Source organism: Dipteris shenzhenensis, chromosome 14 (assembly GCF_047967505.1).
Source record: "Dipteris shenzhenensis isolate YYH24624 ecotype China chromosome 14, Dip_SZ_1.0, whole genome shotgun sequence".
Classification (NCBI taxonomy): Eukaryota; Viridiplantae; Streptophyta; class Polypodiopsida; order Gleicheniales; family Dipteridaceae; genus Dipteris; species Dipteris shenzhenensis.
Window position 1 is genome coordinate 46,897,933 of NC_141609.1, and position 288,358 is coordinate 47,186,290.

The 288,358-nt window shown below is 43.0% G+C and overlaps 4 protein-coding genes across 5 annotated transcripts; 3 read left to right on the forward strand and 1 right to left on the reverse strand.

Moving 5' to 3' along the window:
• Positions 1-9,097: 9,097 nt before the first annotated feature.
• On the reverse strand, positions 9,098-11,385 carry LOC147894729 (nuclear pore complex protein NUP50B-like). The gene is made up of 2 exons (XM_087384947.1): positions 11,245-11,385; positions 9,098-11,149 (listed from the first exon to the last, which is right to left on the reverse strand). Exon 2 carries the CDS (start codon positions 10,989-10,991, stop codon positions 9,531-9,533), a length of 1,461 nt encoding a protein of 486 aa, XP_087241073.1. The 5' UTR covers positions 10,992-11,149; positions 11,245-11,385; the 3' UTR covers positions 9,098-9,530.
• Positions 11,386-22,630: 11,245 nt separating this feature from the next.
• LOC147894730 (phospholipase D delta-like) lies at positions 22,631-146,102 on the forward strand. Its single transcript, XM_087384353.1, has 11 exons — positions 22,631-23,318; positions 23,455-25,118; positions 35,291-35,407; positions 46,688-46,882; positions 47,098-47,379; positions 94,801-94,869; positions 94,982-95,129; positions 103,612-103,760; positions 112,641-112,814; positions 118,336-118,533; positions 145,558-146,102. Exons 2-11 carry the CDS (start codon positions 23,478-23,480, stop codon positions 145,849-145,851), a joined length of 3,267 nt encoding a protein of 1,088 aa, XP_087240479.1. The 5' UTR covers positions 22,631-23,318; positions 23,455-23,477; the 3' UTR covers positions 145,852-146,102.
• Positions 146,103-226,746: 80,644 nt separating this feature from the next.
• On the forward strand, positions 226,747-228,917 carry LOC147894731 (B-box zinc finger protein 19-like). Of its 2 annotated transcripts, none has more exons than XM_087384821.1 (6): positions 226,747-227,070; positions 227,192-227,273; positions 227,382-227,497; positions 227,781-228,023; positions 228,222-228,349; positions 228,518-228,917. In XM_087384821.1, exons 1-5 carry the CDS (start codon positions 226,978-226,980, stop codon positions 228,315-228,317), a joined length of 630 nt encoding a protein of 209 aa, XP_087240947.1. In that variant the 5' UTR covers positions 226,747-226,977; the 3' UTR covers positions 228,318-228,349; positions 228,518-228,917. The 2 variants fall into 2 exon arrangements, with proteins under 2 accessions (XP_087240947.1, XP_087240946.1); XM_087384820.1 differs by having other exon boundaries at positions 227,192-227,288; positions 228,518-228,916.
• Positions 228,918-262,484: 33,567 nt separating this feature from the next.
• Positions 262,485-282,467, forward strand: CAT9 (cationic amino acid transporter 9). The gene is made up of 8 exons (XM_087384354.1): positions 262,485-262,796; positions 264,839-265,251; positions 279,048-279,224; positions 279,323-279,547; positions 279,662-279,838; positions 279,942-280,184; positions 281,230-281,319; positions 281,612-282,467. The coding sequence occupies exons 1-8, from the start codon at positions 262,580-262,582 to the stop codon at positions 281,777-281,779; spliced, it is 1,710 nt and encodes a 569-aa protein (XP_087240480.1). The 5' UTR covers positions 262,485-262,579; the 3' UTR covers positions 281,780-282,467.
• The last annotated feature ends 5,891 nt before the right edge of the window (positions 282,468-288,358 follow it).

A 288,358-nucleotide genomic window follows, 5' to 3' on the forward strand; every position in this document is an offset into this window, starting at 1 on the left:
GCTGTTGATATACCAAGGATCCTATTCCACTTGGTCGACTTGATAGCTGAAATCCTCTTTGGGATTGTAATCAGTGTCTGGGTACACTGTATCAATCTGATGCATTTCCTCGCTTGCGAGAAACATATTACCATGTTCATTTGCAAAATGACTGTGACTAGAATGTCCACCACAATGATTTCCTCTGCCTCAGAAATTTCCTCGATTGCGGGACTGACCGCCTTGGTCGTACTGCTTCTTGCGGCAATCTCTTTCATAGTGTCTAAACTCGTGACAGTAGTTGCACTCAATGTTTGACACATTGGTGGATGCATTCCCTCATCCTTGAAATCCTCCTTGGTTGGAATGATTTCCTCTTTGCTGATTTTGATGCTGCTGAGGATGATGCTGATGTTGATGCTGATGCTGACTTTGATTTTATTGCTGATGATGACCACTTTTTTGGTATGATCTACCTCTGCCTCTGCCTCTGCTTCTGTCTAAAACTGTGAATGCCTGATCATTAGAATGACCTTTACGTGCTTGAAGCTTGAGTCCTGAGTTCTTCACCAAGTAGGACTGACTAAAGTTCTTCCAGTGTCGAAATTTGCCGTTGAATGGCAATACTCTGGACTAGATTCTCGTATCCCTCTCCTAGTCCATTCACAATGACTTGAACCATTTCTGCGGGGTTCATAGTCTCTCCTGCTGCTGCAAGTTGATTGTTGTAGTCTTTTATGCGAAGTATATAAGCATGACTAGTTTCGCTGCTGTTGCAGAAACTCTAGTTGATCTGGTTTCTCAGGGTGAGAATCCCGGATGTGTTCTTGGACTCGTAGAGAGCTGCGAACATATCCCATGCTTCTTTCAATGTCTTGACTGTGTTGAGATGTCCTAGCATGACATCTTGCACATTCTGCTTGATCAGATGATAGGCGTACTTGTCTTTCTTATCCCATTTTGCTTGAGCTCGGGCAATGGCACGATCTGCTACTGGTGTGAAAAGTGTATGTGTAGTTGTAGATCCCATTACTGGTGCTGTGACAACAGATGGAGTAGAGCTACTTGTGGCTGGATCGTCCAATGGTCTAGGTGTAGACCCATCGACATACAAGAATGGTCTCCATTCCGTATTTCCATGTACCATAATTGGAGTTGTCTAACTTAGTAGATGCCTCTAGATTGAGGTTGCTAGTCATAGACATGGTGCAAGAAATGTACTCAAAAGTGTCGTGAAAATATCTATATGAATCAATTGCAAATACACTGACTGTGCCAAGTGAAATCTCTGAACTTTCGGTGAAGATAGAACTGCAATATATAAAATATGATCTGTATTACAAGGCTTGTGGCAATGACGCCAAGAATAGCGAAGAGGCTTTACAAGGCTGAAATGATGTGCACGATGCTGTGAGATAGCCGAATAGGCTTTACAATGGTGGCATGTGTGTGTGAAATCAAGTGCTATCTACCCACTGAAACAATCTGCAATGCCTCTGTACTCTCTGAAGTCTGCTCACTGAACTGATGAGCGTAAGGTTTCAAGTAATGTGATGATGTGAAACCATATGTGAGTGTATGGACTGACTCCGAGTAGGTACTCGTCAGGTATTTCGGGCATGGCTTAGATTGGCAACTTGGGGAAATTCAAAGCGTCCCCTCTATGGCGATCTAGTCTACTCTGATCTAGATCTATACCAACCGTCGATCAATGAAAGAACAGCAAATAATTCCTTTTCTTTTGTTCTTTTTAAGTGCTGGGTCAGATGCGTCGATGCAGAGGCGAATGTGCATGAAGGAAGTGGTTTTGTCGGTGAGGCTCAAATGTGAGTGTAACTTGCGTCGAAATGTGTGGATGATGTGACGAGCACGTAGAGCACAAAAAATCGAGCGACTTTCCTTTTTGGAGCACCCTCAAATTCTTCTTGGATCAAGAGATACAACTTGATCTAGGTGGAGGGGCAAAAGGAGTGCAAATGGTGCTCAATGATGATGTGTCACTATGGGTCACATGCAGTGATGATGTGGCATTGTGCCTAGCAAGAGGTGTGCTAGTGGAGCCATGTAATGAGGTGGTAGCAGTGGTCACATGCAGTGACCGTGGAGCACTGTGAGTGCCTGTAGAGGTCAGTGCTGATTGGACAACTGAGGTGGCACAAATAATGATGTCAGTAGATGATGTGGCAAATGATGTGGCAGATGATGTGTCACTGATGACGTGACAACTGAGCTGGTAGGGTGACGTGTTTGTGATGATGTGGCAGTGATGAGCTGGCAAGGGAACATGGCTTGTTGACGTGTTTATGATGACGTGGCAATGATGAGCTGGCAAGGTGATGTGGCCTACTTGTGGCTGTGATGATGTGGCACTTTGAGCCTACGTGGCAGATAAGGTGACACGTGGAAGATAAGCTGATGTGGCAGTCACGAGAGACTGCTGGCGTGGCAGTGGAGATAATGTGCCACGTGTTTGGTTTCTATGGGTGCCACGTGTCTTGTAGAGATAGCACTGACAGAATCTTCAAGATTCCGTTGGTGATACCGACTCTGTCGTCTCTCCCGGCGACTTGCGGAAGCTTGGAGGCTATCGTGAGGCCGGTTTGGTGTGGAGAAGGCGTTGGTCGTTCGAGCTGTAGGAGCTGTAGACAGGAGTCTCGTTAGCACCGAGCTGGTTGGCGGATACCGGTCGTTGCTGGCAGATGAGCAGGAGCCCGTCGTGGAGGGCCGTTGTAGAAGCTCGTAGAAGGAGCTTTGGAGCTTCCAGTTCACTGGCCTTTGAGAAGGGCTTTTGCTTGTTAGTCGTTGGCGTTGCAGTCGGATAGAGAGCTAAGGATGGTCGTGGAGTTGCGTGCGGCCAGAGAGCTTAGGCTCTCGTTGAATAGCGCTGGAGCACTGTCGCTCGTAGCAGGGGCCTTTGCAGCAAGGTGTCCGTCGCTCGAGCCTCAAAGGCTTTGCTGCAGCTGTAGATGCACCGCCTCAAAGGTCGTTGATGAAGACTTGGTGCTGGAGGCCCATTGGTCGACGCTCGTCGGAGGCGGCTATGGAGCGCCAGTGTAGAGGCTCTATTGGAGAGCTGCTCGCTAAAGGTCGTTGGAGCTGAAATTGCAGCTGTAGAGTCCGCTTTGGGCTCACTGGAGAGCCTTGGGAGCTACAGCCCGTGTGCTGTGGAGGCGGAGCTTGGAACCTGGCAGTATATCGGAGATGGTCGTTGAAGGAGGCTGCGGGGAGTCCTACCGGCTTGTTGAAGTCGCCTCTGAGTGGAGTCTGAATCTGAGTCTCCCTCTTTGATGGAGCGGAGAGGTAGCTCGCAGGAATGCAGCCGCCAAGGAGATTCCGTCAGTTGAAGTTGGATGCTCGGCTGGTGGCGCTCGTTGCTAACATGCCAAGTGTCAAAATAACTAACTAGAATTTAGTATATGCCACAAAGGGCAATTTCTAGGGTCTTGGATGTTTCCTTGGTCGCACGAACATCTTCTGGTCGCTTGCTAAGCTCCTTAGTGCTTGGGAAAATCAACCCTTCTTAGTACCTCCAACAACTAATTAAAGCGCACCACCATGGCAGCCATTAATTGTCAGCGCCGTTGCATGCAAAGCATAATCTGTGGACTAATCCTAGTCACGTGGGCGTCCCCACTGAACACATGTGCACACAACATATATATATATATGTATTCTTTGGTTCTCCGAAGTCAACGCTCTTGATCATAATTAAGGGGGCTTTGACCAATAGTCGAGGTGCCTTAATTATGGCCAAGTCTCCAACCGAAGCTGGCACATCTCTCCAACCGAAGTTGGCACAACTTGGTTAACTATAGTTAACCCTCTTGGCATGAGCCAAGTCTCATTGATCGAATTCAACACTCTCTGACCGTAGTCAGCTCTGTGGTTCTCTAGTTAACCGTAGTTAACCCTCTTGGTAATAAACCAAGTCTCCTCGATCGAAATCAGGCTTACTTGACCAGCGTCAAGTATCTTTGACCGTAGTCAATTCTTTGACCATTAAAATAACTCTTTAACCATAATTAGCACAAATGAAAAACTCTTTAATTATGATCAATAAATGGTCAACTTATGCTTTGACTTAGGATATTTACATTGTGGTGACATCGCCTCAGCTTCTATTCAATTAACCTCAACTGAAAAGCTTCCTTGTAAGCATCCAAAAGCTGTGGATGATTGGACAACATGTATTCATCCATCCACTTGGCATCCAATGCCAAATAATTCTTGAATTTCACAAGATACTTGTAAATTTCCTTACCTTGAGGGCCTTTGCGTATAGTATGGTACACAACTTCTCTGGCTGAAGGACCTCCTCCAGCTCATCCACTTCTAGTGGATTCTCTATTTAATGTTATTGGCTTTGTAGGCTCTTGCCCTTGGAATTTCTTTAGAAGGCTCACATGGAAAGCATTGTGAATCCTCCAATGCTCTGGCAATGCCAACCTATATGCAACCTCATTTATTTCTTCGGTAACCCTGAAAGGGCCATAGTACCTGGGAGATAACTTTGCATACAATTTCTGTTTACCTTTAAACTTGCAGAGCCTAGCTTTCTCGAACTACAAAAGTACCCAGTCCCCTTCCTTGAGATCTAACTATCTCATATGCTTATCTACAGCTCTTTTATGCTTTTCTTGAGACCTTTCAATTGCTGTCCGGACTTGGCTGAAAGCTATCTGGAGGTCTCTCACAAACTGATCAGCTGTAAAAATTTCATCTTTGTTCCTTAGGATATGTGGCAGAATCACCTTCCCATAGATGACCTCAAAGGGGGCTTTCCCTTAGAGTTGTGAACTGTATTATTGTAAGCAAACTCTACCAATGGTAGGTACTTTTCCCAGTCTCAACCTTGGTCACCCACGTAGCATTTCAGCATAGCCAATGCTATAGAGTTTGCTACTTCACTTTGACCATCTATTTGGTGATGGAAAGAAGAAGAAAATTTCATATTCGTCCCCATATTATCAAATAAATGCTCTCCAGAATAGACTGGTAATTCTGGCAAGGATACCGAGGGATTAAAAGCCAACGACCCCCAAGTTTGAAACAAGAGAGTTTCCCAAAACTCAGAAGAGGGGATTTCAGCCTCAGAAGCCGAGGGAAAACCAGATACAAAAGCTCTATAAGGGAAGACCACAGTTTATCCTTGAACAGATTGAAACTTTCAGGAAAGAGGGTAAATGCTTCAGATGCGGCAAAGAGGCAACTCTGAAGCGACGGGGACCACACAAGTCAATGGCAGGAGGAATTCCTGACATACTGGGTCATGTTTCAAACCTAGAGGAACGAGAATTGTTGCTATCATGGGGCAAAGTCAGAGACCAGCAAGCGTTGATTTTATTTGATCCGAGGGCTACTGATAACTTTATATCAGAGGATCTAACCCTGAGGCTTAGCCCTGAGGTTGGGAATAAAGATGGAGGAGTTGGGCAAGGCTTTGGATGCCGACCAGATGTTCTGTGGGAAGCCTATGCCAGTCACTCCCTTGATAGGGAAGCTTCGTCTTCATGTATAGAGTTATGTGGATCAAGAAGACTTCTTCATTTCTCCATTGAAACATCATGATGCAGTCTTGGGTATGCCTTGGTTCCATCGCAAGGCAGTGAAGTTGACTCAACCTATACATAGGGGCAAAGTACATCATGTGGTTGCTAGGAATAGAGGGGAAACTATTCCCATTGTATCAAATAGTTCTGTTGGAAAAGAAATAAAGTCTGCAGTTTCAGCTTACATAGTTTTTGTAAAAGAGAGAGATATGGAAATGCATGCTGAAATAAGTGAGATAGATCAGAATAAATTTCGGTTTCTTGAAATTTTTAAAGATTGTTTTTCTGACGCTTTGTCAGGGGAGTTACCCCCTGAGAGACTTGAGGATCATGGCATAGAACTCATTCTTGGCAATGAGCCACCCAATAGGCCCCCATACAGAGTTAGTGCAACTTAGCGAGAGGAGATTATGAGTTAGGTGTAGGACTTGTTGTCCAAGGGGCTGATTCAGCCGAGTTCTTCTCCTTTCTACTCCCCTGTACTCTTGGTATAGAAGAAAGATGGTTCATTTCGTATGTGTGTCGATTATCGTGCTCTTAATAAAATGACCATCAAGAATAGATTCCCTATTCCGCACATTGATGATGTGCTGGATTAGTTAAATGGGGCTTCAGTTTTTAGTAGGATAGACTTAAAGAGTGGTTATCACCAAGTGAGGATATAGCCTTAGGATGTGCATAAGACAGCGTTCCGCACTACTTTTAGGTTATATGAATATCTGGTGATGCCTTTTGGATTGACTAATTCCCCCACTACTTTCAATAGGACGATGGATCGTATCTTCCGACCCTACATACAATTCACTAGTACCTTCTTTGATGACATTATTGTCTTTTCTAAGTCCAAAGAAGAGCACAAGGAACATCTTGCTATAGTGTTTCAAGAGCTGAGAAATCATCAGCTCTCTGCAAACAGTAAGAAAAGTGAATTCTTTCTAGAAGAGATCCATTACTTGGGGCATATAATATCCAAAGATGGGATACGTCTGGATCCGGCAAAGATCCGAGATAGAGCTGAAAACTGTGCATGAAGTTTGTAGTTTCCTAGGCCTGTGTTCTTATTACAGAAGATTTATCAGGCATTTTGCGGACATAGATAGCCGCTCCACTCCACGATCTTACTAAGAAAAATGCAGCTTTTAGATGGGGAATTCCACAAAAGACAACATTCACCACACTCAAAGAGAGGCTGACCACAGAGCCAATCTTGATAGTTCCAGATTTGTATCAGCCACATTTGATGTGGATTGTGATGCTTGTGGGGAATGTGTTGGGACTGCATTGCATCAGAATGGTCATGTAGTGGCCTATGAGAGCAAGAGACTCCGAGATGCAAAGAGATATCTGGGAATCTATGAGAAAGAGTTGCTGGCTGTAATTCATGCCATTTATACATGGAAGCATTATCTTTTGGGTGCAGATTGTATTGTTAAAATAGATCACCAAAGTTTGAGATATTTTTTGACTCAGGCAAAATTCTCCGAGAAGCATATGAAATGGGCAAATATGCTATCAATGTATCATTTTCAGATTGTCCATACTCCCTGAGTTCAGAACAGAGTGGCAGATGCCTGGTCCTGAAGACCCTAGGTCAACAATGTGACTATTGCTTATCATCAGGGACCTGGAAGACATGAGGGAGCAATATGCTAATGATGTAGATTTTGGTGAGATTTTACAGCAAATGCAAGAGGGGCAGTTCACTGGTCACTATTCCCTGAAAGATGGGTATCTAATGAAAGATGGCTGCCTATGCATCACCCAAGAGATGAGGAAAAAGATTTTGGAAAAATGCCATCCACCTCCCTATGCTGGGCATAGAGGAATTACAGCAACAACTCAAGCACTAGAGAGGTATTTCTTTTGGCCAGGGATGCGAAAAGATATACATCAGTTTGTTACTGAATGCCTTACGTGTCAAAAAGTAAAGTATGATAGACGGAAGACACCTGGCCTACTTATGCCTCTTCCCGTGCCTCAGGCACTGTGGGAAAGTATTGCAATGGACTTCATTTTTGATTTGCCAAGATCAAAATCAGGGAATGATGGGATTTGGACTATCATTGATAGATTCAACAAGCAAGCTCATTTCATTCCGGTTTGTAAAACCATAAAGGCAGATCATATGGCTAAGCTTTTCATGGCACAGATCTTTCAGCACCCTGGTATGCCTAAGTTAAAAGCATAAACCCACAAGGTTGCCAAAGCATCAACAACTGTATTGCCCCTTTCCTGGCTGCTGTAAAAAGCACTGAGAATGCACCTGTTTCCCTTTTCTGAGCACAAAGGCATGCATTTCTTTAAATGTGCAAAATCTCTAATTTTTCTGCTTTTTCTATTGATTTTCTGACAGAGAAAGTATTGATAGTGTACCTTTTGACAGGTGAAAATTGACAGGAAAAACTGTCTTTTTCTTTTTCTTTTTTTGACAGTAACTGGATGAGTAACCAACTGGTTACACTAATAAAACTGACTTTCTCTAATCTGGTTAGTTGAGTAGGCCAGTTGGTCTGTAACTAAACCTATAACCAGAGTAACTGAACCAAACTGCAATTTGGTTAGTTGGGCCAATCTGGTCTGGTTAGTTGTATCTGTCTGGTTAACTGTAACCATGGTTCACTAATCTGGGTTGTACTAACCATAGGTCAACCACCTCAACTGACACATCAGCAATCTGTCACGTCATCTCTACATGTGGGTCTGCCACGTCATCTAACACGTGTCAAAATAACACATCAGCACTGTTCTGTGCACTGCCAGGTGTCGTAAGTGCCACATCAGCACCTGGGCAAGCCTATGCCACGTGTACTAGCTGGCACCCTGGCCATGTCAGCATTTTGACCATAATTAACACAAATGAAAAACTCTTTAACTATGATCAATAAATGGTCAACTTATGCTGCGTCTTAGGATATGTACATTGTGGTGACAGAAAGTATTTCAAATATACCCGAGAGGCACCTTTGGACATATTTCAACTGTATCTAGGAAGGTAAGATTGCATAGCATATCAAAAACGTCCAATTTCTGACAATTTTAGGCCCCATGACACAAGGCCCCTAGTGTTCTTACTAATCAAATGCAGACTTGTTTAACAATAGAAAGCAGTAGACAACTCCCACCTCCAAAACAAAGGGAAAAAAGCATATGGCAGAAATTCCAGTCATTAAAAGCCTAAGTTGATTCCTAAATTTTAATAGGAAGTGTAAATCACGTGCACAGTCCTTGGTTTTGCACTGGCACATGCAGGACAAGAGAGACCTCTTCTACAGTAGCATACCAATTAGAAAAGTTACCAATACAAACTCATTATGACAATATATTTAAATAGACTGCATCACTGTTTTCCTTCGAGAACACCAACCGTTATTGGACTTGTGAAAGTACAAACTACTTATCTTCATTAGCCAACCCTTGTGAATACAATGTCGCTGCCTACACTGGAGAAAAACTAGAGAGCATTGAAATACAAAAGAAAAGAGATGAAAGTATTGATTTAGCTTTTCAAACAAGTAAAACTCACAAGACTACAATGTAGCTGCACTGGAGAAACATAATGGGACAGAGCATTGAAAACAACAAAAGAGAAAATATAACATCTCGATTAAAAAAGCCACAGGTCTTCAATGCTGCCACCTCCCCTTGAGAAGGCTCTGGATTGTACTTAACAGTACAAGACCATTCTGACTATGCATATCGGATTTCATCAGTGACTCATATAGATAATCTTCACACATTCAACGCCTTGGATGTTTGTATACTGCTGTTCTGAGACGGATGAAACAAAGAGCCAATGCGATAGTAATAATAGCCTGCTCTGATCGAAATCCGCAGGATGTGCTGCAAAAAATCTGCAAATATCATTTGTATCTTCCAATTCTTGGACTCACATAGTACCCACCTTATGGCTACCAATGTGACCTCAAACTTTTACCAAATAGCAGAATTTAGCTCCGTTTTTAACTTGTCATCCCTCCTCAACAACTGACTGCTCAATAGAAACTATGGTTCACTTGCCTCCAAATCCCTTCCAGACTCATGAGGAGCCCTTGGAGAGTTTTCTGGAGTTTTCAAATCTACAGGAGGATCCCCTTTATGAGTATCGACAGCTTCCCTAAAACCTGTTGCTGCAAGACTGTCCTTCAGCTTCACAGCATAAGTAGTCATGCCATTCTTTCCTTCCGCTGCACTGTTGACACATACAAATGTCACACCTCGACTGTCCATGCTGGTCATCTTCATATCAGGAAAAAGGCTAGCATTTAGAAGCAACCGGTAATTTCCTTTAGACCTCATTAACAGCCTTGACCTGCCACCAGCAGTTTCTGGTACATTTACCTTAATCTCGCCCTTCCCACGTTCCTTCCATGCACTCTCAGCAAACTCAAAAAGTGTAGCAGGGGCTGCAAAGACCACCTTCTCCTGTTCCTCGCCTGTCTCAACAGAAACCTCCTGAAATGGGAGAGGTCCTGTGGAGGATTGAACAGACGAAGAAACTGGAGTGACCGTACTCGTTGCACTGGATTGAGAACCGAACAACTGAAAAGTAATACCGTTACTGTTTCCAAATGCTGCGGAGGAAGTTGAGAACATCCCCTCACTGGCAGCCTGAAAAGCAGACGTTGATCCTGAACTTGACCCAGAACCGGAGCCCCAGCTTGGGCGAAATGATGCAAATCCAGTAGGAGTTCCAAAAGATAATGGTACGGTGCCAAAGGAGAAGGATGAAGTAGAAATGCCCGATCCAACAGATCCCAGTGAGTTTGTGAGGGCGTCCTTGTTAGAGGAGATGTGCTCTAACACAGAACTTATGCCCTTTTGGACGCTCTTATCCTCTAGCTTCTGATCAGTGGGATCTCCGATTTCCCCCTTGTCTCTACCATCTTCTTTAGCCTCTCCACCGTTCTCGTCATCAGCTGGATTCCCTGCTTGAACTTCAACCTTGACTTCCTCCCCGGTGGACACTGCACTTGCACCTCCAGCATCTGACTTTCCTTCCCTGTAATCACCTTCCACAACGCCGCCTTCTAATCTGCTATTAGATAGTTCTTGGGGCTTAACAACGTCACTACGAGAATCTTCTTCATTTTGAGGTACGTCTCCACTGTTCGAGTCTGTTTTTTCTTGATCCACAGCTGATGGCAAGGGGGCAGTCTCTCCATTACCCGGGGAGGGAGCAGGATGCGCTGCAGCAGGTTTGATCGGGGCGCATGAAGCGGGGGACGTATCCGCTACAGTGGAAGGAGGTACCAGTCGAATTCCAGCAAAAGGGTTAGGAGCAGAAGACGCAGGCGTGGAAGCGCGCCGTACTTTCACGATTCTGCGGGAAGCCAAGACCTCTTCAGAAGCCTTCTGAAAGGATCCACTCTCCCGCACGATTTCCTCCTCCGAATCAGAGCCATCATCCTTAGAGAGCTGCCGAGAAGCAGTTCTTTTCTTTGCTGGGGGGCCGTCATCTCCCATCTCAGACGGTAGAACTACTAAACGAGCAAGGCAAGGCTTGCAAAGAATAGGAAACTCAACAGAAAACGATGAATCTCAATGATGCAGCGCCGAAATCATAGTGAAGATGATTGCTTGAAGCTGTGGATCGTCCACTGCAGAGCTCGATCGTCCCAAGACTGCCAATAGAGTGAGCTCGATTGTCATAGCTGCAATTGAAGCCCGTACTGGCAGAGAAAAGAGAGAGCAGAGAGAGGAAAGCACAGAAAAATACCTGGGAGAGATGAAGAGTTGGAGATTGGAGGTCCTGGCTATGGCGGCACCGAAACCCTAAACACAGAAACGGGCTATGGCGTCTTGAGCTCCAGCCAAAACCCTAAATGCATCACGTAGGGTTTTACATTGCCTTCAGGCCTTTTACATTGGCCCAAGGCCCTTTCATAAGTTACACTCGGGGGTGCTGCTAGGTGGGGGTGGGGGTGCGCACTTGCATGTGCATGTGCGCACGTGCGTGCGTGCATAGTTGTGCTTGCATCCATCTGTGTGTATATACATGCGTGTGCCCATGCGTGACTCGTTGTGCCTGCATTTGTGCATCAGTGTGCTTGCATCCATCCATGCTTTTGCACGTGCGTGCTCTATGAATGTGCAATGCATGTGTGAGTGACTTCCATGCATGCACATATATACACTTGCACCCATCGCATTTTGCATGTATGTGAGCCTCCCATGGATGGAATACCCAAATGTGTCGAACTCTCCATTGTCGATACGCAAACATGAACACGAGCACTCCATACAAAAAAATACTACCCATAAGTGATCTAGTCCCACGAGAACAACTTTTACACCAACAAGTAGGTGAGTGGGACCATTTTGCAACATAAAAAGCATAATGTCCCCAACTATAAATGCATTTACAAAAGCCTTATTAGGCATCCATTGTATCTATTGTAGTCTTAGGTGTACCTATGCAATACTGCTATCATTTGGGCACATGAGGAATCCACTTGTAGAAATCCACATGAGGAATCCAACTTGTATAGAAATTGCTTTCTATTGCTCTTGTGACCTCAACTATTTTTTATTATGGAGCTCCATGATTCATTTGTGTGTGCAAAAGTGTGTGGGCATGCTCTCACATGTGCTCATGCACATCGATGTCATACACTATCTTAAGTTACTAAAGCCCTAGATATAAAATGCCCATGAGCATTTTAACCACTTAAGTGCAAGCATATGTCATAGTGTGCCTTTTTCTACCTAAGCTTGTGGATTTTGTCAATATGGATTAGCTTCACTCTCACTTCTAAATTGAAATTATTCCTTATCCTTGCAATCAAACATCTCAATGAGATTATTGGGCCTTCAAAGCGACACTTTTCTACCAAGGCGTGGATTGTGTTAAATTGTATATTCTCTCCTTTTCAATCTCCATCCCTCAAAATCCAAGAAATTCTCCTCTCACAATGTGGCATGCCAAATAATGTGTATGGTATGGATTGTGTTAAATGTTTATTCACTCTCTTTTAAAGTAATTCTACTCATTATTCATATCTCCCGAATATTCAATCTTATTTCTAGACCCACAAATTTAAAAATGAGAAAAATAATATCATAATGCAAAACACACCTCAACTCTCCACTTCCAACTTAATATAAACATTTTACTTTGTTTTTATAAAGGACTTGGGCTAGTATCTTCAAAAAGCCCCCCAAATTTAGATTGTCAAAAAAATATCGTCAGTCTATTGATTTAATTTCTGGTCCTTCATCCTTAATTGTAACATTTTATTTTGGGAGCGTCTTGGATACTTATTGGCTTTGTCTGCTCCTCATGCCATGTGACGGCGATATTTACATATTTGTCAATGGACCCAATGCAAGGGCTATTTCTACAAATCTAAGTGTGGACCGAATGGCACATGTATGGTAGTTTCATGCTACACATCTCCACACCTCAAACCAATACCATAATAATTGCATGACCCCACCTTAGCATGAAAATAGCAATGTGCACGGAGCTCCTCTCTTAAATAAAAACTTAAGTTTCCTTTCTAACCATGTTATTGTTCCCACCCATTCAACAAAGATGCCCACATAGCCTCTAATTGCGTACCTTGAACGCATAACATAAATTCCTATATGGAAATCCACAAATGTCCCCCTCAAGCTATAATCATTTGACTATCCACTCACATTATTAATGACAAAGCATTGCATAAGTTTCAACCTTTGTTTTAAAAGTTTATTGATTGTATTGAATATGCTCTCTCTCTCTCTCTCTCTCTCTCTCTCTCTCTCTCTCTCTCTCTCTCTCTCTCTCTCTCTCTCTCTCATGGTGTAGGACATTTTATTCAAAAAACAAAGGAACAAAACGATTAGCTGACAAAGCAGGAACATCTTGGTTAGGGGATTCCTATCAGCTATTGGTGGTAATCTAGTGTGGAGGCATTTTCGTGGAGTTTTCACTATCTTAGAATGCCAAGCATTTGGAAGCTGCACATGGGATATATCGGACCAAGAGTCCCTTTTGAATTCAATTTTGATTGAAGCTTTATTTGTTTGCTTTGGACTTTTAGTTAATTTGAGTTGCAGGTATTTCCCTAGCATAGGGAAAGGAATCTAATGTCATTTAGGGGTATATACCTATACAACACTTAGCTTTATGCAAATAGTAATTTTAGCTTTGGACAATCTTTGATGTTTAAAAAAACAAAATAAAGCAAGCCATTGGTGCATCTGGCTTATCTAGTTCTTGATTATGTTCCAATTTGGAATAGCAGTTTGTTCCGAAAAACTTCCTATTTCCTACATACGTGCTCATTGCTCAACCAGTTTTGGCTTTTCAATCTTCTCTCATGGTAGTCAAATCTTCTTGTTATATGTTTTTTAAGCTCAACTATCAAAGATGTGGACAAGGTCTTACTCATAGCATCCTAAAACAAGCATTAGAAATAAAGAAAGCCATTTTTGCTTCCACAAAGAGAGAGAGAGAGAGAGAGAGAGAGAGAGAGAGAGAGGGGGGGGGTGGGGGGGGAGGGAGTGAGGGAGCGAGCGCGAGAGAGAGAGAGAGAGAGAGAGAGAGATTTTCCCTTGTGGGTTTACGTTCACTACAATCGAGTTGTTAGTTCAACGAGCTTCGAGCTTCGAGCTTAAGTTGTCAAGGGGGACAAGCCTTATTAGAAGCTAGCAAAGAACCATAGTTTTGTTAAGAAACTATGTATTCTAGCTAGCTCTACATGGATCATAAACTAACGCTTCAGCTTTAGTAAATATTGCTTCTCATGGAAAGGGTTTGGAAACTAAGTAACTAACGCTTCAGCTTCAACTTCAGTGAATTGTTGCTTCTCATTGAAGGGTTTGGATACTCACCAAGTCCTTTGGTAGTTGACTACTTATCATTTGTATGTGCCTCTTTCATTGATTGATTTTGTTGTTCTGGGATGTTGATTAAGTATCCCTTAAATTATGTATTGCTTGATGAGGATGTTGATGCAATACTGGCTATGTTCTTGACACATTTGTATGATCACTTTCTATGTATTCTTTCATCATTTGGTCCAATTGAATTTAACTTGACGTTCACAAAGTAAGGCTTTCTAGTTAAGCTTAGCTTTGTATCTAGGTTTTGCAGAATGATTTTGAAGAAGACTTCTGAAACAATGAACTCCATCTTGAGGCAGCCTATGAGCATCAACTCAACCATCATTATGCTTATGCCTGGTTGGGAAGTAGCTTCGGACAGGAGTGGATTTTGGGACATGTTGCATGCTTGCAATGTAGTTTTGATTTTTGGGGCTATGGTATATTTACAGTTGCTTATGCCAGGCTGTTAGAGATATCCAATGGACATGGATGAAAAGCACAAGATGGGTGGAGCTTATTTCCATTTGCTAAAAGCTGAGAAACTAAACACGCATACCTTCAGAGGTAGCACATAAGAAACTAAATAGGAAGAGCTTAAGATGGCAGCACATGACACCCTTCCTAGGAGTAAGATCTTAAGCCTTTCACTCTTGCTATATAAGGTACAAATTGACCCCTTGCAATAGTCTTTCATTCAAGACCTTAAATTCTTGTTGAGAGATCAGCTCAACATCATGTGATTACATGTGCATAGCACTAACACATATAGAGTGCTATAAAGGAAAGGGTTAGATGCCCTAACCCTAACCCTAAATGGGTTTGTATATATTCTACATTTTTAACTAAATCTAGTGTACAGTTAGTCATTTGTGGTGTGCTCTCTAGCTGTGCCCTCTCTCCTCATCTTCACTCTTCTCCTCTCCCCTCTTCATATTTTGTCATGGTATCAGAGCTCCCTTGTCTTCTGCTGAGACATGGTGATCCTTGTGTGAGAGTGTGAGAGATTGAGAGCTCTTCTGTGAGAGAAAATTTCCGTTTATCAAGAGTTCTTTCAGAGAATTTTCATCGAATTCTATTCATTCCGTCAGCGAGAGTTTTCTAATTGAGAGAGAGAAAAATAAGAGTGTAGCTAATCTTCATCTCTATGAAGACAGCCTTCAATTTTCACAAGCTATGAGATAGGGTTCTTCCTCCTTCAAAGCTGCACAAATCTGGACTTTGCTACTATGGCTAGTTTTCTACAACAGCATCCTTAGTTCTGGTGAGTCCTCATACATAACAAAGGCCACGTTTACTACGCCACTACATGTGAGCTCCTAACTTCCGTCATAATAAGACGAACTACTACGAAGCAATAGCCTCTAAATGAGTTTCTCTTCTGTTGCACGTGAGCAGCAAAGTCGTCGGGATGTGCAAAGCGGCCATCTCCTTAGCCCATCTTCAGCGAAGCCAGCAACAAGGCCTTCATCGCCATCAACAAGTCTCATGCGCCTTCATTTGCTACCTCCATCTCTGACCTTGAGCCTCCAGCCGGCTGACGGCACCAACATGGCCCTCTATAGCCTCCAGCGCCTTCAAGCTTCTGCCATCAACGAACGAGAGACCCCTATAGTATCTGCGACATCAAAGTAACGTCCACCACCCACGCTGACTGCTCCATAAGCTTCAACATCGACAAATCCCACGCCATCGACTCTAAGGCTCCTAGCGATGACCTCCACAATGCATCTCTGGCTATTAGCTTCCGACGAGCTACCTACACCGACTCAGCCTATCTACCACAAAGCTATGCCCTCTCTAGCACTACACGGGCGGCTGTTAACCCTGTGGCAACAAGGGCCAGAAGTGCAGTCTAGGACAAAAACCATGAGAGCATTGTGTGTGTAGAGTAGCGGCAGCGGCAAAGCTCCGCTTGTAATATCTTGAGCCTGAAAGATAGTATGATAAATCTTAAAGGATGAGGATAGCCAAAATCCTCTCTGGAAAAGATCCAATCATACTTGCAAAATCAAGATCTAGAGAGAGAAAGACTAAAAGCCTACACTTTCGGAGGTCCCTCCACTTTGTGTAGAGACCCAAAAGGTCCCTCCCAAAAGTGGAGAGGCCAACATGTATAAATATCTCTTAATGGAATGAAGCTCCCACTTTTTGGGGTTCAGTGTTCAAGCTCACTATTGTGTTCATGCGATTGATCTCCATTGCATCCAGGCTCTCTTACACTATTGTGTTCTAGCATGCCCTTACCCTTGCACTCTCTACCCTTGAACTCCCTCCTCCTCATCCTCCTCCCTCCTCCTTCTCCTCCATCTCCTCCTCCTCCCTCCTCCTCCTCCTCCTTCCTCCTCCTCCTCCCATCTCCTTCTCCTTCCTCCTCCTCCTCCTCTTCCCTCCTCCCTTCTCCTCCTCTTCCCTCCTCCTCCTCTCTCCTATGCCTCTGGGGCTACAGGAAATTTGTGAAATTTTTGCAAAAAGAAGGATGCGCTAAGGCAAAGCATCGATTCCTCCATTAAGCAAAGCTGCTCTCGACCCTGCTTTCTCCTGCACTATAATTCTTAGACAGTTGATTGGGATCTGGCTTGGAGATAGGTAGCAATGCACGGGTTGCCCCCCATGAAGCGTCAGTGCATTGGCGGTGCATCAACCTTCGTCCCTTTTTGGTAAGATACTCTTGCTTACCTCATGGCATTCAGCGCTTCACCAGACACAGTAATTGGATCTCTATGATAATAGAGAGTTCTTCTCTCACAAATCATACTCCTTCCTTTCTCCACCTCTTCCACCTCATTTACTCTTCTTCTCCATGCCTTTGTCTCCTGGATATCGCTCTTTATCCTCTAGATCATCTAATTACTTGAAGCGAAAGGAGGTCCTCAATGCTTAGCTTCCACTAAATGTTGTGTGGAAAATTTTATATACTCTACATTTTCATGATAGAATAATTTGCGACTGCCCAATTACACGATTCGGGCCGATTTTTGAAATCACGAGTCGGTTGCGGCTGGATGATGCTATGACAGTTTCTTTCATTGGACTCCATCAAACTATAGTAGCTTCTGACCTTCTCTCTGCGAAATGGTAACTGGAAGGTCATTGAACATCGTCGATTGGTGAGATTATGGGAGTTGGGAGCTGGAAAAATCGTGTTTTCTATTACTGGTGGCTGGAGGATGCTGTGATCAACTTTTTCCTTGGATGGCATCAAGCTAACTTATCTTCTGACACACTCTCTGTGAAACTGCAAAGTGAAGATACTAGAGCCTTGCTCAATTGGTGTTTTTGCATGCAAAAATTGTACGAAGTATTGGCCATAGCTTTAAATGTTAGGACGGTGTAATTGCTTGCGGAGTGGATACAAACTAAAGTTCATGGACATTGCTGAATTCGTGAGACATTCGCACAAAAAGATTGAATCATGCAAAAGGTGGCCATAGCTTAATGTTGGACAAATAGTATGATTGCTTGGGTGCATAGTGATTGATGGAGGGAAAATTGTAGAGGTCTCACCAAATGACATTAAGCACTTGAATTGGATACAACAACATGGTAATAGAAAGACTGGTGAATTGATGAACATTGAGTTCTGTGACTCAATAGAAATAAATGACTGGATACGTAACATTACCTGCAACATGGGATGGCACACTAGCATATGAAAGACCTTGCGATCAAAACAATTATCTTCGTGCATCAAATGATTGCATGCAGCACAAAGATAAAGGCCGTGATCAAACATGGCTTAACACCATATCATATCCATTCTTGCCCCAAGAAAGCTTTGAACTATTGGAAATTCAGTTTCCTTTGGATGCAATATGAAAATTACTTCATGGGGCCGTAGCAACGTGCGGGTTCCCTACTTGTCTAATAAAAAGGCGGGATTTTCTTTTTTTTTTCTAGTGAAGGATGAGATGGTACGAGCCCTACCATATTTGCCATGCGGCATATTTGTGAGGCCTCTTCCGGCCAAATTACCCTATTCTATTGATCTCATGAATAGGGATTAGTGTGATAATAATTATAAAATCCAAGTAGGTCCCTTCGATGAAAAAAAATCCCATATTAGTATTCGTGGATGGTGAGTTGGAGGGAGGGGGATGGGAGTTAAGCTAAGCTTCCTGAAATAATTAATTGAAGGAGTAACTAACCCAAGCTACATGCCTGGAAGCTTCTCGCCTTCCTCTCTCAAAGCGTCACCCCCCTCTCTCTCCATCTTAGTCCCTCTCTCTCCCTCTCACTCCCCCTTCATCTCTCTCGCACTCTGCATCACACTCCTAGGCAATTTCCAGCACCGCTCAACTATGGATGAGTTAGGGCTTTGACAAACTGTGCAGTTGAGTTGCAAGTTGTAGATTTGTGATAGAGAAAATCCCCTGCCATGCAACTAAGCGACGATAGGGTTGTGGGTGTGTTAGAGAAAAGCAATATTGACCGGCGTAAAAGAAATGGGGGAAGAGACGGAGGAAAGGGGAGGGGTGAGTCGAGATGGAACGGAAGGGGGGGGAGTAGACGAAAACACAGGGAGGGGGAGGAGGCCGAGTTGAGGAAGGGGTAAGGGAGAGCTAGAGGTGAAAACTTAGATTAATTGATACACCAACTTAGATTAATTGATATACTAACTTACACTAGCATGCAAGCAACTGAATAGGCATTGCTTGTTGTTGTTGTGGGTGAAGATGCAGCACGGACTTAGAGGCATAGTGTGAATTTTGTTCTCAAAATTAGTTGTTTTGTTAACAAGTATGTCCCCCCATATATATATACACATTTTCAATGTATCAACCTAACATGGAAAAATAATTTTATATATATACACACATTTTCAATGTTATTCAAGTGGTTCGGGTTCGACTCAATTTGTTGTTGAAGAAATACAAATTTGTGAAGTAAAGAGAGCCACGTGGCAGGATTGGGAGGTTTGGGGAAGGATTCCAGAGGTTCGGCGGAGGAGGAGGGAGGTTCGGAGAGAGAGGAGGATGAGGACAACGTTGGAGGACCACGTGGCGGTGCAAGAACATTGCTAGAGTGCAGAGGGACATACCTCAGGGGGAAGATTGCAAACAGGGAGCCATGTGGCGAGTAGGCATAGCTTTGGAGTTTGCTCCGAGGGCACGCGCGGACCTGCGGGACAAATGGGCACCACATGGTGGGCAAGGGCAGAGGCTGCTTCGAGTAGGAGTAAATGGGATTAAATGCACACCTTCAATGTGCGGTGGGGCCCTAATAGCTAGAGGAGGGTGGGCAATAGCTGGACACGAGAGGGGGCAACACCCCACGTGGAGACGCGAGTAGGGGGCAGCACGCCACGTGGAGACGCGAGTAGCGAGACAGAGGACAAGACGCGGTGGGACAGAGGCATGGTGCGCGCATAGATGCAATGTGGCACCAAGTGGCGTGCAATAGGAGGAGAGGGTTAGACTGGGCAGACTGAGAGATTGTCCACGAGGTGCCACGTGGCAACAAATGCAATGGGATAGAGTCCAGACTATGGAGAGGGCTGAGGATATCCATGGGCAGCATTAACAATGGAACTTGACACATGCCTGGCAAATCATGCACTAGATCACGCAAGGGTCTCGGAGTTGATGTGGCGGCGGATGTAGCAAGTTGACACGATGACAAAATCACAGATGGCGGAGCCATATAGGGCGATGTGCAGAGTCAACGGGGCATGGTAGCAGGACAAAGGGGCCTAGAGAGAGAGAGAGAGAGAGAGAGAGAGAGAGAGAGAGAGAGAGATGTAGGCCCCTTTCAATATCCCAACGGCCTGACTATACCTTTAGCTTATGCGAGAGTACTACAAACAGACACCTCACACTCTTGCTCTCTTATAAATTTACTTGGTATATGGGGTTGTAAATCATAACTTTTTGGAAACAAATTCTCAAGCGGTTACATTAAGAGTTTATAATCTCTCTCTCTCTCTCTCTCTCTCTCTCTCTCTCTCCATAGCCTCAAAATCTAATGTAAAAACGTATTTGGACATTATTGTTTAAAAAAGAAGTCATATTTTCTTATAATGTTAAGATAACATTAATTACTAAAAACAAAACACATCTATTTATATCGTTTTTTCTTTAAAAAAGCATTTCTACTTTCTTATAAATTTAAAAAATTAGTTAGACAAAAGTTCATGGGTAGCCACCAATGTGGGATTTTTCCAAAAGCAAAATCGTTACGTTTATCTGGATGGGCATCGTGGTGTGCTCATTCTTTAATGCCAGATTCTTTGGTTATGTTATTGGGTGATTTTGGGACGCTAATAGGTGCTATAGTCTTTATTTGTTCCACTCCCAAATGCCCTTGATTCTCCCCTTGCTTTGGAATCTAGATAAAATGTTCAACATGTCCATGTCAACATTCATAGACTCACCGGTAGGTGACGTTGAGACAGCAAATAGCTTGGGGCTGTGGGGGTGAAGGGATGGTTTACATATATATATATATATATATATATATATACACACACACACACACACACTAGCATGAAACCCGTGCTCCGCACAAGAATGTAATCCATTGAGCAACTATGTGAGCAGCCAATTGAAGACCAGAAGATCCTGAAGGCAAAATTTGACAGGTCATTCATTAGACCGAATTTTGGTAAGACCACTAAAATTTGAAATTTACAGACATCCCACCAAATTGATTATCTTGCCTTCCCTCTGAAAAGTCCCATCCAAACACTAGCATCAAGTTGCAAGCGTACTGAGAGTAGCTTTGGTTGTTGATATTGGATCTTTGTGGTGATGATGTACCGTGGGAAGGCGGCTATCTTACATCTTCATTGTCCACAGAGGGGATAGGTAGGAGCAAAGATGAAGTTGCAGATGTAGGTAAGGCTATACAGAGCATGCATCCTGAGAGCTAGCGTAAAGAATTTGGCTTTTGCATGAGTTTTTTCTTGCACATCCTTGTCAAATTCCAAAGTCTTCTGTAGCAATTTAGCACCAAGCTTCCAAGACCTTTGCTTTTGTCATCTCTTCCATGGGCTTCAGTGTGCCAGAGCTTCCCAAGGGAGGTACAACGAGTAGCGGTTTCCTTTAGCCTCAGCCTCTGCCATCACTCATTGGTAGCGAAGCAGGCCATGCCTTGAGAATCCGACCCTTCTACCCTTTTCCTTTTGCCATGTTGGAGGTGGTGGCCTTCACCCCTCGGCATGGTTAATTGAAGAATTGAAAGGGCGGCTTGCGAGCATTTGACAGCTATATTAAGACGAAATTAATCCCATAAGCATATGGGGACTTTGGACATCCTTGAATATAAAAGGCCTATTGAGACCCTCCTCTCCTATCCCTTCTGTGACCTTTTGGGGAGGAGAGGAGGCATGATGTGGCTAGGAGGTGGGGGATTGGGACTTCCTGCACTCGGCGTCACTTAGGACACGTGGCAGCCTGCATGGTTGCCAACAATATATATATATATATATATATATAGAGAGAGAGAGAGAGAGAGAGAGAGAGAGAAATATGTGAAAACATAAATTATGTATATATAGACGTAAATATGTATATATTTATACATAAATTTAAAATAAATAAATAAATAAATATAGAGAGAGACTTAAATATGTATATATTTATACATAAATACATATATATATATAGAGAGAGAGAGAGAGAGAGAGAGAGAGAGAGAGAGAGAGAGATTATATATATAGATGTATAATAAATTAATTAAAAAAAAATATATATATATATAATCCTATGCTTTTTAGTTAATTTATATTTGAGAGAGAGAGAGAGTGTGTTTATAAGATATTTATTTATATTTTAATATTTAGTGTTTTGTGTGTGTAGAAGTTTGGTTTAATGAAAGACAACTGAAAATCACGAGAGTGTTGGTATGTATGTAGGTCTATGTTTTTCACAAATTTTCTTAAAATTGCTCAAAGTTTGAGATTTATGAATGAAACCTTAAATGGCAATCTATGACCCATAGACCGGTGAGGTTACTTGTACATACAATGACCAAACTTATCTAGTAAGACCACCAAGTAATTTAAACTTATCACGTAAGACCATCTTTCTGTCGGAGCTGTTGATCGGGAACTCAGAATTCCATCTTGAAAGCGAGAAGGTAGATGACCCCGTGATTGAGCGCCGTGCACAAGTGTGCAACCTGCTCATGTCCTGTAGAAATTGATAGCATTGGAAGGGGGAGATGATGCCACGATTTTTATGCAGTTCGGTGAACTCTGTAACAAAAGAAAATGAACCGGACAAGGCGGACAAGGTTCGCCGTTTGACGGGCGAGCACTGAAAGTCTTGGTGGGTCTGCTCTGTTTCTTCATCCCATGGAAACCCCAATGATCAGTGTTGTGACGTGTGAAACTGCGAGTTCATGGCGTGAAGCTTGATGCCGGCCCTCCTCGGCCGAAAAGATGAATGAGAAAATTTTCCTATCGTTTTGAACGACCTTGACGACGAGCTACAGCTGTGCGGGTGAAAAGAAACCGCGGTCATACCAATGTGCAGCAATTGGAGAGATGTTATTAGGGGTGCGATGAATTGAACGTGGAGCCCAACACTATAGCGAGTTGGCAGAGTTAGCTGACTGAAGATTTTGTCAAGAATGGAACAAGGCAGAGCGAGCGGTCAACAGCGGGTGTCACGCAAAGCAGAGCCAGCGTCAAGAGCCGGGGCATAACAACATTCGAAATTCTAAGGGAAAATTGATCTACAAGGAAAAGAAGCGAATTGCGAAGCAACCGGAGCAAGAAATTGAGGTTTGGAGGAGGAAGTGGGGTCAAGCAACCGATCCGATGTGTGCAATCTTGAATATGTACCAATGTAAAAGGTGCCATTGTTCGATTGAAAGAAGGTGAGGAGGAGAAAATCGTTCGATCTTGAAGCGTACAGAGGCTAAGCTGTGCTGGAGGAATCGAGGCCGAGGCTGAGCAATGGTGCGACGTTGAAGAGTGCAGAGGCTGAGCTGTGCAGATTGCGCGAAGAAATCGCATCCTTCGACTAGGAGGAGGAGGTAAGGAATCAAAATCAGGAAGCAAGGAAATGGTGGCTCGAAGGGGAAGAGAGCAGAGGCTAAGATGAGTGCTCGCTAAGCTGTGAGAGAAATCTGAAATCTGAAATCTGTGAATGGTGTGTTGAATCAAGTAGAGAATCATACCGAATTTATCCAGATATGCAGAGCAGCAGCTCAGATGACTGGAATCCTTACAACAGCAACGACAACAATCATCATCCAAGCTACCCCTCCTACAATCCATGGCCTCTTCCTCATCCCCCTCCTCTCCCCCCTCCCCCCTCCTTAAGCTTCTCTTCCTCTTCCCATCCATCCTTTCCTCCTCCCCATTTCTCCCCTTACCCCCTCCCCCATAGCTTTCACCTCAACAGTTCCAGTAATAATCGCAGTACCTTCACTTCCAGCCTTTCCCTCCCCCCACCTTCCCCCCACTACCCCCCGACGTCTTACCCACCTTTCCCCCCCTCCTTCCCTCCTCCCTCCCCCCCCTCTCCTCCCTCTCCCCCCATCGCTTACCCCTCCCTTGACCTTCACTACCCCCACTCTCATTCTTTTCCCCACTACCAATCCCCTGCTTACCACTACCAATCCACTGCCCATTTCCAATCCGCCGCTTACCACTACCAATCCACCGCCCATTACCCCCCTCCCGATCAGCCCTCAATTGCGTCCCCTCACGGCTCCGGAGATCCGTCCTCTGGGTCCTTCTCTTCTCAGCCTTGGTCAGCTGTCGAACACCAAAACAGCGAACGTCACAGCGACTCCTCGTCTTTTGGCAGACATTCCGATACTTGCTCTTCGCACCATTGCTACTTCCCACACGACATGGATTCGCCTCGTCCTGATTCGCCCAACGGAACTAAAGTGCCGAATTCAGGAAGTCTATCGGTGTCAAAGGTGTCACTGAAATTTGTTCTCCTCTATGGGACATTGGACGTGTGGATACATTCGGCAGCAAACTTACCAAATATGGATACGTTTTCTGAGAATATGAGGCAATGCCTAACTGTGATCAATTCATGCAAGTCAATGTTCCCAAAAGTTCAGCAACGCATCTCGCACCGCATTCATCGGAAGATTACTAGCGATCCTTATGTGTGTGTCGTTTTAAAAGGTGCTACCGTGGCAAGGACAAGGGTTATCAGCAACAATGCAGATCCCGTGTGGGACGAACATTTTGAAGTTCCAGTGGCTCATAAAGTGGCAGAAGTGGAGCTGATAGTCAAAGATAATGACATGCTAGGGGCCCAGCTTATTGGGCTAGTGAAGGTTCCGGCACAAGTATTGTTAGATGAGCATGTGAAGGAACAGGTTTACGATTTGCTTACAGAAGAGGGAAAGCCTTGCAAGCCAGGTGCTCAGATAAAAGTCTCTCTGAGATATCGTACAGTTGACAATGATCCATTATACAAACATGGGGTTGGGACAGGTCCAGATTATAAAGGGGTTCCGAAAACTTACTTTCCTTTGCACAAAGGTGGGCGTTTGACACTCTACCAAGATGCTCATATGTCAGACAACCTTCTTCCTAAAATTGAGCTCGAGAGGCGAATGGTATATGAACATAGGAGTTGCTGGGAGGATATTTGCCAAGCTATCGTGGATGCACAACATCTGGTGTACATTGCTGGATGGTCTATATACACCGAGACAAAACTGGTTCGAGATAGAAACAAAAATAGGAGCGAAGCAGCTTACAAAACTTTGGGAGAGTTACTGAAGCAGAAGGCTGATAGGCAAGCTGTCCGTGTGTTGTTGTTAGTTTGGGATGACAAAACATCACACTCCATCATCAATAATGTACGTGATCTTTTTCCGAATGCTCTTTGTTCGCATTCGAAATGGTGGCTGTTTATCTCGTGCTCACATGCAGGTACACAATCTGTGCGTGTGAGCACATTTCTGTGTGGAGACTATTTCTCAGCATGTTGAAAGTGTAGGATTTTATGGATTTGTCTGTCATCTATTTGTGGAAGATGCCGCCTCCTGGGCTACAGCCTTGACAAAGCTTCAAAGAAATGAAGAACTAAAACACAAGCATTTGGTGCAAATTAAGCTTTGTATTCCTTGCCAATTTTGCATTGTACGTCGGAAAAAGTTCTGAGATCGTAGGAAGTACCACAACATGTAAGTTGGACTGGGCCCCCATGCCTAGGGGCTAGACGTGTCCAACTATAAGAACGGGGTCCTTACACAAGGCTAAACCTTTTCTGAGCCCACTTCGGGCTTGTACCTCATGGCTAGACTTACTTTTGTAGGCCAACCTTCAGCCATGAGTTTGTGCATTGGCCCTCTTGCTCCTATGTCGTCCTTCCTTGGCATAGTTCTCCTATCAAAGAGGTGTGGTTATCTTCACCTCATTTTCACAAGTCAACACCCGCTTCCCCTTAAGTTCATTTTATATTTGAAAACCACCTTTCTTGAGTTGCTTACACACTCCCATCTTGCACTTTCTGGCCTATCTTTCTAAGTAATTAGATACTCTAATGTATTGTGCGTTGCCTTTCTCTTACAATGATGATGCTTCATGGGCCAATGTGCATTGACTTTTCTCTTAAAATGATGATGCTTCATGGGCTATTGTGCATTGACTTTTCTCTTAAAATGATGATGCTTCATGGGTCATCTGTAGGAGGATGTGGCTATGTTAACTAACAAGGATTTGTTCCTCCACTAGATGTCTAACAGCCAACATGCAAGATTAGATACAAAATCTGATAAAGCATGTAGCTGGGATTTAGGGCTTTGTCTTGGCTAGAGTGAATTACAAGAAATCTTACTCCCAGGTATCCCCGCAAGGTGAAATAGAAAGGATTACGTTTCTGCAATATGTTAGAAGTCCTTTGCATGAGAAAAGCTAGTCTAGTTCTCTTCTTCAAGAAAAGCAAGCCTATTGCATGAGAAACGCTAGTTAGACCAGTTATCTTCTTCAAGAGGAAAACACGTTCCAAACGGATGTTCAGCTTGGAAAAGGCAGAGGACAGTTGGCAGCCAAAGGCAAGGCCCTATGTAGACCAAGCAGAAAGAACTTGATAAGAAGAAAATGGTGCCATGGCCATTGGGTTTCCGAGTGTCGGAAAAAGAAAGCTGACATGGGTGAATAGGTATTTCCAATGGCAAGAGCAGAGGTGGAGGTTGAGGGAGTGACATAACTCAGAATTTTGCACACACACACACACACACACTTTTTTTTTGGGTGAAAATTTTCATGCTTTATATTAGATAGTAGCTTTCCCTGAATGGGGAGCTGAAAAGTACATCAGCAGAAGATCTCACTATATGACAAGTATACTGCCAGAGGCGATTTGCCTTCTCAGAAACCCAAGGTTGGACCAGCAAAACTTTATATACCGTAATGTTGAAAGGACGGGTTGATGAATTTGGAGAATGAAGAGTCTAATCTTCAAGCCTATCGTGAAGCTCAAGTGGAGGTATCGCCAGAAAAGGTTGAATCATGTGAGCAATGGTTTGCCACAAAGGATGACAATGCATCCCTAAACCATATTGTCTGGAAGCCGAGGGAAAGATATCATGGTACCATCATCATGAATTACATCATCCACAGAGCGGATTCGTTTGAAACTAATAAAGTAGGGACGTCTGGGTTCTTGTAAAGCCAACAGAGGATCAAAGATGTTTGGTTAATGTTGATTTTCAGCTATCGAAGAATTGCCGTGTATAGAGTCGCGGCCAGGCCATTCCAAGTGTGAAAGAATATGCTTCCAATCAGATAACATCTTGGGGGCCAAAGAACAACCTTTGATTTTGCCATCAATACATCCAAGAAGAAAATCTCACTGTGTCTTTGGAAGAAAACATATCTTTATGCCAGGCTAAACATTGTTTGCTGTCTAATGATCATAGAAAAATAACTAAATGGGAGACAAGAGCAAGACAAGGGGCATTTTTGGAAACAGGTTGTTCCTTAAAATGGTTTTTCAAAAGCCTACATTACAAGAGGCAGTCCGCAAGTATTTGCAGAGTACTTATGCTTGGAGGTTGTTGGACTTCATCTCAATCACAACTTGCTACTGCTTGTGTCACTCACTTTGCTCGACAGTTGGGCATGCACATCTCCCTTCACAGAAAGTTTTGTCTCTGTGGCGACAACTTTTGCAGGATGTCTCTCCTATTGTTTCTCCTACAAAGGCTTTGGAGCTAGAGGAACCTCTTACTAAAAGGGAGTTATCTGATGCAATAAAATCTTGTGGCAGATGGAAGTCTCCAGGATGGGATGGTCTCATTGTTGATTGTTTCCTCGCATAAAGCCCATCATGACGTGGAACTGTAATAATTTCATGTCCATGCCAAACAACAATCACAAGTCTACTGCTGCATAGTCAATTGTGCTTGGCAACAACAACAAATGCCGGATTCGTGGAAGAAAGGCTTGTCAAGCTTCTTCCAAAGAAGCAAATGTGAATCTTTGGCTGATTGGCGTCCTATCACTCTTATTTCAGTAATCTATAAGGTCATAACCAAAATGGTGGTTGATTGCATCAAAGGATACTAACATGATGGTCTCCATCCTGCACAGTATGGGTTTTTCCTTGCAGGCATATCACTGATAATATTGCAAATGCCTACATTGGGATAGAATATGCAACACACACTTTTTTTTTGTGAAACCACTGTATTTATATGAAGAAAACGTTTTTACAATGAGAATAGTGTAAAGAAAAGACCATTTTGAAAAATCAAAAGCAGAGGGAAAACACCTCCAAAGATAATACATCCAAGTCATCATGATGACAAGCATCATACAACTAACAATGAAAAAAGAGAGAGTATTGGGCTTGTACTGTAGTAAACTTGCCAAGGATCCAGAAAGATTTCCAAAAACGATGACCAGGGAAATGCAGCCGAAGACAGTGAGAAATATGGTCCAAGAGAGCGTATGACTAAGGACAAAGCCATAAAAGATGTGGAACAGTCTCAGAAGAACTAAAACACCTCAAACAATGAGGATTTGCAATCCTGCGCTTAGCCAAAGTGATACCCACTGAAAAAATGCCCACCAAAGATCTCCCAAGAAACAATCTTTGCTTTATAGGTAACACACTTTTTTTTTTTGTGTGGGAAGAAATCTTTTATTTCTGTAGAGTAATTACATTCATAGTTACTTCAAAAACGAAGTAGCTACTACTCAACTAAATATCTCAGTATAAGCTATATACACATCCTGATCAATCAAACGAGTCTGAAAACAATCGTAGAATGATTGTTGCAGAGATCGTTTGAAAAAAAGAAAGGATGAAAATAGTGGATCACCAAAGACTCTATGATTGCGATCCATCCATAAAGTCCATAGTGTCCAATAGCGCACCCATACAAAAAATAAATCAAAACCCTGTCTCTGTGGATGAAAGCCAAACAACCAGAAAAATCTGCCAAAAGTAACAGTAGGAAATCGCTGTCGAAGCCTCTGTCTGATGAGAGCAATGAGATCAGAAGTATTTGGATAGGACCAAAAGATGTGAAAAACTGATTCAGTAGAGTGCTGGCATGTGTGACAAACAGCTGAAGCAATACGTCTGTGTGCGAGTAACTGTCCGGATGGAAAAATGCCAAGGAGAACTCGCCACAGGAAAAGCTGTTGTCGAAGAGGGACTTTGTAATGCCAAAGGAGATGCAGCCTTTTTCTCCACCACTTCATTGGACGATCCATATGCCAAACAGTATTTGCTCTGTGGGAAATCCAAGGTAGAGGTAATAACACTTTATATAGTGATGACAGTGTGATATGTGAAAGCTTCAAAGGACGGGCATATAAGGAAGGAGAGCATAAAATCCAATCCTCAAGCCGATTCTGAAGTTCCAAATGAGGTACCGGCAAGTACGGTTGGAGCATTGCTGAAATTCTATGCCATAAAGGACGATAATGAGCTCCCAAGCCATATTTGCGAGCAGCCATAGAAAAAGATAAAATTGTGCCATCATCCTGAAGTACATCCGCCACAGATGATATGCCTTTGAAGGAGAGAAAATAAGAACGTCGGGGTTCTTGTATGGCCAAAGGAGGGTGAAATACTTTAGATAAAAAAATATTCTCTGCCCTCAAAGAGTTGCCCGAGAGAGAGTCCCTGCCATGCCATTCCAAGTGAGATAGAATGTGTTTCCAATCAAGAAGCAGAGGAGAGACAAAAGGGCATCCTTTGATCTTGCCTTGGATAGAGCCAAATAAAAAATCCCACTGAGTAGGCTGCCAATTCCCAAAGGCAGATGTATGAAGATGTAATAAGAGAGAGCGGATCATGAAAGCCCAAGGCTGATCTCCTTGCATGAACTGTATCATCATTTTCCCTCTGAGAGGTAGACAGCAAAGCAGCAACCTCTTCTTCAGGGAAGAGTGTTCTGCCGGCTGTTACTGCAGCCCATGTAATCCCAATTCCTGTATTTATCTCTGGGGTATTTCCGCTAGAAGATGCACCATTCCAAGTGCGGGGGGGTGGAATTCTTCGAGCAGAAATAACTTTTATGGGACTTTGCCAGCCATCAGTTGGAGGTTGCTGTCCTTTAGTCGAGGATGGAACAGTAGGAGGTGAATGTGAAGCGGGATTCCCATTGGGAGCCACTGGAGCTTTGCCTTTCTCCTGACTCCCAGAAGGCTGTCTACTGCTTTTATTTTTGTTGACAACTGGAGTAGGGTTATCTTTGGTAGGCATGTGAACTGGCAAAGTGGTACGAGGCATTTTTTGCTGATTCATTAGACACTGTGAAGCCATGTGTCCAAACTTTTTGCATTCAAAACAGGCCCCTACAAATAAGCCCCATTTGAGTTTATAAAAAGCACTGCCCATGTTCACATTATTCACCATGACTGAATAAGAGTCCGGTGTGGGATTATCAGTATCCCAGAGAATGCAAAATCTGTTTGAGTTGCCATTTGGCCGTGGTGGGCAGACCACTTTACCTAAGGATGCTGCAATTTTAGGCAAAAGTGAGGCCATACATTGTGGGAAGTCAACAACTTCAACCCAAACCGGGCATCTGTGTCGGATTAAAGCCTGAAAGTCCTGTGTGGGAGACCATGGCAATACGTGCACCATTTGCTGCCCAAAAAAGAGAGGCGAGTGTTCCAAAAGCATTTGTCTGTGGATCTCATCCACCATGATAACCTCAAAAAAGCCCCTGGCTGCATAGTGTACTTTACGAACAAAAGAGCCAGCCAATGTGCGTGTCAGCCAGTTGCCTATCTCTGCAGCAGGTGGCATCCGGCCTGGAAAAAATAATATGACTGCATTCTTAGCATATTCTCTGACTGGATCCACAATTTCATCAACCTCAACCATGAGGCCAACTGAGGGAACCGAGTCTTTCCATTCTTTTCTCGTATCTTCAAATCCTTCATGCATGACATCATATACTAGTTGAGCCTCAAGAGTGTCATGCACCGGGTCATGCTGACCCTCAACCTGCTTTTGCTTCTTGCAGGGAGCCGAGCGCTCCTTTTGAAACGTTTTTTCATATGAGTATTCTGCCATAACTTTGTATGAAGGGGAGCTTGGGAATGAAGTACCTGTAAAGGGGTAGTGAAAGCCAAAAAAACCAGTCCCAAAGAAGTATCCACAAGAAGCCCACAAGGGAGGGGGAGAAGAGTATAGCTAGTGAGGAGAAAAGCAGAGGGAAAGGTAAGATTTTGGTGAAAAAAACAGGGCTGTTCGGGAAGACACCGAAGCAAAGAAACCCCAAAAGCTTGTACGGCAAGAGGTACTGGGCTGTACGGACGACGACGAGCTGTGCTGAAGTATGTACGGGCTGCACGGGGGGGAGGCTGACTGTACGGGAATACGGGGTAGGTACGAAATCGTATGGACGTACGGACGCCACCGTACAATGTACGGACGAGTCTGCGCAGGGTTCCTGGCGAGGACGATATACAGAAACGCGTACACCTCACTGAAATCACACAAATATACCGTGAACTGTGCACACACACCAAGGGGGCTGTACAATAGGTACGGAAGAGCAGCAGCAAAGGCACGCCTGTACGGAGCAGCTGAGGCGGTGCTGGGACCTGTACTGAAACGGCCGTACGACCTGTACGGGTAGCCGTACAGGTGGTTTGGGAGACAGCAAAGGTCGCAACGGTGGCTGGAAGGCACCGGACTCTGACGGGCGACGAGCTCTCACACCTGCTCTCTCCTCCTCGCAACACACACACGCATCCACCACACACTTTTTTTTGGTAAAATCCATTGTATTTATATGCTCATAAATTTACAATATGGGAGGTCTCCCACACACTAGCAAAGAACTCCGAAAGAGAGCCCAATAGAAGAACTCAAAAACAAGTAGAGAACACTTCAAGGCAAGTAGCATCCAAATCCCTTGCAGCAATACTGTCATGTAAAGACTGCTTAAGGGACATTCTGAAGAAAATATATGCCTGAGGAAACTGTTGACCCATCCTAGAGTGCAGTCTCTGTGTCCAGATGGTCCATAATACCCAAAAGCGAGTCCAATGAAAGAAAAGGAGTAATGGAGACATCTGAGATGAGCAGCATCCAAACATCCAGAAAAGTTTCCCAAATCTGATAGAAGGGAACCGAAGCCGCAGTAAATGAGAAACCTGAGTGATCAATGTGCGAGAGTGCGGGCAAAACCATAATAAGTGAGGAACTGTCTCGCGAGGATGAGAGCAACGGGGGCAGAAAGGAGAAGCAATGCGGCGAGCTGCCAATTTCACCCCAATGGAAAAGGCTCCCACTATACATCTCCAAAAGAAAAGCCTCTGTTTCAATGGCAATTTTGTTTTCCAGATTTTCATGAGACGGGATTGCCACCAAGATAAAGGCCTATCCAAATTCCAAAGAGTGTTGGCATGCTTGTCAATCCATGGCTGTGGAAGAAGAAATCTGTAAACCTTCGAGGCAGTCAGATTGTGTATCGAAAGTGTGTATGCAGCAGGAGGTATGGAAGTCAAATTCCAGTCCATTAATCTGTCCTGTGCAAACAGTGGAGGAACCGGAACAAATGGCTGCATCATAATTGAAAGTGTTCTCCAAATGGATCTATGATGCAGACCCAAGGAAAATGTCCTGCAAGCTTGTGGAAATGAAAGTGTATAGCCTTGTTGATCCACAACATCACCAACAAATCTTATGCCCAATTTCATGAGATTATATGCTTTGATAGGTGCCTGTAAAGCGAGAGGCGATGCAAACACCTTGCTCCAATGGATGCTTTCCAATCGAAAGGAGTTGCCATGACGAGAGGAAGCACCTGTCCATTTTGCATATGAAAGAATTCTCTTCCAATCATGAATAAAAGCAGTAGAAACAGGGCAACCAGGAATTTTTCCCTGAAAATTAGACAAAACTGCTTCCCAGTGATCTGTAATCCAATGCCCATATGCATGGGAAGCCATGTTTCCACACATAGCTGCTAACATAATAGCCCATGGTTGGTTTTGCTGAAAAAAATCAGCAATCATAGTGCTCTTTCTTGCCAACATATGAACCTGGAGATTGAGAATATTCAGCCCCCCATGAGTCTTGGGTGAACAAATAGACAGCATAGGTAGTAGTCTCAAAGCTTTTTTAAGAGATTTACTTTTCCAAAATATCTCCATAGCTTGGGACATATAAGAAGCCAAATGCTTGAAAGACCAAGGAAGAAGAGGCAGATAAAATTGCACATATGCCATAATGATGGACTGTACTATCCGGAGTCGAACATGTAGAGGCCAAGTGGACAAATGCCAGTATTCCAGCTTCTTATTGATCTTTTGAAGCACCCATTTGAGCTGTTGTTGCGGAGTAATATTCCAGCCAATGGGGTATCCGAGATGTCTGACAATAGTAAAGGAAGAGATAATGTGGCCTGGCCAAAACAGTGCATGCCAATCAGCTTCTTTCAAAGCTAGAAGTTTTGATTTCTGAAAATTGATATGCAGTCCAGCAGCTATACCAAAGTCATTCAGTGTATGCATCAAACAAGAAAGATCACTTTGAGAATTCCTTGGCATGAAGAATGAATCATCAGCATAGGCCTGTGCAAGAAAAGACTTTGCCCCTGGAATTTGCAAACCATGAAGCTGTCCTGTATCTGCCAGATAGTCCATATGCAAGAGTAACGGATGGGTAGCAATGGCATACAGTAAGGAGCTGAAAGGGCAACCCTGTCTCACTGAGCGAGTCATAGTCCAGGTTCTTGACAACCCACCACCAAGCAAGCACTGTGCAGTGGCATGAGAATAAAGCCAGTAAATGATGTGGACAAGTCGAGAGCCAAATCCCAATTTTTGCATAGTTTGAGAGATGAAATCCCAATGGACAGTATCAAAAGCTTTCGCAATGTCTACTTGCAGAATGAGAACATCTTGTTTAGAATATTTAGCATACTCAATCGCAAGCAAGGCATTGGAGATATTGTCAGTGATCTGCCTCCTGGGGACAAACCCATACTGCCTAGGATGAAGTCCTGCTTGCAAGAGGAAGCGAACCCTGAGGACAATCATTTTAGCAATGAGTTTGTGCATCCACCACACACTTTTTTTTTTTGGTAAAATCCATTGTATTTATATGCTCATAAATTTACAATATGGGAGGTCTCCCACACACTAGCAAAGAACTCCGAAAGAGAGCCCAATAGAAGAACTCAAAAACAAGTAGAGAACACTTCAAGGCAAGTAGCATCCAAATCCCTTGCAGCAATACTGTCATGTAAAGACTGCTTAAGGGACATTCTGAAGAAAATATATGCCTGAGGAAACTGTTGACCCATCCTAGAGTGCAGTCTCTGTGTCCAGATGGTCCATAATACCCAAAAGCGAGTCCAATGAAAGAAAAGGAGTAATGGAGACATCTGAGATGAGCAGCATCCAAACATCCAGAAAAGTTTCCCAAATCTGATAGAAGGGAACCGAAGCCGCAGTAAATGAGAAACCTGAGTGATCAATGTGCGAGAGTGCGGGCAAAACCATAATAAGTGAGGAACTGTCTCGCGAGGATGAGAGCAACGGGGGCAGAAAGGAGAAGCAATGCGGCGAGCTGCCAATTTCACCCCAATGGAAAAGGCTCCCACTATACATCTCCAAAAGAAAAGCCTCTGTTTCAATGGCAATTTTGTTTTCCAGATTTTCATGAGACGGGATTGCCACCAAGATAAAGGCCTATCCAAATTCCAAAGAGTGTTGGCATGCTTGTCAATCCATGGCTGTGGAAGAAGAAATCTGTAAACCTTCGAGGCAGTCAGATTGTGTATCGAAAGTGTGTATGCAGCAGGAGGTATGGAAGTCAAATTCCAGTCCATTAATCTGTCCTGTGCAAACAGTGGAGGAACCGGAACAAATGGCTGCATCATAATTGAAAGTGTTCTCCAAATGGATCTATGATGCAGACCCAAGGAAAATGTCCTGCAAGCTTGTGGAAATGAAAGTGTATAGCCTTGTTGATCCACAACATCACCAACAAATCTTGTGCATCCACCACACACACACACACACACACACACACACACACACACACACACTTTTTTAGTGAAATGTTTGAGTGCTTTATATTACAAGATAGCTATCTAGAAAAAAACTGGTAAGCTGAAATAGTACTGCCCACTTTTCCCCATGTCGGAAGCATTCATCCAATAAACGAAACATAATTGTAGGTGACCAAAACCTTGGACGATATATGACCAAAACCTTGGACGATATGTGACTATGGGCAAATACAATTTGAAATGACATTGTAAGGTTAATCTGGTATACATATAATAGCTTCTTTTGGAGATGGAAATGAACAGTAGACAGCCATGCTAATGTGTGAAGTCATTACCATAGTGTTGGCATGTGTATATTTTTGATTGATTGCAAGAATGTCCTATACTGCCTGCATGGGTATTCATCATCTTTTCAATCTGCATGGATTGAAACAAATACGTTCGTCAATTTTTGTTTGTGACTTCCTGGCTTTGTCGTAATTAGGCATTGCTTTATTGCTCGTTTATTCTGATTTATGCCTTCTAATGTGCAGGAAGGTGTCATGGGAACCCACGATGAACAAACTAGACGGTTTTTTAAGCATACCAGTGTTCAATGCTTACTTGCTCCTCGTTATGCTGATAGCAAGCTCAGTTGGGTTAAACAAAAGGTGACATAAAGCCACACCTGTATTCCTTTCGTTTTTTCCCCTTGGAGAACAGACATCTGTATTAAAGTGAAGAAACGGTTTACAGAAGAAAAAAAGATGCAGCCAGGAATCACTTGCCAACATGAGCAAGATAACTGCTTCCAAGTCTAGACCTGTCTTCCTGATTGGTTGTGTAGAGAGCTAATCTCAGAAATGCAGTGATTGATAATTGAGGCTCTAATTCCGTAGACCGATTTAGGTATTTTTAAAGAAAAGATTAGAAGCTAAGCTTTGATGTTTCAACTGTAATATACGTGAAGGCAGAATACACCTTTTTTAAAACTTTAAAACACACTAGCATGTTGTTTTGTACAAATCAGTGAATATTATGATTGGTGCAGTCTACAAGTACTTAGAGGCACTTATTGTGTAGAGAAGAACTGCATTCCCAAGGAACCTTCATCCATTTAAAGCATATGGTTTTGGAGGCATTTAATGGTTTTAAGTTCGTAAGCAGGATCTGGGTTTGTAAAAATAATCATCATTCGATTGTGTTCCTGCTTCCAGCATCCCATGCTTCCAATAGTTATCCATCCAGCTCTTGGTATGAGCTGTAATTTGACTATGCTTTTGCGCTTTTGTTGATCAAAACTTCTCTTTTCTAAAGAATAAAAAGAAACAAAACATCGTCTTGCACAGTGCCCTGACGACTGAGAATTTTTTATCCCCCGGCTCTGTATAGTGCGAGTACTAGTACATGTTCTTCTGTGAATCTTTATGCTCCTATACATCACATAGTGTTACTCCTTGGCATATCTAGGTGGGCATGTTTCAAGATTACATTTAAGAGAGAGGCATCAACTTGATTGGGCATTTCTCTAACAGTCAGTACCTCTCATGACACACACATTGTTACGCTCTAGCCGAGGTAGCATGACCTCGGAAGAATCAGTCGACATTTCCCTTATAGGATCTATCTTTGTAATATATGTGTTTGCGCTTTATGTAAATGATCGGGAGGGATTAATGTCAAGGTCCGAGGTGAGGGCTGATAGCACCAGACTAGATAGGTCTGAGACCAAGGGCCTAGTGCAAAGAATGTGCCTAGGGGCAAGGAATTAAATGCATCCCAAGAGAGGGGTGAAATGTTGCATTAGGAAGGCCCTATATGGATGACATGTGGCATCTAGATCTATCTAGGGATTTGGGGTCTGTCAAGGTTAGTGAGAGAATTGAAGAATGGGGATTTTTACGTGATTTCGATTCAGCTCTCTCTATCTCTTGCTTGAAGCCTTGGCAGAATTGGCTGGGTGGAAACTAAAAGGTGCTACTCCCGTGATCTGTGGAGAAGAGAAAGGCAAATATGTGTGACACTTGGTATCAGAGCGCAGGAAGGGAGAGTCGACGGGCAGCAAGGGGGAGTCGACGCGCAGCGCGATAGAGGTCGACGAGTAGGTGATGCAGCCGAGTGGTAGGACTGGCTATTTGGCAGTACGTGCGTTAAAAAAAAATGGCGACGTGACTGCACATGAACGGAGGAATTAACCAAGAAAGGGGTTTAACATTTGGTATCGTATGGTGGCTGTACCTAGAGGATCGCCCGTGAACGTGATGATTTAGACTGCACTAGCGTAGGAATGGATGACAATTCGGAAAGATGTCTGCAAGCATTGGCACGATCTCTGGCGGAGAAACAACAGGCCTACGAATTGACGGGGTTAGCTGGAGATTGGCGCAGAACGACGGAGCAGATCGTCAGCGCATGTGATTAGTCCAGAGACTGGCAGATCGTCATCGACAGGAACGTGGAGGTCTTCGTTAGAACCGACAAGCAGACAGACGATCACACGAAACGACGACAAGCAGATAGACGATCACACGAATTGATGGCGGATTTGGATCCAGGAAGTGTTTGTGTCTTTCGAAGAAATTTCTAAGTACCTGTTAGTTCGTTTTTTTTCCAGCAGGGACTGTCGTTTAATTTTCTGTGTATAAGAAAAGGGGGAAATCCCAAAAAAAAAAAAAAAAAAAAAAAAAAAACCCCTCCATCTTCCATTGTGAACTTATGGAAGCAGAAGGACAGACTTCAAGAATAAATCCTAGCGAGTCTAGAGTACAGTCAACACAACCAATGTCACATCAGGCAGCACCTACGTTGGTTGGTAGGATTTCAATATTAGAGGATGCTTTACAGCAGATTATGAACCAGCAACTTCAGGCGAATGCTGGTCAAAATGAGATTAGGGAGATGGTGCAAGCCTTGTCGGCTAGACCGTCTAGGATTGATAAGGGCAAAGCTCTAGCTGAGCCAGAGCCCAGTGTACATTCCTTAGAGCGCGCAAGGGTCAAAGTGCCTAATATCGCTAATTATAGACCGGAGAAGTACGCTGGTCGGATGACCGAGCGCAGCTCTGATGTGATCGAGGTTTGGTTGCACAAGTGGGATGAAGCCTTCGCCATTTGTGAGATTAAATCCGATCTAAAGAAAATCCGCGAGGCCACACACCTGTTTATTGAGGCAGCGGATAGGTGGTGGATAAAGCAACAGAAGGATCAAGTTGCTCCAACCACCTGGGAAGGGTTCAAAGCTGAATTCAAGAAACACTTTCTCCCACCTGATGAAGAATCCCGAGCTTGGGATGCTTATAGAAATCTTCGTCAGAGGAGCTTGTCAGTGGCAGAGTACACTGACAAATTCAGGGAATGTGTTATGAAAATAACAGACCCTCTCCCTATGTCGGTTCAGTTAAAAGACTATATCTATGGACTGAACGACAAGATAAAAATGGAAGTTCGGGCTAAATATGTGACTACACTAGATGAATCTATAGCAGTAGCCCTGAACTATGAGGATGCCAGAGGCAGATCTGGTGGATTCGTGCAGGCAGGGACTCAGTATGAGCACCCGAGGAAAGGGGGATTTCAGAGGAAATGGGTTTCAAAGACAAGTGTCTCGCAGCCAAGTGGCCAAACCAAGCAGGTGAAGCCGGTTGAGGGACCAACAAAAACAAGTACCATCGTTGGGGTGAAAAGGAAAATAACTCCAATGGCAGCCCGGGCTTGGTCAAAGTCCTCATTGACCCCTGAACAAAAAGAGAAAGCTAGGAAAGAAGGATTGTGCTTCGGCTGCCTTCAGCGACATCAGTGGAAGGATTGTCCACTGAATAAAGATCGTCGCACGGCTAGTATGATAATATCTGAATGCGACGTGGAAATGCAGGAGAGTCCCAGTGCGGAGCATATGCAGATGCAACTGGCGGGACCTTCTCAGAGGTTAGTACCTTGTTTGTTATGTGTATCTGTTGCTAAGTTAGTGACGAGTGCACCTGATAACATCCTATCTAAGCCCGCAGCAACGGGGTATACAGCCTTCAATGATACGGAGTTGATCAAGATGAAAGGGCAAGTGGCCAGTCATGATGTCATTGTGTTGTTTGACTCGGCGTCAACTCACAATGTGATTAACTCCAAGCTCGTGAAGAGGCTGAAATTAAAGACAAGTCCATCTGACTATGCGTATACAGTCAGGATGGCAGATGGAAGTTCAACTGAAGTATGGGACCAAAGGGTTACCCAGTTGGAGCTTCGGATTCAGGACTATACTGAGAAGCTTGATTTTGAAATGACCAAGCTTGCTCATGCGGATATAGCCCTGGGAATGGCGTGGCATTCTAGTAAGAATCCAGCCATTGATTGGAAAAAGCACGTATATCAATTCAAGATGAATGATGTGCTTTATGTCTTGCGAGGTGAAAAAGATATACCTCAGGGACCATTGGTTTCCGTGATGGAAATCAGAAAGGCTCAAGTAGAGTTTTTGTACCTTTGCACCGCATCGGTAGAGTCGGTGAATGATTCTTCGACTAGCACTGATGTTACGCAAAGAGATGAGATGGCCAAGCTGGCTAATCTTATAACAGAGGAGTTCTCTGAATGTTTTAGGGATGAACTACCTTATGGGTTACCTCCAGAGCGGAAAGTTCAACATAAAATTGAACTGATCCCGGGGGCAGAACCTGTAAATAGACCTCCCTATAGAATGAGTTTTACTGAAGAGGCGGAGGTGCGTAGACAATTGGAAGAATACCTCAAGTTGGGGCAGATTCAACCAAGTTTCTCACCTTTTGCTTCGCCAGTGATATTAAAGAGGAAAAAGGATGATACGTTTCGCCTCTGTATAGATTACAGAGCATTAAATAATATCACTGTTAAGCACAGGTATCCGATGGCTCGGATTGATGATTTGCTAGATGCATTACATGGAGCCGTGATTTTCAGCAAGATAGATCTTAAGTGCGGCTATCATCAGATCCGGATTAGAGCCGAGGATGTGCATAAAACCGCTTTCAGGAGCAGGTTTGGTCATTATGAGTTTTTGGTAATGCCCTTCGGACTTACCAATGCTCCAGCGACCTTCGTCATGCTTATGAATGATTTACTACGTCCGTATATCGGAAAGTTCGTAGTACATTTTATTGACGATATCCTGATATTCAGTAAAAGTGTTACTGAGCATTGTGAACACTTAAGGATAGTGTTCAGTACTTTGAGGAAAGCCAGTCTTTATGTGAATAAAAAGAAAACTATACTGTGTATGGTTAGGCTTGAGTATTTAGGGTTCATAATTACTCCACAGGGGGTAGAAATGGATCCGAAGAAAGTGGCTGCGATACTAACTTGGCCAATCCCTCAGAGTCTGACCGCGTTGCGATCATTCTTGGGATTTGTCCAGTTTTATAGAAGGCATATCAAAGGATATTCCGGAATAGTATCGCCGTTGACTGATCTGACCTCAGATAAAGTACCTTTTATTTGGGGACAGAATCAACAAGTTTTAACACCATAAAACAAGCTGTGGTCACAGGACCGGTGTTAAAAATAGTTGATCCCCAGAAACCATTGTTCCTAGAAACCGATGCAAGTGGCATTGCGGTAGGAGCAGTTCTCCTTCAAGAGGGAAGGCCAGTAGCCTTTGAAAGCAAGAAGCTTTCTCCCTCTCAAAGGAATTGGCCAACTCATGAATTGGAGTTGTATGCTGTTATCCATGCTTTGAAAACATGGAGGCATTACCTGTATGGTTCAGAGTTTTATGTGGATGTAGATCATGATACTCTGAAACATTTTTGTAAACAACCTGACTTGAGGGGCCGCCAAGCTAGGTGGGCAGAGCTCATGCAGGAGTTTAATTTGACGATTCGGTACCGAAGAGGAAAAGACAATAAGGTAGCTGATGCGTTGTCTCGCATTATGCACAACCTGAGTTTCACGGTATTAGAGAGTGCTCTAATGACCGAGATCAGAGAAACTCAAAAGGTGGACGAGTTTGTCCAGAGCTTATGGCCTAAGGCTCATGTGTTAAAACCCGGGGAAAATGAAAAGGATGACCTGGCATCCAGAAAAGGCCAAACTTATGCAAGATATACCATAAGGGATGGTATGCTAGTTAGAAATGGCAAGGTTGTAGTACCTGGTCAGAATGATCTCAGGTAGAGAGTCATTCGACAATGCCATGATAGCCCGTGTGCGGGACATCCAGGAGTCGAGAAGACATATGATCTCGTGAAGCGAGATTTCTTTTGGCCAAAGATGAAAAAGCATATTCATGAATATGTGACACGGTGTTTCTCGTGTCAGGTAAGTAAGGCCGAGTGGGTGAAGCCACCCGGACTTTTACAGCCCTTGGAAATACCACTAAGTAAGTGGGAGAGCATTTCCATGGACTTTATTGTAGGGCTACCTGCAACACAAGGAGGTTATAATTCTATCCTTGTGGTGGTTGATCGTCTAACCAAGATGGCTCACTTCATTCCGACTAGAGAGTCTATTAGTGCCCCGCAAGTAGCGGAGTTGTTTATTAGACATATATTTCGTCTGCATGGATTGCCTAGATCCATAGTATCAGACAGAGATGTCAGATTTACCGGTCATTTTTGGACAGCGGTATTTGAGACACTAAGGACGGAGTTGGGAATGAGTAGTGGGGATCATCCTGAGACGGATGGTCAGACGGAGAGAGTCAACCAGACATTAGAGGATATGCTGAGAGCATATGTGTCATTGAGGCAACATACATGGGACAAGTGGTTGCCATTGTTGGAGTTTGCCTACAATGATAGGTAACATTCATCTACTGGGTTCAGTCCGTTTGAACTGAACTATGGTTATAGGCCAGCCAATCCGACTATAGTTGGAGTACCTCAGAAAGTGCCTAGTGCCGCGAACTTTGTAGTTCAGATGCGGGAGATGCTAGCACTTGCGAGAGCTAATATCCGTCAGGCTATGGATAGAGCCAAGGTGTATGCGGATGAAAATCGGTCTATAAGAGTATTTGAAGAAGGAGAAAAAGTTTTTCTCAGAATTCCTTCGCACTCGAAGTCGTTGACTTCAGGAGAGTGTGCTAAGTTATCACCTCGATACTGTGGGCCGTGGTTAATTCTGAAAAGAATAGGCAGTGTAGCCTATAAATTAGAATTGCCACAGGGGTGTAAGGTGCACCCGGTTTTTCATGTTTCGCGCTTAAAGAAATTTTTACATACAGGTGACTCACTAATCGAAGGTGTGGTTTTGTTTCAGGAGATAGAGGATATTGCAAGGCGCAAACCAACAAGAATCCTGGACCGAGGAACAATGCAAATACGAAATCGGAAGATACCCACGGTGTTGGTTGCATGGCATGGTCAGCCTCTATCCGAAGCTACCTGGGAATCCGTATATCAATTGCGGAGAGTGTTCCCAGACTTTATCATCGAGGACGCTGATGTCTGAAGAGGGAAGGAATGTTACGCTCTAGCCGAGGTAGCATGACCTCGGAAGAATCAGTCGACATTTCCCTTATAGGATCTATCTTTGTAATATATGTGTTTGCGCTTTATGTAAATGATCGGGAGGGATTAATGTCAAGGTCCGAGGTGAGGGCTGATAGCACCAGACTAGATAGGTCTGAGACCAAGGGCCTAGTGCAAAGAATGTGCCTAGGGGCAAGGAATTAAATGCATCCCAAGAGAGGGGTGAAATGTTGCATTAGGAAGGCCCTATATGGATGACATGTGGCATCTAGATCTATCTAGGGATTTGGGGTCTGTCAAGGTTAGTGAGAGAATTGAAGAATGGGGATTTTTACGTGATTTCGATTCAGCTCTCTCTATCTCTTGCTTGAAGCCTTGGCAGAATTGGCTGGGTGGAAACTAAAAGGTGCTACTCCCGTGATCTGTGGAGAAGAGAAAGGCAAATATGTGTGACACACATGGATGCTTACTATTCACAAGTCACTACTACTTGTGATGCATATACCGTTATTCTTATCATATTCAGGCAGACACATAATTGATAAGAGGTAGCTGCCAACTTGGCGCAGTGTGCAACAATTGTGGATGTCACGAAGAGAACACCACTTGCATTCTTATACAACGTGATCCACAGGAGTGGAGGCCAGGATCAATCATTTGAGATATTTTCATCTTTAGCATATGTGCATGTTACAAAGAGTGATAAGTATTCATCCCAAGCCTTTGTGACAAACCCAAAAAAACCACGAGGTGGGATAAAATCCATCTCAAATCCTCACTAGAGATCATTGAGAAGCAAAAAATCCAAAACACAAAACTGCTCAGGTCTGCGAAGGGGGGTGGAACCGCTTTCCTTCTGGAGGACATGCCACCAGCGAGAAAACCCATGCCAAAGCCTGAGATGTGGAAGTCATTTGGGAGCTCAGACTATTCAACGTGCTTGGAGTTGCTCAAATGAATTGGAGTTTTTAACTCCATGGAGTGTTTAAGGGCTAGATAGAGTTTGTAGTGTTCAAAAATGGGATAGGGTTAAGAAATCTAGCTATGAGTTTAAGGGTGAGAAGAGTTATAGGGTTTAGGAATGTAGGGTTGAGAAGAAGGGTTGTAGGGTTTAGAATGAGTTGTAGAGTTAAGAAAGGGAGAGCTGGTCTCCTTCAGGAATCAAGGGAGGTAACGATTGAGAAGTCTATTCCAGGGTTTTAAGGGTTGCAAGGGTAGATCGGGAGTGGGAGAGGAGGATTGTGAAGTTAGAATGGGTGTAGGAGTGGAGAGGGAGAGTAGATTTGAGAAAGGATAGGGGAGGGAGGAACGAGTGGGGAAGGAGAGGAAGCAGGTATGGGAGAGGGTAAAGGAAAGTAGGAGAAGGATGAAGAAGAGTCATATGCTTCTTGGAAAGCTGAGTTTGGTCAAGAAATACATGAGGCTTTGATGATCCATCTTGACAATGAAATCAGCAACCCAAAGGTAGTGTTTCAGTATGGTCAAAGCATGGATAACAGCCAATAATTCTTTCTCGTACACCTATAAATGCCTCTTCACATCATGTAGCTGCCGGCTCTTGTAGGCTACCACATGTCCCTTATGCTGAAGAACAGCTCCAACACATTCTCCACAAAGCATAACAATCCGCATCAAAGGACTTGTGCAAGTCTGGAATAACGAGAATCAGCTCCGTAGTCAACTTTTCTTTATGAGTGTTGAAAGCTATATTTTGCTGCTCCTCCCATCTGAATTGGTGAAATCATGAAGTGGGCTGAGTTGTCTCACGCTGTGGCGGAGGGTGTGGTCTCCTCGACCTCTGTATCCAATGGGCTATGTCAAGAGTGACTCCTGTCTTGGGTGGTAGAGAGAGAAGAAAGAAAGAAAGATGTATTAACGTCCTTGAGAGGCCTTACGGGCCTATGGGACAAAGTGCACAGAAAAAGAAAACTTAGACAAGCCTCAATGGGCTCGAGCAAAGGGCACACTAGGGCCCTTGTTGAGTACTAATCTATGCTAGCAAAACCATAATCAATCAAGTACAAACTGAATCAAGTCAATCTATCAAGTACAAACTGAATCAAGTCAATCTCAGGGCTGGGACTCAGAAACCGAAGGTCGGCACAGTGATGGCTCTCTGGTGAGCTGTGAAGATATCTCATTTCTGCGTCCGTTGAACTGTCTCGAGCTGTGGTGGGGGAATTGGGACGGGGTCTCCTTGATCTCTGAACTCTCTTGGCTATGTCCAGAGTGACCTCTCGTCCCTTGGACTAATAGCTGACCATGATGGCTCACCTTGACTTGGGCAGACTGCCCCGAACCGTTCCTGCCAAATGCTATGGGCAAAACATTCCAAAGGGGCTGCCTAGAACTGGAACAACCAGTGCCTAAGATAGGCTTAGGACTCTAGTTCCTCGACCTCAGGCAATGCAGGTTACATGACTAGCCTTATCCTTGGCCAGACATCAGCAACTGAAGGGTGATCAAAGGTGTTGGTATGTCCGTACATGCAGATGGTTTGCGAGCCTTGGAATTCACATGAACAAACTGCCTTCTTTTTAGTATAGGCTTCAGGTGCCTTCGATCCCGCTCACTTGTCCCGAGGCTAACTGCATCATTATGGAGGATTTCATACAGCTACACAGATAGAGGGCCTGCTAAGCACCTAGCGAGCTACACAGATACAGTTAACTTCTGTAGAGAGCGCTACCTATAGATATCAGAGGAGGGTTTCATCGACCTGCTATTCTGCACACGGTCCCTCACTTGATATACTATCACTTGTAATGCGCTTGGAGTGGGGGACCTTGAACTCAGCCAAACTTGGGATTGACGGCTTATTGCGGATCATGTGTGCCAACAGAAGAACTTGGAGCCTCTCCATCTGAGCCCAATCCACCTCTGATGGATCAGGGCCCTCAACTGGGATGGCATACATAGTGGTTGGAGAGACCAAAGAATCAAAGAGAAGAGACTTGGTCCCAAGGTCGTGGAAATATGAGTGAAAGCACTGGTGCTCCAGACTGGTAAGGGCGGCATACTCCTTGTTTGCATCGCTATTCTCATTATGAAGATCGGTCTTGTCTCCTGCCGATGTCAACATCTCAGCCATCTGGATCCGATGGGCTTTGTCAAGTGTAATGCCACGTCCCTGTCGGTCGCCTCTGAGAAGAGCTGAGATAGGTCTAACCTCAATCGTGTGCGCTGGTCTCCTGTCACATGTGAGATCCTCGTGACCCTCGCTCAGTAGTGGTGTCGTGTTGACTCCCTCTACTGACCCATCTATCTCTCATGTCAGCTAGCTCCTCCTCCTCTACTCTCGAGTGCCCTGGAGCTGACTCAAATGCATAGAAGTCGGTGAAGTGTCTCTGCGCTCGGTCCACCTTAGTGTCCTGTGATGTGGCGGTCGCATCATGTTGCTCTCTGATCCGTCGCAGTAGTGTCTCTCTGTGTCTCCGCATCTCCATTAGGTAGAGCCCAATACAGACCTGATCCTGGAAGTGGATCAGTTGAGAGAGTGGGCCAAACCCGTGTCCCTCCTGAAAAAGGCAATGGTAGCGCCCTCGGATCTCGTAATAGGCGGGACATATACAAAGAAAGTGCTTCCGGTCTCGACTTGACCCATCGTGCATAGCATACAAGTCTGATGCTCTCTGGGTATGCTTGCAGCTCTCCCTGCCTCAATCCTTAGCTGATGGGAGGAGACTCACATTTGTCCAATGGCAATCCTCAGTGCATGTGAGACTCCTCTGTCCTCAAGATACTGGGGTCTGATGATGAGGCCATCCTCCGATACTCTCAAGAAATGGTCATAGTAGAGTTGGGTCTTGAGAGAGAGAGAGAGAGAGTTGAGGGGAAAAAGGGAGAAGGAAATGGAGGAAGAGGTGGTGGTGAAATTGGTGGAGGGGGGGGGGTGGTGGAGAAAATGGAGAAAGATTTGGAGGAAGATGGTGGTGGAAGTTGAGGAGGTAGTGATGGAAGTGGAGGAAATGGAGGAGGTATGGGACATGTGAGAAATCATTCAAAAAGAGAAGGGGGGGAGTGAAAGTGAAGGAAGGAGAAGGGGGTCAGATTTTATAGAATTGGGGAGGGGGGGGGGGGGGGATGTGATAGGGCTAAGAGTAGAGTGAGTGGTAAGGAATAGTAGAGTGGGGATAAGGATTTGTACAGGGGTCGTAAGGAATAGTAGGAAGTCTCAAGTCAAACGTGGTCGCATTTGGTCTAGGGGTTCATATTTCCTTTGTTGGTGACGAGGGCCTACTTTTCGCCTATGGTTCTGGCTCCTTGGGAACTATGCTTTTGGTCTTTGTATTCTTGCATAAGTTGTTTCTCTTCATAAACTTTTTAACTTTTGCAACACTTTCTGTTTTCCTTTATCACAGCATGCATAGTCTTTGCATTTATTGTACAAATGTGCAAATGAATTGATGGTCTAAAATTACAACTCTTGTAAAAGTTAAGATTACAGCAATCGACTCTGAGGGATAGTGTTCCAACATGTTTGGTTTTCAAGGTTGCAATTACTTTTGTAGTGCAGGTTGTTGGAACTCTATATACTCATCATCAAAAGCTGGTTATTGTGGATGCACAAGGTCCGGGAGACAGGAGGAAGCTGATTGCATTTCTTGGGGGCATTGATCTTTGTGATGGGCGCTATGACACTCCTGAGCATACACTCTTCCGTAACCTGGACACAGTTTTCAAAAATGATTTTCGAAATCCCACATTTCCAGTAAGTTACTGTCCTTCATTTGTCCTCAGTGTTCTTTCGTCAAACAGATCTTTGCCTTAAGCTTAGTGCCCATGAGAATGGAGTTTTGAAGTACAATCACAAAACTTTCACCCTGTATTTGTTCTGATCACGATCTTTTTGGAAACCTTTTCACTGAATCTTCTATTGATATATACTTGAAATACTCTATTTATTATAGTGGGAATTCTTGACAGAAAGTTGAAAGTGGAGGCCCAAGGCAACCCTGGCATGACTTACACTGCAAGATTGAAGGGCCTGCTGTGTATGATGTTCTGACAAACTTTGAGCAACGCTGGAAGAAAGCTGCCAAATGGCATGGGTTGAACCTTATGTTCAAAAAGGGAACAGGCTGGCATCAGAGTCTGCTTATCAACCTTGCAGAAGTGGCTTGGGCAATCAATCCTGTACAGGATGGTCAACAGAACAGTCTTTTGAATGTTACTGAGGACAACGATCCTGAGACATGGCATGTTCAGGTATCCAAATCTTTCCCTGTTTTTGGGGTCAGTACACTGAGGCACCAGTGATTGTGTGAGGCTTCTCATTTCTAATATTCTGATCTTATGATTGGAATGGTTAAGGTTGTTCATCGGTGTCTATTCATGCAAATATTTCCCTTAAAGTATCTCTTGTTTACCTGACAAACCTTTTGTGTGTGTGTGTGTTTTTTTGGGAGGGGAGGGTCTGAAGAAGCACTCATAATCATAATTTACTGCTAATCATAATTCCTGACATGTTCCTTTAGTGTAAGAATGACATTCTGAGCTTTGGGCATTATGGTTTTATGTGAAGAAGAGCTGCTCTGCATCATAGACTGCCAGCAAAGCAATTTGACAGCTGAACATTGATATAACGAGTAGCATCACCTGTCTATGACGGGTTACAGACCCGCTCCGCTGCGTCTTAAAGTTGGGATCATCACACACACACACACACACACACACACACACACACACACACACACACAACACTCATAGCCCTCTGTGTGTGTGTGTGTGTGTGTGTGGACTATTTGGACTATTTGGACACAGAGATGGCATTTTAGGATGGGACAACAGTTCCCTCAGGCATATGCTTTCTTCAGAATGTCCCTCAAGCAATCTTTATATGATAGTTATGCTGTGAGGGATTTGGATGCTACTTAGCCTTGAAGTGTTTTCTCACTGTTTTTGAGTGCTTCCATTAGGCTCTCTTTTGGAGTCTAATGTCATGTACATTGATTTTATGTTAATTTTATAGTCACTGGTTTCAAAAAAAAAAAAAAAAAAAGTGTGTGTGTGTATATGTGTGTGTGTGTGTGAGTCATGCCTGGAAATAGTTTCTCTTTGCTTTTGATTTCCTGTTGAGGCTCTCTGTTTTTTGAGACCCTCATGTAAATCTTGCTGATAATATACCTCTCATGGATTTACCAAAAAAAAAAAAGTGTGTGTGTGTGTGTATTGCTGATTTGTTACATCCTCTTCTACCTGTTCCTCCTGTGGGTGGCACAGACAGACTTATGGATTGGCAATTGCAACCCTCTGCTACATGCTCTCATCCTGTTCCTTTGCTTGCCTTGACCTCCATCAAAGTCTACAGGCTTCTTCAGCCTGCTCCATGGATTCAGCAATACGCTAATACTCTGTGGCATATCAGGAAGCCCCTCTCTTGGTGGAGGAAGAATCTCCGGATATTATGGAAGTGTAAAATGCTTTTGAAACAAAGACTTTTTCTTTGGAGATGCATGACCGGCACATTGTCAGTGGGAATCACACTTGCCAAACGTCACATTGCACCATCCACATGTTTACGATGTCAGGCTCCTTCAGAGATTGTCCCTCATTTGCTTTGGCACTGCCCGTGTTCTAGGAATCTCCTTGGGAGAATTTCAGATCATCTTCGGCTCCGTTTCCCAAGTCACAGATTTGGGAAACATTTTTGGTTATTTGGCAGATTTATGAGGTCTCTGTCTCAATACTCACTATTTCTCTCATGGGTGAGATATTGGGCTCTTTGGACAATCTGGAGTGAGCATAGTTTGGCATACTTGGGTCGGCAGATTCACAAGTCATATGAATCTTTCCGAGCCTCATTGCGGCAATCCTTATATGATGACTGGAATACTGGAAAATTTCTACTTGGCCACTTCATGTCAGGCTCAGAATAGTACAGTCCATTGTAATGTTCTATGTCCAGCTCTTTTTGCCTTTGCTGCATTGGTCCTCGAGAGATATTTCAGCCTTTATGTCTCAAGCTATGGAGATGTTATGGAGGACAAAAACTGCTGTGAAAGCATTGAGACTGATGAAGATGGTAATGGTGTGCTCTCCTAGGATGCATGGTGGACTTAATATCCTCAATATAAGATATCATGTACTTGCAAGGAAGGCGACTATGCTCCATACCTTTTTCCGCCAACAACAGCCATGGACTTGCATGATAGCATCCATGTGTGTCAATATGAGGTCTTCTGCTTATGGTCATTGGACTACTGATCATTGGGAGGTTGTCATTGGGAGATTTGTAGGGAAGATACCTGGCTGTCCTTTCTCTACTGCTCTGATACTTGCCTGGAAACAAGTACTTTCTAAGGTCAAATGGGCTCCTGATAATTGCTCGGGGACAAACTCAATGAGGAAAGAAAGTATTCATTGGAGTGCCATCTTTGACATTCCACTCACTTTACAAAAACCTGTTCGGGCATACAATCTCATGAAATTGGGAATTAGATACATACATGATGTGGTAGATAATCAGGGCTATGTCTTATCTTTTCCTCAGGCCACTGCTTCCTATGCATTGGGAATGCACCATAGGTCGATATGGAAGAAAATTGCTGATTTGTTACATCCTTTTCTACCTGTTCCCCCTGTGGCTGACACAGACAGGCTATTGGATTGGCAATTGCAACCCTCTGCTACATGGTCTCATCCTGTTCCTCTGTTTGCCTTGACCTCCATCAAAGCCTACAGGCTTCTTCAACTTGCTCCATGGATTCAGCAATATGCTAATACTCTGTCGCATATCAGGAAGCCCCTCTCATGGTGGCGGAAGAATCTCCGGATATCATGGAAGTGTAAAATGCCTTTGAAACAAAGACTTTTTCTTTGGAGATGCATGACAGGCACATTGTCAGTGGGAGTCACACTTGCCAAATGACGCATTGCACCATCTACATGTTTAAGATGTCAGGCTTCTTCAGAGACTGTCCCTCATTTGCTTTGGCACTGCGCGTGTTCTAGGAACCTCCTCGGGAGAATTTCAGATCATCTTCGGCTCCGTTTCCCAAGTCACAGATTTGGGAAACATTTTTGGTTATTTGGCAGATTTATGAGGTCTTTGTCTCAATACTTACTATTTCTCTCTTGGGTGAGATATTGGGCTCTTTGGACAATCTGGAGTGAGCATAATTTGGCATACTTGGGTCGGCAGATTCACAAGTCATATGAATCTTTCCGAGCCTCATTGCGGCAATCTTTATATGATGCCTGCCATGAGGGTGATATAGATGCTTCTTGCATAGAGCTTTTCTTTTTATGTTTCTGATCTTTGGGATACTCTCCATTTTGGAGACTTCCCATCTTATAAATTTATGAGCATATAAATACAGCACTAGATATTACTAAAAAACAAAGTGTGTGTGTGTTTAGCACAAGCATATGCTGATGATTCCTTCTTTATGCCACAGAATCCTCTCGGGAAGTTCACATGCTTATGACCACTCTTTCATTGTATGGCTTGGCAACGGGATTGCATGTCAATTTTGACAAATCTAAATTACTTCCCCTGAAACAATGTGATTGGCATTCTATTCTTTGGCCAGGTCAGGTGGTGCATTCCAAAGATGTAGTCAGGCATTTGGGATATCCCATAGGATGGCATATCCCCAGGAAGGAGCAGCTAAAATGGATCTTCCAAAGACTTCAACATAAACTAGAATACTGGAAGATTTCTACTCGGCCTCTTCATGTCAGGCTCAGAATAGAACAGTCTATTGTAATGTCCTATGTCCAGTTCTATTTGCCTTTGCTGCATTGGTCCTCCAGGGATATTTCAGCCTTTATGTCTCAAGCTATGGAGATGTTATGGAGGACAAAAACTGCTGTGAAAGCATTGAGACTGATGAAGATGGAAATGGTGTGCTCCCTTAGGTGCATGGTGGACTTAATGTCCTCAATATAAGATATCATGTGCTTGCAAGGAAGGCGACTATGCTGCATACTTTTTTCCGCCAACAACAGCCATGGACTTGTATGATAGCATCCATGTGTGTCAACATGAGGACTTGTGCTTATGGTCATTGGACTACTGATCATTGGGAGGTTGTCATTGGCAGATTTGTAGGGAAGATATTTGGCTGTTCTTTCTCTACTGCCCTGATACTTGACTGGAAACAAGTACTTTCTAAGGTCAAATGGGCTCCTGATAATTGCTCGGGGACAAACTCAATGAGGAAAGAAAGTATTCATTGGAGTGCCATCTTTGACATTTCACTCGCTTTACAGGAACCTGTTCGGGCATACAATCTCATGAAATTGGGAATTAGATACATACATGATGTGGTAGATGATCAGGGATATATCTTATCTTTTCCTCAGGCCACTGCTTCCTATGCATTGGGAATGCATCATAGGGCTATATGGAAGAAAATTGCTGATTTATTACATCCTTTTCTACCTGTTCCTCCTGTGGCTGACACACACAGGCTTACGGATTGGCAATTGCAACCCTCTGCTACATGCACTCATCCTGTTCCTCTTCCTACCTTAACCTCCATCAAAGCCTATAGGCTTGTTCAGCTTGCTCCATGGATTCAGCAATATGCTAATTCTCTGTGGCATATAAGGAAGTCCCTCTCATGGTGGCGGAAGAATCTTGGGATGTTATGGAAGTGTAAAATGCCATTGAAGCAAAGACTTTTTCTTTGGAGATGTATGACAGGTACATTGTCAGTGGGGGTCACACTTGCTAAACGTCGCATTGCACCATCCACATGTTTAAGATGTCAGGCTCCTTCAGAGACTGTTCTTCATTTGCTTTGGCGCTAGCCGTGTACTAGGATCGTCCTCAGGAGAATTTCAGATTATCTTCGGATCCGTTTCCCGAGTCACAGATTTGGGAAACATTTCTGGCTCTTTGGCAGATTTATGAAGTCTTTGTATCAATACTCACTATTTCTCTCTTGGGTGTGATATTGGGCTCTTTGGACAATCTGGAGTGAGCATAATTTGGCATACTTGGGTCGGCAAATCCACAAGTCATATGAATCTTTCCGAGCCTCATTGCGGCAATCCTTATATGATGCCTGCCATGAGGGTGATATGGATGCTTCTTGCATAGAGCTTTTCTTTTTATGTTTCTGATCTTTGGGATACTCTCCATTTCGGAGGCCTCCCATCATGTAAATTTATGAGCATATAAATATACTGCACTAGATATTACCCAAAAAAAAAAAAGTGTGTGTGTGTGTGTGTGTGTGTGTGTGTAGTGGAGAGCGTGCCTACTAAAGATGCTCCTACCTCCATTGGAAATAAAAACAAAGGTAGTAGACAGTTTTTTGGAACTCAGGATAAAGGCAAAGCTCCAGTGGTTTCAAATGGGAATGTTTCTTCACATTCACCTCCTGCTATTCAACCCTCAACAAAAGGACCGAAACCTCCAATTGATGGATGGCAAAGTCCAAGAAAAGTTATTTATGCTCAAAGACTTCCACCCCCTCGCACTTGGAATGGTGCGTCTTCTAGTGGAAACTCCCCAGAGGTCAATACAAGAATTGGGATCACATGGGCTGCAGTGACAACTAACAGAACACTCTTCCCTGAAGAAGAGACTGCTGCTTTGCTGTCTACTCAGGTGGATATTTCTTCTCAGCCTTGGCCCTGAGATAGAAATGCAGGGTTGACATCATGAAGTTTGCTGTTGTACATAGCTGTTATTTTACTATAAATATCTGTAAATATGACTGCTCATATCAAATGTTTTACACTTAATGTCCAGGGGATGTGTGACAGTAGGAAATGGAAAACTGTGTGTCTGTATTGACAATAGATTTCAGCCTGACATAGTGGCATGACAAGAACACAACCAACATGTCTATGCAGGAAAGACAGGTCACTACTGTGGCTATGATATTTTCTATGCTGGGGAGCACTCTTTCTGAGGGGTAGTCTTTCTGATCAAACATGAGCTTCAGCTAGTTATTGCTTTAAATGACAATAAAGGCAGATGGCTTATTCTTCAATGCATCATTCAAGGAGAGGTGTTTGAATTTGCTTCTGTCTATGCACCTCAATCCTCTCGAGAAAGAACTGCAATTTGGGATGCCATGCAACAATATCCATGGAGATATCATGCCTTTATATGTGGGGATTTCAATAATGCTTCACAACAGGGTGACAATACCTCCAGACATACTCATATGTTAACCCCTGAAAGGCATGCATGGTCTCAATTACTGATGCATCTTGATTTGGTTGATCTTTGGAAGGAATTGCAGCCTTTGTCACCCGGATACACCTTCCAACATAATGCCCTTTCTTCTTATCAGGCAAGTCTGGATCGATGGTATAGTGTAGCTCCGCAACAAAATGGTGATGTTACATGCAAAATGTGGATTGACTATGCCTTTGTGCATTCAGATCATGCACCTCTATGGTTGAGGTTATCCTTTCATGATATGCTAGATGATAGATTGCCACAAAGGCGACATCTGATCGCGAACAATAGCTATTTGCAACATGCTGCTTTCAAGGCCATGGTTACTGAAGCATCTCATTCTCTGTCTTCTCGCAGCCATATTGATATTGATAATGCATGGGATTCTTTTGTTTCCAAAATGCAAGTTGTGATTAGAGGTTATGGCAAGTCTTACATGAAGACTCTGAGGAAAACTATTGCTCAGGCCAAATTCACTTGTCAGGACCTCACCGAACTCAGCCATCTTCGTTCGTTGTCCCTGCATGAGCAAACAACACTATGCCAAGCTAGACATTGCCTTAAACTCAATGATCACAGGAAACTGGCTAAATGGGAGACTAGAGCAAGACAAAGAGCCTTTACAGATAAAGGCTGCTCTTCCAAACAATTTTTCAAAAGCTTGCATCAGAGGAGATTAAAAACAGAAATTTGCAGGGTGCTTATGCCTGATGGTTCATGGACTACCTCACGGTCACAGCTTGCTTCTATTTGTGTGCATAATTTCTCTCAGCAGTTTGGTTCTGCAGTTACTCCCTCGCAGCAGGTTTTGGCTGCACGAAATTTACTGTTACAGCATGTTTCTCCTATTATTTCCACTACTCAAGCTTTGGAATTGGAGGGACCTTTTACTGAGAGGGAATTGGATGCAATCAAATGATGTGGTAGATGGAAATCTCCAGGATGGGATGGTCTTACAGTTGAGTTTTTTCTAGAATATTGGCCTCTTTTGAAGCATACATCGCTGCATATGGTGAACGCTGCTTGGCAAAATCAGAAAATGCCAGACACATGGAAGAGAGGTCTTGTTAAACTCCTTCCAAAAAAGCAAATTTGTGAATCTTTGGCTGATTGGAGACCTATCACCCTTATGCGAGTCATTTACAAAGTTACTACCAAAATGATTGTCGATTGGCTAAAGGGGTTTTTACATGATGGGTTGCATCCTGCGCAATATGGTTTTGTTCCGCGTAGGCATATCACAGATAGCATTGCTAATGCCTATGTTGGAATTGAATATGCCAAATACACGCAGCAGGATGTTTTGCTATTGCAAGTTGATATTGCCAAAGCCTTTGATACTGTTAAGTGGGATTTAATTTCATCGACTATGCAGGCATTGGGATTTGGCACAAAAATGCAGCAAGTTATCACTTGGCTATATCAAGATAGTAAAGCTGCCTGCATACTTTCAGGGGATATTTCTACAACCTGGACTCTTGGTTGTTCTGTTAGGCAAGGATGTCCCCTAAGTGCTTTACTTTTTGCCATAGCCACTCATCCAATGCTTCAATATCTTGACCACCTTTTGGACACTGACCAGTTGCACGGCTTGGAGATTCGTGGCAGTCATAGCATGATCGCTCAAGCATATGCTGATGATTCTTTCTTTACCCCAAAAAATACTTGGAGTGATCTGTCCATGATTATGCAGGCTCTTTCTACATATGGATTGGCTGACAGTCTTCGGGTCAATTTTCAGAAATCAAAATTGTTGCCGTTGCATGCTCATGAATGGCACAGTTTTTTGTGGCCTGGGGAAATTATTCCCACTTCTCAATTGATTCGACATCTTGGCTATCCTCTAGGTTGGGGACTTACCCGTTCTCAACAAACTGATTGGGTGCTCGCAAAGTTGAGGGCAAAACTTGAATATTGGAAGCTTGCAACTTGGCCATTACATGTTCGTTTGCGAATAACACAATCCATTTTGATAGCATACATACAATTTTATCTGCCTCTCATTATGTTCACTAAGGCAGATCTGGTTTCCTTTATGTCAGCGATCATGGAAATTTTCTGGTGTTCAAAAAATGGCAAGAAAAGTCTCAGATTACTCTCTATGCATCGTCTCTGTTCTCCAAAGATGCACGGGGATCTGAACATTCTCAATATTCAAATGCATTTACTTGCTCACATAGGGAAAATGATGTTGCAGTTTATGCAAGGAGATCAGCCTTGGGCTTTCATGATCCGCTCTCTTTTATTACATATTCATACTTATGCTTTTGGGCATTGGCAGCCTACTCAGTGGGATTTCCTATTTGGCTCTATCCAAGGCAAGATCAGAGGCTGCCCTTTTGTCTCTCATCTGCTTCTTGATTGGAAACATATTTTGTCCCACTTGGAATGGAATGGCCGGGATTCTTTGTCGGGAAATTCTTTGAGGGCTGAGAATATTTATTGGTCTAAAGTATTCCACCCTTCTTTGGCCATACAAGAACCGAGACGTTCTTATTTTCTCTCTTTCAAAGGCATTTCTTCTGTGGCGGATGTACTTCAGGATGATGGCACTCTTTTATCCTTTTCTTAGCAAATACGGTTTGGGAGCTCATTATCGTCCTTTATGGCATAGGATTTCAGCAATGCTTCAACCGTTCTTGCTGGTACCTCGTTTGGAACTTTAGAATAGGCTTGAGGATTGGATTTTACATTCTTCTTCCTGTTCAGCCCGTCCTTTGAAGCTCTCACATATCACAGTGTCATCTCTGTATAAAGTGTTATTATTTCCGCCTTGGATTTCTGATAGAGCAAATACTGTTTGGCATATGGATCGTCCACTAAAGTGGTGGAGAAAACGACTGCGTCTCCTTTGGCATTATAAAGTCCCTCTTCGGCAACAGCTTTTCCTTTGGCGAGTCCTACTTGGCATTTTTCCATCTGGCCAGTTACTCGCACATAGACATATTGCTCCGGCTGTTTGCCACAGGTGCCTACACTATACTGAATCTGTGCTTCACATCTTCTGGTTATGTCCATACACTTGTGACTTCATCGCTCTCATCCGACAGAGGCTTTGAACGAGATTTCCTACTGTTACTTTTGGCAGGTTTTTCTGGTTGTTTGGTTTTCATCCAGCTAGACAGGGTTTTGACTTATTTTTTGTATGGGTACGCTACTGGGCACTGTGGACTTTATGGATGGACAGAAATCATAGAGTCTTTGGTGATCCCCTATTTTCATCTTTTGTTTTTTTCAAACGATCTCTGCAGCAATCATTCTATGATTGCGTTCAGACTCGTTTGATTGATCAGGATGTATATACAGCTTATACTGAGATTTTCAGTTGAGCAGTAGTTACTCCACTTTCGAAGTAACTATGAATGTAATTATTTTATAGCAATAAAAGATTTCTTCCCACAAAAAAAAAAAGTGTGTAGTGGAGAGCGATGAAGACCTCCTCCTCTGCCCTGCCAGCCTCGTCTTCCTCCCTGTTTTCGTCCGTGCAGTCACCCTCAACGTCCCTGCTGCCTACCTTGTCTTCCGTACAGCTGCCGTCAGTTGTACGGCCTTCCGTACAAGTTTCGTGCACCCTGTAGCCCCCCGTACAGCTCCCATGCTCCCTGCACATCCCCATACACGCCGTACAACCTTCTCTGCAGTCGTCTACTCCGCCTCTTTTTCCTTCAGTTTCTGCCGTACGGCCATCCATACAGGCTATACGGTCATACGGCCATCCGTACAGGCTGTACGGCCGACCGTACAGCTTGTACGGTCATCTGCGCAGCTTCCTTCCGTATCTGTGTTGCAGCCCTTAGTGGCTTTTGCTCCAGTCTCATCTTCCTCCTCCTTTCTAGCTGCTCCGACACCTGCTTCTTTTGTTTTCTCTGCCTCAGCGCCTCCTTCTGCCTTTGCTCCTCCTACTCGTGCTTTTCTTCGGTGGAAACATGGTGGTTTGTTTGCCTCGCCTTCAATTAAATCGGCAAAGCTGGATGTTTCCGATGGCCCTTCTTCTTCCCTCCAGCTGGATCTTCTTACTGGAATCTTTTCATCCCATGTTACAACAGGTTTTTGACCTTGTGATTCATTAATTTCGGGTACCACCCTATATCAAGAAGAATCACAAGGGCAAAAAACAGCTGGTTTTTATTGATGGTGTGGTTTCATCACTGCATCAGTTTTTACAGAGCAATAATTTGAAGCTGGAGGATGCTGTGTTTGATCCTCCTCCAGCTTGATATGTAGCTTTCTACTTTGCTGCCTCATGACTTTTGCTCTGAGGCTTTACTTGTAAATATTTTTCGTGTACTTATTGGTGGGTTTTTACCCCTTTTGAGGTTTCCCACACAGAAATATAAGATTTCACAAAAAAAAAAAGGTGTGTGTGTGTGATCATTGCCAAAATGGTGGTTGATCGGATTAAAGGTGATTTGCATGATGGGTTGCATCCCTCCCAATATGGCTTTGTTCCACGTCGCCATATCACAGATAACATTGCCAATGCTTATATTGGGATTGAATATGCCAAATATACGCAGCAGGATGTTCTACTCTTGCAGGTAGATATTGCAAAAGCCTTTGACACAGTTCAATGGGATTTCATCTCGCAAACTATGCGAGCTTTGGGGTTTGGACAAAAAATGCAGCAGGTTATTTACTGGCTTTATAGAGATAGCAATGCGGCTTGCATTCTTTCTGGGATATCTCTGATGAGTGGACTCTTCGTTGTTCGGTCCGCCAGGGATGTCCTCTCAGTGCTGTACTGTATGCCATTGCTACTCATCCTATGCTGCAATATATTGATCATCTTGTGGCTACAGGATCACTTCATGGCTTGGAATTGGATGCTAATCGCAGCATGGTTGCTCAAGCTTATGCTGATGATTCTTTCTTTACCCCGAAGAATACGCCCCATGATCTTGGTGCCTTGATGCAGGACCTCTCTGTTTATGGGTTGGCAGCTGGTCTTCATGTTAATTTTTAGAAGTCTAAGCTGCTCCCTTTGCATTCCAAAGACTGGCATAGTGTATTATGGCCCGGGGATATCATTCCACCCACTCAGTTTGTTCGTCATCTTGGTTACCCTTTGGGGTGGGAACTCACTTGCCGACAACAAACTGATTGGGTTTTGGTTAAGCTTCGGAAAAAGCTTGAGTATTGGAAGCTGGCAACCTGGCCTCTGCACATTCGTCTTCGAATAGTGCAGTCCATCCTTGTGGCATATATTCAATTTTACTTGCCATTGATCATCCAAACATGGCAAAAAAAGTCTCAATCTGCTTTTGATGCATCACATTTGTTCTCCCAAGATGCATGGTGGATTGAACATCATGGATATTCATGTGCATATTCTTGTCCACAGGGAAAAAATGTTGCTGCAATTTCTGCAAGGTGATCAGCCTTGGGCTCTTATGATTAGGACTCTGGTCACTCATATTAGTATTTCTGCGTTTGGTCATTGGCAACTCGATCAATGGGATTTCTTTTTTGGCTGCACTGATGGCACTTCGCCTGGTTGTCCTTTTGTCTCCCGCTTGCTTCTTGACTGGAAGCATGCTCTTTCTCATCTGAAATGGAATGGACGGCAATCTTTGCGTGGGAATTCTTTGAGAGCTGAAAGCATTCACCGGTTGAAAGTCTTTCAGCCTCCCTTAGCTTTACAGGAGCCTCGATGTTCCTACTTTGTCTCGTTTAAAGGCATCACCTCGGTTGTTGATGTTATAGATGATGCTGGTACTGTGCTCCTCTTTTCTCTAGCAGCCACTATATATGGATTGGGCTCTCATTATCGTCCTTTGTGGCGACAAATTACTTCTATGCTTTCGCCTTTTGTTATGATTCCTCCTTTGGAACTCCAGGTTCGGCTGGAAGATTGGACTTTGACTTCTCTAGGGTCCTCTTCTCGTCCTTTGAGGCTATCTCAGATTACCGTACTTGCATTGTATAAAATCCTTTTGCCTCAACCTTGGGTTTCAGAGAGAGGTGATTCTGTTTGGCGAATGCATCGCCCAGCCAAGTGGTGGAGGAAAAGATTACAGTGACTTTGGGCCTATAAAGTACTGCTTCGGCAACATGTTTTCTTTTGGCGAGCTCTTTTGGGAGTGTTTCCCTCTGGACAGCTATTAGCCCATCGAAACATTGCTCTTGCACTTTGCTGCAGATGTTCTGCTTCTTCGGAGACCGTGCCTCACTTGTTTTGGCATTGTCCGTGCTCTCGTGAGTTTTTTTATCTGCTTCGACAGTGCCTGCGACCGAGATTCCCATCTGTTTTGTTTGGGAAGTTCTTCTGGCTATTTGGGTTTCATCCATCCAGACTGGAGTTTCATCTTTTCTTCGTTTGGGTTCGCTACTGGGCACTATGGACTTTAAGGACATATAGGAATTGTAAAGTCTTTGGTGATCTTACTTTCTCTCTGTTTGGCTTTTTAAGGCGTTCTCTGCAGTAATCTTTCTTTGATTGCTTGCAGACCCGCTGCAGAGATCATGAGGTCTTTTTGGCATATACTGAAATTTTCAGTTGATGTAATTGTAGCACCTTATTTTGAGGTTGCTACTCATATAATATAATCAATCAAAGGTTTCACAAAAAAAAAAAGTGTCTTTGGTGATTCTGTTTTTTCCAATTTCTCTTTCTTTAGACACTCTTTGCAGCAAGCGCTTTTTGATTGCTTGCAATCTCGTGTCTTTGATTTTGTCGTAGATGTTTGGCTCCATGAGAGAATGTACCTCATCTCCTTTGGCATTGCTTCCATACTAGTGATTTTTTGAGTTTCCATGGGCAGCGTTTGCGAGCTCGCTTTCCAAATGCTACCTTTGGAAAGTTTTTTTGGATCTTTGGGATACATCCATCTAGACATGAGTTTGATATGTTTTTTGTTTGGGTTCGCTATTGGGCACTCTTGACTCTATGGAAGGATTGAAATCATAGAGTCTTTGGTGATCCAACCTTTTCACTTTTTTTTTTTCTAAGAGGCATTCTCTATACAGCAATCTTTCTATGATTGCTGCAAACTAAGTACATAGATCATGATATGTATCTGTCTTATACTGAGATCTTCTCGTGATGTATTTTTCCACATCCTGTTGATACAAGCAAAAAAAGAAGATAGAGAGAGTGGAAAACAAGGGTGACAGAAGCTCAGAAGACTATCAGATCTTTTCCAAGAGATTCATTGCCCATTCACATGAAGTCTTCCTCCCCAAAAAACTCTAGATGCAAGATGCATTCAGGGAGATCCTCCTCATCTATCAAGTTTACCCCCACCCATTCTTCTTCTATCACTCGTAGAAGCAACGTCTAGTAACCTCCATGGATCTCAATAAACAAAACCTCAACCTGAAAACTATCAAAAAACACTTCGAGTACATCTGAGTCAAACTCCAGGGACAGAATCATATTCAACTTCAAGAAAATACTTAAACTGAACCAGGACAGTGGGATCAGGGACTGTGACTGAAAATGGATCACACAAACTCAGAGAGAACCAAAAGACTACACAGCCCGAGACAAGTAGACTTAGAACTGAACTTCCCTCAACAACTCAGATAACAGTCAGCCTCAGAGTACTACGAACCCACAGCCCTTATCTTCGTGACTTTTCAAGACATCAACCCACAATCAAGATCCCACAGCCAAAACTCCTAAGCTTTCATCAAGAACAAAGGCTCGTAACTCTCCATGTAGTCATAACTGCTCCACAGCATCTCCTTCTCAAACACCAAGCTTCAGCATTCCATAACTCTCCCCAAAGCTGCAGTCAACGGCGAAAGAGTGAAAGGGACTGGCTAGCAGATCGCATCAATCATTTCTGCTCTTACACAACCACTTCCAACGTCTGGATCCTTTTCTTGCTCATAGAGTACTCCACGCTCATAGCTTCATGTCGTCAACAATCCTGCCTCTCCCTTCTCTAAGCAATAGCTCATAACCAGTCACTTACAAGCCCACACGGAAGACACCTCAAGCAACAACCTCAGCCTCTTCTTTTGCTCGTAGTGCATGCTTTCTGTCACTCGAAGTGTTCTGCTCAAACCTCATGATAGCTACACTTCTCACAGCCAAGAAAACGAGTAAGAGCAACAGCATGTAACCATGGTTGCCCTTGTTCGACGTATGGATGTTCCGTACGACACGTATGTTTAAAAAATAAAATAAAATAATTAAAACAAATAAATTTAAATAATATTTTTTAAATATATAAATTTAAAATAATGGGTGCGTTTGTTTGTTTTGGATGGCTGGTTTTGTTATTGGTGGTGGTTCTGCCAAACTGATTTTGGGCCTCCTAGATGGCAAGGCTCCATATAAACCCCCTCTCCTCTCACTATGATCTCACACTATGCATCTACCTCCGACTTCGAGTCTCTACTCTCCCCTCTCCATCTCCAACAAGTGACGAGGCTCAAGCTGCATCAAGCATCTTCATCTCTCTCCCTCTTTATCTCCATCAAGCACCTATATAACATGTTTGTACAAGTTTTAAAGCTTGTACAAGTACCTACTCCAAAACTCTAAAATCTTTTTCTTTTTTTTGGGTATCGAACGTACCATCAGATGCACACCTAAGATTTTTTAGTTCGTTTAGTACCGCACTAATACGAACGATACATATCGAACGTGATCGTACGTGTCAATCATGCCCGTAACTCTTCATTCAAGTCCACTACAGCTCATTGTTCATCTCCACTTCCGCGGCTCTCCTCATCCTCACAAAGCTCATGGACGTCACGCCTCTTCCCAAACAAGCTGCCCGTGAAGTAGCGACACCTCTCCACGAGACCAAGAAGCGCAAGATGCATACTCTCCGTCGCTTACAATCCTCTCCGAATACCACAGCAGACCCCTAAATCAAAAAAACCTCAGGCTTCCATAGTAGAGATGCACCTCCAAAACCCGTCATTCACCTCCTTCACGCACAGGTTTCAGCTTCCTGCTCTCACACAACCTCCCTTCAACTACGAGCCTTTTCCATCGATCTGGTCGTTCAGCCTTTCCTTTAAGAAGCCTTCGTCAAGTGCAACATAGGATCCTTCCAGCAAAGCGCGATCAGCTCCCAACCGCCATCTTCACGTAGCTATAGCTCGCAGTCCAGAAGCTCCCTTTTATTCTCACGTAGCCACAGCTGCATGCATGCCTTTCTTAATTCCAGCCATGTCATTCTTGATTAGCCACCTCATGTTTGCCTTTTTACCACTCTCCAAGCTTTCCCTCAAAACTTAGACCAAGGCATTTAACGCACCACAGTTAGACTTTGTGCACACTAATGCACGCCACAAGCACTTAGTATCTAATTTCCTACTGACTATCCACATATAAGCCCAATCCCGACACACCGAAAAATTTACAAGACGCCCTCAACAAAAAACTATTGCCCTCATACACATATGGCTCAGGACAATCACAAAGAGCACATGTCATTCCTTGCAAAACATTGTCGCACACTAGATATCATGCTCTAGATTACCCTGGTGCAACCGCACTGTGTTATCATCATATCCCATAAGTCCCTATAAAAAACATTCAAAAAAATATTTACATTAGTATAGGTCTCTTGATGAGAGTGTTCATAAACTCAAAACTACCACCCACTAGCTATGTGCACAACTATGTGCCTACCCTCCAATATAAACAGTGCTCAAAAACTTTTTACAGATTTTAGCCTATCACCGTTTTTGGGATAGTGCTTCTGTAATATAAAGCTACAAAATTTTCACCAAAAAAGTGTGTTTTTTCCCTTAAAAAAAAAGAGTGTGTGTGTAATACAATATACAATACAATATAATATAATATTATAATATATATTACATAATATATAATATATAAGATTCTCTCTCTCTCTCTCTTTCATCTCTCTCTCTCTGCATGTGAGTAGCATGGTCCTACATATATATATGTATATATATGTACACACAGACACACAATATATATATACTCTCTCTCTCTCTCTCTCTCTCTCCTAGGCCTCTCTCTCTCTCTTGTATATAAACAAATAAATATAATATAATATAATATAATTAATAATATAATAATATATTATATTATATATAATATATTATATTCTCTCTCTCTCTCTCTCTCTCTCAGTGTGTGTACACACACACACACACACACACACACACACACATTTTTTTTTTTTGTAAAACCAAGATACTTATATTATAAAACATTCATTTACATCCAGGCCATGCTCAAAATAGAGCTACAGCCCTATCCATCAGAAGCAGTAAAAGAAAAGTTGAATACAAGAAACATCCAAATCTTCCTCATGTAAGGCATCATATAAAGACTGCCTTAATGAGGCTCTGAAAAACTCATAAGGATGCTGAAGAGGAGAATTCAGGTATGCTTGAATGCGCTGCAGCCAGAGGGTCCATAAGGCCCAGTATCTGATCCAGTGGAAGAAGAGAGAATACTGTGACAAAGAAGCTGATAGTTTGCCATACATCCAGAAAAACCTGTAGAATCTGTGTGCTGGAAATCTGAGAGATAAAAAATAGGAGATTCTATCTAGAAGGTCTCTGGAATATGAGCAAAACCACAATAAATGCGGAATACTCTCCGATGCAAGGTGACATCTTGGACAGAGAGGTGAAGCTATTCGTTGTTTAGCCAATTTCACTCCCACTGGGAGAATACCAACAATACATCTCCATAAGAATAGTCTTTGCTTCAAAGGCATTTTCAATTTCCATATCATTTGCAATCTTCCTTTCCACCAGGCTGATGATTTGTTCAGATGCCATAAAGAATTAGCATGATGGGCAATCCAAGGAGGAGGTAAAATTAATCTATAAGCCTGTATAGATGTCAATGACTGCAAAGGCTTAGAAGAAATGCTTGAACTTGAAGACTGAAGGTGCCAATCTTGAAGCCTGTCACTGCCATTTAATGTCGGAATCGGAACCAGAGGAAGTAGGAGATCAGCAATAGCTTTCCAAATAGGTCTATGATGCATTGCTAGGTTGTATTGTCTATATGCTGCTGGAAAAAGGAGAAGATTTCCTTGCATATCTACAACATCATCAATGAACCGAATACCCATTTTCATAAGATTGTAAGCTCTGATGGGTTGTTGAACAGCAAGGGGAGAGGAAAACACAGCACTCCAATGAATACTCTCCAATCCGAGTGATGAAGCTAGAGAAGCAGGATGAGGAGACCATTTGATGTGAGAGAGTACTTGCTTCCAATCCTGAATCAAGGAATTGGAAAATGGACAAGCAGGGATTTTACCTGGAAATTTTCCAAGTACTACTTCCGATGGATCTACTATCCAATGTCCATAAGCTTGTGTGCGCATCTGACCACACAAAATTGCTAGCATAATAGACCAAGGCTGCTCTTGTTGAAAGAATGTTTTGAGCATAGTGATCTTTCTTGCCAACACATGATATTTGATGTTTATTATATTCAAACCACCATGCATTCTGGGTGAGCAAAGCAAGTCCATTTTGAGCAACCGTAAAGCTTTTTTATGAAGCTTGGTTTTCCAAAAAATCTCCATGGCTTGAGACATAAAGGATGAGAGATCTCGAGATGACCAATGTAATAGAGGAAGGTAGAACTGGACATAAGCTAGACAATAGACTGGACAATTCGAAGCCGTACATGCAGAGGCCATGTGGAAATCTTCCAATATTGTAATTTGTCCTGAATTTTGTTGAACACCCATAACATTTGTTGCTTATTACTGATTTTCCAGCCAATAGGATAACCCAAATGTCTAACTATATTTTCCGGTTGAATAATCTGGCCTGGCCACAGAATAGCATGCCAATCACAAAGCTTGAGAGGCATGAGTTTTGATTTCTGAAAATTAATTTTAAGACCAGCTGCCAACCCAAAATCTGAAAGGGTATCCATCAATAGGCGAATCTCCAATGGGCTGTTCTTTAGCATGAAGAATGAATCATCTGCATAGGCCTGCGCTATGAAGGGTCGTGAACCAGAAATCTGAAGCCCCTCTAGCTGTCCAGTATCAACCATGTGATCCATATAAAGAAGCAATGGATGTGAAGCGATGGCATAAAGCAAGGCACTGAGAGGACATCCTTGTCGAACCGAACGTTCGAGAGTCCAAGACTCAGACAAATGTTTCCCTATAAAGCATTGTGCAGTAGAATTTGAATAAAGCCAATATATGACATTAGATAGCTTTGGCCCAAAACCAAGTTTTTGCATGATTTGAGAGACATAATCCCACTGTACTGTATCAAACGCCTTTGCCACATCCACCTGCATGACCAACACATCTTGATTTGAATATTTAGCATATTCCATTGCAATAAGAGTGTTAGTGATATTGTCATGTATATGCCGTCTTGGAACAAAACCATATTGCCTGGGATGAAGTCCATCATGAAGGATATCCTTTATCCGATGTACTAACATTTTGGCAATCAGTTTGTATATCACCGGCATCAAAGTAATTGGTCTCCAGTCATCCATAGTCTCACAAAGAATCTTTTTGGGCACAAGCCTCACCAGACCATGCTTCCAAGCTGAGGGAAGATGTTGGTGCTGCCATGCTGCATTAATAAACTGCAGAACTGGACCCTTCATTTCTGGCCAAAAGGCTTCAAAAAATTCAAGCGTCAGACCATCCCAGTCAGGGGATTTATGTTTACCCAAATGCTTAAGGGCTTCCTCCAATTCATCATTTGAAAAAGACATTTCCAGCATTAAGGCTTTTTGCGAGGAGACAATTGGAGAAACAAGCTCAGTAAATCTGTTACGAGCCAATGCAACCTGAGGTGCAGAAGAAGAAGGCTGAGAATAAAGGAGCTGAAAGTGATCCAGACATTGTTTTTCAAGCTGAGAGAGAGATTGGGTCCAGAGACCATCTGATTTCCTTACCCTCATGATAGATTGGCTTTGCCTATGTGCATGTAAGTTCCGGAAAAAAGATTTAGAGGAACAGCCCTTATCTAGCATGGGTTTAACTCTGGCCCTAATCTGCCATTTAGACAGCTTGCGTTTGTCATTGGCATCAATTATAGAGGAGGCACAAGATAATAAATGCTGTTCAGAATCAGATAGAGATCTTTGATGACTAATCTGTACAAGATACTGCTTGTATGATTTTGCCCACTGGATATGCTGTCTAGTTTCTGCCAAGTACCATCTTCCATATTCCTTGATGACATTTTGAATACGATTTATGAAAGAGATCCAAGCAAATTCCAGATCCTCCTGAGCATGGGATAGCAATGGCCTGCAAGCCAGTCTGATCATATGCTGAAATTTTTTATGAGAAAGATAGATTTGATTAACCTGTAAATTTCTGACTGAGGAGAGCTGCAAGTCATCCAGAGGCATACCAAAAGAAAGGGTGAGCCAAAGTGGAGTGTGATCAGATAGTTGTTGTGAATAATCAGTCCACATTTGACATGTATATTCATCATATTGCTGAGCATGAATGAGATAAAATCTATCAAACCTGGCCCAATAATCTGTGAAAGCATTATGATGATATGTAAATCCCATCACTGAAGGATGAGTTGCTGTCCATAAATCTGCAAATCGAAGTGATGATGTCATGTGTTCCCATTGCTGGATTTCAGAGGGCAGCATATGTGAATTATGCGTGGTATTGTCCTTCCAGTGAGGAGAATTGTTGAAATCCCCACAAAGTAGAGCATTAGAGGACCAAGGATATTGCTTTATGGAGTTCCACATTTGAGCTCTGTTCCATAAAGCAATATCCTTGGTCCTCTAATGATCCTTCCGCAGGTTCACCTAGATCATTATGTGCTATCAAGGGTTGCAGATCATGTCTGGCTAAAATGCACAGCCCAGAGAATTGTTCCGATCCTGAATAGAATATATCATATCCTGAAAAAAACCCATGCTGTCCAGCAAAAAAATGCTGATTATGCTCTTGGAGACATACAACATCCAGATGAGTTGTATTTATATAATGCCAGAGAAGCCTCCATTTATTCTGGTTGCAGAGGCCCTGTATATTATAGGAAAAGCATTTAAGAGAAACACTCATGAAAATATATACAAGAGAATGTTCAGTCCTCCAAAAGAGCGGGAGGCCTCAAGCCTCTGCCATTGCCACAGGGTCTTGCTGACCCTCAGCTTCCAATTCCCTGATAATATCCTCTTCTTCACAAAGGGGAAGACCCTTCTTGACTGCATTGACCCAAGCCTTTGTGATGGGGCTGCTTGAAGAGGTAGAAGATTGACCTGGAGAAGGAGCAGAGGCATCCCAATTACGAGATTGGAGAGGTCTTTGTTTGAGAGGCACCGTCTTCTTTGCAGTCTGCCATCCCTCATGAGAAGGTGAAATATTTTCTCCTAACTTGCTTTTACCTTTATCCTTATTCTGAGCTGAATTGGCCTGACTCCCTGTATGAACTGAAGGCTTTGGTCCTTTAGCTTCAATCTTTTCCACATATGTCGTTTGACCTCCTTTATTAGATGGCAGAGGAATAGCAGCTGGAGGAGGTGGATGAAGGATAGAAGGACATTCCGAAGCAAGATGCCCAAATTTGTGACAAGAAAAACAAGCTCCAGCAAAAATGCCCCATTTTAAGGTGAAATATTTCTTGCCCAAATTAACACCCTCAATCTCAACTGCAATAGAAGAAGGGGTCGGTCTATCAGTATCCCATAATATGCAAAAACGATTTTTATTACCTGTTGGACGAGGGGGACAGATCACTTGCCCCAATGTCATAGCTAACCCTGGAAGCTCTGTTCTCATATAATCTAGAAAATCAACTACTTCAACCCATACAGGGCAGTGATGCTTGATGAGGTTCTGATAGTCCTTATTAGGGGACCAGGGCATGATATGCACCATCTGGCCACCAAAAAATAACGGAGACATTTCCAGCATCTTTTGTTTTGTCAAAGCATCCAAAAGATGAACTTCATAAAATCCTTGGTTGAGCCAATTTCACCCCTACTGGAAGAATACCAACAATACATCGCCATAGAAAGAGTCGTTGCTTCAAAGGCATTTTCAATTTCCATATCAAATGCAATCTTCCTTTCCACCAGGCTAAAGACTTGTTCAAATGCCATAGAGAATTAGCATGATGGGCAATCCAGGGAGGAGGTAATATCAAACGATAAGCCTGTATAGAAGTCAATAAATTCAAAGGCTTAGAGGAAATGCTTGTATTTGAAGAGCAAAGGTGCCAATCTTGAAGCCTGTCTCCGACATTCAATGTCAGAATTGGAAGCAGAGGGAGTAAGAGATCAGCAATAGCTTTCCAAATGGGTCGATGATGCATCCCCAAATTGTATCGTCGACATGCTACTGGAAAAGTGAGAATATTTCCTTGCATATCCACTACATCATCAATGAACCGGATACCCATTTTCATAAGATTGTAAGCTCTGATGGGTTGTTGAACAGCAAGGGGAGAGGAAAAGACAGCACTCCAATGAATACTTTCCATTCTGAGTGAAGAAGCTAAAGAAGCAGGATGGGGAGACCATTTGATGTGAGAGAGTACTTGCTTCCAGTTCTGAATCAAGGAATTAGAGAATGGACAACGAGGGATTTTACCTTGCAATTTGCCAAGCACCACTTCCGATGGATCAACTAGCCAGTGTCCATAAACATTAGTGCTCATCTGTCCACACAAAATTGCCAACATGATAGACCAAGGCTGCTGTTGTTCAAAAAAAGTCTTGAGCATAGTGATCTTTCTTGCCAACACATGAAATTTGATGTTGATTATATTCAAACCACCATGCATTCTTGGTGAGCAGAGCAAATCCATTTTGAGCAGCCGTAAAGCTTTTTTATGAAGCTTTGTTTTCCAAAAAATCTCCATGGCTTGAGACATAAAGGAAGTGAGATCTCGAGATGACCAGTGTAATAGAGGAAGATAGAACTGGACATAAGCTAGAACAATAGACTGGACAATTCGAAGCCGTACATGCAGAGGCCAAGTGGAGATCTTCCAATATTCTAATTTGTTCTGAATTTTGTTTGCCACCCAGGACATTTGTTGCTTATTGCTGATTTTCCAGCCAATGGGATAGCCCAAATGTCTTACTATATTTTCAGGATAAACAATCTGGCCTGGCCACAAGATAGCATGCCAGTCACAATGCTTGAGTGGCAAGAGTTTCGATTTCTGAAAATTAATTTTAAGACCAGCTGCCAGCCCAAATTCTGAAAGGGTATCCATCAAGAGGCGAATCTCCAAAGGACTATTCTTTGGCATGAAGAATGAATCATCTGCATAAGCCTGTGCAAGGAAGGGGCGTGAACCAGAAATCTGAAGCCCCTCTAGCTGTCCAGTATCAACCATGTGATCCATATAAAGTAGCAAAGGGTGTGAAGCAATGGCATAGAGCAAAGCACTGAGAGGGCATCCCTGTCGAACTGAGCGTTCGAGAGTCCAAGACGCAGACAAATGATTACCAATAAAGCATTGAGCAGTGGAATCTGAGTAAAGCCAATATATGACATTAACTAGCTTTGGCCCAAAACCAAGTTTTAACATGATTTGAGAAACATAATCCCACTGTACTGTATCAAAAGCCTTAGCCACATCCACCTGCATGACCAACACATCCTGTTCTGAATATTTTGCATATTCCATTGCGATGATAGTGTTAGAGATATTGTCATGTATGTGCCGTCTAGGAACAAAACCATATTGCCTGGGATGAAGGCCTTCATGAAGGATATCCTTTATCTGATGCACCAACATCTTGGCAATCAGTTTGTATATAACCGGCATCAAAGTGATGGGTCTCCAGTCGTCCATAGTCTCACATAGAGGTTTTTTGGGCACAAGCTTAACCAGACCATGCTTCCAAGCTGAGGGAAGATGTTGAAGCTGCCAGGCTACATTTATAAACTGCAGAATTGGACCCTTCAGTTCAGGCCAAAAGGCTTCAAAAAATTCAACCGTCAGACCATCCCAACCAGGGGATTTATGTTTACCCAAATGCCTAAGAGCTTCATCCAATTCAACATCCGAAAAAGACATTTCCAGCATTGAGGCTTTGTGCAATGAGATAATAGGAGAAACAAACGTAGTAAATTTGTTACGGGCTGAAATAACCTGAGGTGTAGAAGATGATGGCTGAGAAAAGAGAAGCTGGAAATGATCCAAACATTGCTTTTCTAGCTGAGATAGAGTCTGGGTCCAAAGGCCGTCTGGTTTCCTGACCCTCATAATAGATTGGCTTTGTCTATGTGCATGTAAGTTCCGGAAAAAAGATTTCGAGGAACAGCCCTTATCTAGCATAGGTTTAGCTCTGGCCCGGGTCTGCCATTTGGACAACTTGCGTTTGTCATTGGCATCAATTATGGAGGAAGAACAAGACAATAAATGCTGCTCAGAATCAGATAGACATCTTTGATGACTAATCTGTACCAAATATTGCTTGTATGATTTTGCCCACTGGATATGCTGTCTGGTTTCTGCCAGGTACCATCTTCCATATTCCTTAATGACATTTTGAATGCGATGTATGAAAGAGGTCCAAGCAAAGTCCAGATCCTCCTGAGCATGGGAAAGCAATGGCCTGCAAGCCAATCTGATCATATGCTGGAAATTTTCATGAGAGAGATATAATTGATTAACCTGTAAATTTCTGACTGAAGAGGGCTGCAAGTCATCCAAAGGCATACCAAAGGAAAGAATGAGCCATAGTGGAGTATGATCAGATAATTGCTGTGAATAATCAGTCCGCATTTGACATGTATATTCATCATATTGCTGAGCATGAAGAAGATAAAATCTATCAAGCCTGGCCCACACACACACACACACACACACACACACACACACATACATACATATATATATATATAGTAATAAATATATATTATATTGTATTCTATATTTATCTCTCTGTATATATATATATATATATATATATATGTACATTATATTATATTATACATTATATAATATATAATATATTATAATACATACATATATATATATATATATATATATATATAATGTATAATATATTATAATACATACATATATATATATATAACATACCTCTCTTTCTCTCTCTCTCACTCCCTCCTCTCCCTCTCCCTTCTCTTTCTCTCTTCTCTCTCTCTCTTCTCTTACTCTCTCTCTCTCACTCTGTCTCTCTCCTTTCCTCTCTTTGCTCTTCTCTTCTTTCCTCTCTCTTTGCTCCTCTCTACTCTCTTTGTTCTCTGTGTGTGTGTGTTCTCTCTCCTTGCTCTTCTCTCTCCTCTCTGTGCGTCGCATTTACTCTCTCACTCCGTGTCTCAGCGGCCTCGCTCTGGCTTTCTTGCACTGTTAGTCTGGCGCGGTCTCCCACTGACAGTTTGGCGCGAATGGTGCCGCGACACATGACAAACGACGCGAAGGATCCATGTCAAGCTGCGTGGCATCGTGGAAGACCTCAACACGTGTCACACCAGCGTGTAGCCCTCGAGCTGTGTACCCATGCGCAATATCTGCACTGCTAGTGATCGCCATGTGTCACATTGGAGCTCTCCACCCCCGGATCTCGTGCGAACTCTTCCCGAACCTACCGCGAGCCTCCCTCCTCCTCTCTCCAAACCTCGAGAATGCTCCACGTGGATCCTTTCCTTAAAGAATAGAGAGAAGCACAACGCCTCTCGAATTGCTGGCATTTCTATGATTTCAAAGAAAATCAATAATCTTGGAGGAGACAGATTGAAACATATCAATATATCCTTTATGGGCATACATAGACATCTAATCTAGTCCCTCCACAGCTATAATAGGGGGCTTTTGGCACACTTAAGTCCATCCCTTTGGAGCCTATTTCCAGGCAATGCAGGACTGATTGAGCATCTACAGCATGTATGTGCAGCAACAGTGTGAGAGACATGAGTGAGGTTGAGTTTATTCTGTTGCCTAGGGTTACTGCTTCAGTAATTCCTTAACTCTTAACATATTATCAGCGCTGGAGGTGATAATCTTGTGATCTGCTCCAAAGAATTGAAGGAAGGCATCCCTGCAAGAAGAGGGAGAACAGGTTTAGTAAATTTCTGTAATTTCAGTTTACTGTTTAATTGGATGGGACTAACTATTTATCTAGAAGGTGAAGCTACATAGTCATCTGGTTGCAAGGCTCATGTGGCGGATCCAACAACAAGAGTCGTGATAGATGATGAGCCGTCACGTCAACTAGAGTGAAAGAAAAATGAAGCATACAAAGTACTTGTACCTAGACCTAGGACTTAGTGTCCTAGGTGTCACATAGGACTAAGTGTCCTATGTGGTGGCCTAAAAGGCACTAACACTATAAGTGCCTATATTTATGCCTACAAGGCATATACTATGGCCTATAGGGCATCACTAGAACCACCAAGAGATTGCCTACAAACCCCCCTCCATGGGATGGGCTGAAGTATTCTGGAAAAGTCTCAGAATACCTGGTATTTTTTGATCATGGTGGCATATGTTCATCCAAAAGGATATAGCCCCTATGAATGTACAAGGGATGACAGATCATGTTACAAAGGGAACCAAGTGTAAAGCCTGTCGAAAGACTTCGAACTTGGGACGAGGAAGTGCCTTTGTAAACATATCTGCTATGTTGTCCTCTGTGGGAAGATAGGACAACTCTATGTCTCCTGCTGACAACCGCTCCCGAACATAATGATAGTGAACTTCAATATGCTTGGTATGCGCATGAAACACTGGGTTACGTGCAATGGCCAAAGCACTCTGGCTGTCAGTGTAGACCATAGTGGAGGATGTCTGGCGAATACCAAGATCTGTAAGTAACTGTCGAAGCCAAACACACTCTACTGTAGTGGTGAAAGCTGCCCTGTACTCAGCCTCATAGCTAGATGTGGCAACTGTTGGTTGCTTCTTGCTAAGCCAAGAGATACATGAATTGCCAAGCAAAAAACAATTGCCAGTATTACAAGACCACAAGTGAGATGGTCATGGAAAAATATCCCATTCTGACTTGGGTGCCATGTGGTACTCATACATAGAAGAGGGCTAAATCCTGAGTGCCTTTGAGATATTTGAAGACTCTCTTCACTGCCTGCCAATGCTGTGAATTGGGCATGTGCATGAATCTGCTGAGCTGAGATACTGCATACTGTAAGTCAGGTCTGGTGTGACAAATAAATAAGGCATCCAACAGCCTGCTGATAAAGAGTGATATCACATTGTGGGCTCCCATCATGAGCTGAGAATTTGAAGCCAGGGTCCACTAGAGTAGAGATTGGCTTGCAATCCTCGAACTGAAAACGATCAAGGAGCTATCCAATATACTTGGACTGTGATATCATGATACCCCCCTCAACATGAGCAAACTGAATGCCCAAATAATAGTGGAGCTGTCCCATGGCTGACATTTCAAAAACCTGCTGCAAATCAGCCTTGAAAGTTGCAATATGCTGAGTCGCAGCGGAAGCGTGATGAGCATATCATCCACATATAAAATCAGCACTAAAAAATCAGATCCACTCCCACAGACATAAAGAGTGGGTTCTGTGGGGCTCTTCTGAAAACCACGAGATAGTAAGTGTGCATGAATTTTGGCATACCATGCCCTGGGTGCCTGCTTCAAACCATAAAGGGCTTTTCTAATCTGGCATACCTTGTTTTGAGAATTAACAACCTCAAAGCCAAGAGGTTGTGTGACATAGACTTCTTCCTGCAGATCCCCATGAAGAAAAGCAGTCTTGATGTCAAGTTGGTGCACTTGCCAATGATGATGGGCTGCAATGGCAATGACACATCTAATGGTAGTAATCTTGGATGTGGGAGCAAATGTCTCCTCAAAGTCAATACCTTGTTGTTGGGCATACCCTTTGGCAACAAGATGGGATTTGTATCGATCTATGCGGCCATCAGATTTCCTTTTTAATTTGTAGACCCACTGGATACCAATGGCATGCTTGCCAGGAGGGAGATCTACTAATTCCCATGTGTCATTTTTAGCAATGGATTGTAACTCAGCTTTCATTGCATCCATCCACTCTTTGCCGTCAAAAGCATCTTTATGGCACAAAGGCTCTTCATTTCAAGCTGTAGCAAGGAGTGCAAACTCAAGAAAGTGACCATGCATCTGTCTATTCCCTGATCTTCTCTGGGCAGCAAAAGGCTGATCTTGTTTGCTGTCCCTCAATGTATCAAGAAGCCATCTGGGAACTTGCCTTTGCTGTCTATTGACAGCTCTTTCTTCAATCAGTGCATCATGAATAGTGGGATCATTCTGTGCTGGAAGAGAAACTTGCAAATCAGCATGGGGTATTGGCTGATCATTGCTGGTTGGAGGGCCTGTAGGAGGCTCATGTTGCTGTTCAAAGTCCTCTTCTGAGAATGGCAGAGGTAACCAAGATTCAAAGGCATCAAACATGTCAACATCTGGCTTAGCTTTGCAGTCCACAAGAGGAGAAGCTGAATGTTAAGCAAAGATTACATCTCTACTGACAATAATCTTCCCAATATTTGGTTGGTATAAGCGATACCCTCTGCTCTCTTGGTTGTAACCAATAAATATGCATTTGATTGCCTTGTCATCAAGCTTATGTCTCAGCTGAGATGGTACATGAACATATGCAAGAGACCCAAAAACTCTCATGTGTGAAAGTGAAGGCTTCCTGCCTTTCCATGCTTCATAAGGTGTAACAGTCTTCAATGTCGGTGTAGGTGATCTATTCAGCATATGGTTGGCACACATCACTGCATCAAGCCAAAATTTATTGGGCAAAGACTTGGCCTTAAGCATGCATTTGGCCATCTCCATTGTAGCCCTGTTTTTCCTTTCAGAAACAGGATTCTGCTGAGGAGTGTAAGGAGTAGTGCATGAGTGAACAATGCCCCGTGAGGACAGAAATGCATCGAATTCCTTTGACATATACTCTTCCCCCCTATCTGTGTTGAGGGTGACAAGCTTGCATCTGGATTCGTTCTCAACCATATTCAGCTACCTCTGAAAGCATGAGAAAACTTCAGATTTGGCTTTTAAAGGATATACCCAGCAATATCTTGTGAAATCATGAATGAGAGTCATAAAATATTTGTACCCCCCCCATTGGGCCACAGACATCACTGTGTACTAGCTGCAATTTCCTTTGTGAGAGTTTTGGACAATTCTTTTGAAAAGGAAACTGATGCATCTTACCCAAAAGACAACCCTCACACACATGTTTGGAAACTGTGTGAGTTTGAGGTACATCATTTGCCATCTGCTGTGTATGTAGCTTTGCAAGAGCTCTATAATTGAGATGACCCATTCTCTCATGCCAAAGATGAGTTTCAGCAAGCTGTGAATCTGAAATAGCAAATGCTTCAATAGAAAGTGCAGCTGAGTGATGATCAAGGTGATAAAGCCCCTTTTGCAAGGTGCCAGTGAGAACTATGGCATTGTCATCACGAAGATCATAAACTAGGCATCTGTATACATAAAAAATCACTCTGAAACCTGAAGTAGCAATTGCTGAAATTGAGATCAAGTTGACTTCAATTCCAGGCACAAAGAGAACATTTGTCAAAGTGACAGGATGACTTGAAATAGATGCGAGCTGCACATCTCCAATTCCTTTTACAGCATATGAAGCATTATTAGCACATGTGACAGTTCCCCCTTGAGGTGCATCAGCTAAAGAGTGAAACAACTGTCTGTAAGATATGACGTGCTTGGAGGCACCACTATCAAAATACCAAGACTGAGCATCATTAGCAGCTTTGGAGGGGTCAAATGAGCAATGGACAGCCCATGCCCAATCATCCTGGAGAGCATGTGCATGTGAAGCATCTGCTGGCTCATGGGATTCAATAGCATGTGCATGATCAGGAATAATGGCTTGTCTATTAGCTCGACTTTGCTCTTCCTGCAAAAGCAAAGTAACTAGCTGATCAAAAAAGTAGTGGTCTGAATGACCCATGGCCACTAACCGAAGGGTTGTAGCAAACCCTTGATATGTATATGGCAGTCCATTCAGTGTGGTACTGACAAGCTGTGAATTTGGCACCACCTTATCAATGTTGGCAAGTTGTTCCATGAGGTCCTTGACCTTTGTCAGGTATGCATCCATAGAGTCACCTTCATTCGTACTGACTTCCTGTAATTGCCTTCTCAAATATGCAACACGTGCTTCATTGCGAATCTGATAGAGAGAAGCCAATTTGTCCCAAGCATCCTTTGCTGTCTTGCAAGACTGGATGTGTGGAATAATGATTCTCTTGCATGATAAAGCAATACATATCTCTTGCATCCCATCTCGACTATTCTTGAGTTGGAAGAGCAGCAACAGGAGCGCTAGAAGATGAGGCATCAGGAGTACCCCTTGCAGAGGGACCAGCAGTAGAGGCAACCACTGTAGCATTGGCTGGCCTCAGATCAACCCCAGAAACAATATTCCACAAATGCTTTGCAACAAGAATGTTTCATGAGATAAGACCACATCGGATAGTTGGTGCCATCCAACTTATCATCTTCACGAAGAGTGCCAAATAGATCTTGATTGTTCCCTGCCATAGCAAATGTGATACCATGAAAAAGACCTGAAAACCCAAAAGCCTCAAGGCTATCACTGCAAAGAGCTGGCTGTCCAAAAATGACAGGAAATATCTGCAAATTTCCATCCCAAATCAAAGGGCAAATGCAGAATTGACCCAAATGTGACTGTGGCAGGCAATGTTCACTACAAAAACAGCAAATCTGGCAAAAGCCCCAAATTTAATGAGGGCAAATAGGCCAAAAAGAGGGCAAATGCAGAAAAGCCCTAAATTTTGCTTAGATTTTTGCAAAAGTGACCCAATGTATGATAATCTGACTCAATGTCCTTCAGAAAAGACTCAATGTCTGAAACTCTGACTCAATGTCCTGTAAAAGTGACTCAATGTTCTCCAATTTGTCCCAATGTATTGCAATCAAAAGAGAAATTGCAGACTAAATCCCAAAAAAAATAGCCTCAAGGCTTGCAACTGCAAAATTAGTACTTGCTGTCCACAAATTGACTACAAAAGTGCACCTGTCCCAAAGTATGAACCTCAAAATGTAGGATTTCCAAGCTGTTGAAATGGCTTGAGAAGATTTCAAACAGTAGAAGGAAGATAAGGAGAGCAAAAGCCCTCCAAAGCCCCAAATTTTGAGAATACTCTGCAAATAATTTCACACGTGCCAAACCTGACTGACATCTTGGGAATAGTACGATTTGTACGGATAGAGCAGGTACGTGACTATACGGTATAGTGTATGGAGCAGAATGTACAGGTGTACGGTAGTTGTACGGAGCAAGTGACTGAATCCAAGTACGGATGTATGGATGTAGTTACGAGGCAAGTACGTTGTACTGAACATGTACAGTGCTAGTACGCTGTACGAAAATTGTACGGAGCAGGTACATTCCCACGTGTAGGTACAGCGTGTCAAGTACTTGTATGGCGATGCATATACGGATTTGTACGTCTGCTCACGTAAGGGCTGTTCGGCGCAAGTATTGAATGCAGTACGGAACAGGTACCAGACCTTCCGTATGCCTGTATGGAGAGATGTACAGCGTAGGCTGAGTACGGTCGTCCGTGTGCAGGTTGAGTACAGTTGTCCATACCGTATGACTGTACAGAAGGGAATGCAGGGAGTCCGGGGGGAGGAAGACGAGTCAAGCCTTGCTCTGATACCACTGTAGGATCGTTAGATGATAGAGAGAGAGCAAGGTGCAAAAGAGTCGATAGATGATGAGCCGTCACGTCAACTAGAGTGAAAGAAAAATGAAGCATACAAAGTACTTGTACCTAGACCTAGGTACAAAGTACTTGTACCTAGACCTAAGTGTCCTAGGTGTCACATAGGACTAAGTGTCCTAGGTGGCCTAAAAGGCACTAACACTATAAGTGCCTATATTTATACCTACAAGGCACATACCATGGCCTATAGGGCATCACTAGAACCACCAAGAGATGGCCTACAATCCCACATTTAACTTGTGGATATGGTGGTAGAGGCTTGGAAGTTTTTTATGAATAAATAACACATCATGCATCCTTTCCCTCTAGAATGAGTTTATTCACTATGAAAATGATGGCTGGTATGTTGATAGCTGCAGTTTGAGACACATGTTCAACAGCATTGAGCAAGAGCTGGTTCAAGGTATTGCAGCCTGCTCATGTGGAGTCATCGGCAACTGTTGGAGATGATATGAAGTGCTCAGTAAAAGGGGCTCGGAGCATTCCATTCACCATAGATTTAAGTGAGGAAATGGTATTTCATCTTTTATGTACCTAATCTTTGCAAGAATTTGCTTTCTGTCAGCCCGATTACAAAGAACACGATGAAGCCAAAATTCAATGATCTGTCAAAGGATACATTAAAGATTCGAGCACGAGGAAAGGAGAACATTCCTGTACAAGATCAGGGCATTTCTGGCCCACGTGGATGCAAACACCTGAAAGTTGTGGCTTGAGAGATTTTGCCATGTTAACTACGTGACTCTCTTTTAGATGCAAAGAAAGATGTTACTACATCATTCATTGGAAGCTGGGTATTATCTTATTTTCATTGATAATTTCAGCAAGATGACATGGGTCTTTTTGCATAGCAAGGAAATCTCAAGCACTAGTTGAAGATTAGGGTGGCTGAAGTGGCCTCGATGTTACTCTCCTATGAGAGCGCTATTCAAGGCGATGGTTGTTGTCGGGGTGAGAGTCAGCAGTGCCTTCCTGGTCGCCTTCGTGGAGATAATGTATTGAAGCTTCTGGAATTTGGAAGGACTTTCTTGGACCTTCTTGTAGGGTTGGCGATCTTGCTTTTGTGATTGTGTGCGTGACAAAAAAGAAACACTGGTTTCTTTGCCGTACTGGCCAGTTCAGGAAGCTGCCATGGTGTCCTTTTCATAGATGTTATTAAACTCAATCCCTCCCTCCCCCCCCTCCCCCTTCTCATGTATGGAGGACAAATGGGGGAAACAAGCCCTAGATGTTGCCATGGCAACCTACTCATCTGGAACAACCAATAAAGTTGCAGAAAGTGTTCTTAAGACTTATCAGCCTTCATAAGGTCTGCACAGCCCTCATTGACAAGGTAGAGAACCTCGAAGCCACAAATGTGGATTTATTGGCTGAGAAAACGCTTGTGGATAAAGTACTCAATGAAATGAAGAAACAAGGTGATACAAGAAGAGTGGAGGAAGGAGAGATCCAGAAAGGAAGAATGGGAGAAAGACAAATTGGACTGGACAGCCACCAACACCAGCCTCCAAGGTAAAGTGCACGCACTAGAGACTGAACTACAGTAGATAAAAGACATGAATGGGATCCCAGCAGAGACATGCAAGGCAATGGAAGAGCTCAAAGCAGAGAATGCTACCCTCAGAAAAGACATTGCAGCCATGCAAGCCACAATGCAAGGGAAGCACGCTTAGTTGAAACAACAAATCAGCGTAGATGAAGCTAGAATGCTAGAATGGAAGGACGTGGTCAAGAAGGGTACATCTGTCCCCAAAAAAGAGATCATCTCAGATGCCCTTGAGGAGGACAAGAGATGGGACAACAAATCCTTGAATGTACTTGTTAGAGGTTTACCAATGGGGGACACTCCCATGGCAGACACCCACATACTACTCACTAAAATGGGGGTCAACATAACTTGCGAGACAACTTGGAGGCTGGTTAAAGCAGATGTGCCAAGCAGGCCACTGATACTAAGCTTCCGGACCGAGGAGGAGGAATCCACACTGATGAGCATGAGGGCAGCTCTAAAAGGCACTGGGATTTTTTTGGATGATGATCTCACCCTGCTACAGCAGGAACATCGCAGGGAGGGAATGGTGAAAGTGATCGCAGCAAGACAGGAAGGGAAATGGGCTGCATACAGAGATGGCAGAGTGATCATTCAAGAAAGGGCAGAAAGAGCAGAAAAAGTGGAAGGTGAATTGTGACGGTGTCGGGCCCATGGGATGGGTGCACATAGTGGACTGAAAATGGCAATATGGAATTGTAATGGCGCCCTCTGGTCCGATCCAGGTGGTTTCTTAGAGACCTACACTGACAAGGACATAATTTTTCTACACCGAGACACATGAGAGTCTGGAGCGAGGGCTGCCCACAGTGACTGGATATACATGGGAATCAGCTCATAGAAGAGAGTTGAGAAGAGATAGCGGAGTTGAGGCTCAGGTGGGGAGTGGCTGTCCTCTTCATTGAGACCACTCATATCTATGGTTCGGAGAGAGGAGCATGCACGACACATGTGGATACGAGTTCAGCTCCCAGATGCACGGCCTATCGTTGTGCAGTGTGCTACTTTCCTCCAGACATGTCATCCTATGCACGAGAGGTCACTACAGATGGACACAGCCCATATGAGAGGATCCATGATGACATCACTAAGTTTTGTAGATAGGGAGGCACCCTCTAGTTGGGGGACTTCAATGCACAGGCAGGAAATAGACAGGTGGGCCTACTTGACTTCTCAGATGATGACAAAGACCCACACATAGTCCCGGAACTAGATGCAGCCGAGCTTGGCAATCCACAACCTGATCATCTTTAATGGCCTTCATAGATGGCCATCTTCTAGGAGACTCACTTGCTTCCCACATGGTGGTGGATCTAGTACAATGGACTATCTACTAGGCCCTTAGACTTCATCTGTGGCTTCGTCCTACTATCACGATTGATCCACTTCTATGACCAGGTCTCCATTGGGCTCTATCTGCTTGAGATGCACCGACATAGGGAGACCCTACTATGACATATAAGAGAGTAGTAGGAGGTGATCACACCACATGATGCCGAGGCTGACCACACACAGCGGTGCGTCACAGATTTTTATGCATTCGAGTTAGCTCCCCAGGACACAATGGGGTGGAGGAGAAGGAGCCAGCTGCTCTGCAGCAGTCTTGGTCACCGAGAGAGGATTGCAAAGGCCATCCACGACATGGAGAGCGACTAGAGCACACTCGATTGAGGTTCGCCCTATCACAGCTTTCCTCAGAGGGGACTGCCTGAGACGAGGGGTCACTTAGAACATAGCTCAGCGGGTGTAGAGATCGAGGAGACCACACCCTCCTTTGACACCGCAGCATGAGACAGCCAGACAAACTCAGATTCGAGACATTTTCACTGCTCATAGACGAGCCACCACAGTGTCGGGTTTCGGTTTCTAAGTTTCCAGTTCTTCAGCCTGCTCCAGATAGCAAATAGCACATGATATGATATATTTTTTTACTTGATTTTGCTTGAGCCATTGAGCTCTATTTATTTCAGCACAGTACTCAGCAAAGGGTCTTAGCGCACCCTTTGCCTCAGCCCTTTGTGGCTTGTATGAGTTTTTCCCTTTTGGTGTCACTTTGTTCCATAGTCTCGCAAGGCCTCCCATGGACGTTAATATATCTTTCTTTCTCTCTCTCTCTCTCTCACATGCAGCCCGTGCATGACTCACATGGGGGCGGGGTGCTCTAGCCCGATTGGAGAGACAGTGCTTCGAGGCACACTTTCAAGATCCATCGACAAAGTGTTGGCTCTCTGGTACACTAGTGCGGCCAACTGCCATGTATGTAGCACTCTTTTGGGGATGTGACCTACTGATAGGAGAGTCGAGGAGTTTGAGCGGCTACAAATGACTGTGGGATCCAGGATGATTTGGAGCAAGCCCTCAATCCCGCATGAGATAGTACATGCAGAGCTCTCCATGACACCACTACAGATTGATGCCATCTTCTAGACAGTTACATTCATTCATAGTGTCTGGGACCTACCCCAGTGGAGACCACCGAGGCTGGCTCTGGAGTCATCTAGACGACTGGCTGAGAGTGGGACGGACACATGGTATGCTCGTATATCCACATGATTTGCCAGACACAGGATTCAGATGGACAGGCTCCCTCCCTTCCAGTACAATATGGATGTACCCCCTGAGTCGATCCCGCGATTGAGAGTCTCGGAGGAGGGTTTCATTATCAAATCCCAGTATCTCGAGGATAGAGGAGTCTCACACGCACTGAGGATCGCCATTGGGCAGATGCGGGTTTCATCCCATTAGATGAGGATTGAGATAGGGAGAGCAGCACGTATACCCAGAGAGTAGCAGATCTACATGCTTGCACACTAGGAGTGATTGAGACGGAGAAGCACTTTCTTTGCGCTGAGGGCGATACCACTATCTCTATCGAGATGGGAGTGGGTTCGGCCCACTGTCACGATTGATCCACTTCCATGACGAGGTCTGCATTGGGCTCTATCTGCTTGAGATGTGCCGCCACATGGATATCCTGCTACGACACATCAGAGAGCAATAGGAGGTGACGAGACCACAAGATACAGAGGGTGACCAGAGACAGCGGCATGTCACAGATTTCTATGCATTCGAGTCAGCTCCTGGACATAGTGGGGTGGAGGAGGAGCTAACTGATATGCGAGCAGTATGGATTGTTGAGAGAGGATTGCAGAGGCCGCTCGTGGCACGGAGAGCGACCAGAGCACACTCGACTGAGGTCTGACCTATTACAGCTTTCCTCAGAGGAGACAGCCCGAGACGAGGTGTTAACTCTGAACATAGCTTAGCGTGTTCAGAGATCGCCGAGACCATGCCCCCCTCCCCCACCACAGCATGAGACAGCCAAACAGACGCAGATCTGTGATATTTTTGCCATAGACGAGTCACCACAATACCGGGTTTCGGATTTTGATTCCAGTTTTAGTTCCAACTTGAGCTCTCCGTGCCACGGGCGGCCTCTGCAATCCTCTCGCGTTTGTAATATGATCCTCTCTGCTAACCCCCTTCCCCCCTCCCGCTCCCGTCCATACCTGCTCCCTACCCCCTACTCCCTCTCCCCCCGCCACTGCTGGGAGGCATCTTGCACCTCGCACAGCTCCTAGGAGCTGGCGCGACTGAGGCACGTGCCCCCTAATGAGCTGCTCCTGCCTGGCGACCCCCTCCCGCTACCTCTGCTACCCCCCCTGCTACCTCTGCTAACCCCCTCCCGCTACCCATGCTACCCCCCCGCTACCCCCTCGCTAACCCCCTCCGCTACCCCTCGCTACCCCCTCTGCTACCTACCCCCCGCTACCCCCTCCGCTAACCCCCCCGCTACCTCGCTACCCCTTGCTACCCCTCTCGCTAACCCCCCCGCTACCTCGCTACCCCCTTGCTACCTCGCTACCCCCCGGTCGCTACTCCTCTCACTACCCCTTGCTACCCCTCTCGCTACCCCCTACGCTACCCCTCTGTACCCCTCGCTACCCCCTCCCCTAACCCCCCCGCTACCCCCCCCGTACCCCCTCGCTACCGCCCCTCCCCCCCCGGGGTTTTGTTTTCCTTCCAAAAAAAAAAAAAAGCAGCTTCGACCTCCCGCAATCCCTTCTTTGCCCCCATAATGAAGGGAACAGGGGGATGAGGACAGGAGACTAGGCGGGAGACCCCTCGATCCAAATCTGCATACGCGTGGAGATGGGGAAGGGGAACGGTGACAAGGCGAAAACACAAAAGCAACTCAATCTGGAGGACTTCAACAAACGCGGCAACCGGAGTGGTTTGGTAGTGGACAGCACCGCGGCCCAGAAGAAAGGGGCCCACCCAAAGTGTGAGATCGGGAGAGAGAGCAAAGGTGAGAACTGAAAACGGGAGAGAGAGAGAGCTGAAAGCTTAGTTGCAAATAGATGAGTGTAAGAGTCATACAACTGAAGGAGTGAGATAAGGTTTTGTCCTAGTGACAAAACCTTAGTAGTCACTAACCATAGTTAGTAGACTAACTGCGGTTAGGGGGAAAAAAACCTCTTTAAGAGGGAAAAGTGCCCCTAACTGGTCACTGCTGAATTATATCTATAATTCTAACACCCCCCTGCAGTGCCAATGTCATGTACAAGGATGATTAATCACCAAACGGATATAAGTTCAGGGCACTGCGAAATGCCTCAAACTTTTCACGTGGAAGTGCTTTGGTGAAAATATTTGCAACATTGTCATGTGTGGACACAAAGATCATACTGATCTCTCCTGCATGCAACTTCTCTCTGACGTAGTGATAGTGAACCTCAATGTGCTTCGTGCGAGCATGAAACACTGGATTCTTTGCCACTGCAATGGCACTCTGACTATCAGTGAGAATTGGAGAAGGACCCTCCAATGACAGATGAAGATCAGCAAATAGACGACGCAGCGAGACACATTCAACTGTTGCTGTGAAAGCTGCCTTGTACTCAGCTTCACATGATGAGGTAGCCACTATAGATTGTTTCTTGCTCAGCCAGGAAATGCAAGCTTTACCCAAAAAGAAACAATTGCCACTACTGGACTGCCTAGTGTCATATGAAATCACCAGCCCAATCTGAATCACTGTAGGCATGCATCTGCAAGTCACCCCCCCTGAGAAATAATAAGCCAAAAGACTTCGTGCGGTCTAGTGTTGCAGAGATAAATGAGGCATCCAACAACCTGACAGTAAAACGTGGCATCAACTGATTCTCCTGCATCATGCATTGTGAGTTTCAGCCCCGGCTCCATGGGAGTGGCTATGGGCTTACAATCATGCATGTTAAATTTGTCCAAGAGTTTTTGTACATACTTGGACTGAGACATAACAGTGCCACGTCTCTCTTGAGAGAACTGGATCTCCAAATAAAAGTGAAGTAGCCCCAAATCTGACATGTCAAAGTTGGTCTGCAAATCAGCTTTGAAATCTGCAATATTATCTTCATTGGACCCTGTGAGCAGTAAGTCATCGACATAAAGAATGATGACTAAAATTTCCCCCCCATCCTTCTTGATGTAGAGGGTGCTCTCAGTAGGACTATTGTGCAGCCCCTTGCTGGTAAAAAAGGCATGAATCTTGGCATACCATGCACGAGGGGCCTGTTTCAGCCCATACAAAGCTTTATTCAGCTTGCATACCTGAAGTGCATTTTCTGAAATTTCAAAGCCTGGAGGTTGTTTGACATAAACCTCTTCCATTAAGTCTCCATTTAGGAAGGCTGTTTTTATGTCCAACTGATGAACATTCCACTCAAAATGTGCAGCCATTGCAATAACAGATCGGATGGTGGTCATCCGGGATGTAGGAGCAAAAGTCTCCTCATAATCTATGCCCTTTTTCTGAGCATAGCCTTTGGCAACCAGCCTTGCCTTGTATCTATCAATGGAGCCATCTGGCTTCCGTTTCACCTTGAAAACCCATCGTGTACCAATGGCATGTTTACCTGGTGGCAAGTCTACGACATCCCAAGTCTGATTTTTTTGAATGGACCGCAATTCATCGTGTATGGCATTCATCCAATGCACATTGTCCTTTGCTTCTTCGAATGTTGCAGGTTCCTTCTCATCGAGAAGAGTACCTGCATATGCTGATTCCACTGAATTAGCACCTTCCATGTGCCTTACTGCACTGCGAGTCCTGCCAGGTAATGGAGCATCAATCTTACTCTCCCTGAGAGTCTGTAACAGCCAGTTTGGGACTGTTTTTGCTGCATATATGTCTGCAATTTCTTGCTGAACCACCTGTTCCACTGCCTGTGGAGGTGGCAAGACATCCTGTGGCTGAACTGGAGCATCGGGAGGTGGCTGTAAATTCTGATTTGCATCAGAAATATCAGCAGGGGAACCCAAGACAATGGGTAGCAACCCCTCAAAAACATCCTCTGAAGAAGAAGGCATATGAAATTCAGCTTGAGTGTGAGCTGAATTTTCTGCAAATATCACATCTCTACTGACAATGATCTTGCGTGTAGCAAGATTGTAGAGACGGTACCCCTTGCTTTCTGCACTGTACCCAACAAATATGCACTTAATTGTCTTATCTGACAACTTATGCCAAAATTCAACTGGCACATGAGCATATGCAAGGCATCCAAAGACACGGAAATGATCCACTGAAGGCTTTCTCCCATTCCAGAATTCATAGGGAGTTTTTGTTTTCAAAGCCTTAGTGGGAGACCGATTTAAGATGTAGTTGGCACACATTAGACCTTCAAGCCAGAATTTGTGAGGCATGTGTTTGCTTTTCAGCATACATCTGTCCATCTCCATAAGAGTTCTATTTTTCCTCTCAGCTTTGCCATTTTGCTGAGGGATCAGCCTCACTGTGAGCTGATGCACAATACCCTTGCCTTTCAGAAAAGCATCAAAATCTGCAGACAAGTACTCCCCACCTCCATCTGTGCGCAATGTCTGTATCTTGAGCCAGATTCATTTTCAACCATGGCTGAAAAGTGTTTAAACACCATGAATACTTCTGATTTGCGCTTCAGCCCAAAGACCCAAGTGAAATTGGAGTAATCATCAATAAAAGTAACAAAGTAGAGATGACCACCCAATGATGGAGTCCTCATGGGACCACAGACATCACTGTGTATAAGCTGTAATTTTCGGACAGCTTTAAGTGAACCATCCTTTTTGAAGGGGAATCTGTGCATCTTGCCTAAAATACACCCTTCACAGGCATGTGGAGGAGGTATCTCAAGAGGTGGCAATGCATCAACCATAGAGTGCTTCTTAAGTGTCATCAAGCTGTTGTAATGCATGTGGCCATATCTGGCATGCCATAACTCTGCATTCTGCATGGCAGCAGTAGTAGTAGAAACTGCAAGAGCATGGGCTGCTCTTTTCTCAAAAAGATCAAGCTGAAAAAGCCCACGCAGCAGAGTACCAGATAATCTCAAGGCATAATCATTTTCTCTGTCTCGGACAGCACATTTGTCATCCTCAAAGATGACCCGAAATCCAGCCTTGTTAAGAGTGGACACTGAAAGGAGGTTCTTGGTGATACCAGGCACATACAAGACATCTGAAAGTCTGAAAACTGAGCCATCAATGGCGGTAAGCTCAACTTCTCCTGTACCACGTACTGAATATGACGAGTTGTTGGCACAAGTGACTTTCTTACCAACGGGAGGTGGATGCAAGGAAGTGAAAAGACACTTCCTAGAAGTGATATGCTTGGAGGCACCGCTGTCAAAATACCAAGTATTGAGTGTTTCATTGACACTGAAAGCTGATGCATCCGTGGAAGGATCATAACTGCAAGTCAAAAAGGCATATGTATCATCATTACAAGTGGCTGTACTATCCCGAGCATCTGGAGCAGCCAGCCTAGAATCTGAAATGCAAGATAAAAAGGCATAATCCTGTCCAACAAAGTTGGCTACAGCATCCCCACTGTCAGATGCATGAGGAGCTGAATCTGAAACAGCCATATCGTAGCTGTTTTTCTTCTCTTTTGCAAGCCTTTTCCTGCATTCTGCAATGTGATGACCTGGCTTTTTGCAATAATGACAAAAACCCTTCTTCTTGGGCTTACTTGCATCATTTTTAGCCTTTTGTGAAGGCTGTCCTGACCCACTGGAAGGCTGATTTGCTGATGTCTTTGCCTGTCCCTTTCCTTTTGACTTGAACTTTGAGAGCATAGCTTGTTCACCTGCACGTGAAGCCAAGTTTTTCCTGGTCTGCTCTTCCTGAAGCAGAAGTCCTATCAACTCATGAAAAGTGAGAGGATTTGCACCCCCCCTCAATGATAAGTTCAGCGAGGTATGAAAGCTGAGATAAGTCTTAGGAAGAGAATTCAGAGTGGTGGTAATCATCTCTGAATCAGGAATAATCTCATCAATGTTCAATAATTGCTCTCTGAGATCCAGTAGCTTTGTGAGGTGGACTGACATGGAGTCACCCTCTTCCATATGTGTATTACTTAACTCTCTTTTCAAGAAAGATACCCTTGCATCATTCCGGGCTGCATACATGCTTTCTAAGATATCCCACGCTGCCTTCGAGGTCTTACATGACCGGATATGCGGAATGATAAATCTTTTCACTGAAAGAGAGATGCATGACAAAGCTAAGGCATCCCGTGAATCCCATCTCTTTTGTTCTGGAGTGGTGGCTACAGCTGCACCAACAACCTGTCCTGCAACTGCACCCTGTGCACGACCTCTTCCACCTCCTTGCTGGGGAGGGGTATTAGGTGTCATACCTGCTGGTTGGATATCATCCCCATTCACATAATCCCACAAATTACGAGAAATCAGAATATTGCGTACCATAAAACTCCAGAGGGAGTAGTTGGTACCATCCAACTTGTCTTCTTGTGAAAGACCACCCAACTGGAAATCATTCTGATTTTGCTGGGCCATGTCTGAGAAAGAGATTACAGCAAATACAAAATTGAATTTCCTTGCTGGGAATGAAATGCACAACTCCCAAAAAACACAGCCAAGCACTGGCTGAAAATGCAACTCAGATTTCTGCAATTTCTTTGTCAAAAATCTGTCAAAGCATCAAAACTCTCCAAAAATCTGCCAAAAGTGCTGCAAAACACTTACAGAAAGGTAGTGTGAACTGAAATCTCCAAAATTGCTTCTCCAACACAAAAGCCCCAAAATAGACCTGAAATTGTAACCAGAAAGGGGTAAATTGAACAAAAGCCCCAAATGTTGCACAAATTTTGCTCTGACTGCAAAAGCCCCAAATTTTACTGCAAAATTGCAGTGTGAATGCAAAAGCCCTGAATTTCTTCAACACTTGCAGATTTACTTCAATGTTTGCCCAAAAAAATCCAACTGTGCTCCCACAAAGCTGAGCCAAACAATGGCTATATGCAAAGAATGTGCCTGCAAATGAACCTTGCTAGTAGAACCCTGCTCAAAAGTCTTGCATTGAAAACGACAGATGCACGAAGCAAGAAGGCCTTGCTGGTACGGTGACTGTACGACAGAGTAGAGATGATGTACGGCTGGCGACGATGTATGGTACGGAAGGACTTGCAGGAGCTGTACGGACTGTACTAGGAACCAGTACGGAGCTAGTGCATGGAGTTGCACTACAGTGTACGAAATCCGTACAAGGTACGGACGACGAGCAGGTCTGGTACGGCGAAGGTACGTACTGAGCGTTGGTACGGACGACGAGCAGATCTGGTACGGCGAAGGTATGTACGGTGCCTGTGTACGGAGCTATACGACTGCAGGCTGTACGGCGATGATGTAGTACGTGCTGTACGGAAGTCAGCACATGTACATCGTCGATGGAGCTGTACGGAAGTTGAACAGCTAGAGCTGGAGCTTGCGGGCTGGGCTAGAGCTGGAGGCAAGAGCTCAACGAGGCTCTGATACCAAATGTGAGATCGGGAGAGAGAGCAAAGGTGAGAACTGAAAACGGGAGAGAGAGAGAGCTGAAAGCTTAGTTGCAAATAGATGAGTGTAAGAGTGATACAACTGAAGGAGTGAGAGAAGGTTTTGTCCTAGTGACAAAACCTTAGTAGTCACTAACCATAGTTAGTGGACTAACTGTGGTTAGGGGGAAAAACCTCTTAAAGAGGGAAAAGTGCCCCTAACTAGCTTGTTAAATTACATTGGTCACTACTGAATTATATCTATAATTCTAACACAAAGCCCATGCCGCTCACCACATCCTCAACCTCTATGGTTACCACCACTATTTCACCACCATCATCCGCCTCATCATCTACGCCACCTCTCTCCTCCCCCTCTCCTGCATCATCATCACAGGTCTCCTCTCCAGTAGCCTCACCACTGGCCCCACCAGCCACGGCTCCACAGTACTTTCCCCTCGTATCCTCTACCTCTCAGTCAGCCACCCTTCATCACCTCGTCCGGCCTCGCCACTCCTACATATCGCTCCCCCGCCCAGATCATGTTGTCCCCACCCTCAGTATAATCTTAGTAGCCCACCTTCATTCCAATCCCTCTCGAGATCCAGTTCCCACCTGGACCAGGACATCTTAGGCCCCCGCCAGATGCTTGGGACTCCCTATTGGCTGAGATACACAGCATCTGGGCCCATCGGGAAAAGCTGACACATTATACCGAGGAGCAAGACGGATACACCCAGGAGCAAGCCCACATTATACACGAGCAGGGCACCCTTATCCAGGGACTCAGACATGACATCACACAGCTTCAAGAGGAGCTCGGGACCCTCAGAGCAGCGCTTGGAGGGACCCCAGTCACAGAGATGGAGGCATAGATAGCCACAATACAGTTGGCTATAGCAGAGACGACTAGATGGGTGGAGGTGGCAAAACGGGAGCTCACAAAGGCAACCGTTTCAGCCGCCATACAGGAGCAGCAGCAGAGGGCTTCGAAGGCCCTCAACATCCGGATACGAGGGATCACGCGAGACAACACTAGCACCACTACAACGCCCATGGAGGAGGCGATCACCTTTGTGACCATCACCATGGGGGTCCCCGACCATGGCATAGAGGGAGCATGGCGTGTTGGGAGAGATCCCAACCGAGAGTAGCCCCTAGTCATTCGCTTCAGAGATTAACATGCTCGACTAGCGACACTCCGACGTCGAGCCTCTCTACGAGAGCATCCCACCCTATCCATGGACGAGGATTTGACACCACTATAGATTGAGGAGTGACGAGTTCTTCTGCAGCAGCGGGATGTTGCCCGCAAAGAGGGAAAATGGGCCGTGGTCCGAGATGGTGGGTTGGACTGGCACCCGTCGGGCTTCCACCTGTACCCCCTAGGGGGACGGGGCCTATGAGACTCAGGTTTTTCGAGACCCTAGACTGCACCATTTGGAACTGTAATGGTACCTTATGGTTAGACCCAGGGAACTTCTCGGAGTCTTATACAGGACGAGACATAGTCTTTTACACGGAGACACACCAGATCCCAGAGCGTCCACTACCGATAGTCAGTGGCTACACATGGGAGTCGGCCTTCAAGGATGAGACGAGGGATACAGGAGGAGTCCGAGGATCAGGCGGGGTCGCAGTATTGTACAGGTCTTCCCTCGCTGGAGCCATCTCCATTGAGAGGAAGGACGCACACTCCCGATTCATGTGGATCCGGATCTAACGCACAGACACCCGTGACCTTTTCATAGCAATATGCTACTTCCCGCCAGACACATCCCACTTCGCCAGAGTGGCACGAGAAGAGGGTGCGACATTGCCATATGCACCCTTACATCAGGATATCCCAGACCTTTCAGCCTGCGGGGAAGTTCTCCTTGTTGGGGACTTCAATGCCAGGACGAGTACGCGACAGGCACCACTCCTGGACTTCCGAGAGGACTCTATCATGCTGCCAGACATGGACCTAGACGGAGCAGGTATGATCAGGACCTCATCGGACCGACACAGGCCTGTTACACCATATGGACACGCGCTCCTTGATTTGGGCAGGATGCATGATCTCATCATCTACAACAGGCTCGACCTATGGCCCTCCTCAAGTGGTTTTACTTGCTTCCCACACGGGGGGGGGGGGGGCACTAGTGTAGTAGATTACATCATGGGATCCCCTACCTTCTCTTCATGTATCACCGACTTCACCGTAGCACCACTCCCTCTAGGAGCTGATCACACATACCTATTCTTCACTATTGCCACCCCACGCTTAGCCACACCACACACACCACATAGGAAGCATGACACCTACCACGACATACACTTTGATCACAGCCTCTCACCGGCCTACTCTGGATGCCTAAACAGACTCCTAACCTACATCGATCACATACCACTCATAGAGGACCATGCTGCCCTGATTAGTCGCACACTCCACGAGGCTGCCCTCCAAATATTTCCTCACACCACACGGTCCATTAGACCACCACCTCTTGGTTCTATACCCTGCAACAATTGGTACGATGCGGAGTGCAAGGCTTATCACTGACAGCTCCGACTTGAAACCATATGTCACCTCCCGAATACACCAGGCACGGTACGTAAGTACCGACGTCTCGAACGTCGGAAGAAGCAGGCTTTTCTTCGTCAAAATGAGTAGGAGCTGCTGCACATCTTGTTTTTGGCGGAGATTCCTTGAGCGTAGGTCCCCATCACCCCTCACCGACACGAGAGTCTGGCACACGTATGCACACCATCTATATGATGTCCCACACCAGCCCACTCCAGACCTCATACACACACCTCGTCCCACCACTTGCACGTTGTTCACCAGAGGGGGAGTCAAGGACGCGACATTGAAACTGCACAATGGCCGAGCTAAGGATCAGGAGGGGCTATGCACTGAGTTTATCGCATATGGGATCGACACGTTAGCCCCGATCCTAGGAAAGCTATTCAATGATGCTGTTTGCCTTGCCTTCCCTCGCACTTGGATACTCAACACCATCACCCCCATCCACAAGGTAGGGGATCCCATGGACCCGAGTAACTACAGGACTATCATGATTGGACATGTGATGTCCAAGATCTATGCAGCTGTATTGGATGCATCGGTCAACCTGTTCGCAGAGATGAGAGGGCTCAGAGCAGAGGGTCAGGTCGGTTTCAGGTGAGACCATGGGACTATGGATCACATACTCACACTCAGGAGTGTCATTGAGGAGGCCAGATCACGAAAGGAGAGGGTATACTGTTGCTTTGTGGATTTCCGCAAAGCCTTTGAGACAATACCCCGAGCTCGTCTTATCACACGCCTACAGACACTGTATGAGAGAGTCTCAGGCCGAGTTCGTACAGGCGCAGGTTGGACAGATGAGACCCTGAGTACCATAGGGGTCAAACAGGTTGTCTCTTATCACCGACCCTGTTTGGCCTCTACATCGATGAGCTTGAGACTTTCATGGGGACGTTCGGAGGGACCGGTTGCTCACTTGCCAGGATCATCAGCAGGATTCTTCTTTATGCAGATGACGTGGGACTCTTGTTGTCCACACCCGAGGGGCTCCAACTACACCTGGATGCACTGCAGGCTTTTAGTTTATCCCATGATTTGGAGGTCAACCTTGGCAAGACCAAGGTCATGATCTTTAACACCTCTCGAGCAAACATGCAACGGAAGCAGTTTACTTTTACTTTGGGTGGGTCACCAGTTGAGATCGTATCCTCATACACTTACTTGGGGGTCATCTTCTCCGGCCCGATCTTCACGATGAGACCAACGATGCAGGCTAGACTGAGCAGGGGATACGCTTCACTGGCTCGGCTAGAGAGAGAGTGTAGTCACTCCCACTTCCAGGATCCTCGGACCAAGGCTCTTCTCTTTGACTCCTTGGTCCGACCACCCGGTATGTATGGCAGCCCTTGTTAGGGGCTTGACATGTCAGAGATAGAGTGGACATGAGTGGAGCGCTTGCTATCCTCATGCTCTCACGCATGATCCGGGGGAAACCGTCTGTAGCACATCACATCATTCAGGCCGAGTTTGATGCTTCTCCACTCCAGCTAGATGCAGCCTTTCAGACCATCACATATCTACACCGGGTTAGATCATATGGGGACTGCACATCAAGGAGACAGAGGTTGCCATGGTTGGCTCTTGATTCCTCCATAAGGTTAGCAGAGGGAGACGAGCGATGCTGGTATGCACGGACTCACAGATGGTTTGTGAGACTAGGGTTCCACATTGATAAGATACCTCCTTTTCAGTACAATTTAGATGCCCCTGTGGTACTCCCACCCACCATCCCAATTGGGCCACATACCAACCAGGTCATTCGAGAGGATCTCCTGCAGCTACACACCTTCAGGATCTAGTTGGAGCCGAGGGAGCTTCCAGTGAAGCTGAGTTTCTACAGAGATTACCGTCTTCGCATTTCGGAGGAGGGATTCATCACACCACTGGGGTACACTGAGCTTCATATGCCTCACTCACTACAGATCTCCATCGGATAGTTTCGGGTATCATCATACCGCCTCCGCATAGAGAGCGGCAGAGCAGAGGGGATTCCCATGTTTTGTACTTGATTTTGCTTGAGCTGTTTAGCTGTCTATTTCAAGAGGCCCGCGAGGCCTCTTGTGGACGTTAATATATCTTTCTTTCTTTCTTTTCTCTCTCAGTCCTCTCCTCTATGCTTGTCTAAGCTGATGTCTCTGTCTTTGGGCCTCAAGAAAGAAGGTGGCCACACGCCGCTGATCAAGTTGTGCCGGGAACTCTCTAAGTGGGCCAAAACCACTATTGAATAGACAATAATGTCGTCCATGGATCTCATAGTACATAGGGCATCTGAATGCAGAGTGATCTTCTGCCTTGGTCTCTTGCATATCACATAAAGTGCAAGTCCATCTCTCATGTGGAATGCTCTATCCATTGTCTCAACCCGTAGCCTTTATGAAGATACCCAGAACTGACCAATCGAGATCCTGAACATGTGTGGAAGATGAATCTAGGTGTAGCCTGCACTTTGGTAAACCATTTTTGAGTTCTAGTTCTAGTTCTTGAGTGTCTGAGTATAGCACTCAACAAGGGCCCCAGTGATCCCTTGCCTAATTTGTAAGGGCTTCTATTTGTTACTTTTCTGATTGTACCTGTCTTATAGGCCCGTGTATCAAATACCCACCCCTTCGTCGGTGGGTTGTGGAAGCACATCTGTTGTGTGCTTGGAGGCACTGTCACTCTAGTCAAGCCATGTTCCATAGTTCCATCCATTTCATCCTATCTTGGTACCATCCAGTGGTATCGTGCTGGTATCCATCTTCTCAACTTTGTTCAGGTAAGCCATGAATTGGCATAGTTCCTCCCCTTTGAGAGCTATCATACCCGTTTCAGTCAATAGGATGGGGTAGGTTGTGTGTGTGTGTGTGAGAGAGAGAGAGAGAGAGAGAGAGAGAGACAGAGAGAGAGAGAGAGAGAGAGAGAGTTATTAATGTGGTTTCATTGTGTAGATTTTTAGATCAATAGACTCAGGATCTGTCAAAGGATTTCCCAAAAATGTCCAGGAAGCTGAAAAGGCGGTATGTTCTGGAATTGTTTTAAGAATAACGCTTTTATTTCTAGTAATTTGCATTTTATCAAATTATACAGTGCATGCTAGCCATGATATTGATTTGTTGTTTTGCTGTGCAGAATCTTGTTGGTCATAAGAATATTGCTATAGATATGAGCATTCATACAGCTTACATCAAAGCAATACGTTCTGCTCAACACTTTATTTACATCGAGAATCAATATTTTCTTGGGTCTTCCTTTGCTTGGCCAACCTACAAGAATGCTGGTATGTTGGCTCATCCAATGAAGATTGTTTACTTGTAAGGGTTTTGGTAACCAATAAGCACACCTTGTTTTGGGCTTCCCAAGAAATTGAGCTTGCTGTCGCACGTGTACTGTTTAACAGTTATTCATCTATTTTGATATTCAGAGATTAAAGATAATTACTGATGAGATTTGGTTATCGCTGCAACCATCCTCAGTTAGACAGAAGTAGTCTATAAAATCCCATTCTAGTAGCATCTGGCTGTGAGGGACACCCAAGCCTGCTTAATATGGATGCCACAAGTCTTCTCTAATGATCTGATAGATCTCCTGTCATGTGAGGCATAGGGGGGAGGCGATTGATGAACATACGTCGAAAATAAGCCACATTTGATGATGAGACTGGAAGAGCAACCTCGAAATGCCTTTATAGCTGGGACAACAGTCACGTTTGCAAACACACTGAGAAGAAATGCAATCCCAACACAAACTCAAATCACTGTAATCTGGAAACACTGAGAAAACATCATGTACCACTAGATTCTAATAACTGTCGGAAACACAAAGATCACTGAAGCATATAGAAATCACAACCTCCTAGAAATCATGGACTCATAAGTAGAACCCCCTGTAGGATCAGAGAGAAGAACTTTGCTGCCAATATGACCGATTGGATGCCAAGAGCTTTGAATGGAACTTTGGACCTTGTGCTGAATCCACCACTCCTTACTTGTACTCGCAATTTCCCTCCACGGCCTTGAAACCTTCTATCTTGCCGTGCACCCAACAAATGCCAAAACAATTAGTGATGTCCTTCTACCACCTATGAGCAGAGCTATCAGCTTTGTAACTGATTTATATGCAGCTATCAACCTTCACTAGCAGACCGAGATAGGAGCCCTTCTCTCAGAGTCGTAAAACCATTGCTTTGTTGACTCACGAGCTCCACTATCAAGAACCTTTGGAAGGAGTGAGAGAGGCTGATGGCGTTGCGTACAAAGCTTCACCACCTTTTCTATATATCCGTGCTCACGAACTAAACTGCCTGCAGCCACACGGAACTGCTTCGTTTGGACAATCATGACCAGCTGCTCTTGAACATAGCCTTTCCCACAAACTTTGCCACCCCGAACTATAAATAACGTTGGAAGGAGGCTCCCACAATCTTCTGCAATACTGCGTCTTTCCTCAAAGAGCAATTGCCTGTGAACTGAAGTCTGCCACCCTATGGTTGTACATTTAGCATGAACCAGTGATCCAATCTAGCGCGATACGCAGAATGAGCATCAAAAAGTATATCCTCAATTTTTGGGCTTGAAGTCCTTCCAAAGATCTACCAAACCATGCTGAGAAATTAAGTTGGACCAATGTCAGCGTTCCAATGTCAACACATGATTATTACCAGAAGTATTATCTCCTTGCTTAGGAGCATTATTGAAATCCACACAAAGAAATGCATGTTGCCTCTAGGGATATTGCTGCATATGTTCCCAAATGCTCTTTGATGGGAAGATTGGGGAGCATAAACAGAGGCAAACTCATATATTTCAATGTGAATGAGACATTGAATTATTTCCCACTTGCCATCCTTGTCATTTAAAGCCATAATAGGGTGAAGAGCATCCTTTACAAGAAATGCAACCCTCGAAAAAGAATGCTCTCTAGCATAGAGGATATCATAACCGGCAAAGTGACTTGTCTTTCCGGCATACATATGCTGATTATGCTCTTGCAAAGCCACTATATGAGGTTGTGGCTCATTCACATAAGCCCACACAAGCTTCCATTTCCGAGTGTCACACAAACCTTGTACATTAATACATTTATACACGATTTATGTTCATGAAAAGGTATTAAGACTGCTTTTCACCTCAAGGGTTTGGGCCTCTTCCTTGAGGTGAAACAACAGCCTGATGAGAGCACAGCAATCCGGCAACTTCTTCTGGGAACAGAGTGCAGCTAGCCGTTACAGCAGCCCAAGAAATGCCAATTCCAGAGTTTTCTGCCAGAGTAGGACCATTGGAAGAATTACCATTCCATGTCCGAGGAGGTAAAGGCCTCCTAGCCGAGATAACTTTTGTTGGGGCTGCCAAGTGTCAGTAGCATTTTTTTCTTTAGCTTTAGGCTGAAGCATAGAAGTCACTAAATCCCCATTGTTTGTGACTTTAGCCTTTCCCTTGTCTTGTGCTAATGCTGTTTTGTAACTTTTATTTTTAACCCCACAGAAGGCCCAAGGGCATCCTTATTTTGCACTGAAGAAGGCATGGCATCCGGGGGCATTTTTATGTGGAACCAAAGGGCATTGTGAAGCCATGTGCCCATAATTTTTTGCACGCAAAGCATGCACTTGCAAAAAGACCCCCCTTCAACATGTAAAAGGCACCACATTATTAACCGTAAGAGAGTAAGATTCGGAATGGGGACATTTGTATCCCACAAAATACAAAATGTGCTAGAGCTTCCATTTGGTCTAGGTGGACATACCACCTTTCCTAATGATGCTGTAATTTTTGGCAAAAGAAAAACCAAGCATTGAGGAAAATCTACCACTTCCACCTAGACCGAGCGAGGATGTTTGATCAATGCTTGGTAAACCCTACTAGGCGACCAAGGCAAAACTTGCACCATTTGTTGTCCATAAAAGGTTGGGGAATGCTCTAGTAACAATTGTTTATTCTGCTCATATGTTATAATAACCTCAAAAAAGCCCTTAGCGACATAACGCACCTTGCGGACAAAACAGCCTCCCAGTGTCCTTGTCAACCAATTGCCCACATCTACTGCAACATGCATACGACCGGGGAAAAAATAATGACTGCATGCTTAGCATATTCATGTAGTGGATCAACTATTTCATCAACCTCCACTATAATTTCAACAGTACGAGGAGGATTCTTTCAATCTTTGCGTGTGTCTTCAAAGCCTTCATGCATAACATCAAATACCAGCTAAGCCTCATGAGAGGGAAGTAAAGGGTCATCGTGACCTATATCCTACTTTGTTTCTTATGCTGAGCCAATCTTTCTTTGGAGAAAGTCTTGTCATATTCATAGGTAGCCATCACAAGAGAAAAAGGGAAAACCTCTAAAAGTGAAAGTGAGATATGTGACAGTAAGGATATAAATAGCGAGGACAGACAAAGGCTAGAGGAAGAGGGAAGTAGAGTAGAGAAAAAACCCAACCAACACTCTGACAGAACAAAAATGAAAAGGCGTATGTACCGGGCTATAAAGTACGTACAAAAAAAAGGGAGTGGCCAAAAATTTCGGAAGACAAAAGATTAGAAAAAAGCTGCAAAACCTGAGAGGAAAGCCTACCCACACACACGAAAAAACCCCACGCAGTAGGCCATATCAGAAAAAGACACAAACGAGAGGTGAAGTCACAACCAAACGGAGGCAAAAGCAAGTGTAGAGGGCTCAGAAGATAAATGTGACCAAGCGTGACCGCACAAGAGTGTAAATTGCAGAAGAGCGAAGCACACACGAGGCTGTAGCAACTAGACATGGCAAAAAATGAGCCCTAGGCAGAAGCGACCAGCACAGGTAAACTGATTGGAGATCCTAGGAGAGTGGCGCAGCACCAAGGAACAGCCGCTATGAGGGGCTAGGGAACGCAGCTCGCCATCACCCGACCCGCCTTTCCACGTTTGAACACGCGCGTGCGCACACACACACACACATTTAGAAAAAAAGGTGAAAGCGATGATTGTTTATATTACAAGAAAAGCCACCTCAAAGCGAGGAGCTAGAAATTACATTGGCTGAAAATCTCTGTATATGCTAAATATACATCATGATTGATGTAGCGAGTCTGCAAGCAGTCAAAAAAAGATTGCTGCAGAGAACACTTAAAGAAAGCAAACAAAGAAAATCATGGATTACCAAAGACTTTACAATTCCTGTTTATCCACAAAGTCCAAAGTGCCCAATAACGAATCCAAACAAAGAAAAGATCAAACTCCTGAGTGCACGGATGAAAACCACACACACACACACATTTTTTGTGAGAAGAAATATTTTATTGGTGTGAAATAATTACATTCGTAGTTACTTCCAAAGTGGAGTAACTACTACTCAACTAAAAATCTCAGTATAAGCTAGATATACATCATGATCAATCAAACGAGTCTAAAAGCAATCATAGAATGATTGCCGCAGAGATCGTTTGAAAAAAACAAAAGATGGAAAAGTAGGATCACCAAAGACTATGATTTTTGTCTATCCATAGAGTCCTCAGTGCCCAGTAGCGCACCTAAACAAAAAATAAATCAAAACCCTGTCTACCTGGATGAAAACCAAATAACTAGAAGAACCTGCCAAAAGTAATAGTAGGAAATCTCGCTCGAAGCCTTTGTCGATAAATATTCTCAGCCCTCAAGGAATTTCCTGACAAAGAATCCCTGCCATTCCATTCCTCGTGGGATAAAATATGCTTCCAATCAAGAAGCAAACGAGAGACAAAAGGACAGCCTCTGATCTTGCCTTGAATAGAGCTAAATAGGAAATCCCACTGTGTAGGCTGTCAATGCCCAAAAGCAGAAGTATCAATATGCAACAAAAGAGAGCAGATCATGAAAGCCCAAGGCTGATCCCCTTGCATGAACTGCAACATCATTTTCCCCCTGTGAGTAAGTATATGCATTTGAATATTGTGTATGTTTAGATCCCCGTGCATCTTTGGACAGCAGAGACGATGCATAGAGAGTAATCTAAGACTTTTCTTGCCATTTTTTGAACACCATAAAATCTCCATGATAGCAGACATAAAGGAAACCAGATCTGCCTTAGTGAACATGATGAGAGGCAGATAGAATTGTATGTATGCTATCAAAATGGATTGCATTATTCGCAAATGAACATGTAATGGCCAAGTTGCAAGCTTCCAATATTCAAGTTTTGCCCTTAACTTTGTAAGCACCCAATCAATTTGTTGAGAACGAGTAAGCCCCCAACCTAGAGGATAGCCAAGATGTCGAATCAGTTGAGAAGCACATACACACACACACACACACTTTTTTTTTGTGTGAAATCAATAAAATTATATTATGAAACATTCATTTACATCAGGGCAGTGCTCAAGAAAAGAGCCAAAGCCCTATCCATGAGAAGCAGTAAAAGAAAAGCTGAATACAAGAAACATCCAAATCTTCCTCATGTAAGGCATCATATAAAGATTGCCACAATGAGGCTCGGAAGAACTCATAAGGATGCTGAAGGGGAGAATTCAGATATGCTTGATTACGCTGCAGCCAGAGGGTCCATAAGGCCCAGTATCTGATCCATTGGAAGAAAAGAGAATATTGTGACAAAGAAGTTGATAGTTTGCCATACATCCAGAAAAACCTGTAGAACCTGTGTGCAGGAATAGGAGATCTTGTCTAGAAGGTCTCTGGAATATGAACAAAACCACAATAGATGCGGAATACTCTCAGGAGTATGATGACATCTTGGACAAAGAGGTGAAGCAATCCTTCTTTGAGCGAATTTCACTCCCACTGGAAGAATACCAACAATGCATCTCCATAGAAAGAGTCTCTGCTTCAATGGCATTTTTAACTTCCATATCAATTGCAATTTTCCTTTCCACCAGGCTAATGACTTATTCAAATGCCATAGAGAATTAGCATGATGAGCAATCCAAGGAGGAGGTAATATCAATCGATAAGCCTGTATAGAAGTCAATAAATGCAAAGGCCGAGAGGATATTCTTGGACTTGAAGACTGAAGGTGCCAATCTTGAAGCCTATCTCTTACATTCAATGTTGGAATCAGGACCAAAGGGAGTAAGAGATCAGCAATAGCTTTCCAAATAGGTCTGTGATGCATCCCAAGATTGTATTGTCGACATGCTGTTGGAAAAGAGAGAATATGTCCTTGCGTATCTATCACGTCATCAATGAAACGGATGCCCAATTTCATAAGATTGTAAGCTCTGATTGGTTGTTGTATAGCAAGGGGAGAGGAAAACACAGCACTCCAATGAATGCTTTCCATTCTGAGTGAGGAAGCAGGATGGGGAGACCATTTGATGTGAGAGAGTACTTGCTTCCAATCCTGAATCAAGGAAGTAGAAAATGGACAACCAGGGATTTTACCTTGAAATTTGCCAAGTACTACTTCCGGTGGATCAACTAGCCAATGTCCATAAGCATTTGTGCGCATCTGACCACACAAAATTGCCAACATGATAGACCAAGGCTGCTCTTGTTGAAAAAATGTCTTGAGCATAGTGATCTTTCTTGCCAACACATGAAATTTGATGTTTATTATATTCAAACCACCATGCATTCTTGGTGAGCAAAGCAATTCCATTTTGAGCAACCTTAAAGCTTTTTTATGAAGCTTAGTTTTCCAAAAAATCTCCATGGCTTGAGACATAAAGGAAGTGAGGTCTCGAGATGACCAATGTGATAGAGGAAGGTAGAACTGGACATAAGCTAGAACAATGGACTGGACAATTCGAAGCCGTACATGTAGAGGCCAAGTGGAGATCTTCCAATATTCTAATTTGTCCTGAATTTTGTTGGACACCCATGATATTTGATGCTTATTTCTGATTTTCCAGCCAATGGGATAGCCCAAATGTCTTACTATGTTTTCCGGATAAATAATCTGGCCGGGCCACAGGATAGCATGCCAGTCACAATGCTTGAGAGGCAAGAGTTTTGATTTCTGAAAATTAATTTTAAGACCAGCTGCCAACCCAAAATCTGAAAGGGTATCCATCAAGAGGCGAAGCTCCAAAGGACTGTTCTTTGGCATGAAGAATGAATCATCTGCATAAGCCTGTGCAATGAAGGGTCGTGAACCAGAAATTTGAAGCCCCACTAACTGTCCAGTATCAACCAGATGATCCATATAAAGAAGCAAAGGATGTGAAGCAATGGCATAGAGCAAAGCACTGAGAGGGCATCCTTGTCGAACTGATCGTTCCAGAGTCCAAGACTCAGACAAATGATTCCCTATAAAGCATTGTGCAGTGGAATCTGAGTAAAGCCAATATATGACATTAACTAGCTTTGGCCCAAAACCAAGTTTTAACATGATTTGAGAGACATAATCCCACTGTACCGTATCAAATGCCTTCGCCACATCCACCTGCATGACCAAAACATCTTGAGCTGAATATTTCGCATATTCCATTGCGATGAGAGTATTAGAGATATTGTCATGAATATGCCGTCTTGGAACAAAACCATATTGCCTGGGATGAAGTCCATCATGAAGGATATCCTTTATCCGATGTACCAACATTTTGGCAATAAGTTTGTATATAACCGGCATCAAAGTGATGGGCCTCCAGTCATCCATTGTCTCACATAGAGGTTTTTTGGGCACAAGCTTAACCAGACCATGCTTCCAAGCTGAGGGAAGATGTTGATGCTGCCAGGCTACATTAATGAACTTCAAAATTGGACCCTTCAATTCAGCCCAGAAGGCTACCAAAAATTCAACCGTCAAACCATCCCAGCCAGGGGATTTATGTTTACCCAAATGCTTGAGGGCTTCATCCAATTCAATATCTGAGAAAGACATTTCCAGCATTGTAGCTTTTTGCAAAGAAACAATAGGAGAAACAACATACACACACACTTTTTTTTTTTTGGGTAAATCCATGATTATATTATCAGCAAAATTTACATGAGGGTCTCAAAAAAGCAGAGAGCCTCAACAGGAAATCAAAAGCAAAGAAAAACTATTTCCAGGCATGACTGAGGAAGATCTCCTTGATGGCAAGCATCATAGATAGATTGCCGTAGGGAGAGTCTGAAATATTCATAAGATTGCAAGAACGGATTCCCAAAATATCGCATGTTGTGATCCTGCCATATGGTCCAAAAAGCCCAATATCTGACCCAGTTCAAAAATAAAGAGTAATGGACTAGGGTTGCAGGAAGTCTGCCAAAAAGCCAAAAATGTTTCCCAAAAGGAGAGTTAGGGAAACTAAGGCGAAGCGACATGGAAATTTTGCATAGGAAGGTCTTAGTGCTGGAACACATCCAAAACAATACACACACACACACACACACACATCCATCCACCCATCCACACACCCACACACCCTTGTTTCTTTTGAGTCTACACTTTGGACTCTAATAAAGATGGCATGTAGCACTAACCTAACTATAGTAGCACTTGAAAAAACAAAGTAACACGGGGTGTCTCATTGTAATTTCAGGCAGTAACTTTTTGCAATGATTTTTTGTTTCCCAAAATGCTTTGTTGCGCTATGAGTGTTAAATTCAATGAAGAAAGACAATGTTAGTAGTTTACGTGATTAGTTTTCTCGCAATTTTGGGTTCGGGCTTGTGCTACTTGGGCTATGCACATGAATTATTTAATGCTTATATAGAGTGATGTTCAATGCATGATATGTGTACTCAACTTCAGCTTTTAGTTTGATTTTGCTCAAATTTAGGAAGTATAGAAGTTTCCTAAGAGCTTCATTTTGATTTAAAGAGGCATGCGAGTTTCCTTACATGCTTTATGCTATGTGAATAGGAGCAAACCATCTTATACCTATTGAGCTTGCTTTGAAGATTGTAAGCAAGATCAAAGCCAAGGAACGTTTTGCTGTTTATGTTTTGATACCAATGTGGCCTGAAGGTGCTCCTGATAGCCGGCCTGTACAAGAAATTCTTTTTTTCCAGGTACATGCTTTGAGTCTCTATGGAAGGTAAATACTTGCAAGTTGATGGTAGTTGCGCTAAAAGTTACATGCACAACACTTAGGCACAATTAACTAAGTAGTCTGTCTTCCTTTTTTAAATAGTATTTTATTTAAAAAGAAAAGGGAATGAGTAATATTGCATCTACAACAAAATGCATCTCGATTTCTGTTGATGCTGCTTTCTAAATGTGACAACTGCTTATGTCTGTTTTGTTTTGTAACATCGTAACAGTGGAGTCCTATGCAAAAGAGTGTCCCCCACGTGCGAGCATCCAAATGATGAGGTCATCAGGGAGAGGCCTGCAAGAGAGAAGGGCTAGATAGGGCTACCGCATGGGCACACGTAGAAGGTTCCCCATGGTCAGATCTGTGTCATATGAGAGCGCGATATGGGCAGCTGTCTGGTGCCATGTAGGCAGCATGGTTGAGTTGTCATGTGGGCAGCAGATCTGTCCAGGTATGGCTGCCCCATGGACAAAAATACAAACCCAGCCATGTGGGCTGGGGAGCCCAGAAAAGGGGCTGAATTGCCAGGCGAAAGGGGTCAAATATACGGCCCAATTGGTAGCTGAACAGAGGCTAGTTGGGGTACAAGGGAAAGGGCTGGTCAGCCACTGTAATGGGCCTGCCAAGGGCCTGCAGACCTGGTCGGCATTCCTAAAAGGGGCTGATCCTAATGTGTTTTGGTCCACAGGGCAGGTCAGGTCTGGTAAAATGGCCAGTTGGCCTATTTTAGAGACCCAGTTGGCCAGCAAGAGAGGGGAGGAAAAAATCCAGCCTCCTCGTTGTTAAAGGATAATTAGACACTTTGTAAGACTTCCGGAAATATCAGGAAACATTCAGGAAAACATGTTTTGATCAATTACTCAGACTCAAACTTCAGAATTACCATTATAGGCTTCAATACCGATCATGAACGTCAGTAGAATGCTTCAGAAATATATTAGGAGACAATAAGAATATATCTAGATGAATCCAAGAACATGCCCAAACTCACCCTCTAAAAATACAACACATAGTGCAGTTTCAATCTCATGATACTCATAAGGTTGAAAACCATAAACTCCATCATGCATAGAAGGGACTAGCTACTATGGCATCCCCACTCACGTCATCAGCGCCCAATAGTGGGTGTAGACCTTACTAAAAACATATGCTCTTACACATACAAATCCACACACCCACACATACTTAGCATCCATTTATAGAAACGTCTTCGTACTGAGTTTCTGTTGGCACTGCGGAGGTGAAGGGCAGAAATAGCTGTGACAAAGGCTAGCACTAGAGATTAGTCTCTCCCAAATGAGCATGTTAGTAAAAATATGCTTTCGACAATCTAGCTGATAGGGCAACACACGACTTAAGATAGAAAGAATTTATCGCAATATCAGTAGGCCGCAACATGGACAGAAACTTCACAAGGTGAAATTTGCATGTCCACTAATACGGCAAAGCATATATCTAGGTGAATCCAGGAACATGCCCAAACTCATCCTCTAAAAACACAACGCATAGAGCAGTTTCAATCTCGTGATAGTCTCTCATAAGGTTGAAAACCATAAACTTCATCATGCATAGTAGGGACTAGCTACTATGACATCCCCAATGACGTCATCGGCGCCCAACAGTGGTTGTAGACCATAGGATCTGTCACACTGATTGGTGAAGATCATAATTTGTTTATCAGTGAGTCTTGTGGCATAGCTTGCACCGCCTCTTTTGCTTCTCCTACTGAATAACCAGCTTGAAGAAGATTACTAGGAGTTCATCTTCTAAATGGTTATCCAAACCTGTAACCTTTGGCTGGAGTAGGGGAAAGTGAGCCTCTGCATTTTTTTTCTTATATAATGCTGCAAGAGTAGGAGCAAGTCTAGAAGACTCGGGAGATTTTGCTCATGATCGCTCCAATAATCTTTGCATGTATGTAGCTCACCCAGCTAATCTGTGCACCCTGATTTGCTGCATGCAAATTAGTGTTTTTCTCCTTTGACATGTGAACATCGATTGAACTGACACATTGATTTGTATCTTGAGTTGATCCTTGATGAGATTGTTTTCACAAAATGTTTTAGTCTAAATCCATTAGTTGGTTTTTCAAAAACATTGCCATGCAAGTCTGCTAATCTGAATCTGCTTGCCTGAATACTTCCATATTTTGAAAAGGTCTGTCATACCTTAACTTAATGGAGACCCAACCTGAAATTAGACAGCATCACAAAATCCTCGTTCTTGAATAATTTGAGCTTTATGTGTGCTAACCCAAGCTGGCCTTCTCTTTTGAATTACATCTGAAATGTAGGAGCTCTGAATGCTGTCCTTTTCCAATTTCAAGAGTTGTTCCATCCTGTACTATAATGAAGCTTCATGAATTTACTCACGTACTAACCCTAAGACCTTGGTACTACTTGCATTGGTACAACAACTGTAAGATTGTAAACCATTTTTGAACGGTGTCATTTCTGTTGTTACCTTGAATGCTGTCTTGAAAGCCAATAGTTCAAAATGAAGATTCTGATCATAGGAATTTTAAATGCCGAAGGCTTCAAGTTTTTCAACTTGAGTCTCTTTTGGACTTCTTTACAGATGATAGAGCATCCATCAATGAGCACTCCCTTCACCGTATGATTTTGACATCAATCATGGGCAATGCTTTGTCCCAGCTCACCGTTTCGGTCACCCCCATCCTTGTTGCTAGGGCCATGGCCACACAAGTCGGGGATTGGATTTTGTAGGTCCAATCAAGACCCCTACCAAGTTTACCACAGTGGGTGGAGGAAGTAGCAGTGAAAGGTAATAAAGCAAATGGTGCGGCAAAATAGAACATTATGACCCGGTTCCGATACCCTGTTGAATTGGTTTCAGCTTAAGAAGTGTATTTTTTGAATATGGTCATAAAGAAACTAACCACAATGCACATGGATAGGCAGAGAGTTCAAATAAGATTGACAGGCAGAAAGTAATTCAGTAGTGATGCAGAACAAGATCAAGAGCTAGCATAATATAGTTGCTCCTATGGCCACGTGTGAGGCATCTACAAAGATATGAAACAGTATTTCTAGTCTGAGATTGCAGAATATAAGCTACTACCAACATTTTCTTGAGGAGATTGAAGGCCTTTTGCTACTTGTCAGTCCATTCGAAAGCAACTCTCTTCTAGGTTTAAGCTTGTTAATAGTTCATAGAAAATATGTTACGTCATTTTATTAGTCTAATAAATCTTCCCAACTGTTTGAGGTTTTTTGGTGCAGGGGCTTTTGGAATCAATCTATCAAAATAGAGCCTTAAATGTCGAAGATGTTTTGCCTTCTTGTCAGAGACATAAAAATCATCTAGAAATGCTCTCATAAAATTAGTCAGGAAGGTTCAAATACTTCTTGAATCCATTTCTAAACAGTTGGTTCGGCATTTTTAAGCCCAAAAGTCATAACATTACTGTCTGGCAAATACTTTACATTTTGTGACAAAGGCTATCTTATTTCTATCTTCTAGAGTTATCAAAATCTCATTGTATCCACTAAAGCCATCCAAGGATTCATCGTATACCTCTATTGTACTATTTGTACTGCATCCCTTTTTAAATTGATTTTATGTTGATAGAACTTGGGATTTACCCCTTTGGTATCTGTGTAAACTCCATCGGCAATGTTTTCAGGTCCTTGCAAGGATAGGATCTTCGGTACTGATGAGGCCCATCTTTAGCGCAAGGCCTTCACAATTACAGAGAAGCACATTTGAGATTGTTAGATGTTATGTATACTTCAGATGAATTTTCATAGGACTTAAGTTAACTATAGAATCGTCAATAGTATAGACGTGACTAACTAAAGGGCATGATTCTCTGTCAAGACTAGAGACACTGTTTCCAAGCATACCTTTAGCACGGGAACACAAAACTCACTCCTCTTTGATTCTGTAGTTCAACTAGCGGTCCTCAATGCAGGGACTTTTTTGACAGCAAACCTCAGAAAACATGAATGGATTGGTTTTAAGAGTCTAAAAAGTTGTAATCTTCTCTTCTTCTCCGCAGGGAATTCTGGAGGTAGTTGGAGGACTGTGCTAGAGAACTGTGGGAATGCCCACAAGGGACTAAGATTACCCTAAATTCAAGGGGCAAGTGCCAAAAAGCAGGTCCCACAAGGCAAAAATTGAAAAGTGGCCCCCTACTTCTATGGAGGGCCCGCTAGGCTAGAAAGTCCATCAAAGGCACCCCACATGGGGGAAAAGCACTTTAATGATGGAGAAAAGCAATTAAAGCTCGCTTTATGTAAAAAGTTACCTAAAAAGTAGGTTTAGCTTTTGTAAAAGCACAAGCTAGGCCAAGTCTATAAAAGAAGGGCCTCAAGGCTCCTAGATGGATGGAAGAGTTGTACTCAGCTTCATGCTCTTCTTAAAGCCAATTGTAGAAAGTATTTTCTATTGCAATAAAGACCTCAGGGGGGGGTGTCCAATCCTTATTTTTGGGCCTTGTGTTGTGCTTGCTGCGTCTGCTTCTCTCCCTCTATTCTATCGTGAAGAATTTTTGCGACAAGTGTTGCAATTCTGATTTTCAGATTTCAGTTTGTGTTCTCTAGTTTCTATCGCGAAGTTCTTGTGAAATATTGCAAAAAACTTGCGTGGAAGTGTTTGCTACGTGATAGTGGTATCAGAGCATAGTATTTCCACTTTCCTTGGTGGAAACGGTCCAAGGCTAGCACACAACGGTGAGGCGCACTTGTTTTTGTATCCGTTCGAGTGCGCAAGGGTGAGGCGCACCAATTGTGACCTATTTCTTACTCGAGAAGTTGGGGTGCTTCTTTTTGTGAACTAATATACATCCAGGAAGGTGGGGGCACTCCTGTTTGGAGGCTTGTTGCGGCACTAGGAGCTGAGGTGCATGTTTCAGGAGGCACAGATTCGTCTTGGCCAGACGTCTCTTCTCTCTCTATCACCCTATCTCTTGGGCTTGTTTCTTCTCTTCTCTATGATCTATCAAATGGGAAAGTCGTTCATCCTGTCGTCATCCTTGGTGACGTGCTTCCAATCTCTTGCTCAAAATTCTTGCAGTGTAAGCATTTGATTCTCCCAAAAAGCACCCGCTTTTTGTGCACATGCGACCCTATTTTCTCCAAAGCGGCGTAAAAAGCAGCAAAAAGCAACAAAAAGCAAGAGTTGCTATTGCGTTTTTTTGATCATGTTCGCGACGTCTTAGCCCTCACAAGTACAAGTGCCTAAGCAAGATTGTGACATGAAGGGGAGAAGGTCCCAGGATGAGGATTCCTATTGAGAACTATTGGCTGAATTAGCAAAAGCAAGAAAGAACCACTTCTTAGTGAAAGCTTGTCATTAGACAACGTGCTTTCAGAGATGTTATGGGACATCTAAAACTTAGTATTTCTTTCATGATTATGAAGTTTGATTTATCTTTATTCAAAAATATAACCCTTGTATCTTACTATAAGGCAAGAAGTGTGATGTTTCCTTGATTGTTTCAGGAATCAAAAGCTTAAATTAGCCTTTAATCCCTAGCATTCCAATGTGGAACCATGAATCGGCAAAGAGAGTGTTAAATTTTATACATAAGGGTAAAGTGCAAGATTGTTGCTAATAACAAAAGGGTGACTATCCCTATTGTATCATTTGGCAAAGCAATAAAGTCTGCTGTTTCCGCATACATGGTTTTTGTTAAAGAAAAAGATTTAGAAATGCTTCTTGTTTCAAAACTCATAGTCAGATCTCTTTGCAACAGATGCAATGTATTTATTGTCACTCAAACTTTTATGTATCTTTAACCTTTAATTGACACTTAATCTAAGAAATAATGCATGAGACCAAGCATAGAGATTTCTTAGACTGTTAAAACATGAGCTTAATAGATTATAAGTTTTTCACATACTTGGAACGATGTAATCCTAGCTAGGAAGTAGCTTAATTGTTTGGTCTAAACCAAGGAAAAAGGTCCATAATGGGTTTAAAGGGAGGCTAAAATTAGGAGAGCATCGTGTGTCCAACTCAAATGGTCTTTTGTCTGAGAATATAAGGCATTGATGTTTTTAACCTGGGTGTGGTTCTCCAAGGAATATTGATGGATTTGAGAGCAACTTTAACTATATTTTCTCAATAAAGTTTGAGGTGTCTAATGAGATTATTTGTATGCGTTATTATCTGTGCCCATTCCCTGAGCTCCCTTGAAGAGCGACCTTTCCATTACGTGCAGTTATCTGCCCAGGGAGCGGAGAGCATCAAGCACTATGATAGATTCTTGATAGCAAGTTGGTGGCTTCCCTTTCGTAGATGCTAATAAACTTTCTTCTTTCTTTCTTCTCAAACTCTCTCCTCCCAGTTCCATAATACGATGGCATCATCGCTATGAAATAACACGTTTATTCAACTAAGTGTCCTTGCATCAGTGTTTTCATTACGCAATATTGATTAGCTTGCATTTTTGAGTCATCCGTTTTAGATTAAACGCTTTCCAGTTTGAGGACTTTTGTAGACATGATATATCATTTTCACTATTGGTTTTCTTTCTCTATGTTGAGTTTCCCTTTGGTGATTTCACGTTATAGTCTTTCCTTTGGTCACTTTGACTATTGGTTTTTCTTTCTCTAGGTTGAGTTTCCCTTTGGTGAGTTCAAGGTACAGTCTGTGACATCCATGGTGATGGCTTGAAGACATAAGTTTAGTGGCCCTCTCAGAGTATTATAATACTCACAAAATCAATGCACCGAAGTAATTCCAACAAAAGTAGTGCTACATACAAGAAAATATTGAGTTTTTCCTCCCAATACCTAATTGGATTTACTCGGATTGTGAATCAGATTGTGCATTGCTATCTAGTATATAGGGAAAGTAAATATATAAAAATAAGAGGGGCAAGAAACATGAATATACACATACATACATACATATGTGTAATGAAATCGTTTAGTCTTCACAAGCAGTCGTAGCTTGAATGAAGAGATTTCGGACTACCTTTTGAGTAGCCGTCTCCTTTAGTGCTAGCCTTCGTCATGGCTGAGTCTGCCCTTCACCTCCGGAGTGCTGACAGAAACTCAGTACGAAGACTTCGTATAAATGGATGCTCAAGTATGTGTGGGTGTGTGGATTTGTATGTGTAAGAGCATATGTTTATACTATGGTCTACACCCACTGTTGGGCACTGATGACATTAGTGGGGATGTCATAGTAGCTAGTCCTTGCTATGCGTGATGGAGTTTATGGTGTTCAACCTTATGAGTGACTATCAAGAGATTGAAACTGCACTATGCTGTGTTTTTAGGGGATGAGTTTGGGCATGTTCCTTGGCTCATCTAGGTATATACGTGTGTGTGTATTTGCCTCGTAGATAGATTATGGATACATTGCTAATGCTTATCGAGGCATTGCAGGTTATTCTACCTTTTCATTTGCAGATCTTACTGCCAAGAATGCTTATCTTCTCTTACTCCCACAACCATGGATTCGGGAGCGTGGGCTTCACATTTGGCATCTTGACAAACCTCTACCTTTGTAGAAGACATCTTTTCGCCACATTTGGAACAGTAAACTTCAGCTCCGACAGTGACTTTTCTTATGGCGTTGTTTGATAGGCGCATTACCGGTGGCCTCTCTCTTGGCTGCTAGGTGTGTAGCATCATCGGCTTGCCCTTCTTGTTCCCATCCCATACGATTTTGCATCTACTTTGGAACTGCCTAGACTGGGGTTTTATCTACGTACTCACTTTCTTGGCGTTTCTTTTGGTAAGCGGTTTTGGCTATTTGGGGGATATGCCTCTTTACCGGAGTATGATCACTTTTTTAAATGGTGTCACTAGTGGGCTTCATGGACATTGTACCATGCCCGAAACTCTCACCTTTATGGATTTTCAATTGTGAATCTTCCTGATCCTCCTTGCCTCGATCCCTTCAGGATGCACGTGCACAAGGAGATCTTCCTTTGGCTCCGTTAGAAGCTTTCTTTCACTAGTTTTAGTTCTGAGTAGAAGTTGCTTCTCTTTGGTGCAACTTTGAATGTACATTCTCCTTGGTCTTCTTTTTCATCTTCTCTTAGTTTATGAGTAGTAGCTGTCTCACTTTGGGGCAGCTATGAATATACATTCTTGTTAATGAAAGTTTCTTTCCCCCAAAAAAGAAGTGTGTGTGTAAAAGCGGTCCTGCAAACTTCCTCTTCGTAAACAGGTTTTTCTATGGCGAGTGATGCTTTGTGTTATTCCTTTTGGCCAACTCTTGGCACATAGGCATATTGCTCCTAGGGAATCCTTGCTCCATCTTCTTTGGAATTGCCGTGTTACCCGTGACTTCCCGCTATTTCTTCAGCAGCGCCTCCGGGCCCGCTTTCCCACCGCTTGCTTTGGCAAGCTTTTTTGGATATTCGGCATTCAAATTTCAATCACGGAGGGCAGAGTTTGATCTTTTTTTCAGATGGGTTCGATATTGGGCACTCTGGACTCTATGGAAAGACAGGAACCACCGATTCTTTCGAGAGCCTACTTCTTCCATGTTCTATTATCTCAAGATGTCACTCAGGCAATCTTTTTATGATTGCGTGTCTGTTGTCAGATAGATTACACTGTCTACTTGTCTCACAATGAAATATTCTGATCTTGTTTGAGGACAACCTCTTGTAACATAAAAACACTTGGATTTCACCCCCCAAAAAAATAGTCTGTGTGAAAAAGCTGATGGTGTCTGCGATACCTTAGATTACTTCCCTTCTTTCTTGAGAATGCATCATAAGTTTGTGTAATCTGTTCAAACAGGTTATAGACATGTGTAGGCTGTCTATCAGTTGCACTGAGAGTAAGCTATGAACGACCTTTCCTAGATTCCCACTTTGTCTAGATAACGGTTTACCAATTTGTGTTTTTTCTTTCTTAAACAGAGCCAAACTATGGAGATGATGTACACACTTATCGCACAAGCTTTGGAAGAGGCTGATTTGGCAGATCAGTATCATCCTACTGATTATCTGAATTTTTTCTGCTTGGGCAATCGTGAGGTGAAAGGGGAAAGTGAACCAGCTCCCACAGTTCCACCTGCTGAAAATACCAGTCAGGTAATGATTCTCTATTGCAGCTGTGAGCCAGTTTACAGTATTCAAAGGTCAAGGAACACTTTCGTCTTTATACAGTAGTAACACAAATACCCATATCAAGATAGAGCTTTCTTTGAAATATGAAATTTTTCCTTTTGCTAGTTTTTTCTTCCTAACAAAGGGAATTCAAAAAGTTGAACTTTATAGATTCTTTGTACTCTAAGCTTTCTAGTCTTCTTTAGTCTTCCCATTAGTGGACTGATTGGATGATGGGTCTGGTCTGCACTGTATTTTCAATGTTAATTCAAGAGTTAGGGAACCAAGTGTAACAGTTAGAGATTATTCGTGCAGATGAGAGAGGCAGAATTGCCATTTTGAGTCCTAAATCAACATCATACTTGTCCTTGATAGATGTGTCTTTGTATGTATATTTAAAGATCATTTAAAGAGAGGGTGGGTGGCAGATCTCAGCTGACTGCACATCGTTTTCTTTTCTATATGCATCTGACATTGTGCTGTATTGTATTGCAAAGAACACAAATTTGGCTTCCTGGAACAGGAACTTTCCAAAAGTGCTTTTAACTATGTTACTTTTCTGCAGCTGTTCATCATTTCTAGCTCCCTAAAACAGCTGATTGTTTCTAGCTCTTCATTTTTTTTGTATGGCCAATATCCTGCAGCTGCTATCTTTTGAAGAACAGTCTTCACGTCAATGTCTGCAATCACCAAAAAGTAGGTCTCTGTTTGTTAAGCCGGAAGTCTGTAACTGAATGGCTATCAAATAAATCTCCGAGGTTTGCTTGGAATAATAATGCATAGAATGCGTGTTCTTCTTGCAATGACAACACGTGTCTGAGTACAATCCCAATCATACCCATCTTAGCAATAGTTGTGGGACCTAATAGTGCAGACAGAGCTAGGAAAGCATACCACGATTCATCCCTCTTTTTTCTTGAATCTCTAAGACACTTTTTTGCAGTATCAGTGGTATCCACCAGATTCATCTAGTTGACACCATATCTATGCATTCAAATATGACAAAGCCCTTAAGTGACAGCTTATTAATTGGTTGTATAATCAGGCGAAATCCAATGTTTGTGTCTTTGTTTACAATAGGTCACCATGGTTTTTCCTACACAAACTCAGGCCTCTCTAAAGAAAAACACAAATATGAATGAGAATTCTATAGAAGCAAGTGGAACTTAGATATGCATATTCAATCAAGGCATTTCAATAATTCGTACATTTCAAAGTCCAATCTTTTAGCTGTTATAGTTAGGCAGTTTACTGCCAATTTTTATAATACAAACTCCACCCTGCCTAAATAGGATCAAACAAAAATTGCAAGCTACCCTAGACTCTAGTTGTGTTTAGAGTTGCTACAACATAAGACTTTTGCAAACATGCATCATGTGCGTTGCTACAGGGCTTCGCATGCAGGGACTCTCTATATTTTCATGGACCGAGGAATGTGGTTGTTGTATAGTACCTTGTAGGGGTTGTTAAGGCCTTCTCTAAGATTACCTTAGGAAGAACCCTCAGAAGCAAACTACCAACAGCCGGTCTTTGCCTTTTGTCAGCTCTCTCCATATGCTGAACGTTGTATGGGATTTTCCAAGCATACTGTTAAGGGGTTCTCCTTTTTTTTTTTTTTTTTTTGAGGGGGGGACCCTTCACGAAAGATCTTTCCATAGTTTTAATTGGACGTCTAGACGAAACTTAGAATTCTTTGAAACTATCCACATATTATTTTGGTTTTGTTCTCCCAGTCTAGTTGATTGATTTGTGATGTCCAAGCATGGGGTTTTGATAGGCACCATCAATTTTATTATCTAATAATTTAGTCAAAGTCAAACATGTATTCAAAGCAAACTAAAACCTTTTCTAGAGAAAAAATACACATACATACATACATACATACATACATATATATACATATAGATACATATACATATATACATATAGATACATATATATACATATACATACATATATATGTATATGTATATATTCCTGAATTCATCTAGGTATATAGATACATATACATATATACATATATATATACATATACATATAGAGACATATACATACATATGCATATACATACATATATATATACATACATATATGTACCTACGTACACACACACACACTTTTTTTTTTTTTTGGTAAATCCATGATTATATTATCAGCAAAATTTACATGAGGGTCTCAAAAAAGCAGAGAGCCTCAACAGGAAATAGTTTTTCTTTGTACACACACACACACACACACACACACACACACACATATATATATATATATATGTACATATATATGTATATATGTATCTTTATGTATCTATATATATATATATATATATATATATATATAGATATATATATATAGATACATAAAGATACATATATACATATATATGTACATATATACATACATACATACATAAATACATACATACATACACACACACACTTTTTTTTTTTTTTTTTGGGTAAAATCCAGTATTTATATTATCATAAATTTACAAGATAGAAAGTCTCGCACTCACTGACATGAGACTCAAAAAAAAAGCCCAATGGAGAAACTCAAAAACAGGTAGAGAACACTTCAAGACTAGTGGCATCCAAGTCCCTTGCAGCAAAACTGTCATATAAGGATTGCTTGAGGGACATTCTGAAGAAAATATATGCCTGAGGAAACTGTTGACCCATCCTAGAATGCAGTCTCTGCGTCCAAATGGTCCATAGTACCCAAAAGCGAGTCCAGTAAAAGAAGAGGAGGAATGGAGACATCTGAGATGAGAGGCATCCAAACATCCAGAAGAGTTTCCCAAATCTGATAGAGGGAAACCGAAGCTGCAGCAAATGAGAAACATGAGTGATCAGTATGCGGGATTGTGGGCAAGACCATAATAGGTGAGGAACTGTCTCGTACTGTTGAGAGCAACGGGGACAGGAAGGGGAAGCAATGCGGCGTGCTGCCAATTTAACCCCAATGGAAAAGGCTCCCACAATACATCTCCAAAAGAAAAGCCTCTGTTTCAATGGCAATTTGGCTTTCCAGATTTTCATGAGTCGTGATTGCCACCAAGATAAAGGCCTATCCAAATTCCAAAGAGTGTTGGCATGCTTGTCAATCCATGGCGGTGGAAGAAGAAATTTGTAGACCTTCGAAGAGGTCAGATTGTGCATTGAGAGCGTATGGGTAGAAGGGGATAAAGAAGTCAAATTCCAGTCCATTAATCTGTCTTGTGCAAACAGTGGAGGAACTGGAACAAAAGGCTGCAACATAGCTGAAAGTGTTCTCCAAATGGACCTATGATGCAGGCCCAAGGAGAATGTCCTGCAAGCTTGTGGAAATGAAAGCATACAACCTTGTTGATCCACAACATCACCAACAAATCTGACGCCCAATTTCATGAGATTGTATGCTTTAATAGGTGCCTGTAGAGCGAGAGGCAATTCAAACACCTTACTCCAATGGATGCTTTCCAATCGAAAAGAATTACCATGATGAGAAGAAGCACCTGTCCATTTTGCATATGAGAGAATTCTCTTCCAATCATGAATAAAAGCAGAAGAAACAGGGCAACCAGGAATTTTCCCTTGAAATGTGGACATGACTGCTTCCCAGTGATCTGTAATCCAATGCCCATATGCATGAGTCGCCATGTTTCCACACATAGCTGCTAACATAATAGCCCATGGCTGTTTTTGCTGAAGAAAATCAGCAATCATAGTGCTCTTTCGTGCCAACATATGAACCTGGAGATTGAGAATATTCAGCCCCCCATGAGTCTTAGGTGAACAAATGGACTGCATAGGTAGTAGTCGCAAGGCCTTTTTATGAGATTTGCTTTTCCAAAATATCTCCATAGCCTGGGACATATAGGAAGCCAAATGCTTGAAAGACCAGGGAAGAAGGGGCAAATAAAATTGCACATATGCCATAATGATGGACTGTACTATCCGAAGTCGAACATGTAGAGGCCAGGTGGACAAATGCCAATAATCCAGCTTCTTGTTAATCTTTTGAAGCACCCATTTGAGCTGTTGATGCGGGGTAATATTCCAGCCAATGGGGTAACCTAGATGCCTGACAATAGTATGGGAAGAGATAATGTGGCCTGGCCAGAGAAGTGAATGCCAATCAGCTTCTTTCAAAACATACACACACACACACACACACACACACACACATACATACATACATACATACATACATACACATATATATATATATATATATATATATATACATAGATATATACATACATACATACATATATATATATATATACATATATACATATATACATATATAGATATACATAGATATGTATATATGTATGTATATATATATGTATCTATCTATCTATATGTATATCTATCTACATATAGATAGGTAGATAGATAGATAGATATCTCTCTCTCTCTCTATATATATATATATATAGATAGATAGATAGATAGATATGTATATATGTATATATATATCTATCTATGTATATATATATATATATCTATATATATACACATATAGATAGATAGATAGATATACATATATATATACATAGATATGTATATATATATGTATATGTATATATCCTAGGTTTTGAAGAACAAGGATTGTTTCGATTCTGTCCTTCCATGTGTCAGTATGTGCGACTTATCTATGAAGGATCTATCCCCCTTGTCCACTTTGTAGAGAGTCCCATCCTTTAGAAATTGGTGTATGTGTTACTTTTTATATGTAGAATTTAAAACATTAGTGTGTTTGAAGCTTTTGGAAAGAGTGAAAAGGTCAGCTTTAATCCACTAAGGATGTCTCTGCCACCTATGCAAGGTAGGGTTGTTTTCATGCATGAGCCCAGTCCTGCTGTGTTGAGAAGCCTTCCACAATAATTTTGGATTAGTTATGATATATTTTGTGTTCAGAGCTTTTTTCTGTGTGTCCTTGCTTGTTCATGACAATGAGGTAAAACCAGCTTCAGTCTTGGTCTTGCTGTTAAAGAAAGCATGCTTAGCGGGGAATTTTTTCGATTAAGAGGGATGATGGTCCTCAAGCCCACCTTGAGTTAGTGCATCTAGGTTTGAAGGTTTTTTTGAGTCATACGTAGCATAGCATCTAGAACTGCAGTGCCACCTGTTAATATGTAAGGATGTAGGGGGGACAGTGGAGGGTTGAAAGTAAAATCTTGTGCTAAAGGAAGAAGGGCGGGTTTTGTGAAAGGAGCCATCCTGCAGGGGTGCGGGTTGTGTGTGTTGGGGGGGGGGAGCGGTCGTTTGAAACTCTCCACTTTTCTTCCCTGGCAAAACTGAGATAAGAGTAGTCAAATTCTATATCCAGCAGTTATACATTCATGTAATATGTGCTGGCTCTTTTGGGAAATTTTGAATCTAAAATCACACAAAAATAAGTGTCATTGTTCTAGTCTCAAACATGCAATTAAAGGAGTTACTTTTCATTATTGTTGCTTTGTTGTGCAATAGAGACAGAAAATCATATCGAAGTGTTTTGACACTTCGTGATTTGTTATTAGGCCCAAGCTTTAAAGAACAGACGATTTATGATTTACGTTCATGCAAAGGGAATGATTGTTGATGATGAATATGTCATCATTGGCTCAGCCAATATCAACCAACGATCCATGGATGGGTCGAGGGACACAGAGATTGCCATGGGTGCTTATCAGCCTCGTCATACTTGGGCTCGCAGGCAGACGGCTCCACTGGGACAGGTGAATCTTTGGTTTTGGATCATTGTTAAAAACATATCCATTTACCAAGACTATCTACTCTTGCTTCCTTTACAGAAAAGACAAAGTTAACTTGGAAAAACTAAATTTTCTTCTCTGTTATGGATGGTAAATGTCTGAAGTAAAGTGCAGAAATTTGTCAATGAGATTGACAGTCTGAAATTTTGTTAGTCACACTAGTAGACAATTATCCCCATTGAATGTAGTAGATCACAGTTATTGCTTCTGGAGTATGATATAAAATGGCTGAAATAACATATGGACTTAAAAGGTAAGATTATCATTCCAACCTTCGGTTTTTTTGGGGTTAGATAGTTTTAGAAAATGTGCAACATTTTGTAGTGTCAGTTAACTAGAATTCCGTTAAGGAGGAAGCAAGGAAGAGAAAGCTTAGAGAAATGGGGAGATGAGTGAGGAAAGGAAGGAATCAGATTGAGAAAAGTGTAAGAAGGCGTGTGGGAAGAAAAGGTAGATCAATAGACCACTCGCCCTCCCGCACCCTAGGCTCGCTTTGATTGGGGATGGTGTTGATTTTCCTGCTCAGCCCCACCCCTGGTTCCCTCCTCTCTCTCTTGAAAGTATCATAGGATGGAGTGATTATCATACCCTTGTATCTGGAGGACAGACGACTCTCACATGCCTCGAGGATTGCCATGGGACAAATACTGGGTCTCATCCTATCAGTTGAGGATGGAGGCAGGGAGAGCGATAGGTGTGCCTAGAGAGCAGCGGAATTGCATATTATGCACATTGGGTGAGGCGGAGACAGAGGAGCATTTCTTGTGTGCCTTCCTAGTTTGTTACGAGATCTGAGGACGTTATCACTGTCTCTTTCAAGAGGGGCACGATTTTGGGGCGCTCTCCCGGTTGATTCACTTCTAGGATCAGGTTTGTATTGGCCTCTATCTAATGGAGATGTAGCATGGGTCAATGGGATGGGATGACGATGAGTGGAGATGCAACTAGAGATGCAGGGGCCACCCACGATGCAAAGACGGACAGAGCACACACAATGGAGGTTTAGCTCATTCCATCTCTACTCGGACGCGACTGCTTGAGCAGAGGTGTCACTCTCTATATGGCCCATCGGATACAGAGATCACAGAGACTGCACTCCTCGCCACAGCAGGAGACGACTCGGTAGACATAGATATGAGAGATTTTTGCAGCTCATAGGAGAGCCACCATAACTGAGATTTTGATTCTGAGATTGATTATTAGCTTTGAGCTTTGAGTTTTTTTTCTTAGCTTAGTATATTACTTAGCAAAGGGCCTTAGTGAGCCCTTTGCCTCAGCCCACAGAGGATTGTATGAGCTACTCTGATATTGTACTTTGTCTCATTTTAGAGGGAGTTTTGTGCCTTGCAGATGTACTCTCAGGCATTCGAGGCCAGGATTAATTGGACCATATCACCCGGTTTCCTCACGGAAATTGAGGAGATCTAGGAGATCTTGGATTGGGTGGCCTCCCCTTGATACCGCTTTAGTTAGGACTCTATATTTCAGTTGAGTAGCAGATATGCGGTGCTAGAGTATGTGCAGCACAGTATTAGCAGAATTTCGCTTGCTGAAAAAGAGTCGAGCTGCTCCTGCGAGCCTCCCCCTCCCCCTCCGTACCTCTACCTCCCTCAGCCCCTCCTCCTCGCCTCGACCTCTCCCGCCCCTACCTCTCCGCCCTCACCTCCCCTCACCCGCCGCTGCCGCCGCGCCCTCCCTCGCAACCCCCGCCTCACCTCCGCCTCACCCCTGCCCTCCGAACTCACCCCCCCCCCCCCCCCCTCGCACCTCCGCTCACCCCCTCGCACCTCCGCCTCACCCCCCCCCCCCCCCTCACCGTTGCCTCTCCGCCCTCACCCCTCACACCCCGCCTCACCCCCGCCTCACTCCGCCCCCCCTCGCTACGCCCACCCCCCTCGCCGCTCCGTCCCCTCCACCCCCTCGCCCCTCCGCTCCACCCCGCCCCGCCACCACTCCGCTCCCCCCCCCCGCCCCCCGTTTCGCCCCCCCGCCCCTCGCCTTACCGCCCCCGCCCCCTCCCGCCTCTCCACCCTTCCGCTCCACCCCCACCTCCCCGCCCTCCGCCTCCGCCCCCCCCCCCCGCCCCTTCGCTCCACCCCGCCCCTCCCGTCCCACCCTTTCACCCCGCCCCCCGTCCGTCCTTCCTCCCGCCCCGCTCCGCCTCTCCCCCGCTTCCTTTTCCGCCTCCCCACCTCACCCGCTCTCCGCCTCCACTCCTCCACCCCGCGCCACCTCCGCTTCCTGTCCCCCCATCCCGCTTCCTCCGCCCTCCATCCTTCCCGCTTTTCGCCTCCGCATCCGTCTTCCGCACACCCAGGCTCCACCCTCCCGCATCTATCCCTCCTTTTTGGGTGGCAGCCTCTTCCTCATCGGAGTCCTCGCAGTTTGTCTTGGCGGTATGGCGGCTCCCTGCCCGGAACCGGAGGCCCAGTCGGACCCTCCCTTTCCAGATGCCTACCGCGTCATCCTGACAGAGCAACAATCATCTCGGGTTCAGGAGGTTGCCAATGACTTTGCCCTTACCTCTGTTTATGGCAGAGTCATTGGACATTCCCCCTCCAGATCAGCCATCAGGGACTGGCTCCAGTCCACTCTCATGCTAGAGGACGGCCATATTGAGGAGGTGGCCCTTATGGGAAGGGGCATCTTCTGGCTCAAACTCTCCAATGCGAAAGCTGCGAGCAACCTGATTGCTGGCTCCCCCACGTCAGTGGATGGAAAGATTATCATGATAGTCCCGTGGTACCGTGGATTCAGCGCAGCGGATTTTGATGCTCGGTTCCGTATACCTCGCCATCCAGTGACGCTAGTTTTTCCAGGGCTTGCTGCTGAGTTGCGGCCGATTGTCAGGGACCTGGGCTCCCACTTTGGCTGGGTTATGCACGATACTTTCGCCGATGCGGTGACTACGGCAGGAGCCCCCCGAGTCCGTGTGGCCGTGGCGGATCCTGCGACTCTCCCGGCAGTGATCGAGATCGTGACAGATGCCGGCAGCATCACCCAGAGCATGGTAGTTACCGGACAGCCAGGACAGTGTCTGAGGTGTCACGGCTTTGGGCACCTGACGGCTGTTTGTCCACGCTTCGCCAGCTCTTCTCGGCCTCCCCCGCCCCCTCCCTCTCCGCCCCCTCCCCCCCCCTCCGGGCAGCCACGCCAGGAGGAGCAGAGGCAGCCGGAGTCCGGACCAGAGTTAGCTGGCGGCTGGACTGAGGTTAGAAGGAAAAGAGGAAAGAACAAGAAGATTTCTGACAAAGGCAAGGAGGCAGAGGTTACCCAACCTGCAGCAGCACTTCAGAGACCTGACAGGCAGCCGCCCCAGGGACCTGGGAGAGCTTCTTCTTCGACGGTAGCCCGCCCTCCATAGCCTCAGGTCCCCCTCTCTTCCGCTCCCCAGCCTCCCACTCAGCCCCAGCCCATCTCCCAGCTGCACCCCTTATCTCCCGACCCGCAGCTTCAGCAGATGCATCCCCATCCCTCTCCCCCCCCCGCCTCATTCAGCTCTCCCGCAGAGCTAGCTGCATCGGCGGTTCCTCGGCCGAGGGCAGCCCCCGCTCCCCTTTCTCCGCCTCCTCCGCTAGTCGCCCCTGAGGAGTCTGAGTTGCCTATTCCCCAGCCTCCTCCCCCTCCCCCTCCGCTGGCTGGACACCCTGAGTCTACACCACCACTGGAGCAGGCTTCTCTGTCCGCTAGCCCCTCAGTGGCAGACTCTGACGGGCCTCAGCTTCAGGAGAGAGAGCTCCCCCGCGACTTTTACAGATCTGGCCCCTGGGACTACTTGGATGTGGCCGACCTCGGGACCTTCCCTGCTTGCCTCGACATCAGTATCTTCCTGCTCCGCAAAGGGGCGGATGGGAAGATAGCCGCCTTGGCCCCTAGGGATGGCCCTAGCTTTGCTTTCACGTTCCTTAGCGACGGCACCGAGACCTGGACAGACGACTCGGTCTGGGAGGCTCTCAGGGAGCAGACGCATGCTCAGGTTTGCTCCTGGATAGGCCCGTCCGGTGGGCAGCTTCTTGAGACTCAGTGGTCCGAGGGTGACGTGCGCCTGCGGTGGCGTTGCGCCGCCAAACGCTTCAGACTGATTGTGATCCTCAGGCCCCCCTTGTCTTGGCCCCTCCCCCAAGATGTCAGAGCCTGGACTCCTCAGAAACTCCGTGCCTTCTACGGGATGTCCACCTCAGAGATCTCGAGCTGGCTCGAGAAAGCTTTCGTTCATGGTACCAAAGGCCTCTCGCCTTTGCTGAAGGTGCTGAAGGACGGGTAGGACGACCCCGCTTCCCCCTCCAAACCTTCCCATAAGCGTCAGCGCCTCCACTCCGAATTGTCAGCTTCTTCACTTCGACCGCGAGCAGGCAGTTGTTCGCAGCCTCCCAGTCCTCACCATGAGCCTACACCTCGTATCCTGGAATGTGAACGGGTTTCACTCTTCTGGCACCCGTGGTCCTAGGAAGCTCATTTTGAGACGGGAACTTCAGCCAGCAGTGATTGGTCGTTTGGATGTACTTCTGCTCTAGGAGCACAAGCTTTCTGCGGCTCACTCCCGTAGTTGCGGGAAGATTCTCCCTGGACGCTCTCATACTTATTGGGAGCCCTCGATCGGCGCACTGGGGAGGAGTGGTGGTGTCTGTACTTCCGTGGGCGAGCAGCTAGCCCAGGGAGTTTTCGGTCATGGCACGTTGATACCAGGCCGTGCCCTTTGGGTAGGCCTGGAACTGGAGGGCTCCAGAGTTGGAATCCTCAACATTTATGCTCCCACAGATCTCCGTTGCAGAGCCACCTTCTGGAGGACACTTACAGGGATTCTCCCAGACATGGATTCCTGGATTGTTGGAGGTGACTTCAACAATCTGGAGACCTTGGAGGACCAGCAGGGCAGAGGTCCGGAGTTTACAGGTATGTCTCAGGCAGAGCAGTCCGCTTGGGACTCTTTTATCTTTGCGACAGGAGGTAGGGACAGTTGGCGAGACCCATCCTTCCGGCGATGGCACGGGAGCTTGGACTTCTCGTGGGGCTTCCGCAGGGAAGGAGGCAGACTCCTGGAGAGGCTGGATAGATTTTATGTTAGTGATTGGACCATCAGCAGAGGCGGTCAGGCGGGTATAGTTCCAGGGACGACACTTTTCGACCATGCGCCTGTGCTCTTATCTTTAGATTCGGCAGTTCAGGCCCTTCCCCCCCGCTCATGCCGGATTCCCGACTCCATTTTCTCGAGGGAGGACGTGCGCAGCAGTATATGCAGTCTTTGGGACAGAGACTGGGGTGAGTGCGAGGATCAGGTTGATTCGGTGGCGCAGGCTTTGCAGGAGTCCAGCTAGATCTGCCAGCTTGCAGCCCTTCAGGTTCGACAGGAATGGTGGGGTAGAGAGAGAGCTCTTCGGAGGGACCTCGCCTCCATTCAGCGACTCCAGCAGGCATCCCCGGGCTCGGAGGAGCTTCGGATCCAGGCCCTTCGAGCCAGAGCCCTTCTTGAGGAGACACTCCAGCGTCGCTCAGAGTTTTCCTATCACGCCTCTCTCTCCTTCTGGGCTCGGAAGGGTGACCGGATGTGCAGGGAGTTCTTCAGGACGCATGGCCAGAGAGCAGCAGAGGTGATCAGCTTCGGAGTCTTAGGACAGCGGAGGAACACATCGTTACGGATCCGGGAGAGGTCTTGGGGTTGGCCACCGACTTCTACAGGACCCTTTTCCAGCAGGAGCCGCTTGCCCCTCGTACTCGACGTTCCCGTGAGGAGGTGTGGAGGCACACTCCAGCCTAGCATGCAGGCGACGTTGTTGGCACCATTCACCACGGATGAGATGCTGGAGGCCTTCATGGCCATCGATGGGCAGAAATGCCCAGGTGAGGATGGGCTATCCCGGGCTTTCTTCACCTCCTTCTGGGACCAGATTCATCAGCCCCTCCTAGCAGCTCTTCTGAGGATTTTCAGCAGTGGTTATATGCCAGAGAGCCTCTCCTCGGGACTGATTTGCCTCATCCCGAAGGGAGGAGATAGACAGGAGATCCGTCAGTGGCGCCCGATCACTCTCCTTACCACTACCTACAAAATCCTTGCCAAGATGATCAGCGCCAGAGTTCGGCCTCTACTTCCAGACCTCATTCATGACACTCAGACAGGCTTTGTCCAGGATCGCAGTATCCTGGATAATGTCTTCACCTTTTCAGAGGCGGCGGAGTGGGCTCAGCACAGTGGATCACACCTAGCCATTCTACTTCTCGACTTTGAGAAGGCCTACGATCGAGTGGACTGGTCCTTTCTGGAGGGGACTCTGGAGCGGCTAGGTTTCCCAGTAGGATGGATTCAGGGTATTTCAGCTTTGTACAGGACAGCTTCTAGCAGAGTCATCATTGGCGGCAGGATGGGTGAGCGTTTTAGCTTGGAGAGATCAGTGCGTCAGGGCTGCCCCCTTGCTCCTTACTTGTTTCTCTTCTTCGCTGAGGCTATGACTTACTACCTTTGGGCGAGGTCTACAGGGATCCGGGGTGTTCGCCTTCCACTCCGGGAGGACACGGAGCTCTTGGACTCGGAGTACGCGGATGACACAGCCCTGTTTGTCCAGGACGATGAGATGATGTTGGAGAGGGTGAGGATGGCCTTGGAGGTCTTCTGTTCGGCTGCTGGTGCGAAAATCAACTGGAACAAATCAGTTGGTTTTCTCACAGACCCCGGGGCGTGTTCTCAGTGGGGGAGGTTTTTGGGTTTCAGGTGGATCCCACGGGGACAGACAGCTAGATACCTTGGTTTTCAGGTCGGCCTGGATATCACGCCAGCTCAGCAGTTTCTCCCGGTGCTAGATTCCATCCGACGGAAGCTGGCTTTCTGGAGCACTGCTAAGCTTTCCCTTGCAGGTCGTGCCCTGGTAGTCAACCAGGTCCTCCTAGCCACGGCTTGGTATGTTGCTTCCTGTTGGTGTTTCTCGAGATCCAGCGTGGCACAGCTTAGGAGGCTGGTTCGGAACTTCCTTTGGTCCATGGAGAATGGCCTCAGAGATACCAGAGCCAGGGTTGCTTGGCAGACAGTCATTCTTCCGCAGGCTAAGGGTGGCCTGGGGGTCATCGATCCAAAGCTTCAGAGTCAGGCCCTGTTAGGCAAGCTAGTCATCCGCGGTTTGACCCCGGGGGGGCAGACGTGGAAGATGCTACTTCAGCAGGGGGTCGGTTCTTGTGTCCCGCGCCGAGGTGGAGAGTGGCTCCCGTCTCTCAGGTGGATCTTTACTTCCGCCCCGCTCACTCAGCCCCGTTCCCCACTCGTTCGTAGCCTCCTCATGGTTTGGAGGCGGCTCCGCCTCAGTCTCATTCAGTCCCCTCTGAGCTGTCAGGAGGAGATCGATCGCCAGCCGCTTATCTGGAATGACCAGGTTAGAGATGCCGAGGGCCTTCAGTTGGGGGAGAGATCACACATCAGGTGGGATGGCTGGATGAGGGGGCCAGCCCGGTCCCTTCGAGTTTGGAGGGACACGTACAGACATTTGGAGACGGCTGATCTCGCAGCCGCAGCTAGAGGTGCCCGCGGAGCCCAGGCGAGACGCACGGAGATCGACGGCGCGATCCCAGATGATTGGTTGGTTCCACCTGAGCTTCAGAGCCTCATGCCAGGTGACGACCGTTGGCTGGGACAGTTCACCCCCCGTGGCATCCCACTGGTGGTCGCAGGACGTATAGACGACTCCTCTATTTCCTTCTTCGCGGTTATGGGGGATGGACGACTCAGGAGAGAGGATGCGCTCATCGACCCCCCTACTCCCTTGGCAGAGGGTTCGGGTCGTCGGCCTCTTGGGGAAGGTCTGGCGTACCGATCCTAGCATTGAGCAGGATCAGCTGCAGCTGTGGCGACTCTGGCTCTGGGAGGGGCGGGCCTTGTCAGAGCTTGATTGGGACCCAGGAGAGTGGAGATGGCCAGAGATTGTGACAGGACAGGGGCCGATCTCCTTCTTTGCCTACAGCACGACTTTGGGCAAGCGAGTTCTTGGGAGGATGCAGAGCCGCCCCCCCACCCAGCGGCCCAGTTGGTATGCACAGGGTATTTCTAGGTTCTTTTTGCAGGCCTTCTGGAAGGCCTTGTGGGAGAGCTGGCGGCCGCGGAAGATCTCCTACTTCCTGTGGCTTCTTGCCCACAAAGGTCTTCCAGTGGGGAGCTGGTTGCGGCAGATAGGCCAGGACGGACGCTGTCAGATCTGCCATGAGGATGAGGAGTCACCAAAACACTGCCTGTGGAGCTGCACTCGTGCCCAGGAAGTGTGGAGGTGGACTTTCGGGATTCTTACTCGCGCAGCACCGGAGCTAGGTTTGATCACTTGGGGCGCGTTCTGTTGGTGCAGCACCGCACCTGGTCTTCATCACTTATTCGAGGCATGCCAGCAGGACCCCACTTTCCTTATCACACAGGGGATGTGGGGGCCGCTCGAGGGTATCCCGCAGCACCTAGCAGAGGCTGATACAGGAGTTCAGGAGAGGCAGCCAGTCTGGGAGATTATCAGCAGCATCGCAGGGTGGCACATTTGGACCTCGCGTTGCGCGCAGATCCTCGGTGGCACCTCCTTATCGACTGCCCAGATCATGACTGATATTTGGAGCGAGATTATTCATACCCTCAGAGGCCAGTGGGACCAGCTTCAGGGAGATTCCCGGGCCGGTCGGGAGAAGCGGAAACGCTTCCTCCGGGCTTGGGACACACAGGGCCTCTTCTTCGAGCAGACTTCGCAGGGCCTTCGGTGGCGCTACTCACCACCCCGATGGCTGTTCATTCACACTCGCCTTATCCCTCCGTGAGAGAGAGATTTACTTTTTGTTACCTTTTAGGGCTGTGTCCGATTTGTGAACGCAGCCCGTCAGCTACAAGCTGACCTTTTGTATCTTGCTCTCGAAGTAATATAATTAGCACTGTTTTTTCGGAAAAAAAAAGAGTATGTGCAGCACGAGTTTATATTAAAGCTCAATTAAACTCTCTTTAGCATGGGAGGCCCTCATGGCCATCCAGGTTCTCCTGGCCACTACCTAGTGTATAGCCTCTTGCTGTTTTTTTCCAGGCGATGCATGGGGCAGCTCAGACACTTATTGCACAATTTCTTGTGGGGAAGATTGTGATACCTAGAATATAAGAGCCAAGGTTGCTTGGCAGACGGTGATCTTTCAAGAGGAGGGAGAACTTGGCATCATTGATCCAGAGATGCAAAGTAGACTCTTGATGGGAAGCTTGTATTGCGTGGTCTCACCCTAGCTTTAGATCCTTAAAAGCTCTTGCTTCAGTGAGCACTTCTCAGGAACACCTCCTTAATGGGAGGATAGTGGTAGTAACACTCTTATCGGTGGATCTTCTTAGAGGGTCCCTATGAGAAGCTTACAAGAGGTTTGTGTTGGTTGCGGGAAGGAATGGAAACGGAGTAAGCAAACGTGAGTTCTTGCAAATGGATAATGAAAAAGTACAAAGGGGTGGCCTATATGGTCCCGAAGTCAACCATATGGTTGACTAATGAAGTCAACCTAAGGGTTGACTGAGTTCTAAGACTAGTCTACAAGGCCATACCAGCACTAAGTGCTAACAAACCTCCCCTCCAGGATATGACTGAAGTATCCTAGATACATCTCAGGTATGGTGCCAAGTCTAAGGCATGTCGAAAAAGCTCAAACTTGGTCCTTGGTAGAGCCTTCGTGAAGAGATCTGCGAAGTTGTCCTCCGTGGGAACATAGGACAACTGTATGTCTCCAGTTGATAGTCGCTCTCGAACATAATGATAATGAATCTCAATGTGCTTTGTGTGCGCATGAAACACTGGGTTTCTCGCAATAGCCAAAGCACTTTGGCTGTCTGTGAAGAAAGCTGGCTGGCTGATGTCAAGATCTCCGAGTAGCTTCAGAGCCTGACACACTCTACTGTAGCTGTGAAGGCTTGTATTCAGCTGCTTGCCAATGTTGTGTACTAGGCATGTGCATGCCCCTGCTCAACTGAGGGACAGCATACTGAAGATCAGGCCGGGTATGACATAAATAAATAAGGCAACCCACAGCCTGCCGATAAAAGATGGCATCAAATGGGGCACTTCCATCCTCGGAGGAGAAACGGAAGCCAGGCTCCAATAGTGTAGAAATTGGCTTGCAATCTTCAAATTGGAAGTGGTCTAAGAGCTTTCGAATGTATTTGGACTGACTCTATCATTATACCCCTCTCAACATATGCAAACTCGATGCCCAAGTAATGGTGCATCCGGCCCATGTCTGTGATTGCAAAGGATTTTTGCAAAGCTGCCTTGAAATCTGCAATTTTCTGTAAGTCTAGCCCAGTGATAAGCATGCCATCCACATATGAAAAAAAAGTAGACATTCTGATTCACTCTTCTGGACATAAAGAGTAGCCTCCGTAGGCTTGTTCTGAAACCCAAGGCACAGCAAAAAAGAATGTCTTGGCATACCATGCCCGTGGTGCTTGCTTCAAACCATAAAGGGCGTTTTTAAGCCGGCATACCTTAGTTTCAGACCCGGGAAGCTCAAATCCTAAGTGACATAGATCTCAGATTCGAAACCAAAAACAATCTTCCGAGCGCACCAGATACGCTACGTGAATACCGTAGACTGGTACGGAGGAAGAAACTAGACTTCGTTCGTCGAAATGAGGAGGAGCTACTGAACATTTTGTTTAGTAACAACTCTAAGGACTTTTGGCGGAGATTTCTAGAAGGACGGTCCCCTCCGCCACTCATTGACACCCAGATCTGGTTTGATTATGCACGCACACTTTATGACATCCCAAATCAGCCAGTCCCTAGCCTCTCACACATGCCTCGTCCCACATCTTGCACCCTCTTCACTAGAGGAGGGGTAAAGGATGCTGTAATGAAACTTCATAATGACCGAGCGAAGGTTCATGAGGGACTATGCACTAAGTTCATTGCATATGGGATTAACCTCCTAGCCCTGATCTTAGCAAAGCTTTTTAATGAAGCGGTTTGTTTGGGATTTCGACACACTTGGACCATTAACACTATCTCACCCATCCACAAGGCAGGGGATCCCATGAGCCCGGAGAACTACAGGACCATTATGATTGGACATGTCATGTCCAAGATTTATGCATCAGTACTTGACTCCGAGGTTAGCAGACTTGCAGAGTGTCGAGGACTCAGAGCAGCACGATTGGCCAGATTCCGGCGTGATCATGGAACCATGGACCACATTCTGACGCTCAGATGTATCATCAAGGAGGCGAGGTCACGGAAGCAGAGGGTTTATTGTTGCTTTGTGGATTTTAGCAAGGCATTTGACACGGTCCCGAGAGGCCGCCTCATACGGTGCCTGCAGGACTTGGGTTATGACCAGGAGATCATTTGGGCTGTCATGGCACTTTACGAGAGAGTTTCTGGCAGAGTTCGGGTAGGATTTGGGTGGACAGACGAGATCATGAGTACCATCGGGGTCAAACAAGGGTGTCCTTTGTCGCCTACCTTGTTTGGCCTCTACATTGACGAGCTTGAGACAGTGATGCAGACACAGGGGGGTGTAGGTTGCTCTCTTGCGGGCACGCTGATCCAGATTTTGCTCTATGCAGATGACGTGGCTCTCTTGTCTTCCTTAGCAGAGGGGCTTCAGAGACACCTAGACGCACTACAGTCCTTTTGTGAGTCTCATGATTTGAAGGTCAACCTGGGTAAAACCAAGGTCATGATCTTCAATACATCTCGAGCCATCATGCATCAAGAGCAGTTCACATTTGCGGGGTCATCTGTTGAGATAGTTTCATCATACACTTATCTTGGGGTTATCTTCTCCGGACCGAGCTTCACTATGAGACCCGCGATGCAGGCACGCTTGAGGAGAGGGTATGCCTCATTGGCCAGGCTAGAGAGGTAGTGCTTCTGCTCACACTTTCAGGATCCACGCACTAAGGGTTTGCTTTTTGACTCCTTGGCTCGCCCAGCGGGGATGTACGGCAGTCCTTGTTGGAGACCAGACTTGTCGGATACAGAGTGGGCCCATGTGGAGCGGCTACAAGTTCTCATGCTATCACGGATGATTCGTGGTAAGTCATCCGTTCCTCACCAGATCATTCAGGCTGAGTTTGGGTCACCCCCTTTACAGCTAGATGCTGCATTTCAGGTCATCACATATCTGTACCGAGTTAGGGAATATGGGGATTATACCTCGGGGCGTAGCAGGCTACCATGGATAGCTTTATCCTCTTCTATGGCACTTGTAGCAGGAGGAGATCAGAGGTGCTGGTATGCACGTACAGAGAGATGGTTTGAGCGACTGGGGCTCCACATGGATAGACTACCTCCCTTGCAGTATAGCATGGATGCTCTATTCTCTCCCCTCTTATTACACGAGGTTAACTAGGTTATCCGTGAGGATCTACTACAGCTACACACTGTTCGGACCTAGTTGGAACCGAGTGAACTCCCAGTGAAGCTTAGCTTCTACAGAGATCACTTCTTACATATCACAGCGGAGGGTTTCATTGACCCACCAGGATACACACAGATTCACCCACCCCACTCGATGAGGATCTCTCTTGGGCAGTTCCGGGTCTCTTCACATAGACTTCGCATCGAGAGCGGCAGAGCAGAGCGACTACCAAGGGAGCGGCGCATATGCACACTATGTGACATACAGGAGGTTGAGATAGAGGATCATTTCATCTTCAGGTGTCCTGTGTACTATGAGATCCGAGGACGTTTCCACTGCCTCTTCAGAGATAGTTATGGGATTTTAGCCTATTTCCTCTCCTACCCAGAGCAGCGGAGTTCATGAGGCACTTAGACACTGCGAGAGGATACTCCGAAAACGAAGACAAGAGCAGACTTCTTCCTCGGTTGATCCCTCTCAGAGCTCTATCACGGAGTTCTTTCAGCTAGATCACATGGACCCCAACGAGACGAGGCCTCGACATGACCGTGACCCGGATCCCATGACCCGACAGCTCAGACAGAGAGTCGACACACAGATCACACTTGGAGACATCCTCTCCTTGTTTAGAGTTGGAGCCCGACCGACGAGGGTCACAGTAGCCCTGGTTAGACGCAGAGCTACGACCAGGAGACGTGCCAAGACCGCACCTCTGAGTGGCCGATAGCACTCTATTGCCGACTTCATGCCTCCACTGCCTCATCCATCCTGATTGATATCTTGCTGTTGCTAGAGATGATGATGATATTGATGATGATGCTGAGATTGATATATAGTCGACCATCGACATGACTATGTTGTACTTAGGACTTAGTACTGCCATTCTGCATTTTTGCATTTTTTGCATTTTGCATTTTGCATTGGTATGGACGCTCGTTTAGTAGCTCCACTACCACAGCTCGTTGTATCAGGGTTTTCACAGTCTCATAGACCCATCGGTCTTCCGAAGACTTCAATAAACTTTCTTTCTTTCTTTCTTTCACACACTTTGCTCTCTCTCCCTTAGTACTCACATTTGGTATCAGAGCAGCAAGACCCTGCTTTTAGCTTCCTTGCCCACAAGCTCCAGCTCCTGCAAGCTCCGTGCCCAACCACCCTACTCCCTGGTCTTTCTGCTCGTCGTCTGTACAGTCATGCGCCGACTGTCCGTACAACTTCCGTACGGATTTTTGAAGATTACCGTCGTACCATCGTTTACTACGTCGTACTACTTGTTCTGTATGTCCCTACGCCGTACTACCCGTTCCGTACAGACCTGCGCCGTACTGTAGTTCCTACGCAGTACTTGTCCGTACATTCGCCGTACAACCGTCAAGGCATACGGATTTCGTACAGCTGATTGTACTCTCCGTACAGGTCGACCGTAGTGTACCAGCGATCGTATTGTACCATCGACCGTACTGTACCAGCCTCCGTACTGTACCGGCCTCCGTACAAATCTGCGCCAGCTTCAACAAAGAGTACGAGCTCTTCTGGTCTGCCGTACATCACACGTGGGTGTTTTTGAGTTGAGTGGGCATTGCAAAGAACATTGGTTTTGTTGTAGGTATCTCTGTTTGCATCTCTGTTTGCAGAGAAATTGGGACTTCTAAATCATTTGCAGACACATTACAATTTTGGGGCTTTCGTAAAATTTTTGGCACACATTGCAAGCAAATTGCAAAGATTGGCCAAGAAATTGGGGCTTTTGCAAGAGATTCACTATTTGGGTGAAATTTGGCTCAATTTCAACTCGAAATTTGGGGCTTTTAGTTTTGCACTGCAATTTCTTGCATTTTTGGGACTTTTAGACCATTTGCCCCTTTCTAGTTGCAATTTCAAGCCACAAATTGGAGCTTTTGTGTTGGGAGAGCAATTTTGCAGGTTTCAGTTCACACTGCCTTACTGTAAGTGTTTTGAAGCACTTTTGGCAGGTTTTGGGAGAGATTTGGATGCTCTGGCAGATTTCTGACAGAGACATTACAGAGATTTGAGTTGCATTTTCAGCCAGTGTTTGGCTGTATTTTTTTTTTTGGAATTGTGCACTCCATTCCCAGCAAGGGAATTCAGATTTGCATTTGCTGTATTTTCTTTCTCAGACATGGCCTAGCAAAATCAGAACGATTTCCAGTTCAGTGGTCTCTCACAAGAGGATAAGCTGGATGGTACCAACTACTCCCTCTAGAGTTTTATGGTACACAACATTTTGATTTCCCGTAATTTGTAGGACTATGTAAATGGGGATGAGATCCGGCCAGCAAATGTGGCACCAATACCCCTCCCCAGCAAGGAGGAGGCAGAGGTCGTGCACAGGGTACAGCTGCAGGACAAGTTATTGGTGCAGCTATAGCTACTACTCCAGAGCAAAAGAGATGGGATTCATGCGATGCTTTAGCTTTGTCATGTATTTCTCTTTCAGTGAAAAGATTCATCATTCCGCAAATCCGGTCGTGTAAGACCTCAAAGGCAGCATGGGATATTTTGGAGAGCATGTATGCAGCTCGGAATGATGCCAGGGTATCTTTTTTGAAAAGAGAATTGTCTCATACACATATGGAAGAGGGTGACTCCATGTCAGTGCACCTCACAAAGCTACAGGATTTACGAGAGCAATTGCTGAATATTGATGAGATCATTTTTGATTAAGAGATGATTACCACTACTCTGAATTCTCTTCCTGAGTCTTATCTCAGCTTTCATACCTTGCTAAATTTGTCATTGAAGGGGGGTGCAAATCCTCTCAATTTTCACGAGTTGATAGGACTTCTGTTGCAGGAAGAGCAGACCAGGAAAAACATGGCTTCACGAGCAGGTGAACATGCCATGCTTTCAAGCCTAAAGGAAAGGGACAAGCAAAGACATCAGCAAATCAGACTTCCAGTGGTTCAGGACAGCCTTCTCATAAGGCTAAGGGTGATGCAGGTAAGCCCAAGAAGAAGGGTATATGTCATTACTGCAAAAAGCCAGGTCATTACATTGGAGAATGCAAGAAGAGGCTTGCAAAAGAAAAGAAAAACAGCTCCGGTATGGCTGTTTCAGATTCAGCTCCTCATGCATCTGACAATGAGGAAGCTACAACCAACTTTGTGGAACACGACTATGCCTTCTTGTCTTGCATTTCAGACTCTCAGTTGGCTGCTCCGGATAATACAGCCACTTGTAATGATGACTCTTATGCTTTTCTGAGATGCAGCTATGATTCTTCCAAGGATGCATCAGCTTTCAGTGTCAATGAGACACTAAATACATGGTATTTTGATAGCGGTGCCTCAAAGCATATCACTTCCAAGAAGTGTCTTTTCACATCTCTGCATCCACCTCCCGTTGGTAAAAAGGTCACATGTGCCAACAACTCCTCCTATTCAGTTCGTGGTATAGGAGAAGTTGAACTTACAGCCATTGATGGCTCAACATTTAAAATTTCTGATGTCTTGTATGTTCCTGGTAAATCTACTTTCAGTGTCCACTCTTAACAGAGCTGGATTTCAGGTCATTTTTGAAGATGACAAGTGTGCAGTCCATGACAGAGAGAATGACTATGCCTTAAGATTGTCTGGCACTTTGTTACGTGGTCTTTTTCAGCTTGACATGTATGAGAAAAGGCCAACACATGCTCTTGCAGTTTCCACTCCTACTGCTGCTATGCAGAATGCGGAGTTATGGCATGCAAGATATGGACACATGCATTATGGCAGCTTGATGACACTTCAAAAACATGCTATGGTTTATGCATTGCCTCCTCTTGAAACACCTCCTCCACATGCCTGTGAAGGGTGCATTCTTGGTAAAATGCAAAGATTTCCTTTCAAGAAGGATGGATCAGTAAAAGCTGTTCGAAAATTATAGCTTATTCATAGTGATGTCTGTGGTCCCATGAGGACTCCATCATTGGGTGGTCATCTTTACTTTGTCACTTTTATAGATGACTACTCCAACTACACAAGGGTTTATGGGTTGAAACGCAAATCAGAAGTGTTTATGGTTTTTAAACACTTTGCAGCCATGGTTGAGAATGAATCAGGACTCAAGATACAGACATTACGCACAGATAGAGGAGGGGAGTATTTGTCTACAAATTTTTAAGCATTTTTGAAAGACAAGGGCATTGCATTTTTTATGCTTACAGTGAGGCTAACCCCTTAGCAAAATGGCAAAGCTGAGAGGAAAAATCGTACTCTTATGGAGATGGATAGATGCATGCTAAAAAGCAAAAAATTGCCTCACAAATTTTGGCTTGAAGGTCTCATGTGTGCCAATTATGTTTTGAATTGGGCTCCCACAAAAGCTTTGAAGACCAAGACTCCCTATGAAGTTTGGAAAGGGAGAAAGCCTTCTGTGGATAATTTTCGTGTTTTTGGATGCCTTGCATATGCTCATGTGCCCGTTGAGTTTCGGCATAAGTTGTCTGATAAGGCAATCAAATGCATTTTTGTTGGGTACAGTGCAGAGAGCAAGGGCTACCGTCTCTACAATCCTGTCACACGCAAGATTATTGTCAGTAGAGATGTTATATTTTCAAAAAATTCAGCTCACACTCAAGCTGAATTTGATATGCCTACTTCTTCCGATGATGTCTTTGAGGGATTACTACCCATTGCCTTGGGTTCCCCTGCTGATATATCTGATGCAAATCACAATTTACAGATACTTCCACATGCTCCGATTCAGCCATAGGATGTCTTACCACCTCCACAAGCAGTGGAAGAGGTTGTTGAGCAAGAAATTGCAGATATACATGCAGCAAAAACAGTTCCAAATTGGCTGTTACAAACTCTCAGTGAGAGTAAAATTGATTCTCCATTACCTGGCAGAACTCGTAGTGCAGTAAGGCATGGGGGGGGGAGCTCTTTCAGTTGAATCAGGTTATGCAGGTACTCTTCTTGATGAGGAGGAGCCTGAGACATTTGAAGAAGCACATGATAATGTGCATTGGATGAATGCCATGCACGATGAATTGCAGTCCATTCAGAAAAATCAAACATGGGAAGTTGTGGATTTGCCACCAGGTAAACATGCCATAGGTACACGGTGGGTTTTCAAAGTCAAAAGAAAGCCAGATGGGTCCATTGATCGGTACAAGGCAAGGCTGGTTGCAAAAGGATATGCTCAGAAAAAGGGCATAGACTATGAGGAGACTTTTGCTCCTACATCCAGAATGACAACCATCCGGTTAGTTATAGCCATGGCTGCCAATTTTGAATGGAATGTTCATCAGTTGGACATTAAAACAGCTTTCCTTAATGGAGACTTGTTGGAAGAGGTTTATGTCAAACAACCTCCGGGCTTTAAAATTTCAGGAAATGCACTTCAGGTATGCAAGCTGAATAAAGCTTTGTATGGGCTGAAACAAGCCCCACGTGCATGGTATGCCAGAATTCATGCCTTTCTGACCAGCAAGGGGCTGCACAATAGTCCAACTGAGAGCACCCTCTACATCAAGAAGGATGGGGGGGATATTTTAGTCATCATTCTTTATGTAGATGACTTACTGCTCACAGGGTCAAATGAGGATAATATTGCAGATTTTAAAGCTGAATTGCAGACCACTTTTGACATGTCAGGTTTGGGTCTGCTATACTTTTATTTGGGGATCCAGTTCACTCAAGAGAAAAGTGGCATCGTTATGTCTCAATCCAAGTATGTGCAGAAACTCTTGGACAGATTCAACATGCAGGATTGTAAGCCCATAGCTACTCCCATGGAGCCGGGGCTGAAGCTTACAATGCATGATGCAGGTGAATCAATTGATGTCACACTCTATAGTCAGGCTGTTGGATGCCTCATTTATCTCTGCAATACACGACCTGATATTCAGTTTGCAGTTTCTCAGGTGAGCAGGTATATGCACAGCCCAAAGACTATGCATTGGCAGGCTGTAAAACGCATCTTCCGTTACTTGCAAGGTACAAAGTCTTTTGGCTTGATGTTTCCCAGGGGGGGTGACTTGCAGATGCATGCCTACAGTGACTCAGATTGGGCTGGAGACTCTGACATTAGGCAGTCCACGAGTGGCAATTGTTTCTTTTTGGGCAAAGCTTGTATTTCTTGGTTGAGCAAGAAACAATCTACAGTGGCTACCTCCTCATGTGAAGCCGAGTACAGGGCAGCTTTCACAGCGATAGTTGAATGTGTTTGGCTGCGTCGTTTATTTGTTGATCTTCATCTTTCATTGGAGGGTCCTTCTCCAATTCTCACTAATAGTGAGAGTGCTATTGCAGTGGCAAAGAATCCTGTGTTTCATGCTCGCATGAAGCCATTGAGGTTCACTATCACTACGTCAGAGAGAAGTTGCATGCAGGAGAGATCAATATGATCTATGTGTCAACACATGACAATGTTGCAGACATTTTCACCAAAGCACTTCCATGTGAAAAGTTTGAGCCATTTCGCAGTGCCCTGAACTTATCTCCTTTTGGTGATTGATCATTTCCTTGTACATGACATTGGCACTGTAGGGGGTTGTTAGAATTATTGTTATAATTTAGCAGTGACCAATGTAATGTAATAAGTAGGTTAGGGGCACTTTTCCCTCATTTTAGAGGTTTTTCTCCCTAACCACAGTTAGTGAACTAACTGTGGTTAGTGAAGGATAAGGTTTCGTCACTTAGACAAAACCTATCCCACTCTTCAGTTGTATCACACTCTTCTATTGCAACTATTGCTTTCAGCTCTCACTCTCTTGCTCTCTTGCTCACACACTCTGCTCTCTCTCCCTTAGTACTCACAGTGAGATGCAAGAGCAATGACACAACGAATGGTCGTGATGCTTGAAGTGGGAGCAAATGTCTCTTCAAAGTCAATACCATGCTGCTGGGCATAACCTTTTCGCAACAAGGTGAGCTTTGTAGCGATCAACACGGCCATCAGCTTTGTGCATCAATTTGTAAACCCACTTTGTGCCGATGGCACTCTTGTCTTGCAGGCAAATTACACAAGTCCCATGTGCCATTTGCTTGAATGGAATCAAGTTCAGCTCTCATGGCCTGCATCCATTCATGACTTCAAATGCATCTTTGTGACATAGAGGCTCCTAATTACAGGCAGTGGCAATCAAAGCTACAACCAAAAAACTGCCTTGCCTCTGTGTGTGTGCACCTCTAGTGGGGGCAGGTAAAGGCTCAGCCTGCTTGCTGTCCTTGAGGGTATCCACAAGCCAATGAGGGACTGATTTTTGCTGTGTCATGACCGCCCTCTCCTCTTTAACTGCTTGCTTGATAGCATGGCGATCTGGCAGTGGAATTGAGGTTGAGCAGGAGCAATGGGAGGAGGATTGGAGCTGCTAGAAGCAGTGGCATGGTGCTCTATACTATGTCATATGTATCTATGAAAGGCGGAATAGAATCAAACACATCAGAGGCTTCCAGTGAAGGCATTTTTTTACAGTCCAGCCAAGGTAAAGGGGCATGCTCAGCAAAAACCATGTCCCTATTGACAATCACCTTGCCTCCAATGAAGATGCATTTGATAGCCTTATCATCAAGCTCATGCCTCAACTGAGAGGATACGCAAGAGACCCGAACACCCGCATGTAAGAAATGACAGGCTTATTACATGTCCATGTTTCATAGGGAGTCATGGTCTTCAATGCTCGAGTGGGTGTCGCTTGAGCACATAGTTGGCACACATAATTGCATCCAACTAGAATTTATTGGGCAAAGACTTTCCCAGAAGCATACACCTGCCCTTTTCCGTTTCTGTTCTATTCTTGCTTTGCAAGTCCATTTTGTTGGGGAGTGTAGGCTACTGTGCATTGATAAATGATAGTCCGGGCTGCTAAAAAATCAGAAAATTCCGGGACAGTACTCACCCCCCCTGTCAATGCAGAAGGTCAGGAGTTTCTCCCCACTCTCATTCTCTGCTCAAGGCAATCCAATGCTTGAAGCAAGAGAAGACATCTAACTTCAGCTTCATGGGATATATCCAAGCGAACCTGGTGAAGTCATCTATAAAAGTAACAAAGTGATAGTACCCCCCAATTAATGCTGTCCGCATTGGTCTGCACACATCACTATGTACTAAGGGTCCCGTCCTTGGGAAATGGAAATCTATGCATTTTGCCCAACAAGCAGCCCTCGCGTACATGTTTTTGAGTGCATGCATGGTGGAAGATCGACGACCATGTCATGTGGATGCATCTTCACCAAATTGTTGAAGTTGAGATGTCTCTCATGCCATAGATGTGTATCAGAAATTACAGATTCAGCTCAGCTTTGCAATGGATAAATTTGCCGACATTTGCACTTTGATTTGGGCTTGTCATTTGCAGGATAGCTATTTGCAGGGGGGTCCTTTGATTGGACAGACATTTTCTTGCAGGTCATTTTGGGAATAGCTCGTGCATTTTTCTTAGTGTTTGAGCAGCCATCGTGGCATTGACACTTGCAGACATTTGCTGTCATTTTTGTCATTGTTTTCAGTTTTCAAGTTTTTTCTCTACAAAACCTGTGAGAAATGCAGACAACAGATGGAAGCAAGAGAGCTGGAGAGCAAAACATAGAGTGTGCAATAGATAAGATAGAAAGGTCATAGCTGCAAGTCAGGAAAGCATAAGAGTCATCCTCAAGAGTGGCTCTAGTATCTGGACCAGCCACTACAAAATCTGAATTGCAGGACTCGAAGTTGGCTGTAACATCAGATCCTTCATGTGCACGAGGGGTTGATGCATCTGAGACATCCATACCCGAATCCTTTTTCTTTTCCTTTGCTATTCTCTTCTTGCATTCACCAATGTAGTGACCCGGCTTCTTGCAGTAGTGATAAATACCCTTCTTCTTTGGCTTTTCTTCATCTGTGAGAGGGCTGTCCGGAATCAGCTTTATGCTGATGTGTAGGCTGATTTGCATGTTGCTTTTGCTGCCCTTTCCCTTCGGGCCTGAAATTTGAAAGCATGGCATGCTCGCCAGCCCGTGTGGCCATGTTCTTCTTGGTTTGCTCCTCCTGCAACAAGAGTCCTATCAACTCGTGAAAAGAGAGAGGATTGCCACCTCCCCTAACAACAAATTCAGCGAGGAATGAAAACCGAGATAGACTTAGGAAGAGAATTGAGAGTGGTGGTAATCATCTCTGAATCAAGAATGATCTCATCTATCTTCAGCAATTGCTCCCTCAAATCCTGAAGCTTGGTGAGGTGATCAACACTTGTCCTGCACCTTGTGCTTGAACTTTACCCCTTCCTCCACCTTGTTGAGGAGAAGTGACAGGTCCAACCATAGTCTCTGGCCGTGTCTCCTCTCTGTTGACATAATCCCATAGGTGTTTGTCAGCTAAGATATTGCGAACCATAAAACTCCATAAGGAGTAGTTGGTGCCATCCAACTTATCCTCCTGTGTGAGGACACCAAAAACCTCATTGGGGTCGTTCTGAGCCAAATCTGCCAGATAAAGCAAAAAATGCAGCAAATCTGACAAGTGAAATCCCTTCCTGGGTTCAAAGATGCACAACCAAAGTCTGCAAAAAAACTGCCCAAAATGACAGCTTGCTGTCACAGCGTGTCAAAGGCTTAAAATGCACCAGAATGCTTTGCAAATGCCCAAAATCTGCAAAATCTCTGCAAAAAATGACAAATGTCTGCAATGTGACGCAATCTGAGTTCAAAATTGCCTGCAAAACTCCAAAATTGTCTGTCCACTGCTAAATGGCATCCAAAATGCAAAAGCTCCAAATTCCTACAAGACAATGCAACTGAAAGAGGGCAAATTGACTAAAAGCCCTAAGCCCCAATTTCTGGACAAATCTGCAATGTGCTTGCAATGTCTATCTAAGAATGCACAAATGCAGTCCAAAATTGCAATGTGCTGCAAAGGACTCAGAAGCCCCAATTTCTCTGCAAAAAGAAACACCTGCAAAGGAAAGCACTTGCAAAATGATCCTGCAAAAAAAACCTGTACGGAAGATTTGCAGATGCACAAGCAGATCACAAAGCAAGTCTTGCACTGTACGGCAGTGCAGTGTTGACAACCGTATGGTTGTACGGCCCACGTGCAAGTATGTTGTACGGACAACAGGTCCAACTGGGCGACGCACGTGCAGGCTATGTTGTATGGAATGTTCACTTAGACAAAACCACCTCCACTCTTGTATCTTTCTATATTATCTATTGCACACTCTACGTTTTGCTCTCTAGCTCTCTTGCTTCCATCTATTGTCTGCATTTCTCACATTTGGTATCAGAGAAGCTTCCGGGACTTGCTCATCCTCCAATGCCTGCAGCCCGTCGTATATCTCCTTCACGCTGTGTGTCGTACCTTGTTGCTCAGTCCGTAGAACTGTACAATTCGCGTGCCAGTTGTCCGTACAGGCATACAATCTGCGCGTCAGTCGTTCGTACTTGTCGTATATTCTGCACGTCAGTAGCCCATATAGCCTCGCAATGACGTACATGCTTTTCGTACCAGCTTTGCAAGTGTCGTACCATTTTGCAGCTCCGTACAGGCACCCGTATATAGCTCCGTCGTACCTACGCCGTACTGTCAGATCTATCAGTACAGCTTCTGGTACTTTGCTTGTACATCTGCTCCGTAAAACCACACTGACCCACTAACAATCGTTAGGGGGAAAAACCTCTAGAGAGGGAAAAGTGCTTCTTATGGATTACATTGGTCACTGCCTAGAATATGTCAATAATTCTAACGAAGCCCCTAATTTGCCTAGATGGGCCCAGAATGCCACAGGTCCATTACTTAAGACCCTAGTTAGATGTCCCTTTTTACCTCTTCTTGGGATTCTTTAAAAGCATTTGCCCCTAGGCACAATTGGTAAATAGGCCTTTGGCCTTTAGACTCATCTAGTCATGCAAATCACTCTTATGGACAACTTTACATTAAACCCCTTTAACCATAATACATGAAGCACAATACACATTTTTTACAATTGTTAGTCTCTTCAAGGGGAAAGTCTGACCGACCTTCCAAGGTCATTTTACCTTAGGTTGAGCATAACACCACAGAGCCTCAGCTCCCCCGAGTTGGTATGGATGGTTCTCTAGGGTAGGGCTGAGGGATGCCTCTATGGAACTTTTTCATGCAGTGCTTACTGCCCCATGCACTACAGAGTGGGGCTTGTTAGAAATATTTATATTTGCTCAAGCAGTGCCAAGTGGCCGATGTTATGTAATAAGGGGCTAGGGGTATTATTAAGGTTTTTTACACCTAACCTCAGTTAGAGGTTGAGTTTGTGGGTGAGTTAGTCACCACACATCTTTTAACCCTAGTTAGGGTTCATTCTAGGGTTTCATCTCTATGACTACCCTAGCTTTGTAGTTCATTGTTGCTGCTGCAATTTCATTCCAGCTTGCTTCAGCTCCATTCTCTCGTGTTCTCTCGCTTCCACTTCCAACATGGTATCAGAGCAGGTTCCTCGTCACTCCCCCACCTCTCCTTGCACCCCTCCCCGCACCTCCCATGCTCTCTAGCTTTGATTCTGTTGCAAAAAACTTCACTTTTGTGTCAAAGAACTTGGCCAAAACAGTTCGTTTTTGCTGGCGGCCACCTCCTACAAGGTCCTCTTGCTTGGTTGCCAGTTTTGGAGAAGTTCTAGCGCTGTTCTGGACATGGGTGACTAGTTTTTGGAGGTTTTTTTGCTGATTTCGAGCTGTTTTGGACCAGCTACCGCCTCCTACTGCAAGTCCAAGACTGGGCACCTCTTTTTAAGCACTTTAGGAGCTTCATATGGGATGCCTGTTTTTTGCAGGATTTGTTGCTGGTTTTTGAACGCAGCAATCATTCCTAGGCTGGGCGCCTATTTTTGGAGGAGTGGACACGCTTTTCGAGCTGTTTTTTAAGACTGTTTTTCTGTTTGAAGCTTTTCTACCACTCTCAGGACTGTTTTGGAGCTTCCGGAAACTTCTTCTTGCTGTTTTGTATCTGTCTGAGGCAGTATTGTGCAAGGACAGCTCATATCTTGCACCTCCAGGTGCATTTTCAGTCCATACAGTTGGGGGCTTGCTGTTTTTTTCAAAACAGAGATAAAAATCGATCATTTATTGCTTGCTAGGGCAAGCATTCTTGAAGGAAAGCACATATATATAGCTCATGGGAGATCATTTTCTGTTCATCTTGGAGCTCTTTTTGGAGGCATTTTGCAGCCCATTTGCTTGGGTTTTAGTTTGGTAAACTTTCAGTTCTATTACTGCTTGCATTTGGGAGCTCTTTTCCCTCTCAATTGCTTGCAATTTGTTGGCCCTCGTGCCACTGGCGTTTGCCTTTGCAGGTACAATCAAGCATTTAGTTGGGTTTATGCCTTGTTGAGCTGCTGGTTTTTTAGGGAAAACTTTGAGATTGCAGCACATATACTAACACGGGATCTTTCTGGTGTATTTATGGAGCATCCTCAAGCCTAGTATAGCCTTTGGCAGTGATATCTATTACTTGACAAGGGTGTTCACAGCAAGTGAACTTTGTTGAGATTATTTGCCTCTTTTTGTTTGCTCAAATGTCACAACAAAATTCGAATGATAGTCTTTCAGTTGCTTGCCTAGGAGGATCGGTTGGATGGCACCAACTACCCTCTTTGGAGTTTTTTGATTCGCAATCTATGAGTTGCCAAGGGCATCTGGGATTATGCCCGATCCTATAGCACTAGGTACTCCATAGCAAGGGGGGGGGGGGGTCATGGTGGTGGTGCAGGTCGTGGGCAACAAGGACAACAAGCTGCCCTGGTTGGGCAAGCACGTGTAGGTATTACTCTTGAGCAAAGGAGGTGGGATACTTGCAATGCTCAAGCCTTGTCTTGGATTTCATTGAAGAGGTTTATTGTCCCTCATATTAGGTCCTGCTGGACTACTAAAGAAGGTTGGGTAGTGGCCAATGTTATGTAATAAGGGGTAGGGGCACTTTTTCCCTTTATGAAGGTTTTTTACCCCTAACCTCAGTTAGAGGTTGAGTTTGTGGGTGAGTTAGTCACCACACATCTTTTAACCCTAGTTAAGGTTCATTCTAGGGTTTTATCTCTATGACTACCCTAGCTTTGTAGTTCATTGTTGTCCCTGCAATTTCATTCCATCTTGCTTCAGCTCCATTCTCTCGCGTTCTCTCGCTTCCATTTCCAATGGGGCCTTCAGGTTTTTCTTTAGCTGAAGATAGAGGGTGACCCATTGTTGGAAAGGACCCAGAGTTTGGCGATGGGAGGCTACCCTCATTGCCATTTGGCAGGATATCATCTATACCTTGTGCACCATATGGGAGCGAGGAACGATGGGTTCAGGGACTACCGCTAAAAGGTGGGTGTTTTTTTGCAAGGCTTGGCCTGCAGTTGTTTTCTAGGAGCGAGGCATCCACTGGCTGTATAGTCCCCCACCTTGGACCTTGGCCCCTGTTTTCGAGATTCCCTAATGAACTGGGTTCTCTAGAAACAGGCTGGTTGACAGCCAGCACTCTTTCCTCGTATTTTATTCGATGATTATTGCCACACAGATAGTTGATTTGTATTGTTGGTTTTTTCTCAAGCTTTTGGTGCGTAGTATTGAAGCATACATAAGGATAAGGATGATGGAGCCTTCTTGGATTTCTCCTCCACACAAGGTGTTACCAGATGACCAGGCATATCACAGACTAGTAGCACTTTTTCTCCTTCTTCTTGCTCTCCTTGTAAGAAGAGTTCTCAGCCATAAAGCATCTTTAACCTTATTCTTGGTGGGCTTACCTTTCTCAGGTTTGCCCTTGCATATACTGAGAGTTTACTCTTCCCTTTGCTAAAAGTGATAAATGCTGAGCTCAGGTTTGCCTCTAGGTTGGGCATACCTTTCTCAGGTTTACCCGTACCTTTACTCTTCCCTTTGCTAGAAGCGATAAATGCCTTGCCTTGGCTGTCATCACCTTAACAGTTTTTGCTGTGCCTCCTCCTGGATCAACAACAATCCAAGCTCCTAAATGTGAGTGATTTCGGTCTCTCTCTAGTTTGTCAAGGTTGTTATTAACCCATTGAAAGCTCCTTTATGAACCCATTGAAGGTCCTTGGCAGTTCACTGAGCATGTGACTGAGAAGTGACCTTTCTACTTCAACATTCTCGCCAGGCCTGTCACTGCCTACATTACGAAATATGACGTTTCAATCATTCACATGATGTGCAATCATTCATGTTGAAACATGGATTTTCTCTACGTTGCTTTCATAGAGTAGATATCTAACAAGCGACTCTTGCGACAGATCAGCAAATGTGAATGGCACATCAACAGCGTGCAACATCTGTTACTTCAGTGTAGAATCAGGGCTGATAAATGCTCTGATGACTTCCAGAGCCGTTGACGCGCCTTCATTATTTAAAATATTTAGTATCGTTTTAGGGCCTTTAGTTACAATTCCGAATATTTCAGGTAATGCTTCAAGAAAAATTATAGATTTCTACCCCAGGCCATCTTCTATCTCAATTTGCAGGCTTGGAATCTGCACCATATTCTATGTTGCGATTAACCATGTTGACAGACTCTTTACTACTATGTTGGCATCAACTAGGTTGACGAATTCACTACTTTTGGCCATCCTAAACAACTTCAGGTTTTGGTAGTGTGTGAATGTGTGAATATGTAATGTGTTTTTCTCCCACTTCATATTTACATTAATTCCATGGGTGCATTCCATGCTGACTGGTTCTTACTTGGATTTACTATCTTGGCCATCAGGTTCATGGTTACCGAAGATCACTTTGGGCCGAACACTTGCAAGTGAATAAAGATTGTTTTATGGATCCCTCTAGCTTAGAATGCGTGAATACAGTCAAGACTATTACTGAGGGATACCGGAAGCAATTCATTGATGAGGAAGTGACAGAAATGACAGGACATCTACTCCTGTATCCAGTTAAAGTGGAGAGCACTGGAAAGGTGGTAGCACTACCAGGCTGGGAGGTTTTTCCTGATGTAGGAGGAAAGATTCTTGGCTCTGAAACTGCCTTACCAGATACTTTGACAACTTGAGTCTTATCACAAGGAAAGATAGTGTAATTTTGCATTCTTAAAAAGGACAGCTTTTTTGAATCCAGAGACGTTTATTTTTTACGTTAAATATTGTTAAATTAGTTTTTTGAATGGTCGAGATGACTCCCTTAGTAACATTGAGGGGCAAAGTCACGAATTGTATAGTGGTAGGTCAAGTGAGTCCTCAGGGATATTCCAGCTGAGGTGATTCATCAGAATGCAGTATGTTTTGTGGCATTGGAACTTGTAATGAACAAATTTTGATTCTTATAAATCTGAAAATTTGAGCTTTTAAAATGTGAATGGTACAAACAGGTCGGGTATTCTCATGTGTCTTCTGAATGTATTTCACATTCTATGATGTAAAACAGGCAAGTAATCCTTCTTGTCAGGTGTAAATAAACATGTGGTGTAGCTTTTGAAGTCCGTCATAGCAAGTAAGCTAACTATGCTTGTGCGCATGTAGAGTTACAATACTCAAGGTATGAAGTGTATGATTTGTCGACAAGGTGTTTACTTTGTTGTATCAGCCAAAGATTCACAAATTTGCTTTTTTGGAAGGAGTTTAACAAGACCTCTCTTCCATGTGTCTGGCATTTTCTGATTTTGCCAAGCAGAATTCACCATATGCTTCAAAAGAGGCCGATATTCTTTAAAAAACTCAAGTGTAAGACCATCCCATCCTGGAGATTTCCATCTACCATAGGATTTGATTGCATTTGACAATTCCCTTTCAGTAAAAGGTTACTCCAATTCCAAAGCTTGAGTAGTGGAGATAATAGGAGAAACATGCTGTAAAAGCAAATTTCTTGCAGATAAAACCTGATGTGAAGGAGGATCTGCATAACCAAATTGCTGAGAGAAATGATGTACACAAACAGAAGCAAGTTGTGACCATGAACCATCAGGCATAAGCACCCTACAAATGTTTGTTTTTAATCTCTTCTGATGCAAGCTTTAAAAAAATTGTTTGAAAGAACAGTCTTTATCTGTGAAAGCTCTTTGTCTTGCTCTAGTCTCCCATTTGGCAAGTTTCCTGTGATCATTGATTTGGAGACAATGTTTAGCTTGGCATAGTGTTGTTTGCTCATGCAAGAAAAAGGACGAAAGTGACTAAGTTCAATGAGGTCTTGGCAAGTCAATTTAGCCTGAGCAATAGTTTCCCTCATAGTCTTCATGTAAGACTTGCCATAATCTGTAATTACAACTTGCATTTTGGAAATAAAAGAATTTCATGCATTATCAATATCAAAGTGGCTCTGAGAAGATAGAGATTGATAGGCATTAGTAACCATTGCCTTGAAAGTAACATGTTATAAATAGCTATTGTTCACAATCAGATGTCGTCTTTGAGGCAGTCTATCATTTGGCATATCATGAAAAGATAGCCTCAACCATAACGGTGCATGATTTGAATGCACAAAGGCATAGTCAATTCACATTTTGCATGTCAAATCATCATTTTGTTGTGGGGCTACGCTATACCAGCGATCCATACGTGCTTAGTAAGAAGAAAGGGCATTATGTTAAAAAGTATATCCAAGTGACAAAGACTGCAATTCCTTGCAAAGATCAACTAAATCAAGATGAATCAGTAATTGAGACCATGCATGTCTTTCAGAGATAAACATATGAGTATTTCTTGATGTATTGTCATCCTGTGGCGGAGCATTATTGAAATCCTCACATATAAAGGCATGATATCTCCATGGATATCGGTACATGGCATCTCAAATTGCACTTCTATCTCGAGAAGATTGAGGTGCATATACAAAAGCAAATTCAAACACCTTGCCTTGAATGATGCATTGAAGAATAATCCATCTGTCTTGATTGTTATTTGAAGCAATAATTGGCTGAAGCTCATGCTTAATCAGAATGACTACACCTGAGAAAGAGTGCTCCCCATCATAAAAGATATCATAGCCGCAATAATGACCTGTCTTTCTTGCATAGACATGTTGATTGTGTTCTTATAAAGCCATTATATCAGGCTGAAATCGATTGATATACGGCCACACAGATTTTCATTTCCTACTATCGCACATCCCTTGAACATTTAAGGTAAGGCATTTGATATGAGCAAGTACATTTACAGATATTTATGAAAAAAAAGTTATGTACAGCAGCAACCTTCAGGATGTCAACCCTGCATTTCTACCTCAGGGTCAAGGCCTCTTCCCTGAGAAGAAACATCCACCTGAGGATTGGACATCAAAGTAGCAACCTCTTCTTCAGGGAAGAGGGTTTAGCTAGCTATCACTGCAACCCATGTGATTCCAATTCCTGAGTTGATCTCTGGAGAATTTCTACTAGAAGATGCACCATTCCAAGTGCGAGGGGGTGGAGGTCGTCAAACAGAAATAACTTTTCTTGGACTTTGCCATCCATCAATTGGAGTTTTTGGTCCTTTTGCTGAAAGTTGAATAGTAGGAAGTGAAGGGGAAGAAGCATTCCCATTTGAAACAACTGGGGCTTTGCCTTTGTCCTGATTCACAAAAAGTTGTCTATTACCTTTAATTTTATTCCCAATAGAGGTAGGAGCATCCTTATTGGGCATCTAAGCAAGCAAAGTGGCAGGAGACATTTTATGCTGACTTATTGGACACTGCGAAGCCATGTGCCCAAATTTCTTGCATTCAAAACAAGCCCCTGCAAATAATCCCCATTTCAATTTATAAAATGCACTTCCCATGTCAACATTGTTCACTGTGACTGAATATGACTCCGGTGTGGGATTATCAGTATCCCAGAGAATGCAAAATTGATTAGGCCACGGTGGGCAAACCACTTTGCCTAAAGTTGCTACAATTTTAGGCAAGAGTGAAGCCATGCATTGCTGGAAGTCTACAACTTCAACCCAGACCGGACATCGATGTCGAATCAGAGCTCGAATCAGAGCCGGATAATCCCTTGTGGGGGACCATGGCAAAATATGCACCATTTGTTGCCCAAAAAAGAGTGGTGAATGTTCCAAAAGCATTTGCTTGTGAACCTCATCTACCATAATGACCTAAAAAAAGCCTCTGGCTACATAGTGTTCCTTACGAACAAACGAGCCAGCCAGTGTTCGGGTCAACCAGTTGCCTACCTCTGTAGCAGGTGGCATCTGACCTGGGAAAAATAAAATGACTGCATTTTTGGCATATTCTCTAATTGTATCCACAATTTCATCCACTTCAACCCTGAGACCAACTGATGGAACAGAGTCTTTCCACTCTTTCCTTGTGTCTGCAAATCCTTCATGCATGACATCATAGACCAGTTATGCTTCACCAGAATCATGCACCGGGTCATGTGCCTTTGTTTTTTGCATTGAGCCGATTGATCTTTTTGAAAAGTTTTTTCATAAGTGTATTCAGCCATGTCTTTTGAAGAAGATGGAACCCAAAAAGGAGGTACTCGGCACTTAATCACGAAAGTGATAACGTCTAAGTAATTGAAATGAATTCTTCTCTCTCTCTCTCTCTCTCTCTCTCACACACACACACACACACACACACACACACACACACACACACACACACACACACACACACACACACACACACATACTGTGAATTCGCTAATGTTATAGCATCTACATTTCTCTGTTGGGTATGATACTTTGCACATGCCTAAAAACTATGTACTTTAAGGCTCCTGCAAAGTATCATGACCATACGATATCATTTATATTGTTGGACATGCATATTTTTCCATTTTCACATCTTGTATTACAAAAATACGCATTAGCGTGCTCCTATTGAATGTGCATTTGTCTGATGGGTGCGATACATTGAACATGCCTTAAACTTATTTACTTTGAGGCCCGTGCAAAGTATCATGCCCATCAAACACCGTTTGCATGGTTGGGCATGTATATTTTCTTGTTTTCCACCACATCTCATACGTGAGTATTAAAAAAAAAAGCCATTGAGCGCTCCTATCGTATGTACATTTCTCGGATGGGTATGATATTTTGCACGCAGCTTAAACCTATTTATTTTAAGTCTCGTGCAAAGTATCTTGGCCATCTTATATCATTTGCATGGTGAGTGAGACAGATGCCTCTATGTTTCTCATTCGATTGCTGATTGGAAGCACATACTCTCTCTCTTAAATGGAATGGTAGGGACATTATGGCTGGTAATTTCTTGCGTGTGCAAATCACACAACCCCTGTACATTATATGCCAAACACTGTAGATTTGGCAACATAGCTACAGATTTACAATACTATAAAATTGCCAATAGAATCAAGATTGCATATCCACCTCGGGATCCAAAGCATGATCCTAAGGGCTAGGCAATAAAAGGACAGCTTCATCCTCTAGGAACAAAGTGCGCTTGTAGTCATCGCCACAACCCAAGTGATACCCATACTAGGATTTTTAGCAGAGAATGCCCATTAGAGGATGTTTCCATCCATATAGCATGTGGAAGTGGTGTCCTAGTTGAGATAAATTTTTTTCACGTTTGCCAACTTTTATTCGAGGATTTTTCCTTTGTTGGTGGAATGGTAGAGGATGTTTGGGCATTACCTAATATTAGTAGTAGTGACTTTAGCTTTTTCTTTTTCTTGGACTGTAGGAGTTGGTTTATTCATTTTATTTTAGAGCCTAGAGGTTGGAGGAGCATCCTTACTCTGCACAAGAGTAGGCATTGCATTTAGAGGCATCTTATGCAAGGCCAGGGGACATTGCGAGGCCATATGACCAAATTTTCTAGCATTCAAAACATGTATCTGCAAAAAGCAAATTTGAGCTTAATAAGAATTGCCCCTTGCAACATTATTAACAGTGATAGAGTAGGATTCACGCATGGGGACATCCGTGTCACAATAAATGCAAAATCGATTAGAATTTCCATGCTGCCTGGGAGCCCCTTTTTTTAAAAGAGCATACCACAGTTTTAGTCAAAGTTTCTCCATGCATTGAAGAAAATCCACAACTCCTAACCAAATTGGGTAGCGATGCCTGGCATTGGCTTTGCAGGAGCCTCACTGCTCCCATTTTCTTTGGACCAGCCTTTGTTATGTGGATGATGTGCTTAACACGAGTGGTATGGTTATCTCTTTTCCTATATATGTTAGATAGTATGCTTTGGGACAACATTATAGGCCTATTCGGTCTTTATTATTATAGATGCTGCATGATTCTCTGGCTTTTTTTTTGGGGGGGGGGAGGGCGGGGTCACTCATATAAGCATAACATGTAGGTTCAATGAAGGAGTTTTTTAAATTCCCTTTTTACACATTTTTCACATATAAAGAGGGTATTTAGAGGAATTAAAAAAGGGGGTGTTTTATTCATGGTCAATTTATAGATAAGGGGTTTGACAAATAGGCCTTGAACGCACGTGATATACATGGTTTATATGCAGTGATCCCCTTGAGTTATCTTCCCATACTCCAACTTGAGATTCTTAACCTCCTCAAGGATGGGATTCTCCAATTGAATGATCATTTTTGTTGTCAACTACTGTTGGTTGCTATCACAATTGCACCTCTATATAAGGTCAGGTTGCCTCCCCCTTTAAATCTCTCTACATTCCAATTGCATCTGGTCTATGATGTGCTCCTGGTGCCATAGATTGCAGTCCTCCCATTCGGATTGCTTTTGGCTCATTGTCATATTGCTCCCACCACTTGTGGATGATGTTTGTCCTCATGGGAGTCTATGCCTCATCGCTTTTGGCTTTGCTTTGAATTTCATAATCCCTTGCTCATGCTATAGCAAAGACTTCAAGCTCATTTTCCCAGTGCTTGCTTTGGCAAGATATTCTGGCTGTTTGTCTTTTATCAAGTAAGGTAGGGATATAATCTTTTCTATTGGGCTCATTATTGGGCTATGGACTCTATAGAATGACCATAACCATCAAGTCTTTGGTGATCCCTTCTTGGCTTGATATTAGTTCTTTCGGCATGCCTAAGGCAATCATTTCATGATTGTCTACATGCACAGGATCTAGATTATCCTACCTTCTTGTAATTGGCTATCCCTTTCTATGGGACTATTTCTTTAATGTAATGCCAAATGGATTTCACCAAAAAAGTGTGTGTGTGAGAGAGAGAGAGAGAGAGAGAGAGAGAGAGAGAGAGAGAGTTTTGCGCCCTTTCTTCTCTTCAAATTTTGCTTGGCTGTTCACACCTTGGTTTCGCCTTCTTTTCTTCTCTTCAAGCTCCATGCTTTTTGAGTGTTCTAAACCTTGGTCTATTGAAATATAGTTCTGCGTTTCATTCTTCCATTTCTTGTTATTCAAAGACACCCTTTCTATTTTCTTCTACTCCAAAATTTAGAGAGTGGTTCCAGCTTTGTTTTCCTTTAGTGTTTTTGTTGATAAAAAATGGCAGACAAAACCTACAATAGGGACAAATTGTCCCAAAATAAGAAGTAGAAGTTGGTGGTGGCTCGCCTAGTTTTTGATGTTGTGCATGAAGGCTTTGAGGATACCCAGAAGGATTGGAAAGATCTTGCCCCCTCAGTAGGCATTTCCTTGGAACTGGATGGAATTATTACTCTTGTTCACGTCTATGCGCATAATGATATGCTTGTCAGACTGTAAGCCTGTTGCTTTGGATGTTGGTATTTGGTTGACTAGGATATTGGGGGGTTGTTTTATCCAAAAAGTGCACTATGCTACCAAAGGATTCTTTGAGGTGATGTTGACAGAGGAAAAATATAAGCATATGCTTCTTGAATACTCCCTATTGTACTATGGCCAACAAATGGTAGATGTATTGCCTTGGACTCCTACAAAGGATTATTCACTAACTTTGGGTTGCAATCCTAGGTTTTCTTGGATGTTAAGAATCTGTATTGCCAAAAGTCACAGAATGTTTGGGTAAGGTGGGGTGTTTGCCTTGGTATGATGGAAATTTTGACTGCTTTTGCATTTTAGGGGATACAAATATCCATACCCTAGAATCCTACTTTGTAACTATCAATAATGTGGCTATGGGAAGTGCTTTTTACAAGCTCAAATGGGGATAATTTGCTAGTGCTTTCTTTGAATGCTGCAAATTCGACCATATGGCTTCTCAATGCCTTTTCACAAAAATGCCGATACTTGTGGACATGTAGGATTAGGATGCTCCTGGAAGAGTCTAGATCCAAAACTATATCAAGCAAACCAGCCCCTATTGTTTTGGATAAAGGCAAAACCAAAACTAGTTATGTTAATGGGATGCTGCCTATTTCTACTTAGTGGAAAGCAAAGGAAAAAGCTTCAAATGATGGTTGGTAGACCCCAGTAATGGTTTGAAGGACTCTTCCACCTCATACTTGGATCGAGGTTTCTTCCAATGGGAATACTTCTGCAAAATACTTCTTGTATAGGTATTACTTTTGCAACAATCATTGAGCGTCACATATTATTCCTAGTGGATGATGTCGGTCTTTTACATCCTAACTCGCATGGTGCACTATCACATTTGGGTCTCGCCATGGATCCTGACGTTGACATGCAATCTTGAATGCTCTTTTTTGTGATAGAGATTTTGTATATCTACAAATATGCTAGAAAAAAATAAAATGCTTGACTTTTGATGTTCAATGTTTATCTGTGACAAATGGAAATCGAAGCTTGTGTGGTCATATGTTGACAATTTGTAGCTTGATATAGAGGCTATGCAAGAGCACAACCAGCATGTGTATGCGGGTTGGACAAGGGGTTGCTGCTGGGAATCGAATCAACTGGACCAACTCGATCAACTTCTTTTGTGAGAAAGAGAGAGAGAGAGAGAGAGAGAGAGAGAGATGGATATGAAATTAATAAAGTCAAAGAGCTTATTTTAGTGCTAGCTTGTGATGAAATGAATCAACATTTATATAGCTTTTTCATGTCCAAGCCGACCTAGTCAGTTCACTTTTGCAGGTCGTTCTATTTCCATGTGTGGACTTCTATGTAGAATTACGTATAATGGTCACGTAAAGTTTTTTGCCATTGTTTAAATAACCTCATGCTTAGGATGTGAATCGGCTAGGCATGGGTTGATTTCCACACATGAAAGTGAGCATTCAAAGGAAAACTATTGCATGTTCGATTCAAAATCTCATAGGCTATTCTTCATCTATCGGCTTTATAAATAGTCTGTGGCTGAACTGACCCAGTTGGTTGACCTTCTAGCATCTAAACTGTTTCATTCGAGCATTTAAATGTAAAATCACATATACCTCTCATAAGTAGTTGGGATGATTCCCATGTAATTTTTTGATGAAAATTATGCATCCCTATGATCATGCATTCGAGTTACAGTATATGTATTATGAGGCTCAATTTGTTGTCAATGTTATATGAGTTCGACCTCCATCACGAGTTTTTACCGGTGACCAATAGTTGTAAACAATGCTTGATAAGGTCCAATCATAGGCCTGTCTTAGTCTATATAGTTGCAAATGCAAGTCAAGTATGGGCCATAGAACTTGTCTTAACCTATATAACTTATTGGCGATGTACACCCATGTTTAGCTTGGAAGAGACTTGGAATCAGAAGTATATCATGAGGAAAAATCATCATGGTCTAGCAAAGACAAGCTTGCCAACCCAAATCATATATACATAGGCATAATTGTGTGTGTGTGTGTGTGTAAGAAAACAAGGGAAACTCACTAAATTATGATGCCCTCCCATATGCTTGTGCAAATAGGATGCACAAAGACACAATGAATTAATGCAAATGGTATGCCAATCACTAGCTATACCATTCTCCAGATGCGGAGAGATGCATGCATGTAAATATAGAAACTAACTATAAACACACAATGGAATTCATATGTAGCTAACCGTAACTAAGGAGCTTTGAGGTAGAAGCTTCTTGGTGGCCTCTAAAAGAAGCTAGGACTTCAACCTCATCTTGTGGTAACTAACACTGTGTGCCCAACCAAAATGTATCAAACACATGGCACAAATGCAACAATTGAAATGTGATTGATTGTCGGCTGCCCTAAAGTGAGTGAGTACGTGCATATGTGACATATGACAATGCCACATGAGATAATTGGCTAATTGGTGCCATGTGCTACTCATTGCCTTTATCCATGATGAATGCATGTGAGGACTTGCCAAAAATATCTAACCTTTGTCCATGACATACCATGATAGATGTCTTAACCTAGGACACAAGGTCTACCTACCAATCCTTTTGAAATTTAATTAATCCTAACCTAAAGTCCCTCCAAGGGTATTTTATCTAACTCTATAATTGTTCACTATTAAACCCACCCTCGATGGATAATGGATTAGGTCCCATGCTCATAAGGTTGAAAAAAATCTCTTTCATTATAAGAGGTTAGGTTAGGATTGCAGTCACATGTTCTTCTATTGAATAATAGATAAGCTCAATGTCATTGGTTAGTACCTTTTTATGTATAAACTGATATTGTAGTTCAATGTCCTAGTATGAGATATAGGCTCCTTAGTGAATTTAATAGAGCTTTAATTATTGGTCAATAATGTAGTTTGATATTCTTGAATAAACTAGATAATATCATTTAAGATCCTCCTTAATTAGATATTCTTCATCATAGGCTACGTTAGTGTATGCTAGACCTTCTATCATTTGAGCACCTTGCCCAATCACTATTGTTAAAGATAATTGTTTCTTCTTTTATGTTTAATCCCATGAGTCCACTTGAGAATTCTCTTAACTTCCTTCCAATGCATTTCTTTCAATTCAATAATATATTGGGATACTGCACGAACTGGATACGCTGTGTCTAGCCTAGTGGTGGTTAAATATATTAGGCTAACTAGAAGTTGCTCTTATAAGGTGCCATCTACTGTAAAACTATCCTAATCTTTTGATAGTAAATGGATATGCTATGTTTAGTCTAGTGGTGGTCAAATATATTAGGCTAACTACAAGATGGTTTAATAAGGTGCCATCTACTCTAAAACCATCCTAATCTTTCGAGAGTCTCACCTAGATGCAATTTTTTTCCAAATAAAAGATTCATTTTTTTCCATCAGCTTGCAATCCTGCATTTTGGACCATTTCAGGATTTCATCTATATTCTTAGTTTGGGATAAGATCCTCTTAGCTTGGTCTCTTTCAGCCTCAATTTCCAAACAATAAAGCATAAATCCTTTGTCTTTCATGTAAAAAGCATAGGTCTTCAATGTCAAAAGCCTTATGTATCTTCTCTTTGGCTTGTTTCATTACGTCTTTGTTACTACCAATGATGTGTTAAATATCAATGCTCCACTCTCGTGTAACTACGGGGAAACCAGCTAACTCTACTTGTAAGCCCCCCATATGAGGAGAAGGCATTTGAGTAGCTCGGTTATCCGGTAGGTCCTGGATGGTTTAGACACTAGAAGGGGGCCATGTGTGGCCTGATGGCTGGACGGCTTCAGATAGAGTTGGCACACTGCCAACTAGGCTACATGCAAGTGCGGGAAGGCATCCCATGACTGACCGCACTGAGGGTAGACAGAGCATTTCCCGGGGTACCCCACTCCTAGGTTGCGGGGCCCGTTTGGAGCCTCAGATAATCTCGGATGGCTCTGGGCCGAACGGACTCTGTAGGTTAGTTGCTCTATTTTGCGCACCGGTTCTATCGTGTGGTTGGTGGCTTATTTTGGGACCGACCACCAGTCGACCGTTTTGGGCAGACTGGGTCGGTCACCCAATTGGGTCCAACCGACTACGACTAGTGGCTATATAAGAGCAAGCTCATGAAGCCCATATCATCACTGGCTATAGCAACCCTGATTCCTTAGCATCCAGCCTCCGTCTTCTATTGTTTCCAGCTCGCCATCGAAGCTTCTTTCACAGGAGCGCATGGCTGGGAGGCAGCACCATCTATTGTATCAGTTCTATAGTAATCAAATTTTTAATTCTCCATACTATTTGTTTTCTCTCTTGCATATGAGATCCTGTTAGCTATTGAGCACAGATGTTGTATTGTTTTCTAACATGGTATCAGAGCCCGGACTCTAGCAAGAAGATTTGGTAGTGTGTTTCTGTTTGCAAGCAGATTGTGAGAGATGGCCCAGTCCGCAAGACTGCGAATCCCACCGTTCGGTGAAAGCGGAAAGTTGGACGGCACTAACTATCCACTCTGGAAGTTTAATATGAAGACTATCCTAAGCGCATACGAGCTTTGGGACACTGCTACTGGGGTGGACATGAAGCCGCGGTCTCGAGACCGAATTCGACCAATGAAGCACAACAGATAGTACCAACTGCGAATGAGATTCTTGCGTGGACAAGAAGAAATGTAGATGCACTGTGTTGTATTGTCTGCAGTGTAAGTGACTTTGTCATGGCATTAATTTAACATGTCACCACAGCGGAGGAGGCATGGATGGTCTTGAAAAATCAGTATGAGAACACGAATCAGACGCGGATTTAGAATCTAGAGACTCAACTCAAGTCACAGAATGTTTGGGTAAGGTGGGGTGTTTGCCTTGGCACGATGGAAATTTTGACTGCTTTTGCATTTTAGGGGATATTGATATTCATACCCTAGAATCCTACTTTGTAACTATCAATAATGTGGCTATGGGAAGTGCTTTTTACAAGCTTAAATGGGGATAATTTGCTAGTGCTTGCTTTGAATGCTGCAAATTCGGCCATATGGCTTCTCAATTCCTTTTCACAAAAATGCCGATACTTGTGGACATGTAGGATTAGGATGCTCCTGGAAGAGTCTAGATCCAAAACTATATCAAGCAAACCAGCCCCTATTGTTTTGGATAAAGGCAAAACCAAAACTAGTTATGTTAATGGGATGCTGCCTATTTCTACTTAGTGGAAGCAAAGGAAAAAGCTTCAAATGATGGTTGGTAGACCCCAGTAATGGTTTGAAGGACTCTTCCACCTCATACTTGGATCGAGGTTTCTTCCAATGGGAATACTTCTGCAAAATACTTCTTGTATAGGTATTACTTTTGCAACAATCATTGAGCGTCACATATTATTCCTAGTGGATGATGTCGGTCTTTTACATCCTAACTCGCATGGTGCACTATCACATTTGGGTCTCGCCATGGATCCTGACATTGACATGCAATCTTGAATGCTCTTTTTTGTGATAGAGATTTTGTATATCTACAAATATGCTAGAAAAAAATAAAATGCTTGACTTTTGATGTTCAATTATTATCTGTGACAAATGGAAATCGAAGCTTGTGTGGTCATATGTTGACAATTTGTAGCTTGATATAGAGGCTATGCAAGAGCACAACCAGCATGTGTATGTGGGTTGGACAAGGGGTTGCTGCTGGGGATCGAATCAACTGGACTAACTCAATCAACTTCTTTTGTGAGAAAGAGAGAGAGAGAGAGAGAGAGAGAGAGAGAGAGAGAGATGGATATGAAATTAATAAAGTCAAAGAGTTTATTTTAGTGCTAGCTTGTGATGAAATGAATCAACATTTATCTTTATCTATTTCTTCACATTGAAGAAGAAAAGAATTGATTTCACTTGCATTGAGCCCATTATAAAGATCTTCTTTCTAGGTTGTGATTAATACATTTTACAATGAAGTGTCAAATGTGGTGATCTATATGTCTATTCTTGTGTGCCATGCGAATGCGAGCACATGTATACAAATGCGACTGTGTGTATGCTATGTGTGTGTTCATCTCTCGATCTTCCCAAGTGGAGAGAAATCTTAAAAAATTCCAAAGGAAATACCCTTTCCCTTTTTCTTTTAGGAAATACATTCTTCAAAACTAATTTTATATGACCATTAAATGCTTATGAGCATGAGTGTCTTTCCCTGCCTCATATGACCATTGGATGAATATGTCTATAAATGACTAACCATCCATGGAGATTCGTCTTCCATTACTATCCTCAACAAAATACTAGGACAAAGGAGGGTTAAGAGGTTCAAGATTGGGCTGCTGCCTTTGGTTTTTAGTGGATCCTGAGGGGGCAGATAGCAAGGTATCTGGGTTGTTAGGTAGGAATTGACATCTCAACATAGCAATAGATCACCCTAGGTGTGGTTTTTCATGTGAGGCTTACCTTTTACCTGGTTGTTGCCTCGAATGACAAGGAAGGTAGATGGACCAGTGTACAGTGGAGCATTGATTTGGGAAGCTATGCGACAATATCCATGATGACAACATGCTTTCCTTTGTAAGGATTTCAATAATTCACCCCAATAAGGGAATAACACATTTGGTAATACCCACATGTTGACATCTGAACATCAACATTGGTCTCAGTTTATTTCCCAAGCGAGCCTTGTTGACCTCTTAAAAGAGTTAAAGCAACACACTATTCAAAATTTTTGGACTTTCTCTCTTGGTTTGGACTTTTTTTTGGAGCATATCCTCTCCACTCAACTTCACTTAGTGAGCTAAAAAATTGGGTTTTTTTGAGCACTAAATGGGTCACTTACATACAAATATGGCCTTATTAAGCTAGTAAAAAGTCAAGTGGTAACCTTATAATTCCCAAACTCGTGCATGGTGCCCCCATCCAATAACTATAATAATAATAATAGTAGTCTCCTAACTCAAGTTCAATTTTAACACTATGAAGTGAAAATATGACACCATATGAAAAGAGTTTGTTGAATTCAACATATAAGTGGTGTATAGATACACCATTTTTTTGAAAAAAAAGAGTTTGTTGAATTTAATATATAAGTGGTGTATAGATACACACTTTTTTTGAAAAACAAACCATATAATAAATTATCTTATTGGTGGTGTATAGATACACCATTTGTATGGAAAAAAGCATAAAAAACATTATCTTATGCATCTGAATCTCGTTCAGAGTCATCAGATTCATGTAATGTATTTGAGCTTGATGGGTCAAGTCTTGCCAAATGATGTTTAATATGGACACGACTTGGATCAAGGATTGTGATACATTTTTCAACATTGTATCCATGCTTCTTTTTAAAACTTCGTGTCCTCGATTTCCAGCAATGAATAATGCTACTGACTTCCACCTCTGTTAATCCCTCATTATTTGGAACCCATTCACGTTTCTTTTGCAAGCATCCCTCATAGAGTTGTTTTATTGTATATCTTCTCGGGAGATTTTTCAATGGCTTTGGTTCATACCATAAAGCTGTAAATGTTATAGGAGTTCCCTTGTCATCCCTTTCTATCTTAGCAACCTTTGCAACCCAAATTGGGCCACCTTGGTCATCCAACTCTGAACCTGGATCAGATGCCCAAATTGCAACAAATAGACCCTCTTCAATCTCATTAGATGGTATAAACTCTAGTAAGGGTTTGTCTCCCTTCCTGCCATAATATTTTCGAGGTAAAAGGCATTCCTCTACTTCCTCCATATCTACTAACATATTTATATCCAAAGGAAAACTTGGTGACCTAGCTTGTTCCGACCAAAAGGATTCAGAGTATTCAATGCTCATTAAGTTTTCTTGTCTTTCTAAAGATTGGATAAGTGCTTCAGTTGATTTAATTGTCTCCAAATTCTTAGTTGATTGATCAGGATATTTTTGCATCATACTTTGAAGATGTTTAATGAAGGCTTTCAAGCCTTTTATTTCATCTATGTCAAGTGATTTGTTTTTTGCAAGAACAAATCTAGTTTCCTCCAATGGAATTATTCGTTGTAATAAAGCATATGACTCACTCCATAAATGATCTCCATCTACTGAGTAGTGCTTCCATTGCATCACTGGAATATTGTTATGCATGTGAAACCAAAAGTAGTGTGGATTTGTGTGTCCTATTAGGGCATCATCTCCTGTTTGTAAATGTGGCTCTATGAATGCTCTCCAATCTACCATCCTCTCTAAGATAGCCACTTCTGATTCTTCCTTGCGAGAACCTCCAATTTTTTTCCCAATTCGAAATAGCATATCCTTCATTGTCAAAACATCCATTGCCTTCAACTCACCAGAGATAACACTGAAGATTTGATCTATGTCTTCATGTGTATGGCCGACAAGAAGAAAGCCAACTTCCACTTCTTCAAATATTTTCAAACCAACCAGCATAGAGCATAAAGCAAATATATATTTATTCTTGTTCTCTCTCCAACAATTATCAGCTTGTATTCGCAATGTGTTAGGCAAACATCCGCGAGCATCTCTGACCTTTCTTATTGCTTTCATGATTGATGTAACAACCTGGTTACTATCATGGTCATGCAAACTATCAATCCATACATCACAAAAGATTCGGTATCCATGTACTAATACTCCACACAAGTGTGTTTTTAGTCCACTTTTGCCCTCCAATGCCGGTGGGATACGTCTATATCGTGGCAAAGTGGCTGTATTCTGGTCCATGCCATCAATGGTGATGCACATGGACTTATCGACATGTGAAATAGCTTCCTCTCTCCAAGAAGCATACAACTTTCGAGCATCCTGCACATGACGTAAATGGATTGATCACCATTTAATATATCTTCCTCGCTGCTGCTCACATTTACGATGTTCAATGGCATTTTTTAATTCATCACATGTCTTACATTTTGACATCCTTTGCTTTGATGGTGTCTTGACATGGCAAAAATCTCTATGCCAAATTTTGTACAAGGTTGATCGTGAAATCATGCTCTCGTCTCTGTCTTGTAAAGTTTTATTGACAGTTTCTAGGACAACCTTCTTTGTCATTCCTAAAGGAAGATGTTGTTGGCATTCGACACGTCCATCTAGCATTGTTTGTTGAAGATGAGGCTGCGGTAATGCATGGTCTTTGAGAACTTGCTTTAATGTTGCGGTTGCATTTATAGTGCTTCCATGGCATTTAAGCTTGTAGGTATTTCCATGAATTGTATGAATAACTTTTTCTTTCAACTCTGCCCAGATGGTCCAGTATGTGCCATGTGATAGTCCAGTTAACCATTGATATCCTCAATTGCAAATGGGTCTCCCATTAACCATGGGTTTCAATCTAAGTTTACAGTGTCTTGTGCTCAAATCTTGATTAGTGCCTTGATGAAGAAAGCATGAAAACTCTTGAAGAAGATAGTTATGTCTATTAGGCGCTGTCTTACTCCAAATACCAAGGCATATGGCTGCACAATCATCTTTCCCAACTTTTCTAATGCAAAGTCTCTTGCAACAAACTCGCATAAGCATCCTTTCCATATTCTCCTCGGATAGCATCACATGTCTCTTTGGTTCTGGAATTGATGCCATGATTCTTCGCCTCTTCACACTCACATACTTTCTTTTTGTAAATAGTGTCTTGCGTTTTCTAGTTGTAAGACCATCAAACCTCGAATCCATTTCCCTTGAATCTTCATCTTTATAATCAAATGCTGTGTGGGCTTGAGAATTATTTGATACCTTATAATATCTTGGAAATGGCAATCTGGTCGACATGTTCATTGATGTCAATTTGTTGCCAATGCCTCTTGAATTTTGTGGTTGAACTGTTTCTCCTTCGTAACTCAAGATTCTCCCATCTATATTCTCTGGCATGCTAGCAACAATATTACGAACAACATGACAAGTCTCAGATTCTCTGCCCCTTTTGCCTTGTATTCGAGTGGTAACATCATGATCATTGTCACTAATATCATCAATTCCTGTTATTGCATCACTTATCCCATCGATCTTTGCATGTATTTTTCTTTGTGGTCCCATCTTATTATTCTCAACACAAGACAAGTCTTTTATATCAATAAGCATGTTTGAGTCACTTGCAGCACAAGACAAGTCTTCTATACCAGTGAGCCTGTTCGAGTCACTTGCAACACAGGACAAGTCTTCTATACCAGTGAGCCTGTTCTAGTCACTTGCAACACATGACAAGTCTTCTATACCGAGTCACTTGCAACACAAGACAAGTCTTCTATACCAGTGAGTATATTTGAGTCACTTGCAACACAAGAAACCTTTTCTACATCAACATCTGTTACTATAATGTCCTCAATACCTGTGAGCATGCCACTATGATACTCTTGATTACTACTATAGCTTCTTATCAATTTGGATCCCATTTGTGTTATAGTCTTTTTCTTCTGATAATATTCTATTGTGTCTTCCATGACATTGAAGGAAACTGTCTTGGGCAAACTTGATTTCAAGAAAGCTAACCCCCATTTACAAGTACTATGAACTTGTAGTTGAGACGTAGTATTATGGACGTCTAATTGTGAAGTACTATCCATTGCATTTTGAATGACACCTGCACTAATCAACTTAATTATCTCCACTATACAGAGAAAAATCTGAGCATAGCCCTTAAAGTTGCCAATTGTTAAAACTTCTCCGGAGCAAGATAACATCTCTACTTTTTCCCCCTGGATATAAGTTTTCTTGATATCTTGAAAGTATGTCTTTGGAACAATTTCGTCTTGGTCCCAGAGTGTTCTGTGTGCTTGCATATCAAATATGTCACATTGTAAGATATCTCCCAATGTTTCAAAGTCTCCATGTGGATATTTTAAATGTACTTCAGAATTTACAACGTTGGTGATTATCACTACACATCTTCTCTCACCACAACGTTGGAAATGACACACATTCATAGGATCAAGACTATGAATTCGTCCAAAAGCCACCACTTCATTCTTCTTATATAACACCACATCCATACCCTCTGTTAGGGTGAATACCTATTTTATGTATAAAAGTAGATTAGCAACTCAAAATGAACATAATAAATAATCATTAAGCTTATTATTACTTAATAACTTCTATATCAAAACTAGCAGAGAAGGCATTAAACCTAAAACCTACATCCTGAACTTTAAATAATTAATACCAAAACATCTTAACCACCGTAAATCCTAAACTTAAACATTTAATTCCTAAACCCTAAATCCTAAACTCCTAAACCTTAAACCCTAAACTCTAAATCCTAAACCCTAAATCTTAAATCCTAAACCCTAAATCTTAAATCTTAAACCCTAAAATACAACCAAAATTTAATGAATTTTTTTAATTTGTGCAATAGGTTGGATATATCCCCCAACCTGTTGCTTGAGCAACAGGTTGGATATATCAAGCAACAGGTTGGGGGATATATCCAACTTGTTGCACAAATCAAGAATTTTTCTTGTTTATGCAACAATTTGATATACAATTGGGGAATATATCCAACCTACAACTGAAAATTCTTGATTTGTGCAAGGTTGAGCAATAGTTGGATATATCCCCCAAGCAACAGGTTCAACAGTTGGATATATCCCCCAAGCAACAGGTTGGAGGCCTGTTGTTGGATATATCTCCCAATCTGTTGCTTGAGCAACAGGTTGGGGGGTATATCCAATCTGTTGCACAAATCAAGAAAATTCTCAATTTGTGCAACAGGTTGGATATACCCCCCCAACCTGGAGGCCTGTTGTTGGATATATCCCCCAAGCAACAGGTTGGAGGCCTGTTGTTGGATATATCTCCCAACGTGTTGCTTGAGCAACAGGTTGGGGGTATATCCAACCTGTTGCACAAATCGAGAATTTTCTTGATTTGTGCAACAAATTGGATATACCCCCAACCTGTTGCTTGATTGCACAAATCAAGAAAATTCTCGATTTGTGCAACATGTTGGATATACCCCCAACCTGTTGCTCAAGTATCCCCCAACCTGTTGCTTGAGCAACAGGTTGGGGGTATGGAACCTGTTGCACAAATCGAGAATTTTCTTGATTTGTGCAACAGATTGGATATACCCCCAACCTGTTGCTTGATTGCACAAATCAAGAAAATTCTCGATTTGTGCAACATGTTGGATATACCCCCCAACCTGTTGCTTGAGCAACAGGTTGGGGGTATATCTTAAGCAATAGGTTGGGGAGTATATCCAATCTGTTGCACAAATCAAGAAAATTCTCGATTTGTGCAACATGTTAGATATACCCCCCAACCTGTTGCTTGAGCAACAGGTTGGGGAGTATATCCAATTTGTTGCACAAATCAAGAAAATTCTCGATTTGTGCAACAGGTTGGATATACCCCCCAACCTATTGCTCAAGCAACAGGTTGGGGGTATATCCAACCTATTGCATAAATCGAGAAAATTCCTTGATATTTACAATAGGTTGAGTGCACCATTAACCTGTTCGACTTGCAACAGTTTGGAGGATATATCAAACCTATTGCACAAATTGAAAAAAATCATAAAATTTTGATTGTATTTTAGGGTTAGGGTTTAGGGTTTAGTATTTAGGGTTAAGGATTTAGGGCTTAGGATTTAAGATTTAGTGTTTAGGGTTTAGTGTTTATGATTATATTTTTAGGGTTTAGGATTTAGGGTTAAAAATCTAGGGTTTAGGGTTTAGCATTTAGGGTTTATGATTATTGTTTTAGGGTTTAGGATTTAGGTTTTAGGGTTTAGTATATAAGATCATGAGCTTAGAGTGTAGAATCTAGGGTTTAGAATTGAAAATTAGGTTTTAGAATTTAAGTTATAGGGGTTAGGGTTTAAGGTTTAGGGATTATAACTATTATATAAGTTTAAGAGCTTAGATTGTATAACCTAAGATTTAGGGAACTTTAGGATTTAAGATTTAGGGTGTAAGATTTAAGATATATAGAATATATAAAATATGCATTCTAAAGTATTTAGTTTAGATATATATAGACTATATGTTATATGCTTTCCAAAGTGTTTTGTTTATAGGTACGATACATTACAAAGGCTTTACTTTAAGTAAGTATAAGTCTACCTAGTCAAAGTATCCTACTCAAAGTATCCTACTGATTAGGGACAAGTACATAGGGCTAAAAGCACACCGATTCATATTTTTTTACATTCATGCTGCATGGTGTATCAGAAGGTAGGATCCTTTGCAAAGGCTTTACTTTAAGTAGTTACAAGCCTACCTAGTCAAAGTATCCTACTGATTAGGAACAAGTACATAGGCTAAAAGCACACCGATTCATATTTTCTTACATTCATGCTGCATGGTGTATGAGAAGAAATGAAAAAGTATGTGATAAGAAATATTCGAAGAAATATGTATTCCATATCATGGACATTCGAAGAAATATGTATTCCATATCATGGATACCATGGATATCTGGTGGTTGCTAAAGTAAAAAAATGATATGGATGCAATGATACTGTAGTCTTCTAGATTCTATGGTTTTAAATACCTACCTTACAAATACATTATCTAATTTTGCATTCTTCGACTAACTAATAAGTATTATACACATGGAATCATGGATATCTGATGGTTACTAAAGTAAAAAAATGATATGGATGCAATGATACTGTAGTCTTCTAGATTCTATGGTTTTAAATACCTACCTTACAAATACATTATCTAATTTTTCATTCTTCGACTAACTAACAAGTATTATACACATGGAATAAAAGCATACATGCTAAAAGTAAGTGTGTAAATTTTAATATTTTCTTATTTTTTAAATTAATTTAATTCTTTTATTGACTACTTTTTAAAATTGAAAGATTATTAGTATATAATCTACATAATTTTAAATGTTATTAATGTATGATATTAATTATTTATATATTTATTTAAATTTATATAATAATTAATTTATATTTATATTAGTTTTTAAGTTAATAATGTATAGAATAGCAATATATTCACTAATTCTTCATTGTTTTAAGAGTAAGTATTATATAAAGCACATATGCTAGAAGACCTCCCTTTCAAGTTTTTTTAAAATTAATGTATTTATATATTTATTTATATAATAATTATAAAATATTTATATTAATTTATAGATTAATAATATATATTTTTAGCAAAATTATATTTTAACATTAGTTAATAAAAATTTATTATATTATGGAGTAAAAATATTATAAATGGATTTCTTATATTAATAAAGTGTAGTGAGAAGAGTTTTTTGGAAAGATTTATGATTAAATTTTGTTTTGAAGTTGTTGCGTATGCAATAGGTAGGGACATTTGAGTGGTTTTGAGGTTGATAGAGAAATTTGTAATGAAGTGTCGTGAGAAGAGTTTTTTGGAGAGATTTATGATTAAATTTTGTTTTGAAGTTGTTGCATACGCAATAGGTAGGGAGGTTTGAGTGGTTTTGAGGTTGAGAGAGAAATGTGTAATAGATTGTTTTTTTTTTTAAAGGAGTTTTTTAGAGAGATTTATGATTAAATTTTGTTTGAAGTTGTTGCGTACGCAATAGGTAGGGAGGTTTTAGTGGCTTTGAGGTTGAGAGAGAAATTTGTAATAGATTGTTTTTTTTTTTTAATGAGTTTTTTTGAGAGATTGAGAGAGAAATTTGTAATAGATTGTTTTTATGATTAAATTTTGTTTTGAAGTTGTTGCATACGCAATAGGTAGGGTTTGAGTGGTTTTGAGGTTGAGAGAGAAATTTGTAATAGATTGTTTTTTTTTTAAAGGAGTTTTTTGGAGAGATTTATGATTAAATTTTGTTTTGAAGTTGTTGCGTACGCAATAGGTAGGGAGGGGTTGTGAGAGTTTGAGTTAAAGAGGAAAATTTATGGAAAAAAAGATTTAATGCTAAAATGGTTTTTGAAGTTGTTGCGTACACACAAGTTTTAGAGAAAAAGATCGGATTTGAAAAAAATTCAAATTTATAAAAACTTGATTCTTAGAAGTTCTTGCGTACGCAATAGGTTAGAAATGAACTCACCTCTTGTAACATTTTGAAAATTTTTGAGAATCCTGCAACAGGTTGATGAGAGGAGAGAAGCGTGGAGTGTAAACGAATGATCTTTGAATGAAAGAGAGAATGAAGAATGTTCTACTTATAGTGAACCTAAAAGAACTAAAAAAACCTTAAAAACTAAAAAAAGCTGACTTGACCTAAAAGCTATCCATTTCCTATATAAAACTCTACTTCTCCTCATTCTGTCTCACAACTCTCTTATTCTCTCTCACAACTTTCCTGGAGCTCCACCACCTCTCCACTCAGGTACTCCCTCCCTCCCTCTTCTCCAACTTCCTCTCTCCCCTCCCTTGCCCTCCCCTCCCCTCCCCCTCCCTTCCCCTCTCCTCACTCCCCCTCCCTCCCGCCGTTCATCCTTGCCCTCCCTCCCCTCCCCCCGCCCCCCGCCCCCCGCCCCCTTTCCCTCCCCCGTCCTGTTGCCTTCCCCTCCCCCTTGCCCCGCTCCCTTCCTCCGCCCGCCCCACCCCCTTCCCCTCCCCCTTGCCCCCCCGCCCCGCCTCGCTGCCTTCCCCTCCCCCTTGCCCCGCCCCCTTCCCTCCGCCCGCCCCGCCCCCTTCCCTTCCCCCTTGCCCCCCCGCCCCGCCCCGCTCCCTTCCCCTCCCCCTTGCCCCACCCCCTTCCCTCCGCCCGCCCCGCCCCCTTCCCTTCCCCCTTGCCCCCCCCGCGCCCGCCCCCTTCCCCCGCGCCCGCCCCCTGCCCCTGCCCCTGCCCCTTCCCCCCCCCTCCCCGTCGATCGACGGGGAGGGGGGGGGAAGGGGCAGGGGCAGGGGCAGGGGGCGGGCGCGGGGGAAGGGGGCGGGCGCGGGGGGGGCAAGGGGGAAGGGAAGGGGGCGGGGCGGGCGGAGGGTAAGGGGGCGGGCGCGGGGCGGGGAAGGGGGCGGGGCGGGCGTGGGGGAGGGGGGTACGGGGAGAGCGAAGGGAAGGGGGCGAGAAGGGGGAGGGGAAGGGGGCGGAATGGGCTCTTCAATCATGGGATTAAAACTAAAGCTATCCCATGGTTTTATATATGCCTTTTACATGTTATTACTTGAGGACTAGAACAAGGTAACCTATAATAAGTAACCAACAAGGGAAGCCTAAGATCATGTAACCAAATCCAAGAGGAAAATAATCCAAGCTCTCTTTCATGGTAGAGGTATGTAGTGACCCTCGACTGCTGATTTAATTTGTTAAAATAAAGGTTTACAAAATGGTTATGTCATACATAACTGTACCACAACACCATATTAGCACATAGCATCACCATAAAATTTTCCACATGGAAAAATATATGTGTCTTACTTATCATAGAGCTGTCCAAATATATCGTAAGCTAATACATAAAATTCTAATGAAATCCATTATCTTTCCCTTACTAAATACTCCTAAGTAATTAAAGGAAACAAATTGTGTAAGGACCAAAAAATATATGCAGTCTCCATTAGTCTAATAGTGAGTAGAGAATGACTGCCATAAATATGGACCAATAAGAATCCATTAAAAATCCTCCATATAAACAAGTTTAAGATTTCTATTCTAGTAAGTGGAAAAACCTTAGAAAAAACCCTAGACGGATTCTTGATTCTCTAAAGAAACTTTAATATTCTCATCTTTTAAAGGAAAATTATTTATCCAACCACTAAAGGAAAAAGTGGGGGGCTATCAAAGATTCCGGGGATATGCTATTAAGAACTGTGATATGCATGTGATTTATCTCTTTCTACCCTCCATTAACTCTTTGTCATACATCCACATAATAAAGTTCTAATATCAAATAGCCCAACATCACTTTAAGTGTAAAACCATGTTATAAAGATCTAGATCTAGCACTTTCCCTTTTTAATAGAGTTAAAGAACTGGTTATGAACTCCTAGAGGAATTCTAAAGGAATATAAGGAAACCACAAAAGTAGGGGAGCTTAAACATTTTTTTAAAAAAATCCCTTGTTCCTTAGTGCAAAAATGCTTTGGACTTAGCAATGTGTACCATGCACCTAGAATGTGGGTTCATCTCATATATCTCTACTCTCTATTAAGGAGAGGTTTCTGCTGGAGGGGTTAGGACGATTGTACCATTGCTCATAGACTTCATTGTTTCATCCTGCTCAATTTGTAGCTTTCATCGTTTCGACCCTCTCAATCGTTCATTGTTAGCCTAATCATTGCAACTCGAAGAAGCTTTGATCAGGGATCGCTTTATTCTTCACATGTGAAATCTTGTTGCTGTGATAGAATCTCTATGAGCTGAGCGAGTGATTTGAGTAAAGGGTCGGTAGTGGCAGCCACCTGGTGGCCATTACATTGGGATGTGGAACTCATGGGTCGATCCTTGAGCCTTCTAGTAAGAATGGACATCGAGCCATCCATTGGACTCACGAGTAGTCGGAGTATTTCAGTCTCAGACCATAACACACTCCATTGGGTGTGCTATTTTCTATCAATGATGTCAAGTCATTCAGGGCGTACACATATTCGACGGCTTGCAGGACTTTGGGCATAGCTCTCATCTGAGTAGCACGATTGCCTCCTTCGATCGTTGTATACAATATACGCATGAGAATAGATTATTATGTGATCTCTCTCCCTATGCTCTAAGCGGTGTGAGAGCATTTTATAATTCAATCAACACGTCGTGTAGTGTTATACAGTCTCCATAGCGTGTGCAAAGGGAGTCCTCTGCAAGGATACGTATCCGTTGAAGGAAAGGATCACTCCTCTTGCTAATGTGGGAAAAAGCGGCAAAATGATTCCAATCACGTAGGAAGTGTAAAAGCTCGACTGTCTCAGAACCAAGAGAGATCGTGTTTGCGTATCCCTTCCAAAATCTTTGTTTTCACGTATGTTGGCTCCAAAGGGAGCCTCGTTAATAAAAAATCAAACAACTCAGGCTAGCACTTCGTCTACACAGGGTCTCGGAGTGAAACAATGCGGAGTACGTTCATCGCGCTCTTGAAACGAAACTGTAATGCAACGTTGTAAGCAGTAAAACTAATGCTTAGTGTTATGCAGCTCAGCATTGTATAAAGTCCATGGTTCGCTTGCGAGCAGTTAAAAAAAATAAAAATAAAAATTGAACGGCTCGCGAGGAGTTAAAAAAAATAAAAATAAAAATTGAAAGGCTCGCGAGCAGTTTTTCACTCCACCTTTCCTCGCTTGGTTGTGGGTCGAGCGTAGATCCTTAGAGACGGTTACGGCTGGTTACACACAGAAATGGCGCCTTCCCCAGAATGAATAATTTGGGTGTGTACACACTGAAATGGCTCAGATGCAAGAACTTGGCATTGCATGCCAAAAAGGTCGTGAGATCAAACCCAACCCTATGTCCATCCCCTACAGGCGCATTAAATATTTTTTGTGAAGAAAGCCCCCACCCAGGTAAGTTGGGCAAGGAATATTTTTTGTGACGCAAGCCAAGACCGAGTGTTTGGGCGGGGAGTCTTGCCCGCCCAATCTTGGGTAGGGTACGTCTCACATCTCTGACACAATTTTTGGGCTGGGCGGGCGGGCGAACCCCCCGTGTGTTATCACCTTAAGTTGTGCAAGCAACTCCTCAAGGATCAGCTCCACGATCTACTATGTCCAAGCCCTTGGAATTTTGGAAGTGGGAATGATAGGCACTTAGCATGAGCTCTAGGACAAGATGCACAGAGGATGCACATCTACTCAGTAGTTGTTGGGGAAATCTAGGGTGGCTGGTAGCCTTTTACTGTCCCAATAGGTAATACAAAATGTGCACTAAGCCTTTTGAATCGGGGTGCTCAAAGAAGGGAAGCATTATTCAACTACTTGAATGCTGTGTGTAAGGTATACCTTTCATCATAGCTGTGCAGTCTTGGTTTCTATGACTTGAATCCACTGGGTGTAGCAAATCAATGCTCTCTGTCTTCTTCTCGGTTTGAGAGCTGAATGCTTTGGCTAGGGGATCTTCAACGCCAACCTCTCCTTTAGCTAAGCTCCCTTCAACTCATCAAGCTCGTATGTTCTATCACATTAGCTCTAGCGGTGCTCCCAAGAGAGATGTACTTCAAGAGGATCCAAAGTATGGGTTCAATACAATAGTTCCACTCTCTTTCCCGCCTCCATAACCAATCTAATTTCCACTCCTTGTGCATCAATCGTGCCACAACTCCCATTAAAGCTCTGTACTCCACGTCTTGCCAGCTTGGTCAGTGTCCACTATTCTTGATTTAAAATCAGACTGTTAGCAATAATGTGGTCCCAGCCAAGCTTGAGATCTGGTTGGGTGGTTCACTTAAGGACTTACTATCTCATTTGATGTTTGTCCAATAATTATTATTATATGTAAGGAAATAACAAATATTGTAGTCAATGTCGACTCCTTGATCCATAGTCATGTCAACCTATGGTTCTTATGCATAGGATTCCATTCGAAATAAAGCATATGTTAGTAACAAATTAGGCTCCTTGATAATGATTATAAGCAATATGAGCTCCAAAATCCAATATCCCATATTTCTCCAAGTATTCTCTCTTAAGCCTTTAATAAATATAAAGGACAATTTATATCAAAATTGTTCTTAAAGGTCAAATCCGCTTGGATTTACTAAAAAACTTTCCTATTCATCAAATAGTAGACTATGCTCATAAAATTATGAAGTAAAGAAAGTGATATCTATTTAGTTATATGCTCCTCATAATCAGGTGGCTCAAGGTACATGTCAAGGATGTAACGCATTAAAGTATGTGAGTAGCTTCTCTCTTAAAACCATATGTGAGGAATATTCATAAATATTAGTAATCCTCATACTAATATCAATTTAAGTAATAGTTAACCAAAAATTGCTAAAGTCTTCGTGTTAACCAGGTTCAAGTAAAAAGGAATTATTATGTATAACCATATATAACCCTTTACCAAAGCTTGTTCAATGTATTATATCTCAATCAAAGGCTTTACATGGTCTAATCCCATCTATGGTCTCAAATAAAAAGTCCACATATAAAATATTATAGTGTATCTACATAAACATTTCCCCTTCTCTAATCCTTTAGTAAAACCATGGCATAAGTGTAGTTAATGGTCAAGCATACATGCTATTATCCAACCATCACATAAAACATGTAGTCGTATGATCAATACTAGTCAAGATGAAGATTCAAACATTCCCCAGGTATGTTTGCAAGGCCCCCCAAAGTATTACCAAACCCAAAAAAAATCCACAAAGGGAAGTGTGAGTGTGTGCATTTCAAGACAAACATTATCCATCTTAGACTTATCAACGGAAGAAAAGCCTGCAAAACCACAACGGCAATGGCCATTCCCGAAGTGGGTAAAGCAGTTTTTGGACGGCAGAGAACCTCCAACCATTGAGGAGGAACCATCCGAACACCGTCGATCCAAGAGATTAGAGGAGCAAAGAAGGGCGCAGGAACACTTGGTCAACTACGCTTTGATGACAAAGATGATCCATGCTGAAGAACCCAAGTATCTTGAAGAGGCACAGGGCGATGATAGGTGGATGGAGGCTATGCAGTCAGAGTATGGCTCCATAATGAAGAACAACACTTGGGACCTTGTGGATCGACCACCAAAACGCGAGGTAATCAGCACCAAGTGGGTGTACAAGACCAAGTACGAGTCTAACAGCACGTTGGATAAGTACAAGGCTCGGCTCGTGGCAAAAGGATTCGCATAGGTACATGGTTTTGATTATCAAGATACTTGTGCTCCCACAGCTTGACTAACCACAATTCATAGTGTTTTGGCTTTAACTGCCCAAGGAAGTTGGCCCGTGTTTCAAATGGATGTAAAATCCACCTTTCTGAATGGAGATCTCAAGGAGGAAGTATACGTGGAACAACCACCAGGTTTTGAGATCCCCGGTTCAAAACGTAAAGTCAGTAAACTGAAGAAGGCACTTTACGGGCTAAAACAGACCCCATGAGCATGGTACCAATGAATTGATGCCTACTTTCTGCAAAACGGGTTCAGGAGGAGCCCATCTGATGCAAATTTGTATATCTTTAGAGAACGAGGCAAGTGTATGATCATGGTGCTTTGTGTGGATGACCTTGTCATAACAGGGAACCATGAGGAGAAGACCTTACAGACAAAGCATTTGCTAGGAAGAGAGTTTGAAATGACAGACCTCGGATTCATGCAATTCTGTTTGGGGATTGAAGTTTGGCAAGAGCCGAAACAGATCATTTCATAGCTGAAGTATACTGGAGAGATACTGAAGGCATTTGGAATGGCTGAGTGCAAGACAATTGGTACCCCTATGGAGGTTGACGTGAAGCTCTCAAACGAGGATTCATCACCACTGGTGGACGAAGCGAAGTACAGAAGGCTTGTGGACAGCTTGATTTACTTGTGCAACACGCGGCTGAACATTAGCTTTGTGATTGGTGTACTAAGCAGGTTTTCCAATAAGCCCCGGGAGAACCATTAGAGGGCAGGGATGTGGGTGCTGAGATACATCAAAGGCACACTTGATTATGGCATCACCTATACCAAAGGCAACATCTTGACTGGCTTCTGTGACTCGGATTGGGTAGGAGACATGGACAACAGGAGATCAGTGATAGGTTATTGTTTCGCACTTGGATTTAGAGCTGTGTCATGGGTCAGCAAGAAGCAACCCACAGTTGCTCTTTCTTCTACCGAGGCTGAGTACAGATAAGCATGCTTTGCTTCTTGCGAGGCAGTGTGGTTGAGGAGGATTTTAGGGGACATGGGTGCAGTGTAGAACAAGCCTATGTAGTTATCATGTGACAATCAGAGCTGCATGGCGATTGCAAAGAACCCTGTGTTCCACGCTCGCACAAAACACATTGAGATTCAATATCACTTTGTACACGAGCTCATCATGGATGGAGAGGTCAACTTGGTGTACTGTCTGACTACAGAGAATGCTGTGGACATATTCACGAAGGCTCTTGGAAGAGACTTGCTGGAGAGGCATCTTCATCGACTTGGCATTGGGCCGAAAAAGTAAGTTTACTTGCAAGTGGACATTGAGAGGGGGTGTTAGATATGAATGCTCCACTCTCGTGTAACTACGAGAGAACCAGCTAACTCTACTTGTAAGCCCCCCATATAAGGAGAAGGCATTTGAGTAGCTCGGTTATCTGATAGGTCCTAGTTTGGACACTAGATGGGGGCCATGTGTGGCCTGATAATTGGATGGCTTCAGATAGAGTTGGCACACCACCAACTAGGCTAGATGCAAGTGCAGGAAGGCATCCCATGATTGACTGCACTGAGGGTAGACAAAGCATTTCCCGAGGCTTGGGCTGCGAGGCCCGTTTGGAGCCTCAGATGATCCTAGGGCCGAACAGAGACCGTAGGTTAGTTGCTCTATTTTGCGCACCGGTTCTATCGTGTGGTCAGTGGCCTATTTCGGGACTGACCCCCAGTCGACCGTTTTAGGCGGACTGGGTCGGTCACCTAATTGGGTCCAACCGACTATGACTAGTGGCTATATAAGAGCAAGCCCGTGAAGCCCATATCATCATTGGCTATAGCAACCCTGATTCCTTAGCATCCAGCCTCCGTCTTCTACTGTTTCCAGCTCGCCATCGAAGCTTCTTTCACAGAAGCGCACGGTTGGGAGGCAATGCCATCTATTGTATCAGTTCTATAGTAATCAAATTTTTTATTCTCCATACTATCTATTTTCTCTCTTGCGTACGAGATCCTATTATCTATTGAGCACAGATGTTGTATTGTTTTCTTACGTGATGACTATGCCATCGGCTTATAATATTACAAGAAATATGTAAAGTTTTCATCATGCTAAGTCCCACAATTTTAAGGGCTTCTTCTCCCTTGCTTTTGATCTCAATCCATGTGGTTGGTCCATATAGACCTCCCCTTTCATATGACCCTTTAAAATTGCAATTTTAACATCCATCATTGTCACTAGCAAGGGCTAATAATATATATCTGGCTATTGGTGTAAAGGTCCCATCATACTCCTTATTAAAAACAAATTTTTATGACTTACACATGTGGTTCTCAATCCATGTATGACTTACACGTGGTTCTAAAATTTATTTTGTATGACTTACAAAATTGCACTGATCTCAATCCATGTGGTTGGTTGGTCTATATAGACCTCATCTTTCATATTACCCTTTAGAAGTGCATATAAAATCCCATCATATGCATGACTTACACAGAGGCTATCACATGCCATTCAGAGCCTTGTAGATCTTATAAGTTCTTTCTCACTTGTTGAGGGTTCATCAATAGCTTGATCTTCTTTGATGGTTTCATTAAAGTATCTCTCTATGGACCTTTTGGCTCAAGTTCAACCTCACTAGTATCTGATAAAGGTTCTTCAACCTCACTAGTATCTGATAAAGGTTCTTTAACCTCACTAGTTAAACTATCTCTCTATGGACCTTGACTTAAGTTCAACCTCACTAGTATCTGATAAAGGTTCTTCAACAAAATATGGTTCAGTCTCTCTCTCTCTCTCTCTCTCTCTCTCTCTCTCTCTCTCATTTGCTCAATAATAGGATAGAATGATGTATCTATTATGAAATATAATGAGTTCCTCATTTGTTAAAAATTACATCCCTATAGTGATGACATTTTATTTCTAGGTCCTGTGGGCCCTGTGATCATCACTAAAGCTAACAAATATACTTCTAGCTGATTTATTATCTGTTTTCCTTTCATTGGCATCAAGGATTGAGGCATAATCCATGCAACCAAATATCCTTCGGTAATCCATTTTAGGATTTACACCTATAAAGGCCTATTCAAGAGTTTTGTTCAATACGGCTTTCATAACACTCCAATTATAAAGGTGCATAGCTAAATTTATAAGATTCAATCTACAAGAAATTTGGTATATTGTAGGCTTTCAAAGTGCTTCTTATGTTCTCACTGAGAGTATGATTTATGCACTCAACATCTTTTTTTTGGCAGTATGAGAAGTACACACCGTCTAAGCAAGAGGACCAAGATAGCCCAAAGACAAGCTATGGAATGCTAAGACTAGGGGGTTCACAAGGGAAGATATCCATAGCTTTTGTGAATGAGGATGTGCTCGGCAAATGAGTGCAATGGCCACAAATACACACACTAATCGTATTTCTTCAAGGTCCTCACCTAGTAGCCCAATTTTTAAATAATTGGGTAAGAATGAACTGGGGAAAGAAAGGTTTTTTAGGCTCTATTGATAGGTACTTGAGGAAAGGCTACATTGCCTTCCTCTTCGATAATCTTGATATGGATGAGGCTATAAAATGTTTCTCTTTATGGTCAACTAGAAATCAACCATTGTACCTTGAGGGGTAGTCTTTGTCTTCTGATCCAGAAGTACTCCTAGATCAACAAAGGTTTCAATATGTGTAGAGCTTCCTAACTTTCCCTAGCCTTCTGCAATCAAGTTTAAAAGCTTTGCTCAATCTTGGGTAAAGTTTTAGAGGTAGAGAGAGAGCAGTCAAGCTCCTCCTCAGCTATGTGTTCTATTGGATATTGTAGATGAGCTACAAGATAAACTTCTTATTTACTCGAAATTAGCTTGCAACCAAAAGTGCAGCCCCTAATCTATAAAAGTCTACAAATTCATGTTTTATGTGTGGATAAGTAGGACATATAGAAAAAGACTACCCACTTTGAAAAAAATGCAATGTTCAAGCCTAGCCTTTAGCTAGAGCTACTTTGAAGCACCATCCTCCTATTTAGGAATAGAGGAAGGCTAGAAACTTAGCCAATGCAGTCATCCCATGCAAAGAGTTTGTGTTTGCAGGGGACACTAGTAGTGAGAAGGACTTGGGGAGTGGAACTTTGCAAGATATCACTTCAATCAGTCTCGATCTTGAAAATATTTTTTCACTTCTTTGGTAGATAGAAGAAGAGGAGTTGGAACTAATGTCTACACTACTAGATCAGGGGAATAAGAAGTTGCTATAGCCAGTAATGGATACAATTGTACATATTCTTGGAATAGATAGTTCTGATTGGGATAAGAGACTAGAAGTCAATTTGAATGCTCAAGATGAAAAAATGCTTTAGAAAGAAAAATAGATGTTTGAGGAGAGGGTAGCTCTTTAGAGACAGATATGCCTACTCAACATGAGGATAAGATGGGTAAGGAGTTGTCAGTTTGGCGAGCTTCAAGCTTTGAGCTTTTGAGCTTGTCATCAACGGGGACATATTTATGTTATTGAACTAATTCCACAAGCCCGTAAAGTATAATAGTTTTTTCACAAAACCATACTTTCTAGCTATCTCACTAGTGTAAAAGTAGAAACATACTTTCACATAATAGGCACCCACGATGAGTTTCATTAGGCCATTAGTATTAGTAGCATCGTGATCATGGAAAAATTTAACCTAATTTATAACCTAAGCTCTCTATTAAAGGGAGAAGGGAAAGCTAAGTGGAGGGAGAGGGGGAGGGTAAGGGGCCTGTTTGCCTATGCATAGATCCTCTCACCAAGCATGGCTAAGTAGTAATTCCTTTCCTGTATAGCAGGTAGAGTGGTAGACAGAGGAAGGGGTGTTGAGTTAGAGGGATTGGAATAAGGGATCAACATTGAGGGAGAGGAGAGAGAGCACTGGAGGGGGCTATGAGCAAGAGGGGATGAGTAGAGGGGGAGTTCAGGGAGAGGACAGGGGATGAAAGATGAGGCAGAGTGGAGGAAGGGGGGGGGGGCTAAGTCGAGGGAGAGGTGATAGAGTTGAAGAGGGGTGCCTAAGACAAGGGAGCTAAGAGGCAAGAGGCCAAACACAAGTCATGACAAAAACATACTTTAACACCATGCATGATAGAACCATAATGCACTTGTGCAGCCATTAAATGTCCACCATGCTACTAAGACACATCTAGTATGAAATAGAAATGTGCAGTCACATGTGCCATAATAGGTATGTCAAGAGACTCCATGTGCTTTCTTAGTAGCCTCCTCATCAAAATGAAGGAACAACAAGGTCTTTTTTTGCCACTTTTTACTTCCACGATTCGGATTTATGAAATCTCTTTCGTAGTAGCCTCTACATAGAAATCTTGTTTTGTATAGTCTTCCATACAAAATTATGCCTATAAAAGTCATTCATTATGATTATGTAGTACAAGTTGTAAGCAATTCTATACCAAGCCAAGTCATCATTACAATAAAGAAAATGTCACATATCAATTTAAAAAACATGTCTACATATCAAACATGTAGCTTGAAAGAAAATCTATTAATTCATATCGCGCATGCAAGAAATCATATGAACTATACTAGGAAATTTGAAATTATTTCCACTACATAGTTACAGCCTTAATTCACCACCATAGACCAATCGATCAAATCTAGGTGTGATACATGACATGATAATCTTATTAGCAAAATTATATATGTTCTTCATCCAAATATCATGTGTACATGTCCATGAAACCAAACAAAAGTAGCCTTCTTACATATAAAAATGTGGTTGATGGGGTTAACCATTAACAATGCATACTCCATCAAACATTTGCCATTATCTTTGACAACTCATGTACTGGAAGACTAGTCCTATGGACACAAGGATTCTCTTTCAGACTAGCTTGTAGTTCATGGATAAATATATAATATATATGCTTGTTGCGTGGAGTGAGAATGAATGTTTGGGCTAAAATTTAAAAAAAATCTTTGTAGTTGGAAAAACCTCTGCCCCCGATCTCCTTGAGTCGATTGCTCCCAATGCCCACTATCCCCGCTAGATCACATCTTGCACCTAAGAGATGCAGGAAACATTCTTCTCAAGTGGGTACTTGCTAGGTTTGGGTTTCTTCATCGTGTCCACCACCACACTAAAGATGCAAAAGAGAGACATGGACGAGGATGTGAAAAGGGAGTGGAATGCACATTGGCTCCCGAAGCACGAAGAATTCAAGGAAGAAATTAGGAACACAAAGTGGGCATTCTTGTCCAATTCCTTGTTTTAGATTTGAGATGGGAACCATCGCCACACAGGGCGGATGACTGAGATAAGGATATGTTAGTATTGTAGTCCATTGATTTGGGTGGTTCCACATTAGTAGCCACATTTCATTAATAAGGACATGTAAGTATTGTAGTCCATTTATTTGGGTAATTCAACATGAGTAGCCATGTTAGTCATGTTTCATTGATAAGGACATGTAAGTATTGTACTCCATTAATTTGGGTAATTCAACATGAGTAGCCACGTTTCATTTGTTTCTCAACTCATTAATTTCTTTTTTTCTTTTAAGTGGCAGCCTTTCCTAATGACGAGCGGCGTTGGCATATACGCGTCCAATGCCATTTAGTGGAGGTGCCCTCGGAAGATGGAGAGTTGTTGTCTGCATTATGAATGCATTGTCTTTAGCTTCCCCACCCTAGTTGAAGGATCATTTAATATGTTTCTTTTGATGCCAGGCTAGCGTAGAAGGGGGTTGTCACCACCACTTTTTTGGACCTCATTTGTGAGGCCAGATTGTTGGGTACTGCATCAGATGTGGCAATCCACTGAAAATTTTCAACCGAGCAGAAAGAGTGGCTAAACGCCCACAGGAAGAAGGCCTACGAAAGAGCATTAGTACAAAAATCCTTTTCCAATCATCGTATAGGTGATGTGGAAGGTAGGGATCAATAACGAGACACTTTTCCCTTTCCTTCTCTAGTTTTCGTAATATGTTTGATGACAAGGCAATGAATGCATGTGCAGGACACGTATGACACTTATGCCCAGTCATGCACAACCGCAGTGAGTTGTCGGATGTCAACTTTTGAAGAAATGGAGCAAAGCGTACTATAGTGTGAACAACAAGCTCTTGAAGTGTATGCATCTACTCTTGAAGTTGTCTGACCCTGCACTAGGGACAAGATGGTAAAGCAAGCGAATTGTGGGGATTACACGTGGAACAACAATGATTAGATGATAAGCTTGCATACGAAGTGATTGTTTATTGAAACCACTTTTGGTTTGCAGGATTGTCAACCACTCTAGATTGGGGGATGAAGCCCTTGGGACGATCAACGAGGAGAGACTGTATAGCCTCGCAACATTGGGATTGATCAAGGATGATAAAGTAAGGTTTGTGGAAGCTCTAGCAAAAGTGATGACAAGGGGATGTGTGTCATGATGGACAATCGTGAGTGTATGATTCAGCACACCCTAAACCCACAATGAATAGGCTGATTTGCTTTTGAATCATGTCATCATTGCTCAATTGATAAATACTTGATTTTGGCACTTTTTTGCAGATGGAAGTGTGGTTTTCAGGACCTTGCTAAGGCAAGAGACACTGTGGTCCAAAATGCATGAAGCTGGACTCCGCATTTTATGCTACTAGAGAAATTTCTACTCAATTGAGTGCAATGAGAATAAGTTCTTCAGACACATGCAAGAAACCAAGCACAAATACAGGGAGTGCCTCTTCATGCACGTCCACCAAAATTTCAAGCTCGATACTCCCTTAACAGCCCAGGAAGGCACAAAACTCGCAAGCTAGAGGCATGTGTATCGGTATGCTTTGATGGCGCACGTTTTTTTGTGAGATGTATTTGTGTTTCATAGTGGAGAGACTAACTTGGTGGGCTTGGCCTTTTGGATGTGCCACTTTCATGTCTACAGAAGTGGTGAACCACGCTTTGTTCCATTTGCCAACCAAGAGAGTGTGAGGATTGGGCCATGATAAATAATTCGGATGTATCAATGTATGAGGAGTTCCAGTTGGATCAAAAGTGGCCAGAGGAAGTGTACAAGAAGTGCCAGCTATTCTTGGACGACCCTGAAGGGGAGCACCCACAGGAGGAGAAAGAAATGAACATGACATACAACAAACTACGGGGGCCCAAAGAACCACAGAAGCCTACAACAACAGTATGTACAAACTTAAGTGTCCCCCAACAGATTTATCTTCCAAGTTATTTTATGTACTTACAAAGGACTCTCTCACCTCCTCCCTTGGATCCATGCTTGATCTATGGCCCATATTGAAGTGCCTTTTGCATCCATCCCCTCCCTTGATCTATCGCTTAGATTGAAGCGCTTTTTTCTCTCATCCCCTCCCTTGGATCCACCCCTTGATCTATGGCCTAGATTGAAGCACACTTTCCTCTCATCCCCTCCCTTGGATCTACCCCTTGATCTAATGGCTGGGAGTGATCTACCATACATTTGAATGTGACCCTTGGATTGGAGACTAGATCAATAGCTAGGAGTGAGTAACATGGGTCTAGACCATGGGTGAGAGGTCTCCCCACCCATAAATGCACAACATGTCCTTTTGTACACCTCAATTTACCATTGTCCCACACAAAGGAGCACCCTCATTGGTACACCTCAAATCCCTCTCTAATCCCTTGAAATTAGGAAAGCTTTACACAGGAAGAAAAAGAGAGTTTGGAGAGGGGCTAGGATGAAGGAAGGAAAGTCTACAAGAAGACCATGGTACCCTCTAACAAGGATACTGCTAGCTCGTCTACTATATACGATAAAGCCATTCAATCAACATCTCTTTTTTTTTGGACAAAAGAGATTTCTTGCATAGTGGTCCCTAACGTTTTTCATATTATATATATGTTTTCTGTAGAACAAATTCAAGGCTGACATAAGGGAGCAAGTAGCAATAATACCTTTTCCCATTGATGAAGTGGAGAGAGAGGAAAAGATGAAGGCAATCAATTGTGATATCACGAAGTGATATTGTCAGAAGATGTTATGAGTAAGTTCCTATATATTGGTTTTGATATGACTTTGTTGAGTGTTGTACGATCGTAATGACATATCTTTCTTTGAATGGTTTTTGCTCCATGCTAGCTTCTAAGCATTTTGAAGCCAAAGTTGATTGGCTCGATAGATTATGGACACTTCCTTTTGATTCGAGGATGTCAATCATCACTCTTGAGAAGCTTTATCAATTATCTATTGCATCAGTTCCTATTAGTTTAAGATTGCATTAGTTAGCATTACTTGGGTTGGATGAAAGTGCTAGAATCATCTATGGCATGCCAAAAAATAATAGATCCTTTGTGCAATGGGTGACAAAGGGGGTTTGTCTACACCAACTTCATGAGGAAAGTGAGGGTGCCCCTCTTGCACTACGGGTTTCAACAAATCTCCACACCCTGCATTGCAATCGAGGAGCGTGTCTCCATGTTTTGAGAAGCCTGCAACAACCTCATCCAAAACAATCATCTGCATTGCATGCCACCTAACATAACACTAAAAATGAATCCAAGCCCCTAGCTTGTGTTTCAAACTTTGCCAAATCTAATACACAATTGCTAAGCAATACCTCGCACAGGGATATCATTCACATCGCGCACCCATTTTGTGGTGTTGATCCCATCCTCCACAAAGTCATCCAAGGGGGTGGTCCTATGGTCCTCACCTTGGTGCACGAATGCCATTACATGCATCACGTGGACCTGCATATAACACATACATGAAAAAATCAGAATATCTGTAACATATGTACCACGTGATCATGTCTTGAAAAACCCTTTCATGATTACAACACGTACCTCTCTTTCCCCTGCACACATACTATGGCTTCTGAATGCACCACCTGCAAACAAAAAAACCTCCACTACTGGAGTCCTGCTGCTTCACATAGACCCCCATCCTACTTGATCTTTATGAGAAGGGCCTCCAATCCTTTCATTGTCCTTTCATTGTCTACAATAAGATTTGGCCACAAGGCAAAAACTTAGAGAGGCCTTCCAAACCGTCTGTGGGGGATGTGGGTTGATGTGTCTAGTTTTAGCTGGTTGGTTACAATTGTTGTGGTGGGCATGGCTACTTTCGACCATTGTGGTGGTTGACGTGAGCCACTACACATATACTATAATTTTAGCCACTGCGATTGTCGATGCCACATGGTTGCAGCGGATGTAGGGATTGACATGGCCATGGGAGTGGTCCACTAGGTGTGGTGGTTGGCATGGCCATATGTCCTTCACCAAGAATCATGTCCATGGCTTCAAAGATGCATGAGTAGTGCCATGTATAGCACTACCTAGTCCAAATATCGGTGATGCATCAAGGAGGCTAACCACCATGATCTTGCATGAGCTGTCTATGCTCTGACCATCTACCTCTGAACACTTCCTATGGTTCACCTCCTTCAGAGACTCCAATAACCAGTTGAAGTTCTCGTATTTCCAATCATTCCATAGTGACCTTCCTACGTGGAATGGATTGCATATAACAACCCACCATTTTGGTGGATGTCTCCATGCGCATAGACATCTCACATGCAACATCAAGAAGCCTCTCTCGAACCTCCTCGCCCCTAGCTGTGTTCAAGAAACTCACAGTTACAAGTGCCTCAACAATGGATTATTGATTTGCATGGATCTTGTTGCTTCTAGACCCTACTTATAAGTGGATTGTTTGCACTCTCTTGGCCAGTCATCCTCCTCATTCTCTTTGCATCCACTTCATGCTTGTATGTTTGCAGTTGTGGCCACGCCAACTGTGGCTGCGGACAGCTAATGAAAATTATGTTTTAGAATGTTGTTTAGGTGAATAATTTAAAAAAAAAGGAGCATGCTACTTGCTTGTTTGGGTTGGATGTGTGGACGCAGTTGTACCCCCATGTGCACTAGGGAGTGAGGGCCCAGTGGCAGTAGTCCCACTTGACTACTTTGTGTCGGTAATTTATTAAGCGTCTGCCTTGCTACGTCTAGGAATTCTGCCACACGAAGCTCCTCCTCACCACCATGATCTCCACATTGAGCTTCTCCCCCTACAACTCCTATTTGGGTGCTTCCAACTTGTGCGGCCAGTGGCTCTGTTTCTGTAGAAGCTAATACACTATCAATTATTTGAGGCCCTCTAAAAATAAAAAACAATGTCCATGCGACTCTCAATCCAACTAGATTTTTATCACAATCTTGTCCAACTCGATTTTTGTCACATTCTTGTCTCATACCTTTAGGTGTGGGACTGTGTCCAAGTCTATCGGCCTCCCATCGGCCTTATCTGGCCTCCCGATCTTTTTTTCTACCCCCTCGTCCTTTCAGCCGCGTTCTCGCCCACTCTAGTAGATGCACACGCCCCCACCTTGCTTGCTTCACTTTCTTGTAGTATCAACAAGACTAGACTCATTACATGCACAAATTGTTTTTGCTAAGAACAAGTAATCTTTTGGCTCTCTTTTGGTCAGTCTTCACAATAGCGTCCTCATTCATCCTGCCATAAACCATCATTGGATTAGGATTTTCAACTACTGTCTCCGTACCAAGTTCTCCTTCTATTTCATGATCTTGAATCTCATTATCATCATTTTTACCACTTACATGTATTGATATTTGACAAAGAAAGATAATTTGCATCCCCACCAATGTGCAAAGAAGATTGTCCTCCACATCTTCCACGTCGAGCCTCTCTTTCACTACTTCTATCCACTCCACTTCTTCCTCCTCTTTGTCCTCATGTTGTCTTCTTTGCTCTAACCATAGCTCCCACCTGCACACTTGCCAAAAATTCACATAATCATTTACATGACTAAATCATTATAATCTATATTTAACATATTAATCATGGACACCAAAAAAAAAAACGAGAGGACATGTGGCAGCTTGGAGGAGAAGAGCTTGCCACATGTCACAAAGAAGGAGCTCTTGGATGGAGGCTTGGAGGGGGGAGGAGGTGGAACGACAAGAGGCAGGATTTGGGGAGGAGGTGGAAAGACAAGAGGCAGCTTTAGGGGCAAGGAGAAGATAGAAGGTCAATGGAATGGAGGAGATGGAAGGACACCTTTGGAAGGAAGGAGGAGATGGAAGGTTAATGGAATGAAAGGAGGAGATGGAAGGTCTCAAAGCCATGGGTTAAGACTTAGCCAAAATTTAAGAATCAAAGATTTGCCTTCATATGGGGAGTGGTTGAGGATGGTCATGCATCTTTGTCCATGGGATTCAGTACTCGTTATAATGATTTATAATGTTTACATGATTACATCAATGACAAAACATTCCCAAATACCAATAGAATTAAATCTATTACACACAAAGGAATTTCCTAACATACTCTAATACAAGCATACCCAAACAAAGGTATCTCCCTTCCCTAAATGGATGGCAGCTTTGTTTGAAAACAATGGCAATGAGCTTCACAATGGCTATGGATGGCAGGCAAGATAGCAGGCAATGCTTCGGTACGAGGATTACCAGAATTTGAGCGATTGCGTTCGAGCAAGGCGATGGTTTGAGCCAGGAATTTCATAAATTTTGACATTCTAGTGTGATGTTTTATGTTCAAAAAGTAGCATGCATTGCTTACTTTTATGGTCGTTGTCCTACCCATGATATTGTGAGTAATCAATTGTCTTATAGACAAACAACAATTTTTGAAAATGTTTGGCAATGTTTTTCAAGGGTTGGAAGAAAGGGGTCAAAGTATGTGTTTTTCTTGTGCAATTTCCATTTTCAAGGCAAAAAAATAATGGGAGGAGGATTCTCCCTAGAGGCCGCAATATCGCGGTCTCTTGGGAGGTTCCTCTTGCCAATTTTATTTGGGCCATAACTTAGTCAATTAGACTCCAAATATGGTCATGTTTGTAGTTAAAATTATCGGACTGATATGAATGAATACATTTATCATGTTAAAGTGTCAAAATTCTAGATATTTAGAAATTTATACTTATCTTTGTTTCATGAGAGCTGGACCGTATCAAACTCTATATTTAATTATGACCATGGATTTTTCTCATATAAAGTTTAGGTCCTAGAGGTGTATCCATGGTCAAGGACATATGAAGGTGATCCATATTTAGTTAGCGTCATCATGGTCATAAGGTGATCAATAATTTATTAGTTCTATAGTTTAAACATTTTATTCATGTGATCATTTTGAGTACAAAATGGATCAAATCATGTCGGTAGCATAAAAATCAATGAGCTACAAATAGTTGTTTGTGAGGGATTTTGGTAGGAGGAGCTTCTATATCATCGGTAGGACTATTGTTGCCATGTATGTAACTCCATAAAATAAAGAAACCCCTTCAACTCACGTGCTACCTTACATAATTCTGAGTGATCACCTCGAGGTGTAGACATTGCAGCATTTCCCCTTTTGTATCTATTGAATGATTGCTAGCTTGCATGTATTTATTATTTATTGAATAATAGATTTTCTCTTTGTATGTTGCCAAGAATTTTCCCTTTGGTATTCATTGAATGATTGCTCACTTGCATGGATTTATGAGTTATCCAATAGTAAGTTTAATCTTTGTAAGTTGCCAAGAATCATAGAACAAAATAATTAAAAACAAGGATTTATGAGTTATCCAATAGTAAGTTTAATCTTTGTAAGTTGCCAAGAATCATACAACAAAATAATTAATAGTGTCATGTAGATTCAACCATTTTTAGTAAAAATTTGTAGGATTGTAATAGTGTCATGTAGATTCAACCATTTATACCCTAGAGGTTTAGACAAAGTTACTCATAAGCATCTTTAGCTACGTGGCAACCAAAAAATTGACGGTGGAGATGGTTCTGCCCACGGAGCAATCATGACAGTCAAATTTTAATGCGATATAGAAGGCAATGTTTTGGTGAATGGAAACCAAAAAAATGATGTTAGAGAAGGAAACGAATGATTCCCCTTGGCACCAAATGGCTATGTGGATGGTTCCGTCGACGGAACCCTCATGACAGTCAATATTGAGTTTTCGGTTTACAATGCAATAAGAACGTGCGGGGTGGAACCAATATCAACTCAATTGACTGTAGCGATGGTTCCGTCGGTAGAACCATCTCTACAGTCAAGTATCCATCGGCAAAGCACTACACTAGACCAAAGAAGAATGCGGAGGGGAGAGCAATGAGTCTCTACAAATTCCTGCGAGGAGCCTAGTTATCAATGCGAAGCTTGTGCCTACCCAATTCTCCGTGAGAGAACTCACTAGCTTTATGGCATGTGAGAGTAGATTTATGGCAGCACAGCTTTAATTCGCATTCCGGGGTAGATGAAGATAGCTACGTTGCCAAATCAAGGCCTTGCAAGTAGCCGGCACTGACCTCCGTCCAAAGATTTGTCTGGTTTGTTGATGCATTCGGCGTTAACGGAAAATCACGAAGACTCGCTTTCTGGAGGCTTTTGGGCGGGGGAGGTGAGGCTCTGTCTTTTAGCGAGGAGGCAGAGATGGCTGTGCGGATGGTTCCGTCGACGGAACCATCATGAAGGTCGAGATTGGGCTTTGGTCCCTTAAGCTATCTCCCGCATGAGCGCTGCATGAATGCTATTGCCCGTCGCACCCGAAACCCCCCTCCCCTAAGAAAAGCAACTGCAATATTAAGAGGCGACCGCTGTGGGGCAAGAATACCTTGAGAATCCAAAAGAGATGGAAAGGAGAGGCAACTGGTGTCGTGGCACAAGAAGAGAGATGGGGTCCGGAAGAGAGTCACTGGTTGGGGTCTGGAAGATGGCTGTTGAGGAAGTTGAGGAGGCTGTCGGTGTCGGGGCGTTCCAGCTGATAGGTTGGTATGGAAGGAGCTGGACGTGAGGGACAGTCCATTTGGGGAATTGGGGCTGGGAAGGGGGGGGGTGGATGAGGTCACTGTGGATGTCTGTGTGCGGGCTGTGGGGTGCCAATGCTGTGGGTGGAGATGATGCGCCGGCGAGACGGGAGGAGGGAGTTGAGGTTCAGCAGAAATTTGGAGGTGGTGGAGGAGGGAGTTAAGGTTCAATAGAAGGGCTTTTCTCATCACAACCTTTAGCCCCCACTCTGGTTTAGTATCGTGTCGCACTCACTCTCGTGGGTTCAAAGCTCGCACTTACTGTCCGCCCAAGAAAACGAAGAACAGCAACCAAGAGTCAAGTCTGTCGGACTAAGCTTCGCCCAAGCTCCAATGTGGCCGGAATGCTTGAAATGAGAGGAGATTTTCATTCAGCCCGTCACTATGCATCTCCTGGTGTAGAAAGACCTTCAAAATCTTTCGTCAAGACACTTGAAGCTTAATCTATTTACGAATTACGGACCTAATATAGCATTTATCGGCCTGGCACTCTGCCTGGGAGTAAAAACCAACGTTTTGAGCCACTCGAAGATGAAAATTATATGTCACAAATAGCAAGTCCACACCAATTCCCTTTTCCAAAGGTTCGTATGATTGGTAGCAGGGCAAAAGTTTGCCACAGAATTCAGGAAATTCCACCATACAACATTCCAAGGAGTTAATGTCTTCAATTCCCCAAGCAAGGCGAGGCTGGCAACAATAGTGAAACAATTGAGTAGCTGTGCGCATGATGTTAATGCTGGGCCTACTTGACAACTACTTCAAAAACGGGTGATGGCATGATGCTAAATGGGTGACGGCATGATGTAAATACTTGGCAAACTATTTAAGCATATTTTCCATGCATGTGGTGGAGATAACTCGAGGAGGGAAGATTTGGTAGTAAATTGGATGGTAAGCAGAATTTAAGGGTGATGGCTAGCATGATGCAAAAAATGAATACCTACCATCATAACTGACAGGTGGTATCTTGGAAAAGATTGAGAGGGCGTTAATTGAGAAGGTGGTGGTTGTGTTATGATTACAAAAAACGGGTGGAGGATCCAAATGCAAATCATGCATGCTTGAGTTGTTATGGATCCGCATCCAAACCATGTGAAGCTTCATTACTACTCAAAATTTGAATTATTAAATACCGGCGTGGCCAGCCTTATTTGGTTTATAGTTCACTAAGGGTTTATAGGAGACTTGTTAGTGTTAGATTTGACCAGTATATACAATCTTGTTATGCACACCAGCTCGTCATTTTTGTAGCCTCTCTAAGGACCAAGGATTGCACAGTGAAGGTCTAGACTCTTGACATGGCTGCGAAAGATGGTTCCCTTGTTCTGGCAACCACTAACATTATTATCAAAGCTACCAGTGGAAAGGAGATGGTCGTTAGACTTCAAGGTGGTCTTTCATTAGTGGATGAGAAGGTTCTTTGTGAGGGACTTGGTTTAGAGAAGGGCTCTCTTTCATTAGAAGACGTTGAGGAGAGAGGACATGAACATGTAAGTACTGTTTTGGATAAGTGTGAAACTTCAAATGGTCTTGCATTTGATTTTGGTTGTGTGATTGGCAAGCATGTTAGAGCCACTGGCATCCGACAAGGGAAGAAAAGGACTACAATAACAATAATCTCACTTGACTCGGACAGTGAATGTGATTCATCTAGTGTTTCTCGGCGAGTTATGAAGATAGAGATGAATAAGAGAGCATGTGCATCCCACTCAGTTTTGGAAATTCTGAAATCTTCGCCTTTATACTCAAAATTGCATGAATGTTTTGCAAAGCTCCAGAGGTGTGTAGTGGTGGATACTCTGCCACACTCATATGATGGTGATGTTATCTTTGAATTGCCTCTTATAGATTGTGGAAAAAACATGATGGAAGGGATGCAACCATCTAGAGATGCCCATTACCGGGAGCCTTACGTGATGACACAAACCCAATTTCTAGGAGTTGTTAGAAGATCATCTTGCATTGAACATTTCCAATGTGTGAACAAAGAGTGTCCTTATTTTGTTCGTTTGGGTGAGAGAAATGAAACACAATGGGTTAGAGCCTTGCATAGAAGAGAGGAGTGTTGTGTGTTCATTGCAAAAATTATTCATCAAAGATCGACACTTGCTTGGCAACCATTTACTATTGCATTCCAAAGTTCAAAGGCAAGATCTTTACATGATGTGTTATACACTTGGGCATGCATGGTCATCCATTAGGAAGTGTACCCACTTGTGAGAATTTGGCAAAAATGAAAAAAAAGGTTGTTGAGAAGGTTCAGCAATGCCCATCAATAGGTGGTTCAAGAAATCTCCTACAAATTATCAGCAAAGATATTCTCACACAATCATTGTTGTCTTCAATTAATGACCAAGCTACATACATGTCTGAAGAAAAATTGATTCAATCGTTCAATTCAATTGAGCCCTTAGATGACAAGAGGAGGTACGGGAATCATTTGTTAGCAGTCTGCATGTTATTATTGTCACTCTTGCATGTTAAGACACATGGGATTGACTTGTTATTTTGTTTTGTGACATATTCACTTGTAGATTGGGACACTGAATGCAAGCCACCCAAAGGCTTGGGAGTGATGATTACTCTAGCATTTTGGAGCTAAAGAAGAGATCAATGTTTGGATACATACACAGTGACTTGTTTCCAGGTCATCTGGATGAAAGTAGCAAAAGTCAATGCCATGTGTTCAAAATGTCCACCATGGGTCCTGCCTCTAGCCTTTGACTTGGTGAATAGAATGCAGCCCGAAGGAAACTTGGAGAAGTTTTGGGTGTGTGTGGACCACTACCATCGAATTGAGGGCTGGGCAACCATGGGTGCTCATGTGTATGACCCATACATTCAAGAACTGCTTACTATAGCCACATCTGACTTCAAAGTTGAGGATACTATGGCCCAGATTTTGTTTTGGGAAATGCTTAATTCTTTTATGGAGAGGAAAGGATTTCATAAGCCAAATTTCAGAGGCTTCATGGTGGCAGATGAGGCATAGGCCAATTGGAGGGCTATGAGAACAGTGTATAATGGTGGCCCTGACATAATCATAGCAGAAAAGGAAAGATCATGTATTTTTCATTGGGAGCAGGGTATGATACAACACAAGCATTCTTGCATATAACTTTCCTTTCAAGAGGAGCACAAGAGAAAGTGTCGCCAATGGAAAAATGCCCTTTCTTGTCAAGAGGCTGCAAATGAATAATTAAAGAGGTTGCAAAATTGGTGGGCATTAAGCCATGCTATAGAGGACGAGATTCCAAGGCTATAGCTAGCTTGGTGGAATGCAAGAATTGCACATTGGGGAGAGTTTATGGTGAACATAATTGTTTAAAAAAAAAGGATATTTTCATATTGATACCTCTTGAAATGGCTGGCCCAATTGGTGATGCAGGGTCTAGCAACCCCAATGAAGTGCGGATCTATTTGAACTCCCTCTCGTCAGAGCCAATGATACAATATGGAAATGGTTGAACCATTGTGCTAAGTGAGGATGACCCTGTGATAGGCAAGGGCATTCGTGTGATCGTCATCACCTATAAATGGCCGCGTGCAGACTACGCAAGTGGAAGCCATTCAAGCGAGAGGATTGTGGTAGTTGTACATGCTAAACACTGAGTTGTCACGTGACTGTGCTAGTGATAGGAAAGAGAGCACCTGCCCACACTGTACCTACAATAGGTCTCACTTGCAGCCTATCCAATATAGACCATGCAAGTTGGACCCATCATTCCAAGCATGAGGGAAGGCAGCCATTGCACAAGTTATACCCACAATAGATCTCACAACTAGCCCAGGAAGCCTGAGCTCGAGGCCAAGTTCAAGCCATGTTGAACAACCATTAGGAGGCCATGGCACAGTATTGATCGATGATGACAACGATACAATAGCCACAATGGAGGGTCCTCAAGCAGTCATTAGCATGTCATCATACATCAGGTCTTCTAGGGGATGTCATTGACTGCTTCATCAACTGTTGCACAAATTAACCATAGTCGAGAAGTTGATGGAAGTTCTGACAATGTACAACGAGAACGTTGCATTTGAGGTGCTCCCCACATCGCATGGAGCGAGTGCAATGGACGGCATGGAGCAAAAGTATGACGGCCATTGCTGGATGAAAGCAATGGCGACAACGATGACATTTCCTATCAAAGTTCATCGAAGTAGTTGTGGGGGAACTAGAGTGTACAAATGCCCTTTGCTCCTACAAGTCAATTAACGGATTGTTGAACCGCACTGCATGGATAGGTCAGTCCATAGAACACCCATTGCCGAGAAATTGAATTAAAGAACGTGGACTATGTCTCTTTGATTGCACGTTATAATCTTCTCTCGTCTGGTGTAGGAAAAATGAACAACAACATTCCAGCTGTTGGAAAGTCTGCTACTAGCTTGGGAACCTTGGCCTATTTCTTTTGCAAAAGGTCCCCCATTCTTCCGAAGAAATGCGAATGTGTGGCATACTACATGATGGCGGGGCCTGAAATGACAAGACTCTTTTCCCACGTGGGCATGCACAATCACAAGGTGCAAAGAGGTACCTGTAGAGCCCACATAAAAGTCCTTAGGTACAGGGTTGAACAAATGGTGAAGGACTTTAGTGCAGTAGATCCCAAGACACCTACAAATGGTAGTCACAAAAAAAAAAGTCTCAAGTGCCCTCATTGATGACCCGGGCGTCTCCCTTACGGATGATGAGTTGATGGAAATGCTTGAGAAGTTGGAGCCTCTTGTCCAAAGGCATAGGTAAACGATACATGGCCAACCCAATGGTAAGTACACACAAATGTGTTTTCTTTGCATTCTTAGAAGCAACATAACACGTAGTCGAATGGACAACCTGGCTCAAGTTCAAGCATATGGCACCTGGTGCTAGCGCTAAAAGTGATGAAGGCATGGAGTCCAGACTCCTGAAGCTGAATCAAAGATGTGCTTATAGATTTTTCCATGGGAGCCTCTTCCCCGGTCAAGCGGCTGATGATGAAAGCAAACACTTTATCTTCAAGATGTCAACAACAATGCCTACTTTGGGGGTAGATCTAGTGAACCGCATGCTGCTCATGTATATGATCCGAGGAAAGGAAAATGCTAGTGTTCCTACATTCCCTCTAGCATTGAAAGGATGATGCTTATGCCTAACTTTAGTTGTATGATGTAGCATCCAAGAGTTGATGGCTCCTACCATGTGCGAGATGAAAGAGGAGGACATGGAGGCTCAGATCCTTTTCTGGTTGAAGCTAAATGATGTCATGGAGAAGTGTGGGCACCCCACTGTGGACTTTAAAGACTTCATAGAAGACAAGGCTGGTGTGACTAGAGGGCAGTACAAACAATCTTCAATAATGGACCAAAGAACGTGATGCATAGCCGAGAAAGGTCGTGCCTTTTCCATTGGGATCAAAGCCTACATATACACACCTCCCAGTACATGCATAGGAGCTTCCAGGATGAGCACAAATGCCTGTGCCGATTGTGGAGGTGTGCATCGACAAAGGAGGACACAACCACACAGCAAAGGTACATCTGGGCTTGGTGGGCCATAGGGAAGGTTTTTTATTCAAACATCCGTGTGATGGATTGTTGGCCTGGTGGCATGTTCGATATTCGTGTTGGTGGAAGCACTTTGTTGGTGTGAGTATCCATTCACTAATTAAAAAAATTATTTTTCCACCCAATTTTGCAAACGAACCACTCACTATACTTCATTCTTGATAGGACATGGAGGACATATCGCATGTGCCCAATCGCATGTGTCCACAGCAAATCTTGCTGAGCCTGTACATGCAAGTTGGTTGGCCACCGAAGGCTTCAAGGGGTCATTGAATCTATACGATGCATGTGTCAGTGACTTGGCCAATATGTTGTTGCAAAGCACCAAGAGACATGCATTCATTGGAGGGAAGTACCATGGTGCCGGCCCTAGTGTAGAGAACCTTGCGAGGCAAACTCAGCAAGGGAAAAACCCCTACAGCAATGTTGAGGATGGTGGAGGGCATCATAAGCGGCACTCATATGTATCAAGAGCCTGAATTTAGGGGTGACAACATAACAGTGGCTCGTAATAGTTAAAGCATCAAGAAGGTGACAACAAAGGAGGAAAATGCCACTCACAGGCCAGAATTTGTGGCAACAAACCAACCTCGCAAGAAAGGCTCAAGACAACTCAACTTTGAAAGTGCAGAAGAACAAGTGGAAACACAACCCACGACGGTCGATACATCTCTTGAAAAGGTGGTGGAGACTGAAGTTCACAATACCGTATGGGCAATTAGAAGGATTCCACCACATAGCAAAGTGCAATGTCAAGGATGGTTAGGGCCACGACAGGGGAAGTGCAAGAAAAATATCAAGAACACACCAGTAGGAGTGCAGCTCCATCCTTTTGGGGGATGATGGAGTGGTCCACCTCGCAAGGGCAACCAAGCAATCAAGTGGGCTCACGAAGGCAATACATGTGGTTCTGCAATGACAATGTGGGCCATACTTGGAATATATGCTCCTCGATCAAAAATTCCTCGGCCGCAAGTATGGGTAGTAGCTTGTGGAACAAATCTCACTGAGGATGAGATAAACTCCCCAGAGACAAGAGTATTTGTTTTACACAAGGCACCGATAGAGTGTCATTCAAATGCATCTGCACACCAAGATATCGACCGGGAGTCTTGAAAGCTGCAGCTACAAGGATCAATTCTGCCCTTGCTCTAGAAGCAATAGTAAAGGACCACACAGTATTGAAAGCCTTGAAACATTAAGTTTTCAAGATAGAGACTGAAAACTCTAGAGTGATGGGGGAAAGCTATACTGTCGACATTGCCAATAACCTAGCATCTAGATGTTGGGATTTCATGGATTGAGTGATAGAGGGGAAGGCATTCCTTGCATGCAAGCATTTGTATTTTGTGTACCTCCACGTGTTTGAGATGGATGCCAATACAAACATGTTCATACACCAACCCATGCTTTTATATGACAATTTGCAAGTCATTTTTCAGCAACAGGAGAACATATCCCAGAACCCCAAATACATAGCAAAATTATTTATTTGTTATTTTCCTTGGAACATAATTCCAGGTGCAATTATGTATCGTACACCAATATTGTGGAGAAATTTGTAGTATTGTGTCCTTTTGTAATGTTGGGTTTCGATTCACCAAAAAAATGTGTGATTAGCATGGACTTGAATGCAGTGCTTGTTCTTCTTTCATAAAAGTATTGTTATTATTAATGGTTTCTTCTTCTTACACAAAATTGGAGCACAAACCTTGAATTATCATTATTAATTGGCCAATGATTGCAAAACTCCATCATGCAAAAATATAATGCAAGGCTTTTGAGTTTACAAACCACATGCCATGTGCAATTGCTAACAACCAATGAGAGAGAGAGAGAGAGAGAGAGAGAGAGATTGAGAGAGAGAAACTTTATTAAAGTCTTTGGAAGATTGATAGGTCTATGAGACTGTGAAAAACTTGATACAATGAGATGTGATAGTGGAGCTACTAAACGAGCATCCACACCAATGCAGAATGCAAAAAATGCAAAATGGTAGTACTAATTCCTAAGTACAACAAAGTCATGTCAACAGTCAACTATCTATATCAATCTCAACATCATCATCATCATCATCATCAGCACAGCAAGACATCAGGATGGATGAGGCAGTGGAAGTGGAGGCATGAGGTCAGCAATAGAGCATTGTTGCCCCCCCAAGGGTATAGTCCCAGTACGTCTCTTGGTTGTAGCTCCACGTCTAACCAAGGCCACTATGACCCCCATCGGTCACAGGCTCCGACCCTAAACAAGGAGGGGATGTCCCCAAGTATGATTTGTGAGTCAACACTCTGTTTGAGCTATCGGGTCATAGGCTCCGGGTCATGATCATGTCGAGGTGGTCTCGTCTAGTGGGGGTCTATGTGATCTGGCTAAAAGAACTCCATGATAGAGCTCTGAGAGGTATCAATCAAGGAAGAAGTCTGCTCCTGTCTTCGTGCTCAGTGTATCCTCTCGCAATGTCTGAGTACCTCATGAATGAAACCAGCCAAACATCGCTAGTTTGGGTAGGAGAGGAAATGGGCCAAAACCCCAAAACCCCATAAAGCTCTAAAGAGGCAGTAGAAACGCCCTCGGATCTCATAGTAAATAGGACACCTAAAGATGAAATGCTCCTCTGTCTCAACCTCCTACACATCATAGAGTGTGCATATGAGCCTCTTCCTGGTGGGTAACCACTCTACTATGTCACTCTTGATACGAAGTTTGTGTGAAGAGACTCGGAACTACCCAAGAGAGATCCTCAGCGAGTGGGGTAGGAAATCTGCGTGTATCTTGGTGGATCAATGAAACCCTCCACTATGATATGTAAGAAGTGATCTTTGTAGAAGCCCAGCTTCACTAGAAGATCACTCAGGCCCAGCCAAGTTCGAAATGTGTGTAGCTATAGTAGATCCTCATGGATAACTTGGTTGACCTCGTGTGATAGGAGGGGAGAGAAAGGAACATCCATGCTGTACTAGAATGGAGGTAGTCTATCCATGTGGAGCCCTAGTCCCGCAAACCATCTCTTTGTGCATGCATACCAGCACCTTTGGTCTCCCCCTACTACAAGTGCCATAGAAGAGGATAGTGCTAGCCATGGTATTCTGCTATGCCTAGATGTGTAATCCCCATACTCCCTGACTGAGTACAGATATGTAATAACTTGAAATGGAGCATCTAGTTGTAATGGGGGTGACCCACAAACTCTGCTCGAATGATCTGGTGAGGAATGGATGACTTACCACAGATCATCCATGATAACATGAGAACCTGTAGCCACTCCATCTGGCCCACTCTGTATCCGACAAGTCTGGCCCCCAGCATGGACTACCATACATCCCTGCTGCGGACCAAGGAATAAAAAAGCAACCCTTTGGTCTGTGGATCCTGAAAGTGAGAGCAGAAGCACTACCTCTCTAGTCTAGCCAATGAAGCATATCCTCTGCTTAGGTGTGCATGCATCGCGGGTCTCATTCATGAAGATAGGTCCAGAAAAGATGACCCCAAGATAAGTGTATGATGAAGCTACCTCAACAGGGGTCCCATCAAATGCGAACTGCTCCTCGCGCATGATGACTCGAGATGTATTGAAGATCATAACCTTGGTTTTACCCAAGTTGACCTTCAAATCATGAGACTCACAGAAGGACTGTAGTGTGTCAAGGTGTCTCTAGAGCCCCTCTGCTGAGGAAGACAAGAGAGCCAGGTCATCTGCATAAAGCAATATCCGAATCAACATGCCCGCGAGAGAGCAACCTACCCCCTGTGTCTACATCATTGTCTCGAGCTCTATGTAGAGGCCAAATAAGGTAGGTGATAATGGACACCCTTGTTTGACCTGATAGTGCTCATGATCTCGTCTGTCCATCCAAATCCTGTCCGGACTCTACCTGAAACTCGCTCATAAAGTGTCATGACAACCCAAATGATCTCCTAGTCATAACCCAAATCTTGTAGGCATTGTATGAGGCGGGCTCTTGGAACGGTGTCAAATACCTTGCGAAAATCCACAAAGCAATAGTAAACCCTCTGCTTCCATGCCTTCGCATCTTCAATGATACACTAACCACAAGAATATGGTCCATGGTCCCATGATCCTGCGTGAAACCAGCATGTCTCGCTGCTCTAAGTCCTTGACACTCCGCAAATCTGCTGACCTTAGAATCAAGTACTGATGCATAAATCTTGGACATGACATGTCCAATCATAATGGTCCTATAGTTCTCTGGGCTCATGGGATCCCCTGCCTTATGGATGGGTGAGATAGTGTTAATGGTTCAGGTGCGTGGAAACCCCAAGCAAATAGCTTCATTAAATAGCTTGGCTAAGATCAAGGCTAGGAGGTTAATCCCATATGCAATGAACTCAGTGCATAGTCCCTCTTGATCCTTCGCTCGACCATTATGAAGTTTCATTATGGAATCCTTTACCCCCCCTAGTGAAGCGGGTGCAAGATGTGGGGCATGGCATATGTGATAGGTTAGGGGCTGGCTGATATCATAGAGCATGTGGGGGTTAAAGGTCACTGTGCCTTAACCCCGGTTATGTACAATACTCAAACACATATATAAATGAATGAAGCAAGAAGATTAGGGTGGTTCTGCACCCACCAAAACTTGTGTGGCTCTCTGTCTCTCTCTCTCCTTCTTCCATTCTTGCTTCCGTTGAGAGCACTCTCAACTGGTATCAGAGCCCGGGTGATCTAGCTGAGCGTACATGAATGCTTGGAAGCCCAGCAGCTCTGTGGGAGGAAGGAGAAGCTCTGTGGGAAGCTTTGTGGGTGACTTTACTTGCATTCGAGTGTGCAGAGACCTTGGAGGAACCTTTGGAAAAGTCACTTTGGCTTTGCGAAGTGGTTTTGAGAGCCTATTAAGTGGTTTGAAAGAAAAAGTCGTTTTTTGAGCTTTTCCCTGTTCCGTTCGATGACAGAGACTCCGTATTGACTTGTAGAGGCAACTATTGCTTGCTTTTGGTGTCCACATTACTTCAGGAGCTTGAAAACACCTTCATTCCTGAATCTGGGATCATTTCATTGGATTTTTGAGTCACTGTGTCAGTTCCTGCGTTTTTTGCCCGGGTGTTGGAACTCAAGTTTGGAGCAACCATTTGCAGATCTGTCAGTTCTGGTGGACTCAAGAGGTCCTAAAACTTCTACGTTACTCATCATTCGCACTCCGGTGGAGTTTACAAACACCTCTGTTTCAAAAAACGTTTTTCAGTCCGTGTGTTGGACCCAGTGATTGAGACCACGGTTTCCAAAACCGTCTATCCCATTGCGTTCCGGACGCCCAAAAACCCCTACTTATCAGTTCTTGCGTGATTCGGTGGAGGATTTTCAGAGTTATAAATCTCTGTGTATTCAATTTCGTCTCTCTGTTATGCATTTTTCATACTAAGGTTTTGAAACCTTAGATTTATGCCACATGGCAGTGGATAAGTGTTGACTCCCATTTCTCACTCATCGGTTGGGATTTTGGAGTTCTGGCAGAAGAGAGATATTTGCAGATTTTCTTGCTGAGTCCGATTATGCAATGGCGCCCATGTTTTGAGGCATCTCAGGTTCTATTTTCAGTAGCGCTCATTACCGTGGGACTATGATTTCTTGAGCATACCTTATGCAGATCACTCTGGTTGCAGTTTGAGCAGTGGGCGCTCATTCGTGGTATGCATTGGGTTGCAGTGGATGATTTATAGGCCATTTGAATGCATTGCGGTCCTTATTGGTGGATGCGCTGATAGGCCCAAATTTCCTTGTGGGATGCTATTTTTTATGGACGCTTTGCACATGGATGCTATTTTATGCTGAGGGACAGCTTTGACACATTGTTGGTGATGCACTCATAGTGCTATGCTCTCTTGGATGAGATATAATTGATGCATATGCCAGTGGACGGTGTTTATGCTTGAGTCATTTGGCACTTATTGGCATTTTCTTTTGGGCCAGATTTGCTCATATGGATGCATAGTATATGCACATGAGTCAGATGCATCTTTTGATGCTTTGAGCTTTGAGTTTTTTGTGATATTTCAGTCTATTGTGGCATACACATTTGGGTGCATCTGGTATTTGGTGTGATTCTCTCTTGCAGGGACTAGCATTTGGGATTTTGTTTCATTTGCATCATGGCATCCTCTTCCATGCCTGAAAAGGAGTTTTTCAGCATTAAAAAGTTTGATGGGACAAACTTTTCTTTGTGGAAAGAACAAATAAGGGATGTGCTTATTCAAAAGAAGCAGATTAAACCCTTGGCAGGGATTGAAGCTAAGCCTGCAAATATGTCTGAGGATGATTGGAATGAGTTGGATGCATTAGCAAAGTCTACTATTAGACTTCATCTTGCAGAGTCAGTTTATTTCACAGTAGTAAATGAGCAGACTACTGAAGATTTGTGGAAGAAACTGTGTGCCACTTATGAGAAGGAAACTGCCTCTAATAAAGTTTACCTCATGAAGAGGCTGCAGATGAAGGAAGGGGTCTCCATTGAATGAATTCAATATTATTTTTAGCCAGCTTCAGGCTCAGAAAATGAATTTTGATGCGGAGACTAAGGCAATATTTCTCTTATGTTCATTGCCATCCTCATGGGATACCTTTCATACAGCTGTCAGTAACTCTGCACCTGGTGGAGTATTGAAATTTGATGATGTTGTGGGTAGCTTGTTGGTCGAGGAGATTAGAGAAGTCTATGGATGGCAACAAGCAGGATGCAGCCTTAAATGTGCTAAGGGGCATATCACAGTTCAGGGGGAAGTCCCAAGAAAGAGGGAAGTCTCGTAGCAAATCCAGGGCACGGAACATTGAGTGTTACCATTGTGGCAAGAAGGGCCATATGAAAAAGTATTGCTACAAGCTGAAAAGAGAGCAAAAGGATAAGAAAAAGAATGCAGATTGGGGTGCAAATCAAAAGGAAGAGAGTCCAAGGGAGGACAAAGGAAAAGTGAAGATCGAGGAGATCAATGCAGTCACACATGATGGTGACAATGGCATTCACTTCATGTCTAGTTTATATGCAGAGTTGCTTACCACTTCAGATGATGCATATTCCCAGGATTGGATTTTGGATTCTGGTGCTTCATTCCATGTTACTCCCTGTAGGGAATGGTTCTCCACTTATGACAGTGGAAAGACAGGTTGTGTGCATCTTGGAAATGACTATGCATGTGACATAGTGGGAGCAGGTGACATAAAGTTTTCTTTTACAAATGGGTTTGCATTTGTTTTGAAACATGTGAGACATGTGCCTAAGCTGACCAAGAGTCTTATTTCAGTGGGTCAGCTAGATGATGCTAGTTTTCACACCACTTTTGGCTTTCAGAGTTGGAAAATTCAGAAGGGCTCTATGCTTTTGGCTAGGGGTGCCAAGTGTGGGACTTTGTATCCCTTACATGTATCAGGGGTATTTGATCATGTTGTTGCAATAACCGAGCAGCCAAGCACTTCTTTGTGGAATTGCAGGTTGGGGCACATGAGCCAGAATGGAATGAAACTATTATGTCGTTTGGGTTATGTACCGCATTTGAGTTTCTCTGATTTTGAATTTTGTGAGCATTGTCTCTATGGGAAGCAGACTAAATCAGCCCATAAAAGAAGGGGAAAGAAAGAGTTTGAAAAGCTTGATTTGGTGCATTCAGACGTATGTGGTCCCATGCCTACACGGTCATTAGGTGGGGCTGAATACTATGTGACATTCATTGATGATGCAACTAGGAAAGCGTGGGCTTATGCTATAGCTCGGAAGAGTGATGTGTTCCAGGTATTTCAGAAATGGCTGGCCTTGGTTGAGAATCAGTCAGGTAGAACGCTTAAATGCCTACGGACTGATAATGGTGGAGAGTATCTCTCTCATGACTTTCAGCATTTCTGTGATACACGTGGGATTAAGAGGGAGCTCACATCCCCTCGTACTCCAGAGCAAAATCCAGTTGCAGAAAAGATGAACCGTACCATTCAAGAAAGGTTGCAATACATGCTTTCCAATGCAAGTCTTTCTGGTGGTTTTTGGGCTGAGGCAATGAAGACTGCAGTGCATGTGATCAATAGATCACCTAGTAAGAGTTTGGATGGTGGTATTCCTGAAGAGGCATGGAGTGGCAAGAAGCCCTCTTACTCTCATTTGCGTATATTTGGGTGTGAGGCATATGCACATGTGCCAAAAGAGCTTCGAAAGAAGCTAGATCCTAAGTCTAGGAAATGCATCTTTCTGGGTTATGGTGAAAGTGGAGAGATGGGCTATCGTCTCTGGGATCCAGAAGCAAAGAAGATCATACGCAGCCATGATGTGGTCTTCAATGAGAAGAAGATGCATAAGGCACCCATGAGGGATGTGGAAATGAGGAGAATTACTTTCCAGGATGTGAATCCACCTGCATATGTTGATAGACAGCAAGCTGTCCATGCACCAAATGTGCAAGAAATGGAACCACCAAGTACTCCCACAGGTATACAATCAAGGGTAGATGATGGATCATCTATTGGTGGAAATGATGAGCCAAATGTGGCTGATATGCAAATGGGACAGCAAGCTGAAATGCCCTTGAGAAGATCATCTAGAGTGTCTAGACCACCTGATAGGTTTGTTCCAGGGGTAGACTATGTGATGCTTACTAATTGCGGGGAGCCTTCTTGCTACAAAGAGGCTATGATGCATGAGGATCAATGCAAGTGGGAGTATGCTATGCAATCAGAGATGAGTTCACTTATGAAGAATAAGACTTGGGACTTGGTTTCTTTGCCACATGGAAAGAAAGCATTGCCATGTAAATGGGTCTACAAAATGAAGGTCACAGGTGATGATGTGCCTAGGTACAAGGCCCGTTTGGTTGCTAAAGGGTTCAAGCAAGAGAAGGGTGTGGACTTTGATGAGATATTCTCTCCGGTTGTGAAGATGACCACACTTAGATGCATGCTTGGACTAGTGGCATCAGAGGATATGGAGCTTATGCAAATGGATGTCAAGACAGCTTTCTTGCATGGGGATTTGCATGAGGAAATTTACATGGTGCAGCCGGAAGGCTTTGAAGAAAAGGGCAAAGAGCATTTAGTTTGCAAACTGAAGAAGAGTCTCTATGGTCTTAAGCAAGCACCTAGAGAATGGTATCAGAAGTTTGATGCTTTCATTCGGTCCCAAGGTTTTAGAAGGAGTGAAATTGATCACTGCCTCTACACTAAAAGAGCTAAGGATAGTAGCAGGCTGATAATCCTGGCACTATATGTGGATGATATGCTATTGGCTAGCAAGAACACTTATGAGCTCGATGCATTAAAGGCCAAGTTGCATGAGGCCTTTGATATGAAGGATTTGGGACTTGCAGGTCATATTCTTGGTATGTGCATCACGCGTGATCGGAGTAGGAAACTCCTTTGGCTTTCACAAAAAGAGTATGTTACAAAAGTATTACAGCGTTTCAATATGGAGGGGGGGAAGGCAGTGAGTACTCCATTGCCTCCATATGTGAAACTGAGTCATACAGATAGTCCCAAATCAGATGAGGAGAGGGCCATGATGGCCAAGGTTCCTTATGCATCAGCAGTTGGGAGTCTTATGTATGCTATGATAGCTACTAGACCAGACATTGCATTTGCAGTGGGAGTTGTTAGCCGGTATATGGCTAATCCAGGAAAGAGGCATTGGGAGGCAATTAAGTGCATCATGAGGTACATGAAGGGTACCAAGGAGATGTGCATTTGCTTTGGTAAAGGAGACATGCGTGTACCTGGGTACACAGATTCAGACTATGCAGGGCATGTGGATAGTAGGAGATCCACTTCTGGTTATGTGTTCACCTTTGCAGGTGGTGCAGTGTCGTAGATGTCTCGCGCACAGAAGTGTGTTGCTTTGTCTACCACAGAGGCTGAGTATGTTGCAACCACAGAGGGTTGCAAGGAGGTTATATGGCTTGATCGGCTAGTGGGATATTTGGGGATTCATATAGGTGTACCGACATTGCATAGTGATTCCATGAGTGCTATTCAGCTAGCACGGAATCCAGTCTTTCATGCAAAGACCAAACACATTGAGGTCAGGTACCATTTCATCAGGGAGGTACTTGAGGACAAGCGCATAGAGCTTGTCAAGGTTCATACAAATGATAACCCTGCAGATATGCTGACAAAGAGTCTACCTAGTCAGCGGTTTGAGTATTGTCGTGTATTGATGGGCATCTGATAGTATGCTCACTAGTTATTCTCCCTTAAAGGCACATTGTCCTTTAAGTGGGAGGTTGTGGGGGTTAAAGGTCACTGTGCCTTAACCCCGGTTATGTACAATACTCAAACACATATATAAATGAATGAAGCAAGAAGATTAGGGTGGTTCTACACCCACCAAAACTTGTGTGGCTCTCTGTCTCTCTCTCTCCTTCTTCCATTCTTGCTTCCGTTGAGAGCACTCTCAGAGCATGTGTACAGAATTAGACCACAGCTGAGTGTCAGTGAGTAGTGAGGGGGACCGTCTCTCTAGAAATCTCCGCAAGAAGTCCTTAGAGTTGTTACTGAACAGAATGTTTAGTAGCTCCTCCTCATTTTGGTGCACAAAGTCAAGTTTCTTCTTGCATACCAATCGACGATACTCGCATAGCATCTTTGGTTCGCTCGAAAGGCTGTTTTTTGTTTCAAATCTGAGCTGATAGCATAAAGCCTTACACTTATCATCGTACCAACTATTGCAAGGTACGGTCCTAAGTGGTGGTGGGCGGGTGGTGTGGGGGAAGGTGTGAAGAGCAGCCTCGTGTAGTGAGTGAGTGACTAGGGCAGCACGATCCTTTAATAGGGGTATAAAGTCAATGTATGCGAGAAGTATGTACAGACGGTCAGAGTAAGTAGGTGAGTGATCTTGATCAAAGCATATATCATGGTAGGTGGAGTAAGAACTCAACGAGGTAGAAAGTGTTATGCGGCGGGGGGTAGAAATGCTTTTTAAAAAAAAGGTATGATTAGCCCCTGGAGGGAGAGGTGCTACAGTAAAGTCGGTGGATGCAGGATGTGAAGGTAGGGGATCCCATGATGTAGTCCACAACACTGAAGCCTCCCCCATGTGGAAAGCACATGAAGTCACCTGATGCGAGCCATCTGTCAAGACCATTATAGATAATGAGATCATGCATCCTACCGAGGTCTAATAGGGCCTACCCATAAGATGTGAACGGTCCTCGTCTGTCATCTGAAACTCGTAGCATACCTGCCTCCTCAAGGTCAATATTTGGTAGTAGGGTGGAATCATCCCTGAAGTCGAGGAGTGGTGTGTGATGAAGCGCTAACCTATCCTCGCATTGAACTCCCCAACTAGGAGGACATCTCCGAGGGCTAGAGAAGTCAACAAGGGATTGATAAAGAGCAGCAAATGGGGATGTCTCATCCTCCCCTCAAATATCTCTGGCAAAGAGGGAGGTCTTGGGGGAGAAGCAGCAAACTGCAATAAACAGATCCTAACTATCCATGTGTTGAATCTAGATCGAGAGAAACTTGGAGTATGGGTCTCTCTGCTCCATTGAGATGGCCCCCAAAAGTGTAGATCTATAAAGGACTGCGACTCCTCTTGACCCTCAGACCCCTCCTATATCCCTCGTATCATCTCTATAGGCAGACTCCCATGTATACCTGACCGCTGACTATTGGTAGTGGGCACTCTGGACTCTTATGTGTCTCTATATAAAAGAGTATGTCGTGACCTATATAGGATTCTGAGAAGTTCCTTGGTTCTGACCATATAGTTCCAGATGGTACAGGATAGGGTCTCAGATGTCTGAGTCTCATAGACCCTGCCTCCCTATGCGAGAGGAGAGGTGGGTGCCCGACGAGGGCCTGTAAGGAGTCGTCCATCTCATACTACTACCCACTTCCCCTCCTTGTGGGCTTGTGATCCCACTATTGCAATAGAAAACGCCTCTCCTCAACCTATAGTAGAGTGAGGTCTTGATCCATGGACATCATTGGCTGGTCTCATAAGGTTGACCTATGATGTAAAGTCAAAGTCGTGCCTGGGCATCATGGAACTATATGATAAGGGGCTACTCTCGGTTGGGGTCCCTCCCTACTCTCCATGCTCTCTCAATCATGTGCTCAGTCGCCCCTAGGGTAGTGGTCATGAAGGCTGTCGCATTTGCCATCGATGTAGCCTTAGTGTGGGGAATCCCACGTACTCTGATGTTGAGAGCCTTACTGGCTCTTTGCTGCTACAGGAGGGTAGCCAAAATGGTTACCCTTGCATGCTCCCGTTTGGCTACGTCGATCCATCTAGATGTCTTGTCGATGGCAGATTGCATGCTCACAATCTGTTCCTCCACAACTGTGGTGCTCCCTAGGACTGTACATATAGCAGTGACCTTCTGTCGGAGCTATGAGATCTCCTGTCCAAGCCCCTGAATAAGATCAGCTTGGTCTTGAATAGCCTGATACTACTCCTGGATGAGACGTGCCTACTCCTAGGTGAAGCGCGTCTGCTCTTGTGCGAAGCATAACAGCTCCCTCTTGCACTCTCTGATACTTTGGACCTCCATCAGCAAAGTACTCCCAAGCCTCCGATGGGTCAGCTCATCCATGCTCTAACGAAAACTGAAAGGACTGTGGCATGAAAGTGTGAGGATGAGACTAGAGGCTGGGTGATTTGACTAGGTGAGATGGGTGTAGTATGGAGATGATAGTGGCCTGGAGGAGGCGATCCCAGCACGGTGTGGGAGCTTGGGTTGACTTAGAGAGAGAGAGAGAGAGAGGGGAGGGGGAAGTTATATGCACGTGCAAGCGCGCACACACACACACAAAGAGAGAGAAAGAGAGAGAGAGAGAGAGAGAGAGAGGGGGGGGGGAGTTATATGCATGCGTGCACACGCATGTGCACACACACACACACATAGAGAGAGAGAGAGAGAGTTTCACACACACACACACTGGGGGGGACTCAGAGAGAGAGAGAGAGAGGGGGGGGGGAGACGGAGAGAGAGAGAGAGAGAGGGGGGGGGGAGAGAGGGAGAGAGAGAGGGGGGGAGACAGAGAGGGGGGGAGACACAGAGAGAGAGAGAGAGAGAGAGAGAGACAGAGAGAGGGGGGGCAGGGGGGAGGGGGGAAGGGAGGGAGCGAGAGGACTAACTGGAATAGGTAGAACAAGTAATAGTGGGTTGCCAAAAAAAACTCGCTATTCTCACACAAACTCTCTTATAGGTTTATGGTGCAGTCCATGGATGCCATTTATTTTGAACATGTTGGTGGTGTGGATATCCCAGGATGTGGAGATTTATCTTACTTGCATTTGATTGTTTTCATTTTCTTCAGGTAATCTTAAAAGTAACCAACTAATTTGGTCTCAATGTTTTGTTGCTTTTTTAGGTGGATAGACAAATGGGATACATATTAAGGGGAAGACAGGAGGAAATCCAAGTATGTGTGTGAATGAGGTTTCAGTCTTTGGAAAACCTCTTGGCTTGTCATTTCCAATGCCGACATATTGGTACTACATGCTATCATTGAGCAAGCAAAGAAGCATGGTGTAAAAGCATGGAGAGACCGGTCTCTAAGTTCATGGCATTCTTTTTAGAGCTTCTTTGCCCTCTCAATGGATATGTGCTAGAATTATGTTGTGGAACTACTTCAATCCTTCATGCTTGCTTGTCTACACATCGTAGTTGTCTTGGGGTTGATGTTGATGCAGAGATCATCACTGAATGTGTGCATCCTATGATTGCATCTTTCAAGAAGCCCAATGATAGCACAGGTGCAGGACCTTCTATGCCTATTGATGATATGGAAGAGGTTGATGCTTCGGGTGTTGCACCTAATCGGTGAGTACATCTTCTCTTCCTAGAGTGCATGCCTAGTGCATGCTTGTCAAACTTTCTACAAGAAGTTATATTAACTACTACTGAGATGGAAAAGGTTGCTTCTTGTGTATGTAGAGGCTATTGCAAATGAGATGTCAAAAATCCCAGATGTGACAGCAAGAAGTAGCACAAGGAGACTACGTTGTTCCTTCATTGATGAGGAGGCTACCCACAAGAAGGACATGGGTATGGTTGATACTCTTATTATGCCTCTTTTGACTTTAAAATTTTGTTGCATGCTACATGTGCTTGGATAATATGGAAGTGTAATGGAAGCATAATAAGACTTTTGCCTCTAGTGTTGATCCATGAGCTTCAAGTTAGTCTCGAAGAGAACCCCTGCATATTTGAAAGCTTTTTTTTAATTTAATATGTCCAAATGCAATGAATAATAGTGGCTGTTGTGAGGTTCCAATAGTAGAGTGCTACATATTATTGAGTGTAGCCCTATCACCTAGCAAGGTTTGCTTCCAGGTTATGCCAAGGTAAACGTTAGCTATTTTAGTTCATGATTTCATCTTGTTCAAAGAAATCTAACATGGGGCCATTCCCAAAAATATGGTAATGATTCTGTTGAGATATGGTGCCATGAGCACATAGATTAAAGGGCTAAGGTATGGTATAGGAAAGAATTAAAGTAGCCACCCTAAGATGTGGACTACATGATGTGGAGATGTGGATTGAGGTTATCCACAAGGAGAGATGTGGATGAGAGGATCACACATGTGTTGACTATTCAAAGGGCACTCTCTATATAAGAGGCCTATCATGTATTGTTGAACACACACATTGCAAGAGATATAGATTTGCTATCTCCCTCTCATGTCTTATTTAGTGTGCTTTGAGCCACCTTAGTTCTTCCGCTGATCTTGTGTGCACCAGGTTTAGCATGATCCTACATTCTTTTGACATGGTATCAGAGCATAGGTTTAGCTCTCCTAGTTTAGCTCTTTAGTAGATCACTAGGATTGCTCCCATTCCTAGATTAGTTTTATAATGTAAGATTAGTGTTAGATCTTGAAAGTTCTTGTGAGAATTCATTGAGAGAAAGAGCGAGAGAAATCCATCTTTTTGAGAGAATTCCGTTCATTCCACTTCTTCTCGAGAGATCTTGGAGAAAGAGATTAACGAGAGTGTTAGGAATGTTTTAGAGAGACTATATCTCTCTATCTTAGTCTATGCTCGGCCCAGTGAGCAATCCTCCCATAGTTCAAAGCCTCAACTGAACGAGCAGTCTCTACAACTTCAGCTCAATACGAAGGCGGCTCAGACTACGAGACCTATTCAATGCCTCTTCTAGAAGACCTCACAGCAAGCCCTCCACCATTGCCAGTGATATCAAGCAGCTGCGATTATTGAACGGCTCACAGAAAGAGGCGTAATAGAGTTTTGGATGCGTTAGTTTCGGGCCTCTACAAGTCCTATGTGAGGCATATGATGCAGATGAGCCTCGAGAAATTGGGCAGGAGTCCATTGTCATAGAGAAGTGCGGTGAGTATGCGGATGTCCACTCTCAGCACGAACTCACACAGTGGTGGCCAATTGGAGAAGGTGGTAATAGGGCTGCGGTTTCGGTGCCTCCAAACATCAGCGAACTGTGCTCTAGCACAGGAACTGCGCTGCTCCACTGAAGCACTCCAGCCACCGAGGCTCGCACAAACGACCTGCCTCTTCAATGACACAGTGCCAAGAAAAGCTTCATAGCAATGGCTCCCAGTCTCCTACAAGCACCAGTCCATCAGTGATCTGTCGACGGCGCACTTCATCACTCCAACAAAAACCTGGTGACTCCGTAGACACAAGCTCATAAGCAGCAACCGAAGTCTCGTGTTTCCATCCCTCCACAGCTCCCAGCAATGAAGGAGCCTCGATCTGCTTCAACAGCCAGCGAGGTGGACTGATAGCAGTAGCGACGGGACCTTCGACTACCTGCTTCTACAGCTCCCTTTTGCTGAAACGAACTGGCAAAGGGATTTCTCTTGGGCACATAAGTTGGAAAGGCATTGACGAGTGGATGAAAGGTCTGAGCTTCACAAAACACTCCTGCGAAAAGTCTCAACTCCACCAGCCACGACGCCGTCCTCATTACATCGCAGACGAGATCTCTGCTGAATTATCTCTTCACAAAGTCCTAAGGTCTCCACAATTGACACGTGTCAGAGATAAAACTTAATCACAGCTAGGGGTGGTTCAGTTAGTGGGGTTAGGTTCAGTTACTTGGATCATAGTTAGGTTTGTTTGAACTCTGGGTTAATTCAGTTTAGTTAAAAGTGTGCCACGTGGCATAGGCCTACCTCAGCACAGTAAACTCTTGCCAAGCACAATTTTCAAGTTGCATGTGAATAGCCTATGACACATCATCAAAGGCCCTCTTCTTCACAAAACCTTCAACAAGGCGTAACTTGCAATCCAGGAAAAATTTGGACACGCTCCAAAAAGGAAAAGTGATCGTCTTTCCGAGCTCTACGCGCCTGTCAGATCAGAATCATTGTATGCAATTAGACACTGCCAATATTGAAAGAAATCAATTGGTAAGACCTTTGCAACAAATGAAAAAGCAACGCATGAACGCACAAAGCATGCCGAAAGCACAAGTGCATGAGATGACCATAGCAGAAAGCATGGCATCCACACATAAAGCATCAAGGCACATGGAAGAACAAAGCATCATGCAACCAGCTACGTCAAGCAAAGAAGCAAACGCCATCGTCATCAAGCCATGAGCAGAATGACAGGAACAACATGTATTGAGAAACAAAAACCTTACCAACCTTGCCTATATGTTTGTAAATCAAGCCTGACCACCTGAGAGTAGCTATGAAAGCACCCAGGGGAGGTATTGACATGTAGAAGCCACACTTGACCACCTTAAGTAGCAATGTATGCACTAAGGGGAGGTGATGGATTTGTAAACTCACATCTGACCACCTTGCAGTAGCCAAAGGATCATGGCACCAAGGGGAGGTGTTGAGATATGGTGCCATGAGCACATAGATTAAAGGGCTAAGGTATGGTATAGGAAAGAATTAAAGTAGCCACCCTAAGATGTGGACTACATGATGTGGAGATGTGGATTGAGGTTATCCACAAGGAGAGATGTGGATGAGAGGATCACACATGTGTTGACTATTCAAAGGGCACTCTCTATATAAGAGGCCTATCATGTATTGTTGAACACACACATTGCAAGAGATATAGATTTGCTATCTCCCTCTCATGTCTTATTTAGTGTGCTTTGAGCCACCTTAGTTCTTCCGCTGATCTTGTGTGCACCAGGTTTAGCATGATCCTACATTCTTTTGACAGATTCTTGACTTTAAATTTGTAGAGAGCGAAAAGAGAGGAAACTTTTGCCCACTTGAACAACATATCTTGAATAGGGTACTTGCACAAGAGAAGCTTCCACAGATTAAATTTTAGCTTGGGGGAGGGAGTGGCAGACCATACTATCTTAAATCTGCATGAGTGGAGATGAGGAGAGAGGGCACAAATAGAGAGCACACCACAAATGACTAACTATACAACTAACTATACACTAGATTTATTTTAAAATGTACAATATATACAAACCCATTTAGGGTTAGGTATAGGGCATCTAACTCTTTCCTTTATAGCACTCTATATGTGTTAGTGCTATGCACATGTAATCACATGATGTTGAGTTGATCTCTCAACACCTTCCCTCAAGATCAACATCATGAAGTAGGACTTCCCTCAAGATGATGATTCTGGGGAATCGAAGAAGGACTGAACATTACATTGCATCACACCCCTTTAATGGGAATGTCCTTCCTCTGAGTCAAACCAAGAGCTTGTCGGTGTTTCTCAAAAAGCTCTTTACCGAGTAGTTTGGTAAAGATGTCTACAACATTCTCTTTGTTATCACAATGTTACAGTGTGATGTCACCAAGTAACACTCTTTCTCTAATTAAGTGCTCTCCAATGTGCTTTGTCCTGGAGTGATATACTGGATTCTTGGCCAATTCTTGAGCCGATTGATTATTATAGTATATTGTTGTTGGCTTTGATTAATCAAAGTAATCTATTTCTGACAATAGTCTTCTGAGCCATATAGCCTTACATGCACCTGTAGTGAGTGCACTATATGCTTTAGTTGAAGACAAAGAAACAGTTGGCTATTTGTTTGACAACCATGATATAGCACCTTGACCAAGGAAATTTGAATATCCCTGTGTTAATCTCCTGGTCTCATGATCTCTAGCATAGTCACTGTCACAGTATTTTTGCAACCTTGGATGACTTCCTTTGTATTCTATTCCAAACTCTCTTGTACCTCTGATGTATCTCAAGACTCTTTTGGTTGCATTCTAGTGAGACTGTTTTGGATTTGCCCCATAAACTATGCTAGTGAGCTTACTACATAATAGATATTTGGCCCTGTGATAGTCAGATATAAAAGAGATCCAATGAGTTGCTGATAGTACCTGTCATTGATGGTAGGCTTTTTTGAATCTTTTGTAAGTTTCAAACTGTTCCATGGGAGTGGCTGCAATCTTGCATTCAAGAGACTGTAAACAAATTGCAGCTGACTCATGAAGGTGCTAGCTGAATCTCTCTAGAACTCAATTCCAAGACAATAGTGCATAAGTCCAATATCTTTCATGTCGAACTCTGCAGATAAATTTTGTTTCAACTTTTTGAGAAGCTATCCTTGCTTTTGATCACAATCAGATCATCTACGTACAAAAGTGCAATAGTAATGTCTTCCCCTTGAACTTCGTAGTAGAGAGTATGATCTGCATTGGATTTCATGTATCCCAAATCAGCAAAATACTTGTCGATTCTACTGTACCAAGTTCTGGGTGCTTGCTTTAAGCCATAGAGACTTTTCTTGAGATGGCAAACCTAATTCTCATTTCTTGGTTCAACATAACCTACTGGTTGTTGCATGTAGACTACTTGTCTAGATAATCATTAAGAAATGCATTCTTGACATCGAGCTGCTACACATTCCATCTGCTGAGTGTCGCTAGTGATATCAAGAACCATATGGAATCCATCTTTGCTACTGGAGCATAAGTCTCATCATAGTCTTGATCGTACTGCTATGCAAATCCTTTTGCAACAACTAGTTTGGCTTTCTATCTTTCAATACTTCCATGTAGATTGTACTTCATTTTGTGTATCCATTTGTTTGCTATGGTCTTCTTTCCTGGTGGAAGGTCACATAACTCCCAAGTATTATTCTTGTGTACAAAGCATCCATTTCTTTATTCATAATAGTTTACCATTCTGGCTTGTCAACTGTGTCTTCGAAGTACACTAGCTCTTCTGTAGCCATGATGGTAGTCATAAGAGCATTGTTGGTGGTTTCAACCTGAATTGCTTTGCCTTTTTGAGCATATGTCAATTGGGCTTGAGGTCTGCTTTCCCTAGTAGACCGTTTGAGTTGCTGCGGTTCTACTTGGGGTGCTTCTAGCAATTCTTTCTTCTTCATCAACCTTTTTTGTAGATGACTATGTAGTCGGTGCATCTATCTCCTGTGTATTTGAGGTTTTCCATTCTGATTCCTCATCAAAGATTAGATCTTTGGACATAATGACCTTTTGGTTGATGGGATCATATAGCTTGTATGCTTTGCTTTCTTCCTGTAGCCAACCATGATGCATTTGCGTGGCCTTGCATTCGATTTTCTGCGATGGTCATCATGTATGTGGGCATATGCTATGCAACCAAATATGCGGAGATGCCCAATGCGTGGGTTGTGTCTAGTGAATGCTTCATAAGGTGTCATACCCTAAATCGGTTCAATAGGAAGCTGATTAAGCAAGTAGTTTGCAGTGGCTATTGTTGCTACTCAATACTAATTCAGAAGATGCTTCTCTCTGAGCATTGCTCTAGCACCGTTTGGTAAAGTACCATTCTTCCTTTCAGCTCTTGCATTCTGCTAAGGAGTATTTGCACAAGTGAATTGTCTTCGAATGTTGTGACTTCTGCAAAAGTTCATGAATGCTGAAGACATGTATTCATCTCCTCTATTTGATCTCATGACTTTGATCTTTCTACCTGTCTGGTTTTGAACCATGGCTTTGAATTCTTGAAATCTGGAAAAGACTTCAGATTTCTCTCTGAGAAACTAGACCCAACAATATCTGTTGTAGTCGTCGATGAAAGTCAAGTAGTAAAGTGAACGATTGATGATGAGGGATTCATGCTACTGCGAGTTAATTGTTATAATCCTTGATCCTAAGTACATAAGCATGAGCATGTAAAGCATGACCGGTTTCACTGTTGTTGTGGAAACTTTGGTTGATTTGATTTCTCAATGTGAGAATCTTGGAAATGTTCTTGGACTTGTTGAGAGATGCGAACATATCCCATGCTTCTTTTGATGTCTTGAGACTATGTTGATCTTTCCTAGCATGATATCTTGCACATTCTACTTGATCAAATGATATGATTCTTATCTTTCTTGTCCTATTCTACCTATGCTCAGGCAATGGCAAGATCTGCTACATGTGTGAAAACTATTGGTGTAGCTGGAGATCCCGCCTGATGGTGTTGTGACAACAGGTGGAGTAGAGCTACTGTTGGTTGGGTCGTCCGATGGTCTTGGTGTAGACCCATCAACATACTCCCATTTGTCCTAAAGTATAAGAATGGTATCCATTCAGTATTTCCATGTGCCATAATTGGAGTTGTCTAGTGTAGCAGATGCCTTTAGATTGAGGTTGCTAGTCATAGACATAGTGCAAGAAATGTACTCAAAGTGTCTATGAAATCACTGTCTGAATCAACTGCAAAACACTGAATGTATCAAGTGAAATTTAGTAAAGATATAACTACAATATATAATTAATATGTTATAAGGCTTGTGGCAAATGATGCCGAGAATAGCCAAGAGGCTTCACAAGGCTTGAAATGATGTGCACAATGCCGAAAAATAGCCAAATAGGCTTTACAATGATGGCATGTGTGTGTGAAATCAAATCATGTGCCATCTGCCCATTGATCAGTCGATCAATATCTCTGAACACTCTAAAGTCTGCTCATTGAATTGATGAATGTTAGGTTTCAGGTAATGTGATGATGTCAAACCGTATGTGAGTGCTGGGACTAACTCCAAGTAGGAACTATTTAGGAATTTTTTGGCATGGCTACAATTGGCTTCTTTGGAGTTCTCTCTGCTATGGATGATCTAAAATACTCTAAACTAGACCTAGACCAACCATCGAGCAATGAAAAAGCAGCAAATAATTCCTTTTTTTTGTTTGTTTTAGGTGCTAGGTCATATGCGTAGATGTAGAGGTTGATGTGTGTGAATGAAGTAGATTTGTTACCGAGGCTCAAAAGTGTGTGATACTTGTGCCAAAATGTGTGCACGAGTGATGAGCATGTGGAGCACAAAAAATCAAGTGATTTTTCTTTTTAGAGTGCCCTCAACTTCTTCTTGGATCAAGAGATAAGGCTTGATCTAGGTGGAGGGGCAAAAAGGGTGCAAAGTGCTCAATGATGATGCGGTAGGGTGTGTCACATGCAGTGATGATGTGGCAACTACGCTTAGCAAGGGCGTGCCTATGGTCTGGTGCTAAGGTGGCAAGTGTGGTCACATGTAGTGTGTGCACAGTGTGCCTAGTAGGGGTCTAGTGTGCCTGTAGGGGGCAGTGCTAATTAGACAGGTGAGGTGGCACTTTGAGTTGTCAAACTCGAAGCATGGGGCAAGGCCCCCAACTATGAGCTTGCCCAGCTTGGATCTTAATTATGTCCTAGATTAATGATATCCAAGCCTCCCTTTGGTTGGGGTAAAGAAACCAATTTGCTTGTGATCCTAACACCCAATGCAAGACAGTGTACCTCCAGTGAAAGCCATCCCCTTTCTAGACTCTCAGATGAACCCTCCACAATAGAGGTGTGCTGTCTATATTATATTGGATGGGGAGCCTCCAAGTGAGGATCTGTTTGGAACTGCCTACATAAAGGTCAGAGATCCCATGTCCCATCGATTGAAGCCTAATCTACACACAATGCCTTGTAAGAAAGTCTAATCCAACTTGTCATAAGACTTCTCAAAATCCAAAAGGAGGATAGTTAGATGTTGGGACTCCTCTCATGCCCAATCAAAGGGCAAGCATCTTGAAAGCTTCAGGTAACTTTAGGAGTAGTCTTCAGAGGAGATCTTGGAGGAGCCAGAAGGTGATGCCAGAAGGTGATGTTCTCGACGACCAACTGTCCTTTTGTTGCATGCATGCTCTATGGGACTATTGAGAGGCATGGAGGTGGCTAATAAGATGAGCTGTGATGGTGGGTCTAGGCCTATGAAAGTGCTGCAAGCTCCGTGGCTCTACACTGGTGTTGCTTTAGAAGGCTATACATTGAAGCTGTCCGTGATCGTCTATGGCGCTCTACGTCTCAAAGCTCGTGGGAGACTGTGAAAGGCTAAGCATTGTGGAGGTAGCTGAGTCGGACTACTAATGAGCTGTGTATTGAGGGAGCCAAGGTCATTCAGTTGCTTTGCATGCACCTTAGGAGCCACCTTCTTTCATTGTCGCTTTAGGAGGCCGTTGATGAAGATGCCGCTATTGTCTCTGTTTTACTCGTGCAGGTTTCGAGGGTGTTGGTCACCTATAGTTGTGTCGTTGCTCATTGTAGCATAAGTGTTCACAAGTGTAGCATAAGTCCTCGGGTCATGTTCCAGTGAGAGGTGTAGGCTAAAGCATGGAAGGCAGATCTCATGCATCCATGAATGAGAAAGAGGGCTTGATTATAATGATCAATGGAGGCTCTCGCCTCCACGGGAGTTCAAGGGTTTAGAAGGGGATTTCAGGGTTAGAAATGGGGATCGGGTTGAGAGAGTTAACTAGGAGCTCCAAGGTTTAGAGGGGGTTGCAGGGTTTAGAAGGAGTCCAAGGTTGAGGAGTGGAGAGCTAGTCTCCTTCGCGGATTCGAGGGGTAAGGGTTGAGGAGGAGGGAGGGAGGAGGAGGAGGAGGAGAAGGGAGGAGGAGGAGGAGGGAGGAGAAGGAGAAGGAGGGAGGAGGAGGGAGGAGAAGGAGAAGGAGGGAGGAGGAAAAGGAGGAGGGAGGAGGAGGGAAGAGGAGGAGAAGGGAGGAGGAGGAGGAAAAGGGAGGAAGGAGATGGAGATGGGAGGAGGAGGAGGGAGGAGGAGGAGGAGGGAGGAGGAGGATGAGGGAGGAGGATAAGGAGGAGGGAGTTCAAGGGTAGAGAGTGCAAGGGTAAGGGCATGCTAAACACAATAGTGTAAGAGAGCATAGACGCAATGGAGATCATTCGCATGAACACAATAGTGAGCTTGAACACTGAACCCCAAAGAGTGGGAGCTTCATTCTATTGAGAGATATTTATACATGTTGGTCTCTCCCCTTTTGAGGGGGGCCTTTTGGGTGTCTACACAAAGTGGGGGGACCTTTTGGGTCTCTACACAAAGTGGGGGGACCTTTTGGGTCTCTACACAAAGTGGAGGGACCTCCGAAAGTGTAGGCTTTTAGTCTTTCTCTCTCTAGATCTTGATTTTGCAAGTATGATTGGATCTTTTCTAGAGAGGATTTTGGCTATCCTCATCCTTTAAGACTTATCATACTATCTTTTAGGCTCAAGATATTACAAGCGGAGCTTTGCCGCTACTTCACACACATAATGCTCTCATAGTTTTTGTCCTAGACTGCACTTCTGGCCCTTGTTGCCACAGGGTTAACAACTCCCCTAGACCGATTTGATTACCCATGCTCAGGTTATGGTTGGGTCTACAGACGTGTCTTTATCCAATGAGTATGGTAAAGATGGCGGTAGTGATAGATGGAGCAAGCTTCTTGTCGATTTTTTCCTTGTAATCCACGAATACCGTAGATTGCTTGCTTAGTTTTTAAGAAGCCAGTGTCAACCATTTCTTCAAACAAACACACATAATGCCCTTGAAGAGATATGGCCCTTTGAAAGAGGCGACTTGTTGTTTGAGCATCTATCTGTTGATTTGGATTGAAGCTGATGTGGGGGTTAAAGGTCACTGTGCCTTTACCCTGGTTATGTACAATACTCAAACACATATATAAATGAATGAAAAAGAAGATTAGGGTGTTCTGCACCCACCAAAACTTGTGTGGCTCTCTGTTTCTCTCTCTCCCTCTTTCGTTCTTGCTTTCGTTGAGAGCACTCTCAACTGGTATCAGAGCCCGGGTGATCTAGCTAAGCATGCGTGAATACCTGGAAGCTCAGCGGCTCTGTGGGAGGAAGGAGAAGCTCTATGGGAAGCTTTGTGGGCGACTTTACTTGCATCCGAGTGTGCAGAGACCTTGGAGGAACCTTTGGAAAAGTCACTTTGGCTTTGCGAAGTGGTTTTGAGAGCCTGTTAAGTGTTTTCAAAGAAAAAGTCATTTTTTGAGCTTTTCCATGTTCCGTTCAATGACAGAGACTCCGTATTGACTTCTAGAGGCAACTATTGCTTGCTTTTGGTGTCCACTTCACTTCAGGAGCTTGGATACACCTTCATTCTTGAATCTGGGATCATTTCATTGGATTTTTGACTCACTGTGTCAGTTTTTGCGTTTTTCTGCTCGGGTGTTGGAACTCAAGTTTGGAGCAACCATTTGCACATCTGTCAGTTCCGGTGGACTCAGGAGATCCTAAGACTTCTATGTTGCTCATCATTCGCACTCCGGTGGAGTTTACAAACAGCTCTATTTCCAAAAACGTTTTTCAGTCCGTGTGTTGGACCCAGTAATTGAGACCACGGTTTCCAAAACCGTCTGTCCCATTGTGTTTCGATGCCCAAAAACCCCTACCTGTCAGTTCTTACGTGATTTGGGGGAGGATTTTTAGGATTATAGATCTCTATGTATTCGAATCAGCAGTTGGGAGTCTTATGTATGCTATGATAGCTACTAGACTAGACATTACATTTGCAGCGGGATTTGTTACCTGGTATATGGCTAATCTAGGAAAGAGGCATTGGGAGGCAGTTAAGTGCATCATGAGGTACATGAAGGGTTTCAAGGAGATGTGCATCTTCTTTGGTAGAGGAGACATGCATGTACTTGGGTACACAGATTCAGACTATGCAGGGCATGTGGATAGTAGGAGATCCACTTCTAGTTATGTGTTCACCTTTGCAAGTGGTGCAGTGCCATGGATGTCTCGCGCATAGAAGTGCGTTGCTTTGTGTACCACAGAGGCTGAGTATGTTGCAGCCACACAAGGTTGCAAGGAGGCTATATGGCTTGATTGGCTACTGGGAGATTTGGGGATTCATACAGGTGTACCGACATTAGATAGTGATTCCGTGAGTGCTATTCAGCTAGCACGGAATCCGGTCTTTCATGCAAAGACCAAACACATTGAGGTCAGGTACCATTTCATCAGGGACGTACTTGAGGACAAGCGCATAGAGCTTGTCAAGGTTCATACAGATGATCACCCTGCAAATATGCTGATGAAGAATCTACCTAGTCAGCGGTTTGAGTATTGTCGTGTATTGATGGGCATTTGATAGTATGCTCACTGGTTGTTCTCCCTTAAAGGCACATTGTCTTTTAAGTGGGAGGTTGTGGGGGTTAAAGGTTACTGTGCCTTTACCCCGATTATGTACAATACTCACACACATATATAAATGAATGAAAAAGAAGATTAGGGTGTTCTGCACCCACCAAAACTTGTGTGGCTCTCTGTTTCTCTCTCTCCCTCTTTCGTTCTTGCTTCCGTTGAGAGCCCTCTTAGCTGAGGTTGGGAAAATGGTCGTTAATCGTCATGAGGGACACCTCCAGGATGAATACTAAGGCTTCACTGTATCTTGCACTTTCCTTGAGTGTTTTGTCATAACTGCTTTGCATAATTGATGCATGTCTGCTGTCCAAGGCTCTGATGAGTGTTTCTTGGCTTGTCCATTTGATTTAGAGTTTTTATTGATTAATAGCCAATTGTGAGGAGCATCTACATTATCTAGATCATGATGATTGACATCTCACCGGTAGCGATGGGGCACCGCATCAAATGTGGGATGCGTGCAAAAAGAAGATGGAGCCTGCATGTATTCAAGGAGGTACTTTTCATTAAGCAGCTTTGGTCTATGATGCCAAGCAAGCTGTGGCTCCAATTTCATGCTGATGTTTGGAGTGATTTATACTTGGCAGATACTCATTGAAATTCCCAAGAGGTCCCATCCTCCTCTTGACTGCATGTTTGGGTATTGCCTCCAAAAACCACCAATGGGATTACCAGGCATGGGAATCCTATCTGTATCTTGTTGCAACTCCCTTATGGGTGTGCGAATTGGATTATCCAATTCTTGAAGCTCATTGATCGAATCATTAATGGTGTCTTCCATTGAAAACTCAAGGGAGAATGGAGGAACATGTGGTCTTGGGGGAGAGGAAGAGGTTATAAGGGAAAAGCTTGAGGTCAAAGAAAGTAGTGAATTCGAGAAGTTAGAAGTAGGGATGTTGGTGGAAAGTGGAGGAAGAGTAGGACAAATTGATTTAGCAACTTGATAATCCTCAAGGGGATGGATTGTCAAGTGTTGGAACAAAGTTAGGAAAGTTAGGTGTAATTGGATGATAGGAGTTAGATTCTTAGATTAGGCGATAGTGTTGAGAGGCATGGGCAAAGAGGCATGGCAAGGAAAATGGATTAGCGTGGATTTCTAGAAAGATATGGAGGATAGTACTGGAGTTAGGTAAAGATGTGAGTAGATTAGAATAGAGAGTGGCAAGATAGGGGAGATTAGATTGAAGGTAGAGCACGTATTCCTCTAGCAGATCCCTGTCGCTTCTGGTAGGCATTGACAGCTTTAATTTTGGATTTTTTTGGGAGTTGTATCCCATGGAAGTTGCTAGTGATTATTGCAGTAAAGGTAGGAGTCCGGCTACTACCCGAAGAGGGGGGCTTCCCATCAAGCATTCATATAGTAGTATTGCATCAGCCTTTAACCGTATGAGATTTGCATGCCCTGAGAGACAAACCACATTCCTCTTGTCTTCATCCATGTGCTGGCATAGATCTCGGAGATTCTTTGTGCTTACTGGTCTGGTCCAATCAAGACTGGAGAGTACATGTAACATTTTGATTTGCAAGTGTTTCCACAGTATGCGTATTGTTCCTTCAAGGTGATCCTCTTGCTAGAGGACTGCAACAAGCTCTTGGTATAATGTAGTGATGCCTTGTATCAAAAGATCTTGTGCTGACCCCTCCGCATCATCATTGGCATGACACAGTAGTTGAATTTCCAACTTGGAAATTATAGCTTTTTGATTTTGCCACTCCATGCACTTATCTCTATACTTACCCAATGTGGAGGTGTATGTAAGCTTTAGATTATTGAATTGTTGAGCTGCTTTTGGATGCCTTGGAAATTCATCATTAAGCACACAGAGTTGGAGTATCTCTTGTTCTTGAGCGTCCACTTCTACTTTGGTGTGCATAAGTATCTCCCTTGATGCCATGCCTTCCTTCTCTAGTGCTTGAATTTGACGTTCACCCTATTTGAGGCTATTTTGCAGCTCATTGTTTGTGTCTAATGTGGCATGGAGCTGATCCTCTTTAAGTAGTAATCCTTCATTTAATTGTACCAATTCCTTCTTGATATCATCACAAGTGGCTTGCATATGGGAGAGGGATAACTCAACCTTTTCCTTTTGGTTCAAGGCATCAGATAGTTGTAGGCCTTTATCTTGGAGAGAAACCGTGGCTTGTAGGGCATCCTTTCTACTTTGTGCTAGAGCATGTGTGCAATGAGTTGTTGCTGAATTTGTTTTGCCATGGTTTCCTTGAGCTTCATAATTTCAATCTTGGCACTTTGCAACTTGGATTGAAGTGATGGAAGCATCTATCTTTCCATTTCTCTTTCCTGCTCATCTGACACAATGGTAGCAAATACTTGAAACCTTTGTTGTAACTATTGGCATGATGTTGTATGATCTGGAATGTGCTATGGCCTTGCTTGTATTGGACATACAGTTGATTCCCATGTGCCCATGTGGAATTTTGATCTATGTCTTGAATAACATTCTGTTGTATGGTGCCACTAGAGACATTTGGGGGTTGTGACTCTAGAGTCGTGGAGTCGTCAACATTGGTGACTTGTGATTCCTGCAAAGATATGCTATTTGGCTCTCTTGTAAAGTCATTATGTGGAATGGTATCCTCTTGGATTTCCATGCTCGGGTCCTTCTGTTGTGGGAGCAAGATTGAACTAAGTTGCAGTATTCTTTGGCAAAGTTCCACATTGTCATTCTCTAGAGTCTGTTCGGATTGTTGCCCTTCCATGCTATCCTCATTGAGAGTAGGTGGAGGGTCTAATTCCCATTCTGGCAATAATATCAATGCTTCAAAGTCCTCTATATCTTGTGTTGAGAGGGGTGTCGAGTCATCCTCTTGCTAGTGGATACATAATTGGTTTAGCAACAAGGATATGTGTTGAGCCCAATCTTGTAGTTTTGCTCTACTAGGGAATGTAAGAGTTTTTACTGACATATAGTTTTTTCTCACTCCTGAATGATTGAAAATGTCAGCCAAAAACTTAGTTGCCTCTTTGCATATGGGGTCCAGAATCATATCATGGCATATTCCCCTGCTTTGTAACTTTGTGTTAGGTGGGAATAAATCCTAAATTTCAAAGAATCTTGCATCCAAATGTTTCTTTGGATATTCTGCTTGTGCATTTGGAAATGAGAAAGCCTCTTGCATAGTGGATCTACTAAGGTAGATCTGTAAGATCTTTTCTTTATGTGTTACTGTTCCATACTTATCTTTCTCTAACTCTCTGCTTTTATATGATGTTATGAATTGACAAATGTATTCTGTCATAGCAGGTGTTGATGAGAAGGATTTTAGCTTCTCAAAAAGACTACCTAGTCCCTTTGACTGCAAGAAGTTGTAAGCATTGGGTGACATGGCAAATGCTGAGACTCGTGGCCATACAAGTTGTATTGTTCCATCTGTTGCTAGCTCTTTGTTGGTCTAGTCCTCAAGGTGTTCTGCACCTACATCCTACATAGTCAATTGCTCTAGCTCAATTTCTCCTACCTCTAGTATCCCTTGGTTCTGTGGCTTTTCTTCTTGGCATGTTGCATTTATTTGCTCATTAGTATCACTGTCTAGAACCACTAGCTATGGCCGGTTTGGTGCTGACCTCTGGGTAGGTGATTCTGCACTATGTCCTTCTTCAGGTTGGTGATTTGAGGAGGGCTGTTGAGGTTGAGGCTTAGGCCGTTTGCATGGTGTCACTTTGTTGATGGCATTGTAGACCTTTTTCCCATCTCATTGGACTCTCTTCACCCTGGCATTGCACACATGAATCAGGTCCCAATTTGACAGTGCCAATATAGCGCCATGTGCCAAGAGTGCATATTTCTTTTGTGAGTGGCGAATGCATTTTACTCTTTTTGTGATGAGGGTGCTGTGTGTGTGGATTTAAAACAAGTATCTCTTGGGGCTTTTATTTGTGTAATTTATTCGTGGTGCTCAAAACGTGTGGGTGCACTATGCATGACTCGTCAGATGAATGCCTCTTCCTTTTCTTATCATTGATTCTCTTTTCCAATCTCTCCCTATGCTCACGCTCATCGGCCAGTTGTGCCTGGAGTGTGTCTAATTGCTCTTGGAACGTGGGTGGTTGTGGTTGATGTGCCATGATAATGCGATAAGTACAAATAAAGCGGAATGGAGGAAAAATAAGGATATTAAGTGTATGAGAATTAAACGGATGGAATAAAGATGTGATTCAAGTGTATGGTAAGACAACGGATGTCAGAAGATACTAAGTATATGAAATATAAAGCAAAGAAATCATTTATCTCGCTCTTTGATCGGAGGTAGAAAAGGACTAGAGTAAGAGATATGTGACCAATAATGTCGCTCGTAGTCGTCTTTGCGCTCGACTGATCTCTAATTAATTGCTCGGTGGTTCGTGGTTCCAAATCACCTTCTTGATTCAAGCGTCTTCACATTTGACTTTTGTTTCTCTTCTTTTGTACGCCTTCGCTAGTCGATGGAGTGGTCTTGCACTTGAGTTGTAGATCACCATATGGAAAAACGTCTTCTTGAGTTGACCTTTAGAACGCTTTCTTCTTCTTCTTCTTCTTTTTATAAGTAAATTCTTAAAGGGCTATTTGAGCCTTGGGGTCCCTTGCTTTGTAGGAAGTCAAAGGAACCTTTGACTTAATATGTTGTAGAAATCAACTCGAACAAATTTTTCTTCTCGTCATGCGATGGCAGAACCTTCCCAAAAGGCGGCGTGATGAAGCCTGTGGAATAATTGCAGATTTGCCTGAGTTTGCGTGTAAGCAGAAGCTGCCGTAATGAGCCGAAGGCTGCTGCTGATTGTAGGTCTGCAGAAACGAAGTCGAGAGGCGGGCAACGGAGAGGTAGTGTAATTAATAGTGGCAGCCCTTATATATTAGGACTATGGGACTGCAAGCTGCTCCGCTTTGCTATCCGCGATGATAGAAGGCCTAACAAAGATCCACAGAGGCTGAGACGCATGCAGCGAGAGTCTCTCGAGGTAGAGACGACTGTTTATTGCATGGTCAGGTCTGCAGAGGTGGCGCGCACGATGGCTGGCTATTCACAATGGATTAGGCCTTTTTGGTGCAAGGTTTTTGCAATTATGTGGGCTAGTGCAAAATCTCGGAAGGCCAGAGGCATAGGGCCGTGGGCGATTGACTTTCCTTACAAGGTGACTTTAATGCATGCCTACTCTGGAATCCGCGCACTGAGAGCTCTAACAACTAGGAGTCGATGGGTTGAACTTTTCGACACCGGAGGTAGGGAGAAAGGAAAAATCATGGCCTTTGAAATCTTCCATAAGACTTCTCTCTCCAAGGTGTTTTCTTCTTGAATCCACATGAGGAAGCTTTAGACTTTCTTTTCTTTCACAAGAGCGTGACCTCGGCTCTGATACCACTGAAACCAGAAAGGTAATTCTTTTCACACCAATTCAGCACTTAATCAATTGGAGAAGAAGATCACAATCACACCACGAGAACGACATAAGACTGGCCTTTTTGCTTTTAGAACTAGAACTTTTGGCATATGGTGCATGTGCATGTGCACATGCATGTGTATCTATTTGTGTGTGCAAATGTGCATGTGCACCTATGTGTGTGTGCACGCACACACGCACATGCATGTGTATATGCACAACACATGCATTCATGCATGTGTGTGGTTGTGTGTGTGCATGTGCATGTGTGTACATGTGTGTGCATATGCATGCGTGCATGTGCGTGTGTGTGTGCATGTGCGCATGTGCGCATGTGCGTGTGTTACAACTACCAAGCTTATTATATTAACTATCAAGAGGACATGTGACACACAAACTTACATTTATCATAATGAAGTGTGGTAGCCTCTCCTTTCAAATGCACCTAGACTTAGAAGCCACATCCAATGAAATATGAGCTCAAGGGTTCAATTAGAAACTCCCCATATCAAGTCAAGGGGTGATTAAAAACCCCTACTTTACAAATGGTCTTTCAAATATTTTTTGCAATATTCTTGAATGAATCCCCCCTTGATGTGAATCCATAAACATCTTATGTATGCAAAATATATATGAAAGTGGTATTGTTAAAACCCATCTTGTTTGAAGGGAAGTGGTAGGGCTGCATTTTCAAAGATCTCCCTGAGAACATGAGTCCCTGTCCCTCACCACATGTGGAATTGGAAGCTCTCTCTCATAGCCACGCTATGCTAGTTGTGATACCATGTTGAACACTATGGCAGCTCACATAGTCACAATCACAATGAATGCATGAACTCAATTCTTTCCATTGCACTAGAGAGCATAGGTTATCAATAAGTTGTCACATAAAGTCCTACAAGGTTTAGTTGTTTGCATCATGAGACAAGATTCCACAACTCATTCTACAAAGATTTTCCTATACAAGGCTTGAGAAGATTATACCAAAAGGAGCTTTATCACTCGCCCCACCATGACTACAATGTAATTAGGGCATCCAACTATCTAGCCACTGCCATTGTAAAAGTCTATAAGTATTGAAGTAAGCAATCTCCTTGCACCATTGAGAGTACTTAAGCATATCCGTTGTTATTCAAGAACTAAGATTTGGATAAACCAAAGCAATTTGTTTTCTCACCATGCTGCAGAAAGGAAGTACATGAAATCAACCAACAATCTTGCACCATATGCTTGGTGATGGGGCATTGATTGTGACCCTATGTTTTTTAGCGATGCAAGCGTCACCTACAAAAGAAATGCTAACTTCACTTCTTTTAGGGATGCCAAATTTGCCAGTGTTTGTGCTTGTTAATATAGCTATCAAAGGAGGAGGTGCCTAGTGTCCCATACTTCAAGATGACATATTTTAAGCATAATACCAATTAACAAAATCAAATGAGGTTGATCAGCAATATAGAATCAACGTAGTAGCAATAGTGCATCAACAAAGTAGGAAATTAAAAGGTACCTTTAGCAACCTAGGACTAATGGTAGAAAAGGTTATAATAACAATCCAGTACCCATGTAGCCTATGATACAACATCAACAAGCAAAGCAACATAGAAACAAGAATAAATACTAAACAAGCTAAGCGAAGGCACAACATGAACAACAATCATGCTACTAGAGGGTAAACTAGAGCACATCAATGTTACAAGAACATAGCTAGAGGGCACAACACAACAACAAATAACATAGCAAATAAAAAACACAAGATAGTAAAAACTAATAATGAGATTAGTGTTTCGACCTCCTTAGAGCCATATATAAGATTTAATTGTATAGGATGTTTATAGGAAATGGTGTACTTGGGTCGTGATATACCTATGCTACAAGCATTTACCTCGTGAAAAGGCTCATCATGTTCATGTAAGATGGGGTAAATACTAATTGTGTAGGGTCATTTCCATGGTGCTTCCTTAGGGGTAGGTAATACCAGTTTTAAAGATGCTAAATTTAGTACCTCGCTTTTGTGTCCTCTAAAAGGGTCATGCTTATAGCCTATGATGCAAGCGATAAGCGCAAAGGTGCGCTTGAGTGAGATGGGATGGCAAATTGAAATATGGCGCCATTGCCTCCTTGTTGCAACCTAAGCATATGTGAGGATTGTAAGCTTGGTCCGAGAGCTTATCACGTGGTCCTTCTAATTCACAAAGGGTAAAATGCAAAGTGCAGGGGAGGTGTAGGTTGACACTTGGAGCCAAAAAATCAAAGGTGCACAAACTCACTCAAAGAACTCAGCAACCACTCACTCACCCATGAGGGCTCCACCTTTGGCCAAATATCCAAAGATTTTGATTCAAGGAAGTGTCTCTCCAAAAGAGCCTATTCCCATTTATTATCTTGGAAGCTAATTTTTAAAAAAAAGTATATTCCCATTTATTATCCTGGAAGCTAATTTAAAAAAAAAACCCTTCCCAAAAAAAAAAGCCTACTCCCAGTGGATAAGACATTAACAAAAGTGTGGGCCTGTAGGATTCCACGTGGCGCGTACACAAAAGAGTGGCCAGGTCACTATAGGAGAGGACGTGGCAGACACGTGGAGGCGGGACGACCACAAGAGAGATTCGGGGGCCGATGACGTGGAATGCAAGCGAAACCCAAATGAAATGAAGTGCAAATGTAGTATTTCTCTCTCTAGTTTTCTCTCTCTTTCGGAAAAGGCTGTTTTGGGTTCTTTTCCTCTTCATTTTCAGCTTCGTCCTCTCTCTGCATGCAAATCTTCCTGTTTCACTTCAAACCTTCCAGATCTTGGCGAGCTCTTTCCCTCTCGCACCTCCTTTTCCACCTCTCCCTGGTAGCCGGAGCTTGATTTGGTCTTTTTTTTTTGCCTCCCGTTCCCTTAGTGTGATTGCCACAGAGCTTGAATTAATGGGGCTTCCACCGACGTCTGTGCGATTCCATATGGCTTTGTGAAGAGTCAACATGCGTACCCTCTGCGATGTCTGTGAGGCTGCCCCCGCCCTCTATTTCTGCGCAGCTGATGAGGCTGCTTTGTGCCAGAAATGCGATGAGAAGGCAAGTCGTGCAGCGTTTTTTCTTTTGTCTTCGGTCATGCCACCGCTGGTTCCTTTCTAACGAATCTGGAGTCGCTCAAAGAACGGATTGTGATGGTGAGCGTATGCCTCGCTTTTGGTAGGTACATGGGTGTAACAAGCTTGCAGGCAGGCACGTTCGCCTGGAGCTCGCAGAGGCCAAGGAGGTTCCTCGATGTGATATATGTGAGATCAACTCTGGTATATGATGAGGTTGCTTGAAACGATCCGCAATTTGTTATTTTACATGAGATGTTGCTCGAATAATCGCGTTCCATTATTGTCAACGTGCAGCCTATTTCTTTTGCGGAATTGATGGCACGTCGTTATGCCTTCAATGTGATATGAATGTACACATCGGAGGCAAGAGGACGCACGAACGATATCTTTTGATGGGACAAAGAGTCGAGGTAAGGCTGTTGAGGATTTATGATCTACTAATTCCCCCTTTCCGATGCCATAATGTGGATTCTGGAAATCGGTGAGCCGTTTTGAAAGTTTTCAGGGCTTTTCCATTTTCAAATGTTGTGAAGGTCCTGCTTCGATGAAGGCGAGACAGCAATCTAGTTGTAATTTAGAGACATTGCATAATAGATCCTGCTGATGGAAAGATGTCTATTGTATTGAGTGCCCAATCTAAAATTCTCCTTCGGGAGTATGAACCGGCTCACAATTTTTATGTCTTGAGAGCAGATTCCCACACTGTCATTGAAAGAAGAGGGGGCACTTCGTAACCAGGTCGAATCTGTACAAAACCAACAGAGTAGGCACGTGTCTCGTTCTCAGTATCTTCAGCCACAACTAAGATACTGGAACCACAGCACTGCGCCTGCTGTGGCAACAGCGGTGGGAGAAGCTGAACTTGCTAACAGTCAACCTATCGATCTCAATTCCGGACCAACAAACACAGAAGGCCGACAAGATCGGTTCAGCCAGGTGTGCATATTTTACTCACCTTTTTTAATTCATCGTGTAACAAAGGATGCTAGCCCTTGTCACAATAGTTGCTGAAATGGTCCAGCACTTGCTTCCCACAACTGCATGACAATTGCATATCTCGCAGATCCCTTACAAGTGCTCTATTCTACATGTATCCTATCAACATTTGGAATTTGTATTTCTGGGGTCATGCAGGGTGGACGAGGTGGTGAGCAGTTCTGGAGCAGTGATGATGGTTGCGCAGGTCTTGTTCCAGAGCTATCTTCAAAGGATACAGAAGCTTCGTGCTAGGGATCTCTATCTCAGTTGATATGCGTCATAGTGTAAGCATCTGGTCCTTCTTGTCTTACGGTATGCTTATTAGCAGGGCAGATGTGGAGGAGCAACTCAGTGCCATTCATGTGATGAACGTCTCTTTTATTGTGCATAGCTAATTTTTTCATTCTATGGCCCATCTCTTTACCAAGAGCGCTGTTGATTGTGAATGACAGCTTTCTCCACCTGCTTCTCCTTTGGATGGATGCTCGAGCCTCAGCAATTGCCCACCTCCTTTTGTAAGGTGCAATGTGCACCAATGACAATGATTGTGGACCCTGGAGGTAAAATTGCTGGAAAAAGATAAGATGCCAGAACAAAGAAGCATTTTGTAACAAACATAGATGAGGATTTAGGGTTGGGTAGACGGAAAAACTGCTTCCAAACTAGGTTAAAATTAGCATCAGAACACAGCAGCTGCGGGTGCTAACAACTCCTAAGAGAATGAGAGTGTCTGTGTTGAATAGCCTGTACATGAGAGATGTGCATATATTGTCTTTGCTACTTGATATTGCCAAGAGGGTTTATTGAACTAAAAGATTGGTGTTTGACTACAATTTTTCTTATATTTAACATGAATACCCTATGGTGTCACAGTTGAGCAACTTCCCTTCGATGCATGAGATGTGATTTACGTACCACATTAAGTCAAATCTTTATGAAAGGCTCACCTACAAATCACAGTAGAAACGAAAAGGGCTCGTTCAAGGTAGGAATCACACCTGTTTCCTTTCCACATTTAATCATGGCAAAATGCGAGTTGCACACAATGCCTAAGAACATTTGTATCATCAATAGAAAAATGAATGTGGGCTCGTATTTATTAAGGGCCAATCTGCCCTACCAGATCGTGGCACCACTCTTAAGGGCTATTATGGCTATTCGAGGCCAAGTTTACCTCAATCTTTTATCATTTTCAGCTGCATAAGCCCCTGGCTTCCGCCTAATTTCACTTGCGCTCCCCCCCTCTCTCTCTTCCTCAATTTTATAGATAGATAGATGGATAGACATAAAGCAAAATTCATCTGTTCTTATACGTTTTCTTTAATACCCTTCCGTCTCTGGATGAAATTGTCCTCTGTTGAAATGCGTCTTGGTACAATTGTGAATGTTGGGATGAGCTTTGAGAAAGCCTATTGAATTAGCTTTTCATCTGTGAATAGGTAGTTTTGAAGCTGGAGTAGATAAGGATAAGCAACCTTTCTGCTTTAGTGGTTTTCTTAAATGCTTGAGATCCAGAATTTTATCTGTGATACTCTTTGTTATTTGTAACATGGCCCATGTATTGTGAATCTTAGTAAGGTTTAGGTCATATCACTTGCATGTGAGACCTTCATTTTGAGTACTAACAAATGTGTATCTAAATCTGTCCTCCTTCAAGCAGCGCTACAATTGACCGCACAGAGGTGCAAAAATTCCCAGCACGAGCTACCATTGCCCTGGCCTGTCTGTTTGCAAGCTCCGAATGAGGCGGCTAAAATTATTGCTTAGTATAAAATGATTTGTTTGCCCTTGTTGCCAACTGCATTTGCCGCCGCAATCGGTCTTCTTCACATCTTCTTTTCAAACCCCAACAGTATCCAATGATGTAAGAGGGAATATTATTCTTCCCTTGTAGAAAATTCTCAATTTGATGGTGATGTCGATGGTGATGTGTTCGGGTCAAATTGTATAGCATACAAATTGAAGTGGACCCAAAATGAATTATGGCAATGTATGTATCACCAAGTCCTTATTGTTTTTAAGAGCTAAGCCAAAAACTCAATAGCATTGATTTGTCATGGTAGTAATGTTGCCAAGAGTTAATATTCCTTTGGCCATATAGAACATTTTTATTACATGAGGTTTTTGCATCAGGTCCTTGCAATGGTAGTAATGGAAGTGGTTTGAAAATTACAGCAACGTGATGGGAATCATATTATGATTGAAACTGGAAAGTGAGATTGTATTAGGCTCAAGTCGATGTGATTTAGAGAAAATGAGTCAAAGGAAAATGATCAAGCAATGTACTATGCTCATTGTAAGCATTGTCCTTAAATAACTCCCTATTCTCATGCATGTTGCTTGTTGTAATCTACTTGCATCATACACCACCCCAAAGTTATTAGCATGAAGCATTGGCCTTGTTCTATAGGAATATTTCATTAAGAAACTATGCTATAAGCTTTTTGTTGAGTAGATACTCTCTAAGGGTGAGCTTGCGTCCACATGATTTTAATTGCACGCAATCTAAGGGGTGTTAACCATATTGGAACAAAGATGTGCCATCCACACAAAGTGACAAAGTCAACTTAAGACCTTCACTAAGATACAAAATCTAAACTTAAAAATTCATTATAATGATCTAAACTACCACTAATCTTAATACTAACCACATGTTAACATGGTTGACTTGACCAAAGGGTAGTAATGAGACAAAGAGTGCTGCCATGAAAAGACAAAAGCATTTAGGATCTTCACAAGAGGACAAAAACTTAACCCTAGCCACACATTAGAAAGCCCTAAACAACCACTAACCCTAAGATTAAGCAACATTTAAGACAGTCAACTTGACCAAATGAACAAACATTTGCAACTTGGACCTGATTAGCAAAAGGTAAACACCTACATCCCTTGGGACCCTTGCAGGGCCCAATAAGGTGAGGGTTGGTTGCTTCTTGCTTATAAGACTATGGATCCAGAATGAAGGAATAACACAGGCATTCAATCTCTCATCAATACCATTGCCTCATCAGCATTAGTATCTTTCTCTATGCATCAACATGAGTCTTGGGATTTTGCATGGATTGCATGAGAAAACCAACTACATAAAAAATGTTTGACCTTGTGATCATCAAATGAATAAAGTTGCCAATGAGCTATCCGTATGGCTTAGGGTTGGTAAGAGAAGGTCTATCATAAGCTAAGAGATTAATGTTGGATTCCATGGGAGTTGGAGGTGGTTTGCAATCATGCAAGTGAAATCACTTTAAACTTTTTGTGTGTATCCCCCCTATGTGAGCATGATGCCATGTCCATCCCTCCATGTTTCTATGCTGAGAAAATGGTGGAGATCTCCGATGTCTTTCATTGCTAAATCAGGTGTAAGTGTGTGCTTGATTTCTAAAATCAATTGAACATTGGAGAATATGAGAATCCAGTCATCAACACAGGGACTACAAGAACAATGTTTTCTTAATGTAGAGTGATGTGGTTAAAAATAATGATTGTGAATGTCGGCATTCCAAGCACGTGGTGCTTATTTTAAACCATATAATGATTTTTGTGCTTGTTTACTAGTCATAATCACCTTCTACATCCTCTTATCGTTGTGCGTGTTCATGTATGAACTTTGCATAGTTGATCATATTGATCAATGAATTTTATGTGTCTTCAAATTTGTGTCTCTGACTTTGTAGATGTCTGGCTACTGCTGTTTATTTTTTTCAATAGAATTTTCTCTTCTGTACACGATACACTATCAGGATTGGTTTTGTCTTCTTCAAAGATGTAATTATGGTATTGAGAGAGACATAAATTTGCCAGTGTCAAATTTCATAACTTGCTTCTCCCAAATTTGAAATATTATCTTGATATGCAGGATTTGCATAGATTGGCTTTGCATGAGGTTGTAGACCTTGGGGACCAATTCATTATATAGGTCTTGACTTTTGACATTGTTCTTGTCCACATTTGAAATTTGAAGGTTGGTATGCTTTTGATGACTTTCACGTTCAAGATGTATGTTGTTTGCACTTGCATGTTCCATGCTTGCCTTTTCTAGTTCTAAATTTTTGTATTTGCAATTGTTCATGTTTCTACTTGGAATTCAAAGTTGACTTCATTGAGTCTATCAACAAAGAAGGTCATTGCTTTTATCCAAAAATATTGAGGGCAAAGATAAAAACAACTAGCATTGTAGTGGCTAGACAGTACTAAATAGTACTATTTAATTCTGAATTAACCTATTTAAAACTAAATAGTAATAAATAGTGGTACCTGGCATATGATAGTGGAACTTAGCATCTGAGGGTGGTACCTGACTAGTACTAAAGAATCGTAAATAACACCACATAGTACTAAATAACACAAAATGGTATCTAAATAACACCAAATATACTAAATAGCACCAAATAAAGCATATGACATTAGTACCTAAATAGTACTAATAGCACATGATAGTGATACTTAGCCTCTGAGAGTTGTTCATAGTTATGGGACATTTTTATAAAGTGTTGTCTCTTATTTGCAAGTATCATACTTGCACCTTTAGTCATATGTAGCCACTAGATCCTTTTGTCAACGTGGATTATGCAAATTTTGTCATCCACCATCATTCAACAAAAGTCATTTTGCTTATGCATATCTTAAGCAATGTTGCCACTTTTCATGGTTTGGCAACACCCTTGTTTGTCACAACCTTTCAAAGTGCATCTTAGATGCACAGATCATCTTCAGATCCAAATGCATTTTTTAAATATTGTCTTCATAGCTGCAATGATGTATGATATGCTTAACCTTGGCTCAGCCATGTGCAACACCTAGTGATATATGCACTCATCAACTGCATAGCTAGTCTTTGATCCAAGACGATTTCCTTCTTTTTGGCATGCTTCCTCCTTCCTTCTTCCTATTTTTTAAGTTTTTCTCCCAAAGGTGAAGGATAATCTACCACTAAAGAGGGGGAGTTGAAGCTTAACTTGTACAATGTATATACAATGTATCAGACTTTTATTATATAGTCACTCTCATCACATATGAAATTTTCAACAAAAAAAAATCAGTCTTGGTTGCACCATATGCACAAAAAAATCCAAAAAGATATCTTATATATGCACCCTCTAATAATTTAGTGTGCAATTTAACAAGGGCTCTTAAGAATAGTGTAGATTGCACTATTTGACAGAGGAACTACGAGGGCATAGGGACAACCCTAAACCCTTACCCGGAAGGGTAATTGTGTGTATATTCATCATCAAGTTCATAATATAAGTAATGTACATTTAAATATCATGCACACTCCACTGTGTGTGTGTGTGTTTTGCATAGCTTGCATGCTCCCCATGGGGCATCCCTGCCTTGCATCCCAAATATGCCCTATGTGATAGCTCTCAGATCCTAGTGGTACACCCTCCCCCATGTCATCCTCATTTGGGGGCTCATAGGTGGGGAGGTGACCTAGATAATCCCAGCACAAGTAGATGTGAAACAAGACAAAGAAGTGACCTAGACAATCCCAACACAAGTAGATGTGAAACGAGAACCAAAAATTGAGGCTGATGATGATCGATTGGAAGGACATGCATGGGAAAATGACATGGCAATACTAAAAGCGCTCATGGCAATAGAATTCCCCACATTGATCCATCTAAATTGAATAATAGTAGAATGCTAATTAAAAGAAAGGATGATACTACCACAAGGTTATAATAATCTAATGAGTTCAAGTGGGTGCAAAAATGACTGGTAGAATTAACATGTACCAATCAATTCCAAATCTACGATTACACAAACTTGAATGGGATGTACATGGCCTGAGAGAGTATACACTATAGATGAACCCAAACCCCTTCTTAAAAATTCCATTACCAAATAGTACAAATCACACCAAGCTAGATAAAGGAAGAAACTCAAAAAATTCAAGACAATGGTGAAAATGAATAAGGAGGAGGAAGAAGAGGAAGAAGAAGAAGAAGAAGAAGAAGAAGAAGAAGAAACCTCAAACTTCTAAAATCAAGACCAAAAGTGTTGAGAAGAACAATCTCATTATCATGTAAATACCATATGCACATATTGTTAATTGTGTGCAAGGGTGGAGTGGTATAGACTAAGGGCCACATTAGGGCATATCTAGGCAAATTGGGGGCTTGGGGGCAATATTATAATGTTATTCCCTAAGTCCATATAAGTGTGTATTCCTTCATTATTCAATAGGGTTGTACATTGTAGGTTTCTAAGGTATACTCTCTCTCTCTCTCTCTCTCTCTCTCTCTCTCTCTCTCTCTCTCTCTCTCTCTCTCTCTCTCTCTCTCTCTCTCTCTCTCTCTCTCTCTCTCTCTCTTCTCCACTTGAACATGGTATTAGAGCCCAAGAACCAATGGTGCCTATTCTCTTAATGAAGTTGGAAGTTGATTGTGGAAGGGTTGAGCTTTATATGTTGACTTCCATCTGGGCCTTGTTTTACACTCCATCCTCACATGGTTTTGCCTTCCAATGGGCCATTGCACAGGCTACATACTTTTATTTTCTCTCATTGTCAAGTTGTAGAGGGAGTGTAATGAACATTTTGGTTCAATAAATTGTACATTTTGAGCTATGGTGGAGAAGTTATGCCCATTCTTGTATTTTTGGTCATACTTGAGCTATGTAAAAGACATCGAAGGTTTATAAGAGAGAGAGAAGACATAGTCTCAGCAAAAACTTGTCTCGCGTCAATCTTTACACACTCATTGATTCTATTGTGCATGTTTGTTGTACCTGAAAAGCCTCTTTCATTGTATTTTCAATTGTTCCTTAGCTCATAGATTGCCACAAGATCCAATTTTGCAAAACTCTTGTATTGAGAGGGGACAAATCCACAAGGCTTCCTTGTTTACCAAGATAAAATTCTACCTTTGAAGATTCATTGCTTCTTCCTCACCAACAGGCCACATTTCTGCCCAAGTTTGTGAAGCCACAGAGCTTCTTTCCGTAGATAGATTGTTGACTGCACTCTAGCCTTATCATCGCTACTACCATTACCTGCTATGAATTAATCTCCTCAACATTGCTTTGTCAAAGCCTCATTATATCCAATGTAGCTTTGAAGCCTAGTGTCTCTCTATCTTATTCAATCCATTCCATTAGTGCACGAGCTTCTTGATATTATGTCTCTAGCACCAGAATTGATTTGAGATTATACCAGTAACAATGCAATGGTTAACAAAGAATCATGAAAGATATGTCTCTTTGAATCCACCAACCAATGCAGGTAGCAAATGTAACTGGGCCCACACAACATGGCACAAACAGTGCACACATAAGTAAGCACATAGCACATGTAACTGTGGGGGTTAAAGGTCACTGTGTCTTTACCCCGGTTATGTACAATACTCAAACACATATATAAATGAATGAAAAAGAAGATTAGGGTGGTCCTGCACCCACCAAAACTTGTGTGGCTCTCTGTTTCTCTCTCTCTCCTTCTTCCGTTCTTGCTTCTGTTGAGAGCACTCTCAACTGGTATCAGAGCCCGGGTGATCTAGCTAAGCGTGCGTGAATGCTTGAAGCTCAGCAGCTCTGTGGGAGGAAGAAGAAGCTCTGTGGGAAGCTTTGTGGGTGACTTTACTTGCATTCGTGGAGGAACCTTTGGAAAAGTTACTTTGGCTTTGCGAAGTGGTTTTGAGAACCTGTTAAGAGTTTTCAAAGAAAAAGTCGTTTTTTGAGCTTTTCCATGTTCCGTTCGATGACAGAGACTCCATATTGACTTGTAGAGGCAACTATTGCTTGCCTTTGGTGTCCACTTCACTTCAGGAGCTTGGAAACACCTTCATTCTTGAATCTGGGATCATTTCATTGGATTTTTGACTCACTGTGTCAGTTCCTGCGTTTTTTGCCCGGGTGTTGGAACTCAAGTTTGGAGCAACCATTTGCAGATCTATCAGTTCCGGTGGACTCAGGAGGTCCTAAACTTCTATGTTGCTCATCATTCGCACTCTGATTGAGTTTACAAACAGCTCTGTTTCCAAAAACGTTTTTTAGTCCGTGTGTTGGACCCAGTGTTTGAGACCACGGTTTCCAAAACCGTCTGTCCCATTGCGTTCCAGACGCCTAAAAACCCCTACCTATCAATTCTTGCGCGATTCAGTGGAGGATTTTCAGAGTTATAGATCTCTGTGTATTCGATTTAGTCTCTCTGTTATGCATTTTTCATTCTAAGGTTTTGAAACCTTAGATTTATGCCACATGGCAGTGGATAAGAATTGACTCCCATTTCTCACTCATCGGTTGGGATTTTGGAGTTCTGGCAGAAGAGAGATATTTTTAGATTTTCTTGCTGAGTCCGATTATGCAATGGCGTCCATGTTTTGAGGCATCTCAGGTTCTATTTTCAGTAGCGCTCATTACCGTACGACTATGATTTCTTGAGCATACCTTATGCAGATCACTCTGGTTGCAGTTTGAACAGTGTGCGCTCATTCGTGGTATGCATTGGGTTGCAGTGGATGATTTATAGGCCATTTGGATGCATTGCGGTCCTTATTGGATGCGCTGATAGGCCCAAATTGCCTTGTGGGATGCTATTTTTATGGACACTTTGCACATGGATGCTATTTTATGCTGAGGGACAGCTTTGACACATTGCAGGTGATGCATTGATAGTGCTATGCTCTCTTGGATGAGATATTATTGATGCATATGCCAGTGGACGGTGTTTATGCTTGAGTCATTTGGCACTTATTGGCATTTTCTTTTGGGCCAGATTTGCTCATATGGATGCATAGTATATGCACATAAGTCAGATGCATCTTTTGATGCTTTGAGCTTTGAGTTTTTGTGATATTTTAGTCTATTGTGGCATACACATTTGGGTGCACCTGGTATTTGGTGTGATTCTCTCTTGCAGGTACTAGCATTTGGGATTTTGTTTCATTTGCATCATGGCATCCTCTTCCATGTTTGAAAAGGAGCTTTTCAACATTAAAAAGTTTGATGGGACAAACTTTTCTTTGTGGAAAGAACAAATAAGGGATGTGCTTATTCAAAAGAAGCAGATTAAACCCTTGGCAGGGATTGAAGCTAAGCCTACAAATATGTCTGAGGATGAATGGAATGAGTTGGATGCATTAGCAAAGTCTACTATTAGACTTCATCTTGCAGAGTCAGTTTATTTCATAGTAGTGAATGAGCAGACTACCGAAGATTTGTCGAAGAAACTGTGTGCCACTTCTGAGAAGGAAATTGCCTCTAATAAAGTTTACCTCATGAAGAGGTTATTTGAGCTGCAGATGAAGGAAGGGGTCTCCATTGCTTCTCACTTGAATGAATTCAATATTATTTTCAGCTAGCTTCAGGCGCAGAAGATGAATTTTGATGCGGAGACTAAGGCAATATTTCTCTTATGTTCATTGCCATCCTCATGGGATACCTTCCGTACAGTTGTCAGTAACTCTGCACCTAGTGGAGTATTGAAATTTGATGATGTTGTGGGTAGCTTGTTGGCCGAGGAGATTAGATGGAAGTCTATGGATGGCAACAAGCAGGATGCAGTCTTAAATGTGCAAAGGGGCAGATCACAGTTCAGGGGGAAGTCCCAAGAAAGAGGGAAGTCTCGTAGCAAATCCAGGGCACGGAACATTGAGTGTTACCATTGTGGCAAGAAGGGCCATATGAAAAAGGATTGCTACAAGCTGAAAAGAGAGCAAAAGGATAAGAAAAAGAATGCAAATTGGGGTGCAAATCAAAAGGAAGAGAGTCCAAGGGAGGACAAAGGAAAAGTGAAGATCGAGGAGATCAATGCAGTCACAAATGATGGTGACAATGGCATTCTCTTCATGTCTAGTTTATATGCAGAGTTGCTTACCACTTCAGATGATGCATATTCCCAGGATTGGATTTTGGATTCTGGTGCTTCATTCCATGTTACTCCCCATAGGGAATGGTTCTCCACTTATGACAGTGGAAAGACAGGTTGTGTGCATCTTGGAAATGACTATGCATGTGACATAGTGGAAGCAGGTGACATAAAGTTTTCTTTTGCAAATGGGTCTGCATTTGTTTTGAAACATGTGAGACATGTGCCTAAGCTGATCAAGAGTCTTATTTCAGTGGGTCAGCTAGATGATGCTAGTTTTCACACCACTTTTGGCTTTCAGAGTTGGAAAATTCAGAAGGGCTCTATGCTTTTGGCTAGGGGTGCCAAGTGTGGGACTTTGTATCCCTTACATGTATCAGGGGTATTTGATCATGTTGTTGCAATAACCGAGCAGCCAAGCACTTCTTTGTGGCATTGCAGGTTGGGGCACATGAGCCAGAATGGAATGAAACTCTTATGTCGTTTGGGTCATGTACCACATTTGAGTTTCTCTGATTTTGAATTTTGTGAGCATTGTCTCTATGGGAAGCAGACTAAATCAGCCCATAAAAGAAGGGGAAAGAAAGAGTTTGAAAAGCTTGATTTGGTGCATTCAGACGTATGTGGTCCCATGCCTACACGGTCATTAGGCGGGGCTGAATACTATGTGACATTCATTGATGATGCAACTAGGAAAGTGTGGGCTTATGCTATAGCTCGGAAGAGTGATATGTTCCAGGTATTTCAGAAATGGCTGGCCTTGGTTGAGAATCAGTCACAGGTAGAACGCTTAAATGCCTATGGACTGACAATGGTGGAGAGTATCTCTCTCATGACTTTCAGCATTTCTGTGATACACGTGGGATTAAGAGGGAGCTCACATCCCCTCGTACTCCAGAGCAAAATCCAGTTGTAGAAAAGATGAATCGTACCATTCAAGAAAGGTTGCAATGCATGCTTTCCAATGGAAGTCTTTCTGGTGATTTTTGGGCTGAGGCAATGAAAACTGCAGTGCATGTGATCAATAGATCACCTAGTAAGAGTTTGGATGGTGGTATTCCTGAAGAGGCATGGAGTGGCAAGAAGCCCTCTTACTCTCATTTGCGTATATTTGGGTGTGAGGCATATGCACATGTGCCAAAAGAGCTTCGAAAGAAGCTAGATCCTAAGTCTAGGAAATGCATCTTTCTGGGTTATGGTGAAAGTGGAGAGATGGGCTATCGTCTCTGGGATCCAGAAGCAAAGAAGATCATACGCAGCCATGATGTGGTCTTCAATGAGAAGAAGATGCAGAAGGCACCCATGAGGGATGTGGAAATGAGGAGAATCACTTTCCAGGATGTGAATCCACCTGCATATGTTGATAGAGAGCAAGCTGTCCATGCACCAAATGTACAAGAAATGGTACCACCAAGTACTCCCACAGGTATACAATCAAGGGTAGATTATGAATCATCTATTGGTGGAAATAATGAGCCAAATGTGGCTGATATGCAAATGGGACAGCAAGCTGAAATGCCTTTGAGAAGATCATCTAGAGTGTCTAGACCACCTGATAGGTTTGTTCCAGGGGTAGACTATGTGATGCTTACTGATTGCAGGGAGCCTTCTTGCTACAGAGAGGCTATGATGCGTGAGGATCAATGCAAGTGGGAGTATGCTATGCAATATGAGATGAGTTCACTTATGAAGAATAAGACTTGGGACTTGGTTTCTTTGCCACATGGAAAGAAAGCATTGCCATGTAAATGGGTCTAGAAGATGAAGGTCACAGGTAATGATGTGCCTAGGTACAAGGCCCATTTGGTTGCTAAAGGGTTCAAGCAAGAGAAGGGTGTGGACTTTGATGAGATATTCTCTCCAGTTGTGAAGATGACCACACTTAGATGCATGCTTGGACTAGTGGCAGCAGAGGATATGGAGCTTATGCAGATGGATGTCAAGACAGCTTTCTTGCATGGGGATTTGCATGAGGAAATTTACATGGTGCAGCCGGAAGGCTTTGAAGAAAAGGGCAAAGAGCATTTAGTTTGCAAGCTGAAGAAGAGTCTCTATGGTCTTAAGCAAGCACCTAGAGAATGGTATCAGAAGTTTGATGCTTTCATTCGGTCCCAAGGTTTTAGAAGGAGTGAAATTGATCACTGCCTCTACACTAAAAGGGCTAAGGATAATAGCCTGATAATCTTGGCACTATATGTGGATGATATGCTATTGGCTAGCAAGAATACTTATGAGCTAGATGCATTAAAGGCCAAGTTGCATGAGGCCTTTGATATGAAGGATTTGGGATTTGCAGGTCATATTCTTGGTATGCGCATTATGCGTGATCGGAGTAGAAAACTCCTTTGGCTTTCACAAAAAGAGTATGTTACAAAAGTATTGCAGCATTTCAATATGGAGGGGGGGAAGGCAGTGAGTACTCCATTGCCTCCATATGTGAAACTGTCATACAGATAGTCCCAAATCAGATGAGGAAAGGGCCATGATGGCCAAGGTTCCTTATGCATCAGCGGTTGGGAGTCTTATGTATGCTATGATAGCTACTAGACCAGACATTGCATTTGCAGTGGGAGTTGTTAGCCGATATATGGCTAACCCAGGAAAGAGGCACAATTAAGTGCATCATGAGGTACATGAAGGGTACCAAGGAGATGTGCATCTGCTTTGGTAAAGGAGACATGCGTGTACTTGGGTACATAGATTCAAACTATGCAGGGCATGTGGATAGTAGGAGATCCACTTCTGGTTATGTGTTCACCTTTGCAGGTGGTGCAGTGTCATGGATGTCTCGCACATAGAAGTGTGTTGCTTTGTCTACCACAGAGGCTGAGTATGTTGCAGCCACAGAGGGTTGCAAGGAGGCTATACGGCTAGTGGGAGATTTGGGGATTCATACAGGTGTACCGACATTGCATAGTGATTCCATGAGTGCTATTCAGCTAGCACGAAATCCGGTCTTTAATGCAAGACCAAACACATTGAGGTCAAGTACCATTTCATCAGGAAGGTACTTGAGGACAAGCGCATAGAGCTTGTCAAGGTTCATACAGATGATAACCCTGCAGATATGCTGACGAAGAGTCTGCCTAGTCAGCGGTTTGAGTATTGTCGTGTATTGATGGGCATTGGATAGTATGCTCACTGGTTGTTCTCTCTTAAAGGCACATTGTCCTTTAAGTGGGAGGTTGTGGGGGTTAAAGGTCACTGTGTCTTTACCCCGGTTATGTACAATACTCAAACACATATATAAATGAATGAAAAAGAAGATTAGGGTGGTCCTGCACCCACCAAAACTTGTGTGGCTCTCTGTTTCTCTCTCTCTCCTTCTTCCATTCTTGCTTCCGTTGAGAGCACTCTCAGTAACCAGGCCACACACAACATGGAAGAAGTAGTGCACACACAAGCAAGCTCTATACATCTATATGCAATACCATATTACACACAAACAAACAACTCATCCATGCAAACAACACAACAAAAAACTCAAACCATAGCATAGACAAAACACATAGAACATAGTAACGGCAAGCAAATGCATAGTACACAACCCACACATCTAGTTGCACAAACACAAGTAACACAAAACATAGCTATAGTACACTCACATAATAAGCAAGGGGCACCATAAAACGGGATGGAATGATAATTTTACCTCCCATTGATTCAACCATGTAGCAATGCACTCAGGATTACACTTTCTTCTCACCTATGAAAGCCTCAAAGATGAACATACATTGATGGGACAGTGATAAGGAATGAAAAAAATTAGAAAGAGGGAAGAGATACATCATCAAGAAATGTGGCACTAGGATTCTTGTATCTTTAAGATACATCATTAAGACACTTGACAATGGCCAAATTTAACAATGGTTTCAATAATGTATTTAAAAGTTTTGGACTTCTCGCTTTGTTTGGACCTTTTGTCTAAAATGGCCACCTCTACTCAATATCACTTGCTAAACTCCAAAATTGGGTAAATTTGCAACATTTCTTGTCAGCTCCACACGCATATGACCTAATAAAGCATGAAAATCATTAAATTTGTAAGTGGTGACATCCACTCACTAATGATGTAGTAAACTCTAAGCTTTGGTTCAATTATAACAATGCAGCTCATCTCTACTTTCTTCAACGTTTGATGATTAAAATATGACAACATATGCAAAATGCTTGTTGAATTCAACATAAAGGTGGTGTATAGATACACCATTTGATTGAATAATGTATTTGGTGGTGTAAAGATACACCATCTATTTGGAACAAGGCATAGAATATGTTATCCTAGGCCTAGATAAATGCCTATTTTATGGAAAATAGATTAGCAAAACTAGAATTAAAAGTCTTACAAACTCTAACTTGCAATCCTTAATGCTAGAAAACCTTAAATTTGTATTGAAGCCTTTAACTTAATTTTAAAAATTATTGAATTTGAGAAAGATGTTAGGTTGCATTCAAGTTGTTGCATGAGGAACAAGTTGGTGCTTTTTACCAACCTATTGCTATAACAAGTTGGGATGTAAGACAATCTCTTGCTAGAATCAATATATTTTGTTGATTTAAGCAACAAGTTTAATTTCGCTCAAAGGTGTCACTTGAGTAATAACTACATGCAACGTAACATAGAGACGTGTTGCTTGAGCAACATGTACACAACCCCTTGATCAAATCAAGAGTTTTGGTTGATTGAAGAAACAAGTTTAGTTTCACTCCAAGGTATTGCTTGAACAATTTTTGCATGCCAACACAACATAGATACAATGTGTTGCTTAAGCAACAGGTTGCATAAAACACAACAATCAAGAGATTGTATTGATTTAAGCAAAATGAGGTGTTGACATTACATTGCAACATTGTGACAACAACGATAATGTTGCAAACATCTTTATCAAACCATTTGGAAAACATGCTTTTGAGAAACACCAACAAGTTCTTAGTTTGACTTAGAGGAAGGACATTCCCAATAAGGGGGAGTCATGGAAAGTAATGACCTCTCGTTCTTCAAACCCTAGAATTATCAACTTCATTAAATGTGAACAATCCCAACATCATGTAAATACCAATTAGTAGTGTACAAGGGTATAGTGGTATCGACTAAGGTCAACATTAGAGAAAATGTATGGCAAATGGGGAACAACCTTAACCCTATTTCCTAATTATTTATCAGTCCGTATTCCTTCATTTTTCAATAGATTTATACATTGAAGGTTTCTATGATTAACACTCCCTCTTCTCTCCACTTTAACAAAAAGTTCCTTAGCCTAAGAAAATCTTGAATTAAATAAAGAAGATGCAACCAACACATCTCACTTTGAGATAGACCTAAGGACAGTACATAACTACTTCAAGAACTTTGCATGTGGTAGCATGCCAATGACAATTCGTACACCTATAAGAGAGTTAAAATGCATGTGGTAACATGCCAATCACAATGCCTAGACCTATTAGAGAGTTAAATATGGAAGAAATAGATCACCTAAGAGAACCCCCAATGGATGAATGACATTAACTAAGGAAGTTGTTAATGGCATATGGCATGTTCATACAAGGAAATGAAATGAACATCTAAGAAGCAGCACATCATACTATCTGAATTAGGCAAAAGGCCAATACAAAGTGTGGATCATATAAGACAAATATGAAATATTGCCTTTTGGTTATGAAGAATTGGAGAAGCTACTAAAATTTTGTTTTTTGATGAGATAGAACACACTAGCTAGGTATCCTCCATTGTCATAGTCATAGAAGAATAAGAAGCTTTGGATATGTCTAAGTGTGTCAAAGAAGAACAAGAAGTTTTGGATATGTGTAAACTTAGAAAATGTAAATGCGACCCTAGTCAACAACCATTATCCCCTACTATTGAGAAAGGCAATGCTAAAAATGGTGGCAAAGATTTGAGATCTATAGCTTCTTGTATTGATTCAGTGGTATTAACAAAGTTCAATCAAGTAAAGATAGTCTTTGCAATAGAGTGGGAAGTATTCACCTACATAATAATGCCCTTTAGGGTATGCAATTCATTAAACTCCTCTCAAAGAGTGATCTATATTGCATTCAAAGCCTTACTTAATAAATTCTTGAAAGTGTTCCAAGATGACTTCTATATACACTCATATAAAAAGACATGAGTTGCATGCTTAGAACAATACTTGAAATCATGTAGAGAATACAAAAATCCACTAAATCCTATGAAATATCCTTTTTTGGTAGCACATGGATGTCAAGACATGGAATTGTTAAGGCATGGACAAGATCAAAGACATAGTAAAATCACCATCCCTACTAAATGAAAAAGATGTAAAAATCTTTATACGGCATGCCATAGCTAGTCCAATATACACTTGTCAAAGTTACAAATAAAATCTAGAAAGGAATGAGCACATCAAGAACTCTATTCAATCTTATTGCAATAAACATTATTTAAAAGAATTGTAGGGAACCACCTTTGTCAAAGATAGCCTAAAAGAATTACATAAACATGAGACAAACACACTAGTTGTATGTAATTGATCTTGATAGCTTATCTAGCATGTCTAGCAATGTTCTAGAGAGAGACGTCTACGTCTAGTGAGTATGTTGCTCCATGGAAATATGATGAGAATGATCTAACTAGGCTACTTCATTTTTACTCCTATATTATGGAGGACCATTTATATCAAGACCTTGGATTTTAACACCAACCCTCTTCGCTGTAACCTAAGAATTCCAAATTCTTCCTAGCCTTGTTCGCCTTTCCTAAACTCAAATCCTCAACCCTTTTATGAAACCCAACCCATTTTGGAGCCCCAAATCGTCACTCTTCATGAATTTAATCAACACGAACTCCTAGATTAGCATTTCTAAATTAGTTACCCCCTCATGTTAGTGATTGATATGCATTTCTCCATTCTGTCTTTTTCTCTTTTCTAACCCTCAACTTGATTTTAAATGATGAACCTCCTTCTATCCCTAAAATGCCATGGAATAGTTGCCTATGATCCCCTTTTATGTTTAGTCACTTATTTACTGTTACTTATTTACACTTCACAACTCCTCTCAATGAAATACAACCCATGGCCCCATGTTACGTACAAAACATATCTACTACCCTAAGCTAATAGAACACTGTTGAAAGTGAAACAAACCTCAATACATGAAAGAGAAAGTAAGTGAGAATACCATGATCCAATAGGAGACATCTCATCCATATGGCCTCATAAGCATGTGTCTCAAGATTAATGTGCTCAATTTTTTGTAAGAAAATAATACGTATGTGCTCAACAGCAGATAACAGGATCTCGTACACAAGAGAGAAAACCAGATAGTATGGAGAATCAAAAATTTGATTACTATAGAACTGATACAATAGATGGCGCTGCCTCCCAATCATGCGCTCCTGTGAAAGAAGCTTCGATGGCAAGCTGGAAATAGTAGAAGATGAAGGCTGGATGCTAAGGAATCAGGGTGCTGTAGCCAATGATGAAATGGGCTAGCCACCAGTTGTAGTCGGTTAGGCTCAATTGGGTGACTGACCCAGTCCACCCAAAACGGTCGATTGGGGGTTGGTCCCAAAGGCCACCGACCACACGATAGAACCGGTGTGCAAAATAGAGTAGCTGAACCTATGGTCATCGTTCGGCCCACATCCATCCGGGATCATCTAGGACTCCAAACGGGCCCCGTAACCCGAGAGTGGGCTGCCCCGAGAAATGCTCCGTCTACCCTCAGTGCGGTCAGTCATGGGATGTCTTCCCGCACTTGCATGTAGCCTAGTTGGTGGTGTGCCAACTCTATCTGAAGCCATCCAGCCATCAGGCCACACATGGCCCCTATCTGGTGTCCAAACCATGACCTACCAGATAACCGAGCTACTTAAATGCCTTCTCCTCATATGGGGGGCTTACAAGTAGAGTTAGATGGTTCTCGTGTAGTTACACGAGAGTGGAGCATTGATATCTAACACCCCCCCTCAATGTCCACCCACAAGTGAACTTTACTTTTTCGGTCCAATGCCAAGTCGATGAAAATCTCCAGCAAGTCTATTCCAAGAGCCTTCGTGAAGATGTCCGCAGCATTCTCTGTAGTCGGATAGTACACCAAGTTGACCTCTCTATCCATGATGAGCTCGCGTACAAAGTGATATTGAATCTCAATGTGTCTTGTGCGAGTGTGGAACATAGGGTTCTTTGCAATCGCCATGCAACTCTGATTGTCACATGATAACTGCGTAGGCTTGTTCTGCACTACACCCATGTCCCCCAAAATCCTCCTCAATCACACTGCTTCGCAAGAAGCAAAGCATGCAAATTTGTACTCAGCCTTGGTAGAAGAAAGAGCAATTGTGGGTTGCTTCTTGCTGACCCATGACATAGCTCCAAATCCAAGTGAGAAATAGTAACCTGTCACTGATCTCCTGCTATCCATGTCTCCTGCCCAATCCAAGTCACAGAATGCGGTCAAGATGTTGCCCTTGGTATAGGTGATGCCATAATCAAGTGTGCCTTTGATGTATTTCAACACCCACATCCCTGCCCTCCAATGGTTCTCTCAGGGCTTATTGGAAAACCTGCTTGGTACACCAGTCGCGAAGCTTATGTCCAATCGCGTGTTGCACAAGTAGATCAAACTTCCCACAAGCCTTCTATACTTTGCTTCGTCCACCAGTGGTAATGAATCCTTGTTTGAGAGCTTCACGTCAACCTCCATAGGGGTACCAACTGTCTTGCACTCAGCAATGCCAAATGCCTTCAGTATCTCTCCAGCATACTTTAGTTGTGAAATGAAGATCTGTTTTGGCTCCTACCAAACTTCAATCCCCAAACAAAAATGCATCAATCTGAGGTCTATCATTTCAAACTCTCTTCCTAGCAAATGCTTCGTCTGTGAGATCTTCTCTTCATGGTTCCCTGTTATGACAAGGTCATCCACATAAAGGACCACGATCATACATCTGCCTCCTTCTCTGAAGATATACAAATTTGCATCTGATGGGCTCCTCCTGAACCGATTTTGCAGAAAGTAGGCATCAATTCGTTGGTACCATGCTCGTGAGGCCTGTTTCAGCTCATAAAGTGCCTTCTTCAATTTGCAGACTTTACCTTCTGAATCGGGGATCTCAAAACATGGTGGTTGTTCCATGTATACCTCCTCCTTGAGATCTCCATTTAGAAAGGCGGATTTTACATCCATCTGAAACACGGGCCAACTTCCCTGGGTAGCTAAAGCCAAAACATTGCGAATTGTGGTTAGTCGAGCTGTGGGAGCATAAGTATCTTGATAATCAAAACCATGTACCTGTGCAAATCCTTTTGCCATGAGCCGAGCCTTGTACTTATCCAAGGTGCCGTCGGACTTGTACTTGGTCTTGTACACCCACTTGGTGCCGATTACCTTGCATTTTGGTGGTCGATCCACAAGGTCCCAAGTGTTGTTCTTCATTATGGAGCCATACTCCGACTGCATAGCCTCCATCCACCTATCATCACCCTGTGCCTCTTCAAGACACTTAGGTTCATCAGCACAGATCACCTCTGTCATCAAAGCGTAATTGACCAAGTGTTCCTGCGCCCTTCTTTGCTCCTCTAATCTCTTGGACTGGCCATGTTCGGATGGTTCCTCCTCAATGGCTGGAGGTTCTCTGTCGTCCAAAAGTTACTTTACCCACTTCGGGAATGGCCGTTGCCATTGTGGTTCTGCAAGCTCTTCTTCATCTTCTTTGTCTTGAATCCTCCCAAGCACCATTGGGGGAGTTCGGTCTGCTATTGGTGGTGGTATTGGATGGATATCCTGGTCCTGGTTGTCTGGGAAGGAAGCATCCTCCTCCAATTGATGCGGATGTTCTGAGAAGACCACATCGCAACTTACAATTACCTTCTTGGTAACAGGGTTATAGAGACGGTAACCCTTCGCCTCTTCATTGTAGCCCAAGAAAATACACTTTCGGCTCTTCGGTTCCCATTTGGTCCTGGTAGCATCAGGGACATGCACAAAACAATCACATCCAAAAACTCTGAAGTGTGCAGCTGAAGGTTTCTTACCAAAAAAGGCCTGCAGTGGAGTCATCCCGTTCACAGCCTTCGTGTAGCTACGATTCATAATGTAAACTATAGTGTTATATGCTTCAGCCTCGAAAGTCTTTAGCAAATCTTTCCCTTTCATCATACTCCGGCCCATTTCGTAGATCTTGTGTTCTGCTACTCCATTTTGTTGTGAGGTATGTGGCAGGGGTTTCTGCCTCTTGATCTCGTGACTTTTGCAGTAACTCTCGAATTTAGTCGATGTGAACTCTCTACCTCTGTCTGATCTCAACTTCTTCACCTTCCTCCCCGATTCTTTCTCAACCATTACATGCCATTCCTTGAACTTACTAAAAGCCTCATCTTTAGTCTTCAGGAAGTATATCCATATCCTTCTACTGTAGTCGTCGATTAGCATCATGAAGTAGTAGGAACCACCCAAAGCTTCCTTCTCGATCTTTCTGCATAGGTCCGTGTGAACGAGCTGTAGAGGAGCCTTTGCCCTGCTAGCCTTAGGAAAGGGATGCTGATGCTGCTTGCCCATCATGCAAGCTTCACATACATTGGGCAAATCTGAAATTTCTGGTAGGTCTGCAATCATTCCACTTTTATGCATCTCCTTCAAAGAACTAAGGTTTAGATGACCAGACCTCTCATGCCACAGCTTAGTGTTCTTCACATCTGCACGAGCACTGAAAGCTGAGAGTTCGTAAATGTTGTTGCATCATGTACCTTTACCAATGTCCTTCCCTTGAAGATCCAAGATCTATGCACCATTCTTATCGAATTGAACTTTGAGGTCCCGATCCGTGATTGCAGAAAAGGACAACAAGTTCCTCTTGATATCTGGCACATAAACAACATCAAACAACTGTTTTACAACTCCATCTGACTTGAGAGCAATCGTACCTTTTCCTTTTGTTGGACATTTTGCATCATTGCCGACTGCGACCAAGATGTCATTCCCTATTGGCTGTAGAGAGGTATACCAATCCTTCCAACTGGTCATGTGGCATGATGCACCACTGTCTATGATCCAAGGTTCATCTGCAGGTACATGAACTTCCTCCGTGCAAATCTCCTCAATTGCTACGAATAGCTCTACTGGTACTCCCTGCGCACTGTTGCTGGACTTTTTCTTTACTCCGTTCTTCTCATCTACAATCTTCTTTCGGCACTCATTCTGCTTGTGCCCTGTCTTGTTGCAATAGAAGCACTTGATCTTCTTCTTTCTCTTTTTATCATCAGAAGAAGATGGGTTACCAGAGTCCTTACCATTACCTTTCTTTGATCCGGTCCAGAAAGCCGAATCTTCTCCAGTCCTCGTCTTTTGACGCATCTCCTCCTCCAAAACCATCACGTTTAAATCCTCAAAGTTGAGGGGCGGATTTCTGTTCTACGTATTCAGCACCATAACAAGACCGTCGTACTTTGGTGGGAGAATCTGTATGCACCTTCGTGCTAGATTCTCGCTGGTGATGGCGATGCTAATCGCAGTCATTTGATCGCACAGATTCTTCACCCTGGTGATGAACTTCTCTGCCGCTTTAGACTCAAACAATTTCTCGTTCGCGAGTTGAGTCTCCAAATTCTGAATCCGCATCTGATTCGTGGTCTCGTACTGATTTTTCAAGACCGTCCATGCCTCCTCCACTGTGGTGACATGTTGAATTAATGCCATGACAGAATCACTTACACTACAGACAATAGAACACAGTGCATCTGCATTTCTTCTTGTCCACGCGAGAATCTCATCCGTAGTTGGTACTATCTGTTGTCCTGCATTGGCTGGATCCGGTCTCACAACTGGCCTCATGTCCACCCCAGTAGCAGTGTCCCAAAGCTCATATGCACTTAGGATGGTCTTCATCTTGAACTTCCAGAGTGGATAGTTAGAGCCGTCCAACTTTTCGCTTTCACCGAATGGTGGGATTTGCAGTCTTGCGGGCTGGGCCATCTCTCACAATCTGCTCGCAAATAGAAACACACTACCAAATCTTCTTAACACACTACCAAATCTTCTTACTAGAGTCCAGCCTCTGATACCATGTAAGAAAATAATACAACATCTATGCTCAACAGATAACAGGATCTCATACACAAGAGAGAAAACCAGACAGTATGGAGAATCAAAAATTTGATTACTGTAGACCTGATATAATAGATGGCGCTGCCTCCCAACCGTGCGCTCCTGTGAAAGAAGCTTCGATGACAAGCTGGAAACAGTAGAAGACGGAGGCTGGATGCTAAGGAATCAGGGTTGCTGTAGCCATTGATGAAATGGGCTTCACGGGCTTGCTCTTATATAGCCACCAGTCGTAGTCGGTTAGGCTCAATTGGGTGACCAACCCAGTCCGCCCAAAATGGTCAACTGGGGGTCGGTCCCGAAATAGGCCACCGACCACACGATAGAACCAGTGCGCAAAATAGAGCAACTAACCTACGGTTATGTTTGGTCCATAGCCATCCGGGATCATCTAGGACTCCAAACGGGCCTCGCAACCCAAGAGTGGGCTACCTCAAAAAATGCTCCATCTACCCTCAGTGCGGTCAGTCATGGGATGCCTTCCCACACTTGCATGTAGCCTAGATGGCGGTGTGCCAACTCTATCTGAAGCCGTCCAACCATCAGGCCATACATGGCCCCTATCTGGTATCCAAACCAGGACCTATCGGATAACCGAGCTACTCAAATGCCTTCTCCTCATATGGGGGGCTTACAAGTAGAGTTAGCTAGTTCTCGCATAGTTACACGAGAGTGGAGCATTGATATCTAACATTTTTGTGGCTCATAATTGACAAAATATGAAGAGGGGAGAGGAGAAGAGTGGAGATGAGGAGAGAGGGCACAGCTAGAGAGCACACCACAAATGACTAACTGTACACTAGAATTAGTTGAAAAAATAGAATATATACAAACCCTTTTAGGGTTAGGGTTAGGGGATCTAACCCTTTCCTTTATAGCACTCTATAAGGTTAGTGCTATGCACATATGATCACGTGATGGTGCTATGCACACATGATCACATGATGTTGAGCGTGAACTCTCAACACCTTCCCTCAAGATCAACATCATGAAGTAGGCCTTCCCTCAAGATGATGATTCTGGGGAATCGAAGAAGGACTGAGCATTACATTCCATCACACCCCTTTAATGGGAATGTCCTTCCTCTGCATCAAACCAAGAGCTAGTCGGTGTTTCTCAAATAGCTCTTTACCGAGTGGTTTGGTAAAGATGTCTGCAACATTTTCTTTGCTATCACAATGCTGCAGTGTGATGTCACCAAGTAACACTCTTTCTCTGATGAAGTGCTCTCTGACATCAATGTGCTTTGTCCTGGAGTGATATACTGGATTTTTGGCCAATGCTTGAGCCGATTGATTATCACAGTATATTGTTGTTGGCTTTGACTCATCAAAGTAATCTGTTTCTGACAATAGTCTTCTGAGCCATATAGCCTCACATGCACCTGTAGTGAGTGCTCTATATTCTGCTTCAGTCGAAGACAAAGAAACAGTTGGCTGTTTGTTTGACAACCATGATATAGCACCTTGACCAAGGAAAAATGCATATCCCTGTGTCGATCTCCTGGTCTCATGATCTCCAGCATAGTCACTGTCACAGTATCCATGCAACCGTGGATGACTTCCTCTGTATTCTATCCCAAATTGTCTTGTACCTCTGATGTATCTCAAGACTCTTTTGGCTGCATTCCAGTGAGACTGTTTTGGATTTGCCATAAACTGTGCTAGTGAGCTTACTGCATAACAAATATCTGGCCGTGTGATTGTCAGATATATAAGAGATCCAATGAGTTGCCTGTAGTATCTATCATTGACTGTAGGCTTTTCTGAATCTTTAGTAAGTTTCAAACTCTGTTCCATGGGAGTGGCTGCAATCTTGCAATCTGCCATATGAAACTTCTTCAGGAGACTGTCAACATATTTGAGCTGACTCATGAATGTGCTATCTGAATCTCTCCAGAACTCAATTCCAAGACAATAGTGCATAAGTCCAAGATCTTTCATGTCGAACTCTGCAGATAAGTCTTGTTTTAGCTTTCTGATGAAGCTATCCTTGCTTCCTGTCACAATCAGATCATCTACGTACAAAAGTGCAATAGTAATATCTTCCCCTTGAACTGTGTAGTAGAGAGTATGATCTGCATTGGACTTTATGTATCCCAGATCAGCAAAATACTTGTCAATTCTGCTGTACCAACTTCTGGGTGCTTGCTTTAAGCCGTAGAGACTTTTCTTGAGATGGCAAACCTTGTTCTCTTTTCCTGGTTCAACATAACCTGCTGGTTGTTGCATGTAGACATCCTCGTCTAGATAACCATTGAGAAATGCATTCTTGACATCGAGCTGATACACATTCCATTTACTGAGTGTCGCTAGTGATATCAAGAACCGTATGGAATCCATCTTTGCTACTGGAGCATAAGTCTCATCATAATCTTGGCCATATTGTTGTGCAAATCCTTTTGCAACTAATCTGGCTTTGTATCTTTGAATACTGCCATCTGGATTGTACTTCACTTTGTATACCCATTTGTTGGCTATGGCCTTCTTTCCTGGTGGAAGGTCGCATAATTCCCAAGTGTTGTTTTTATACAAAGCATCCATTTCTTCATTCATTGCAGTTTGCCATTCTGGCTTATCTACTGCGTCTTCGAAGTACACTGGCTCTTCTGTAGCCATGATGGTAGTCATAAGAGCATAGTTGGTGGTTTCCACCTGAATTGCTTTGCCTTTCTGAGCATATGTTAATCTGGCTGGTGGTCTGCTTTCCCTAGTAGACCGTCTGAGCTGCTGTGACGCTGATTGGGGTGTTGCTGGCAATTCTTGCTCTTCTTCATCAACCTGTTCTGTAGATGACTGTGAAGTCGATGCTTCTATCTCCGGTGTAGGTGAGGTTTTCCATTCTGATTCCTCATCGAAGATTACATCTCTAGAGATAATGACTTTGCGGTTGATGGGATCATACAATTTGTATGCTTTACTCTCGTCACTGTAGCCAACCATGATGCATTTGCGTGACTTCGCATCCAATTTCCTGCGATGATCATCATGTATGTGGGCATATGCTATGCAACCAAATATGCGGAGATGCCCAATGCGTGGCTTGTGTCCAGTGAATGCTTCATAAGGAGTCATACCTTGTATCGGTTCGGTAGGAAGCCGATTAAGCAAGTAGGTAGCTGTAGCTATTGCTTCTGCCCAATACTGATTCGGAAGATGCTTTTCACTAAGCATTGCCCTAGCACTGTCTGCTAAAGTCCCATTCTTCCTTTCAGCTATTGCATTTTGCTGAGGAGTATCTGCACATGTGAATTGTCTTCGAATGCCGTGAGTTTTGCAAAAGTTCATGAAGGCTGAAGACATGTATTCACCTCCTCTGTCTGATCTCATGACTTTGATCTTTCTGCCTGTCTGGTTTTCTACCATGGCTTTGAATTCTTGAAATCTGGCAAACACTTCAGATTTCTCTTTCAGAAAATAGACCCAACAATATCTGCTGTAGTCGTCGATGAAGGTCAAGTAATAAAGTGAACCATTGATGCTGCGGGTCTGGGCATAACCCCATACATCTGTATGAATTAAATCGAGAATACCTCGTGCACGAGAGGTACTTCTGACAAAGTTGGTTCGCTTTTGTTTGCCGAAGCAGCATGCTTCACAAACCTTTCCAAGAAACTGTAGCTTCGGAATCCCAATTGCCATATTTTGATTCCTTAGATCTAACAAGTACTTGAAGTTGACATGACCATATCTCTTGTGCCATTTTGCAGATAGTGGCATCTGTTGCATTTGAGCTGACATGGCATGCTTATCTGGTACTGTAGCTAGCATCCTGTATAAGCGTCCTTCCTTGACACCTTTTGCTACTAGCTGACCTCTTTTGGATTTGTCTCTGATAGTGCATTCATCACCGTCGAAGATGACTTTGTAGTTGTGTTCCGTCATTTGACCTACTGACAAAAGGTTCTTGCTGAGCTTCGGAACATAGAGCACATCTTTGACTAATCCTTTTGTACCAGTGAAATTGTTCATAGGGATAACACCTGTCCCTTGAACCGGATTCGGTGTATTGTCTGCTGTATAGATGACATTCTTTTGACCTTCTAATGGCTTCATTTCTGTGAACCATTCCTGATGATTTGTCATATGAGATGATGCACCGCTGTCGATGTACCAAGGATCCTGTTCCACTTGGTCGACTTGATAGCTGAAATCCTCTTTGGGATTGAAATCAGTGTCTTGGTGCATTGTATCAGTCTGATGCAATTCCTCACTTGCAAGAAACATATTTCCATGTTCATTTGCAAAATGACTGTGACTAGAATGTCCACCACGATGATTTCCTCTTCCTCGGGAATTCCCTCGATTACTGCTGGATTGACCGCCTTGGTCATACTGCTTCTTGCGGCAATCTCTTTCATAGTGTCCAAACTTGTGACAATAGTTGCATTGAATGTTTGACACATTGGTGGATGCATTCCCTCGTCCTTGGAATCTTCCTCGGTTGGAATGATTTCCTCTTTGCTGATTTTGATGTTGCTGAGGATGCTGCTGATGCTGATGCTGATTCTGACTTTGATTTTGACCACTTTTCTGATATGATCTACCTCTGTTTCTGCCTTTGCCTCTGCTTCTGTCTGAAGCGGTGAATGCCTGATCATTAGAATGACCTTTACGTGCTTGAATGGCCTGAGTCCTGAGTTCTTCACCAAGTAGAACTGACTGAAGTTCTTCCAGTGTTGGAATTTGCCGTTGGATGGCAATACTCTGGACCAGATTCTCATATCCTTCTCCTAGTCCATTCAGGATTACTTGAACCATTTCTGCGGGATTCATAGTTTCTCCTGCTGCTGCAAGTTGATTGTTGTAGTCTTTGATGCGAAGTACATAAGCATGACCAGTTTCATTGCTATTGCGGAAACTCTGGTTGATCTGGTTTCTCAAGGTGAGAATCCTGGATGTGTTCTTGGACTCGTAGAGAGCTGCGAACATATCCCATGCTTCTTTTGATGTCTTGACTGTGTTGAGCTGTCCTAGCATGACATCTTGCACATTCTGCTTGATCAGGTGATAGGCATACTTGTCTTTCTTATCCCATTCTGCTTGAGCTCGGGCAATGGCAGGATCTGCTACTTGTGCGGAAACTGTTTGTGTAGATGTAGATCCTGATGTAGATCGCGTTGCTGGTGCTGTGACAACAGATGGAGTAGAGCTATTGGTGGCTGGATCAGCCAATGGTCTAGGTATGGATCCATCAACATACTCCCATTTGTCTTGAAGCACAAGAATGGTCTCCATTCGGTATTTCCATGTACCGTAATTGGAGTTGTCTAACTTAGCAGATGCCTCCAGATTGAGGTTGCTAGTCGACATGGTGCAAACAATGTACTCAAAAAGTGGCCTGGAAAACTCTGTATGAATCAACTGCAAATACACTGAAGATGCCAAGTGAAGTCTCTGTACCGTCGGTGAAGATAGAACTGCAGTAAATAAGATCTGACCTGTGTTACAAGGCTTGTGGCAATGATGCCGGAAATAGCCAAGAGGCTTTACAAGGCTAAAAAATGATGTGCACGATGCCGTGAGATAGCCAAATAGGCTTTACAATGGTGGCATGTGTGTGTGAAATCAAGTGCTATCTGCCCACTGAATCAATCTGCAATGCCTCTGAACTCTGAAGTCTGCTCACTGAACTGATGAACGTAAGGTTTCAGGTAATGTAATGATGTGAAATCGGATGTGAGCGTATGGACTGACTCCGAGTAGGTACTAGTCGGGAATTTCGGGCATGGCTTAGATTGGCAACTTGGGGAATTCAAAGCGTCCCCTCTATGGCGATCTAGTCTACTCTGATCTAGATCTAAACCAACCGTCGATCGATGAAAGAGCAGCAAATAATTCCTTTTCCTTTGTTCCTTTTAAGTGCTGGGTCAGATGCGTCGATGTAGAGGCAAATGTGCGTGAAGGAAGTGGTTTTGTCGGCGAGGCTCAAATGTGAGTGTAACTTGCGCCGAAATGTGCGCGTGATGTAACGAGCGCGTAGAGCACGAAAAATCGAGCGACTTTCCTTTTTGGAGCACCCTCAAATTCTTCCTGGATCAAGAGATATGACTTGATCTAGGTGGAGGGGCAAAAGGAGTGCAAATGGTGCTCAATGATGATGTGTCACTGTGAGTCACATGCAGTGATGATGTGGCACTGTGCTTAGCAAGAGGTGTGCCAGTGAAGCTCTGTGCTGAGGTGGCAGTGCTGAGGTGTCACTGATGACGTGGCAATGATGACGTGGCACAGATGACGTGGCACAAGTGACGTGGCAGATGACGTGGCCTGATGACGTGGCAGTGTTGACGTGGCAGTAATGACATGGCAGCTGACGTGGCAGTGATGACGTGGCACAAGTGACGTGGCAGATGACGTGGCCTGATGACGTGGCAGTGCTGACGTGGCAGTGATGACATGGCAGCTGACGTGACAGTGATGACGTGGCAGCTGACGTGGCAAAGGTGACGTGGCAGGTGATGTGGCAGAATGACGTGGACTGCTTACGTGGCACTGATGACGTGGCTCCGATGGTGACGTGGCAGATAAGATTGGCTGATGATGTGGCAGATGGATAAGGGCCACGTGTCACAAGGAGGACGATCGGAATCTTTGAGATTCTGACGGAATCTCAAAGATTCCGTCTTCTTCTTCGATGGGGCACTCCGTAGATCTCCGCTCGTTGGTGGCGCCCGTGTTGCAGTAGATGGCGTATTCTGGTTCCCGCTTTCTACCTGACAATGCGTATTCTGGTTCTGTGCAGGGCGGAGGCCGTTGTGTGCGCCTTGCGTTACGGGCTCTGCGCCTGCTGGCTATGGTGGCTTGGCGACGGCGATAAGAGCCTTGGAGTCGAAGTGTTACGTCCTCACTCCTCCTTGGAGTCGAAGCGAAGCAAGCAGCCGTTTGGAGGCGCGCGTTGCTGCGCAACTGAGCAACCTTCGTCGAAGACAGCAATCGGAGTCATTTGCAAAAGAATCGTGGGGTGCGAAAATGCGACGGGGGGATATTGCTTGAGCCTTACAAGCAAAGCCTTCATAATTTATTTTGGAGAAATGAGAGCGCATAGCAGATCGAAAGCTCTATGTACATATTTTTTCTTAGAGCTGAGATCTCTGCAAACTGAGTCCACCTTTTACTGGCGCGTTGTCGTGAAGATCGCTCGTCCCTTGAGGAGTTGAGGAGCTCCACTTGGTCGTTATGCAGTCGTTTGGAGGAAGCGTTGAAGCTGACTGCAACTCTTGGCTGTCGATGGCCAATAGCTTTTTTGTTGTAGTGCGCTTTAGTTGCTTCCTTGCTTGCGAAGCATGCTAGAGAGGTCGTGGGCATTCGTTGGAGGCTCGTAGGAAGCTTTGCTGAAGAAGGACGTCGCCATCCCGTTGGCGTAGAAGCCTTGTAGCGCAACACTTTCTTTGCTGTGTCGTAGCTCTTTGGAGACAAGTTTTCCCTCAAACTAGAATGTCAAATCTCTCCCACAAGGACAAAGAGATAACAATTCTCAAGAGTGAAACTCTCACAATCAATGAAGAATCTCTCTCTCTCTCTCAACTCAAGAAACACTCAAAGGAAGGAACTAAAATCTCTCAAGAATGAACTCAAAGAAAGAAGAATGGACGGAAATTTCTTCTCAATGACGGAAATTTCTCTCAACGGAAGTGAAGGGAAAGATCTCACAATCACTCAAGAGAACTCTCAATCTCACAATCTCTCTCACACTCTCAAGAAACTCAATGTCTCAACGGAAGACAAGGGAGCTCTGATACCATGACAAAATATGAAGAGGGGAGAGGAGAAGAGTGGAGATGAGGAGAGAGGGCACAGCTAGAGAGCACACCACAAATGACTAACTGTACACTAGAATTAGTTGAAAAAATAGAATATATACAAACCCTTTTAGGGTTAGGGTTAGGGGATCTAACCCTTTCCTTTATAGCACTCTATAAGGTTAGTGCTATGCACATATGATCACGTGATGGTGCTATGCACACATGATCACATGATGTTGAGCGTGAACTCTCAACAATAATACCATGATGGGCTACTTCTTGTTGGACCATGATAGACATTGTGAATTTGGCATAAATGTCTTTCTTGAAATTGACTTACACTTTAGTCCCATCTCCACAATCTTGCATTATAATTCCAATGAGTTCTGGATTTGTGGAGTGGCTATACTTAGGTATGACAATTATGGTTTGGTGTTTCATTGAGATATCTAAAAGTCCTATTTGACATAGTTCTTGTCCATGAATTGTCTCACAAGTCCAATGTATACCATAATTTGGGATGATTTATTGTCATCAAATAGATAAGCTTAGCACCTATTTACAAATATCAGTGGGATCACGATGAGATGGCCTCATAAACATGTGTCATTAATGTGCTCAATTTATGTCGTTGATAATGCCAAGATGGGCTACTTCTTGTTGGACCATCATAGACATTATGAATTTGGCATAAATATGTATCTTGAAATTGACTTACACTTTGGTCCCATCTCCATAATCTTACATTACAATTCCAATGAGTTATGGATTTGTGGAGTAGCTATTCTTAGGTATGACAATTATGGTTTGTTTTCTCATCGAGATATCTAAAAGTCCTATTTGACATAGTTATTGTCCATGAATTGGCTCACAAGTCCAATGTATACCATAATTTGGGAAGAGTTATTGTCACCAAATGGATAAGCTTAGCACCTATTTACAAATATCAAGTGGGATCCTTCACAAGGATGATCGTCAAGCTTACCATCAAGCTAATGCATATTATTTCCAATATCAATGGGTGTGCTAAATAGAATTCCAACATCTTCGATTGCTAAAGTGGAGAGTCAATGTACATTTTTTGACTCAAAAATTTTGCCATCATCAATTTATTCCATCTCAACATCCAAAATTTATTGCAAGAATTCCAAATCGTGCATTTCAAAATTCTTGCATAGATTCACAATAATAAGATCATCCACATTGAACACTATGAATGTGAGAGCATATTTGCTTCTCATAATATACACCCCATGGTCTAGTTCACTCTTTGTGAACTCATGCTATGTGCTACTAGAAGTAGTTTGTAAATTGTTTTATCAAACCTTAGAGGCATGTTTAAGACCATGCAATTCTCTCTTGAGTCTACTACTAAATGCTCATACCCCTTTTGCCTGAGACCTTGAGGTCACTTCATAAAGACATCTTCTTTCAAGTCTGCACTTTAGTTTAAGGATTTGACATCCATCTCATGCAAATTAGAAGAGCATAGTGCAAGGTAAAAGCAATTAAATGGTCTTCATCTATGTGGTTAATAAAGAAGGCTCATCATATCTATGGCTTCTTGCTATGCATATCATTTTGCAATGAGCTTTTGCATTGTATTTGTCCACTATTCCATCAACTCTAATAGTTTTGAATTTGTAGGCCCATTTGTATCCTTTGACTTTATTTCCCTTGGTATAGTCAACTAAATTCCATTGTCTCATTTTGCAACAAGCTTTGCATTGTATGTGTCCACTATTCCATCAACTCTGATAGCTTTGAATTTGTAGGCCCATTTGCATTCTTTGACTTTATTTCCCTTGGTATAGTCAACCAATTCCATTGTCATCTTTCAAATGCCATTATATTTGTCTTTTGTGGCATGTGTACTACCCTATAATAGATCTTTGAAGCTAATGGTTCCTTTAACCCAAGTTATGCAACATATATAGTAGCTTGATATTGTATCATGTTGTTGACAATGCCTTAAGCCTCATCCAGAAGCTTCCTTGCCCATTTTGGCAATAACTTGGTTAATGTCAAGGATGGTTGGTCATGTTGATCATGTGCTGAACCATATTCAGAACATTGTTAAGTGACATGAGATGCTCTCCCATCCCACTTACTTTTCTACTTGAATTGAGTGACACATCATCAAATATCCACATTGCATGATGTTTGTTCTTGGGCTATCTGTGGCGATATCTTCAACTAATTGCCCTACCTTGTCATTTGGTTGTTCAAATCCATTATGACATGTAGCTTGTCTTATCTTCTCATTAACACAATATTTTAAGAAGCAATGATTTAATTAATGATTAGATTGTAAAAGCTTGTATGATTTTATGTTCGTGCACTCAACCAACCATAATGCATTTCTCACTTTTGGCTTCAAGCTTGTCTCTTCTATCTTTCAGAAAGAGTCTAAGATGTTAATCTTGAGATGTTGGACTATTGGCGTTTGTCCCCTCATCCTTGGGTGCCCATTCACCTGACGCACTTATGGGTAATGATAGTGCATATTGTTTCTGCTTAAAATTTGCTAGGGATATCATTGGTCTAGATCATATTCCTTGCACTCTCAAATATCATGTAATTATTGCATTCAATCTCTCCATTTTGCTATTAAGCCTTTATAAAAGAAAGTTAATTGTGGATAATACACAGTTTACATAACCTAACAAATGCTTTTAAGGTATCTTCTCCCCATTAACAAATAGCAAGCATTTGGATCTTACAATTTTAGTGAGCTTTTGCCAAAGTCTTAAAGTCTTAGAAAACTTTAGGTAATTTATATTTTTCTTCATAACATAGACAAATGCTTTTTGAGCAACATCATCTATAATATTGTGTCACCTTGGTTCTTGGAAAAGAGTTGGAAACAATTATGAGTATCATATAGACATATTTCACTTATAACATATTCCTTCATGTCCATTGACCTTGTTCCATATTTCAAGCACTAGTTTCTCAATGACACTTACCATATAGGCACGCGTCGCATGGGCCCATTGAACTTGTTTGCCCCTTTCAAATAACTACATGGACCTAAAGTGAGGGTATTTGACTTATTGGAGTCATAATTGTATTATGCTACGATAAGGTAGGCCACTATGCACTATGCAGTATCGTCCACCCACAACAATCTTGGGATGCTACTGTAATTTAGGAATAAATTAAGATTCACTTCAAGAATGAGCACATAAAAGATATCACATATTGAATTGATTTGGTCATTTGTAAATATAATTGGAATGCCAACAATTTTTTTATTTAGTAGATCTCACCTTGATGAACAATTGGTGTACCCTCGATTGGAGTTTACTATGTTTTGCAACATATACCTGCCACGATGCATTGGTCTCCACTAATGAAAGGTCTCTATTAGAGTCTCAACTACTGCATAGTCTTAAACTAATATACACTACTACCTTGTACATCATGAGCCTTATAATGAGCATTAAGCTATGACTTTTTGCCTCTAAAGTGTATGTCATGCATCTTTGTAGCCAATGCTTCTTCATGCAGACAATCTTTCGATGTTCCTTTATGTCAATTCATTGCTTGGATAAAAAGGTGAAGAATCCCATTTTGGTCTGGATCTTGAACCTATAGATGTGAAAGGATCCTCTTTGCACTGTGGGGTGGCTTGAGAGAGAGCTAAGCTCAACATCAAGGGCAAGCCTCTCCCCATGAGCAAAGCATATAAGAAGATCCATGTGGATGGAGGCTACCATTTTAGGGTGTATTGTTGAGGAAGTCCATAATATAGCAATTGTTTATGAAGTTTTATGCCGAGTTGAACCATGAACAACATGTGCTTGCCTAACAAGGACCTGGTCCTCGAACCCTTGTGCCTTCAGGAGAATCAATGTCTATTATGCCAGCTTGGCTCAGGTATCCCTAGTCAAACAAAATTTTGGAGCAATTTTGAAATCAATCCCTCCTCAATTGGCCAAGAGTGCCTCCATGCACCAAAGGTTTGGCTACCAAAGGAGTGCTTGGAAGGCAATGGCTTTTGGACAAGCTTCGATTCAAGTAAAGTATATTTAGTTTAAGAGTGTCATGTGTGAACTTAGTGTGCCTGCTAGGAATGTGTGCTGCACTCAGCACCTATGCTGGGTGGCATGTATTTGGGAAGATGAAAACAAAGAGGAGGCATCTTCTATTAACCTAGGCCTACTTTCCTCAAATTCATGGCAAAATGTTCCTAGTGGTTTGATCTTAGATATAGGCTGCCCTCCGACTGAATATTCCCATTTATGACATTGCTTGTGGCTCCTTCTCCTCTGTCCCTTCCCATCTCACTAGATCTATACAAATTTGTAGCATTTTCCCCAAAAAATAAAATAATACCCCTTCGTAAATATTTTTTTATTAAAAGAATGATTTTAGAATGCCTTCATATTAAATGCATGTGAGAGTCACATTTTTCATGCATGACCCCCTCCGTTGGAAATAATGCAATAGAGATGTCTACCATATAGGCATCCTTCACATATATCATACCTTCATAGGGATCATTGACTTTGTTCATGTATCTCATACCTTCGTACCTTCGTACCTTATAGGCATTCTGCACCTTCGTACCTTATAGGCATTCTGCACCTTCGTACCTTATAGGCATTCTGCCATGTGGCAGTTACGGCTGCCGGTTTTTGTTAAAGAGGGATTGATCCAAGGGTGGAGGTTGCATCTCCACCAACCCATGACCATTTTGGGCTGAGCATAGATTAAAGTAAAGTAAATTTGGTTTAAGAGTGCCGTGTGTGAGCTTGATATCTATTATCAATGCCTGCTGGGCACAGCACCCATGCCCATGCTGGGTGGCATGCATTTGGGAAAAAGAAAACCAAGAGGAGACATCTCCCTTTGAGCTTTCCTGCTATCCTTGGATTCATGGCGAAATCTTCCTGGTGGTCTGATCTCGGACGCGCTGCCCTTCGAGTGAAAACTCCCCTTCGTCACAATGCCCATCGTGGTTCCTCCTCCTCTGCCCCGGCCCATCTCACCAGACACTTGGGTCTCTTCAATATCATCCTCCTTGGCATCGGGGCTTCTATCGGTGCAGGCATCTTTGTTGTGACCGGAACCGTCGCTAATGACGCTGGGCCTGGTAAGTTTGGCCTCCTCCTTGCTGTTGGGATTGCTGCATAGTGTCGTTCAGGTGCATGGTCCCGGTTGTTGATTCCTGCCATAGTGTCTGTAGTTGCTTCTTCGGCAATTAAAACCTGCAGAGCTATGTAACAAAAACGACGATGTAAAATGGTTTTGTATTCTACATATGCGGAAAGCATTTGTGCAGGTGGGATCGTTCTTAATTGATCAAAATACATGGCAAATTCTACGAGCGGTCCAGTCACTCATTCTAAGTACGTGCTTCAAGAGTTATTGTAATTGACTTTTCCGCGTTATCGACTTACAGAAAATGGCACAAAAGGTCATGTTTGCGAGCGCCTTTTTTTGATATTCGGACCTTGGATAGAAGTTTGGGTGATGGTCTGGTAGGCTTAACAGGTCCTACGTGAGAACTTTGCCAGTAAATATTCTCTTGTTCTGAAATGTCTCACCTTTTAGGGGTGCACAATACACATGGTGGGGTACTGCTCCCCTTTCCATTGTTTCTGCAAGACTGCATGTGGTGTATTGCTCCCCTTTCCATTGTCTCTGCAAGACTGCCTTAGATACATATATCATAGGCAACGGACTGAAAGCAAGTCTCTAAGCATGCAAGGAAGAAAATGCCGAAGATGAATTTGATGTTGTATGAAGCCCGTATAAAAGTAGTGGCTGCTAGCATTGATTCTCTTCAGCAACAATGTCCAGAGTTTAAGTCCCAGTCCTTCTCTATATAAGGGGGGGAATGTTATGTCCACGTATGGACATAACATGACTAGTGTTAAGGAGGTAAGGTTAACCTAGGGTTATGTAGCCTAACCTTGCGACAATTAGGACATGACATACCTTTGGTACAGCTAGGGTAGTCTTAGGGTTGAGACATCTAAGATAACCCTATGCCTATATAAGTGTGAGCCTTAGCACTGGCACCGAGTGAGGAGCTCCTAGTGAAGCTCAACTTCTATAGAGATCACTACCTATACATTTCTGATGAGGGCTTCATTGATCCTCTGGGATATCCTCCACTCATTTGAGGATCTCTATTGGGCAGTTTGGGTTTCAACCCATCTACTCTGCATTGGAGCTAAGGTATTACCCAGAGAAAGGCAGATTTGTACCTTGTGTGACCTACAAGAGATTGAGGTAGAGGAGCATTTCATCTTCAGGTGTCCAGTGTACTATGAGATCCGAGGCCGCTACTACCCCCCCACTTCCTCTCCTATCTAGATTTAAGATGCTTAGCCACCTTCAAGAGTGCCTACTCAAATTACAGAGACAGAGACAAGGGATGTGGGCAGGTCAATTTCAGAGCGTGATCGCATAGTTCTTCGAGCCAGATTGCACAGATCACGGTCCCATGGGTAGTTGACGAGGCTTGCAACATGGGATCACAGACTAATTCCTCATAAGAGATGTTGGGACCGAGACCTTGACTTTCAAGCATGCCAGATCAGCAGCATATTGTCAACAATTGGTGCTTCTAGGAGACGGGACACAGGCCCAATGAGCACCCACCCCTATCATTGTGGTATCCCAATGTCAAGCTCCTTCATGCGGCCCAAGAGTACATCCCATAGTGAGGAGCAGAGGACAGATCTCAGACAGTATCTAGAGATAACTGACTCCAGATGGGACCCTAGTTAGGGCCCAGGTCACTTACGCTTGACACATGACATACATGTGAAAAGACATGACAGGAACAGCTCCCAGCACATGGAGTTTCATTCCTACATTCCAGTTTCATCGAGAGTCCTGTTTCTTGGAGGTGTTATAGACACCTCTAGTTCCCTCCATGGGGGTATCCTCTTATGATGATTTCACTTTGTTGTAATCTCCTAGGCTTTTTTGGCTGTCCACAGAGGTTAATAAAGCTTTCTTTCTTCTCTCTATCTTTCTCTTTGCCACTTTTGTTGCTCCATACTTTTCAATTTGGGTATATACCAGTGTTATGAAGTTATGCAGCTGTAGGTTTTCTTTTGTATAAGAGATTTGGAGTACTCTTGGTATAATGATCAGCTGATTTGAAGCTTGGATGTGCAGGTGTGACTGTAAGCTTTGGGCTGGCTGGATTAGCATGTGTGGTGAATGCATTGTGTTATGCAGAGCTATCATCTCGCTTTCCGGCACTTGTTGGAGGAGCATACCTGTATGCATACACTGCTTTCAATGAGCTAGTTGCATTCTGCGTTTTTTGTCAGCTTATGTTGGACTATCATATTGGTGCAGCCAGCATTTCACGCAGTCTGTCAAGTTATTTAGTCAACATTTTAGAACTGATTCCTGTACTAAGTGGGAGAATACCCCAGTGGCTTGGGCCTGGAGGCAAATCGGTTCTGGGTGGTTTTTTGTCCATCAATTTATTAGCTCCAGTATTGCTTTTGATTATAACCCTTGTCCTCATCCAAGGCGTACGCGAATCTGCAACTGTTAATGCTATCATGACAGTTATAAAGGTGAGATTTTAAGTTTTGGATGAGATCTGTGCTACAATCACATTTAAAAGCAGCTGACTCAATGAGGAACTTGTCTAGGAAGTCATGAGAGCTGCAAATATGTTTTCACTACAGAATGAGTTGTCCATTTCCAGTCACAATATGCACAGAAAGGAATGTGGGTATATTTTTGTGTAGTGCATTTCATATGAAGGAAGCCACTTATTTCGGTTGAATGGTTTTTCATGAACAGAGGTTTTTAGTAAACTTCATAGGGGAATCCTTGCTTATTTTATTACTGTCAAAATTTCCACTTGTCTTTTAGATCATTCAAATGTGTAACAAAAGACTAGCTTAATCTACCATAGTTGTAACATTCTTTGGAAAGGGGTTTATGAGTAATTCAGGATTAACTCCTCAGTATACTGTATTTTGGTAGGGTTAATAATGTTTAAAATTTAGGACATCCTAGAGTTGCCATGTGGCACTTCAAGGATTATCCCATATAAAAAATTGACAAGAATAGCATGGGGATAATCCCATAGATTTAGTGCTGTTTTCTGCAACCAGCCTAAAAACTAGAAATAGGGCTGCTATCCCCGTTCTATGGCATGTTCTCAGTCGTCTGTAGTTCAAGTTGGCTGAAAATTTTGGTGCCCTTCAAACTATCTAGAATCTTGTCAATTTGTGGGATTGGAAAGCGATTCTTGATGGTTATCTTATTTAATGCCCTATAGTCCACACATCCTCTATGATTCTTTCTTCTTGAGTGCCAAAAGAACTAGCGAATAGAAGAATGAACTACTGGGTTTGATCGATCCATGCTTATGTAATTTTTGAACTTGTATTCGAATCTCTTCTTGCTGTGGTTTGCTCAATTAATAAGGTGGTCTATTAGGTGGTGTGCTAGTTGGAAGTAAATCTATGGTGAGATCTTCTAGCCTGTTGGGCGGCAATGGTAAGTGGGCTGCATCCTACAGTGCCGAGGGTATCCCAACACCATGTCCACATCAAGTATTCTTCCGACCAAAAAGTCCATGTGGTCCTGGTACCCTTGGATGTGTACTCTGAGCTGGTTGCCAACAGATACAAGAAGATTCACTGGTGAATCATGAAATGCTCACGTTGCTTTCCTCCCTTGGTCGGGGTCTGGAGCAATCTTCAAAGATGAAGCCAACTCGGGTGAGAAAATATTATGGGACGAGCCATTATTAAGGCTAGTTTATCTACCTCTCCCAGATGTCTCCATGCTTTCAAGATTTTAGTTTCCGGTCCATTTGCTACCTCCTCCTCGTCAAACACAGCTTTTATCTTCATTGTCTCCTTTTCTCCTGCAGGCTTTTGTTCTCTTTCTTTTGTAAGGGACAGTATGAAAACTTGTGTGCTCTGTCATGCCTAATCCACAAGCCCTCTTTCTTATGCTTTGTGATAGTTGTTGATCGAGCTGTTTCCAACCTGGTGCTGTGTTTTGTGGCTGATTCAGTTTAAAGTGCTTAGTGTCCTCCATGATTGAGATTTGGCTTAGAATTCCGTTTCCTGGTAGGAAACCCTGGTTTATTCATTTGAAATCTATCTCTCTTCTTTCTAAACTCCAGTCCCATCCAGAGGCAAACCTTCCTCTCTCACATACAAATCCACAATGGTGCCATTGCTGGTTCATTCTCCCCTTGCTATGCCTTAATTCAAACTGTAGGCTTTGCAATGGAAGTCATTCTCCCATTGCAATGCCATAGTTCAAAATGTTGGCTTTTCCATTGCAATGTCATAATTCAAATATTTGTCTTTGCAAGGGGTGCCATTCCCCCCTTGCAAAGCCGAAGTTTTCAAAATTTTGGATTTACAAGGGGAGAATGGCACTAGTCCCATTGCAATGTCCTAATTCAAAAATTTGCGTTTGTAATGTGAGAACAGCACCGGTAGCATTCTTTCCTTGCAAAGCCAAAATGTTCAAAATTTTCGGCTTTGCAATGGGAGAATGTGTTGGAAAGGTCACCTCCCCATCTGTAAGCCCTCATATGAGGAGAGCATGGGGGATGGAGACCTAGGGCAGTACCCAACAGAACAAGAGAGAAAGGGGCTGCCACATAGACAGCATCATGGCTGTCATGTGGGCAGCACATCTAGAACTGTTATGGGCAGGACAGAGGGCCAGGAGAGTGCGGAAGCATGGCAGATATGTACGGATTACAGACGCCTGCTGTACGGCTGGTTTCAGGGTCACGTATGGAGCTCAGGCAGGAGCCCAAGAGCTGGAACAAGCCCGGAGCAGAGGCAAGACAGTCTGGGACAGATTGCGATGGATCTAGGACATGGAGGCGCACTGTTTGCAGTAGGTTTTGGGGGGGCTGGACCCTGTATATATAGTAGGGCATCTGCCCTTGAAAGGAGGGCCAAAGCCCTAGTGTTGTGGGCCAAGGGCCCTTGTAATGAGAGCCCCAAAAGGGCAGCCCACAGTCCCATAAATGGGGAGCTGTGGGGTCGGTTTTCAGACAGACTGAGTTGGCCAGATTAGGGCTGACCAGTCGGTTTTTGGTGCAGGCCTTGGGGCCTATATAAAGAGGCCATTTAGCCTCATTTCATCATCACTCGCAGCAGCAGTTCAGGGAGCAGAAGGAGCAGCAGAACAGGCACCTGTGGGCCTCTCTCTAGGAGGATTCAAGTGGGCTGTAGAGCTGCAGACCTAGCTCAGAGTGCTGCCCATCTAGGCTGGTGCAAAGACAGCAAGGTGGAAGGGATCTGGACGAATAGTCTACAGAAGCTTGAGGTGGAGCACGCGGACTCGAGTCTAGAGATAGCCAGCAGATAGGAGAAGGACCTTGTGGTAAGATCAGAGGACCACATCATTGGTGGGACTCTGGATCTGTCTCTTTTGTATTGTGTCCATAGTTGTGGACGGAAATATATATTTTGGTGGTTTCTCTATCTGGTTGGTTCATTGTCTATTGATGAGTTTGCACACCTATTGTATGCACATAAGTAAAGAAGTCTGTGATTCCACACCCACACCGCACACTGTGTGAGCTCCTGGGCATTATTATAAGTCTTCCACTGCGTGTACCCTCTGTTGGGTAATTTCTAACATGGTATCAGAGCCCAAGTAGGAGGTTCACAGGTGTGGGAGCTTGAAGGCAGGGACCTTGCTGAAGGACGACCCTGATTCAGAAGCTCTAGGGAATCGACTTCCACGACTGGAGGATTGTGCCCTTGCGAGAAGGAGGGTGACTCAGGTTCAGTCAGGTGCGTTCAGAGTTCAGGTTTACTAAAATTGAGTTTGGTTGACTTTGCTGTGTGGTATAAACAGCAGAGATGTCGACATCTACAGCCTCTTCAGCCCCTGCTTTCCCTTCCTCCTCCTCCAGTTTTCTCTCTTTCACTATCCCTAATTTTGGAGAGTCTGGGAACCTGGATGGGACTAATTACCCGATCTGGAAAGTGAAGATCCAGAGTCATTTAGTGGCTCGGAAGTTGTGGAAGCTGACCACGGGAGAGGAGTCGAAGCCGGAGGACATGGTGGACAGTAAAGGGGAGGTACTCATGGCAGTAGACAGAGAGGAGCTTGATGCTTGGGAAGAAAGAGATGCCCATGCCCTGGCAATAATTATAGGGACTACGGCGGACTCCGTTCTTCCGCATATCCAGCTGGCCGAGACGTCAGTAGAGGCGTGGGCCACCCTGAAGGATCTGTACGAGACAGACAATACCTCCCGGATTGTGCTTGTTCAGCATCAACTCTACAATCTTGATACGGAAGAAGGCGATACGATACATAGCCATTTGACGAAGGTCAAGGTGGTGCGGGATCAGCTGGCAGCAATTGGTCAGAAGACAGGCTCATGCCATCTGGCCTTGATGGTACTGAGGAGATTGCCTCGGAGTTTCAAGAGCTTTGTTACGGCTGTGACAGCAGGACAGAGGACCAAACCTCTGACATATGAGGAGTTGTGTCCATTACTGCTACAGGAGGAAGCTCGGGAGAAGCTCTACAACGAGGATAAAGATGACAAGGCGATGCTGGTGAAGGATTCCACTGGCAAAGGAAAGGGCAAGCCTAACGGTGGCAAGTCCAATAAAGATGACTCTGACGACGAGGGGACTTCGAAGAGGAAGCACAAGAAGAAGTGTTTCTATTGTGATACGCCCGGACATTTTGCAAAGGACTGCAGAAAGAAAAAGGCGGATCTGAAAAACAAACAGGAGTCTGACTCAGATTCAGGGGGAAAGGCCAAAGCAAATGTGGTAATCGAAGAGTTGTTCCTGGTGACATCACCGTGTGTTACCGAGGTTAGATATGTTGATCCCGAATTCACAGTAAGGATGTCTGACATAGAGATGTGGGTCGACGAGGAGTCAGATACCTTTGTGAAGGTGAAGGACAGTATGGAGCGCTTGGTACCTTGCAGATGTGTGGCTGTTGACACTGACACGAGGGTGGATTCCATGGAAAGCCCTGGGGTCTCATGGTCAGATGGATGCTGGACTTCAGAAGGGGACAGTACAGGATTACACAGGATCTTGGCGGGTGCCTCATCGAGATACAGGGTTTGCTTTCAGAGCGAACATTCAGGCAGTACAACAGTCTGGTATGTATTTGATATTCTGCATTTGAGCCTTTATAGCATGCTGTGGAGAGACTCTGCTCTTCATTTGTCTTAGGTGATAAGAGATTGGAAGGAATTGGCCTTCTTCGAAGGCAGAAGGGGAAGTATTGGTGCTTCTTCAAATCTTGGACGCAGATGGCTAGAAGGTGATGGACAAAGAGTACTCAAGCCAGAAGAGTACCTGCTTGAGAACTCAGCGAGAGTTCATGGTCCAGGTTATCTGGAAATATTCATCGGTTGCAGACCTTGCCAAAGGAAGGACGGGTTGAAACAGACCCTCAGAGCATGGTGCCTGGAAGACTCCAGGTTGTTCACTCAATATGAGGGGGACGACTGGAAGATCGTGACGGCTGGATTGCTCGAGTTCAGAGGCGGGAACATGACTGAAGGAGGTGGTACCAGGAGGTGCTACCAGAGATGGACCTGTGTACCAGGATGGTGTGCGGAACCGGACCCGGACCTGGTGGAGCAGGAGCCACTGGATGCAAAGCCAGGAAAAGATTTCGACACCGAAAGGTTCCAGAGGACTACGACCAGGGAGTTACTGGAGCATCTTCATCGACGTGTTGGCATTGGGCTGAGATGTGTCGGTGAGAGGGGGTGTTGGAAAGGTCACCTCCCCATCTGTAAGCCCCCATATGAGGAGAGCATGGGGGAGGGAGACCTAGGGAAGTACCCAACAGAAAAAGAGAGAAAGGGGCTGCCACATAGACAGCATCGTGGCTGTCATGTGGGCAGCACATCTAGAACTGTTATGGGCAGGACAGAGGGCCAAGAGAGTACGGAAGCATGGCAGATCTGTACGGATTACAGATGCCTGCTGTACGGCTGGTTTCAGGGTCACGTACGGAGCTCATGCAGGAGCCCAAGAGCTGGAACAAGCCCGGAGCAGAGGCAAGACAGTCTGGGACAGATTGCGATGGATCTAGGACATGGAGGCGCACTGTTTGCAGTAGGTTTTGGGGGGGCTGGACCCTGTATATATAGTAGGGCATCTGCCCTTGAAAGGAGGGCCAAAGCCCTAGTGTTGTGGGCCAAGGGCCCTTGTAATGAGAGCCCCAAAAGGGCAGCCCACAGTCCCATAAATGGGGAGCTGTGGGGTCGGTTTTCAGACAGACTGAGTCGGCCAGATTAGGGCTGACCAGTCGGTTTTTTGGTGCAGGCCTTGGGGCCTATATAAAGAGGCCATTTAGCCTCATTTCATCATCACTTGCAGCAGCAGTTCAGGGAGCAGAAGGAGCAGCAGAACAGGCACCTGTGGGCCTCTCTCTAGGAGGATTCAAGTGGGCTGTAGAGCTGCAGATCTAGCTCAGAGTGCTGCCCACCTAGGCTGGTGCAAAGACAGCAAGGTGGAAGGGATCTGGACGAATAGTCTACAGAAGCTTGAGGTGGAGCAGGCGGACTCGAGTCTAGAGATAGCCAGCAGATAGGAGAAGGACCTTGTGGTAAGATCAGAGGACCACATCATTGATGAGTTTGCACACCTATTGTATGCACATAAGTAAAGAAGTTTGTGATTCCACACCCACACCGCACACTGTGTGAGCTCTTGGGCATTACTATAAGTCTTCCGCTGCGTGTACCCTCTGTTGGGTAATTTCTAACAGAAGGGAACGAGTGCATTCTCCCATTGCAATGTCTTGGGTGGATATGTATGTGTGAGAGCATATGTTTACATATTAGTCTACACCCACTGTTGGGTATTGATGGCATCAGTGGGGATGTTATAGTTGCTAGTCCTTGCTATGCATGATGAAGTTTATGGTTTCATCCTTATGACTGACTGTCATGAGATTGAAACTACACTATTTGTTGTGATTTTTAAGAGGATGAGTTCGGGCACATTCTTAGATTCATATATATATATGTATATATATGTGTGTGTGTGTATATATATATGCATAATACACATATATATACATATATATGTGTGTGTATATATATATATATATATACCTAGATGAATCCAGGAACATTCCCAAACTCATCCTCTAAAAACACAACATAGTGCAGTTTCAATCTCACGAGAGTCACTCATAAGATTGAAAACCATAAACTCCATCACGCATAGCAGGGACTAGCTACTATGACATCCCCACTGACGTCATCAGCGCCCAACAGAGTTGTAGACCATAGTATAAAAGTATGCTCTCACACATACAAATCCATACACCCACACATACTTAAGCATCCATTTATACAAAGTCTTCGTACTGAGTTTCTGTCGGCACTCCGGAGGTGAAGGGCAAACTCAGCCATGACGAAGGCTAGCACTAAAGGAGAAGGCTAATCAAAAAGTAGTCCAAATCTCTTCATTGAAGCTACAATTGCTTGTGAAGTCTAAACAATTTCATTTTAATCTCTTCCAAACAAGCATCTAAATGTAAATCTAGCTGATAGGGCAACGCACCATTTAAGATAGAAAGAATTATCGCAATACCAGCAGGCCGCAACTTGGACGAAAACTTCACAAGGTGAAATTTGCATGTCCGCTAATACGGTAGAAGCATATACCTAAGATGAATCCATGAACATTCCCAAACTCATCCTCTAAAAACACAACACAGTGCAGTTTCAATCTCACGAGAGTCACTTATAAGATTGAAACCCATAAACTCCATCACGCATAGCAGGGACTAGCTACAATGACATCCCCACTGACGTCATCAGCGCCCAACAGTGGGTGTAGACCATAGTATAAAAGTATGCTCTCACACATACAAATCCACACACCCATACATACTTGAGCATCCATTTATACAAAGTCTTCTTACTGAGTTTCTGTCGGCACTCCGGAGGTGAAGGGTAAACTTAGCCATGACGAAGGCTAGCACTAAAGGAGAAGGCTAATCAAAAAGTAGTCCAAATCTCTTCATTCAAGCTACAACTGCTTGTGAAGTCTAAACGATTTCATTTTAGTCTCTCCCAAACAAGCATCTAAATGTAAATCTAGCTGATAGGGCAACGCACCATTTAAGATAGAAAGAATTATCGCAGTACCAGCAGGCCGCAACTTGGACGAAAACTTCACAAGGTGAAATTTGCATGTTTGCTAATACGGCAGAAGCATATACCTAGATGAATCCAGGAACATTTCCAAACTCATATTCTAAAAACACAACATAGTGCAGTTTCAATCTCACGAGAGTCACTCATAAGATTGAAAGCCATAAACTCCATCACGCATAGCAGGGACTAGCTACTATGACATCCCCACTGACGTCATCAGCGCCCAACAATGGGTGTAGACCATAGTATAAAAGTATGCTCTCACACATACAAATCCACACAGCCACACATACTTGAGCATCCATTTATACAAAGTCTTTGTATTGAGTTTCTGTCGGCACTCCAGAGGTGAAGGGCAAACTCAGCCATGACGAAGGCTAGCACTAAAGGAGAAGGCTAATAAAAAAGTAGTCCAAATCTCTTCCTTGAAGCTACAACTGCTTGTGAAGTCTAAACGATTTCATTTTAGTCTCTCCCAAACAAGCATCTAAATCTAAATCTAGCTGATAGGGCAACACACCATTTAAGATAGAAAGAATTATCGCAACACTAGCAGGCTGAACTTGGACGAAAACTTCACAAGGTGAAATTTGCATGTCCGCTAATACGGTAGAAGCATATACCTAGATGAATCCAGGAACATTCCCAAACTCATCCTCTAAAAACACAACATCGTGCAGTTTCAATCTCACGAGAGTTACTCATAAGATTGAAAACCATAAACTCCATCACGCATAGCAGGGACTAGCTACAATGACATCTCCACTGACGTCATCAGCGCCCAACAATGGGTGTAGACCATAGTATAAAAGTATGCTCTCACACATACAAATCCATACACCCACACATACTTAAGCATCCATTTATACAAAGTCTTCGTACTGAGTTTTTGTCGGTACTCCGGAGATTAAGGGCAAACTTAGCCATGACGAAGGCTAGCACTAAAGGAGAAGGCTAATCAAAAAGTAGTCCAAATCTCTTCATTCAAGCTACAACTGCTTGTGAAGTCTAAACGATTTCATTTTAGTCTCTCCCAAATAAGCATCTAAATCTAAATCTAGTTGATAGGGCAACGCACCATTTAAGATAGAAAGAATTATCGCGATACCAGCAGGCCGCAACTTGGACAAAAACTTCACAAGGTGAAATTGGCATGTCCGCTAATATGGCAGAAGCATATACCTAGATGAATTCAGGAACATTCCCAAACTCATCCTCTAAAAACACAACATAGTGCAGTTTCAATCTCACGAGAGTCACTCATAAGATTGAAAACCATAAACTCCATCATGCATAGCAGGGACTAGCTACTATGACATGCCCACTGACGTCATCAGCGCCCAACAGTGGATGTAGACCATAGTATAAAAGTATGCTCTCACACATATAAATCCACACACCCACACATACTTGAGCATCCATTTATACAAAGTCTTTGTACTGAGTTTCTGTCGGCACTCCAGAGGTGAAGGGCAAACTCTGCCATGACGAAGGCTAGCACTAAAGGAGAAGGCTAATCAAAAAGTAGTCCAAATCTCTTCATTCAAGCTACAATTGCTTGTGAAGTCTAAACGATTTCATTTTAGTCTCTCCTAAACAAGCATCTAAATCTAAATCTAGCTAATAGGACAACGCACCATTTAAGATAGAAAGAATTATCGCAATACCAGCAGGCCGCAACTTGGACGAAAACTTCACAAGGTGAAATTTGCATGTTTGCTAATACGGCATAAGCATATACCTAGATGATTCAGAAGCATATACCTAGATGAAGTATGTGTGTGTGTGTGTGCTATGCATATATATATACACACATATATATACATATATATACACACACACACACACACACCGAGCAACACCTCGGGCTTATGGTCTCCATCATACTTTGACAATTGTACATGCTTTTCTCCCAACTTAATCTTCCTTCTAGGTTCATGGCATCAATGTCATCTATATACTCCCAAGTTGATTCCGATCTATAACGCCGGTCTCCTCATGTGTAAAGTTAAGTATCCAAACTCCTAATCCAACCGAGCAACACCTCGGGCTTATGGTCTCCATCATACTTTGACATGTGTACATGCTTTTCTCCCAACTTAATCTTCCTTTTAGGTTCATGGCGTCAGCGTCATCCGCATACCTCCCAGGCCGATTACGATCTATAACGCCCCCTCATAGTTTTCCTTGGTGACTCTAATCTATAACGCCCCCTCATAGTTTTCCTTGGTGGATCATGTTCACCACATCTTGAAGCTCATGTTCCTCATCATCTCGGCATAATCCTACAGCATGCTCGGACTGGGTCTTCTTTCCTTCCTTTTGAGCTGATCTCTAAGGACTTTCCTTTGGGCAAACTTGGCTGTTGGATTTTCCTTGGCTGCTTGCTTTTCCCACTTCCCTCATATTGATTTCTCTCATGACTCCTAAAGTGCATTATTTATGGCTGAAAACTTTTTATTCAAATCTGTCTCTATCTCAGCTTTAAAAGAGACCTAAAAGATATCCGGCGCCATCTCGTCTCTAGCGGACTCTTCTCCAGTCTCCTGCGTCGCGGGAGTCTCCTCCTTTGACTGCAAGTGAATTGGTCACATCTAATTGATATGCTTCTCAATCTTCCGCTGCTTTGTGGGCGCAGTCTTCTTGGCTGTCAGGGTTGCTTTCTTTGTTGTTCTCCCTTGCTTCTTTTGGGATTAAAGTTTGGGGTAAACATAGACTCCCACAATCATGCCAGCAGGCACACAAATATTCCTAAGCTATGTTTGAAGTATTTTCAAGCTCTTTAATTGGAAAGCAAACCATGCTTTGATACCTGTTATTGTCGTGCTTCTACTGAAGTGCAATTCGGGCATTGGATTCTTCTCCCTTTATCCCTTTCCCTACTCTACCATTTGTGTGAAAACCAGATGTCAACATAGTTGCCACCCGAAATGGAAACGGTAGCAATGGAAATGGCAGAAACGCTAGAGACGGAGTTTTCTGCCCGAGCCGAAACCACGAAACAAGAAACGGCAATATAGTACAATTTATGTGTAAAAATAATTTTTTTATACATAATACAATTATGAATATAGTGCTTAAAGTGACAAATTATGCTACTTAGCATTTGCCATTAAGTCATGACTAATGCAACATGCATGATGCTTCAATATCTATGATTCTATGATCTATCATTCATGAATGATTCAAGAATCAATAACAAGTTCCAACAATCTGAAATGGATTAAATTTGTGACTGCATAAGTAACAAGCATCATAATATCTACTATTATCTAGATTCCAAATGCATGATCCATGTGACATATCTATGTCAAAAAAATAAAAGCACACCCATAGTAGCTGCTAGCATCCATGATCATGAATCATGTCCAAAAAAAGGCAGCCAGATACCAAAGTAAAGTTTGTACTGCATCAATGATCATCAAAAAAAGAAATAACATAGTCTAGACTCTAGACTAAGAGACTCTAGAGACTAGGACACATCTGAAGTATCCCTAGGGCCTAATCTAGTAGTACTAGGCTAGCATTGTCCAACTGAAGTTACAATACTAGTCTCATCTCCATCATTTGCATCATCCATTGACCAGCATCCTTTGGTTCCTCGTCCTCAAATGAGCCATGGGTGTCACTGTCTGAAGAAGCAACAGCATCATCGGGTGCAGCTAAAGTGCTAGCACCATCTCTAGATGGCTGCGATTGTGTGCGATTTGCTTGTGCCGACATCTCCTTGTACAACATGGCATAATCCTCTTGTTGGATATTTAGTATGGCCTTCATCTTCTCTTCGTCCACCTTGTCTATGTCGACTTGGCGAGGTTCGAGGGAGCTGGCGGAGTACTCAAGGAGGCGGAGGTTGCAATGGCATAACTTCAATCGCTCCAACTGCGCCGTGCTGAATCTATTCCTGGTCTTTGTGTGGAAGAGGGCCTGAGTGCTCCAATTTCTCTCACAAGGACCCGAACTACATTCCTGGGAGAGAACTCGTATAGCAAGTCTTTTCTGCCATAATCCATTTAAGCAAAGATAGGTATCACTAACGTATTATTTATACAACTTGAAGCTGCTTAAAAGTTAAGTTACAAGTAGTGAAGTTTCAAGTTGTGTCTACCAAAGTAGGTGCACAGCTGCCATATTTCTTCCACCAGGAGATGGGATGCAACCGCGTCTCTTGGAGCCTAGCCGTTGGTTGACCAATTGAGAGGCTATGATTGCAAAACTACAGAAGATCATCCTCCAATCTTCATTGAACATGGTGTCCACACAATCTTTGGGAACTCATCTTCCAACATCTCACCCATAGCCACACAATTGTTGCCATTATTTGTCACTACTTGCACCACATTCTCCGCACCTATCTCTAAGATGGCTGCACGCATGTGCGCAAAATGTACAATCCTATAATCACTGTACCTGTGGTAAAGGCACCTATGGCTCTCAAGAACATGGTCTCCTTGTAAGAAGACACTAAAATCTCCTCTTGCGTAGATCCGACCATCCATCACATAAGAGTGTGCACCCATATTTTGCCAAGCCTCTTTCAAGGGCTGCATTTGTGCTTCCACATGTGTCCTCTTGCTTCTTAGCTCTCGTGTCCTCAAAGCTTTACATGTGGGCCCTTCCCCTTCATACCCAATGTGACTAACAGCTCTCATGGACTTCTTCCATCGCAAAGTCTTCGCCACATGAAAGGGTATTGCACATTGTGTAAAGAGCTTGGTGAGCTCATTAGTGGCCTCTGTGACTGCCTGCTTTTGCATGCATGCTTGAATGCTAGACCTTTGCAATGAGCCTCTAGCATCCACACTATCTGATCCATGTGGCAAGTGTGTCCTCCTAGCATTAGGACCCACGCTTGATGTTGCAGATGCCCCTCTACTTCTCTTTGAACCCAATGCACTTGTCTTTTCTTTGTTGCAGCCATGCGCTTACGCTTCCATTTTTGAAGGCCATCTTTCACATCAAGAGGAACAAACTTATACGGTTCAGTATCCTTGTTGGGAACACCCTCTAGATGGTCTTTCAACCGTGTGACAGACCCAGTTTTGCTTATGCCGCAATAGCTGCATTTCCACTTCTTGGATTCACCATCTCCCGCCTAACTATAAATGTAGGTGGCATGGCTCGAATACAGTCTTTCAGCATTGTGGAGAGGAGTAGGTACGCTGGGATAAAGCCCTCTGCGGGCAGGAGGGAGGAGGAGGAGAGTGAGAGGGTAGAGGAGGAGGACTCAAGGAGGGAGTATGAGGAGTAGTACTAGGAGGAGAGTGGAGAGGGTAGAGGAGAGTGGAGGGTAGAGGCAGGCTGCAACAGGTGGGTAGAGGGTAGAGGCAGCAGGCAGCAGGCGACGAAACAAGGCAACAGGGGGCGAAAAAACCCGAAATAGGGTTTCCCAAAAAACAGGGAAACATAAACGACGTTTTGCCCGTTTTTGTTTTCTTACTGTTTGCTTTTACGTTTCGCCTGAGAAAAACGGCATTTCGTGCCACTATTGAGATGATATATGAGTGTTTTGTTAATTTCTAAATAATGGCTATTTGAAATTCTAAGTTTATTGAGTAATTTAAGTGGAAAATTGCACTTCCGCATGAGCACGACTTTGACAATCATCATAGCTCTAGGCTAACTGGTTGCCCTTTTGCCATTTTATATTTTACAAACCACACTAAAGACTTTCAAAAAGACTTGGCTGAGAAGGGTATGTGTCTTTTGGTTGTGCTCCTTGCTATTGTTTTGATAATCCATCAAGTGAGATGCTTCTATTTTTGCTCCCTGCAATGCAGATATGGACAAGATAATTGTTGCTACTATTACATGAGGAAATTCGTTGCTACTATTACATGTCTTTGTACACACTTGTGAACCGTTTGGGTTGAGTTTCACTATGTGCCCCCCAAGAGCAATTGTTTGTACTAAGGGCCTGGGTTCGATTCTTGAGCGTGTAGCCTTCAGGATTGATTAATTTTGAATATTACAAAACGATCATCCTTGGAGGGGTTGACAACTATCCAGCTTCAGTACTAAGATCTTCCCAGTCCTTGAAGCTAACATTGGACAAGTTGTCTGGTCTCCGCTTTGCTTGATTCATAGTACCCTATTATCCCTTTTTTTGGGGCATAATTTTGCTAATGTGCTCTCTTCTGGAAGCAGTTCTGCTTGGGACTTGAGTGAACACTTTGCTTCAAACTCATGGTAGTGTGCTGTTTTACACAGGTATTGATTGTTGTTGTTGTTATCGTGATGGGAGCATTTGAAGTAGATACTACAAATTGGACTCCATTTGCGCCAAATGGGGTATCAGCGATTGTCACCGGAGCTACAGTTGCTTACTTTGCTTATGTAGGGTTTGATGCAGTTGCTAATTCAGCAGAGGAAAGTAAGAGACCAAAGGTGATTTCACATGTTTTTATTATTTGGACGATGCAGATTCTGCCATTTTTTGCAAATGATTTGTGGGCATTGATTTAATTATGTGTTACTGATTACAGCGGGATTTACCAATAGGCATACTTGTCAGCCTGCTTACCTGTGCAGTACTGTATATTGGTGTATGCTTGGTACTCACTGGAATGGTTCCATACCAAGATCTTGCGGGTGATGCACCTTTAGCTGAAGCTTTCTATGAAAGGGGTTTGAGTTATATGACTGCTTTCATAAGCGTTGGTGCAGTTGCTGGTCTGACTACCACTGTTTTGGTTGGGTTGTATGTCCAGGTATATGCCAAATTTGGTTTTCTCAACTAAGTTAACTGAAATTTGATGCCGGCAATAAGTCTTTTCTTAAAGGAGGTGAGGCGCACTGATTTTCAATTCGCTTCTATTTTTCAGTCACGACTATACCTCGGCATTGGGCGTGATGGGCTTGTCCCTTCTTTTTTGGCAAAAGTTCACCCACAGCATCATACTCCAGTTATGGCCCAAATTTGGTGTGGCTTAATTGCTGGCATTCTAGCAACTTTTTTTGATGTTAGCCATCTCTCTCATATCCTTTCAGTTGGAACCTTGGTGAGTTTCGTGTCACACTCATATTTCAAAATTTGTGCTAGGCTCTATTGTTCAAAGAGAATGCTCTTTATACAACCTTCTGATTCAATTCTCTTATCAACAGTCAGGATACTCTGTTGTCTGTGGTTGCGTCCTTGTGCTACGGGTCACAACAGATCCCTTTGATGAGGGGAAACTTGGCAAGACGATTTTAACGAGATCACAGGAAGCAATCAGTTGCATGTTGGGGGTTGCACTATGCGGCATCGCTATTGGTCTATTCTTTCGATTTTCTTTACATTATGCGTATATGATTGTGGCTCTTGTGGTTGGTATCATTATCACAGTTCCTATGTATACTCGCCAAGTAAGTCTTATTTTGTACTACTTGCTAAGCTTGCATCTTTATAGCTTCTCTTGCTTCAATATTGTAATACATTTGGTATCTACTGAAGGTTTGAGAATTAGTAAGTTATGCATTTCAATTGAGCCAATTCTGTATCCATATTTTATAATCAATTTGATGCACTAATGAGAGCCATCTTTTTCATCATATATAGCATACCTAACAACTTAAGTAGTTTGTGATCAAAGAATCGAGTCCCTTTGTTGCCCTTAATTTATGTGCTTTCTAGTTGGTGGTGAAGTCTCATGTTTAACCAATGGAAACAGAATACGATAGGAATTTGTAAACACCTTTTTAAATCTAAAATTGTATGCATCGGTAGAAAAAGACTTTGGTTGATTAGGAGACATTGTTCATATGCGTCAATGTATAGTCACTGGGTGTTGGCCATATGCATGGTCATTTAGAATAATTACTTTCATTCATCATTGTAAATATCTTATATGCTGCATTTCTTCCATGTGGGGACTCTCGTCCTATGTCAATTGCTTTACTGGACATGAAATTGCCATTAGCAGCATAATCTCCAATGAGTTATCCCCCCCCAACCCCACCCCCCCCCCCCCCCCCAAAAAAAAAAAAAAAAAAGGTGGGTTTATATTATAAAGACTGGTCTCTTTTTGACTTTATAATATAAACCCAATGAGTTATTTTCAAAACAGCCCATATGAAAGTTAGAAAAAGTGCCATTGCAAGCTTATGTCCTAATGTTAAATCTCTTTGCTTTACTCAATCAATCCCAGGCGATTCAGGATCACTTGTGAATGAGCATGTGGGAATAGGCAGCTTGTCTATCTTTCTGACTTCCCCTCTTCCCCCCTTCCACAAAAGAACAAAGGACAAAAGAGAAAAAAAAATAACAGAGAGAAGTCTGTGTGTGTGTGCCTATGTGGTTTAGTTTATGAGATACTCTGCAAGATGTTTGTTTAGCCTTAGTTACATTCTTAAATTTGCAACTTTTTTAAAACAAGAAATGGCAACTTATACTTAAGGGTATGTTTGGCAGGTGTACAAGCAACCTTCAGGGTTCCTTTGCCCAGGCATCCCTACTGTTCCAATGCTGGGCTTGCTTTTTAACATGTTCTTGTTTGCTCAGGTTTGTGTATGGAGTTTTATTGAATGGTGCATAATGTTTGGTCTTTAAAAAATGGATGAAAACATTGTGTTGCAAGGAAACTCATTCTCTCTACTGTTGAACATGCTTGTGGAATCAGTAATGGAAACTAAATCCCTTGCATGCTTGTAGTTCACGTAGTCCAGGTCGATTGTTCTTTACATTTAATGCGCATAATTGTGTTAAAACAAAAATTCCGCTCTGCATTGGTACAAGGTTCCATGTTCATATTTCAATCCCTGATGTGGTCTAATGTTAAACTGTTGTCGTGCAGCTGCATTGGGAGGCCTGGGTGAGATTTATTGTTCTGGGAATCTTGAGTTGTACATTTTATGCATTTTATGGGCAGCACAATGCTAACCACGACACTTTACTTAATGACAGCAATCCTTATTTAGAAGTTGATACAGAAGATTTTGACTTGAATGAAGCCCAAACATGATCTGGCTGGCTTGTTTTCTGAAGGCTGACGTTGGCACACAGGATGGTTTTGGTAATTTGGAAGGTTTTTTTAAGCCACTTTTATGAGCAGGGAGGGTTGATTGAGGGCCAATAGAGTTTTGCAAAGTTGTCCGGTGGCTTTGTTGCAGATCGGTGGTGGGTAATCATTGCCTTGTCTGTCTGCTCCTGAACCTTCATTTATGAATACATGTTCAGCATGGAATGAATTGAATCGACAATTTCAAAAACATTCAAGCAGCAGAGCATGTAAATATTTTCATTACAGCCTGGAGTAAGATTGGAAATGATCGTCTCCATTTTCTCTATGTATTATAGAGAGACTTAACCTTTTATCGAAAACCCGGGTTGTGCCATTGAGGATCTGGAGGCCACGGTTTAAATCATTTTACTGGTTGGTGAGCAGACATTTTGTTCATGCTTGGTAGACGTTTTTTGTTGTTGGGGGGGGGTGTGTTTTTAAACGTAAAAATGTATTCAGTGTAAAGGAGCATGTTGGCTCCTAAGTGCTACATGCTTCGTTTCACTAAGACGTGTATAAGTTGCCCACACTCGAGCTCCGCAAAAGAAATATGTCTATGACCAAATTGCCAATGGAAGTGGTTGTTTATCGTAGAGTGGATTCGTAATGTCCACAACCATCCCCTGAGGATTACATTCTCATAGAAAATGGAACGACGAATTTGAATTTATTTGCAATAGATATTGCGCATATTGCCACTTTGACTTGGAGCGAGTCGGGGAAGGAGTATAACTTCATTCATTGCTTTATTATGTGCATCAAGCGTGTGTGTTGTATCACACTTAACACACCCATGGCTTCATCTTACTCTTGTGCACACGTTTATACTGCTTTCATACACTTTACTCGTTTACTTAAACACACCATTCAATTGCTACCACTCAACCTTGCTATACCTCTCCACAAACACCATTATGCAACTACTTCGAAGCTCTACAACAACTATTTGACTAGCCTAAATATTATTGCTCCACGAGGCTTAGTGTATTCCCCGTGCTAGGAGTCTCTTCTTAATGTACGTTGTTGATGACGTTGAAATTGATGCTAGTTGTTGACGTGAAGAATTGCGAAATTATTGGGCGCTATCTTGTTGAAGCTTTGCTTTGTACTTTGCCTTGGCGTTTGCGTTGTTCTTCTATTGGTTGTTGAACATTTTGCTTGGGGTGTCAACATTATTTCGAAATATTTTCCTCATGTTATAACATTGAAATTTGCACAAAGTTTGGAAGGTTACTAGCTCTCTCTCACGTGGGCTTAAATCAATGTTCCACCATTGTATCCAAAATGAGCATTTTGTTGTTGGATATATTTTGGCCTTTTGGAGATAGTATACTCGGTTGCTATTGTTTGACTTTGCTTTGTACTTAGGGATATTTTCAGAGAGGTGATACTGTCTCTATCATCTGTACTAGTATCTCCCTCATTTGTGAGAGTCACCTAGCAAGGTATGAGCTTTGGTCCAACCCAACATGCTAGATTAGTATTTCTAATTCGTTTTCCTCCTAAAGTTGGTGATTGAGATCCATTTCTCCATTATTATCCTTTCTCAAATGCACCTTTTCTAATGCTTGACTCATTTTTGAACCCTCCAACTTCCTTCTATCTCATAAATCCCATAGAGTAGTTACCTTCGATACCCTTTTGTGATTAGTCCTCTTGTAGAACTTCACCTTCATGCCTCCTCGCAATGGAACATGACCCAAGTCCTTGTAGAACTTCACCTTCATGCCTCCTCGCAATGGAACATGACCCAAGTCCCTATGAACATATTTGCTGCCTTAAGCTAACACAACACCTTTAGGTGATACAAATGTTGGCACATAGTAGAGAATACCAAGATCCATAGGAGCCATCTCATGCATATGGCCTCACAAGCACACTTGGCAAGATAAGTGTACTTAACCTAAATTGTGAATACCATGGTGGCTTGCTTCTTGTTGTACCATAGTACACAGTGTGAATTTAGCATAAATATATATCTTGAAATAGGTGTACACTTTGGTTCCACCTCCAGACTCTTGCATTACAACCAAAATGAGTCGTCGGTTAATGGAATTCACAGAGGTATTTAAAAATCCTATTTGTTCCATTCTAATGTAGACACACGATCTCCATTAGCGTGTTGATTGGAATGGCATTCAACATCTTGAATTACTAAAGCGGAGAGTCGATGTACCTTTTACTTGACTTAAAATTTGCCATCATTGATTCATACCACCTCAATACCCAAATGAAATTGCAACAATCCCAAATCATGCATTTTGAGTTGTTTGCGTAGTTGACCTTGACCTTCTTGATCAAGGTACCCACTATAATGAGGTCATCCACATTGAGTCCTATGAGAGCATCTTTGCTTTTCATCATCTTGTGGTCTAGTTTACTCTCATGTTTTGTGCTTGAAATACTTGTGGAATTGTTTTACCAAACTCTCATGATCATCATGTTTTGTGCTATGTGGAGTTGTTTAACCAAACCCTTAAGGCTTTCTTAAGACTTCATCTTGTTGACAATGCCCTTAGCCTCATCCACAATTTTTGTTACCCATTTTGTTTGGTGGATGTAGGGACTACTTGGTCATGTTGACCATGTGATGTAACATGTGTCAAAACATTGTTAGTTAACACGAGGATTCTCCCCATTCAAGATATGAGCTTGCTAGATGGGAAAGAGAAAAATGTGTGGACATGGAGGAAAACTCAAAGATATCTAGTTAGATTCAAAGTTTTGAACCACAAGCGCCAACCAAAAAAGAAACATGAGCATGTTTCTAGTTTGGGAAAAGGGGGTCTGACAAGGTCAATGCTTTTTTTGGGTGAAGAGAATAAGTATCTTTTAAATATTTTTGTGAATAAGTCTATTTTTTTCAATCTTATTGGAGAGTTCCACATTACTTTAGAGCCCACTATTATTTTAGTAATTCTCTACAAGGCCACTGTTTGAGTTCTAAATTACTATCATGATGATCATGGTGAAGGTGAATGCTTGTGTTGTAGGAATTCAATTTCAAGATAATCCATATGCGTTGGTCGTCATTATAGAACAAACTATTTGTTCTACACCAAAGATAAAGAGCTAAAGAGGAGATAGATGATGAGGTGCCTAATGCAAGGCTGTTTGCTGTGTCAATGTATGAAGACAAAATGAGGAAATCATGTAGTGGGAGTGAAGAATTGGACTAAAACCTTGAAAGTATATGTTGAATGTATACATTGATTAGAAGAATTCTAAACAAAAGGATGGGGATCTTACAAATATTTTTTCTTCCACATAAATGGAAATATTGATGGTTGAAGCTCATTAAGGAGTAGCAAGAGGTTGATTCTCGATTAAAGTTATGGTTAGAACGACATTGAATGCTGGACTATGGTAGACTATATTGTACATAGATTTAATGAAGCATCAGAAAAGATGTGATATATGACTAGGCAGGTTTAAAAATTAGTTGCCACTCAATCCTACATACCTATGCGAACCCTTCCAAAAGTGGGAAATAGATTTCATTGGAGCATTCAAAGATACCATGCATCTAAGAGGGAATACATACATCATGGTGGCAACTAACTATGTCACCAAATGGGCCAAAGGAAAGGATTTAAGGGATGCCCAAATCACACTAGGATTTTATATAAAAACATCCTATGTAGGTCGGATGCCCTATTGAAATCATGTCAAAATCAAGGGATTGATTTAGTTCGGTGTTCTAAATAATAATGGAGTGCCTAACTGAACATAAGAATTCAATTTACTAAAGGAAAAATAGTCAAGTGGAGGCCACGAACAAGGTGCTCAAGAAAATCCATCACAAGATCATGAATGAAACTTGCAATGACTTGAATCATAAGCTATAAATCACACTACAACCTATCAGACAACATGCATGTTCACCATGAGGCACATGCCTTTTCAATCAGAAGGTGGTAGTGCAAGTAAGATTTCTCGTACCAAACCTAAGGGTAACAATGCAACATACAGATGGGCAAGAGCAAGTTATAAGAATGGGCTAAACAAATTGATGAAGGTTCACAAATTGTGTTTGAGGACAACTTGGTCACAAAGCTTAATCTAGCGGAGAAGGAAGACGTGGTGTGGTGACCAATATGTCAAAAAGAGAAAACTCATAGAAGGCATAATAGTATTGTTCTATATTGCTAACCTAGGGGCGAAGAGGAAAAAATATTCATTGACTTTAGATTGGGCAACACAAGATTAAAGATTGTCATGATGAGAACTGACAGTGATCATTACAAAAATTTTGGACTAAAAAAGGGGCCCTTTGGAGAATTACTAAAATATTAGAGGCTTGGATAAGGGAATATGGTATCCATGAAGGAGATTATGCCATGTGGACTTCTCTGTAATAGAGGCTCCCCAAATCTAGGGGAAATTTCATTTTTTTTTCAAAATACCCCAAAAAACGTCATTGATGGTTCACAATAAGAAATTATCTTTGATAGTTTTGCCCTGACCATGTCAGGCCTCCTTGTTTTTCTCCCAGGGCAAACTATTTCCTAGCTAGAACTATGCTCACGTTTTCCATTTGGTTCAACCTTTTGGCCAAAACTTTGACTTCCTAACCAGCTCTCCCCCTATTCTCTCTCTTCCAAAACATTTCAAACATTCATTTCCGCTACTTTCTAGTAGTTGGTTTCAAAATATCTTCTTCCCACTCTTGCTTAGTCATTCTCTCTCCTCTTTGCTAACGTTTTTCTTCCACATTCGAAAATCTCTCAGAGAAACTTCTGTCCAAGCTTTATTCATCCCTCTTCTCTTCCATTCATTCTCTAATTATTTCACTCTCTCTTAGAAACAAAAGTTGCGACCTAAATCTGCTTGGAAGGAGTGAGAAAAACGGGTGTTCTCTCATTTTTGGTTCTTTCCTCACCTTTTTGGAGTATAGAGAGTCACCTCCTAAAGTTGCAACCTAAATTTGCTTGGAAGGAGTGAGAAAAGTGGGTGTTCTATCATTTTTGGCTATTTCTCTACCTTTTTGGAGTATATAGAGTCAACTCCAGAAGAAGGAACACATACTTTCCAGGTAATGAAGTGATTTTTCCTTGAAAGTTTTGTTTGTATTAAGTAGATACATTTTTGTATTACACTTTGTCTATATGTTTGTTACAAGAGACAAGAAAGAGGGAGAGATTAAGGTAGATGATATGTAAAACTACAAGACGATTTTTGACATTTTTTTCTTCACTAGTATAGGAGGGATATATAGAGGAAGGGAAAGAGAGAGAGAGAGAGAGAGAGAGAGAGAGAGAGAGAGAGAGAGATTATATTCTAAAATGCTATGTTTTTGAATCTATTTGAGGGGATGAGTAAGGGAGAGAGATAAAAAATAGTCGTTTTTTATTTGCTAGTATAGGAGTGGTAGATTGAGGAAGGGAAAAGAGAGAGAGAGATTATATTTCAAACCGCTATGTTTTCTTTTATCGAGGGGATGATTGAGGAGATTGTATTTCAAACTGCTAGGTTTTAGAAGTATTTGAGAAAGAAGGAAGAAAAAGAGATCCTAGGAGAGAGAGAGTGATATGATATTGATAATGTTTTCTTTGTTTGTGGAGAAATAGAGCAGGAGAGAGCATATCGTAAACTAAGTATTTCAAAAAAATTTGATGTTTGTTTGTGTGAGGGGTACCTTGGAAGACAGATTGAGAGAGAGAGAAGTATTCTATTTTTTTTGTAATAATATTTTGTTTGTTTTTGTGAGAGGTTTAGTTAAAGGAGAGAGAGAGAGAGAGAGAGAGAGAGAGAGTTGCAAAGAAAGAGAAAGAGAGGAATAGAGAAAGAGAGAATAGAAGACATAAATTTGGAGGGTTTTGGAAGTAGAAAGAGCTAATTTTAATCATATGGTACACTGGCAAAAACTATGGAAGTAGAAAATGATAGATACAAAAGTAGTTTACAGTCTATTGTATTGAAGAATGTTAAGGATGAGCATGGGGAATGGATTCCTCAACTCTACACGAAATATTCTTGGATCACAATGCAACCCACTAATTGTGGGTGCTACAAAGTGGGTCCGAAGGATGCAATGGACATCTCCAAACATTGGAAGGGAAGGATCTTAGATTTTGAAATTTCTCCTGGCAGTAACACAGTGACAAATGTATATATTCAACATGTCTTTACCCATGCAAACATATATGTGCATCTGAATGCGGGACTTCCATATCGTAGGCCCAATTGTAAGTTTTTCAAAGTGTACTAGTACTTCATTTGCTTTTTAGAGTATTTGCTTAAGGACGTTGACACTACTGTCTTATGCCTTGTATTTGTTTTACAGACTTATATCCATCTACTTACAAAGAGTGGGAGCCTATAGCATGCATAACTGGGGTGTTGCATATCCTCCATGTTGAGATCGGGAGTCTTTAGTATGAAGGTCACACACCATCAGAATTAAAAAAGGACGGGATCTTCTTCTATGATTCAATGTTCATTGTGCGAGATGAAGAAGGACAAGTTGGTAGATTTGAATCTCATCCCTTGCCCTCTTTTGATAGTCAAGAATGGCTGCTTCCAAGCATGGAAATAAGT

What these genes read in the sequence shown, in the direction of transcription:
- LOC147894729 (XM_087384947.1), bottom strand. Translation starts at nt 10,991, where the DNA reads ATGGGAGATGACGGCCCCCCAGCAAAGAAAAGAACTGCTTCTCGGCAG.
- LOC147894730 (XM_087384353.1), top strand. Translation starts at nt 23,478, where the DNA reads ATGCAGAGCAGCAGCTCAGATGACTGGAATCCTTACAACAGCAACGAC. An exon ending in CTGAGACATGGCATGTTCAG is followed by an intron (nt 47,380 to 94,800) that starts GTATCCAAATCT and finishes TTCATTGTGTAG; the next exon opens with ATTTTTAGATCAATAGACTC. An exon ending in CTGCTGAAAATACCAGTCAG is followed by an intron (nt 112,815 to 118,335) that starts GTAATGATTCTC and finishes ATTTGTTATTAG; the next exon opens with GCCCAAGCTTTAAAGAACAG.
- LOC147894731 (XM_087384820.1), top strand. Translation starts at nt 226,978, where the DNA reads ATGCGTACCCTCTGCGATGTCTGTGAGGCTGCCCCCGCCCTCTATTTC. An exon ending in GCCAGAAATGCGATGAGAAG is followed by an intron (nt 227,071 to 227,191) that starts GCAAGTCGTGCA and finishes CGCTTTTGGTAG; the next exon opens with GTACATGGGTGTAACAAGCT. An exon ending in GACAAGATCGGTTCAGCCAG is followed by an intron (nt 228,024 to 228,221) that starts GTGTGCATATTT and finishes GGGGTCATGCAG; the next exon opens with GGTGGACGAGGTGGTGAGCA.
- CAT9 (XM_087384354.1), top strand. Translation starts at nt 262,580, where the DNA reads ATGGCGAAATCTTCCTGGTGGTCTGATCTCGGACGCGCTGCCCTTCGA. An exon ending in CGCTAATGACGCTGGGCCTG is followed by an intron (nt 262,797 to 264,838) that starts GTAAGTTTGGCC and finishes TTGGATGTGCAG; the next exon opens with GTGTGACTGTAAGCTTTGGG. An exon ending in AGGAAAGTAAGAGACCAAAG is followed by an intron (nt 279,225 to 279,322) that starts GTGATTTCACAT and finishes TACTGATTACAG; the next exon opens with CGGGATTTACCAATAGGCAT.